Source organism: Poeciliopsis prolifica, unplaced genomic scaffold, assembly GCF_027474105.1.
Source record: "Poeciliopsis prolifica strain line A6 unplaced genomic scaffold, Auburn_PproV2 SCAFFOLD029, whole genome shotgun sequence".
NCBI lineage: Eukaryota > Metazoa > Chordata > Actinopteri > Cyprinodontiformes > Poeciliidae > Poeciliopsis > Poeciliopsis prolifica.
Genome location: NW_026562404.1, coordinates 3,197,636 through 3,427,267, shown reverse-complemented (window position 1 = coordinate 3,427,267; position 229,632 = coordinate 3,197,636). Strand labels below are relative to the sequence as shown.

Genomic DNA, 229,632 nt, shown 5'->3' with positions numbered 1-229,632 from the left:
ATCAGGCTGGGCTGTGTGGTCGTGCTGACAGACTAGTGCAGGTGCACTGCAACAAAGTGCCTTGAGACGTTCTGTGTGTGTGTCTGTGTGAGCGGTGGTGTTGCTGGGGCAGTGGCATGGGGTTGTCTGGGTCGCGAAGGCCCAGCTGTGAGAGGCATGCTTTGCGACTATTTTGCTGCGAGTCCAGAGATGTTGTTGCACAAGACAAGAGACTTTCTAGGCTGCAGCCTCCCTTAGTGGTGACTGATGGCACTTACATTCACACAAGCAAAAACCCCACAGAGAATGTTGTTAGACATAAACCTAGAGTGACACATAGTGTCTCTTAAAAGTACCAGCTTTTTTCTGTTGAAAAAAAAAATGACACCAGGACTAATAATTTCAAAACTTTTTCCACATTCAATTTGACATTTGTTCTGTGCATATCAACTAAATTCTTATTTATGGATGAGGTAGGAGTTTACTGTCATGCTTTGCAGTTGTAGAGTGGTAAGGTAGACGCAGTGGACCCAGGTAGTAGAGAAAATGGTGGTTTATTGACAAAATCCAGGCAGCACAGGTGAGCAGAAGGCGAGGAGCTCAGACTCGTAGCAACAGAAAACACAATGGCGTTAGACATAGACCCACCAAGGAAACAAGAAATGCAGGTGGATTTAAATACACAGACGGGCAACAGAACACAGTAACCTAAATTAACACACAGGAAAAAGCCAAATCCTCACATATTCTAGCGTACCTCGTATTGACTTTGTAATATTTGCCTGCTCTCCTTTGCTAAGCTTGTTCTAATCCATCAGATTGTGACGACCTGTCCTGTACACAGTCTTCTCCGGTGTATCATTAAATTTTAAACTCGGGCTCAAGACTTTCCAAACTGGAATTTTCCACTTTTGTTTTGCAAAATTGGACATGTTTTTGGGCTTAGGTATTTAGAGCTGTGTGGAAATTACTTTCATCTTTCTTTCCGTGTGTGAGGATTAAGTGATAGCCACCTCTCATATTATAGAAGGGAACTAAATGTGTATTCTTATATCTGTTGCACATTTTTAGTTTATCTACCAGGGCCAAGAGCAAAGAATAGCGGCACAAAAAAAGTGTGTGTATGTGTGTGTGTATATATATATATATATATATATATATATATATATATATATATATATATATATATATATATATGGATCTGTCGTGTCTTCAATAATCCACCAGGGGTCTCTAGAGTTTACGTCTGCAATCAGCAACCAGCTGATTGGAGACTCTGTTTCTTTCTATTCAACACGTCTGATCAGATTATCATGCTTTCTGTGACAACTTAGTTGTTTTTCGGGTTGAAATCGTGCACTTTATTCTAAGTGTTAATCTGGACTTTTGTAGACGCTCTAATTTTCTGAATTAATCCACCAATAACTCTTGAGGGAATACTGCATCGAACTCTGCGTGCGGAATCAGTTTGGTGTGTGACAGTTTGTGAGCGCCAGGGGGCGCATCTGACTTTAAAACATTGCAGTCTCAAGGTCACTGCAGGAGTCATTCCCTCTCTGTCGATCCTGCAGCACGCTGCGGACTGCGCAGCCGCAGAGTCGCGGTGTCATCAAGAGACTTGACGGCAGCTGGGTAGAGGGGAAAACCCGCAAACTATTCATTCTGACTAATTCAGTGCAGCTTGTGAAAAAGGAAAAAAATAAAAATAAATCAAAGCTTGGGCTGAATTATTTTTAAAACTGTGATTGAATCAAAAGGTTAAGAACTTTATTTTTATGCTCACCCGTTGTCAGTATGTTTTGAATCAACAGGGAAAAAAAAAAAAGAAAAAAGAAACGTGTTACTTTTAGTGCACGTCTCGCGCTGGGTGAAGTGATTCATTTCCGCATTTCCATTCATTTTATGTTTTTTTAATGAGCAGCGGGGAGCGCCACTGCCGGGAAACGAGACCACAACTAACATGTGACCAACAACGAAACACCGAGTCGGGAGATCCCTGCCTGCTCCTCTGCACGTACTCGTTTCTGCGTCATCTTCCTTTCCGCATTCTCCACCATTCAATTTATTCTGACTTAAAACTAGTTAAGGCATACATTCCGCGGCATTTTGTTTAATTCAAAAGCCAAACCTGCGCTGTGTTTGTCTGTGTTGATCTTATGATGCTTCAATTAAGAAAATCCGCATCTTCTTCTCGGTCAAGTAGGAATGTATGGCAAGCTATTGCATCATATAACACACTGAGTTCTGCCAAACACGTTTGCCACATGTTAACCATCCAACACATGGCCCTGTCTTTCAGTGTTAAACCCTGTCTTTTCTCCTGCTCTCTTTCATCTTGTAGCTTTTAAAAACCGACTCAAAGCTCATGATGTGTTCCTCTACGAGATGAACCACTAATTGAGAAACTACTTCCATTAACTTCTTTTTTTTCCGTTAATATGGAAAGTACTCCTGGATCAGTGTTTCGCAGATCGCCGTACACGCTGAGTCGAGTTCTGGTTCTGCTGGAGTTTTCTTCCTGTTAAATGGGAGTTTTTTTCTCTCTCCACGGTTGCTGTGTGCATGCTCAGTATGAAGGGTTGAACCAGAATGATACAATCTAATCTAATGTCTAGTGTTGCTACAGGCTTGTCAAGGAGAAGGGAATGCTAAACTCAAAGCAATTTGCTGGGTTTCCTTACAAAACTTTTTCACCAATTAAAAAAATAAACTGCACTTTACTAAGTTGTTTGATATAATGAACTGGAATGTATTTGACTTTTAACACATCTCTCTGACAGGATTGAATGGATGTCTTTTTTTGTTAAGTGCCTCTAGGCGGCGTATTATGGATCGATACAATACAAATAAATGTAACTGAATATAAATGTCATACTATGTAATATAATTACTCTGTGCTCCTTTTTCGTTGTGGTCTCATAACTTTTCTCAGTACCAATATACTCACCAACCAGTTAAAGTGCGGTTTGATTATATCTCATAACGGCCTGCCTTAGAGGCCTGACGGTGAACGTGCTTCCTCACTCCTGCGCCTCTGCGTGGTGACTCAGTCTCAGCCAATCAGGTCGCGTCATTCCTGATTCCGTCCACTTATCATCCGGCACACGGCGTCACGAGCGCCTTCTCTGCCTGCCCGCACGAGAGAGACGCAGCACCGTTCTTGCACACAGTTAGGCCGGAAAGGTAACTTTAACTGCGTTTTGCTGCTTCTTTTTCTTCTTTTAACCAAGCTCTTACTACTTATTAACTCTTACGCACAGCTAGTACATGCCGTATGTTAATATCATCACTTAATTCTCTTCTCAAAGTCTACATTTCGGGTTTTGTCGTCGAAGGCATCCTTGGACGCTTGTCCTTGGGTTAGCCGACGCCTCAACGGTTAGCTGATGATTTCCCAGCGTTCCTCCTCGACTGCTGAGGGTTTGGTATCTTCAGGACGCAGCAGCCTGTAGCATATCGTCTATTTTTAAACCAGCCCGTCAACTGAATGGCTGTCTCGCTCCATTTAGAGCCGCAGTGTGTGGAGGGGAGCAGGAGGTGTCAAGTTGCGGGTCCACCTTGAGGCGAACGCGCGCCTCCATTTTGTTAAAAAAAAAACGTTATTAAGAGGCTGGAGTTTGGAGAACTCGGTGGTGTCACACTAGTTGGACTACTAGTTGAATGCAGCAGGGGCGGAGGCGTGTCTGCTACACGAAAAGGAAAATTACTGTGCAGCAAGTCGGTGCAGGCTCCTGTGTCAGTTTCCATCAAATGGTTTATATCATTACTATTAACTCATCCAGTTCAGCAATGGACTTTATTTGGTCTGTAACAATTTTCATCAAACTAGTTCAACCATTCAGTTCTTGAGAAAGTATCAGGTGTCTTTGATTATTTATCAATGGATGCCATTTAGTTGTCATCAGGTGGCTCTCCTGCTTATTCATTGAAGTTGTTTTTTTTAAGTGTTAAAAGGCGTGGATGACTTCAATATCACATGTCAATTGTGGAAAGTGGAGGTGGTATTTATTTAAATTTGAAGCACTGCTTCCCAGCAGATGGACTGATGAGGATTTTCCTGGATGATGCTGATTAAAGGTTTTGTTTTCCTATGCTAACTGTAACCAATCCTAATTGGCTTCATTATAAACCTGGTGAAATGGACTTCATTTCTTAATTGGGGTAGTTTGAATCAAACGGAAAATCTAAATTTTAAAATGATCCCACAGTTGGTTTTATTATGTTTTTTTTTAAGTGTAATTAACCCTATGTGAAAGCTAAATCTGACAAATTTTGGAAGAATAAACCAAAGTGGGTGGAACCAAGATCTTTTTTCCCTTAAAAATAACTGGTATTTAAATCTAGTAACTTTCCTTTTGTTGTTGGAGACTTTATTGGCGACAACCCTCAGCTAGTGAGCGCTGAGCCTCTGCCCTGTCCTGAAAGCACTGCTGTCAGTCTGACGGTTCAGCACCATACCGTCGCCAGCAGTCAGAACAGAAGAGACGGGTTCCAGTCTGTGTCTACATTGCAAATAAATCGGCTATTTGATCAGTGTTCCTGGTTAAGATGCATTTAAAAACCAAGAAAAAAGTCTTTTTCCAGTCTTTGCCTGATTGAATGAGTCTCTGTTTTCAGTACCTAAATGCAGTTTGCTTGCTCAAATTCAGGGTCCCTTCACATGCATAGATATGCAACTCAATCTACATTCAGACCACAGTATAATCAGATTTGACCATAATCATAATGGTCAAATTTGGTTAATTTTATGGTAGCTGGCTAAAAGTAATTAAAATAATTGAAGTTTAGCCCCAGGTTACTTCAGCCTTTCCATTTGTGTATTTGAGTGTGTACTGTTTGCAAATTTCCAATCAGGCTTTTATGGCCAGCACTTTCCATTGGTTCTCATCTGGCTGCACAGTCTCCATTTGGAATGGTTTGCATGGACTGAGTGCTAATCAATAAGCTGCTCCAGGCGTCATGGCCAGACATCCCGACTGAAAACCCTATCTGACCTGTGCTACTGCAACAGCCAGAGATTAGGGCACCATTCAGCTCTGCAGTCCATATCATTTCAATAAAAAGAGGCCAACCAATTCCTTTCTGCCTGGTCACACTCCCACACTCTGCTACGTTTACTTTTAAATACTGCAGTGTAAAATGGTTGTGTAATTATTAGCAGTAGAGGACGCTTGTGCAAGAATTTTTTTTTTAATGTGTAATCCAGCATGTCAAATAAACTGAATGAACCTCCAGAGATTATTCTGCTGCAGGAAGCCACACCTCTCTGACTTCAACATAACGTCAGTTTGGGTCAGACTGCATCAGTCTGGCTGTGTGTACAGCTCAAGACATAAGAACATTGATCCGGAGCGTATTCTGATTACTTTTTGCCAAGTCATTGTTTACTCTGCTGTGAGACTGCAGTGTGGCTGTCTGCTCTCCTGCAGAGCTGCATTAAACTAATGAGTATTTGCTTCTTTCTTTTTGCTCCCAAACAGATAAAGAACAATGTCTATCCTCAAGATCCATGCTCGTGAGATTTTTGACTCCCGTGGCAATCCCACTGTGGAAGTTGACCTGTACACCAAGAAAGGTAATTCTGTCTTACTGTAAGGCTCATCTATAAGCCCTACATATTGCTGATGTTTGCCTCCTAAGCTAATTTACATTCTAACATTTCAGTCTTGATGGTAAGAAATGTGGGGTTTTACTATTTACCAAACCTGGAAATGTCTGCAAAATTTTAATCCAGCTTTATTCCATATTTCAATATCTTAGAGGTGATTTGGAAGTTTATTTCTTGGGTGTGTAGATCTAAATGCCCACTCATTAACATTTTCTTTAAATCACACATGGTATTCTTTTAATGAGCTCTTACCAAGCACACGATAATCCAGCCCATGTTTGACAAGATTAAAGTGTCCAAGTCTCTGAAATAGAAGTGGACCAATATAACCAAGAGTTAAATGACTGTATTTCAGAATCGGTACAGATTTATTCTGTTTTTCCACCAAAAAAACAGAATAAACATCTCAGATGTTTAGAATACAACAAAAAGGAAATAAAAACTGTTGCAAATATATCAAACTATTTTCACAAAAGACAAATTTGAATATGTTGAAATGTATTGATTTGAACACTTTGACATTCATCAGCAATGTTGTGGGGAAGGAAAATCTGGTAGCTTGTTTTTACAAATGCTGCTCTGTACCACCAACCTGAAGGCAAAAGTTTAAATGATTTATGTTCAGGATGTGTGGGGTTTAGCTTTTTATCCTCAATGTAGAGGGTGAGCCCTGATCTAAACCTAATTGTTTTTAGTTATGGACTCAATTAAAATCTTAATTGCCAGATCTGTCATTTATTAATGCCAGTTAATATATTAATCATAAGAGTTGAGGATATCTGTGCTTTCTGCAATATATTTTGTGTTGAGATTCTATTTTAGGCTTGCTCAGCTTCAGTGATGGCCCAACTCCTTTATCTACAGAGCAATAATCTTTTCCAGAGTCGCATCAGATTCTTGTTTTGAAGCAAAAAAATGTCGTCCATTACTATTGGCGAATATTGGTTATGCATCAGATTTATGATTGAACCAGAAACATGAGAATACAAGGGTTGGCTTGCTCCAAACATTAAAATACTGAAAAATAGAAGTTAAAATGTTGGGGTTTTTTACCTCAAAGTTGATATTTGATAAAGTTTGAGAACATAAATGGGAATAATCTAGTAATCCTTCACTTTTTATTGAATTCAAAACCACTTCCATCAAAGAACCTGCTGCAGACTTTTGTCTGAAGTGAAACGACTAGCTACCAGCCAGGTTTAGAAAAACCTGAAATTCAGTTTTGGCTTGAAACCTGAAAATATTTTGGTAATTCTTGCAAAGATGTCTTCCTGGAAAGTATCACATAAGTTGACAGTTCAGCTGGTTGACTGGTGCTGCTACAGCTGCAGAGTAGATCAGGTAAACCGAATGTTTGAAAATAGCTCCTGTAACTTCACACAGCCTCTGCAGCTTACTGTTACTGTAACTGCTCTGGATCATAACGCCATGTAGCATTTTTACCAAAACTCTGAATTTATTTGGGATAAGATTTGGGACAACCTGTCAGAAATTATGTTTCATGTTTTCTCTTTGATTGGCTCTGATTGGCATGAAGAAAACACATCTATAAATGCATCAACAAGCTGTTCTTCATGTTTTTTTTTTTTTTTAGTAAAATAAAAATTCAATAGCTTATGTTTTTCTCCATAAATTAGGGTAACTTTTTTTATTTTATTCTACCTTCTAAAGTTGAACTGGGAAGTCAAAAATCAAATAAAATGGGAAACTTGTTTTGGCCCAGAAAAGTAATCTGTTTAAAATCTTTGAATTAAATTGCTTTGCTCAGTTTAGCTGTAAATTATTCAACCTGTGACACATTTGGCTGAGATTTTGATTTGTCCATTTAATCAACTAATGGCCTGCCCACCATTTATTTATTTATTTTTTGTATTGGTTTGAGGTCGTTTCTGTTCTTTGGGTTGAAACAAAGGAAGTTGCTCAACCCTCTGAAATGTCCTGAGAATGATAATGAAGCAACCTGAATGACCACTGACATGGAAGAGGTGGACTGGCCTGAAAAACACAGCAGAGCTACTATACAGCATTCTTTTCTTCAGCTTAGGGTAGCTGACATGTGCTGTGAACTGTAAAACTTGTCTATTTTTACTTTTTTTGATAAAGGCGTCCTTTGAAGTCTAGCAGCTCTGTTTTGACAGCAGCTAAACCCTAGAGAGCGTCTGCTGCACCCAGTCAGGCCATCATTATTGTGCCATTTCATGTCCTGGACATTTCCACCAACTTGTAGATCTGTATGTAAACAGCCTGCATTTTATTCAGCCAGCTTTTACTTTTACTGGTTTAGCCCCAGATTTGGCAGATGCAGAGGCAAAGCCCCTGATTTATGGTCTGATTGGTTGCAGCCTACAGCTCCCTGCTGCTGCATGCCGATTTCTAGCTGCAGATGATTTGTTAAGCATTACCTTAGGGCCTCGACAGCGACTGTGCCCCCTTGGCCTAAGCACTAAATCCCCTCAGACTACAATCTCTGCTGCTCCACTGAGTAAAACGAATAGAGCTTTTTTTTTTTTTTTCCCTTTCAGGTTTTTATTCACTTTTGGCTGAAGTGGGTTTGAGCTTGTGTAGACAGGACTCGATATCCTGTCAGATTTTCTGCACATGCTCAGTTGGTGTTTTTTTTTTTTAATTTTTTTTAATTCTCTTATTACATCACCACCATCTGTGGCACGACTTCCTCCTTGCGTGTTTTATTCCCCTCAGACTGGAGGAGACAAATATTTGTGCTTTTGACTCACTGTGGTGTTGACCACAGGACTCAGATGTTTCAGATTGGGCACCACAGAATTATAATTTAGGAAGCAAGCTGACTTGGTGAAGTTGCATTTAAATGATGCCTTCTTTAGCCATGAGGCAGCATTTGTAAAATCAAATGTCTTGTTAAAGGTCTCTTCAGGGCTGCAGTTCCCAGCGGTGCTTCCACAGGCATCTATGAGGCTCTAGAGCTCCGTGACAATGACAAAACGCGCTACATGGGCAAAGGTAACTTATCTCTGTTTGTTCTCTTTCTAAACTCTGGTCACTTCCATCCTTTCAGCTTGTTTCAACACTCCTATAAACTCTTGCTCTCTTTCTTCATCACATTTTCTTTTCAATTTCCCCATTTCTGTTCCTCCTGTTAGGAGTCAAAAGAGCTGTTAAATATATAAATGAGTTCTTGGCACCTGCATTATGTAACCAGGTAAATAAAGTGGAAAATAAGGATGACTCTCTTTGCACTGCACAGCAGCATGGAGAATGAGTTTGCTTCTGGAGACTAATGTCAGTCAGGCACTAACAGATGTTCACAGATTAAAAAAAAAACAAAGTAAATGGTGGAGTAAACTGCTGAATTAGTGGATAATACTGTTAATAATTTACTCATTCATTGACATAAATCGGATGCTCTGTGTTCATCTGTGTGGCCTGCGTTGCATGGTCTTCTCCTGTCTGTCGGTCATGGTCTGCTTGTCCCTTGCAGGTGTCTCTAAAGCTGTTGAACATATCAATAAAACTATTGCACCTGCACTGGTCAGCAAGGTAGGACCATTCATTGTTTGGCTAATTTGTTTAACAGAACATATTTTAACCAGAGGACTAACTTTACAGTTTTCCCATGTAAAATGATTCTTTGTTACAATAACTTTCACCTCTTGTATCTAAAAATAACATGCATTAGTTATAAAATTCCCAGTAAAGTTCCCAGATGGTGGCATTACTACTGGTGTGTGCTCCTAATCAACAAGTCAAACCAGTTTAATTTGAATTGCTCCAGTTGAACTTTTCCTCTTGTGTCTGAATCCAGGATGTGAGCGTTGTGGAGCAGGAGAAGATCGACAAGCTGATGCTGGACATGGATGGCACAGAAAACAAGTGTAAGATACTCACTGCTTACAAGTCTTGTCACTAAACTTTTGTGACTTTTAAAAGTTTTGACATCACTTTAAAATGGCTCTCTTCCTTCCCTCAGCTAAGTTTGGTGCTAATGCCATCTTGGGCGTCTCCCTGGCTGTGTGCAAGGCTGGTGCGGCAGAGAAGGGCGTTCCGCTCTACCGTCACATTGCTGACCTGGCTGGCAACCCCGATGTCATCCTCCCTGTGCCTGTCAGTGTCCCGAGAGGATTCATCCCCAAACATCGTCCGATCCAAAAGGTCATTGCACTCGAAAGCTGATCCGTTTCTGCTTCTCTTTAGGCTTTCAATGTCATCAACGGCGGCTCCCATGCAGGCAACAAGCTGGCCATGCAGGAGTTCATGATCTTGCCTGTCGGCGCCAGCAACTTCAAGGACGCCATGCGCATCGGTGCCGAGGTCTACCACAACCTGAAGAACGTCATCAAGGAGAAATATGGCAAGGACGCCACCAATGTGGGAGATGAAGGCGGATTCGCCCCCAACATCCTGGAAAACAAAGAAGGTGTGAAAAACATGGCAGGTCGCATAATCCTGAGTAGAAATTAATACTAGGGCTGAAATGATTAATCAGATTAATCGTGATGAATCAATAATTGAATGGTTGATTAATTTAAGTTACTTTATTAACCGAATCCCAAGATTGATTACTAGAATATAGTCTAGCTGCAATCCTATTTAAGTTTGCATATAAAAATAAAAGTATTAATTTGACTTGCATTGCTAGTTTTTGAATTCAGCAGTGAGCTTCTGCGGCAAATTCTAGGTTAAAATTCTGAATTGTTTTGCTCCTCTGTAGCTCTGGAGCTGCTGAAGAACGCCATCGCCAAGGCCGGCTACACCGACAAGATTGTCATCGGCATGGATGTGGCTGCCTCCGAATTCTACAAGGGGGGCAAGTATGACCTGGACTTCAAGTCTCCAGATGACCCCAGCCGCTACATCACCCCTGACCAGCTGGCTGACCTCTACAAGAGCTTTGTTAAGGATTACCCAGGTGAGTTTTAACACCTGCTCCTTTTATTGGGGAATAAAAATGGCAACAGTAGTTACTTTGCCTCAAAATACCAAACATCCACCGTCTTCTCAGTCGTTTCCATCGAGGACCCCTTTGACCAGGACGACTGGGAGGCATGGACCAAATTCACAGCCACCACCAGCATCCAGGTGGTGGGAGACGACCTCACTGTCACCAACCCCAAACGTATCGCCAAGGGCGTCGCTGACAAAGCCTGCAACTGCCTGCTGCTCAAGGTCAACCAGATCGGCTCTGTCACAGAGTCCCTGCAGGCGTGAGTGTCCACAACACGGCGGTTCTGTTGACTAAATTGTAAGCATTAAATGCACTTTGAGCAGATTGAAACACACCCCTTGTTTTAGCTGCAAGCTGGCCCAGAGCAACGGCTGGGGTGTGATGGTGAGCCACCGCTCTGGAGAGACCGAGGACACTTTCATCGCTGACCTTGTAGTGGGCCTCTGCACTGGACAGGTAATTGATTTACCACTGACGATTCAAACAAAACTGTCATTGTTCATTTTCAGATCCAATCAGGGTTTATGATGAAGTGCATTGTTTGATTTAAAACTTTAATTTGGAAAATGTTATGTACTGTTCAAACCAGATGTTTTCATCCATGTAGCAAAGCTGTATTAGGACTGAGATTGGACTAAATGTTCTCGTTTTAGACAAGAACACTTGGAAAATAAAATCTGTAAAGTAACTTTAAGCATTTATTTTGAGCAGAAAGTTAATTCACTTTAACATGATTTGTTTGGATTGTTTTAATGTGTTGAATTTTTATTCTGAATGACTTGCTGATCAGTATAACCGAAATAAAAGTTCTTGTATTGTACACTTTAAACATTATTGAAACTTGGGGTATTCTTTTGTTAGTGACATCTCAAAACATAAAATTGAGATGTCTGATTTTTCTATATTTTAGTTTACTTCGTCCCTGCTGTAGAATATGATCACAAGGAACTAACAATAATGAACTTTATCCAACTGTCATTTTTAAAACTGTTTTTATCTCAAAGTGGGAAACATGCTGTAAATGCTTGAATTTTACTGTGTGAAGTGTATGAACCCTTGGTAATGTATTGCTGAACTTCTTGCAGATCAAGACTGGCGCTCCTTGCCGATCTGAGCGTTTGGCCAAGTACAACCAGCTCCTTAGGTGAGACTTTGCCTCAAGCTTCCACATTTCCTAAATGAATTCCTCGATTTCTGAGTCTGAAATGGTAACTTTCTCTCAGGATTGAGGAGGAGCTTGGTGACAAGGCCCGTTTTGCCGGCAAGAACTTCAGGCGCCCCATCTGAACCGGGTCAGTTTCCTCGGGCCACTGTGTGTTCAATGCTCATAAATAATCCCCCACACATGTTCGCCACGCTAGATCTGCCTGCCCTGTATGGAGTGAAGAAGGAAAAGACGCCTCTATTATCCAAGGTCCAAGTCTACGGCGTGAAAAAGCGGTGCTATGTCCCAGTACAGCCATGTGGCTCAGCTCATCTGCAAAATCTGCTTTAGCTCCTGAATAGTGTTGGTCCTTGTTGGTGTTCATTATTGTGATTTCTTTAAGCTTCCTGTGAGTTGTAGTTATTGTGATCCTCTGATTATTTGAGCAAAGGTAACTAGTGGGGATCTGCCTGAACCAGTGGTAAGAGCTCTGTGTGTCCAATGTTCCGCCTCTGACAAGGTCTCGTGTTGCTGTAAGCCCCTACAGAAATATGTAATAAATAATATAGTTTCAAAAGTGTCTGGTTTGTATTCCTTTCCTCCTGTGCACAAACATTCTGCATCATGATTAAAATATTATTCACGAGGGGAGCACTTGTCCAGAAACCAACGTTTTCATGTATAAACCATTTCCTCGCAGTGCTACAAGTTTGTGAGGGGTTGAAACTTGAGCTCAGGGCTGTGAGACTCCATTTCTGTCCGTCCCCTGGGTGCAGGAATCCAAAGGCTCAGCGTGAGCTTTCTACTGAAGACTGCCAAGATAGATGAGTCTCTATTCACTAGAGGCACCAGTCTGCTGGGTTTGTGCCACGCCAATTTAATTTGTTTGATGCCTTCCTGAACCTGTCTACATTGTTTAACCATCAAGGAGATTTTTTTTCCTTGCCCTAAATATGTTATCAAGACAAAACATGTAGTCCATACGTTTTTTTTTGTTTTGTTTTTACAATAATAAAGGGCAACGTTTATGGATTTAAACAAACTGTAATGCTACAGTTTTTCAATGAGCCAGGATGCGTGATAAATTTCACTAAGGAGTTTTAACTTCAACCTTTAAGATTTTGGTGCCATCGTGTGGTCATAGTGTTGCAATGCAGCTACCATTCACCTACGTTCTGACGTCAGAAAACTGCGGAACGTAGCAGTTGTAGCGTAAATGAAACGTGAATCGGACAGGGCTTTGCCTTTAAAAAGAAATGGCGTGTCCTGACGTTTGGTATTAAGTTTATAAATTTGAATTACTCAGAAATCGTTAATTTACAGTGTACTGCTCGTCTAAGTCCATTTTTAGTTTTTTTTATTTTATTTTACTGAAGAACTCCGAGAATTTACTCTAAAAATACTTCCAGATAAAGCTAAAGCAGAATGACATTTGATATATCAGATTTTACATAATCAAGACAATGCACTGCAACTTTAGGTGAATTAAAACTAATTACAAAATAACATTCATGGCCGATTACACACTTACTGCAAATTGGTTTTCACATAAAACCTACAGTAAGTATTATATGAATGTCAAAGTGTTGACAAGATTTTGCATACTGTCGAAGATCCTGTCAATATGTACTTATATATATATATATATATATATGTGTGTGTGTGTGTGTGTGTGTGTGTGTGTGTGTGTGTGTGTGTGTGTTTAAATGAAACTTAAACACCAGTAAGTTCCATCAGTGTTTGGCATAACATAAAAACAAATTGTCTTGTTTCACTAGATAAAGTCAAACAAGTTTGATCATCACTCAGTGAAGATACGAGGGAGAGCATTACTGCATCCTCTTTGTGCAGAGAAGAAATATTGTCCCTGCTTCCCAGGATTCAAGCAAATCGTCAATAGCAGTTCCCCATACACTGACTGCAGCCAAACAACCTCATTTGTTGCGCAGGCTTGAAAGGCCTTTTGTACTCTGGAAGTAATCTCACTTTTTGGACAGACCGTGTCTGCAGCTGAGAGCTGCCTTTTTATTTTCCCCTGTTTATGCAATTGTTAAGTAGGTTACTTTTAAAGTTGTTTTTTTTTTTTTGTCCTTGCAATTTGGTAAGGTAATTTAATTTTCTTTTAGGATTGTTTTGTTTATGTTGACATGAGCTTTTCCTGAAGGTAAATGGCAGCTGGTACAGAAAAGAGCTAAACTAGACAAGTCAGAAGGTCATATGGACTCTAGAGCAGGAAACAAGCATCCAGAAATGGTATTCAAGTAACAGAAGCAATCATTAATGTTACTCCAATAGAAGTAAAAAGTACAGTGGAATAAAACCACTCCTACAAGCACAAAAAGCTTCTAAAGTAAATGTTGCTAGCTGCTGCCAGCTTCTGCTCATCGGTACATGACTTCTATTCTATTCTATTCTATTCTATTCTATTCTATTCTATTCTATTCTATTCTATTCTATTCTATTCTAATGTGAGTCACAGTGCTGGTTTTCTTCAAGATGAAAAAGTCAGCGATAAGCGTGGTGTTCCCAGCTTTGACCAGTGGGTGGCGGTATTTCACCGGTTGAACTTTGATAATCCCCCCCCCCTCTCTCCTCCTCTAACTGCTTTCACCCCAAGATGAAGAAGGATGCTGTCATGCTGAGTACCTCTCATACACACCAGTCTGAGCATCCCGGCAACGATTACTCCCTCTGTATTCTCATAGTCCATCATTTATGACAGCATTATTCCAAAAGCCGCTCGCTTAGTTCCAGCTACATAAGAAAAAGACACACAGGTGGCACTGCAGCTGTTGTACTACTACTGTTGTAGTGGCGACTCTTGGCTAACTAACGTTGGCTAATTGCCCCTGCTGCTGCTGCTGCTGCTATTGTTTGTTGTGGCAGTCTCTCATCAAACAAATCACAGATGTTGTAGAGCAAGCTCTTTAAGGTAAGTGCCGTGAGCTGCAAACAGCTTCTTTCTTTTCACCTTTGATATGCGGCAGTAAATAATAATAATAACATGACAAGCGTGAGGAAGTAGTGTGGGAACGCCGTGCTGTGAACGCACATCCTTGTTTGGTAGCTGCTTGTTTGCCCCTCACTGTTGCTGGTTACGGTGGACCAAATGTTAGCGGCTAGTGACTAGCACTGATTGGGGAATGCCAGCGAGGTGCCGTCTAATGCCTGGAAACAAACGGCTCGTTCACGCCGGTTCGCGTGGAGGACGTGCAAAGCACGCAGCGTTACATTGTTTTGTCTACTGCTTGCTTACATAATGCTGTAGTGCTGTTCACATGCAGGACGAGAGGTGCTCTCGTAATTCAAACTCGCTCAGTGAAGCGCCTTTGCTCCAGGAAGTAGACGGAGCCCAAGGAGCTATTGTCATTAGCTCCAGGAAACGTTAGCCTGCGAAGCTAACTTGCAGGCTTTGTGTGTTTGCCTTAATTGCTGTTGTGCTGCTCGTAGTTTGTGGTTACTAGAGATGACAACATGGCCTGGTTTTAGACCATACTGAAGCTGAGGTGACTGCACAATTTTGCTGAGTTGTGGAAACATAAAGGAGAAACTTGCAAAATGTCTGTGTGGCTGAAATTTGACAACAAATGATGCAGAAAGAACTCTGTAAACTGTTAAAAACAATGACTGCAAAACTAAAGATGCACTGTCCAGTAGTTACGTTTGCACGATTTGCATTTTTAGCTAACAAAGAGTTGCATAATTAAAGGAGGAGGGATGTAATGCAAGTTTAATAGTAATAGTAAACAAACATATTTTTTTACTCCATTGGGTAATACAGATCTCAGATGAACTCTTCTGACAGAATCTGCACATTTTTGTTGTAAAATATAAAGTGTGTTCTGCTGCTTGTGGCAGTGTTTTGGTATTTTCCCAGCCTTTTTGCCTGATAAACTGAATTTCACTGCAGCTAATGAATATGCAAGCAGATCAAAGGAGAGAGAAACATTTGTTTTCCTTTCAGTGTCCCAAAAGAAACAGAGTTCAGTATTGACAGCATCTGCATTTTCTCACTCGTAACCATTAGGCTGGATGCAGGGAAATCCTTCATAGATATTTCCTGACAACATTTGGCTTAAGCAAACATCTTATTGAGTAGCTCAGAGAGGAAAGGTTTTGTGCTGTGCCGCTGCACCTCTCCAAGCATCTAAATAATCCCTGGCAACTGCTCACATCTGTGAGTAACGGCACGCAGGACAGAGGAGGCACGGTGCAGAAAATGAAACTTCATACAGACATGTGGTTTGTAATGTGGTGTTGTTTGGTAGCTCGGTGTGTCACAGTTGTTACATAATCATCTGAAGGGATGCAGTTGTGCTGACTCCAGCTGAATCATGTCCAGTAACTGATGAACTGGTAAAAACCACATCAAACAGACAAAAAGTCATGTTTGTTTTTAATCTTATCTTTATATTGCTTTAGTCTGCTTGAAGCTTGACTTTTCATGACGTTTGTGTGTTGTACTCGTTCCAGTGCTCTTTTAATTGAGGTGGTAAAAATAATACATTTCCATGCTTCTGTCAAAGATATGCGTTTAGTAGCACAGAAACTTTGTAACGAGAAGTCAAATTAAAAAAGGAAGTGCCAACAACATGAACTGATCAAAGGTGTTACGTTAAAGTAAGAATACAAGTATCTGTATCCTCAGCTTGGCCTGTGCAAGGTTAAACCAGGATGATTTTTTTGATTTAAAATAGAAAATCAAAAACAATTCCCTTTGAAGGAAAAAATAAAGTAACATTAATTATTACAGATATGATAATGCCATCTGTAGCAGCTGTTAATTAGCGGGTTATTATATTTGACTCCGCTTGGACAGAGCAAACATTCAAACAGACTTGTAGATTACTAGCTGTGGTTTTCAAAAAAAACCATTATCTTAGTTTCCCAACAATAACTATGCGTTTCTTGTGACCAGACATATTCCAGAGTTTGTATTTCTTGTTAGCAGGAGAAAGAAAAGCGTTGGACCGTTCGTTCAGCCAGCGGACTATAAGTGCACTACAACAGGTGAAGCAGGGGGCACTGATGCACTTGATGCTCCACACAGATGGAGAACATTCAGGTTTTCCTGGGATTAAATTAAAATGACTTTAAACTGTTAGAACAGCTTGGGCCGCGCAACGTCTGGAACAAGCCTGGTTGCGGTTGTGTTGCTGAGTTTTGCAGTGACAGTGTCGATTAGAATATTTCTTTTTCCGTAATCACAGCGTTCTCACAATTTTTGTGAGTTCTAACCTGTCAAAAATATACATCTGGTGCGGACATGGAGAGTGGTGACACACAGAATCTAAACTGCAGCTTAAATCCGATTCCATCATGTATTGGCTGATCCAAGCGTCCCTTTAGATTCCCATGTTGCACACTGATATCATGATGACAGTTGGGGTTTGATAGATTATGTTGTTCTTGTTGGATCGATATGGGAAAAAAACTGAGCAGTTGTGAACCCATAACTTTTTCAAGGTTTCCCAAAAGAAACTTGCTCGGCCCAGTTGTGGGGTGCAGTCATTCATTCAGCAGGGCGACTGTGGCTGTCTGGCAGAGTAGTTGTCTTGCAATCGGACGGTTGTAGGTTCGATTCCAGCTTTGTCCTGCCACGTGTCGATGTGCCTCCTGGCAAGGCACTTAACCCCAAATTGCCTACCGGCCTGCGTATCGGTGTATGAATGTGTGTGTGAATGGGTGAATGTGACTCCAGTGTAAAGTGCTTTGAGTGGTCAAAATGACTGGAAAAGCGCTGCATAAGTTCAGTCCATTTAGCAGCCCGTCGTGTTTTTGAGTTAAAAATGTTTACAGTTGACAGGAAATTTGAAAATACCACTTGATAATCATGTGTTATTGAAAACTTGGAAGAGTAACACCTGAACACCAACTATAAAGTCTTAAAAAAATGCAGACATTTTAAAAAGACTTGAATAAATAAGTAATGCTAAGCCTGGTGGGAGCACAAGTAAAGCCTGGTGGCCCGCCAGGCTTTTACTTCCCTGGGAGAATCCCTCTTTTTAACCCCTCTGTTTACCATGACTCTGGTAACATGGCTCGTGATTATCAACAACCAATCCCACTATATTCTTTCTACTACTAGCTGATAATGATTGGACTATGCGAGTGGTGTAAAACGACAAGTTAATATTTGGGTAAAACAGGAGATTGGCTTCACATTATTATCTCTTTTTGACTTTAATGAGCCACTTTCCATTGCTAAGCTCAATAATCATCATATTTCAGATTCCTGGTGTTTTGTATTTCATCCTGGCAACCTCCACTGGCTGTGACTTAGGTTTTCTTTACTCACCATTTAAAATATAGACTTGCTGAGCTGAGGTACAGAGATCTACCATTACCGGCTGTACGCTGATTACTGCTTCACCACTGCTCTGCCTGAAAACCACCTTAATGGGTGGTTCTTGTTCAGCTGAAATTCCTCAGGGTTTGTGTGGAGGATAATTTAGACTGGCTCAAAGCAGAACTTTTGCTTCTGCTGTGGCGCTTGTGGTTCTGTCAGGTGGTACGTGTTGCTTTTTTGAGTGGTCTGCAAAATCGCACATCCGACGACACACCCTGCCGATGGGAGGATAATCCGGTGGGGTTGCTGTAGCAGCGGAGTCATGATAAGTGAAGTGTAATAAACCTACTATTTCCCTTTAATGACTAGTATGTGTTTGAGTAATGGCTGCTGGCTGTGAGTAATATGTGGCAAAGGCCAGACAATCATGAGGAAAATCCCTTCTCCCCTGTGCTCCGACACCTCTTTGTTGGATGACGTGTCAATGCACACGGTCTGGTGTTCATTATTACCATGTTGCACACAAATGGCAGCTCGCTGTTTTTTCGCCTTTTGTTATGAGAAACGGTTTCACCTTAAAATCCTCCTGTTCTCCCCGACTGCCTCGACCTGTACCATTGTGTCATGGCGCATGATGTCGAGGTGAGCTTGAACTGTAGAGGCTACCGTGTCGCTTGAAAGAGGAGGTGATTAGAGCTGATTTGTTGTTTCATTCAACATTGTTTGGTTGCTGAGAGATGTGGGTAAGCAGGCAAACCAGATGTTGTCAAGCGCCTGCTAAGAAATCAAGCGCGAATGATTAGGCGTACTTGTGGCAAATGCAAGACAACGGACAAAAAAAGGGGGAGGCAAGTAGACTTTCCTTTGTAGTCCTGAGTATCTGTTTCATTGCGAGATATCTGGCGGTTACACAGAAAATTAATGCCCTTAACAAAGGAGCAATGTTCGCTCAAAGACCTCTTGATGGGCAATTCAAGTGCTGTATATTCATTAAAAATAACAATCTGTCAGCACTTACTGACAGCACGCACAACAAGCCAAGCTCTCTTTATTGTTCTCCGAAGATGTTTTTCAGTTCCCGTGCCAAGAGCAGGGTAATTGGCTGTAGCAAAGCCGTGCATGTGTTGTTTTAAGATATTGGACTGACACGCACAGGGCACACTGGCAGAAATGAGGCGAGCAGCCCCCTCCCCTGCCTCTTTCTCGCCTTTCTTTCTCCCCCCCCCCTTCAGTCCCTCAGCATGTCAGAGAAAGGAAAGACTAGATGCGTTTTGTGTTGTGTGACAGCTTCCCTTCACCTCTCATAAGAGGAGATCCAAGCACGCCGCATCTTCTCTCATCTTTGTTTGATTCGGGCCTAGCTCCGCAGCTCCAACAATTGTGCCAAGGAGATGGTATCGGCAAGCGCCGCTCGTGTTAACAATTGCGAACTGTCTTGCCGCATGCCGCCGGTGGCGTTTGATGTACTAGATGTGATCAAATCTGTTTTCTGCGCGAGTCGGCTTCATCTTCATCTCGCAAATGCCGCCCGGATCCTCCTGGTTGGCTTGGCATGCGCGCAGGCACCATAACTAATAAGGCAGAGCGCGTTTTACCGTCGCCGCGGCTTTCTGTGGTGGATTTAGGATGTTGAAACTGGCTACATTCTGATGCCAGTTGCACACATCAGTGGTTGTGGAATGGAGAGTGTGGGAACTGGAAGTAGAGGCTTGGCTGATGTTCAAGATGTGACGCGACAGCAAAACAAACACATGAAGAAGAGGGTGACACCCCTAGATAGCTTACAAACTTTGGTGTCTCCCTCCTTTCATGCTGCTTTCACACCAGCCCTGCTTAGTCCACTTTAATCAAACTCTAGTTCATTTGTGTAGAAGGTCAGGTTCGTATGGGGGAGTGTGAATGCGTAATCTCACTCTGGCCTGCCATCAGACCTAGGCCTTGGTTTGATTAAAGCAAACTCTGGCTTGAATGGATAAATGACCGGAGAGCGCGCCTAAAGCAGGAAGTGGTCTATGACGCAAGGAATTCTGGGTCATACGACCAAAACAGACTCAAGAGTCTAACTGGAGGGAGAAGTGGCTCATGGCTTTTTACCAAAGACATAAAAATAAATCCTACAATTGCTAAAGACTGACACTACTCCATTTCTGTTTACATGTTGTGGAGAAGGGAGAAAGAATTGAAAATAATCTGCTGGAATGATTTGGAGAAAAAAACAATATCTTGGTAGACAATAACACTGTAAAATAGAAAAACACTGTAATATAAGGGTTGGACAGTCACTCAGCTCAGATAAATATCATTGGTCACCATAATATGTGAGAAATGATCAGAAAATACCTGATTATAATCAATTTATTTAAAATTATCAAGAAACATGTATTCTTACCTCGCGTTTGAAAGAGAGAAATAGCTTTCTTAACGCCTCTGGAGCCCAGACCAATCAAAATGCCGGTAGTAATACTTGATCGTCTATCTGGATTAAAAAAAACAAAAAACGATTAATTAAAAATTAAAGGTTTTGTCCCTAACTGGACTATCGACTATCAGCGAGGACCGTACTCCTCGCTGAATGACCACTGCCGTTGTGTCAAAACTGTTTACAGGCTTGATCTTAATGTGAACTCCTGATTTAAAGGAAGAAGTAAACAATCATGTCGCTCAATATATTTGCACTTAAACAAATCACTTTGGAAATCTGAGCTAAAATGGTAACAGTTTATTACAGACAGATTTCAGGGAGCGAGTGAAACGTTCAGTATTTTCTGTTCTCTTTTTTTTCCCCCAAATGCTGAAAGGCTAAAAAGGCTGCATAAGATTCAGGTCACAACCCCGTTTTTCAGTGCAAGGGATCCTATTAGTAGCTCTTTGTCACTGACGTGGAAAAAAAAAAGCATAAATTGTAAGTCAAAACTAACAGCCAGCCTTTCGCCATCTCAGTTAGAGAGAAAAATGAAATGAAATCAGCTGGCTGGCCCCGAAGGAGAAGGAGAGAAGAGTTGTGGGGTGGGGGTCTGTGAAGAGGAGGAGGAGGAGGAGGACTGTGCCGTGTGTGTGTGTGTGTGTGTGTGTGTGTGTGTGTGTGTGTGTGTGTGTGTGTGTGTGTGTGTGTGTGTGTGTGTGTGTGTGTGTGTGTGTCAGTACTGATTAGGTAAGAGATTGCCTCATGTAATGACACTGCATGGTGCTCGTGGTGGAGAAACGCAAACAATGCACACCAGTGTTACACTGCACACACCCTGCAGCTGCGCGCCTCAAGATGTTTATATGGACATGTACACTATCCCTGGAATATTCCAACACGTCGAAGTTTTCCAGGGGACACACAGATACACACTTACTCTGCCGAAAGCCCTTTTCTGTGGTCTCCCTTCCTGTATAGCACAGATAAAAGGTGGAGGTGATTAAAGGGAAGAAGCACAATAGACTGGGTACTTTTCTATCAGCACTCATTGTTACTATTTTTCAGCAAATATATGTGGCTGAGTGGACTACATAACCTCCTGCTGTTAGTTTAACCTGAAGCTTTCAGCAGGAACATGTGATATTTTGTTTCTATTTGGACCTGTTTTCATCCTAGATTTTTGTGTGTGCTGCTGCACACAAAAAATCTCCAGATTTTTGACTCGCTAACAAGAACCACAATTTCGCTGCACCAGTTGCAAGTATTTAGGTCTAGACTTTGACTGGACCAATTAAACACATGAATGTGCTTTGATCTAAACCACCAGGGTTGGACTTCTTTTCATTTATCAAGATCATGATAGCATTTTCAAAATAGCATTTTCATAACGACTTAAGGTCACATAGTTCCTTGATTGTGCTATAAAATGACTCTTTGTGCCTAGAAAATGCGTAACCCTTCCGGCCCACTTTGAAATATTTGACTTCTGTCGTGGTGATGAAAGTTAACCTTCATTAACAAGTCTAAACAATATCGTTGATTCAATTGATTATTTTATGGAGTGGTTTATCAATAGCAGCAGTCTATTGTTTTGACCAGCTTGGCTCGGTCATTAATTAAAGTGTCCGTTAGAGCTCTCATTGTTGTGCGTTTGTGTTTCCCGGATGCTAAATATTGCGTAGATCCTTTGATAAGGGGGCTGGTTGAACTGTGACGAGTCCAGGCGTCGGACTGATGTTGTGACTGTACACACCAGGCTCTGTTTTGAGTCTGACGTTTTGGTGGAGGTGTCAGGAAAGACGGCGAGGGCTCAGGGTTTATGTAGGCAGGAGCAAAAGACCTGGTGATATTGTGCAGCTCGTCCTTGATCGTCCTTGCAGTTCAGACGACCCTATCGAGTGCTGAGGCTTCAGGTCGGGCGCGAGGTTGTTGCGTCGGATCGACTGGGCGTAAAGATGGACGTCTTGTCTTTTGCACCTCGGTGCCAGGAGTCGGCGCAGAGAAAATGAGTTCTGAGGATTGGGTTTAGATTTGCCACTGTAGCACTTCCTCTCTGATACACTCCAGCTATCATCAGGGAAAGGTTGTCAGAGACAAAGAGAGGGAGGAGGAGAGAGAAAACAGTGAAGCACAGCAGTGCTATCTAATAGATCAATTTGTAATAAATCTGTTGCCTCAAGCTGTTGTTGTTCGCTTCTACTCACTAAAAGGTGTCTGCGTTTCTCAGGCAAGAAAATGCTTGTCAGGCTGGGCATACAGAGCCATCAGTGAATGAGACGCGCCTAAAGCACAGTAAATCGTTTACTCTGAGCTCGGTTTACATAGGTCGAACACATCGCTCTCCCATCAGCACATTCCATTGGTCAAAAACGAGGGCTGCGGACCAATCGATACGACTGAACGCTGAAATCAGGAAGTAATGCTCCCCTCACATTAAATTTCCTCCATTATCCAATATGAACCATTAATCTTGATGAAAGAGCAATTGATTGAGCGATCAGTCAAGGTTGGTGAATTTATTTCACCAAGAATCCTCCTGCTTCGTGGTAATCTGCTGAAGTGGGGCTGCGTTTCTTTTGCAAGGCAAGTGGCAGAATTCAAATGGTCCAATTATGATGACAGCAGTTTGATCTTTAAGGTAGCAGAGAGGCAGCCTTCAATCAAAACCACCAGGGAGCCCTCCTGCTCCTCCTCCACTAGCAGCCATATGGACCATACTAATTGTGTTTTACGCCAACCATTTTCACTGATCCATCTGGGACTTGTGCGAGCGCTGTAGCTATAATGTCACCAGCAGTGGGCTGGCTCATGAAAGAAACATTAGTAAGCAGGATGAGATGACAGGAAGGCAATATACTGCAAGGCAACACAATTATTGATTTTATTCAAATGAAAACTGTGGCTCTCTGTGCTGAAGCCGTTAACTGTTGTCTTTAAAGTGTGATTTCTTGCACCTATTGTCTGGGATCGGTTTGTTCTCATGCATGCAGCATTAGCCTTACATTACCATTGCAATAAAGGGCAATCCCAAATACCTTGCCGCTAGTGATGAGGATTATTTACCCAGCGGGTGACGTGGCGTTTTTGCAAAAAGTATGAGATGCACCGATGATGGCCTGTGCACATTTTCTTTTTAATAATAATTTTTGTTTTCTTTTTATTTGTAAGTACTGTAAAAGATAAAAGAAAAATTTACGTTTTTTTTTGTAGCGGTAATAGGTTTGAATCAAGGAAAACAAGTCATTTTTTTTCCAATTTTCCAGCTCCTATTTTAGTTAATTAATAATCATTAGTAGTTTTATTTATATAGTTTCTTGTATTTATATTTAGAATAAATAAAGGACAGAAAAAAGAGAAAAAAAGTTTACTCTTAAAATTATTTAATTTTCTATTGTTTATCCATAGGCAGATGTCTCTGACCTCTATTTGATTCTCTCAAGCCAACGTAGATGCATTTGGTTGATGCATTTATTTTGAGCTTAGTGTTTGGATGCATTTAATAAATAGGGAAAAGTCATACTATTTTTTAAAAATGTTTATTATTGGATCCTATTGTGACCGATCAATCGAAATACAGGCAGGTCCTCTTGCCTGGCTGTTTGACTAACACCTCTAGCATAATGCGTAGTGCATAAAACCAGCTTTTTTTTCCTCCCATCTGTTTGGTTTGGTGACAGCAGAAATACTCATGTTTGGATGTTGAATGTAAATGTGGCATTCACCATTTGCTCACGCCTCCTGACCGGGAACCGGTTGTAAAATATCTGAAGTGCTAAAGTGCGACTGAGGCAAATCAGTGTGTGTTTATTATATTCAGCCCTGAAAAGGGCACATCTATGGAAATTAGATCGTGCAAAAGAGGGGTGGGGGGTGGGAATTGTGGATATTTTTTTGAATGGCGACCGAATCGAGGGAGGGGAAGAGAAAGCGAGCGTGTGTTTTTATTGTGTACTTGCCAACAGTTTTCTTGTAATTATTGAAATTGATGTTTGCTGCAAAGCTGTAAATCTGCAAGATCTTCTGTTAATAAAGCGGCGGCAGCAGCAGCCGAGCCGTTAGGCTGAGAAATAAAAAGCAATCAAGCCTCCAACATCCTGTCCCTCGCCCTAAAATGAAGCAGCAGAAATCCTAATTAACTGAGAGGATGAGGAGCTCTTACCACAGTGCTTGGCTAGCTTCTCTACTCTAATGAAGACACTGCGCTAGTCTCTCCCAAGCCCTCTTTTTCTCCCGCTGCCTTTAGTTTCGGCTCTGACTTGCCTCTGGATTTTTATTTTATTTTTTTCTCCTCTCACTTTCTGCTTCCTCCTTCGTCCTTCCTTGCGTGTGAAGTTGTGCTAGTGACCTCTGAACCGTTGGGGCAAAATGAGCTGTGTAGACGTCTGCACACGCCGTGCAGAAAATCGGTGAGCTGGACGGTGGCCTCTGTGACGGTTATTATATTTTATGTAAAGTGCCGTGAAAGAGAGGGAGAGACAGCATTGATCTCGTCCCATTGATTTCATAGATCCTCTTTAGGATGACAATACAGTTGTCTTTCTGTGTCATCTTCAAGGGCTCCTTTTCAAATCAGCGATGTGGCAAATTACTCCTGTCATCTGCTGCCCATACTCAAACAACATTGTGTCATCCTTTGTGGACTTGAAAGTCAGGTTAAATCTTGCCGTGCACAGCTGATGTCTGTTTGCCTGTGCGGCGCCGTCTTTGAACTCGACGGTAAAGTTTTGATGTGTTGCTGATGAATATTTCTTTTGCCTTTCGTTTTCATAGATAAATCTTACTGGGAACTCGCTTGATTGTCCTAGAATGTGTTTAAATCGTCACATTGAATTAATCTGCACAACTCCAGGTTCTTCCTGGTGGAAGTTGTATTGCCTGTTTCCCTAATCCTGGACTTACTGAAGGGATATTAAATGTTGTAACAGACGGTGAGTGTATGTAGTGTTAGTCTATGAGATTCAGTGATGGTAAATTAGCAAAATGATGGTTGGTCGATTAAAGCATAACAGTTATTTGGTTACATTTTGCCGATGTACCTGTAGGTCAAAAATGATTGTAATAAACAAGAGACTAGATAATAAATAATAGATCACCAAAGAAAAGAGTGTCAAAGTTGTGTTATACTGGATTTAAAGTGATTTTTTTGTTTGTTTTGTTTTTGCTGTGGGTAGTTACTTCTCGGATGGAAATTCATGCTGTTGGTTTACTTTTATATTCAAATGCAGATTGTTTATTTGTATGGGAGTATGGGACGTTAGCATAAAGCCTTCAGAGAAGATTAGCTGCGAACAAAACAAGACAACAAGAATGCCGAAAAACATTTGTGAAGTCTAAAGTAGAACGTTGAACCTTCAGTGAGGTTCTGTAGCAGTTTTGGCACAACCACAAACATTTAATCTGCTGTGGTTTTTGTAACGTATGTTGACTTTACAGTTAGAGATAGGGAGGCACAATTTTGGATTTTTAGTCAATATCCCAAATGCCAATAGACTAAAACTCATTTGGCCGATAACCAATACCAATATTTTTTCCTCTACCTTGTTACTGTTACCTCGTCTTTCTCTACCGTGGCATTAAAATATTGCGTTATCAATTTACCAAATGCAAATGCCAAAAAGGAGGCTGAAAATGATGTAGCACTTTCAACTTGCATTATGCTTAATGTCAAATTCATCGGCTCTCTCCAAGCCAACGACAACAGTCAAACAGTGCAAATTTTTAAATCTTCACAAAACTAAACTCGACGTTTTCACAAGCAGTAAGTGAAAAGCACATCAGTTGTGCATCAATAATTAACAGTTTCTTATGACGTCTTATGCTGCAGGCATCTTGGTCACTGGTTTGTTATATAAAAACAACGGCTTTTCTGTCGCTGAATTTTTTTGACGGACCATGCCGATAATATCCTGCACTCCTAGACACAGGTCAAATTAGAGGTTGGGCCAGTGCATTTAGTGTTTTTGCTATCCACATTAATTTTCACTCTGGAAATTGCTTTGTGTCCCCAAATAGAGTGTTTTCGTGTAATCAGTGGCAAAAATGTTTAAGAAATTTCTAGTTTAAGAAAAAAAAATTGTTTCAGTGTGTTATGGTGACCTAAAAACTGTTAAATTGAACCTGCAGACAATAGTTAATTATTTAATAATTGGCATGAAGGTAGCGATGCATCAGTAACTTTCTATCTTCTTTAATGATAAAAATATTGGCCTGATTACAGAACTTTCAGGGACGTCTTCTGTGATTTTTGACTTTAAATAAAGAGGTACACAGAGGCATTCAAATCTTCCTTGCCTTTCCTCAAGACAAGGAAGAAACTAGCAGGCAACTGTAGTGGGATTAAAAGCCTTGAAAGAAGCTTGAGTACTAAAACGAAAACAAGGCTCTTATGTTATTCAGATCTGAGCTATAATCTGTCGTTTTGAAACAGAGCCTGCCTCTGCTCTCGGTTTCTTCCCCTTGTTTACCTGTAAACCTGTAAACTTGTCCATTTTTCCCTCTGCTGTCTGTGGATTGCCACAGAGCGCTTTCCCTTTGCTCACACCCCCCCATAAGTCCCCCTTTGTTGTAGCGAGCAGCTCAAAAGCCTCCAGGGAAGCTCAGACAAATAGAGGACAGCGACAGGTGAGGCTCTGTCCCTCCATCCTTCCATCTCCGCGTCTCCCCTGCGAGCACTCGACCAGACAAGTTTCCAGGCTCTCAAAAGCAGCAAATCGACTCACTGTAGGATTCATTGTCACTTAGCCGACCCGGGGCCTAGCAGCTCTCTCTTAAAGGCCATATCCTTCTCCTCCTTATTTCACCATCTTCTCAAATAAAGCCACAGCTACGTTGGCGTGGCGGTGCTAAAAGCCTCGTCCCACGTATCCTCGGCAGGAATCGACGCCGCCTTTTTTCAAACATCTCAGCATTAGCACGGTGCTACCGATGACAGCTAAATTAAGTGCTTGTCACATCTCGGAAGACTCCCGCTGGACGCGTCCAGTCAGCTGCGCTCCCATCTTGATTTGCCGCGGTTAATTTTAACGAGAGCGTCAGGCAGGACGCTTCGGCAGGCTCCGTTGTGCAAATCTCTCGCCGAGGTGGCGGACGTTGTATTTGCTCGCACGTATTTCTCAGAGGATGATTGAGGGCGAGCACAGCTCTGTCAGACTCTCTGTCTCTCTCTTTATTCTTGGCATAAAGCAAATGGATATGCCGAGCACACCCAAAGCACGCCGCAAAACACCAGACGAAGAAGGTGGCATCGTGCGCACAGACACATATTTGTAGTGAAAGCTTAAAAAATGTGCACCAGCAAGAGGTTAAATTTCACTCCTCGGTGCGACAGCTTTGTCACAGGGGAGAGATTCACTACCGTCCCTAGAAGAACCTTCCTTGGAGAACCTGCAGAGTTCACCACCTCCTCTCATGTTTCCTCTAATCAGTGACATGGGGAAGAAAAGGGAAAAAAAAACTACCGCCTTGCTTTGTTTCTTTATTTCCCTTTCTGCTGCCAGGACTTTGATTTGTCTTCCTCATGTTGTTGCAGCTATGAAGATGTTGACAGCACGCTCTGGAAACTAAAAGGACACTTTCTCTTCACCCCCGCCTCCCCCGTCCCCAATCTATCTCTTTTTGCCTTTCTCTTCGTCACGTAGCCGCTCACGTTACCCAGGGCTCGTCCACCTTGTAGCTACTGCTGAGGTGAGATAAAGACGATGAAAGTGAGAAATACGTGACATTTTCTAAAAAAAATTCAGCTTTGGAAGATGTGGATGTGCATGCAGAATGCATTTTTTTCTTTTCATTATTATTTTCCAAATGGAGCTCGTGGGGCAGAGGAATCTGGTGGCTGGTTTTAATTGTTTATGACACATGAAATGAGAAACAATAATGTGCGACTACTCGGGAGCTCAGGAGATTTCAATCTGGTGGGCTGCTTAAAGTAGAGTCAGTGAGACGCAATTGCACGTCTCTTTTTCCCTCGCTGCCCATTGAGCCATAAACCACTCAAACACATTTAGCAAGCAGTGACTTTTTTTTTTTTTATTATTATGTATAAATATATATATATATATATTTATTTCTCGCTCTCTCTCTCTGTTCACCTCCTCGCCCTGTTTGTTATCCAGCAGTGCTGCTGGTGGAAAACCTCCCAGGCTTCTTGAGTGAATCCTCTAATGTCTGTCGCGCCTTGCAGCCTTGGTTCTCGGCAAATATCTGCAGCACCACCTGATTTGACTTGGTAATGGGGCATTGATGAGTCTTGGGGGAAATCGGAAAAGGAGCACGAAACCGTGCAGGCAACGCCGCTGCCGCTGTGAGGCGGTAATAAAGGATGTGTGTTGCTTCACAAGTGCAGTCTGACAAAAAAAAAAAAGAACACCCTTTGACATTTTTCACATTTCGTCACATTAAATCCTTAAAATTTTGTGTATTTTTTTTTTCTTTAGGATTTTATGTGAAAGATACAATACAAAGTGGTACAAGTGGAAAAACTATGCATGGTTATCTAAATCATATGGCTTAAAAGTATGATTTATTTTTTTCGTGCCAGATGCAATTTCCAATTTTAATCAAACTTTTTTTTTTCCTTCTTTGTGTCTTTTCTAAAAAAAGAAATTACAGATGATAGAAAACATTTACAAAAAGTGGCTTAGGCTAAGTATTAGGGACAGGATACAAAATGTTTGGTTTAATGCCAAGATTATAGTAACAAGTTTAACAAGACAACATAGTAAACCTAGAGAAAAGTTGTAAAAGCTTTGTCAGAGTTCGCTGACATGAAATAGACTCAGTCGTGTCAAAGTGCTGCTGATTTGATGCTGATCTGTTAAAGGATGATGTATTTGCTCATTTGCTTTTTCATCAGAAGTTGCCCAGTATGTGCAACAATCTATCCTGCATGTTGCTTTGTACTAGGCTTCACTTGTGAGTGAAAAGATCAGTCATCTTCTGGCTTGCCGTAGTTTGGAAGAGCCTTTGCTCCTACCTAAATGAAGTGGGCTATATATATCTGAGAAATATAACTCTGGTCTCTTTACACAGCCCCACAAACTGACCGATCCAAAACAATTATTGACAGATGGCCTGAGCAAATAATGATCCTGGGAGAAAACCTGACAGAAGATCCAAGGTTGTGATACTTTGGACTTTCTCCTTCCAGCGTGCAGTCAGAACTACGAGGAAATGTTAGCATACAACATTATGTTCATGTGTCAAGAATGGCTTAGTCAAAGTGCGGGCCAAAATACAACTGAGAAAGACTGATGTTCTTTATTCAGCCTGACTGAGCATGAGCTGCGTTTCCAAGAAAAAAGGGCAAAAGAGTCAAGTCTCAGTAACTGTAAAACTGGTAGAGGTGTGCTTCGAAAAGACTTAAAGGTTTTTGTTTGTTTGTTTTTTTTTCAAATCTATGAATTCTTTACCTACCAATTCACAGCTAAGCACTACTTTGTTTTGGTCGCATAACATCTCGAAATATTGTATTGTAGGGCATGAATACTTCTGCAGCACAACATAAGTGTTAAAAGGCTTCTGGAAAATGTGGAACTACGGGACACACAGCAGCTGTCATCTGTTGATACCTGCAGCGTCTTGCTGTTTCTACATGAGGGGAGGAAAATAAGCCAGGAGGTGGAAATAGCCTTTGACATGCAGCCTTCAACCCAATTTCTGTTATTCCTTCTTACCAGAAAAACAGTAGATTTACTACTTTTTTTTTTTAACATCTAAAACTGAGCTCACTGTTCGGTGAATCAAGAGTTCAACGTCAAGGACATAAAAGGTAGTCCTGCCAGGAGTTGTGTGCGAGATAAAAGCAGAATCACTTAAGCACTCTGTTATTTGAAGCACATTTCAATTGCCGTTGATGTCAGTAGTCTAATAATTCATCTTGCTGGTTTTTATTGCTGCGTGCGCACGCAAGCACGCCCACACACACACAGCGTGGCTATATCTGCAAACACAAATTCCCCCTTCTCCACCGAGGGTAGAGCCCCTTCTAATATAATACAAGCAATTTGAAGATGAAATACTCGTCAGGCGATCGTCTGTCTGTGCCCTTCCTACATATGAGTAGGGCTGGGAACAGAAAGCAGGAGCTGACTGTGCCTGTCTCCCTCACGGGGGCATCTTGTCTGTGTTATTATTCCAGCTACTGCTGCAATTAATATTAATGCGCTTTAAAGCATGCTCCAGCACCAACGCCTCCCTTTTTTTCTTTCCTTTTTGCTCCTCTCGCTTTGTGTGTTTGCGTGTATGTTTGTGTGTGTGTGTGTGTGTGACTCAGAAGGAAGAGGGCAATAAAGCCAGCGGGCGGATAAGAATCTAGCCAGGATATGACAGTCCTCATGTCAGCTGTCGTTGAGCTTGAGGGATATGTGGATAAAGACAAGGGATGAAGCTGAATCCCAGCCGGCCAGGCAGGCAGGTAGTACAGCTTGTAGTTGGAGGCTGCCTGCATCCACAGCGGCTGGACTGTGCGATGTGTACAGCCTGTTTATTTAGTCATGTTGTAATAATGCCTGACCTTTTCTTTCAAGTGCACGGCCTGACCTTTAGCACCTTGCTGCTCCTGCAAATCAGCCTTTGTGTGTGTGTATGTGTGTGTGGGCGTGTGTGTGTGTGTGTGTGTCTCGCGTGAGCACACAGAGGGAGAAAGAGATGAGCTCCTCCTTCGCAGGGAGCTTCATGATCTGCCAACTCGGGGAGTGGATTGTTCCAAATTAGTATGCATTAGGTGGTTAGTGCAAAGCATTTAATTATGCAAGATGGCACTAAACTGTCTATGTTATGATTAGCCCAACACGTTACAACCTTAATGTCTTCTTTTTTTTTTTTTTTTTCCACCAAATTTGGCTCGGTGCAGTAAGGGGTGGGGAGGGCAGAGGGTGAGATGATTTGTTCAGGATATTATTTTTTTACTCCACCCCAAAGTCTATTTTTAAAACTGTAATGTCTGTGACAAAAGGTCTAGTTTTCTGTAACAATTCCTATTTTTCCTTTGCTATCTTATTATGCTTTAAGATGTGCACTGCAAAGCACACATTCGGTGATAAAATGCACATCATGATGTAGTTTGTAACTGAGGCTAAACCTAGTCAGTAGGTTTTACTGATTTAAAAAAAACCAAACAAAACAAACAAGCAATTTGAAGCTGAAATATTCATCAGGCGATCGTGTCTCCTTGCGTCCCTCCAGGTGTTTAGGGCTGCAGCTGCCACACTTTCTACTCCATCTTTGCTATCTTGTCATGTTATGTTTGCACATTGAGCAGCATATGTTAACGTAGCTCCAAATGTGAGCACATAAAGGGGACTTTGTGGAAGCACTCCTGTTCTAGGTTTTGCATGTTTGTATAGATCATGCTCTAGTGAAATGGGGTATGTTACCTTTGCTGTGATGAATCTTCTGGCTTTAATTTGTCTTCACATTGAGGTGGTCAGATGATTGCTAGCCAAATTAGTCAGAAGATAGGTCATGCTGTCAGTTTTACTTACAGTTTTAAGCACTTGAGATGCTGAGGTGAGTGAACCATTGTGGTGTAAAATTAGAGTAAATATTATTATGTGGCACTTTTGCTATATGCAGGTTTTGGTCTGTAAGAGTGGCACATGTCCACTGTTAATCTAATCTGAGAGAAAATTTGTGGCAACCTGGGTTTGTTTTTTTTGTTAGAGGAATAAATGAAATTCTGTGTTTGTTGGTTGCATTACCTCTTAAATTGACCCTTTCAATTGCTTCTCATTTGCAATTTTGACATGTAGAAAATGTTACATGCTTTGAGTGGAATGAGATTGTTAAATCCTGGATAATGACACTGAAGTCAATACTTGATTTGAAGCTTTCCTGTCACTGTTGTAATATTGTAATATTTTGTTTACTGGTTAAAAGTGAGCTGAATTATTATCCACTGCTTAAGCACAATTGATGTTTTTTTTAAACACTTTTTTTAATTAAAATGCCATATTTTGACTTTTGAAACAGTTATCTTTAGATTTAGGACCACCCTGGAGCTTATCTCCTGCCATCTTTTGTTGGGGTAGCAACATAAAAATTAGGAACTTAAAAATGTTCAGCAACCTGATAAAGAACAACCTGCTCTGGGGGCAACGCTGAAACCACTGAATGGTGATTCTTTATCAAATCAAGCAAATTGTGGACAACCACGATCATCCTCTTTGAGTGTAACACAACACAGTGTGTTTAGTCAGAGGCTTCTTCAATTAGCTGTGACACAGACCTCTACAGAAAATCCTTCCTCCCTACAACCATCACCATTGACACTAACATTTTGAGGATCAATATAAGTTACAGCAACATTTCATTTCCTTTTAGGATCAATCAAGTATTTTGGAGTTGAATTGAATTCAAATGAATTGAAGTCAGAGGCTGAGAGCTAAAATTTGTATAAGTAGGATGCTGTGTGCATATTTAAAAAATATCAGGGGTTATTAGAACGTGTGTAAACAAAATACACTAGTATTTTGGAGCTCCACAGACAGATTCACATTAAAATCAAACAGAAAGATGTCAATACAAAATCACATTAAACTAAGAAACATATATTGCTTAATAAAAAGCCCAAAGAATGTTGGTTTGCATGAGCTTTGTCCTTATAATTTAAGCATTGAGACATCAATGATGTTTGAAAAAGATATCTTGTTTTATTTGACATGTTGATTTTGATGTTTAAAATGAATCAAAGTGCAATCTTTGCAGCCAAACATATCCTTAAATTAAATCTGTTTTAGCTCGTCTTTCCGGATCTGCTGGAGCCTCTTAGGAGACTTTTGTTTCTTCTCTCAGGATGTAAGGCCTCTGCATTTTGTCACCCATCTCTTAACACTTGTTCCGTCGAAAAAAAAAAAAGTGTCGGTGCTGGGACGGAGAGCTCGGTGGTGTCTCCGCCTTTCAAGAACTGTTACCTTATTCCCACTAGATGTAACATATATCCCCAGTATTTTTGCAGCAAATGTGTTTCCCTCTAGAATAAGCTTTTCCATTCCTTCACTCTCCCTGTTTGTGCTCAGGTTCTTTGCCGTACAACATTGAATCTAGCCGGCTCCTTTTATGTGCGCTTGTTCATATTCCGGCTTTCTGTTTTCAGCTAGCAGCTCTTCATGGCTTTTCTTTTTAATCTTGAGGAGCAGACAGCGGCAGCAGAGGCAGCCTGGGCAGAGCTGAATCGAGCCGAGCCAGGCAGGCAGGCAGGCGGGCAGGCGGGCAGTGAAGCCCCAGCAGCTCCCCGGAGGAGCCCATTATACAGGAGAGATATCAAACCATGAATCATTTACGCCAGGCCTCTCCTACCCCTCCCTCCTCCTACAATCGCACGCAGCAGTGACGCCCGGCCAGGCCGCCTGCTCGCCTCCGTCTGCATCTTTAATGAATGATTATTGCATTTCATAAACATGGGCTAGAGTAATTAAAGTATTATTGATCCTTTCCATGTTTGCGCTCAGCCATTCAATAACGCTTTTTTTTTTGCACTTTACACGGTTGTTTGTGCTTCAGTCTTGGGAGTGAAGGAGAGAAAAACTTTCTGGAACAGATCGTTGATGTTTTCTGGTTCAGCTTGCCAGTATTCAGCTCTGGGTGTGATACTTCCAGCTAAGGCAGGGTTTTGTGGTTTTTGTTCTCATTGTGTAGTTTTCCTTGAGGATTTTGTCAAAGAGTTTCCTTATGTTGGTGTTTCAGGATTCACTTAAAAGGAGGTCGTTGGGTTAAATTGGCTTTTTTTTTTTAGCTTTATATCACTTTATAATGTTTCCCCCTCATCTGAGATTTGCTTTGATTCTTTCAAGCATGTTTGATAAATCCTTGAACCCCAAATTATTTCTCAATCCTGGAATAACAGGAGCACTATTGTGATGACTTTCTGAGGACAAAGTGTCTAGCAAATTTCAAGGCATTAAATTTCAAAGTCAAATTTCTTTTTAAGTCCTGTTAGATATATTCAGCCTTTTTTAACAACTGAAGATAACATAGTTAACTGATAGTGCTATAAAATGGCAGTATGTGCCTGGAGAATATATAATACCGCCCCTTTAAAAGGAGGAGGGACACAGAGGTTAATGTGCTGGAAAAGAGTGATTTAGGTCAGTGGTTGTTTCTGCATCTGTCACTCTGACAAGCTGACGCTTAAGGAGCACAAGCGGTGTTGAGTTAAAGAGAGACAAGTGAGAAGAGAGGGTGTTAAAAAAAAAAAACCCTGCCTTGACTGTGATTTGCACTCTGTGTTGCATGCAGCCGTTTGATATAAACTTAATCAGTTTCACCTCTTCGATGAGGATCAAGGCTGTTAAATCTGCAAATAAGTCTATTTCTCCAACCATCTGCTTGTTTCCCCCCCCCCCCTCATCTCTCTACCTTGCTGTCATTTCTTTTTTCTGGTCTTGTTTTCACTAGACTGCTCTGCCCCACATCCCCCTCACTGTCAAAGCATCTTCCTCATCAACACTCTTCTCAATTTTGATCAGTAGAGCACTTCAGTTTTAATATCTGAATACCTAATGGAGGAAAAAGTGCTCCATAAGTGGGCTCCGGAAGCCATTTTGTATGTCAGTTGCTAATATGGTGAAATTGCTGGGTTTTCCTGATTAACAGCCAGACACAGTTAGTCTCATGGAGGTTTCCTCTATAATTTTGTCTGAATGCATGAATGTTTATACTCTATTTTCTCCATCAATTTTGTAGATGCTTCACAAAAGTGTTCATTTCGCTTGAACTTTTTCACATTTTGTCAGGAGAATCTGTTGACATTTCGACTAATAGTTGGCCACTCAAACAATCTGAAAAGATTAAAAAGGTGGTCTTTTCTCATCGAGGACGAAGCAAACGCATGAGACGTGACAATGGCGTAATAACGATTTGTCTGTGCCACTTCCATCAGGGTCACTAAATCTGATATGACGTAAACCTTCTTCTTCTGCGATTGCAAGCCGCCTTTGGATCGTTCACACGCAATTCTGATTGCGGTCACAGTTGATGTGTCTGAACGGAACCAAAAAATTGTAGCATCAAGACCTGCTGTTTGAACTTGGATTATAACTTTGGTAAGATGTGACCGCGAGAACGTTTTCAGCCTAGAAAGCAAAAAATGTGTCTGAAAGTCGGTAGCATCATGCAGAGGTAAAAAGCGGGTAATGCTAAAGGAAAACAGGGTAGAGAGGCTAAAAAAAACCTTGAAACTGGTGTGAAGGTTTAAATTCATATTTCGTTAAGAACAGGCAAACATTTCAGTCAGTAGACGTTTAGAAAATATTGAGTGAGGATGGCTGATGCAAAGGTTACCCCACATTTTTCAGATGTTTGTCAAATATTGACATAATCATGTTATTTTTCCTTTACATTATTATTCAAATCCTCAAAAACATCCATCAACATTTGTATCTGTAAGTCCACTACATGTTAGAAATCACCAATACTTAAGCAAAGCGCTGACTGTCATAGATCCGTATTGGTTACAAGTAATCCTGTTGATTCACAGCTAGTTTTTCTAGATAACATTACCACAAAGTATCGCTATCTATAACTTAAAAATGTAAAAAATACGATCGAGCCAGCCATTAATGGTGAGATAGCCGAGTTCAGCGAGCCTCTGCTGATTAGTAGCTTTTTCTCCCTGCCCTCTGGCTTGTCCCTTTTGTTAGCGAGCCACATGGCTCTTGCAGGCTTTAGCCTAATCAGTGCTAAATATTCAGCAGTAGACCATAGCCTAATCAGCCAAGGCATAATCATTGTCAACCAATTGCTTTCCTCTTGACCTCTCGGATGGAGGTAAAACTGCGCAGCCTCTCCACAGCGCCGCCTCAATTACTGCAGCGGCAACGGTGATAAAGAACACCTCGAGCTCAAATGAAATCGGCTGATTTATGTGGATACACATGGCTCGTAATTGGATTGTAAGGAAGCGCATTAATGCCGTTTACGTGCGCCGTGATTTACCAACATTGGGCCAGGTATTTTGTGGGTTTTACTCGTCTATCCTCCTAAAACAGTTCAGCAGAATACCCTTCTGAGGCTTTTGGATCCTTAAAGCCCTGACATTCTTGTCCCTGCTCTGCTGCACAAAGGTGTGTTTGTGCGTAGAAGGAAAATGCCTGTGTGTGCTGCCAGTGACTGACCCTCTTGTGCTAGTGACAGCTGTGAGGTCGGAACAAAAAGCCGCCTATTTCCCAAGCAACAGCTCTCTTTATCCTCTCTCTTTCAATGAACACAAATGCTTTAAAAGACAAGGACTTACTAGGATTATTTGGAGAAAGCCTGCAGTTATGATTTATTATTAGGTTATTTATTGATTTGGGCAACACGGATGTAAAGTTTTATCACGATACTTTGCGATTCTATTGTGATAACGATGAAAGTGACTAAGAACTATTTATTACTTTACTGTACGGCTGTGACTGCGTGTCGCAGCATTAATAGCCCCACAAGCACAAACACTGCTCTTGAAAAGCATACTATTTTTAATACGCTGCTGGAGGATGACAGTCGCATAAAGAAGTGTGATTTCATGTTTCCCCCAGAAAACCTGCAAAGGCAATCATTCATCCGGAGGCCCGTCGTGTTTTTGAGTTAAAAAAAAATGTTTAAAGTTGACAGGAAATTTGAAAGTATCACTTGATGATAATGTGTTATTGATTGAAAATTAGTACCTGAACACCTACTATAAAGTCTTAAATCATGCAAACATTTTAAAAAGACTTGAATAAAAAAGCAATGCTTAGCCTGGTGGCCCGCCAGGCTTACAATACATTGGAAGAAACCCTGGATTTTTATCACCTGAAACCCACACAATGGCTGCATTTAATCATAATTTTAAATTTATTAATATTTACTAATACCATTTTGGGTTATTACAGTTAAATCCTCACATTTCAGATACTGTAATTTTTATGAGAAGGTCAAAGTTTTGTTTTGCGAGAAAAATCAAAACTCTTTCCCTAACTACTGATTTTTTTTATTTTTTTTTTGCACATTAATGGGAGCTAATCTTTTGTCGTGCCGGGTGATGGCACAGAGCTCTGCTTATTGTCAGGCTGCCCTTCACTTACTTCTGTTTATCCTAATGGAGAGCATTAAGGGAGGGACGTAATTAATTGACCCTGGCAGCTCAAAGGGGCTGCAGCAGAGCTGGGGAGCAGGTGCTGAGTGGGCGCCGTTCTCCCCCTCCCCGTCCTCCGTCTCTTACTCCAGTCCTCATCTCAGTGTGCATATCACCGCGAGTACCCAACACTCCCCGCTGACCGATTGGCTCAGACGGTTCTTGGTGAGTGCATGCTGAGCCGTGAGCAATACCTCCTAAAGCCTGAAGGAGCGCTCGCTCTCTTCATTTCTATTTCAACGCTTCCCTCAGCTGCTGCTTCCTCGCCAAGCCTGGCCGGCGGAGAACAGAGCTGAGTGCCTCCTTTTCTACTCTGCTTTGCCTGGCAGTTTATTAAAGGGAATACTAGCCTCTTTTTTTCTCTCTTTCTCTCCTTCTCACACCCGGCTGTTTGATTTTTGACAGCAGCAGAGACTGTCATGGCAGATAAAAGACAGTGGGCCCCAGAATTATGGTTCACACTGCATCTGTATTTACTGCGTCATCCCCCTCACCCCCCACCTCCTCATCCACAGTGTCTGACAAGGAAGAAGGAGGAGGGAGGGGAAAATGGAGGACGGGCTGCTGCATTCATGTGTCTTTACATTGACGTGTCTCATAAGGACGAGAAGGGGACAGCTTGAAGTCGTCAGTCAGCCCTTTTCGATACACGTCTGCTGCTGTGTAATACAGCGGAGGGCTCACAGAGGGAGGGGATGATTGGTTCTGTTTAAAACATTTATATGGCCGGTTCGGAGATGGCTTCCTGTCAGAGAATGAAACGTTTTATGAATTTGCAAAACATGTAGAAGAAATGTGAACCAGTAACACAGTATAAATTATCGTCATATCACAAAACAAGTTCACAGTACTCTAGAGTTTATATCAAATTGAAAAGCAAAGATGTACGATCATTAAAATCTTGTAATTTTGTTCCTAGACTTTAGCTCGTAAATAGCCAAAGGTGATTGGACGGGCTGTTCTTCAGGCTATCTGTTCAGGGACAGCTTGGAGTCATGGGTATCCACACAGACCCAAAATATTCGAAATAACCATTAGTTTTTAAAGTCTTAAGTCCCTTAAGTCTTAAGTCTTGTGCATTGAGGCTATTGCAGTTGAGCTCATTACTTGCAAGGTTTTCCCCCAGAAAACTTGCTAAGCCCAGTGGTTGGGGAGCTTGGCAGCCATTCATCTAGTGGCCTGCTGCATTTTTGAGTTAAAAAAATGTTTAATGTTGACAGGAAATTTGAAAATATCACTTCATAATTATGTTACTGGAAGATTCATATCTGAACACCAACTATAAAGTCTTAAAAAACATAAATATAAAAAAAAAACTTCAATAAATAAGCAATGCTAAACCTGGTGGGAGCACAAGTACAGCCTGGAGGCCCGCTAGGCTTATAATACAGGGAAATCCTGTACTTGTTAGTTTCCTGGAAACAACAGTGCCTACTAATGTCAGGTCTTTCTATAGCTGTCTGTAAGTGATCCCTTCCTGTCAGACAACTCTTCTGATTATTGTTTTAAATTTTCTACCAGAAGTCTTGTGAGGAACCCAGGGCGTGGCTCCGAATGCTACGGTCCGGTGTCGTAGGAAGTTGATTAGGGCTAAACCAGCTGATATTTATGTTCAATGATAGGGAGCAGAACTTGTCACCTTCTATTATGTGTTCAGACATTATTTCCTGTGTCCTTTCCCCATAACTTGCAGCCTTATTTGTTCTGATTTGTCAGTATGTGTGGATTACCAGGTTATTACCAAGATGTGGTGTGAATTTCTTGTCAGTTGTGCCTGTGGAGATATATTTACTGAGAAAAACATTGAAGAGTTGGTTTATTTTAGTATTTTTCCACTTGAGGTATAAGGGTTATAAATAACCTCCTTGAGGCTATCATATATCCATGGTAGTAGAGTATTACTTTGAAATGTTCCAGTGCTTGCAGTAGTTTGCATAATCTACAGCTGTCTGTCGTCTCTACACATCTCCGCGCTGCAGCTTTTGGTGACAGCTAGACTAATGTATTCATGGCGCTGCCATAGAGAGAGGCATTACTTTACCTCTGCCTAATTGAGGGGAAACTCCCCTGACACCTGCTTAGTGCGGCACAGGGTAAGGAGAGCAGCCAGACTCAACCCTAGGAGCCGAGTCTGCTGAACCCTGACTGAAGAATAACAGAACCTGGGACCACCCTGGGAGCGCCGAGGGAGGAAATTATTTAATAATGTTGAAGGCATATTACACCAGCTCTTCCTGGGTTCTCTCTCTCTTGCTTTTTCTTTCTTTCTTTTTTTTCATCGCCTCCTACCTGACTCAGGAGACGACTCCCGATTCTGTGCCTGAAGGTGTATCTTGATGGGTTTGCTTAATATTTCACACCCTAAAGACAGATATTCAGAGTGAAAGAAGAAGAGGCAAAGAAGGGAGCAAGGAGGGCAAAAAAAGAGAGTCTGTATTGAGGGGTTGACATGGATTGTGGAGCAAGGCTGGGGAGTAGTCAAGGGCAGTGAGGGCAGGCCTGTAATTGGCTGACACTGGGATATAGCAGTGGATTTGTGGATGCGTGCGTTCGTGCACTCGGGCAATGTCTGAATGCAGTAAGACCAAATATATCGCTCCGATTGGGCTGCATAGCACTCGGGATGTTGATGTGCTGCCATCACCTTGCACTTCAGCGAATGTTGATCTCAAGTACAACAGACACTGCACATTATTATTTTAGGAGGGTGAGAAGGACGCGCAAGATCCAATCCAGTCACATCTGCAGCCAAACGGGCACGGTCCCATCCGAGACTCGACAGATCGACTGAGAACTTGCCCCGTTTTAATTGTCCCCTGTGCCCCAGGGGGCACTGGGAGCTAGCAGGGCGGGGGCCGAGGGGAGGTGGGTGACCGAACAGTCGAAGTGTCATTCGCAGGTGTAGAGGGAAGAGATGGAGAGGGGGGCTGACAAGCTAACAGCGGGGAGCCAAATAGTGGGAAGGCGTGCAGTAACAGGGGAGTGGAAATGGCTTTATATAAGAGTGACGCTCCAGGAGGCATCCATCTTCCTCCTGCAGCACTGGTACAGATTACCCACCTGTTATCAGCTGGTCTATTAACGGTCAGCACAGCTAGAATAGGAAGTTTGGAAGAGAGCACTGTATGATGTGAACCTAGAATGATTTGTGATGGCTTGGTGTTGAACAGTGAACGTTTTCTTTACATGTGAAAGTATCAACAGAAATCATCAGCTCACTGGTGTCAGTTTTATTCTGCAGAGTAAAAGAAATCTGATTTCTTCCAAAACATACTCTGGAATGTCAGTCAGTATTTTTCCTGAATAATTAGCAATTTAAAAAAAAGAGTTTCATTATCTAATGTCATTGCTTGGGAGCAGGGTTGGCTTTAACTCAATATTGTGTTCAATCTGTGTACAATGTCCACATGTGGAGCAGTCAAACCTGGACTGAATCGCTCTGCTCTGATTACGGCCTCAGTTTTCCCAAAATACTGTTCAACCCTTCCCTTGGCCTGGTGTGCTGTACAGTGTTATCTTGTGTGATAAATGGATATTGTATATACATATAAATGAATCATTAAACCCCTAATATTCATAAATAATGCTGGGAATATTACAATATGTTGGATCATTTTTACACACTCGAGGAATCTATGATCTCATTTCTCTTGTACTTTCATTACTGCCGCTTTCAGCCGTGAGTCGTCATTTCATTAAAGTCCACATCCAAAGCGCTGCCGAAAGAGATTTGAAACCCACCTTGTAACGTTTCCTGTGACTATGCCCAGTTGGATTGAGGTAATTGAATCCAGTGTTTACATGGCAGTTTATTACTCAGAGAATTATCTCTGTTGGGTAAATTATCAAAAAAAAAACAACAACAACGGCATGCGCGGTTATTGATTGAGCCCTTTCTAATGAAAGAGCTCCAGAATGGTGTGGCCGTTTGGGGCTGCTGGAACGAAACACGGCTGTGAGGAAGTGTTTTGTTTTGTTTTTTTTTTCCCCTGTTGCTGGCACGGAGGTGTCATCCAACCAGTCATGCTGGGGTCAGAGGCTCTGAAAATAACCCAAAGGTGATTGGGGGCTGCGCTGATAGCATACCTGCTGTGCTACCCTGAGATGTTACCCAATCCAGGCTTCCTCCCAGCTGCTGCTGTGCTCTGCTCTGGATTGTTCTGCAAAACCTCACACAAAGATGGAGTGGGGCCATTATACCTCTGGCTCTATAACACTCCCCGCAGACACAAACACATGCGCTTGCTTACACATGCACCAACAGACGCACTCCACATTGTGGCTGATTTTTTGTATTTTTATATATATATATAAAAAAATCCCTGTGTGTGTTTGAGTATGCACGCACCGATTGTCACACACGCATGTGGCCACACACACACACACACGAAGCCAGATTGTGCTGTCACCACAAAAAGCTCTGCAGAGGCAATGCTGGCTTTTTTTTGCAACGGGTCAGAGTTGAGTGCAAATTACAGCTGTTGGCCGACCGGGGCCCGTGATGGATCTCAATGCACTCTGTGTTTACCCACACACCTGCAACCCCCCACCAAGGGGAGACGGCGCTGCCGTGCCGCTGAGAGCACACAGCCATTTTGTAACACCTCAAGAAACTCTCCCTCTCTGTCTGCTCTCTCTGTATGATGAGGTGGTGCCATTAAGTGAATTTGCTGTTATTTCCCCAGGCTCTTTGCTGAAGATGTCAAACCTCAGCCAGTAAGGCAGCCAAGGATGACTGCCTACTCAGGCAGAGGCAAACACACGCACACACACACACGCATGCAGGCACTACCACTCTGCTACGCTTATGATCAGCTTTCATGCTTCTGTGTAATTTATCAAATTGCTTGGGCATGTGATGAATGGGCTCGGATCTCAAAAGGGTAAAAAAAAAAAGCATTAGGTTTGCATTAGGGTGCTGTTCCTCCCATGTAACAGCTCAGAATTTAATTACAGTCAATGGTAAACATCGCATTCACATTTTCTTTAACAATATTTCAGTGGGCCTAATAGCCGAGTTCTTTCGCAGACTTACACTTGAGCGATTACACAAGTGGAATCAGGTTGTTAAACAGAATCTGCTCAATCCTATTACTTCTACTGCAGGCTACTATATTCTTAGTGCGTGGAATGAACAAGTAGGCTTAATGCGCTCTACATTTTCTCACCAATGTCCACACTCACACATCCTTGCTGTTGAAGAGGCTGGTTCTCTCTTGGTGATTTGTCACAGCTCCCTATTGTATTACACACCACCTCTCCTTCACACTCCAGATCCCCTCCTCCTCTTTTTTTTTTTCTCTCTCCCTCTTTCCTCCTTCATCTCCTTCTCTCCTTTCACCCCCTCTCCCGCCCTCCCTAAATCATTTCTTTACATGCGTGTGGGTGCCCCCTCTTGCTGTGATTCTGATACTTCATAACGGCAGGAGGAAATTGAGCTGACCTTGAGGCTGCCGAGCTCCTTTATAATGCTGATGTATGGGGCTGTGAGCGCAGGCAGCCAGTAAGTGAGAGGCATGTTTTTATTTGCCGGGGAGCAGGGCCCGGTGTCAGGACACATAACAAGGTTCATTTCTCGCCCACTCGAGCCGGCTGGTACGCCGGGAAGCTTAGTGTCAAGCGTTCGGAGTCCGCTCGTCGCTATTTACCTGCATTAGACTTTGTGTACTGAAATGAGTTGCATCGTGTCGGCAGTCCCAAGAATGGAGTTAACCCCGTAGATAGATTTGATTTGTCAAAAGGCGGTTTACTTGTTGCGACCTGGCACGTTTTGTAGTTGAGTTCTTGTCCATTTCTCGTGACGCTAACCTTGATCAGATCAGATCGTGTCACTTTTATCGGCTCTGGTCTCAAATTTGCAGATAAAATGCTGAGAAACTTTCTCCACTCCTGCAAATTAAATGCCTCACTGAGCAGTACCATTCACTTTGTTGCACTCTTCAAGATGCATAAATGACAATCTAGAGGGCTTATATTGCTAGATTTTTGGGATTTGAATTGGATTTGAATGAATCATAAAATGCATCAGACATCCTTTACAACTGAAATGGAAATACAGGCAATAAAATGTTGCTCTAACTTTGATGCTCAAATGTTCACATTCTTGTAAAACTTTGTCGAGGAACATTTTCACTCAGGTTGCAGTGTTCATTCTTCTTGATTTCTCTTTTGCCATCAATCACAAAGACTCTGAAACTGTAAATACTTTTCAACTGTCCTGATGGGATTCACCGAGCTTGGTCATTGCCTTCCTATGCAATTCCCCACGATTCTCATCTACCTCCAGTGATTTGCCTGAAACTCTTCCCAATGAGCTCAATTTCTCTCGTTACATTTCAACAAGACCTATCAGCAAACAGAAGGCGGTGTTGTGAATGTGCTGCTTTTAAACTGCAGTCTGCTTATGGTTATTGTTTGGCGACAGCAGTAGAGGACGTAAACAAAGCCATCCAGTCCGTGTTGATCACACTTCCACTTACTGAGCAATTTAAGTCTGAATAAGACAAATGTTTAAGACATTTTATAGTTGGCAAAGATATCATAAGGGATGTTTCCAGTTCACACAATTTCCAGTAAGTTTCATAATGTAGCTGCCGCATTATATACATCATGACCAAATTTAAGCGATTCGGTCATTTTAAACCCCAACAGAGTCCACAACTCCAACAAGCAATTGTTTTATGATCGTTTCCAAAGTGTAAAACGAGTTTTTTTCCAGGCTGGGATTTACCCTATAGTTGCTATTTATTTACAGAAAAGTTGCAAAAGAATTTCATTGTACAGAGGCCACTGTCAGGAGAAAGGAATGTCTCGTTAGGACTGGTTTTCAAAATATGACCAGGTCTTAATTCTTTATTATGTCTGGACCGAGGAATGCAGTTGCCAGACAGAATCTCCCAAAGAAAACTTCTTAAAAAGATCTTCAAACTTTGTGGGCGAATCAATTATGGCCCAGCGAAACCAAACTGCAACTTTTGGGCCGCAGCTTTTTAGAGGCATGTTTAGCAAAGAAAGTCCTCCGTGTTTCACCAAAAGAACGCCACACTCGCAGAAAAAGGAAGCGGTGGCACCGTCATGGTCAGAGTTCTTCTTTTTGCGTGAAGCTGAGGTTTGTGTTGAGTCGGATGAAGTTATGACCCCAGGTAGTTTTGATCCAAAACCTTCAGGCACCTGAAGGTGAATTATTTGTCAGCATCATAGTGAGTTTCAAATATGCATTCACACAGACTTGATAAGAAAAAGCACAGACAGAGTACAAAGGTAAATTTAACAGAAAAATACCTGACAGTAAACCGATTTCCTCTCTGTTAGATGTTGAAAATAGTTTAAAGGTGGAGAGCAATCGGACTATCATCTGGCTTTAACGGTTTCCAACAGATTTAGTTTCCAACTGAATGTCACTCTACGTAAAAATGTGAGTAATGTAGCTCGGTTACTTACTGATGGATGCCAAACTGTGACCTTCGTCAACGAACCTGGAGCGATTTTTCTTCTCTTTCCCATGTGTCATAATCCTTGGGGAAAAAAACAAAAATCAGAATCTGGAGGTCAGACCTCGGTGAAACATGGAAATCTGGACCGACCAGGAAAAGCCTGACGGGTGCATTTTATTTTATTTCTTTCTTTTACTGTTGTTTGACAACAGTAAAAGCAGAAGAGTCCTTCAGCACAGATGTGCTCTGCTTGGCAACCTTATATCACTCTCACGTGGCTGCTGGTATCGTGTTATTAATCAGTATTTGTTCATCGTAGATGTCCCACTTTTCTTTTCTGCGGTGCCTCTTTGCTCATCAGTGCAATCAGACGCATCCTAACAAAATCAGGAAGCTCTCAAATTACAGTCAGGATTGAGGGCAAGTCAGCAGCAGGAATATGCAAGTGGTTTATGATTCAAGCAAGAGCACCGTTCAGAAGAGGGACCTGGTGATTAAATGTTTATAGACGATGAAGCAATCGAATAGCTCTGATATAAATGGCACTTTTTGACGCTCGAGAGATGGATTTACAAGCAGCAGTGAAAGTTGGGTGCATATTTCTTCTTCTGCTTTGTATTCTGTTGCGTCGCCTTGATGTTTGGACCGTTTTTTTTTTCTTTCCCTTTATAAATGAGTTTTCTAAATCAATTAGTCTTACTAATTGTGTTCTTGATTCATTCAGTGAGTCATAAAGTTGAAAAATGTTCAGCAAATGAAAAAACATTAACGTTCTCGAAGAGATGTTGCCTTAAGCGTTAGCGTTGAAGTATGTCCTCCCAATAAATGCATCGAACTTTATGAAATTACAACAATTGCAATTAAACACATTGTGTGGCTGTGGTTACGTTTTGTTTAACAATCATTTGCTGTCATTAGGATTGCTCAATATAATAAAATCCTGTGATATCAATCATGATAGATCCCTATTTTCCTTATTCGTCTTTCTTGCTTGTCAAAAGGTCTCTACGACCTTTTGACACTTTGGACACAATAATCTGTGATGGATGTGGTCATCTTCGGCTGTATGAATTAATCCACCGGGCTGAACGTCTTATTGGCATGCAGAAAGTGTAATTGTGACTCTTGGAATAAATATTGAACTCCAATGGCTCTTTGAATATTCATTTTGCTACATAATATAGTCACAATATATTGCGCTGGCTTAATTGTTATTTTGAGAACGTGACTAAAAACAAAATACACATTTCTTTGGGTTTTTTTTTTTAAGCATGTTTTAGACAGAAATTGTTTTTGTCCAATTCAGTTTATATTAGTTCCCATTAACCACAAATGGGAACATTATGAGGAAGAGCAGCAATAATTTCTAAAAAGTTATAAAGAAATGCAATATGAAATCACTCTGCTCATTATACGCTGACACAAGAATAAGAAGCTGACATAATTTTATTTAAATCAGTTATTCAAGATTAAAAAAAATACCAGTGCAGGCTGGTTTTTTTTTTGTTCCACCAGCTGACTGAGACTACAGATGGTGTTTTATGCTCCATAGAGCTGCAGACGCTCTGGACTCTTGACATGTTCTCCATAACATTATCCAAATGAACCTAGATTTTTGAAAACCACAGGAGGGGAAATTTGAGGGGTTTTGTAGCTGCAATGTTTTATAATAAAGCCAGGTTGTTCAGGGCTTTAAGATTCTAAATTTACCTTATTCTTTAAGAGCAAAAGTACCTTTTTTTCCTCAGTTTTGTTCATGTGATATTTAACACGGCTTTTGTGTTTGTGTCTGACTCAAACACAAAAGCCGAGACCCAGTTTTCCAGAATCGTTGCATTTAATTTGCCATCAACAACTTTGGCTCAGTCATGTCGAATAGTAAAACGTTCAGCCCAAATAATTATTTTTTTTATGTGACTGTGTAATTGTTTACCATTTGTTGCTGTGGTTGACAGCATGAGGAATTGGGGGAGCGTGCCGGCCCCAGCCAAGCCGGTTGACTCGCCTAACCCCATGTCTGCCTGCTGCAGTCTGTAAACAGGCAGGGAACCAATTCATTCACAGCCCATCCAACAACACATCGACTGTGTGCAAAATATGTTTTAGCAGCTTAACAGCGGCAGACTAATCAATGAAATCAGATTTTGCCATCCATTGATTTTGGCACTCTGTGGGTCCAGATAATTACGCTGCATGTATGATAATGATATCATCGGCGGCTCACGGTCAATTTATCATAGGAGGGTAAATGCCAGCAAAACCCACCCAAACCACGCATAGAAACATTTGCGCTGCCAAATGCTGTGGAGACTGGTTCAAATCTGCTCTCCAAACGCCTCCCAGTCATTCTCCGCTTTTCTTTCTCTCTCGCACACGAATAGTCGTGCAGTAGGAAAAGGCAGGCGAGCCTTCTGGTGCTGCTGACTGGCGTTCTGCATGTTGATGAATGCGCCGGCCTGACGGCTCAATGTGCTTACCTAATTGGAGCAGCTCTACTGTCACAGCGAGTTTCCTCGTCGCTCTCGCTCTCACCTAACTCTCGCTCCTGTATTTTTCCTCATCTGTTCCCCTTAACCACACATCTTTTTAAAGGTTAATGGAGTTATCTCGTAAGACGCAGTAATCATTAGCCAGTTGCTTTCGTCGGGCTCAATATGACCGAGGCAGCCATTTTGAAAAGTGGCTGCTTGTGTGTAAACACACACGCCAGGCTGGAGCGAGAAGTAAAGCGTACCTCCTGATGTATTTTGTTGACAAAATACGACGGAGCTCACAAGTTTACACACCCCTAGTAAAATGCCAGCTGCGGTGTGTCAAAACGAGACGACGCTACATCACCTCAAAACATACAGTCCTTTTATTGTGGCGTGTTCTGTACAATTAAACTAAAAACATGCATGTCTGTTTCTGGATAAATGTAAAAAGAAAAGCAACTCCTCACATTTCAGCTTTTGATTGAAGCTCACTGTTGCCATAAGTTCTATTCAATCTGATAAACCAGAAATAAACTTGGATTTTCACATCGCTCACTCATTTTCTATCGTTTAGCTGGAGCCATAGTGTAAAGAGAAGTTATTAAGAATGAGATGGTCGCCTTTTTTAACGGTATGTGGGCCAAAATGCAGTAAAAACAGTCATAAATAATTGGAGAAAATATGAAAACTGGATGTCTCACCATAACTCATGCAGAAATTGGTTGAGGAGACCAAGACTTTGGTAGCAGCACTCATGGAGAAGAAAACTCTGGCATATACTAGTTGTTGTCTTCCTCTTTTCTTTCGTACGTTTGGACTAAGAAGTACGGTTGCAAAACTGGAGACCTATATACATTCGGTAAAAAAAAAAAAAAAAAGGAACCCACTGTACCCAATATGTATAAAAAATGTCTGCTGGAAAGATTAAAAAGAAATGTTACATTTCAGCATTACAAGTCCAAGTCAACAAAGATGGCTTTATTACACCAAGATTAAAGTTTTGTAATAGCCATGCTATAGCGAACTAGATCAGGCAGAAAATCTGTTGCATCCTAACAGTAATAACAGTATATTGTCAGACCAAGATGAGTGATGCTGATAAACTCTTTTTAAACCATTTATTGGCTCAAAAGCTGGTTCATATAAAGCATCTGTTTAGGGGTGTGCCCTTGCTTTTTGTCACTTATCTTCATTTTTCTCCTTAATCGTTTTTTTCAGTTTTGTTTGTACAGGATATATCACATTAAGGGACAGTGGAAAAAGGTTGTAAAGACTTTATAACGGCCCATTTTATCAGGGGTGTGTACAGTTTCATATCCAGTGTTTAGTCTAACAATGTTCTCTGTGGAAAACTCATGAATCACGAGTCATTCGGACACAGCTTGCATCATCTAATGCGAGCGTACTTGCAACTAGATCAAATTCTTTTTCTTTCCATTGTCTGGCCGCAGAGGGCTTGCACATTGTTGACCTTGCGTTTCAGATAGCAGCATTAGCACCAAACGTGTGGCAGCCAACCAGAGACACTAAGGGGTTGGACTGACGTCATGACAGCAAAACGCTTCCCCTTTCATGTCGGCCAGCATCGAGGGGCTGGGGCGGTCAAAGTGAATCAGGGTTGGAGCGAAAGGATTTGGACGATTGCCGTGCCAAAAAAGGTCACAGTGGGGAAATGAGTAAACTACAGTCGGGAGGGTTCGGAAGGGCATATTCATCTGTTTAGGCAGAGATGAGGCAGCTAAAGAAGGAAAGGCCAGTTTGTCTGCGTCATCGTTCACATCTGCCCAAACCGTTCACAAATAATAAACCTCAACTTATGGAGCACAACAGTAATCTCCCTCTCACATGAGCACCCCTACCGTAAGATCGGAGCGGACGTTTCTAGGCCTCTTGAGTTTGCTTTAGTGGCTCATGTTGTGACTTGTGGGAGAAGCTGGATGGGCATTACCTAAAGCAATGATGTTGTACGTCTCGTGTTGTTTGGATACAGCCAGTAGACTGAGACATGAGCAGATTATAGCAGAGATGGTTAGGTTTAAAAAAAAAAAAAAACTGGGAGGAAAATGACGCCGAGCGTGTTGTTGCTGAGTTTTCCTTTCTGGCCACATTGTCCATCACTGTGGAAATCCCAGAGTTGCTGAAGAGATCGGAAAATCGATGTTGGCTATTCATGCATGGATCTAATCCTCAGATTTACTGCCATTTAATCTGTGGTTATGGCTGGGCTCTTATGGCGCTAATGCTGTCAAACAGATGTCCCTGCTCAGTCACCCAGGTTAGGCTGCACCTGGTGACACCATTCAGCCCTGACAGTAGGTGGCCCACAGCAGGTTACATATTGCACTCAGATGCCCCTTGTTATGTAAAAACTCTTGAAAGAGCACGGTTCCTCCAGTTGGACAAGGTGTTGATGGTTTACTTGGGCGGTTATTCTATTTATTTCCTTTAAATGTTAGACAACAGTATTGTGTAACCCACTTGCTGTAGCGCAACAAAGCACTTTGTTGACTGCTTGAAAGTTGGCATAATATCCTCGGGGTATGATGGCCTTGAGCAAACTGCAGCTTCACATTGTTTACACGAAAAAAATGTACAAGAATTTAAAACAGGATCAAATCTTTTGTTTTTGGAGAAGCAATATATATTTCTACCAATGCTGGGATCAAGACGTGTTATCTATAACAATGATGTGTTGGTTTGTTGTTTTGAATTTATGTGTAGACTGACGCTTAAGATGCACTTAGCAGCAACATTCAGTAACTTTTAATTGTTTAATTTGTAATTAAAATGGCCTCGTTGTCGTCATCCTAATTTTTAGCTCCTTGCACAGATCCTGGAACACTATTGTTGTGTCGAGTTTCTTTTACTTTTAGAATTTGTAGCTGGTTAATTATGAGAAAGGCTGTCTACCTATATGGCTGACCATTTTGATTAGACCTTGATCAGCTGGATGGATACAAAGAGCCTGCAAAGGCTCCATCAATGTACAGCAGTTAAAAAAAAAAGCAAAAAGCAGAAGAGGAGCCTTACTAACTGCTGACCCTACAAATCCAAAGCCAGCCACTGCGTTGTCCTCTCCACGCTCCAGAGAAACAAATGTGAAGAGAAGTAAGAATTACCTGCTTGCAAAAGGGCAAGGTTTGCAAAAAAAAAGAAAAAGGAAAAAAAAAGGGGTGAATGAATATATTGTTGTAGATGACCAAACCATTTCTTTAAATCACAGCATGAACTTTATTTGATTTTTGGAACTTTTAAAGACTCAGCAATCCCCCTTCACTCTGCAGGGCTGGTATCTCTCTCCTGCAGTCACTGGGTGACCTAAAGACCTGAACCCATCAGGGATTTTCCTCTCAAATATTACTTAGCGAACAGTTATTAATTTTGTGTCCTGTGGGGGGAAAGAAAAGAAAAAAATTTGTGAAATGGTGCGTATTATATTTTCAAGCGTGCCAAAAGACATCAACGTGACCGGTGTGTTACAGGAATAAAGGCCTCTTTAGTTGTGGTTTATTGATATTCTGTCGACTCATAACCTGAAGGATTTTTCTGTATTTGAAGATTTTAAATTTTGCAGGGAAAAACGACTCTAACCTTAGGCTGTTTTTGAGAGTTCGATGTTTTATTGGACTGTAAACCAAAAAAAAAAAAATCTGTTTATCTTGAATATAGGACAGAAATGTTATACTTTTTTTAAAGAGAAATTTGGCATAGGCAGGTGAGAGCTTTATGTAAAATGGGACCCACAAAATTCATGATGGGCGTATTACAGGTGTTGCTGTCTGTCTTTTTGATAACGTTAGATGAAGACAGTGATGCATGGCGGTGATACGGATGAGCCTAAACCTCTCTGCTGCTGTTTGGAAATGCGTTTCCGGGTGTTTTAGATGATGATCAAACGAAGCTGACTTGTAAACATTTGCTAAAATCAAGCTGTGAGGTTTTTTTTTCCAATCCAATTATTGCATTGTTACGTGATTACAGGCTCACATTCGGGACCGAACTGCACAAACATTGACATCCTCATCTTTGCCGTGTCGGCAATTGCTTACAGTTACACGTACCGGTTGTGCGAGCGTGAGCGTGTGCTCTTTGTTTCTGCCAGTTAAAGAGAGTAAATGCAGGGAATCTCACCGTGTGCGGATGCTGAATGTGAAATGTGAAATGTCAATGTTATTGAACAAGTGCTCCGAGGCAGAGCTGTGATGTTTTTATTTCCAAGCTCTTGTAGAGCGAGGCAGAGAAGAGAGAGCTCATGGGATAATGGGGGAGGTTCAGGGGTGGAGGAAAGTGAGTGTGTGTGTGTGTGTTACAGCGTGTGTTGCAGGTGCCTGTATCTGTGTGTATCCAGACGTTTATTGAGAACAGGTAGAAGAGTTCAGGCTCTGAATAGAAACTCGCAGTTTCCTTATTGAAAATGACACTGTGAATGTGGCTGTGTTGTGATATATGTATTTTTTATTTTTTTTTTGTGCATCTTGGTGACGTTCCGTTTCTGCTACAGTCTTTGCAGAATATGCCAGCCGTCTTCACCCTGCAATACACCTCTACTGTCAATCTGTTCTCACCTTGTTTGTTCCATTTGCACATCGTTCATGGTTTTGCTTTTTGTTTTTTGTTTTTCCTGTCCTTCCGATGCGTCTGGGTTTTTTTTTTTTTCTGCTCCAGTATTTCTCTCGCAGACTGTCATTGTGTCAATAGTCGTTTGGATGCAGCCTGACAGAGAGGTAGGACCTGAATGCAGTCAGGATTGGTGAACAATGGCTCTTGATGCAGAGGCAATGACTGATGTGAGGCTTTTTGCTCTGTCCAAACCAGGGCTGCACACTAACAGGATAGAATGCCACTTACAATATTATTGTTGAATGCTGCATATTTATTCCCAAACACTCCTTTGGAATGCAAAACTTGCACATGCTAATTTTTCAGTCATGGAAAAAGTAGCATGTGCAAATTTTCATGTTCATGCCAATTTGCGTTTTCTTTTTCTTTTCTTTTTTTTTTAAGATTTTCATCTGGTCCTCTTTATGTTTGTGCATCTATTAATGACGACACCTTGTAAAAGTACTTGCACTGTTTGAACATTTTGTCATGGTACAACTACCATTTTCATTTTTAATGAGCAAGTGGCCTCCAAATAGATTTGGGACAAAATTGTCAAATTGAAAGCACTCGGAGGCCGTCATTCTTTTTGTTTTATTCGTTTAACATTTTTGTTGTGAATTGTTTTGTTGTTTTTATTTTAACCTGCTCAGCAACAAATTTGCATGCAATATTTAATTGACTCTGAGAATAAAAGAAAAATGTTCTCAAACCTGAGGCTTAATTAATGAAAGTTGTACAGTGTCCTACTATTTAGAAATATTTTCTACTATGCTCATGTAGGTACTGTTTTTGTTCGTCTGCTCCTAGCAACAAAATAGAGAACTATCTTTGTCAACACTTGTGTCATCTATTTAGCCTACCTTAGTTGTTGGGTGCGCCTATGTCTGTTTTTAGTAAAAAGTCACTTTCTGTTGTTGCCCTTCTTGCTGTGTCCTTAAAATAAAAGCAAAAAAAAAACAGTGGTTAATAGAAGAAAAACATTTTGCCTCGTACATAACATTTTCCATTTACGAAACTGTAAATTTGCGATTGAAAATCTCAGACAAAAGGTTACAAATAGTTTCCATCTGGATCGGCTCCATTTGCCCGAGTACCATTTGTACCATTCCTAAACTGCGTCCAGGGACCACAGAAAACTCTTCCAAAAGCCGCAAATGGCCCCCGAGCTGCACTTTAGCCCCTCGGGGCTCGACAAACACAGAGCGGTGCATTGTGTGGTGGAAATAAAAAAAAAAAAAAAAAAAAGAAAGGCCATAAGCAGACCCATTTGGAGTTTGCCACAAGTCATGTACTGGACACTGTGAACATGTGGAGGAAGATCAGACGGATTTAAGACAGAACTTTTTGATATACGTTCGACTTAATGTGAAGAGGGAGGCAGCTGTTCGATCCGCAAATCTGGCGTTGATAGAATAGCGGCATAAAAAAAAAAAAACAGTCGACACTGGAATAAATCCATGTGAACTCCTCTTCACCTTGTCAGATGAGACCAAAATCAAAGTTTTTGTCAAACACTCATAATCCTCTACTGGCATACAGATTCCACCATCCCTAATGTGAAACGTGTTGGCAGCACCATGCTTCGGAGATGCTTTTCTTCAGGGAAGCTTGTCAGAGTTGCTGGAAAGATGGAAGAAGCGAAATACAAAGCACACATTCGGTTTGCTTTATACAGTGGCCCAGTTAAAGTCTGACCTAGTTCAGACTTTGGAGATGCTCTCCATCCAGTTCGATTGATGTTGCTAAAAGTTGTTTGTCTGAAAGCCTTATAGTATTTTGCTTCCGCTTCAACCCACAATATGGTCCTGCTTTGTGTTGGCGAGTCACAAAATCCAAATGAAATGCACCCTCTTCCACACCGGCCTCTTTTAGCTACAGTTTTATTTATTACTTGCTGACTTCCCGTGTGATTATTTCCATTCCCGGTTTGTATTTTAAAGGCAGGGAAAGTGCTTTAGTAACACCGGCACATATCTGAAATTTCTGCAGCAGCCGCTGAGGATCCAGTCACAATGCAGATGAGGCTGAGTTTCAAAGCCGGCCAGCAGCTTACTTAATGAGTTCGGTAATTGGCTCGCTGTGGCCTCCGCGCGTCCCTGCCCTCCTGCTGCTGATGTGTGCAGGAACAGAGAGACATCCATGCCTTTTCTTACCATTTCCTTCCTCAGCCCATCCGTTCGTCCCTCCATCCGTTGTTTCGTGAGCAGGAGCGAAAGCCGCACCAAGCCTCCTGTGGAAATGCCACACTGTTTATGTTCTAGAGGCAGCTACTATGCAGCTTTTCCCCACACAATATGTAAAATAAACAACGCTCTTCTGTTCCTCACCCACTCACTTCACCGGATTGGTTTCTCTGTAAAACGCACTCCCTCTGCAAACACAGGGCGTCTTTCACGTTGGGTACTTGGTATGGGCTTCGCTGGAAGCTGCCATTCAGCTACTCTTGAGTAGTGAGTCCAAACTAAGATTTCTCTCTTAATTTATTTCTGTCCAGACAATAAAAGACGAGAGCCAGCAGCTGTGTAGGCGTCGGTTTGCCATGTCATCATTATCTAAACTAAAAGAAAAAGAAAAACAATTCCTTTGATTTCAAAATTCTGCTTTTCAGTCATATCCAAGAGTCTGGATGGCCTTATTTGCAAATTCCATTGAATCTCATAATAACTTAATGTGCTAATTAATGAGGCGGTCAGGAGTTGGATTGGTTGTGGCTCAAATAAGGTTGCTTCTTCAGTCAGGCAGGTTGTTGGGTTTTTTTTTTTGAGGATGTTTAACTGGGATCAATGCCAGTGCGTTTCACTAATATAAGCAAGATTCTTGCTAAAGAGTGATCTTACCACCTTCCTACTGATCCCATTAGTCCTGCTTTGAAGTCTGCGAAGTTGTTAGCAAAAGCCATCATGAATTACAAAATGTAGTTTCCTCCTGCTGCCATACGGCTGCCAAGCTCTCCCCCCCTCCCATCGCCCCCACCGCCCCGCCATCCAGTGTAAGAGTTGATTCTGAACGCTGTCGGGGTTGGAAGGCCAAAGCACAGCTAAGTGGCTCCTCTTGACCCCAGCACTGATCTCCAAACTGTCTGCTCTGACTGCACACAGACTTGCAGTTTGGCCATTCGGACCTGCAAAAAAAAAAAAAAAAAAAGAAAAACAGTCTAATCTTCTGATGCAGCCTCAGCACTGTGACTGCTGCCTCTTCATCCTTTTTCTCAGTTTCTCACTGCATCCAGTGCAGACACGCTGAGCCGTGCGTCTGCCTTTCAGATTACTCCGCTCTTATTCACCGGGGTTCAAGTGCAATCTGGAAAACTCTGGAAATTGACTCCCGAGCTGATTGTTTAAAAGCTGTGCCTTCCTTCCCTGCTTCATTCCTTCTTGAAGCAGAATACTGCTGTGTCGTATTTGTTGTGATCACGAGAAAAGAGAGGATTTTCAGAGCTTTCCGTTCATTTTTTTTTTTTTTTTTTGGTAACTGGATTTGCTATGACTGCACGTCGCTTTGACATAGCCACACAAACGCAAAGACTGATCCATTACCTGCTTTGTAATGGGATTCTTCAGGACACCAAGTACATAAAAAAGAGTAATTTCACACATTTAATCAGATTTTTTTTGATTGATAACAATCTACTTCCTTGTTCTTGTATTAACCCTTTCTTCTTTAAGAAAGGGTTAATTTCCTTCCTTGGCTTCCTCTTTTTTTTGTCTTCCAACTTTTCCTTTCGTCCTTGTTTTAATCCTCCCTTTGCTTCTTCCTTCTTTTATTACATGTTTACTTCATTAGTTAATTTCTTTTTTCTTTTATTCTGTCTTTCGTTTCTTCTTTTCACCCTTATTACTTCTGGTCTCACGTCATTCTTTATTTCATTGCTTCCTTCGCCTCCAATATTTCCTTTTTCCTTCTTTTAGGTCCCAGTTGGGTCTGTTTCTCTCTTTCCTTCCTCACTTACTTCCCTCTTTCTTTACTAAGTTACTTCCTTTTTCCTTCCTGTTTTTGTTTGTTTGGTTTTTTTAGGGTTTCTTTAAATCTAAACCACTGTAAAAATATTTACCATAAATCCATGCCAGTTTTTGTATTCAGCCTTTAGCTGTAGCGAGTGAAGCGCCCTGGATAAACGCCTGGAAACGTCCAGAGCTGCGGTCTCCAACTCCAGTCCTCCAGTACCGCCGTCCTGCAGCTTTTGGATTCATCCTTGCTTTTCAACACACCTCCTTACCTCCTTGGCATGTCAGCAGGTTTTTGCAAAGGGCCTGGTAATTAACCATTCATTGGATTCAGGTGCGTTGGAGCAGGGACGCAACCAAAAGCTGCAGGACAGTGGCACCGGGCAATTGGACTTGGAAGACCGATGGAATAAAAATGACAGAAAGGGAGACGGGTGAATAATGTGAGGTGGCAAACATTTCAAGATGTAAAATTTCGTCTTGAACCGCTTCAGTATCACCATCTGTCTTTGAATGATATTTCTCCTCTGTTAGCAGCGTAAGCAGAGAGGAAATGATTTCTGAATAAACATCAGCGGTAAAACTGATAAAGGACACAACACTTCACCTACACACATCACGGATTGTTGTGTTATTGAGGTAATGCGTCTTTCAGCCTCAGTTCTCCCCCCCAGACTGAACAAAGCTGCACCCCTGCTCACTGTCCACTGGGTGGCAGCGTGTGGAGGTGAGACCACTGTGTGCCTTGTGTGAAATGGAGCAGTCAGTGGTTATCTGAGTGCATTAGCCCGGAGACAGTAACCACACAATACTTACACACCCCAACTGCCACTCTGCCTCATGCTTTCAGGCCCTCGTGTGCTTAGATAACGCCTGACCACGCTTAATCACTGTGCTTCTGTACAAGCAGAGGATTTCTTTTTCTTCTTCTTCTTCTTCTTCTTCTTCTTCTTCTTCTTCTTCTTCGCCGGACTCAGACGCGTACTGTTTGTTTATCCTGCTCGTGTCTTTGTTCACAAAAAAAAAAAAAAAAAACGACTTGCCCGAAATGTAAACTTCCTCCTTTTGCACCGCAGCGCCCCGTCTGTCTCTCTCTTCGTTCGGGCCTCCTGGAAGCACATACAGTCTCATTCCTCAGAGCCCGTCCTCTCTGTGCAGCTACAGCAGGCAGAACTGCTCTTTTATTCTGATGAATGAGGCCCTGTTTGGCCCGGAGAATCAGACACAGACAGTCCATGTGAGAGAATGTCTGTGGAAAATCAGGGGCTTTGGGGAAACACTATCTGAAGTAATCCATGTGTGCATTTGTTTGCAACTCATTCTGCTCATTTCTCTTAAGCTTTTTACAGCTTCTCTCTCGCAAGACAGGTTTTTTTTTTTTTAAACTGTAGGGCTTTAGGAAAGTCTTGTTCCCTACACAGGTATCATAGTCTCATTAAGGCTTTGTTGTGTTTTGGAAGAAAATGGTTTTGATCAATTTATCTCTCGGATGCAGCTGCGTCCATCTGGAGTAAGGTTTACTTTAAAAAAAAAACCCTACATGACAAAATGGCAGCTGCGTTTTGAGTTTTACTCTCCGGAGTAGCTTGTGTAGCTTGGCAAAGAGATTAGACATATGTAGCCTACAAGTGGCTTGGTTTTCAGTGTTGCGAAGCTGCCAAATGTGACTGTGAATAGCTATGTAAACAAGATAGCTATGTGACGGTAGACCTTGCACTGATTGCTTAAAGTGAAACACTACTCCTCAGCTTCGCTTGCATTTTTACTGCTGTGTTAATGACGGCAAATAAAGGCTTGCTCAGTAGCAGCTCGCTCGGATTATGTTTGGATTGCATGTCTTTGTTCTCACAGGTTGGGTCTTTGATGAGACAGTATTGCGATGCTGTCCTTAAATTTGTGTTTAAGTGATGACAAGGTCTTGCAAACGGATTCATACCCTTTGAACCTTTTCGCATTTTCATGCCACAGCCGGAGACTTCATTGGGATTTTATTTGGTAAACCGACACAATGTTTAATTCACAATAGTTAAATGGAAGGAATTAGTTTCTTTTTCTTCAACAAATAAAACTCTGAAAAACGTGACGTCCGTGTTGAACTCCTGTTAATCTGATGGACAGAGTATGACACCAGAAGAGGCTTCTGGTGTCACTTTGGTAAAGCTATAGAAAAACACAATTCAGGAGGAAGAATCTGTTTAAAGTACATGCATTAGTCATTCAGTCCATAAATCTGGGTTTAAATGGTAGAGGGGCAAGAAGACGGACAAGGCTCAAGGCTGGTATTTCCGAAAACCAAGACCGAATGTTTAGAGTTAATATAATATTTCAGAACATTGGGGTTTGTTTGTTTTATGTGCGTCTTTGCACGAATCGTATCAAACGAAACCCCAGTGAAATGAAGACTCGTGTTTGTCAATCGTGGAAAACATTGTGGCAGAGTTATGAAAAGTTCTTAAAGAACAAATTAAGCCTACACTTCCTTGAGTGATTTCCTTGAGTAACTTTCTGAGGAATTGAATAGGATTGTTTAATAGTTTCCCTTTTTCTCCCGACCCCCTTCAGGCAAGCTGTCTTGTTTTAATTAGTTGCGTTGAGGCCTATTTTTCCCTCAGATTTCCCCTAACTTGTAAAGTGCTCCCTTTAAGGTTCTGTGAAGGCTAAAAAGGGCAACGAATGATTTGAAGTCGGTCTTTCCTGCCAGCAAGAGAAAGGGGAGGGACGGCAGATGAGGAACAGTAACTTCTAACAGTGCTCACACAGAGTCTTTGTTCCTTTATGGATCTAGTACGTGTGGCTGCTTTAAAGGCCCCATCTGGAAAACCACTGTTCCTACTCCTAATACGAGAAGAGAGGCTGCTTCAGATAATGCCTGCATGAAGTACAATCTAGTGCAGTCGTCCGCTTTTTATGATATTTCTACACCAGGGAGGTGAACGTGTTAGACTTTAGAGATTTAATCATGTGTTAAACTTGAGCTACTGACTTACAATCTCCCTCACCTACTACCAGCACCGCCATCAAACCTAACCCGCTTCTTTGGTTTACAAAAGCCAAACCCCTCTTCACGTTAACTTGTCCACTCACCCTGGCGAATGTATTAAATTAACTTACTAGATACGAGTGCTTAAGAGGCCGAGGCCTCAGAGGCTTGCCAAGTCTCTTCCCTCTCAGCTTTGGCTCAGTCATCCGTGTCACTTTTTTTTTTTTTTTTCCCCTGTTGTTTCAGCTACTGGCTGACTTATTTGTATTGCTGAGCACTTTTACTGTTAGCTCCATTTGCCTCCTCTAAGTGGCCTGTGTGGTTTTTTTGTTTCCTTCCTCCACTGTAGAGAAATCAGACTAAAGCAAATCGTTTGTGTCAACCAAGTATCCATTTTTAATGCGTTTACGTGTCTACAATGGTACATAAGGTGTGGAAGGATTAGACAGGCAAGGAATGAGGATAGCTGGGGTTATATTTTGTTGATTTCTTTGCCTTTATTTCTTTTTTTTTGTAATATTACAGTGATTATTTCACTTATGAAGGGGAAAAAGCTATTTAGCCAACTTGCACCTATGTGACAAGCAGTTTTTCCCTAAACTTAACAATTGAATGACAGTAATTCATCCACATCTTGAAGGAGCAAGTCAGTTTCTTCAAGATCATCACACTGCCATCGTTATGTTTGACCATCAGCCAATTTGCAGATTACTTCCCCAAAAGTCTTTGTTATCAATATGTTTTTCAGTAAATTTAAGATGATCCTATGTGCTCAGCGGTACTTTTCAACTCTTTCATAGAGGACATTTTTTGCCAAATCCATTTGTCTTAGTGTTCAATTGTAAACTTTATCTGAGATCATTTAGGCCTGCAGTTGCTAATTCGCTTTTAAAATGATTTTGTCTGCTCTTTGTGAGCTTCCATGTTTTCTTTGTGAGTGAATAATGACTCTCCATGTGGTTCTCTGGACTTGTAACCATTTCCAGACCAATGGATCCCAATGACTGTGTTTCTCATCATATCTTTAGATCGATACATGGCGTGCTTCTCTGCGAGTCTTTTTTTTTTTTTTTTTTTTTTTTAACATACTTCATTTGGTCAGACAAGTTCTGGTTTCTCAATGCTACAGGTCAGGTATAAACACTTACAGTTTTGTGTAGATTCAGGTTAACTTTCTCTGACATTGAAACAAATAGTATAATACATATGTAAATGAGCAAATACTTTTTGACAGAACTGTGGGGTAACTTACCTGTGCTTTTTATGATGCATCTAACCGTGCGGTGATTTCCTCTTAAAGGGAAGGGTTCTTTTAAATTGATGAGAAAAGTATTTTTTTTCTTTCTCCAAAGAGCTCACAGCCCTGTTGGGTTTAATTTCCCTTGAATTCAGAACAGAGAGCAGGTTAGTAGCATTTTTATTCTGTCAGGATCTGAAGCACAATAGCTGCAGAAGAAGGTGCTCAGGGGAGAAAAAAGGCATTGTGATGGCCTGTTTGAATGCAGAGCAGAATTGAATAGACACAGTCAGCTTCCCAGATACATGCTTAGGCCTGTAGAATGTGGAGTGCTTTGCTTGTAACTGCACCGGTTGTCTTCTTTCATTATCGGTTAATGGTGCCCAACTTGACAGAGCCATGTGATAAACAGAGGAGCTGTGAAATCCTGGAGGTGGAGTTCTCGTCTGCCTGATAATGGGATCTCATCTGCCAGGGAAGGGAAGCCTCCCCCTCCAGCCAATCCAGCTTTGCCGTGCACAGCCCCTCAGAGAGGATTCACAGCACTCGGCGCGGCTCGCTGCTGCCCTGAGCCCGCCGAGTGTCTCGTGTTGTCCTGCAAACGCTGCCGTTTGACTCTTCTTCTTTAAACATTTGGTGGCAAATTGTCAAATTGTACGTTGGAAATCGAGATTGATGTGCATTTGCACCTCCTTATCAGCCTCGAAGCCTTTGAATAGTTGCGTAGCCGAGGAACGGTGTCCAAACTGCGTGTGGGTGGGAGTAAATATCATAAACGGTTGACCTTGTGAAATGTATACATACTGTGATAAGGGAGGTGCAACGGCTGCTGTGGTGTTGGGTTACTGTGTGTGTGTGGTTTGACTTCTCTGGACAATTTGCCCGTAGAGCTGGAGGGAGGTTTTAGCAGCACACAGCAGAAGCCCTACCACCCCCAGCACTGCTAAAGCAAAGACGACCAACGTGGTTTGTAACACAATGAAGCCCTCCCTCCATCCCGTCCTCAACTCAATTTCTATTGATCCTCACTGCCCATCTCTCCTGCTGCCCCTGTTTGGCTTAGTGCAAAAAAAAGCCCACAGCTCCAGACTATTTGCTTTAGTTAATTGGATTCTGACAGCGATCCAATATCACGTTTAAGACGATGAAAATGTGTCAAGCTACTAGCTTGGTTTAATGAAAATTATCCTTTTAATTTATAAGTTAAGAGAGGCCATCTTTGTTTCGCCGCCCTCACTTCTACATGTGCGGCGAGAGTTCTCATTATCTCTGCAGACAAAGACGAAACAATCTGGAGTTGTCGATAGCCTGCCGTTCTGATCTTTTTGCCCCGACAGCGTTTGGTATTTTTTGCGGTGGACTTCTTTAAATAGAGCTGCCCACCTTGGGATCATTGGTACGAGGTTCGACACTTGATGATTTAAAAGCAACTTCATCATTAGACAGTATCAGAAAATATTGACTCCAACAAATATCATCTACCATAGCAAGGTTGCTTAGAGTTGTTAACGGTGCGATCCGGTGGCCTAATCTGTCGTTTCTGACCCACACAAAACAAACAAGTTGCAACAGTTTTCACACAATGATCAGCAGTTAAAATCGTTTAAGTTATCAAAGTAACGGTTCTTTAAATTGTTAGTATCACCGAGAGGAAAGTTGAGCCGATCCTTCTAATTTTGGCCCCTTAAACTCATTTTCTAGTTTTTGGTAGCTTTATATTTTATGTTACTTCACACCCACTTTGACAACCTATGAGTTCAACGTAGGATTATAACATCTCTTACTTTACTGTAAGACAATGTTATGTGAATCTAATAACTCCTTGATATCTCTCCCCCAAATTATGACAGTTTGTTTGATGATTTCCCATAATCCTGTTCATTTCATTAGTCATTTTTACTAAATGGAGATCAGACCTAGAATAGCTGCTTGGGATGTAATTCAAGTTTTCAGAAAATAATGCAGATATATAGAATATTATGTGAGATTTGAACAGTTTTATCTCTTATTGTTGGGTCATGTAGCTCACTTCCCAGGGTGCCATGGCCTGAAGGGCGGCACAGTCACTCTGCAGCAGCAGCAGCAGCAACAACAAAAAAAACCGGGCACTTCCTTTTGTGGCTTGTCCAATCAATTTAGAGTGGGTGCGCCCCTCTTTTTCACACACTGTAAATATTGTCCTAACTGTAACTGTCATAAACCTTGACTTGCTGTTGACACTACAGATGGGATCTAAAGTGGGAGACTAGTCTAGCTACCTGTATCGTAAAACATAACACCCAATGTCTAACAGGTTATTATTTTTAGGGCGTGGTAGAAGGTTCTCACCCAGAACCGCCGCTGGCAGGCCGGCGTAAAACAAAAGCAGCACAAAGAGCGGAAAATAAGCGTGATCAAGATCCAAACGTGATGTGCAGGTTGTTAAAATCAGCCTCCCAAATATGGCTAATGAACTGTAGTCACATCATCATCATCCCTGCTTGTTCCTGCCTTCTTAATGGGTGGGGTGACTAATTAATTCATTGTACAAAAAATGCAAATGAGATGCACAAGCCTGATCCACTCGCCTCCTTCTCAGTGCGTTTCCCCCTAGAGGTGCATATAATAATGTTTTCAGATTTAAACCAGCGACCTGCTCTGATATGCAGTTATTTATACATTAAAACGCGTCATTTCCGTGCAGTGAGGTTTTTTTTTTTGGGGGGGGGGGGGGGCATATTATAGTCTATTAAGGCTTTCACGGCTCTCTTTGTCTCGCTCTTGTGTTTCAGTCACATTCCCATAAGCGTTATCATTGATCCGCTGATGATGATGGTCGACCAGGCCACTTTGCCTCATGCAGTTGCACACAACCCTTCCCCATCAATCAACAACCCCATTGGGTTCCCCCCTACAGACCCCTCCACCCCTCTTGTCCCCGTCAATTATTTTAAATCCACTCCATGTTTTTGTTTCACTCTGCTGCTTTTCCGCTTTTTTTTCCTCTCTCTCTCTATTATTATTTTTTTTTAAAACAAAAGTACATTCGGTGTAATTCTCCTTCACTAGAGTGTGTGGATAAAGAAAGACTAGGTCAGCCATGTGGATGCGTCTGTTGAACAGCTGAAGAGGAGGTGGAAGAGGAGGAGGAGGAGGGCATACAGAGACGAAGGGAGCGATAGGGAGAGTGTGTGTGTGTGTGTGTGTGTGTGTGTGTAGGAAAGAGGGTGAACAGACGGGGGGGGGGAGCAGTGTGTGTGCGTGCGTGTGCGCGCGCGCGCCTGTGTGTGTGGAAAAAGGAAGCAGAGCCTGTTAACGGAGAACTCGCTGGTTTCCTGCCGCTCGGAACAAGCGCCGTGCTACTTTTTCATGTGGACGCGACCGTCGACGGCGACAACAGCGCGGCCGAAGGCGGGCAGGAGCGGCTCCGAGGGCGGCCGAGCGAGCGAGCGTCGCAGCGCCCGTTTCCTCGGTTGTTTCGGACGCGAGCGGCTCCGCCAGTGAAGTGAAACCGTCTTTTGTTGAAGCAAGTCGTACTGCTCGCCTACGTGAGCCCCTCTCGTCCCCCGTGCGGGCTGCGTTTTTTTTTTTATTGTATTTTTTTTGTCGTTGGTATTTTAAACACGGGATTTTTTTAAAAAAAGCGCACAAAGTGTCCAGCTTCCTCTCGTCTCTCACCGGTTCTTGGATTTTTTTTCTTCTTCTTTTACCATATTCCACGAGTCAAGGATCGTGTTTGTTTTTGTTTTTGTTTTTTTCTTCTACTTGTTTGCAGCGGTCTTTGGGACTCCCAAGAATCAGCAGACTGGCGGGTGAGTTATAAACACAAAAAAAAAGAAAGAAAGAAAACAAAAGAAAATGAAAAAGATTGCAGGATAGTTTTGTTTGAGGAAGGTGGAGCACACTGTGTGGGTGATAACCGGGTTAACGCTTGGTAGTTTTCAGTCAGAAGTTTCCTAAATTTGTTTATACCCGGAGGAGGAAGCGTGAGTGACCTGGAGTCAAATGTTTGGAGCGCTCTGGGGAGCTGAAAGTTGGCCGCATCGTTAGTAAAACTTGGCTGTGGGACTGTGGAGCTCCCTCTCTGACCTGGCTACTCTGTAGTAGCGTTTTAATCACTGATAGGTTGTGTTGTGTGGAGAAGAGGTGAGCATGACGACCTCTCTGCCCTGAGGACGACTTTAAAGGGCGTTGAAGGAGGCATGTTTGCAGAAAGCCTTGTCAAAAACAGTCCCACCAAAGTATTAAAAGTCTGTTAAATTAAACTGGGGGGAGATTGTGCATGCAGGTTAAAAAGACAAATTGAATTAGTCCCACTTTGCCAGATTTAGGTTTAGTCTTTTGGGTTTTTTTTTTTTTTTTTGCTTAACCAAAATGTTTTTTTTGAGCGACTAAGCGAGAGTCCTGACTTGAATCCAAGAAAATCTGTGGGGAGCTAAAGATTAGGGTGATGGCAAGGGGACATTCCAACCTCAAAGACTTGGAGCTCTTTGCTAAGGTCAAATAATTAAAACACCAGTGGAAACATGCACAACTCTGGGTTTAATTGACACTAAAAGTTTTCCTTTTTCTGATTGAGAAGGGTAGACATATTACTTTTTTATTATTATTATTGGAATGTTGATCAAATCAAAACTGACACTTTAAAGTCAACTATTACTTTATGATGATAGGTGAATCTGCCTCGTTTCTAATCTGAAACAAAGTACTTTATTTCATAAATATCATTTTAAACCTAAATCTGTAAGGAGTATGATTAATTTTGGTTTCCAGAACAAAACAAACAAGCAAAACATGGCCACGAAACGTCCAAAACTAAACACTGCTCATTTTTGTCTGTGCCTAGTTATATAATCCCTTCTGGCTCTACTTCTGTAACTATAAAGAAACCATTAAATCACCATTAAAGTCATTGTGCTAGTAAATTTTTCTTGGAGTCATATAACCACATTTCTTTACAGAGTCACCCGTCTCTCATTCCCTTTGAAATAATCGTTTTCGGTCAGATCCTGAAATTTAATTGGGCACGCATGTTCTCGCATATTGAATGAATTGGGTTTTTTTTTTTGTTTGTTTGTTTGTTTTTGCCTTCATGTGGCTGATTTAAGAAAGTCCCCAAGTCACGTTCAGGTAAATAAAAACAGGAATGGAAGAAACTAAGGAGGGTAGCAGCAATAGTGCTCCTCCTGTTGCTCCCCCACCCAGGGTGAGGCCCCTCTTAATGAATGGGACGATCAATTTGAGTTTTCTGGTGTCATAACATTGTAAAGATGGAAAATAGCTCGGCTTCTTTCTTTTTTTTTTTTTTTTTTTTAATGTGGCGAGGGAAGTGTGGGTGTGAGATCGGCTTCAAAAAGATCCAAACTGTTGAAGGGCCAAATTAACTTGAACCCCCCCTAACGTCCCCCTCCCTTTCTGAACCCCAGAGGCTATGAACTCTGGCATAAGCACATGCAGCTCTCGCTCTGTTTGTGTGTGCTTGGTGATGGTGGGGGTCCTGGTCTGTTGTTGAACAGAGCAGGAGGGAGGAAGGGACGGTTGGCTGTAGGGATATAGATGCATGTATGTGTTTTGGGTGTGGGTTTTAGGAGCTTAGGATTTAGGCGCAGTCTACAGTTATTTGTCTAAAAGACGGCTTAGCTGGTGTTTTGGAGTGGCTGGGAGGAGGGAGGTGGGCTTGTTTACCTAAATAACTGTAAACAGATCCATGTTGTGAATGGAGTCATAAGCACATAGGCAGCTTTCCACCTGACAGAGATTCAAATGAAGACAAGAGGAAGTGGTTAACTCTTTCAAATAAAACGGCTGCTTCCTAAATTCTTGCCTCACTATTTAATAGCCTAGAATCTTGCTCTGCTCACTGCTACGATCTAATCTCCTCTATTCCCACTTTATTGTCTCTCTCTTTTTCTTTCTTTTTTTTTTTTTTTTAATGCTTCTTTATTAGCCGAGAGGTGACCTCGGCTTTTGATGATTCCAATGTGAGTAATCCAGGTTGAGTGGGCTGAATGTTGCAATAAAGACAATGAGAGGCTTTGATTCTCTGCCTTTCCTCTTCTTCATAGTTTACACGCCTTTTCGGAGTCATGTGGATGAGAACACGTCACACTGTGCTGTTGAGCTGAGCTTCCGAGTAGGAAGAGGCATCGTTTGCTTTTCTCTGTGTGCCTCCGATGGCTCCAGATCAATTTGCACCTGTGCTATTGCGTACTCGAGGCTTTACCGTTTTCAACCTCGGCCTTCTTCAGTTACCATCAAAACTGTTCCATAGCCCTTTACTGGAACCGTTGTGTATCACTTCACTCCTCTCTGTGGTTCAGTGTTCAGACTATCATGAACTATGACAGATTGTGACTTTTGATCAAAACGAATTAACTCCAAATTCATCTCCTGCTGGAATTAATTATATATTGGCGTCTTGACGATGGGTGGATTACAGGAAATGACTAAATCCTTGGTTGACAAAAATGGTGTCAACCTAATTTATGATATTGAAATGTTTACTGAAAAAGAAAGACCATTAAAAATGTAAGAAATAACAGATCAAAATGATCATCAACCACTAAATCCGCGTGGTGTGTGGACAGTGGGGCAGGTAACAAGTAATCCCTGCCGTTTAATGAACTTAGATGTTGCTTTACTAACAGGGGGGACTAATATATCCCTCCCATCTACAGTATATGTTTGTTTTATTGGCTTCTGATTGGACGATTCATCGGTTTCCAGGGGGATACCTCTTGATTAATAAATGTTACATTACAGGCTATGAAAGGTTAATAGAAGATCATCTACTATTAACTACAAACGTGTGAGCGCTCACACGGCGTTAAAATTCATGTCGACGTGAATTTTTCTGGTGTGTTCTGTAAATGAATTTTTCAGGCACAGAACGGAGGAACGTAGCACCACACGACACGGGGACATTTATATAAGGTGACAATTTTGAAGTTATTTTAAGTCCCACTCATAATTTGGTTTAAGAAAAAGTTGCGGCACTCCAATTAATGTGATACTTTTGCTAGCGTTTGATTATATTTGTGTCGGTGTGACGAGTGACACTAATCAGTCGGGCCCAAGCAAGAAAACCCAAAAATAAATGGAAATTGTGTGTAATGTATGACACTTTCAGCTGGTTTTAATGTTTGGAGCGGGCATCTGCCAGAAAACGATTCTCACTGGATGATGAGCTTGAGTGAAAATGGTTTTAAAACACAAAAAGTAAACGGAACACGATCCATTCGCTTTTATATACAACCGAAAAGCAATAAGTATTGCACCTGCCTGTAATATGAAATAACATTGATTAATCACGGTAGCAATAGTGTTATATGCTACATTTATTTAGCCAGGTTGGTTTGGATTGCAGTTTATTTTAACGCTCGCCGCTTTCCAGATGTAGTTTGCTGAATGACTGTGTGAAAGCAGCAGAATGATGATCTGTTTTTTGCACAATAAAGTTTTTTTTTAATATATAAAAGTGAAATAAGATCTAATGCATGTATTTTCTACCATTATTGTTAGCTTATGACTTCTGCATGAGTGTTTTTCTTGTTTTGTTTTTTTTTTTTCAAAAAACCTGCTATCTTTAAACACTTTTGACTGTGTGACAGAAATCATTCCAGCTGCAGCTTCATCTGGATAACATGTAATCATAATCTCGGGCTGCCCTGCTGCCTCATGGGAAAACTTGCATAGCTCGTCCTTCTGAACTCATTTTAGAAATGGCATCCTCTTCCTCCGCTCCCCCCCCAGAGGTTAGGATATCCATTTAGTTTCACTACTTGTGGACTGAATGAAAGAGGAAGTGGTCAGCCCTCTTAATGGAGTTGTATACAAGAGTTTGAGTTGTTTTGCACTGTGGGAGTAGTATGGCTCGAGAGTGCCGAGCGTTTCGCAGTGCAGCGGCTTTCAGAGGAGAATACGGCGGCCTAAATCGTAATTTACACGCGCACATCTGTCCCCCCCCTTGTCTGTATCATTTCAGTCATCTCTATTTGCAGAGCTTCGCTCCAGCGTTTTGTAGGAAATTAAATCCAGTGTGGAATTTGATCGGTGAGGTCCGAGTCCGCAGCCGGCGTTGTTGATCGGGGCGGGCGGGGGAGTGAGAGAAACATAGCAGCGGCGTGAGTCACCCCCGCTTCACAAACACGAGCCTCGCCGCCGACAAGGTACGGAGCGCTAGTAAACATGCAGCTCACATACGGGGCGCGCGTACGAGTGTCACCTCTGAGGAATCAGAGAGGAGATATCAGGATCAAAGAGGCTGTTTCTGACCATGTGGAGGGGAAGAGACGCTTCATAGTGTGACGCCGCGCAACGGCTGTCTGGCTCCGCAGAGGTTGGCTCGATGTTTGACAGGGCATTGAAAAAACATTATTTAATCTGCTCGCATGATGGCCCTCACTGGGATTGCACCATTGCCCCCCTTTCCCTCCCCCATGTCAGGATGAAGGCAGTTGCCGGGTGGCAGAGTAACACTTCGAGGTTGTTGTTGTTGTTTTAAACAGAATGATCTAACGTGTGAGGAATCGCAGAACGCTGAGTTGCATTTGATGCAGCGTCGCCAGGCCTCTCCTCATTTTCTCCCTAATGAGAAAGTCTGCCGGGGTCTTTATCGTTTCCATTTGAGGCAATAGACTGGATGTCTCTGTTGTCGTCCGTCGTAATTACAACAACGCTCGACGCTGTTGTTTTTGTAACATCCAACATGAATGAAAGCATATAGACTCATTAAAAATCTATTTTTAGGTCATGAACAGAAACCAGATTGATCGTTTTTTTGTTTTTTGTTTTTTTTGTCAAAAAGCCAGGTGGGGAATCTGTACTATTGTCTCCACCACTTCCATCCGTCCCCCTTTTCTAGAAAGTCAGCCCTGGTTTTGAAATCTCTTCGGTTTTTCGGGGGGCTTTTTGAGACCGTAGATGGGTTTCGTTTCTGAATGGAACAAGCTCTCTCTACACTTCGTGACCTATTGTCCTTGCAAATAGTCCATCAAGGCATTTAGAGCACTTTAGCCACAGATGGACATGGCAACAATGGTAGCAACTGCTAAGGAGGCAGTACCCTCTGGTGGGTGACTACAGAAATGGAGCTTTCAGTGTTCATAGAAAAATCTGACCGTTTTGCAGGAGGGGGACGATATCTTTAATTAAAATAAACCTCAGGAACAAGCGGAGAGTCAGGAATTGGGGTAATTGAAAACCACCTCTCCAATCATCTGTGTCTGTACACGTTTAAAGCAGCTGAGCCCATCAGAGGGCCGTTTTCTCACATGTTAGGTTGGGGGTTGGGTGAGGGGTGTCTGTCCTTGTTAATTCAGTCATAAATAGTGCTCTCTGTGGATCCGCCCTGCTCTAAGCACCATCAGATCCCTGGATGCTTTTCTTTTTTTCCTATAGAAATGTACCTGTGAAACAGTCCGTCTCTTAATCTGACCTGAGCAGTGATTAACATTTGAAGTACTAAAAAATCGGATGTTTTTTCTTGTGCATTAAATGCAACATGACTTATTTTTGTCTTTTTTCAACCTGTTCTGCATCTTGATATCTTAATCTGTCAGAATAAGGATAGAAAAACAAGAGGGAGATCAAAATACAAACGTGTGTTTTGATCTAACCCTAACAAATAATAACTATGTTTATATATATATATATGTATATATATAATTAAAGAAATATTTGGAAAGTTGGATGGAAGAAGAACTAGTGTTGGTTCAACATTGAGAAGACTGTGATGCAGAGCTTATTCAAACCAAGAACATTAACCATTTTACAATGGTAAAATGGCATCAAGCGGCCATCCGAACTTTAGACATTTTTGTAAGTTTAATAAAACATAGATAAAGGTTTAGGACATCTTGTAATTTCTTGATATTCTGTCAAACTTCTGTTGGTATTATAGACAGGTTTGATTTTTTAATTTTTTTTTACACGTGTAAATATTCTTTGTTAAAAAAAAAGAAGGTATCTATAAAATCCTAATTGGTGCTTCTCTACCTTTTCTCCTCCCCATTGACTCTCCGTTTAGCCTCGCGTTCTCGATATGAGGGTTTAACACCACTGATGTCTGAGGGAGATAGTGACAGAACATAAATCATCATGTGCCAGAAAATTAAATTACTGCATGGCTGTCATATTTAGTTTTATTCACCAGTCCTGATCTTCACTTACTTTAAACCATGCAGGGGTGGGCTATATTTTTCCTTCCCCTTCCCTCTGCGAGCCCCACCCAGATGGCCGTTTTGGTTCAGATCGCACCTTCTGTGTCCATAACCTGTATTCAGGTGTCAACCTTTCAGCCCCGCGATCAAACGGTATCACCGGGGGAAGTATTCACGCTGCGCGTTCACATCCTATTTTATCAAGTAAACATTTAATGTGTTTAAATGTAGCACCGCTTTATTTATGCATAGAATCTGCTGTTAAGTCTGAATTATACATTAGCTGATGAATAATTCATCAGTGCCATTCCTTAATGATTACTTGCCAGGCGGCGAATGGTAATATTTGCTGATAAATTTGCCCATTGATCTCACTTGTGTGTAACCAGGCTTGCAGAAATGATGTGTGCTCCATTTTGTTTCAAGCGTCTCCCCCCAGGCCCCCTCGTCTTTGTTTTACAAGATGTACTGAATAGCAAAGCTAATTGTCAGGTTTTCTTATTTAAAAAAAGAAAAAATGAACTCCTTTAAAGATGAGAAGTGAGCCCAAAGGAATTGGCTCAAAATGGGTCCAGCCTGGATTTCTTGAGCGGAATGGCGTTTGGTGCTTCTCTAATTTCTCCTAATAACTCGGGTTTCTCTGTTAATACACTCTTCTCGCTGCTCTCGGAGCGAGTTGTTTATCCTCAAACCTCAACAGATCAAGGTGCAATTACATTTTTGTCTTTGACGACCCGCAGCTGTTCCCGCAACAAGCGGCGCATGCTCGTCGAGACACAAGTCAGTTGAGCTGGTAAATGACACCCTGCCTGATGGAGGCTCTCCCTTTAACGCAGCGTCTTCATTCGGTCTCAACAGCCGCACGAAGTCTGGCACGTTATGGCGCTCCCGAGTCGAAGCCTGGAACCGCCAGTTGTAACTATCCCCAAGCATTGCTTGTCCCCACATTGAGACAATATTGACTTGTTGTCACCCTGTCATTTGATTAGTCGTGTGGGTGATTCTGCGTTTTATTTGTCATCCTGGCAACCTAAATGGGGGAAGAGAAAAAAACCCCCGTCTCATTCAGAGGCAAACATCTGGAAAAATTTTCTCCAAGCAGAAATGAATGCCTTTTTTTTTTTTTTTTTTAATCGCTTGCGCTGTACGGTCGGCACTCGTCTGCTCAGTTAGCATCCACAAAAGGCTTGACAGCTTTTCTCACAGCAAGAATGTACAGCAGTGTGGGAGTGATGTACTCCAGTTATTTCACTTTGATTTTCGCAGCTCAGCTGAGTGTGATTTATCTATATATTTATTGTGCCGGCGAGTTGCTTCGTTTTCTTTTGTCTGCCGAGGCGAGCAGGCTTTACAGGAGTCGACGGCTGCTGCTGCTGCGTGTAAGCCAGGTCATAATAAGACAACCTTTCATTTAATCCAACAGGATTCATCAGCGCCCTTGTTCTTCTGAAAAATAATGAGGTAGACAGCAGAAGCTGCCCCGGGCTCCATGTAGGGAGATGATCTCTCTGAACCGGCAAATCATTCCTGTTTTTTTTTTATGCTAAAAAGACAGCCTAATGACTATTCTTGATTTGTGTCAGTGCTTTAAGTTAACCAGCACTAATTCTCAGAAAGATCTAATGGGCTTGATTGTCAAGCTGAGGCGAAGCAGTTAGCGAGAGGCTTGTGCTTGTAAAAGAGAAGGGGGCAGGGGGAGGAGAAGGAGGAGGAGGTGTAATTGTTTTTGCTGGCGGTGATTCTCTCTGGAAGGGATGACTGCACAATCCAGATATGTAAACAAGCAGAAACTGTAAGGCTGTATGCTGATACTGAAATTTCTAAGCGCTGCCCAATCGCTCTTTGACTACGCCTTAGATGTTAGCGCGTTGTTTCACGTGCCTGCGCCACGGCGTGCTCCACGCGTGCAAATGCTACGCGGTAAATGGAAATCTTGAGGAAATCATTAACGGTGACAGCCGACGCTAAAACAAAGAGGGGGTGAGGTAAAGACAACAGATGCTCAAAGGGCTTGAATCTGCTTACTGGAGCGCAGCAGAAGATCTCGTTGTGCTCATGGAAGACAGTCGTACCATTCCCCGGCCAGTCATCTGGTCTGAAAGGGGAATTGCAGAATTGATTTGATACTTAATCAGAGTTGCATTTCATCGTTTGGTTACCCCTGGTCTTTTTGTTTTTTGCCCCGTAAAGTGGCTAATACAAGATGGTTTCTGGCAACAGAGCTATTTTCCTGTTTTTTCTTTTTTCCTTCATAAAATTGAAAGCTTCATACTCTGGATCATGTAAAAATGTTTCGTATGTCTCTTAAACAATATTTTTCATCGAAATAGATTTTCCCTTTTTGAAGCACCATTTTGTTGTGGTTGCCATGAGTGTAAAGAATAATTATTGATCCTGAATATTGAGGTACAGAAGACCTCCAGTATTGGTGAAGGTGAATGACCACAATCGACTGCCAAAATCAGCCATCAGCAAATACTTGAGCACCCCCTATTTTCATGGTTTAAACACCAAATGTACCTTAATGTGCACATTAGAAATCATCTTCTCTTGACTGCAGAAGCTGACGTCCACTGTCTTTCTTATTTCTGCTCTTGATGGCACAGCGAATCAGTGCCAAAGAAAATGAATGCTGGCCAGTGCTTTGGAAACACCAGCCAATAGTTTGTTGAGTTGCATTGCAGCTAGGAATTTCAGCTTCCCACGCTGCATTTTCTTTGGAATATTTTAGATATACTCTATAAAAGAAATCTGAGAATAGACACATTTGGAGCCAGATTCCACATAAAAATTATTGGAATAGTTGAATTTACAAATACCACACCACAACTCGACAGGAGTCCACTGAACATCCTTTTAAACTTAATAGACCATATTGGTGTTGGAGTAAAACTCTTATTTTGAAGTGAGTAGTTCTTAGGTTGCCCCGGTTTGTTGACAGTGTCTGTTAATAGACGCTGCTCGTCAAATTGATTAACAACATTGAAGTGTGGTGGCATTTTGGCCAAGTCATGATTTCTAAAACCTGACTATAGCTCTGCTAGATTGAGTTTCATATTCTTTAAGATTGCTTTTGATTCTGACACCATGAAAAACCAAAAATGTTAAAATCTTTTCCATCACTAAACTCTCACATAATCTTGTTCTCTTGACCCCCATATTTTGCATCGTCTTTCATAGCTCGATGTTATGTTGCACTCCTGCTGGTATCATAAAGTTTGAGAAACACAAATGGATTAGAAAGCTATCCACTTTACCCTATTGAGGGTTAGTGCTAGTAATCTCATCCTGCCCGAGATTAAAATCAGCCAGTTTCCCTTTGTCTGTTTTCACAGCCTAAAAAAAGCATCGTAACTAAAAGAATCAACCAAAACTCTTTGTACATTGTTTTGTACAATATTCCCCATTCTTGCATTTTCTTCTGAATTCACAACTACTACCTCCAGGAAAGGACCTGCAGCATATTTTTTCTTGTTTATTAAATCACGGTCAGCAGGTCTGATGGAAACTGAAAGTCGGTATTGGCTCGGGATGATTTGGTCCTTGCATCTCTACTTGTCCAGCAGCCCTTCACTGTGTCATAAATAACTACGCTGCTCAGCCATTTGCTGATAGGATCGGCTTGTATGCTCAAGTCTTGAGAAAAGAGCATCCCGACAGAAAGCAGTCCAGTCTGCAAACATCCAGATATTTGATGGGGAGGGGTTAGTGCTTCAGTCAGCTTTGGGGCAAAACTGGACATCTGTCTCCTAGTGATCCATAACGCCCACAATCCCTCCCACAGACTGTCGGCTTTGGCACCAGAGCTGCACACCGGTTGCTGTAGTAAACCCAACCACCCACAGCCGTGACTTATCTCACGAGCATAACAAGCAGCCGGCCTACAAGCAGGGATTGAAACCAATAGGACACACAGCAAGAGAAGACCTTAAGAGCCCCCGTGCCATCATAACTCCACTTCAAAATTCAGGCCTTTGTTCTGAGATTGTTGGAGAAGACATCATAGCGAGGTAGCAGCACATCTTTTCATCCTCAAACACACTCACTCCCACTCACAGTCTGCTGTCGGTGAAGGAGATCCTCCTCTTGATAGGGCTTCAGAGGAAGGTGTTCCTCTGGGACTGTTGTTCAGGGATTTCTTCGGTTCTGCTTCTCATTGATTAAAGGAACACTTGTAGATAATCCTTTTCAAAAATAGGCTTATGTTACACCAATGTCGGAGAGAGCTATGGCTTGTAAAAAGGTGGTTTTAAAAAAACCTATATTTGTGTGTTTTTCTTTTTTAATGGTTATCACCTTGATATCCACCACTCTGCTAAGATAAATATTTAATGACAGGGTGGCTGAAATAGAGCCGTTACAGAGTGCTGGTGAGAAATTGAGCTTCTATTTAGAGCCCATGCGCTTTCATAAAGTCATTGGTAGACAGCCCAAGGTTATTAGTGTGGTATGAGAGGAGTGCGTGTTCGTGGTGTGTCAGGGGGCTGCTCAAGAGCCCTCACTTGCTTTTCCTTGCTGCAGCGATACCAAGGAGAGAAATGCACTCTCTCAGTCCGTTGTTGAGCATTCGCTCATGAATTCTTGATGCATTACGGCCGTGCGTCCACGCCTGTGTGAGAAGCGACACTGTCGTAGTTGCAGCATTACACTTAATGCACAACAGAATTAGCGTCGAGGCGGAGGGAAACGGCACTGCGAGTTGCCCTTTTGCTTTGTTTCATGTCATGGGATCTCTGCCCTCTGGCTGCTTGTTGCATGTCACTCACATCATGCAAAATTGATTGCTGAGGTTAGTGTCTGTCCTGGCTGCAGAGAAGCTATTACAGTGTAAAGACAGATGTTCTCGCAACGATTCTCCCCGCGTTACACTTCGTGTTCTGTAGCCATAGGCAGGTTGGTACAAACATCTCATTTTAGTATAACTTGGAGTGAAAACACAATTTTATGGTAGGTAGATAAAATTGTAAACACATTGGATTGCTGTCAACAGAAAATCAAGTATTTCTGGTTCTGCTTTAGACATGTAATTATAATAATCCTAATAATTGAAAGCTCTGAAATATGCCAGATGAATATTCATTTGGGAAACAAAGAAGCCAGCTCTTTTATATTCACAAATCTTTGAAAAAAAGACAGCCCTCCCCTTACTAGCATGTGGAGTACCAACTGTAATTTAAAATGGTGTGACCTTACCAAGACAATAAGTCATGCCCTTTAGTTTCTATCCCATTACTTTTAGTGCTTTTTTTTTTTTGGGCACTGAATTGCCATCTATATTTAACTATTGCTTATGTACTTCTTGGGTGGTAACCTTTCAGATGGCAGCAAATAATTTAATCCACAATGATTCAGTGAGTAGCTTCTCATTTTTTTTATCAGTCATAAAGATAGTTACTTCCTGTGGTCATGGAAAAAAAATTTTGGTTTGTGTAAGAATGGTCAAATAATTTGCATCAAGCAGAGAAAACGTCTGAAAATATTGCAGGAACGACTAAAATCAGGTTGAGAACTGTCTAAAGCATTGTTAAGAAAGCAACTTTGAGATGAAATGTGGTTGGATAGAAATCCTAAATGATCATAGCTGTCAGGCACTTTGAAATCAAATTGAAGTAAAACAACCATAACGCTCAGGGCTGTTCAATGTCGAAAGTAAGAGCATTTTCGTACCAACAATGCAAAGGGAAGTCAAAGGATTGGGACTGAGCAGCAGCGGAGCCATAGATAGCCACTAATCAGAGGAGCTAACCGGGGGAAAAAAAGGCTTTAGTTTGAAAGGTAGCATACAAATTAGACTCCAGAGTGACGTAAAAATGTCATGTGATCTGATTGGTCCAGATTTATCCTCTTCCATGGGATATTCTGGAAAAGCAGTGGTCAGTACAAGGTTTTGGTGAAAATTAATGCAACAGTGGATGGAAATATATCTTGTGACATTGTGGAAACTGATTGAAACAAAGAAAATGTGAGTTATAATCAAAATTAAAGGCATCCCAATGAAATATTATACCTATGATAAAGTTGTTTTTCATCTAAAAGGGCATTTCCAGATTGCCAAATTCAGTCTGTCTTGCAAGCAAAAGAACTAGTCTTACTTTAGGTAGCTCACTTGGGCTGTGCAGCTACACGTGGGGGAGGGGCACACATGTGTTCAATGATCTCTGTTCAGCCTGGAAAAAATCCCCGACTACTCAAGCATTTCCTCTGTCATCTGGTGAGGATAATTTTAAACTGCAGGAAGAGTATATTGGAAGATGATGCAGTTATGAAGCGCTCACACTCAGCATTGAGAGACCAGATCCTTTAAATTGATAGTCATTATTTCGTGGTAGAGTTTACATGTGGCTTAAGAAGTGAAGCCTCCATTAGGGCGCCAGTGTTACTGCTCAGTACATTTAAGCGCTTGTTTAGACTTTGCTTGAATCATCCTGTTTACTCATTACATGATAGGATAGCTGTGGTGAAAGCAATTACTTTCGCCTTTCAAGTACCTTGGTTTCAGTCACACTGCGGCTCTTACTGATTTCGCCGTCGTTCCCGAGGCCCCGAGGCTTCCAATCCGTCCGGAGAGTGCCGTTCGCTGACTTGTTGGGCCGTCTGTGCGGGGGAATAGGTTGGTAAACATGGCGGAGTCCTTGAAGCACTTCCCTGCTATTGGATTACCAGCTGCCTTTCCAGGACTCATCCGAAAAGATGAGCTGCGAGATCAATGAAGCTCTGAGTGCAAAGCTAATTTGATCACAAATGGCTTCGTTACTGTCAGTCCGGGGCTGACAGTAACGACAGTAACCTTGTTTAACGTTTTCAGTTAAACAAGGTTCATTTTCACCGGGTACCACTCCCGACGACAGCAATTTATTTATATTCTTTTTGTCTTCGATATTGAAATGTCGGGGTGGGGGGAAAGACGTGGAGACAGACAGAAGTGAAATGCTGCGTAAAGCGGCCTGGCCAGTTTTTGCTGAGTGCAGCACGAACACCGCTTTTTCTCCTGCTGAGCGTCATAAATAAGCTAAGAGTGTGTTTTTAGAGCGATGAGATGTCTTCTGCTTGACAGTGAGGACGGGGGAAGGGTTGAGGGGCATGTTGACCCCCTTGTCCCAGAAAACGGAAGGCAGACTTTCCATTGCCCCTTGTTCCCTGTTAATTATTGTTTGATGCTAATAAAGGAGGGGTGGGGCGTGTTATGAAAGACAATTATTCATTGTATCGTTTCCCCCTTTGTGAGCCTTGTTCCCCCCTCAGCCTCCCTTCATGACAGGGAGCTGCAACGGCTGTCAATTGAGTACAGCAGAGGCAAAGATGTCCCCTCAGCCTTTAAAGGAGGGGAAAGGAGGCAGAGGGGTGAAGGACGCCATTTGCCCAAGTGATATACGAGAAGAGACAGCAATATACGTAAAGAGCTGCTGAAAGAAAGCTAGAAGGTCAAGGCACATTACACTCCAGCCATTGATTGGTGGGGAACGCAGTCTGACCAGCTCTGCTAATACAGCTGCTCAGCTCCAGCAGTGGGTTGTGTATATAAACAAAACCCACCACTGGTTATCGCCATTGTTTGACAGTTTTTGTTTTTTTTTTTAGTTAGATGATGTTTAACAGAAGGTTTGAGCACATTGTTTGGTTTGGTAGTTTTAACGCAACATTATGCATGAGACACACACAGGACCAACATCTGCGCACACACACACTCACTGCTAACGACAATATAGAGAAAAAGACTAATGTAACTGGACTGTGGGAGGAAACCGGAGTACCTAGAGAAAACACACACGCACGTGCAGAAAGACTGCTTCCGGATTCAAACTGAGAACCTTCTGGTTGTACAGAATTTGCTTTAGGATCATCCCTTTATCTGATAGTCTAAGTTTTTGAGAAAAATAAATACTATCTATTTATTTTGCGTTTAGATAACCACCCTTATTCTTAATTTTGTCTTGTCTCAGCAAGAGTTTTTCTCCAACTCTGATCACAATTTTCAGCCAATAATGAATGAAACAGAGACACTCCTTCTAAAAGCAAAAAGAGCAATTCACTGTTTTTTGGGGAGGGGGGTTCTATAGCCATTTACACCACTGAGGTCTAAAACCGAAGCCAAGCTTCTTGACCCGAATATGGTTTTATAGTCACATCTCCAAGATGTCATAAAAAAAGAGTAATAAAAAATATCTTTTGCACTCTGGCTTTGTCCATGTGTGGTCAGGCTTAATGCAGCCACATTAAGTGAAGACATTTGACCGTGTAGAGAATGCTACTATCTCAATGAATGACATTTAGACCAGGCAAACCGATAAATAATACTCACAGTTGATATTCATATTGAATATTAATGTTATGTCTTTTAAAATAGTAACAGTGCTGCGCTCATCCCTGTAATGAGTCCTTTTTTGTTCATTTTCACTTGGTGTTGATCACATTTGAGATAAGTATATACAAGGTTTTCATTTTTATTTTATTTTTTTTTAAATAGATCATTAAAGGTTTTGGTGCTTTCTTCACATCCATTGGCTGGTATAAAAAAAGAATATAAAAATAAAATTGGTTATTTAGATTGGACCTGTGGTATTTTTTAATATGATTTGATAAGCACAGTGGAAACTGTTCTGTCTGCAGAATCTTAATTTCACAATTTTTCTTATTTCCGCTCCTGGTGGTACAGCCAATCGGATCCAAGTAGAAAGCCTGGGGCTCCTGGATTGGCTGCTTTGCAAACACTGGCCAATAGGATGTCAAGTAGCATTGCAGATAGGTATTTCAGCTTCCAAAGCTGCATTGTTTAAAATTGTATAGACATACTCTATGAAAAATAATTCACAAAGAGGAGATGACACACTGTGTTCAGTTACTTTAACAATTAGTTCAAAAATAAATCAAACAGACATTTTTTCCGACAGTCCGACTAGTAGCAGACGCATTTGAGGCTGATTCTCTGTGCATGAACGCAGCATATGGCGTGCTTAAACTCAACGTAAGCACAGGATTAGCTCACAGTTATGTTTCATAACACAGTGGCAGTTAAGAGTTACTCTGCGAGCGCCATCAGAAAATCACACAGCACAGGCAGAGCAGAGCAGAGCAGAGCAGTGCTCTCCTTGTCATTAATGGAGTTGTAACAAGAGGAGAAGTCAGTGAGACTGCCATGGTCAAAGCCTAACATTAACATTCCAAGAATATCTGAGGCTTACTCAGCAGCTCAGATACACAGCCAGCTTTGTTCACCTCCTGTATCAAGGAGACAATCAAACTGAAGGCAGTGTGAGTTATGTAGGTGTTGGGCTGTGTTTTTAACATGCCTTTTGTTGTTTTATTGCACCGGGTGCAACTTCTAAACCGGTGTTTTGCAGTTTTAAGGTGTGGGTGGGGGGGAGGTGGGTATAATGCAGCTTGTGTTTGTAGGAGCCATAGGACGCTATCAGTCGGGGATCAAGTCTCCATTTCACACATGAACAGACAGAGTTAATCTCCGGATCACCACAGTACATTGTATAATACTCAATACTCTGTTCTTAAATTCCTTCCCCAAAAGCCCATTATTCTACCAGCAATCCCCTGCTCTTAATATTTCCAGAAAATAGTTCCCTTTGTCGGCGACGTCTAAACATGGAAGAGGATCTAAACATTCACTTCTAGTCTAAGCACTAAGCCATACAGGTCTGGCCCTTTCACGCTTTTAGAAATTAATTGTGTGGTCGAAGCGTGTGTGTGTGTGTGCAGAACCTAAAAACCTCGACCGCTGTAAGAGGCTTAAATCCCAGGTTCTCTGTTTTTATGAGCTGAGCTCTGAGATGCTGCTCGCCCTAACAGCATTTTCATCACATCTGCCCCCTTTTCCTCCTTTTCTTTTTTTTTTTTATTTTGTTAAGGAGGAATGACTGAAAGCAAACTCATCCAGAATGTGGTAATATTTACAATGCCACCCTGGATTTGATTGCAGTTTTAGCAGCATGCAAGCTTAACCCTAAGGGTATTTTCATTATTTGAAGCGCTTGTGTTCATCACGATACCCATGTGTTAGGCATCAAAATGTTCAGCACACTCTCAGCTTTATGTAAACAGATTCATTTTTAGGCTTCAGCAAAGCACCATGAAATTTAGTAGATTTTTGTACATTTCTCACGTAGATACAGCTTTACTCAGAACAAACATGCTAACAGATGGAGATCAACTAATCAATCAACAAATAACCACAGTTCAGAATTAGTCAATTTTCCCTTAGCTGGGTCTGATCTCTGATTGGCAAGTTAATCACGCGCCTGTCTGTTCGTCAAAGGTCTCAGGACTTTAGCGCTCATCATTTACACATCATTCAACAGCATGTTCATAATTATGCGTTTTCTAATAGAAATCAAATTAAATGTGAAGAACATGTTTATTACATAAATGGAAGGGATCTTGTGATTTTCTAATTTACAACTTCTACCTCTCATGAGGAACTCGAAGCGCATTTTACTGTGTGGTCCAACTTTAAAGAAAACTGGGAATTGCTATTGATTAGTAAAACCATCTCTAGTCTCTCCTACAGTCATTTCAGTCAATTTCCAGTGTTGACGGTACATTAATGTGCAGCACATCTTCTGTATACAGAAAGAACAGAAAAGCATTATTTATTTCATAGCCTTATTGCAGCAGCTTCTGCCTGACTGTACTTTAAATGCTTGTTTTTCTGTCTTCGTTACCTTGAAACAAGTGCTGTAGTCTGGTGAGTGTCACACCGTCTTCATTAGTGCATAACTTCTTCTCCAGAAAATTGTAAAAAAAAATGCACAGAGCTTAGACGGTGTTTTTTTTTTAAACAATGTCAGCATTATGTTTTTTTTTCCAGAGATATGAATGTAATTGTCCAGAAATAAAAATTGTGCTGTATCACAAGCCGTGTTTCTATCGATGTTTTTTTTTTTATCTGTATTTTTGAAGTGTTACATGAGAAAAGGTTTATCAAAAATCTGCAAAATTTGAAATAACTTTCTCAATTCTACAAAAATGTTTTTATTCTTGCTTTTTATTTGGCTTTTCTGAAAAATACAAAATGCTCTAAAGGGGAGATGGGAACACAATTGCCAAATAAGTTCTGATGTAGCAAACTTTTCCATCCGCTAAATGAGTCTGTGCTGTACCAGAGACACAAAAGTTGGAATAGTTTCAAAGTTCAAGCCTCCAGCATGGAGGGGGAAACTCTTCATTTTTCTGAGATGTTTAGTCCATGTTGGTCTGCAACCTTTACGTCTTGTTTATTACGGCATCAACATCTGACGAAACCCCGTTCTGCATATCCTGGTAGATTTACTCCAAGTCAGTGTATGGAAAACATGCTTAATTCACATTTTTTTTATGCGACATTTTAAAACGTTTGCTCAAAATTCACATGACAATTGGGTAGAAAAATAGCTGCTGTTGCAAAGGACTGCTTTGATGTGATATTTGGTCGTTCCAGATGACTTTCAGTGACCAACCTGCTTTAGGAGAATGGAGGTTTGTCATGATGTAGGAAAAGCAAGAGTAGTCGCGTTAACCAATAATATCAGTACAATATTCAAGATCATCACAACACTTTGTATTCCTAACGTCATACCCTCCATTAGTCCTCTAACAGATTTTGCCTATTGTTGAGTGTTTTCTCTTCAACAATCACCAACTTTCAAACCGACTTGGATCTAGTCCACACAAAGCTAGATGTCTCGGAGAACAAATACATTTTTATGCTTGTTGGCCTTTCCATAAGAAGCCTCAGTTTAATACCACTAAGACGATTATTTATGAAAACGCAGACCAGCACGGAGATGTAAGAAAACTGGAAAAGCTTACATTTGGTGTTCTATGTATTGCAGTCTGAGACAAATAAGGCACCAGTACATTCACTGACCAGCTTTGACATGATTCCTAATCGACATCATCTCATGTTTTACTGACTTTAAGTCATGCGACACTATTTGAGAGTTCACCCTGATAGAACGCGCTGGGCTGCACATTGAAACGACGCCACGGTGGAAAACTACAGAGAAATAAGGAAGGCTTTGTTTAACTCGTCTCCCTCCAGAAATCAGTGGAGATGGCCGTGTCGTGGCGGTTGGTGGTTAGAGCAGAGATGTTTGCATATGAAATAAAATACCTACTTAATTAGCGGTAATATCATCCTGTGGCATATTGAGGTGGAGGTCCCCCGCCCCCTTCGTCTTTACCCCCGATCAGTAAAAGGCATTGAAAGGAGGGGATTGTCCTCCACCGCCCCGACCATCTGCTCGAGGATTGAGCAGAATTTGCCGTTACGTCGCTTAATAATTTAGGCGGAGGAATCGTTTCGTGTGCTGACCTCGGTGGCTTTGTTTTTTGCCGCATCACTGTTCTTGACGGCATCCTTCATGGCTCCTGCTGGCCCGCGCCATCACTCTGAAACCTCCGAGCTGTCTTATCTGTCACTCTAATCTATTTTCGTATTTTTTTTTTTTTTTTTTTTTTTTTTTTCCTCCTTTGCGTTGGCACATCTCTGTGTGGCATAGTGATTAGTGTAGCTGGAGGATGTAGGGCAGCTGTATGAATACATTTCCTCCCCTCTCACGCTCATTTGGGCTACCAGTTGAAGTTGAACTGATGGATAGGCTTGTTACGCTGATAGGCAGATTGCAGAGGAAGAGTGGGGATATTTGATTGCAGAATATCAGTGGAAGTGCTACATGATTGAGTGCTCAGATATTAAAATCTCAAGAGTCTTTTCAACAGTAGGCAAAAATCACTGTTGATTTTTTATTTTTTTTTTTCCCTATCTCTACTTTATACTAGTAAATCTTTTTCCGGCATGCATCTGATTGAGAAAATGTCGTGTAAGCCCCCCACTCCTTCCTTCTGCTCTGTTTCATAATGATAAACGTTTGGAGACACAGACATGATACAAATCTTCTCTGGTACAAATCAGAGTTGGATGTCTCCCCGGTGGGTATTTATACCCCTCCTGACCCCAGCTTCAACAGAGGCTAAATTTCCGTTTCAACAGCATAATATACCAAAAAATTGAATTGTCAGAGCCTCGGTGAATGTGAGAGACTCTAGAAATCCTCTCTTTTTTCACACAGCCTCTCACAGAGCTACACGGTAACTCAATTATGAGCCACGTTCATGATAGCTCTGTCTGCCAGCGCATACCTCACATTCTCCAGCCTCTGTTATCAATGGCACATTGGGAGAGGTCCTTCACTGGCTCGCTCGCCATTACATTCTTAAAAGTGCCTCATTTAGCGGAAAGGCAAAAAGGCTGAAGGTGGACAGCCCTGGCATTTCCCCTCCTCGGAGTTATGTCAAAATGTGACGATGAAATAGCAGCTTTGCTCGGGCTGCAGAAACCTGTAGGTGCTGTGTATCTCCAAGCAGCCGGTATTAGGACGCAAAGTGAAGCTCTAGCTCACAAACATTGGAGGTAATGGATGTGTTGGATTGCGGCGTGCCCGCCTCAGGGTCAATTCAGGCTCTTGTGGAGAAGCCCACAAATGGAGTGGAGGGGAATTTAGTCTTCTGGAGATGGAGTACAGGCTTAGACTGTGAGGAGCAACACAAGGTGTTTCTGTGTGACTGTGAGAAATATGTTTGATTACAGGACCTCGGCGCAGTCTGGAAGTCTGGAATTTGATTTAAGTCAATTGCGGTGCTGGAGGAATGTAGAAAGAAGAAATTGATGTAGAAAAAAATGTTTATTTTTCCAGATTTATTCACTGTCCTGCTCTCTGAAAGTTGCATCCATCCGTTTATTCTTTCATTTGTCACTTTCACACCCATCTATTCTGTTCTTAGTCATTCTGTCCATATACATCCTCCAACCTTCGGTACATTCAACAGTCCTCCTTTCATCCATACAGTCGGTACGTCTATCCTTTCATCCATCTACAGATTCATCCATTGATGCATCCTTTCATCGAACCTTCAATTAAACTATGTATTCGTCTTTTCTTCACCCATTCATACATCCATCTGTCCCTCTACCTTTTCCACTCTGTCTACCAATTTGTACATCCATCCATCCTTGCTGCCCTGAGGATTAGATTGTACTTCTGACAGAAAGCATCTGTTTTTATTGTGATCTATAGGATATAGTTTGTTCATAATTCCTATCTGCAATATTTCACTGTTATCTGTCTTTTGCTTTCAAATCTGATCTGGTGCAGCACTGATTTGCTTTAAATAATTTCAGTTCCAAGTTAAGGTTGAGTGTTTTCTTTGGAAACCCCCATGCTGCCCTTCTCTCTCTCTCTCTCTCTCTCTCTGAAGCGTGGTTTTCACCTGCTAAAGTAACCCCGGATGTTGACTAAAAATAGTCTTTGCAAAAGCAAGTTTAGCGGAAAGGGAAACAAAACATATGTGGTTATCATCTGTAAATTGAAAAAAACAAGTGTTGGGCGCACTAAAACATAGCAGAGAGCAAAGCGAGGCATGATTGCAGCAGGTAAGACAAAGCAGGAAGGGTGCAGAGACCACAAAGAATCCCTTATGAAGTGGCCTACCCCAGCCTCCAGCTGAGCCTTTCATTGTGCTGTTGTTTCTAGGGAGCTTGGATGGCAGCTTAGATTAGATCACTCTGAGTAATGGATTGGAGCTGACGAAAACGCGCTGCAGCTCCACACCGCCACGGCCAGGATCCCCACTCCACCGAGAATCTGGCTGGTTTATTCGGATCAATTTGAGGCGCCCTCATTGTTAATAACCCTGTGTATATTCATGCTAACATTGTTCTCCTCTAATCTGTATTCATGCGAGTATTTCATTCAATCCCCAAGCAAAGCCTGCCCTAAATCCTTGCCAATCACATTTTGCTACTCCATAATTCTGCGATTGAATATGCCATGAATGACTTCTCAGGCTCTCTCCCTAATCTGAGTGAATCAGTGTGCTGGTCATATTGTGCCATCATTATATTTCCCCACTTAAATTTCTATTATTGTCATGTTTAGTGGATGATTGAAGGAGAAGGATGTGCAACTTGAGCAATATTTGTTATCAAATACTTAGATTTAGCACGATAAAACATCGACCCGACTGATCTATCACACTGCTCGATGATTTCATTGTTTATCCGCCGAAAGATCTTGGATTTAGTTAATCGTGGGAGTGACTGGAATGAATAAAACGTACCTTCTTTTGAGAGTGAAGGAAAAAAGCTGCGTTTAGTAACACAAACCTGCTGTGCGGCCGCCGGTGGGGGAATGATGTGTTAATCGAGCCACAAACTATGTGGGGGTTTTTTCAGGCCAGAGGTCTCATTGTGAAAGGCACGCAAAAGAAAAATGTATTTCAGCTGAGGCCCCCCCTGGCTGTTAGCCCTGGACTTCATTGCAGTAATGTAAATGGCGGATTAGGTGTCGTTAGCCAGGCCCTTCTCAACCCCTCTTCAGCCACTTCCCCCTCCTCTGCTTTTCCATTAAGACAGCTGGTATCTTTCAAAGGGTCCTGGCCCAGTGATTGATGTGTAATAGCTCCTGGCCTCACCTGCCCCCTCACAGTATTATTCATCGGCCAGCGCCGCTTTCCACTGAGCACTTTGTGTTTCTTTTTTGAGTACTGGAGGAAGAAATGGCTCTTTCTCTCTCTACATATATCTTACTTTCTCATTCCTGTTCTCCCTATTGGTACAGAATCACTGACTGCTTCTACGTTTTCCTTCTTGTTCATCTTCCACCGCTCGCGTAAAAGTACCTCACCGGAGCTTCTAAGATTTTCCTTTCTGTCGTTTTTACCCGTCTAGGGTTAACAGTGTGTATTTCTGGTGAAATAGTCAAAGTTAAAGAATTTGTAGCAAAGCAGCTGCGCAAAGCGTCTCCAGATGCAAACTAATCGTACCTAGGTTGTAAAGATCCGTGCAGGGGATTACATCTGCCTCTGACATCAAAGGAGAGGGGGTCAGCCCTCCATTTGCAACAGTTTAGAGTCCTTGTTGGTTTCATTGGAAGAGGCTTATGTTACTGATTAGAGGAGCGAGGAGGTGCTTAGCATATACACAGATTCTGGCAGCCTTCGGGATTTGAGCCCAGCTATCAAATGGTGCCGTTGTGAAGGTCTTTGTGTTCCTACCACCTTCTCGACTTGCCAGTAGAAGCAAACGTTTGGAATAAACAGCTGTAAAATGCAAGTGGATATTTACTTTTGCTGGGAAAAAGTAAATATGTAGAGAGGCACCGATAGGAGAGTTGTGGATGGATTTTTGGTATCTTGAAAGCTTTGAACTGCTAATACCCCGTTTTAGCTAATTGCTTTGCTCTTTAAGAACTACAAAGGCCTTCGTTCTCTGCTGAAAGACTTGCGCTCACTCGCTCTCCGGCAGCTAGAAGGAGCTGTGGAAATGTTTCCACATGTTGTTTTTACACCTCTGTGTTTACTCTGCCATTTTTAAAACCCTCTCTGACACTGAAAACGGCAAATGTAGCAGCTGAGCAGAAATTACCTGCATATCCTGGATCTCTATAAAATGTTCAACCTGTTTGATGTCACCTCACTGCAGGAGATTTCTTCACCTATCACAGTTTGAAGAATATATTACCAACATACAGGCACGGAGATGCTATAATAATAAACAGTACAGAATGCCACTATTACAATTTGCTGCCACTTAGTGTTTTTTGCTGTCTTAAACTTTTTATGTAAAGGTCAATTTCTATATTTTCTAAATGTATTTCAACATGTTTTCACCTGTATTTACTTTTGCTTTAACGTTGTTAGACTTTCACCTCAAAATCTGCTGGCAAGCTGCTTCTTCTCTATAAAATAAGAACCAGTAGCTACAATAGACTATTTACTTCCTCTTCTGTTGGATTGCATTCCAATAAATCAGCCTCTGTCAGGCAATATGTAGCTGCTGCTGTTGCATGCATTTAAATGCTGGAGAAAACAAAATCAATTTATATTGGCCTGTATAGCTAATAGTGGTCATTCTGGTTACTGAGCACAACAATTACCAAATCTAACTGGATTCCTAATTGCCAGTTCGAGCGTGCTTGGGTTCTGGCAACGCCGCTTCCCGATCCGAGTTCCAGCTTCCAGGAATAAAGGTGAATGCTCTGATTGGATTTAATGCCTACATTTAGGTAAACCGTTTAAATATCAGTGGTTTAAATGTAACATGAGCAGTCAGGCGTCTGATTCCTCTAATTAGCCATGTGATGCATTCATAAACAGTTTTCATGTCTCGTATCACACGGATTTAATATGAAACACATTTTAACACCTCAAGATGATTTTTGACTTTATTTCTGACCTTCTAGATGTGGCAAAACTTGTCACTCAAACGCTTAGATGAAGTTGACATTTAACTCCATAAAATGCTCATCCATCAAGTGTTTTCCCCTTGAACTCTTCGCTATTGTGTCAGAAAGTTAATTTTGGGCCCAACACACAGCAGGAGGACACACAGTGTCTCACACTATCTGTATGTGTTGGTTTTGGCTGCATATCCTTGCACGAACATGCCCGTCAGAAAGCTTCAGAGCCCTTTCATCTTCCCTCTATTCGCTAATGTGTGTGTGTGTGTGTGTGTGTGTGTGTGTGTGTGTGTGTGTGTGTGTGTGTGTGTGTGTGTGTGTGTGTGTGTGTGTGTGTGTGTGTGCCAGCAGCCCAGTGGTCGCCTGGTAACTCATCATTAGGTGATTAATGGGCCTGTGACGAGGCTGCGGTTTAATCAGACTTTGTGTTTGTGTTGAAACCGACGACAAGAGCAGCTGCCCTGTCAGTTGGTGTCTGCTCACGAGATGACAGCGCCCGCTGCTAAGGAGTGCCGTTGTCAAATAGGCTTCGGTGTGCATCACTGTGCGTTCGTTTGAGCCAAAAGCATTTTTCTCCTCCCCCTCCCTCTCACCTTCCACCTCCTCCCCACTCCTCACCTTTCCGTCTTTGTGGCTCTTCAAATAAACGCTCGCTGGCCCGAAGATACGCTCCTTAATTTTCCCTCAGCGGTGGTTTTGTCTCTTTCAGCCTCCCCTTCTTCCTCGCTGCCACCATGGCCATGGTAACGCCGCTACCGACTGCCCGGCCTCAGCCCTCCGGGGGGTATAATAACCATTTCTTGTTAAATTGTTGCCATGGGGGCGGAGGTGGAGGTGAACATTGGCAGTAAATGAGTAGCCTCCTTTGTGGGTGCTGTGTGTAGGAGCAGTGTGGCGCAGACAGTGCGCTGCCTCAGCTTTGCCGCGCTCCAGTGTTTATGGAGGGCTTTATGAAAAAAGTGGCGGCTCGGTGAAGATAGCTGTAAGTGGCAACGAGCTAAGCATGGCAAATGACTGACTCTGGCTCGTTCCCTCTCCCCTCCCTCACCCAGCGGATTCCTGTACTCTCCCCCCCCCCTCGGAGCTGTCACTTCACATTATCACAGCAGTGACTGTCAGCTAAGTGCTGGATTGGGTTGGGGTGGGGAGAGTGTAGAAGTATAAGCACACATGGATGGATGAGCAGAAATGTCACCAGTGGCCTGCAAGGATGGTAGTCTGCTAACTTTGTCATTGAGGCTTGAGCTCCATGTAAACCAAGTAGATTACTGGTTTTACTGCTGAAATAAAACAACAGCGTTACACCTCTGATCGTATGTTGCCACCACAAACTTCATTGTCTTTTATTGTGGTAGACCAACACAAAATAGCGCATAATTGTGATGTTGAGTGAAAATGTATTCTGCCAACTTGGCTTTTTTTTTTTTTCCTTCTTCTTCTTCTTTAGAGGTCAGTCACTTGGTAGCCAGATCTCCCTGTGTGTAATTTAAGCTCAGTATAAATCCAGCTGTTCAGGGAAGCACGCAAAGGCTTTTTCTTTTCTTTTTTCTTTTTTTTTAGAGGACATTAGTGAAGAATCTGCATCAAGAGCTGATCAATATATTAAATGGAAATTTGACTTCATCATGGTGACTCAGGAAGAGTGGAGAAATCCAGAGCTCATGTCTGAGTCTCTGTCTACAGGCAAACTATTACCTGGTACGATTAAAAAAGAAAAATCAACTTTTACATGCAAAATAGTATGCGTTTCAGAAAACATGAGATGAGACGTGGTGGGGATATCTACCTTCAGGAGGGACAGGGAAGTTGATTATACTTGATGAGAAGATGGATGCTGCTAAAAACAAAACACACTTTTCAGATTCCAATTTGTGAAAACTTTGAAGAAATTTTGCAGTTTTTTTTTTTTGTTATTTTTTTAAACTTCACCATTAATGTTTTGGTCTTTCTCATATAATTACGACAAAATACATAGAAGTTTGTGGTGGTATTATGCAATTATGTGACAAAGTTCAACACAAAATCTTTCTGTTTAAGCTTCTTGTAGCTTCAAAATGTTTTGATTTTCCTTCAGGTTCTTGCCTTTCTCCTTCTCCACTTCACACTGAAATAAATCTACTTCTGTATCTTTCATCAAGAGGAAATTATTGAAGCTGAAACTGTTAATGCTGCTTGTTTTATTCTGGCGCATACAGTGTTTTTAGAGAAATTTCCCCCCAAAAATTACGGCCATTAAGAATAACCGGCCTCGCTCCAGGTGGAGGTTGTTGTATTTTATCACCAAAGACGCAAATGGTGCATGCACCAGCTAACAGTTGCACAGGAACAAACGTGTTAATCGTTGTTGTTTTCTCCGCAGGTTTCCTGAAACACTGGGGTTGTTGGTGTGGCTGAATTTTCCCTGGATTTGACTGGTAAATTCAGAATTCTGAAGCCCAGGCTCACAGTCTACCTTTCACGGAGGCCCAGCCGTGAGAGGACTGAGGAAGGCACGTGGCGGATCATGACGGCCGACAAAGAGAAGGAACGGGAGAAAGAGAGGGACAGAGACAGAGACAGGGACCGGGACAAAAGAGAGGCCGGGAAATCTCGCCGGCAGGACGGAGACCGGGGCGAGAGCGAGAGCTCCAGGCCGCGCCGCAGCTGCACGCTGGAGGGCGGGGCCAAGAACTATGCAGAAAGCGAGCACAGCGAAGACGAGGACAACGACAACGGCAGCACTGGTGGAGGCAGCGGCACGGCCGAGGACGCCGGCAAGAAGGGCAAGAAGAAGATGCCCAAGAAGAAGTCGCGCTACGAGCGCACAGAAAATGGAGAGATTACGTCCTTCATTACGGAAGACGACGTTGTTTACAGACCCGGAGGTGAGTTCCTTCAGCGGTGTTGACCTGTGTCATTTCACCGTCACTGGGTTCAGTTCACGAACTTCTGCCATGTGTATCTCATAGGCAAAAGTAAAACAATCACCTCTTTATCGTTTATACAACAGGACTTTCCATCTTTCTTTTAGTTCATTCTGTTGTCCTGGAAATTCTCATTTCATGCCTTCCACTCCTTCCTTCCCAAAATGAACATGGCTTCTATACAAACCTTAGTATTTCTGTTCAAAGTGAAGTTAAAAACACCCACTAAGAAGTATGAAGAGTTCAGTTTGGAAAAGCATTTAATTTCTTGTAAAACTGTGCCTGTACCCTGATGAAATTAGCTTTAGGAAACGCGAGGAAACAAAGCCTAATTGATCATTAATTGATATCCCTTAAAGAAGCAGTCATCTCAGTTGCAATGAGCTGCGGAGGGAATGAGGATTCTTCAAAGAATCAACTCTTCCAACAGCAGAAACACTCCCTCAGGCTAAAGGCCGATGCATCATGCAATCAATCCTGTGACCCACTCTGAGCTTTGTCTTGAGCTGAGTCAATAAAGCAAAGTGGTGCTCTAGTAGATGATGTGATTGTGACGACAGCCGCGATAACGATTTCTTCCTAACACCATCTGATTCTCTGAAAGTCCGCCATCATTTCTGAGGCCAAAGAGTTCTCCGATGTCCTGGAGAGATGTTTGAGCTGCTTCGTCGACGCGGACATAAGAAACAGGGCCGCGCTCATCCTGAGCTGTAATTTTGGCTCCTTTTTCACGTGTTGTTTACAAACCGTTCATATTGCAGGTGAGCATGTCAGCAGTCAGAGATGGAGGCCAAGCTGGCTGCTCTCTGCTCTCCTGCTGCTCAGTGCTGCGCGCCTTACAACTAAATCGTTGTTACATCTCTTCGTTCATGTAGGAGCTGGTGAAAGGTCAGGTAGTGGAGGGGACGCTCACATGGTACAAGTGTTTCATTAGGAAACATTGAAGGTTTCCTTAAACCACCTTGTTTAATACATCGGAGGTTTGCATTAATTGATTCTTTTGCTATTTGATCTTTTTTTTTCCACTTGGGGTGGCTAAGTACTGGAAAAACTGTTTGGACTTAATGTGTTAGATCAAATTGTTGTTTAAAATCACAAAAAATCAACATTATGTTTGAGATTGTAACTTTGGCTGTTGACACTGTTTTTACTCATTCTTTGTCCAGTGCTGCTTTCCCAAACTTTCTGGGCTACTTACTGTACCTGAAGTAGCCTGACTGATAACGTTTTTATGGAGTGAAGATGTGTTGTCCATTCTGTCCAGTAATACATAGTTTGCTGTCTTTAAAGCGTATCATTTTTTTAAATCTATAACGTTATGCTAGGGGCTACATAACTTATCGTAAATATGCAGTATCATTGTGTGATGTATTAATAATAAACATTTCTGGCCGATATTGTTTATGATAACGTCAGCAATTGCAACTTTGCGTGAATATAATATGTTCATCCTGTTGGGTGGATGCTTAAGACCACAGATTGTTGGCAATGAAAGAGAAGAGCTTGGAAAAAAAGATTTATTATAACTGATATTATAGCTGAAATATTAACAAACGATGTCCTACTTCCAGGGTTTTACAATATTAATACTGTGCAGCTCTACTGAATGTGGTGGTAGACTTCTAGCTGAAACGCCAGCTTATAAATGTAATTGTCACTTTTATTGCCCTTTCGTACCCCGACACCGAGGGTTAGCCAATGAAAGTGCAGTCGGTCTGCGCCGCATTGACTCGACGTAGAGTTCAAAGAATAATGTAAACAGCCAATCACATCAATGAAACATTCGAAAGGGGTATAAATACAACCAACCATCTCAGAGGGCCAGCTCCATCCAATATTTAAATTTCCACATCCGAGTGCGCAGCGTAGCCAGTGCTGGGGGAATATTTATGTTTCCTGTCTTCTCCTCCAGTTAGATTGACAGGTTTAGAGGGGCTGAAATGTCACAGCCCACCCCCACCATGACGATGAGGGTTGTTAGATTGGTTTATATTAAGAACGGCTCTTGACTTGGTACTACAGCCTCAGCACCTACATTCTCGTTTGTAATTTACCTCCCAGTGTCATCATGGCAGATCCTCCACCTCCCTGGCAGACTTCCTGCTGTCTCCTATCCTCATTGTTCGAGTGACAAACCATGCGTGTGGGTGTGTGTGTGTATGTGGGTGTGTGTGTATGTGTGTGGGTGTGTGTGTGTGTGTTCTCGTCTCCCCTCCCAGCTAGCCATTGGTAGCAGCCTTCTTGCAATCAGATTTGATGCGTGCAGCTTAGGCAGGCACAAAGCCTGCGATGGATTATGCTTTACTAAATGTTAAATCCCTTTATACCCGTCTAGTGACATACAATATGTAAAACTGACCACCCTCAGAGGGGGATTTGCACCACCCCAGATGTATGGAGACTGTGATGGAGAGCGATCGCCAAAGCAGGACAGAATCTGCTCCGGTTGTGGGTTTTGATTGCTTTTTGTTTGTCACATGAAGCTTTAGAAGCATGCAGGCCCTGTGTCATCACATACAAAATAACAGGTAATCTAGTATTGAACCCTGCCGGTCTCCAACCACTCTCCAATCTCTCTGCTTAGCCTTTCTATCCCTTGAAGATGGTTTCAGGCAGCTTAGTGCACATCGATTGGACGGGGACTTGGTGCAAAGGGAAGTGTGAGCAGCCAGTAGTTGGGCCTGCAGCTAACTGAAGCCCTGCTGCTGCTTAAAACGCAAAGAGGAGAGTGTCTGCGGTGGCGGCCTGAGGACTGTGTCCCAGGCCATTTGTGTGGGGCAAGCAGCCTCACACCGGGTGAGCAGACATGCCAGATCGATGTGAGCCCTGTGGCTGAGCTCACACCACTTCTCCAGGCCCGGATAGACTCCTCCAAGCCTGTTCTCTCTTCTCATCCACCCCCACTCCATATTGAAGATCCTCTCCTCAGAGAGCATGCACATCGCCAGGAGGGGATCAATAGGAGACGGACACAAAAACTGCCTGTATGCTTTGCATGCACATGCATGCAAAGCACTCTGATAGCTACTACTTATGCAAAACAACATGTGCAACTGTTATACATCTGCCGCCACATTAAAATGTGATTTTTCTCATCCACACACCAGTATCCTAAATACCTATTGGCTCTCACCGCTGCATGTCTCCTTATTTCCCTTCTATCCCTCAAAATGGAACCTCAGCATGTGTCCTACAGCCTGGTTGCCTCATCAGCTGCAGAGAGATGTGATTTAGCTAATTTTAGATGTGAGACGGTAATGATTTGTTTGTTGCAGCATACAGAAACAAATGACAGACTTACAGTGCTTCTGCGTTTCATCGTTGATGGGGACAGCCAGTGATTCTTGCTCCAGTCTTCTCTGCTCTTTTAGGATCAAGAGCGTTGTGCGTTTTGAAGCGTTTTAAAGCTGCAGAGCAGATATATACTACACAAACACACACGAAGCTCAATGACCAGGCTTCCCAATTTCCCTTAACGTTCAGCCTCACTGATTGTAGTCATATAAACATTTCATTTCCTCAGTGATTATCAGAACTTCAAGTTTCCACATTATGTTGCATTAAACGTCGTCTTTTGAGACTTTTTCACGTGATGTTGACATACATCAATATATTATATTAGGCAGTCCCTCTTTATTTTTTGCAAGTGTGGAAATTCACACAAAATCAATTTTTATCTTACAAATTTGCATAATTGTGAGATTTTTTTTTTAACAGAAGCAGGGCCTTTTGGCTTTATTTCAAGATCTCCTGTAATTAGCTCCACCCTTCCCCCCATTTTCTTTCCTGCTGAAGAAGAGCATGACAAAGCGTGACGCTTCCACTGCCATATTTTATGGTAGGGATGGTCTGTTAGGAGTTATGTATAGTTTTTTTTTCCTCCACATATTTGTTTATATTTTCATATGACCTGTTAAGTGAAAACATGACAACTTATGGCTAAATATATTTTAGATGTGGGAACCTCTTGGGATGGCACTTAATGGCAGTGCATCATTCGAAAGGGAATTTTTTAATATATATGTTGAACAATGTGACCTTTTGTGCAAAGTCTCATTAAATATAATGTCCCTCAAAAACTGAGTTTAATATGTAGCTTGTTTGCTTTTCTTTATTTGGGTTTTTTAAATATTGTTATTTTGTGCAAAAATGATTCAGATTTGATAAATATTTTTGTTTGGCAATTTGTTCATTTTATTCAACTAAACCAGATCCACATTTCACCATGATTTTAAAGGAGTAGAATTGACTCTTTTGTAAAAACAGAGAGGACGAAAAGTGTGGCAACATTTTTGACTTTCTGATTGCTACATTTGAGCCTTTAATAAAAAATGTCATTATTATTTATTTAACAAAAATATTAGCTTCTGTGATTTCACATTCCAGGACCATTTCTTTCTCATTAGGCTTTGAAGAGGTTGGTTTGTTGTGAGAATGCAGACTGTGAAAAAGCCAGTAAAATGTTACTCATTCGACGTTGGACGTCTGCCACTGCACATTAGCAAAACATATCCTCTGAGCCGCAAAGGCTAGCCGTCAATCACTTAGCTGCTTCTAGTCAGGCAAACATAAGGGACAAGCCCTGGGAATCATTTCCTGTTGAAACACGGCGGTGTGAATCTGTAGCCTGCCGTTAACTGAGCAGATCTATTTTTAAAAGAGCCTCTCTCTGCTCTGCTCTCTCTTCCTTTACGCTAGAGACTCTGGGAAAAGAGCTTTTTAGTGAAATCCAACCACCTGCCGACTGCTAAATGAGAAAGCGTGGGCTCGGCGAGAAGGAGAGGAGCGGGGTCGACGGAGGGGGGGTTACTGTCAAAGAGCCTCTGTTTTCCCCCAAGTAGCTAAGTCAGCTGTAGACCTGCCCCTATTGTAGAGAGCTGATGGTATCGCTTGCCAGGTATTTCCCTTTGCTTTTCTAGTGAGAAGTCGGACTTGTTGGGTCGGCGGAAGGGAAAACAGGAAGGAAAGCTGTGGAGGAATCGAGTGTCCTTGCACCTCCAGGCCTTGTCTACATGTAACACCAGCCTAGTGGGAGCGAGCCAGCAGGAAGCAGCGAACAGACAGCCTTGGACATTAGCTGGTGTGTCTCTACAAGCTGCTGGAGTCTGCGCAGGATCAGATGAAACACCTTTATTATTCTTCCCTTGTCTGCGTTAGCTGTTCCATGTCGTCACACCCTCTGTAGTTTCATTATTGCATCCATTGTGCTGCTGATGAACTAAGCTGTAGAATTGACGGAAATTTGACACTCTGTGTAAACTTTGAAAGATCACTGATAAACCATCAGAAAGACGGACATGCTTTTCAAAATAAATCGACAATTTACAATCTGACAGTTATTAGTTTTACCTCCGAGCCCTGACACCGTCTGCGTTCACATCATTGTAAATGTGCAGATCCACTGTAGGGCCATTACACCAGAGGAGCTTTGTTGCATGCTTGCATGTTGATGCATGTGTGCTTTGTGTTTCTTTTTTTTTTTTGGGTTGAGCCCAGCTCCACTTTTAACAATGCAGGTGCATCCTGCCTCCTGCCCAACTCTCACCACCTGCTAGTATGACTTAAACAAACACTTTGATTTTAATAAGCCTGTCTCTCATCCTAAAATATTCATCTCCCCCCTCGCCACCCTCCGCTGCCGTGTTTACAAAACACTGCCTGTATACGTCTGTGTTCACGGTGCGACTCATTCATTGTTTTTTTGGCTCAGAGAAGTAAAAGCCTGGATGATGTTATCAGGAACTCGCCCCTCCCCTCCCCGCTGCTGAGCTCCAGCAGCAAATTAAGCGGCATCGTATTTGTTTCGAAGTAATGCACGACTCTTTTGGCTGAGGTGTGTTTTAGATCAGACACGCTTGGCAGCCTTAAGAGAACAGCAGCCCCGAACAAAGAGTTGGAGTCGGGAGTGTGTGACTGTGTGTGTAGGTCATAATATTCAACATGGCGTTGCTCTTTGGAGTCAGCGGTGACAGTGTGACCTCTGTTCCTTTGTTCTTTCCTTTCCACCTCGTCTCCTGCCTCCATTCCTCCTGTCTTTCCCTCTTTCTTCCATCGTTTTCCTTCCTTCTCCTCCCTCGCTCTTTGTGCCTCAGTTCTCTCCCTCTCAATGGTTCCTATTCTTTCCCCTTCCTTCATTCTGCTTTGTTTTCTCCTTCTTTCTCATTGTTTTTGGTTTTCCAGCCTCCTTGTGTTCCAGCTTTGTTTTTTTGCATCCTTCTTCCAACATTGTCCCCTTGTCTTTCTTTTCTTACTTGTTTCATTTCTTTTTTTGTGGACTATTCCTGTTTCTTTTTTACTTGAGCTGCTCTCTTCCGTTCTTGTGTGATATCTTCCATATTTTTCCTTTTCTGTCCCATTTCATCATTTTACTAATTTAAGTCCCGTTTCCCTTCATTTCCTTCTTTTTTCCTTCTTTACCTCCCTTTTTCTTTTCTTCTTTTTACCTTTCTTTCTTCACTTGTTCTTTCATTCTTTCTTTTCTTTTACAATTTTTCTCTTTTATGTTTTTTACTTTCCTTCCTTCTCCCCTTTAACTTTTTTCCTTCCTTTTTTTAAATTTTTACTTCATTTTACCTTTTTTTTAATTCTGTTTTTATTATGTAGCCTGCTGTAGGTCTACATAATGATAAGGATTGAAAGATTTGGTTCTGTAAAACTTGTAAATCGAGCATTAAAACGCTCCGGCGCCCAGTCAGTGGGAGTGTGGAGCCTTTGCTCCGTGTCTGGTTTGGTGCGATGGAAGCTGAACTTATTGCTGCTGAAGGAATGGGAGCACTCCTCTTGTGAAGGTCCTGCTGTGGTCTCCCTCCTCCTATGGTGAAGGCTCCATCTACACACCAGCATGCACTTCAGTCTTTAAAAAAAAAAAAAAAAACATCCCCCACACGTACACCCACTCCACAGCTAACCCTCTATCCTCCCTCCCCTCTTCACCTCTCCACTTGAGCGAGGAGACCCACTTCCAAAAGCACAAAATGGCAGGAATGTTTAACAATCTCCGACGACCGTTGAGGAACCAGGAGGCCCGTTTCCACCGTGTTTCCTCCTCATGGTGTCTCCCCTGGAGCCAATTCCTTTCCTTTTTTTTTCATTCTGACGGCAAATTTTAAGGTGCTAACTTTGCTTTAACTTTTGAAATTCATAGAGTTTTGCCTTGTAGTCGCCTTCAGAGAAATGCCCCAAAGCGGACTATGCTCTTCACTGTCCAAAATTAATTCAAAATGTGCTTTTGACGTTAGAAAAATGGACTGCCACGCTGTCTGTAAGTGATTAAAGTAGATCCCTGTCCCCCGCCCTCGTCCCCCACCGCGGCCACCCCCCAACTATCTTTTTCATTCTCGCTCTCTCTCCTTTGTGCCTGTTGATGTGCTCATGGGCACAGACACGGAGATTTGGCTCCTCTAAATGAATTTGCCGCCAAGGTGAGGGGACACTAAACCCTAATTCCCCTGATTTGACTCCTCCGAAACATGTCATCTCCTTCAGATTAGTCTCTTTTGTTCTCCGACCCCCTTCCATCCCTCCGCTCCCTCGCCAACTTCCCTCCATCTCTCACGCTGCCAGTGTTGCTCACGGATCACACAATAGGACTGATGGACATTTTCATTCATGTTATCTTGTAAATGACTTCCAGGGATGCTGTAAAAGGAGGACAGGAAGAGGCTAGGAGTAAGAAAGAGATATAATGCGTTACTCAGACCAAGCGTGGGCGATAACCGCTCTCCCCCCGCCTCCTCCTTCTCATCCCTCCCTCCGTTAGAACAGCTCATTCAGCTCACAGCAGATAACAAGCCCACCCTAGGGTCTCACACACATGCAGACACACTTAGAAAAAAAAAAAACAAAGCAAATGATGTCAGGGATGCTCTCGTAACACACCAGCACCTCTACAAAACGGTATCTTGGGTGTCAGGGCCATTTAATATCTCCCCCTGCCTCCTTCTCCTCTGCCAGCGGTAAGATAAACCACAGCCGGATCGATAGCCGTGTTGACACAAACAAATAAATAACAGATGATGGCAGTGTCAGTCACTGAGAGAAGTGGAGCGGGGGGGGGGGGAGAAAAAGGTAGCTGCAGATCTTTTGTTAATTCTTCAGCATCAGACCCGCTCAGCGTGTGTTTTTTGGTGAGATGAGCGCCAGCAGTTTGTGTTTGTCACTGTAAATCTTACCTCTGTCGGCTTTCTTTGAGGCAGGGAGCTCACAAAGACGCGAGCTGTCGTAGCAAAAACCGGGAGCTTGCTTGGTTGTTTTTAAATCAATAGGAAGCAATATAGAGCTGGGTTTTGTATTTTTGTATCAGACGGAGCAGGGAGATTTGTCTTTTCTTTACCAGTTTGGTTTTGCACACTACAATACATGTGACATTAGCAGCTTGAAATCTTCCTTTTATAGTTTAATAATACCCGGTTGTGTCTGGAGAGTGCCGCATCAGGGCTTAGCCGTTTCCTCTTCCTCCTATTTTCTTCTCAGCAGAGTCCGTCCTCGGGAGCGTGAATGTTTTTGTTAAGGAGATGAGAGTTCACGACCCGACCGTACCGCCAGTCACATTTCATTCAACAACACGGCCAGCTCCTCTCACTGCAGGACCGACATCACTGACCACCGTTTCAAAAATGGATAAGAGACAGAGGGTGGATTGTTTTCTTTTGTTTTTTTTTTTTGTCAATCTAATCCAAAGCTAGTTAGACATAATGTGTTGGGGATTACATATCCTCTAATTTAGACGTGTTATGCTACAGCATCATTGGAGTGGGACGTCTCTGGTGGTTACGATGCGATTAATGCATCACATTTTATGTGATCATGGGAGAGAATCAAGAGAGCATCTGAAAGACAAAACGGTGTAAAAATTGGCAAAATGAAATTTATATTTCATTGCAGGAACATGTTCTGACATTGAAAACAGCATTGAACTCCAGTGTTTTGAGCAGAGAAAAAAAATAGCAAGGTGTCAAATATGTTTTTAGCAAAAATGATCCAATTAAAATGTGTTTAATATCAATAAAATAACAAATAGTGTATATCTCACTGTTTTAAGTTGAGCAGCAATTCTCTTCGTTTTGGAATCTGTTGCAACATGGACTTTTTAAAAATGATGGGATTGAATTAAAATCTGGAGGCAGAAACACTCCATGTGGATCTGGGGTGAAACAAAGGCTGCACATAAGGAAAAGTACATCATAGTCTTTAATAATGTGAGTTAGGGTCTTTGCAGCCGTGGAAGCGTGGAGAACTTGTCGGGGTTATAAACTTTTTAAAATAGCAGGAGACATCAAATGTAACTCTGGTGGCCTCTGCTAGAAAACTGCAGATGTTATCGGCGAGCAGGATAATGATGCAAACTAGATGACCAAAACAACACAGAAACGGTTCTCCAGACGTCAACTCAACCTGGTTTAGTCTCCACCATAAACCACTGACCTACAGCAAACCTGTGGGTGTGTATTAGAGAGGACCAAAACCAGAGAGGGGTGTCCAAAGTTTTGCCTGCCTGGATGCAAATGGTTGAAAGAAACAGAAATATTTTTTATTTTGAAAAACAATGAATACTGGAGACCGGCGCCAGTCTCCCTTGCGACCCTGCGTGGATGAGGAGCTTGATGTTTTTGGCCCATGTGGAAAAAGTGTTGACACCACTGATACAGAAAGTTTGAGCTCTGAGAAACAGTCAAAGATCCTTGTGTTTGTCTGCTTCAACATTGTCAAATGGTCCAGAAGAAAACTTGATGCTGTCCTGTCACGGTTGTTGTAAATGTTGATCACAGGATCTCCAATAATTGTCAAAGGGTGATTTTTCTTAAGCAATTACTTTATAATGGGATGAATACACTGGGAGCTGGATTTGTATTACTATTAATATAACTACATCATGAAGTAAAAGATGATTTTAAGACCTTTGACACATCTTTGCAAGAATTTCCAGTAAATGTGGGTGGCACTTTGAAAATGATCCCAGAAGATGTACTCAAAAGTTGATTTAAAATGCGAGGAAAATCGTCGAATGTCAGGAAATGAGTTGCAGGTTTGGTCCCCTCCAAGGTCGCCTCCCTGGTTACGGCCATGTGGCGATGACTCGGTGGGGGCGGTGGGGGTTGGGTGGGATGAGGTCGAAGTCAGTGTTGCTCACTGGTGTATAAACGGAGTGGAACAATAACATAATTCCCCTTGAGCGTAATGTTTGCTTTGGAAAGGCAACCTTGTAGCGCTCCAAAAGTCTTTAATCCTATTACTCGCATTCCAATTGAATTTGACTTGAGGAGAAAAATGTCTTTTCAGCAGAGGTAACGGCACAAGAAATAATGCATTGCCGAGTCTGACTGCTTAGCATCATGAAAGCTCTGATAAGTATGAAAATCATTTCTAAAACCCCTTTTTCTTCCCATTTCTCACTTGCAGATTGTGTGTACATTGAGAGTCGGCGACCCAATACTCCATACTTTATTTGTAGCATTCAGGATTTCAAGCTGGTGAGTAGATTTTTATGTCTGTTCTTTTTTTTTTTTCTTCTTCTTCTCCTAACCTGAGATGCAGTATAAACCAATGAAGCTGGTGTTTAATGCTGGAAAATGGCTTTGCGTTGCTTGTGCATGCGGCTTTCATCCGCGCTGATTTCAAAAATGACTTTTCGTGTCGGGTTTTGTTGCCCGGACAAGTAGGACGGCCCTCTGGGAGTCCGCTTTGAATATTTACCACATTTTCAGTCCACTGCAAGTAGTGCGTAATAATGCTCCTACTGAAAATACAGATGTTTGTAGATGCACTTAATTGATTTAATGGAGGAAACCCTCACCGGTTTTAAATTGATTTTTTTTCTACAACCTAATGTGACCAAATTACCTCTTTCCTTGCATAAAGAAAGAAATTAGTTTTTAATTTGCTGCAAGAATGGCTGATTCATCAAGCTCAGTCAGTTTAGCATAGAGCGGATTGTTTTCTAAGCAATAGGACATTTGTACACTCACACACACACACACACGCACACACACACGCTTGTAGTTTGTTGTCTCGTACTGCGTTCTCCGTCTTCTGAAAGGAACGCTGCATGTTAGTTCACCACAACAGATTGGTCTTTGTTGTTGCAGATGAAAGACGGTGCATTATTTTTGGAGAGATTCACATACTTTGCTTCACTGACACACATGAATCATGAATATTTCAGGGCCACATGCCGATCATGCAGAAACTCTTTCAAGTAGCGCGCAGCATGATCTCAGTTAGCTTTTCTGTCCCTCTGTGTTTTATCGCCATCTGTAATAAAGGATTTCTTGATGTCAACTGCTTGTTTCTTCTTGACAGCTGAAAATTGCACAAAATGTATGTTTGACTGAACCTGAAACCACACATGCAGTTTTGTTTGTTTTTTTTAACAATTTCTTTCTGTCTGTGGTCACGTTTTGTGGCTATGAAACTGTATTTTTAAGGCCAAAAATATCAGTGCTGTTTGCATTTTCATGCCACTGAAATGTGGTGTCATGTCTGAGCACCACAGGAAGAATCCTTAATATAAAACGTGGTGGTGTTAGCACCATGCTGTGGGAATAGCATTAGTTCTGTAGTGACTATGCGGTGGCGAGAATAAATTGAGCTAAAAACGTAGTAGCCAAAGCACACTTTGAGATGGTAAATACAGAAATATTTTTGGTTGTATCTTGACCAAAACGTTAAAAAGTCCAGAGGATCTTTCTGGATAAAGCGTGTTTTAAATGAATGAAGGTCAGCTGTTGTGTGGACAGGAGGTTCTAAGGTGAGCCGTGGGACTTGCAGCCAGCCAGCAGTGCGACTTTAATCGGATTGTACCTGTAAAGTGCTGAGTACCGCAAGTTCCCCTTTCTCTTGCACGCAGAGTTTAGCATGAAAAAAAAAAAAAACTACAAACCTGCTCCTTGATTAACAGGCTCCGGGGAGGCACAGGGGCAGTTAGAGGTAATTGTCCAGGGAGAGAGAGAGAGACAGAAAACTGGCTGCTTCAGCTGACCTCTCCCTTCAACTCTCTGCATCCGTCTCTCTGTGACTCCCTCCCCAAGTCCATCTGTAATTAATGACCAGCCATCTGCATGCTTGAATGTGTATGAGCAGACTACTCTCTTGTTCGCCTATGTTAAAACAACAAGCCCTGCTGGCTTTTTAAACAACTACAGTGTTCTTCAGTAACTTCACTTTGTCACATGGTGACAAATCACAAAAAAGGGCCGGCTGCTGCTGCTGCTGCTGCTGCTGCTGCTGCTACTGCTGCTGCTGCTAGTGCAGCCAAAAACTCCCAGATTTTTTTTTATATGGGCCTTGTTAGAATAAAAGAAATGTTTGACCACTACACTGTTTAGCGCAGCATAATGAGCAGTGTCATCGCACTCGTCCTTGTAATGATACATTAAAAAAGGAGCAACAGCAGAAACCATTATTCTCTTTTCCCTCGTCTCCCCCCTTCTTCTTCGTCCTTCCCCCACCGTTTATTTCTTGCCTCACAAATTATTGATTAACCCCCTGCCATTCATGGTGTAACTGGGCTTCAGAGGCACAGCACAGAGAAAGAACATTTTATTGGTCCTGTACCAAACAGCCCCATCAATATTACCCCTCTTGCAACCATCTCCATTTTCTCATCTATCTGATCCAGTCTTTAAGCTGGATCAGATAGTTACTTGTGTTCTCTATCTAATGACCTGTGAATCCAATTAATGCTATGTATAAACCATCACTGTGCCGTGTGGGGATGGGAGCGGTGAACAGGCTGTGTAGAAATCCGCATACTTGTCTTCATACCCAGATTCGCTCTTCTGTACAAAAACTTGGACTGTCGGCAATAACATGCAAAAATAAAATAAAATGAAATAAATAAGAGGGGAGGAACAGAATCAATTCTTAGATCATGATTGGGGTCAGTCTTGACTTGGAGGACAATCATTTTCCTCCGCTTGTTTACTCAACAGTGGCAGCTGCGGTGACCACTGTGACCTCTGTGACTTATTGATCCGGTTATATAGATTTCAGCCTCCTGCCTTCCTCCTAACATGTCTGGCCGGCTACAGAGATGACCACTGGGAAGACATTATTGTCCTTTCAACAAAATGTTTAACCTTCTGCTAAATCTCAGCCTGTATTTCAGTTTTAATGACAACAGACAAACATTTATTATTTTAAACATACCAAGTATCAGTTGTTCAGATGGTTTTCTTTTTGTCCGCAGTACCGATCCAAGTTACCGAGCATTTGCCAAATTGTGTAGATTGAGTAGATTTCATGAAGATAAACAAATAAGTGTCGTGTGTTCCTAGTTGTGTATTCAACCATTTGTGCAATTTTTATGTGAAACGTAACTACTAATTATTTTTGGAAAAGCCATGTATCAATCTTTTTGTAGAGCCTATTTAAAATATATATATGTAAAATATATCTAAAAATGCATTTGTTGTCCTTGGTGCGGTTTATTTCTGGGAACAGAAATAAAAAAGACTGGATGTTGCTTTCTGCTATGAGTGTCAGTACTTATTGAGGCATAGTTGGTGTTTAAACTATTAAAATAGGCATTTAAAAGCATTTTTAGGGAGTATCTTTAGTATTATTTTTGTATCCCACTCCTGTAGACATTCTAGGCTAATGTTAGCATGTTTGCTCTTTGCTGTGATATGACTCATTGATAATTCAGGTCATACCATACAGTGTTAGCTATTCATGAGCTGACTATACTTACTAAAAAGCAACTCCTGATTAATATATGTAGTGTTTTGGTTTGAACATCACAACATTTGATGACTGGTGTTTCGGCAGCTCTGTAGTCTGGAAATCACACATATGAATAGATGCAGCAGCCAGCACAATCTCCCCTTCCCTCTGAAACATTGTAAAGACTAGAAAATATAGTGATTGAAAGTAAAACCTTATACTATATCAACAAAATTAGGTACATGTTTTAAAATATAATTTTGCTAACTGCGGATGTAAAAACAAGCTGTTGTTTTTTTAAATTTGCCACACTATTGTCCCTAAACAAGTCACTGAGGGGATTGGCTGACTAAATCACAGACGGTACAACAGCAGCAAGGTCTGAATCAGGATTTCCCCGTCTAGTATATGAATGATTTATATATGGAAACTGTAGGACATTTTTATAATAAACACTTGATTTGTAACATTTCTGCTTCCTTAAACGCACAGACTCATTGTGATGATGTCATTCTCTCTCGTTGTGCTTGAGGTTAATTGGGGCCCTTCAGTCCTCGATGCCTGGTTTTGATTACTGTTGTGATTTTTGTAATTAGTTTACCTTCTCTACTTAATGGAGGAACATTATTGAGGTGAACGTTTGTGTCACAACTGTCTGATAGATCTCCTTACCGGTTGTGATTCTTCAGATTGTTGCTCGACTGTCTGGTTCGGTGCAACACGGTCACACACAGCAACGTGCGAACCGCTTGTAGTGAGCGCCGAGTCTTTAGACAATGAGGCAGCGACACCTTCAGCACATCTTTCCTCCATCCCTGACGTCACAGATCAATCTTCCTTCTCTTACCTTAACAATCTCCTCTGTCTCCATCCCTCTCTCTTTCATCCATCTGTCTCTACAACTCATCCCCTCTCCCCTCCTCCTCATCTGTTGTCACTCACCCCCAGCTCCTTTTCTTCCTCCTCCTCCTCCTCCTCCTCTCATCCCACGTTGGAGTTATTGTGTCCATGTCCTCGACGCTCATTGACCCTCCTACCTCTCTCTCTGCTTGTTTCTAACCTCATTTGCTGTTATTGGCCAAGTCAGCTGTGTCCTGTCCTCCCTCCCCTCTTTTCTTCCCCACATCCTTCTCTCTCCGTTTCCTCCCAGCTTCTCTGTTCCCCCTTCCTCGTTCACTAATGGAGTGATTGCAGCATTTCTCCCTCTGGGAACGAGGGGATTGAGGAGACTCACCAAATCTCTCTCCCTCTCTCACACACACACACGTTTGCTCTCCCACTGTTAGCCTCGCACACACACAAATCTCCACCCAAAGATCTTCCTGCTTCTGGACATTTAATTAGAGCCACGCACAATGCAATTATCTTGCCACAAGTCCATCTTGCATGTTGTAGGTCTGAGCAGCTTAAGGAGACAGAGGATTTTCCCAGTCATATTACCAATGAGGAACATTTGTGCACGTTGTATTTACACATTATTTTCCCGTTTAATCGGGCAGTATGTTTATAATTATCAGAAATATGCTTGGGCTTTCTCTCCTCTATCAAATATGTTAAAGTGAATGTGTGAAATGTACTGCTTTTCTTTTTTTTTTAAAGCTCTCTGCGCAAGCTGGAAACTAACTCATCTATGGTTTTAGCTAATTTATTGGTGTCAGTCTAATTTATCAGATGTGTCAAAACAAAAATGGTGCTTATAAATCACTACTCATGCTGATAGTTTGGCCGTTTATCTTACAGACAAGATTTGTGGAAGTGGATTTGGCTGTCCTCTAAATGTCTAATCTGTATTTTTTTTAAATTGATTTTAACGTGTGCCAGCTTTTGTCTCTGATGCTTTGATTTGTTACTTTATTTACTAGCAGTCCAAAAAGCATGTTTTTCCTAACCACTAGCTATTTTTGTGATTTTCTTTTTTTTCCATTTAGCTTTTTGGTCTAAGAAGTAAAGCGCTTAAGATGCTAAATTGCTAAATGTTCTGCAGACTTTTTAATAGAAATAGTAATGTCTGAGGCTGTTTTTTATGCCCAAATAAGATGAATAATAATAATAAATCCAACCTTTGAAAAGTCATTCTTTCTATGATATTTGCTCAATACTAAAACCTAAAACACTCTGGTAAATCTGCCATTCTGAGGGTTTCCTTAAATGAACAACTCAGAACTTTTGTAATTTGTCTGAAGCTTTTTTTCATTGTAGATCTACTATATGTACTTAAAAATAAAATGTTTTTTTTTTTTTTTTTGACCTGGACTGCTAGCTGGCTGTTTTGCAAGTAAACTTATGAAAACTTTGAGTAATGGTTCTATTGTGAGAGCTCAATAAAGACATCAGGCTGCGGTGCTTTTAAACATTTTTCATCTGTTGCTGCACACTTCCTGTCAGATGACCACTGACATGCCGTCAGTCCACTCATCACTCTATTTAAGCTAATGTTGTTTTGTACGTCTGTGGTTGATAAGCCACAGGCAGTGTGTGTGTTAGCAGCTGAATACACACTGGCTTTCAGGCTCAATATTCCCAGTAGTTTACCAGCTAATTCCTGCTTATTATTCTTATGTAAGACTTAATTCTGCGCAATAAACACATTTCATGTTTTTACTGAAATTTATCAATCAGCGAGATCAATGCCGGATCAGGACATACATTCACTGTCTGCAGGGATTGTAAATGTTCTTGTATGTTGACATGGGACAACTTGTGCTGTTTTGTTTTGTTTTGTGCATCAACTGGATGTTTATCCCACTTTTCACCGCTGATTATGAGCCGAAAGCTCATCATACCGCCTTGGAAAAAAGCCACCTATTCAAACCCCACAATTAAAAATGTTTGATAGAGATGCAAATATATGTGCATAAATATGCATTTTTAACATGAGCAGCTATTAGTTTTTCTGCAGACCTTGACTTCCAGGCCTAATGGAATCCAAAGTGCTCTGAATTAGCTTAACAATGAAATCCACAGGCTAATTAACTTCTGTCCATCACACTTGCAGATCAATGAAAACATTCCACTCGATGTACGTTTGCTGTCAAAAAAAGAAGAAGAAAAAAAACTACTTTCCTTCTTTCTGTGCTCTGATTTCTCCCGTTATTCACAGTAGCGGTGTCAGCGGTCTGTGATGATGTGTGCTGCGGGAAGTCAGTGAATGTGACAATCCTGGACTGTAACGCTCAGCTTCTGTACAGACTAAGAAAGTCTCTGGTCGGTGCCGAGGCGCTGAGATGATGGGCTCTGGATGACTAGACAGTTGTTGGCTTCTCTCTTGTCACTGCCTAGAAGCGGGAATTTCCCCCTCTTTATCTTCCCATTTCTCCTCCTCGTGACCACCCCCCCCACCAAGCCCCCGCTGAACATTTGAAATGCAATTATGGATCAGTGAGCACCACCATCAGTCGCACTTCTTGTTAATATTTATCAAGTAGAGCAGCAGCCGCTGCCATCTCCTGAGAGAGGGGCGCTCCAGTCATTAGAGGCTATTTTCTCTCTGTGTGTGTATTTGTGTTCGCTCCAATTCCACAGTCCACTCAGCTGCTGTGAGCGAACTAGTACATTTCGCAAGCATTAACATGTGGGCCTTTACAGTGTGTGTGTTGCTGTCTTTAAGTGTCTGCTTGTCTTTGTGCTCTGTGGGAGGAAGCGGCTTTGACAAGGGCATCTAGCTGTCTGTAGACGGGGCCGGCCAGGCAAGCTGGCTGCAAACTGCTTGATTGAAGCATTCTTCCTGTCATGTTTACCTCTGAATAGCAGCCTTAAAGCAACAGAAACCAAAGCACAGCAGCTGCTAAAATCTGAACATCCTTTCACCGTCACCTATATTCAAATTGAGTTGAGGACAGAAAACCGGTGCCATGTTTTTGTCTCCTACCTGCCAAACGGATACAAATCTATTTACAGCTTGAAAAGCAGATTTAAGGTGTACAAAGCCTTCTGAAATTATTAATAATTCTTTAAGGGTGCATTCGCACATACCTGTTTAGTCTGTTTAGTCTCGGTTCGGTTGACGTGAACTCTGGCTCAGTTCGAATCCAGGCAGACCAAACAAAGCTACAAAACCAGGAAGCGGACTAAAGTGCAAGGCTTTCCAAAGATAAGTCAAACAGTCACTAAAATCTAAACCCACTCCATTTTTGTTTACATTTGTTGAAGAAGGAAGTTGCTTTCAGCTTCTTCTTCAGAGGTTTTCATGTTGTTTCGATCTTATTTTGCACATCATGTCATTTCAAAAATAAAAAAAAGCAAAGTCACAAATTAAGATCAACCAGTTGAAGTCACCTGTAAGTAATAATCTGATTCTCGGTATAAACCCAGCCAGCTGACATGTGTTGGCAAAAACTACAGAACAAAAAACATGACCATGGAGACAAAGGAGCACGGCAGATTCTGTCTGGCATATTAAAATAAACCAGTTTTTGAGACGTGACCATGTGGAGAAAGCACAAAGTGTATAAATACTTTCTTGGGGCACTCCATTTGACTAATAACTAACTTGAGTCTACTGGCGAAGCTTCTTTTATTTTACGGTGACGTCACTTACAATGTTACATTCGATTATTACTCGTCTATGAGGCATGACACTCTACTAATCCTGCCTTTTTTCCATTCTCTCCTCCTCTGTCTCTGCACACTTGAATTTTCACCGAGGTGAAGCCTTTAATCCATTCTTTGTAATAACATTAGGTCATTTAGCCGAGGTGACGGGGTCACAGGCTGCAGCAGCTGCTGTTTCTGTGCAAACACGCTCTTAGGCGGTCGCGGCCTGCAGCGCCGTAAAGTATTAGTCCTACTCTGGTGTCAGTTTGCACGCTTGGATCGTTGCTCAGTTTAGACTGAGACAGGCATGCATCTCTCAGACAGCGCCAGAACTTGGTGTCTTTAGGGAGGCCGATGAGATTGATTGTCCACATGTGCATGGTGATAAATTAACACAGCAGCCCAGTCCAGACCCGGATGGGGCTGCGTCCAGCCCTCTTGGTGGGCTTGAGCACTGCACTCAGTCCTCACTGTGGCTTTCCTGCCGCCTCTTTTTATCTTCTTGGTCCGAAAGCTCTCTTCTTTCTCGCCCATTTTTATTTATTGTTTTTCTTGTCTGTCCTATGCTTTACCTAAATGCTGCTATGGAAACCAGCTGTTCAGTCGTGTCTTTCTCTCTCTCAGATAAACTACCAGAGGAGAAATCAGAACAGAGTTTTAGGTGTTGGTGTGATGATTACTTTCCCAGATGGGGAGTGGGTGCAGCCTGCAGACAATGCAGGGGGGTTGGACCTCGCTTTGCTGGAGGGGCCGGTGGTCAGAGGCTATTTAAAAGCTCAATCAATGGCCACCTTCTTGTTAGTCACTAAATTATTCATCACAAAAGGCTTCTTCTTTTACTTTCATTCGATTAGCGGTTGCAAGCTTCACAAAGATTGATTCGCGTTATACAGAAGACACCGAGCAAAACTAAATAAGAGTTTTTCTTCTGGGGGGAAATATTCATCAAAGTTTCACTCCTGAAGTAAATTCACCAAGCACTCTTAATGCAATGTGATGCATCGTTGCATTTTATCTTACAGGCTTTATACAAGATATCAACCTCTCAGTCATCTAGGAGTGTCTGAATTTCAATTTGTCTTATCTTGTGAGTGCAACTCCTCCGTCTTGTCTGTTCTTTTTTTTTCCTTCATTATTTTAATGACCAGAGAAATGTTCAGCAGAACTAAGCCGCATCCTGGATCGTCTGAAATCACCAGAAACACAAAACAAAACTCGCTTTTCTTTCTTTCTTTCCCCGATCCTCCACAACAAAGACGCCTCTGAGGTTGTAAATTATGCCCACCTCTCAGACACTGATCATGCGCCGCGGCTCCGTTTTGTGAAATGCAGTTTGGTTTTATTTACTTTTTGCACAGATTCAGCCCAGAAGTGGGAGACGCAGCACTGAGATTGTCATTTGTGTTACTCTAAGCAGCGCAAAGATCAAAAAATTGATGTCTTGTTTTCCTGCAGGAATGTAAATTGTGGATGGACAAAAGATTCTGTGTGTTTTATTAAAATCACAGAAATGATTTCAGTTTTTATTCGTAGTTGCTAAAGGTTGAACAAAACACACAGTATTTTAATGACACAGGCAAAGTAGTTTGATTTCTGCAGAAAAGCAAAATCACTGTAGATCCAAAACATGAATAGGTGTTCTGTTTTTGGGGTTGGTATTTTTTTTTTCTGGAATTTGATTCTTTTCAGCAACAAAAATATGATTTGGTTCACACTTTCTTTATTTCGCTCAAGTTTTCTCTTTAGTAAAGACCACTGGATGTTTGTGGTGGTAATTAATATTAAAATTAAAAGCAATAAGATAACTGATAAAAATAAAAAACATTCAATTACAACCAAAAATATTAACATTTGTGGGATGTAAAGAAAGAATGCATGGCTTTCAAGCCTTTCTGATTTTTTTTTTTTACAAATTAAAATCTTAACACTATAAAAATCCAGAGTAAAAGGAGGAGTTTTTCCCTGAATCAGCCTTTGTTGACAAACAGCAAGTTGTTTCACTGGGTTGGATTTGAAGGTATCAGAGTAAAGGAGGTTAAATAAAAATACAAGCCACACATTGATGAAAATGTTTTAAAACCGTGTATCATTTTTCATTTCTCTTCACATTTATGAGCTGCTTGTTGTTGTTTTATCTCCCTGAATCCCAATAAAAACCTATTTGTAAGGTGCTGTGGTTGAGACTGGGGCTTGAATTGTAGACAAATCCTCTCCCCTCGCCCCTCCTCACTTTGTTCCTTCAGCGTTTTTGTTTTCAGTGTCTCAGTAGCTGCATCGAACATTGCTCCTGTCTCTTTCTTGGTCACCCAGCACTGAGTAAGCAGACACTAAACACATTTGTGTGGACCGGTAAAGCTTTAATTGGATTGCCCTCTGCTCTGGAAATGGAAGGCTAATTTTATCCCCCCCCTTCTTCCACATTACCTCTTTCTTCTGTCCCCCCTCATTTTTACCTCCTCCTTTTTCTGCGTCTACACCTTTTCCTCCCCCCTCCCCTTTTCTTCCTCTCTCTCTCTCTCTCTCTCAGTTGAAGTAGATATCTGGCGTGCTTCGCCACTGGTTCTCAGCTCAGCTCGGTGTAATTTCCAGCTTGTCCAATGTGTGACATGCCAATAAAATACGAATGAGAGAGAACAGGAGAGGAGAGAAGAGGAGGGGCGGAGGCTGCAATGCCGTGGAAGTGGAGATTTACAGTGGTATCGAGTTCACACGCTTCCACTAGGGTCCTATTTTCCCCCCCTTCTCTTTCTCCATTAAGGAACACATGGTGCAAATTAACTCTTGCCAGCAGGGAGGGTAAAGGGAAGGAAAGAGGGAGGAAGGGCATCGGTCAAAGAGAGGAGCAGACGGGAGAAGAGGAAATTTCAAGGATTGCTGTGAGGTCTGAGGAATGTCCACGCTCTGTACCTTGAACCCGCAGCCTTTAAAACAACAGCAACATCCCCACAGGCTTGCGATCCGCCGCGGCTCCCCTGCAGCACCTCTGCAATCTCACACAGACCCGCTGACATTTTGTACATGTGTTGCAGCTTGACTCCCAGCTCACCCCATCTATCCTCCATCTCTGGATGCTTGTTGATCTAATGCAACACAACTGGCGCACATGTGCTGGCGCTTTGATCGCGAAAAGAAGGATCTCTGTGTGTCCAAGGATCACTCATATACAGTTTCTCAAAGCAAAGGCAGCCAGGATGCACACTACTGTGCAAAAAACCGTGAAGCCACTTCCAATCTCTTTCTGCTCGCCTCGATCGGACCATCAGCTGGATGTCGACTTCTCTCCTTTCCTTCTTTTTTTTTGTTTTCAAAACGTTTTCGCAAAGATGATCTAAAAACGCTGGTAGCTGTGTCCGTATTGGGTTTGTTGCAGTGTTCTATTTTTTATTTACAGATAATGGATATTGTTTTATGATCCGCTTCAATCTTCTCCACACATCTTTGTTCCTGACCTTTCTGCAGAGTTTCTTGGTTTTCAAGATGCTGGTTATTTCCTAACGCTGCCTAACAAACCTCTGGCCTTCGCTGAACAGCTGGATTTCCACTGAGACTAAATCACACACAGACTCTTTCTGAAGGCCAGTAGTTTCACTGAAATTTATTTAGAGGTATCACAGTAAGGTGGGGCTGTGCACAACCAACAAAACGCAATCTAAAGCGCTTAATTATGAAGTGGAGTGAAATTAATTGTTTCTCAATTGTGTTCCAAAAAAAAGGAAAGCAAGCTTTACCAAAACTTTACTGAAAAAGCTACTTCAAATTTTAAATTGCCATACAGTTTTTTTTTTCAGCTTATAATTTTGGTCATAAAACCTCAGTGAAACATGTTTAAGTTGACTTAAAATGCATTCCTGCCTAAGTTATCAATGTGCAAAAACAACAATGACTAATCCCTCGATTTTAGAGACCTATTTGTTTTTTTTTTGTTTTGTGTTTTATAGACTCCAGAATTGTGTACGTACTTAAAAAGAAAAAAATAAAAGAGCAAAACAACAACAAACCAAGTCAGTTCTTTTCGGAGATTGTCATGGACTGAGAATAAAAGGAAAACTTTTACGAATGTGGCTTGTGGTTTCCGACTGATTTAAGAAATGAAAAGTAAAAAAAAGAAAAAAAAAACCTCTCCGTTGCTTTTTAACACTCCACACAAAACAGCTTCAAAGGTTTTAACTTATTCTGTCATTTCAGATCATACCTGGGTACTTTAAAATAAAGCAGAAAATCACAACCCAATAAATGTTTTCCGGTTTTTGTGAAAAGCAAAATGCACACCGTCTTTTTTTTCCCACCCCCAGACACACAGGAGGAGGATTATGTATTTTCCAGGCGGTGCGTCACGTTTCCGCCCGCTGTGGTTGGCGTAGCATGTGCTTTGATGGGCGAGTCTAAATTGTTTTTGCCTGTCTGTCACTGCCAGCGGATCGACTGAGTGAACCACAGCTGCCAGTGCTGGAGGGGGGCGCTTCACCACACTTGTGCACACTCTTTATTTAGTCTGCGGATAGGTGTTTTTTTTTTCTTTTCTTCCCAGACTGAAGAGATTGCACACTTTATTATTCCTTCATTGTCACTCCGAACCACCCTAACCTCTAAATTCCCCTCCAACGCGCTCTGCTCTTCGCAGGAACACACCTCCGACTGACTCTCGCTTCTCTTTCGAATCTTAATCTCTTCCAAGCACTGCTGAGATCCTACTGAGATTCCACAGCAAAGCCTGTTTGTTTTTTATTTTTTGCCTGAGTCCTAAAAGTGTGCTACAAAGCAGCATAAACACATCCGTGATGGTAAAGACATTTCCTGGCATCAAAGGGCCGAGCTGCGCTATCCCCCTCAGTAGCTGTATTCATTTCTGCTCCCGCCACGCTCAAATGCTCTTTGTTCCTCTCTTTATAGGAATGTACTTAACAGTTCGACTGTGTTGTGTTTGCGAACAGAGCCGCCTTTGTTCCAGCAGGCGGTTAACACTTGTATACAGAGCAAAAGGGGGGAAAGTCTGCATTATTAAGCTCAGTCAAATTAGCAGAACCACTGTTTTAATGAAAAGGTTTAAAATATGCAGACCTCCCTTAAGACTCTTTCTCTCTCTGCTTAAATCTCTTCTGTCTTTAGCAGAATGTAAAGGCTTCTTTCTCTCCCTGAGTAGTTGTAAAGACAAGCTGCTGCATTTCACTCTTGTTTGGAGCTCAATTTTTTCTTCTTTTTTTTTCATGTTTTGATCCATTTAGCTGCTAAAACAAACTGAGTGGGTTTTAAATTCTTTTTGAAGCAGCAGCAAAATGAGGTTGTTGTGTCAGGTGCCCCCACCAGGCTATTTATTTAATTTCATTTCTTTTGAAAATGTTCGGATTTTTAAGGCTTTATGGTTGGTTTTCAGGTATTGATCTTCCAATAACGCATAATTATCAAGTGATATTTTCAAGTCTCCTGTCAACTTGAGACATTTTTTAACTCAAAAACATGGCGGGCCACAGGGTGAATGATTGCCGAGTCCCCCTCAACCATTGGGCTTAGCACAGTATAAAAATAAAATCAGAAGAAGATGTAACAATAAAAAAATGGTGAGATATGTTTGCATTTCCTTTGGGCTGCCAGAGAGTGAGAGAGAGCAGGATTTGTAACAGGGAACAGGAAGGCTGAATGGAGTACAGGACAGTTTCTCTGCTTAGTTGCTTTGAGGATTTGGGAATGTTGGTAGCATTTTGGAAATGTCAGAGGTCAGGTGAGGTAAGGATCTCCAGAGAATGGATCATCTACATTCTGTGAAAAATGTAGACATTTTCTAAACATATTTTTGCACTTGCTTCTACGAAATAAAATGTGATATTCAAGTTTTTGGAATATTCACCACATATTATGTTCCGACAAACATCTTTTCAAAAAGACTATCATTACATTCCCTAGAATAAAACATTCCTTTTGGAGCCTGTTGATCATTTTGCCTGTGTTTTATTTCAATATTAACTGAATTATAGCTGCAGATCTGAGCTTTACAAAAGAACGGAGTTCAGAAACCGGTTTGATCTGGCTTCTCCGATTGTTCTTGTGAGATCTCTATCATTCTCTCTCTCTCTTAATATCGCTCTGCTTTTATGTCTCTTCCTTGATGTGGACATCGCAAAATATTTTGGCTCTCGCGACAGAGGACGACGCAAAAAAAGAAAATAACACTCACACTTCTGGTTCTTTCTTCACACTCCTTGTCAGGTGAAATGGAATGATTTAATGTGCAACCCTGTCAGAGCGGCTAATGGAGTCGGCGTACAAGGGCAGAGACTCTCTCCATCAAGAGGCGGAGAGTGAGGAGGAGCGACCAAGGTGATCGAGACCCTCGTCTTTCCGGGTTCACTTCGTGGAGAGACGGCGACCTCTCGTCCTCTCCTTCCTGTAGAGCCGAGTTGTGCAAACATTTACTCAAAATGCGTACTTCAGTTGTTGAGCATGCACAGTGAAGCGGGGCTTATATTTACACTTTTCTATCGGCCGGCCGGTGACAGGGTCTGGAGAGAGACGGAAGAAAGTTTCCATTTAAAGTCTGGTTCCCAGAGAACCGCGCTGAAAATAGTCTCTTTTCAGTCACCAGCTGATTTCTCTCGGCTTTTATGGGAGTATCTTACTTACCCCCGCTGTAATCGGGACTTTTAAAAAATCAGTGAGCCCCTTTTTCTGGACAGACAGCAACTTTATTAGCTTTGGACCCGTTGACGACATTTAGTCCAAATAACAGGCCTGCTGCCGGTTATCGAAACGGAGAGAAATATGAAAGAGAAAGTACACACTGCCCGTACTTCCACCTTTATTTGCACCTGTTAACATTTTACACCCTGTGGGCCCTCCATCCTGGCCATCATCTTCCATCCAGATCCTGTAATACATATAAAAGTGGCAGCAGCAGTTATTCTTGTGAGAACATGTCTTAACAGCCTTGCTCATGCGAGGATTGCCTTTGCACAGCAGCAACTGACCATAATTAGGTGCAAACAGTTTGTCGCCATGTGAAAATGCCATCTAAATGCCAAATGGCAACGAGGGCGTGTACAATATATGGGACCTGTGGCCCGGTTGCTTTAGACTCCCGGCTGGGTTGTTGCTGGTGCCAGAGAGAGGCTACAATGAGATAAGTGCCCGCACTCGCTGAATCAGCCCACACTGGCCTTTGTTCGCTGAACAGACTTCTCCTCCAAAACCTTTCATACTTTGGAGGCTATTGTTAGCGGAGCTGGCATATGGTGAACAGCAGCAGAGGGCTGGTCTGCTAATTATTACTCCGGTCTGGACAGATGAGGCAACAGCTCCTGATGTTTGCACGGTGCAGACGAGCCATACTTTGGTTGTGGACATGCGGAGTGTTTTCAAGATTTACAAGGGAAACCTGTAAGCTTGCACCGTGGGTCTTATTTCAGTTTGAGGATTGGTGGTTTGAATATTTCACAGTGAAATGGTACATCTCTTTCATAAGTGCTGGCAATTCCTTCTACATAAAGACATCGTTTAAATTGGGCCATTCTTGTTGTTTGAAGCTAACAATGTGAATGAACCAGATCTTTGCTGTTGTGTTTCATGCTTAGGAATGAAGTTCAACTGATTCCAATTTTATTACATGGTAATACACCCAACTTTGTTTACCCTGCTCAGAAAGCGTTGTTCCTCCCACGGTCTGTGTCTTCTATTGTGTTGTGTTAAACCATAAATGGTGTTGTCCCCGTGTGATTCGATCCCATCAACAAACTGAATTGTAGGCAGCGTTTATCACACCGGCCTCTAGGTAGTTGAGTAAATATTCCATATCAATAATGGCAAATGTTGCAATAACAGTATGTCTTGAGATAAATAAATTAAAAATGTATGAATTGGTTTCGTATCAAAATGAAAAGTAGTCTTAAAAAAACTACTAGAAAATAAAAACATCACCAAACTTTATGGAAAAGTTTCCCTTTGGCTAATTTTTTGGCAGTGAAGCAACTTATTTAGTTTGTAAATTATGTGTCACTGCATATATTCCAGGCATAGAGCACCTGAATGCATAGCATCTAAATTATTAGCCTAGATTTATTGCGGTTCCTCATGAATTGCACATAGCACACAATGACTGACACTCAGTTTCACTTTTTTTTTCCCACCGCATTGTTTTTGTAGTCATTCAGAGCTGAGATCGAAATACAAATTTGATTACTAGTGCACCCCTAGTGGCACGGAGTTGAATTAATATTTAACCTCCCTGATCTGCAGCCGTACCTGGTTGATATTTGCTCTTTTGAAGTATGTGTATAGTTTCGACACTCATTCCTAGCTGTCTAAATGAGCAATGTTGACTCAAGCGGATAGGCTTATATTCTCTATCTGCTGGGCGCTGCACCACAGCTCCTTATAAGGAGGTTGTATTAGCGCTGTGTGCCTCTGCACAGAATCACCAGGTGTCTGGAGTCCACCTGTCAACCTCTACCACAGTCCTCTTTAACATGAGCCATGGGGAGAGAAAAAAAAAAAAAAAAAAGACAAACCACCATAGCAGATTCAGCTTGATGCCAGATGGCTTATGTGTTATGCTAACATGCTGTAACAGCCGTATTTATTGTGGTAATATGTCACGCTAAGCTCGGCTTCTTTTTTTTTTTCCTCTTTAAAGAATGAAAAGAAGCAGTGTTTTCACAAGGCTGGTGCTGCAGCCGCTGAACTTTATAGCCTTTTAAAGTACAGCCCGGCTACATTTCCCCGCATCCCCTTCCAAAAGGCTCTAATGCTTGTGTTTGCTGCACTGTATGTGAGCAGCCTGTGTAATCACTCCTAGCTGGCGGGCTCTGGGGGGGAGGGAGGGCAGACGGAGAATCAATGCAGTGGCCTGTGAAGAGTGGAGAGAAAGGAGAAGAAGGTGGAGGAGAAGGCTGATCAATATCTCACCAGCAGGGTGGGGTAATATCCACTTCACGCAGACACGCCAAAAACAGCGAGGACTGTGGAAGCAAGGCTCTGTGGAGGTGGGGTGGGGGGGGCGACAGAGGAGAAAGAAATGAGAAAGCGAGGGTAGAGGAAGGAGGGGCGGCTGTAAAAAGATGCAAATCTCCCTGGCGCCGGTAAACAAGGCTCTGTGTCAATCAAGTCGCACATTCAGCATTCTCCTCTTTCCCTCAACCACTTCGATGCCTGCCCATTGGCTCAAGACGTTGGTGGAGGGGCGTGGCTTTCCGATGGTAATGTATGGGCTGCCATGGCACCATGGCAATGATACCCACTGTGCCGGAGTCATCAATAACCACGCCCTGTTGGGTTCCACACACTGTTAGTCTGTGTCTGCCGGATCATTCAATCATCAGCCGATCATATCGCTCTTCACATGCAATCCATTACGCTCATCCACTCTTCCAGAGAGCCGGCTGTAAGGGGGCCCCACGCAGCCCTCCACACAAGGACAGGTGGACGTCAATCACAGCGGCACCAAACGATGAGATTCAGAAAAGAGAAAGAACGAGAAAAAACGACAACAAAACAGTTTCAACGTGAAGCATCTTCATTCACAAACCCCGGGTTGCGTGCCCTTCAACAGATCTCCTGCCCATGCTGATTGCACGACGTAGCGAACTGTGTCTCCCTTCTGCTTGATTTCACTTCAAAGCCAAGGCTGGGCTGCGCCTGAGCGGGGCTGTTTAGAGCTGGGAGACAGGATGTAATGGCGGACAACTGAGCTGTGCGCTGTAAACGGACACTTCCTCTGTGGTGGGTAGGAAGTCCCCGCCAAACCATATGGTCACACTGGGATGCGCAGATTATATAAGTGTGTGTGTTCATTGGTCTGAACATGCTGATGCTTTTTTTTTTTTTTCCATCTGATCTTAATTACAAACTGACTTCTTATCTCCTCTTAGAGTTTTTTTTTTTTTTTTTTTTTGAAGAAAGCACTAAATGTTTTTGTCTGCAGGAAAATCTTTACCTCACTTACCCCATCCTGGACAATACTGCTGCTGCTGCTGCTGCACAAAGCAAATGCAGTCAGTTTGCAAGGGTGTGTGTGTGCGTGTGTGTTTGCATGTTGAAAGAACGCCTTTTGATTTACAGGCAGGCACAGATAAATGGGCAGAGAAGGCTTTGAAGTGCACGATTTGCACCGAGTCGAGATGTTTGTGTGCTGTTCAACCTCTTTGTCTCGCTCTCTCGTCTCTGTGGGTGCTCCCTGCCTTGTGTGTGCGTGCGTGTGTGTGAACGATAACCACCGTGTTTTACACACACTGTTCATCACTGCTCCACTGTTTTCCTCTTGTTCGCAATTAGTGAGGAATTGTTTACTTAACCATTTGTGTTTTTATGGTTTTACAGTTTGGGAAGTCTGCGTTTAGACTTCCCAAACACGAAAAACGTGATTTCACAGTTTCAAAGCAACATGTAGACTTTTTTTTTGTTTTGTTTTACAAAATACACAACCTTATCTGGCCAAATATACTACAAAAGCATTGAGCTCGAGAGATGCATTTTTAATTCAATACAGCTAGAATGTCTGCAGCTTCTTGTGTAGTATTCACATGCTCAGTAAATACAGAAGGATTCGTCTGTTGCTTCGCCTGCGCAGATTTTAATAAGTCATACATTGGTACGCCCTTCCTCTTATACTGGCCCTGTTTAAATACATCGGCTTATTTTGAAGTGATTTTTATTGTTATATTTTCATATTTTTATAGCTGTTCACATATTTGTTTTTAATAAATAAATATGACTTTTCTACATTTTGTCATGTTAGAGGCACAAAATTTCATGTACTTTATTGGGATGTTATGTAATAAACCAACACAAAGTGCATGAGTGTACTTTGTGTTGTACTCTAAATGCAACATGGAAAACTATGAGCTATTTTCCATGGAAGGAGTTAATACTGGGCAGGACCAGTTTTTCCCACAATTACACCATATTTTCTCTTGGGATATCTAAACTAAAGGGTGAAGATGTTTAAATGAAACCCGACTGTGGTTTAAACAAATCCCTAACTGTATTCCATCTAGAACATGGATTTTATTCATGGGTGTCAGTGTAAAGAGGGCTGATGGGATGAAATTTTGAAAGCTATTAAATGCCTGCACCTTTACAGATTATTCGGGAAACATTTTCCTTCCACTTACTACTACCACATAAAATAGTGGTTATAACATGAGAAAATGTGAAAAGGTTCAAGGCGCATGAATACTTTCAGGACACTGTATCTTGATTTATTTCCTCTTTTAAAATAAATGATGTTGAGTCTTTTGTACAAATGGAAACTCAGCTACACCTGTTTGAAAAGAAACTGGACACCTCTTCTCCCCCTGTTGTTTTTTTCTTAGCCTCCATCTTAAAGATTTCTGTGGTTTTAATCACCCATTAGCTGCATTGTTAACATGTCCTGTCAATAACGCTCAGTCCATAATCCGAACCGGAGAGGCCTTTCGATGACTGGATAAAAGATTTCTGAGAAACGAGCACGGGAGTCCATTTTCTTTTATTGACGCACTTAGAAATACCATGACCTTGCAGAGTGAGAATTTACACCGGTTTTATACTTGCTCCACATTTAGGGAAGTAAAATGTTTTATCACTGTGACTTAAAATTTATTGTCAGTTTACACATTTTACAAACGTGGTTTCCTGACACACGCTTAACCTCGTCCTTAATCATCGGCGCTGTTGTCTGAGGGTCGCGCAGCCCATCTCGCTCCAGAACTGAGCCAGCCTTGTTATTGCAGCTGTGTCGTCTACAATACACCTCTTGTTGCTGCACAGCAGGAGGCTGCTCTAAGCTTCTGGCCTCTGTGTCCGTGTGTGTGTGTGCACAGTCCAGTTCTTCTCCAGAGTTCATACCGCAGCTTCTCTGAGTGCCATTTTTAACTGTTTCTGTTAAAAAGGCCCCACAACGTCTTTAAATCTTCGACTGAGCATCGGCTCGCGCTTTTCATTTGTATCTTTTGCTGATATACTGTCACACACTGAGGCAGGTAATTTGCATGTGATTATTTGCATATTGTACAACCCGAGCATGCTTGACAGACCACCCACTGCTCAGCTCAAGCAGCATCTGGCTGATACACAGCTTACATGATGTATTACTGATACAGCCAGTGTCATCACTGGAGACTGACAGACAGGCGAGGTCACCTTCAGATGCGGATAGAGGAAGGGTGAGACGGACTGAGAGATGGATATCTTTAGAAGCAGATAAAAACAGTACAATCACAAATGTTCAAGCTCTCGTTTTCTTCAAGGCTGTGTGTAATGTCGTCTGTCCAGTTTCACACGTGCCGTTAAGATGCATCCTTGCACTACCCATTGTCCTTTTTATTTTTCTCTATCTGAAGCTGGTTATCGCCACTCCTCTTCCTCCTGGGTATCCGTGTTTGTATTTGCGTGCATGTTTGCGGAAATTAGCTTTGGCATCTGTGTTGTTAGGGGGGATCATAAATGTACTCCAAAAAGCTGTGTGACCTTTTTCTGGCTCATTTCCAGTTTTCTTTTAGGTTTGGGTTGTTGACTTTGAATTATTTTTTAAAAGGCAAATAAGACAAAAGAGAGAAACAAGTATGTAGCCCTAACTAACTCAAAAAAGGTAATCAGATGTGTTTTTTCAGATGAGATTATTGAGCGACAAAGATGATTGAATTGGGATGACAGAGAACAAATTTGTTAGTATTATTTGTTAATGTTGAGCAATAAATCACTAACAACATATATTGCAATAGCAATAATAAGTACGTCAAACAGAATGTTCAATGATTCCACTGTACTCCGATCCAGAATCGCATAGTATTTTGGAGGATGTCGGCAGAGAAAAGACATTAGCTGCTAAGCAAGGTTGGTGGCGTCTTATTAACTAGCTAAATCACACTTTGGTTACAGTCTGTTGATTAACATATGTTTCAGTTTCACCATGTAGTGCTGAGTGAAAGTAGAAAATAAGTACAACTTGAGAGAAAACTGGGGAATACATGAAATATCAGGTCACTTGCATAGTATTCTTTGAAATAAGAAAAATTAAATAAGAAGTATTTAAAATAAGAAAATACTCAATAACTGTGGATATCAACTGATATGAAACCCTCCTATATCGTGATATGTTTTGCAGCGATATCATCCAGCCCTATCAACCGTAAATCATGCAGATCGACAGAAAATCTGCTGATTCTGATCTGTTTGATCGGTGCAGCTCTATCATCAGGTCTTATCAGGGACATTCCTAAAAGTTTTAGAGGTTTTGAAACTGCAACTATTTCAGACCTTGAGATAACATGTTACCAGTAACCAGCCTGCTCCCAGCAGACAGTCTTCTGATGGCCTCACACCTGCACTAAGATAATGCATACCAATGCTTTCCTGCTCACATAAACATGCACACCAAACTCCTTTGCCAGCAGGTCTTATCATCTCTCTCAAACCACAAAAACCTTTTCTGACTCATTCCATTGCACACTCAACCTTTCCGCCCTTCACACACGTCGCTCCGAAAACCTCCCCATAAGCCCGTCAGTTAATAAAGTGTGTGTGCATGTGTGTGTGTTTGTGTCAATTACACTAAGGTGAGACATTGATTAGCATTGCCTAAAGCAAACCTTCTCATTTCCAGCCATTCTTCACAGCACTCAATCAACACACAGCTCTATCTTTGCTTCAGCTTTCTCGGGACTGCCACTGGTGGTCGTACACACAAGAGGGTTTTGGATTATCTGCCTGGGCAGACATCCAATATGGTAAATCCACACAGACTCGCACACACACAAGCTGATATCCTTCCTGCACACCCTTCCCTGTGAGCTTTACTTTTCTGCAGTGGACCAGATAGTGTTCAAAGGAATTCTCATTACCTTCTCACTCTATGATCATAAAACGGCAAGTGGTTAAACAGCTGAGCAACACAAAGAACATCAATATTTCAATGTGAGCATTAAACCACATTTTAGGGTGCAGTTCTGACTCATCAGTATTATCCATGGACCAGACTAGTCTTAGGTCATACGCATGAACATCTACACTGACGAATGCACTATGGCATAAGAAAACCTTAATCCTTCCACTTTTTGTCACATTAAAACCACAAACTTCTTACTTGTTTTCTTGGGACTATAAGGGAAAGACCAACACAATAATTGTGAAGACAATGGAAACTCCAACATGACTTTGATATCTTTCCAGCTTCCATCATAAGTGCAGATCTACCAATACATGCTGGGAAGGGAGATCCAGGAAGAGGCTTATACTTTATTGTAACTCTGAACAAGCTGAGATGATATGCAGCTTGGTTGAGAGATTAAGTTAATCTGCAAATAGTAGTTGTGCCCTCCACGAATCTGACCTTTTATACAAGTCTTACAGAAAGAAAGCCATTGTTGAACAAAAGGCATAAGAAAACGTCTTTGAAGTTTGAAATAATCCAATTGAACTTATTGACCTCTTGCCAAAATGCTTTTAAATTCTGAACATTTGCTCTCCATCTAATCTGACCTGTTTTGCGAAAATGAATGGATAAAATTCTCAGGTCTCCACATGTGCAAAGCTGGTGGAGGCACTGCAAAAGACTGGATGCGGTTCATACAGTGAAAATTAGCCCTGCGTGTTAAACTTGACTATTATATGCTATTTGGTGTTGGTCTATTACATAAAATCCCAGTAAAAAGACATTAAAGTTTGTAGCTGCAGCTCAAACCTTTGTAAGTACTGCATTCAAATTTAGTCTAAATCACCACAAATGTTTAGTCAGGTCCCCGATGGCCCTATAATTGTCCTTCAGGTAATAACTCCAGAGTATATTCTTTATAAGACCTCTCCTTCTGCCTGAAACAGAGCTGCTCTCTTTACCACCACTTAGCTCTTCTTGAGTTTCTTGGCTAAAAACTGCCCTGCGGCAGAAGTGTGTTGGAGGCAAAGGCAAATATTTGAGTTGGACGCAGCGTAGCTTTTTCATGAAGCGAGTAGTCAACATTAGTGTTCTCAATTCTCACTGCTGTTCATGGTGTCTGGAAGGGAGAGCACCATGGTCAGCTTGATGGATTCGTCATGCTGCCTTTGCCTTTGGGAAGCATTTATATAAAAGGGGAGATTAAACAAATACGGCTCCAATTAGCCCTCTTTGTTCCTAAAATGGAGTGAAGCAATGTGTTAGACCTCAGACGGAGTCGTCATGTGCTGTGCTTGTGACCCTCCACTGTGTAAAGGGGGCCTGTTGTTGCCTGTATGATCCACCATTAGTGGCCCTCAGCCCTGAAGTCTTAATTAGTGTCATCTGTGAAATTCATGTGACTCAACCCGTCCTCAACTTTTTTCCCTCTACTCCTCTCCTCTATTTGTCTTTTGTCTGGAGGAGACCAGGACCTGTTAATGTTCTCAGATGTACTGCTGCCTGTCATTAATTTGCACAGTGAAGCAGCAAGTGAGTCGGTCAAAGTATTTTATGTTTGTCTTCTGGGGTCCAGGACTGGGGGGAGGTTGGATTTAATGTGTCCAGGAATGGGGATGGGCACTCACGCCTAAAAAGCACTCACCCTACATACACAAAGAGAAACGAGTAAATCTGCCTGGTTTGACTCAGCTAATGCTCATCCAATCCAATATGGACCTGGGCTGACAGATGGGCTCAGTGTGTTCAAAGCAGAGGGTGCCGATTTAATATCCAAACAGGTCAAAGCCAAAAAAAAAAAAAAAGGCAGAGAGAGAGAGAGAGGCCCCTGTGTAGCTGCGGCGCAGAGGTCCTGCCAGCAGCGCCACCACAGCTGGGTCTCACCTCACCTCCTCACTGCCTCCTCCTCCCACACTCTCTCCATTTGTTCTTGCTGCCAGGCAGGGAAGCAGTTTGTGCACAGTCCTCCCTCTCAAACATTGTAATCAGCATTTGTTTAGTGTTATTATACATGCCTCAAAGAAGGAGGCCCAGGAGGCAATAGGTAGCAAAGAGTGTAGATTGAAACCCAGTAAGGATAGGAGTCAGATTGTGCTGCCTCTGGCTCTGACACACTGATCCTGCGAGGGTTTAGTTTACCGCTTACACCCAACCGGCACCACTCCACTGCAGAGTCAGGAAATGAATGATACTTTCTCTGATGTTCTTGGTTTGCATGTATACACACTCTGCACAAACAATGTTTTCCCCAATTACAGATTTATTTTGAATGTTCATTTTCTCAACTGTAGATTTACTGAAATAGACCCTGCCTGACAAAAAGTAGGCTTAAGAAAAACTTAAGAAAACGCATCATGTTTTGATCTGAAGAAATTCATGAACAGATGAGAACAAAGTCACAGACAACTACCAGTCTGGAAAGGGTTAGAAACCATTTCTAAGGCTTTGGGACTCCAGCAAACCACAATGAGAACCATAGAACAGTGGTGAACCTTCCCAGGAGTGGTTAGCCTCCCAGAATTACCACAAGAGTGAGTTGGTGACTGATGCAGGATGTTACAGAAGAATCGTCTAAAGCACTGCAAGCCTCGGTGATGGTCAGTATTTGTATTTCAGCAATAAAAAAGAGAGACTGGGTGAAAACGGTGTCTGCGGAGAGTTCCAAGGCCAGGCTAAAAATTGTCCTGATGATCCCCAAGACTTTTGAGAAAATAGTCTGTACCTAGGTGAGACAAAAGTGAAGCAATTTAAACCTAGAGTCAAACAGGGAGGTGGTGAGATGGTCTGGGGTTGCTTTGCTGCTTCAGGATCGAGATGACTTAATAAATTTTGGCTCTTTAGCAAACAGTTCTGATGGAAAATCTGTGCTCGTTAAATTATGACCTAAAGCTCAAGCAGACTTGGGTCACTGAGCAGGACAAACATGTAAAATCCACGGATGGGTCCTCTGAACCGGCTGAACAGCCGGAAACTTATTTTCAACAGATGCTGAGAACCCTCCACTGCAGCTAAATTAAAAAAAAAGATATGCAAAAATTTGTCCAGCATTAAGATTAGTTGGATCTAAAACAACTCGAAGTAACAAGAAAGCAAAAGCTGAAGAAATCTTTAAGGACGTCTTCACACCGTTAGTGTGTGATCTGTCCTTAAAAACAATCTCCCTTGTCAGTCACTGAGATGTTGGAGATTGTATGACCACAGCAGATCCTTTGTATCCTGCCAGTATACGTTGCCACACATACGCAGGTTTTCGGCGTGCTTGCTGGTGTTCTGTCGTCCAGATGGAAGTGCTTATTGAGCGCTGGTGTACTGGCACATCGCTCCGTCTCGGTGAGAGCAGGAGAAAATGAGGGAGGGCTGAAAAAACCTTTCCAATTAGATCCATCATCTCACTGTGTGCATGTTTATACAAGTATATGTGTGATCTTCCCAGCCAGCTCTTCCTGCCCTCCCTTCTCTAATCTTATCATGTCGGAGCAGCAGATTAGTCCTCCCAGATCTCATCTCTGCTTCCAAATGCCTCAATCAGCCTTTTGTTCTTCGGTCGTGCCTGCTCTTCTCTAGCGACAGGCAAGGTGAACATTCCCCCACGCCACCCTCCCAGCCATTTTGAGCCCTGTGTCGGTGTCACACAGCCACCAGCCCTGATCTAACATACCAAATGCTCCCCTATACCTCTGAGGCTTTAGCTAACTAAGCTGTTAGCTCTACAGCCTCCTAGCAGAGCCGAACTGTTTGGCATTCCTTCCTAACATCGAGTCTCTGCTGCTGCTCTTGTCTGTTTGACCTCCTCCCCCTTCTTTCCTCCCGCCTTGCCTCGCTCTGCGCCATCTCCTTTGTCTGCAAGTTTGAGATCTATCTCAGCTTCCTCACTCCTGCTTGCCACCTCTTGAAGGATCCTGGCTGCAGTTGTCACCAGTGTTACGGGAAGTGTGCGCGGTGGAGGTGGTGGGTCACTGAAAGACTTGGCAGAGGAAGAGGAGAGTGTTTGGAAAAGCGCAGAAAGTAAACAGAGGTTTCCTGTTAACAAGGTGCACTGCTGAGGCTGTCGTGTGGAAGCAGGGGAATCTGGTTTTGTTTAAAGCAAAGCCCCATTAGTAAGGTGCTGAGAGCAGGAGGAATCTGGCATTAGAGTTTAAGCTTACGGCTTGTAATTGACAGGATGGCAGTAAAGTGAATGCCAGTTTCAACAAATTTGAGAGGAACTTGCAGGAATTTATAGTCGGCACAATATTATGACAACAACTAGCATGACAAATACCAACACGACCTTTGAATCCTCCGCTTCACCCAGAGAATGGCATGAGATAAGGAGATCCTCAAAATGTGATCCATCCCAGAATTTGGGTAAAAACTGTCCACATTGAATCTGAACTCTGTAACTTTTTAGTTGCTACATCTGGTTTACATGTTGCCAACTCTGGATTCCAATGTTTTTCATTGTCTGATTGTTTAAACTAGAATGTTAAAAAAACGGGATGCACATTACAATAGCAATGACATTGGTGTGTTAGTCATATTTCAACATGTTCATATCAACCCGATGCATAAAACTGGGCTGACCTTAACAACCAATGTTTCACAAACTGTGTGTTTTTCAAGAGGGGAGGAGGTTGATCATGTGGTATTTGTTTGGTTATGTGATAGTAATCCTTTGTGTGACTGTAGGGAAAATGTCAGCTGTGTGGTTGTTTTTAATGGTGTTGAATGGGTAGTTAAATAAAAGTGATAATATCGGTAAATATTGGTTTTCAGCCATAACAGCAATATAAATATTGGGTATCGGTGCCTCACTAAAAATAATCAGTTATAACACAGAAATAGAGAGTAGTGTTTTGACCACAGCAGCCAGTGAATAGCTAAAATCACACATCTGTGATTGCAACATTCTTAGTTTGGTCTAATGGATGTTGTTGTTGCTGATTGAAGAACACTTAAGGTTAGCAATTTTCAGTACCTGTTCAGTGTTTACAGAAAACAAAGTTTGAAACACTCTTCAGTGTGACGACTTAGAGTTAGCCATCTTCAGCATCATTCGGTATTTAGAGATAAAGTCAGAGGAAGCTCACAGACATAGAAACCACTTTTAAAGGAATCAGTATTTTCTACGTAGGCTGTTCATTCAAGCTGCCACTTTTGAGCTCAGTTTTTTCAGCAGACAGCAGGTAGGCTGAACCTATTAAAGCAAACTTGCTGTGTTGTAATTCTTGTTTGAGCTTTAAGCTGTCGCGGAGACTGCAGGATTTGCAAATGTTTGAATTTATTTCAGAATCTCAGAGTTGAGGGAAGGAGTTACATTTTCTGAGAGACACGGCATAGTACTTGTACTATGTATTGTCTGTTGTGCAGGATTTGCATCCATCCATAAAATCATCAATCATCATTGGTCCACCGTCTATACACTCAATTCATCCATCCGTACAGTCATATTTGGTCTTAATTTAGCTTTTAAAAACCTAAATACAGTTTTATTTTAATGAAGAAAGGTGCAGAAATTCAATGGATGTGATTAAATGAATGTTCCACTAAACAGTTTTGATCTGTGCTAATAGTTTTGCCCATTAATCTGTTGCTCCAGCTGCTTCGTTGGCTCTATAAAAATAAAAACACTTCCTGGAATGTGTTTTGCTATGAAAAAAAATCACCATCGTTCACTTGTTCTTCCAACCCGAATCCATCCTTCTCTCAGTCCATCCTTTTAAGTGTGTACATCTGTAGCTTCCCCTTCCACCCCCCCTTCAAATGACCTAGCTGGTTCTTTTCACATTTAGAGACAGCACTTATAAAGGGTGACCCCTGTACACCCCCTTTTACTCCCTATCTTTGTAGTATTGTGGCTGCATTCAGGGGCCCCGGCTCCAGAGTTGACTGCACACACATGCGGCCACACAAAGAACACTGCACAGCCTTTATGGACCTAAGGGGCCAGCCACCTTTAGCCAGTCACAGGCAGAATTAACTGGCTCACACACTTCTCGGGTCTGTCTTGGCTGCTGGGAACACCGAGGTGAATACATTGTTTGTTTGTTTATCTATAGAAGAAATTTTGACAGTCTGAGTATATATTTAAACCTCGTCATGTTTACCCTCTGAGGAATGGCTCTCCTGTGCAGTAATCCCTGTCTGATGAGTAAGCCAAAGAACGCCACAGGCTAGTCTTAGCCACTGGAGGGAGGGGTTGCCATTGTATTCGTCCCCCAAAGCATGACTGTCAGATTTATATCACCTCAGTGAATAAAGGGGTAGCTTTGTACCCTGGGGGGTTTCAGTAAAGCAGTAGGAGGATGGCTTTCATTTAACATCTGAAGGAAATGAGATGGTCATACTACTCCTTTCCTAATCCAGCTGTTTTGTCTCTCCTTAGTTTGCCTCTTTTTTTTTAATCACCTCCAGTTGTTTCCACATTCTCTCTTTTTGTTTTATTTCTTCCTCTCAATAGTGAGCTCGGAAGGTTTCTGGCCCTTGTGCAGAAGCATTCCCAGGGTTTATGGCCTGTGTGGAGGGAGGGCAGCGCTGTGTTTAGCCTCTGGCAGGACAGACAAAGATGTCTGACATTGTGCGAGGCTCAGCCATCCTCAACTCTCTACGGGGCAGCGTGGAATGTCTCTAATCAATTCAGCATTGTGGTTCTCGTATGTTCTCGCTCTGTCATTTTCCGTGGCAGGCTTAGCGAAAACCCAGACAATGCAACTAGTAGTTCTGTTCGCTGGGCCCCAAGCTGTCTGTCATCTCGCTTCATTTTCTCCTTGCATTATCTACTCATTTTTTCCAACCAGCGTGTTTATAGAATTGCGATAATTGAACGCTGTGCTCGACTCCCACTACGTGCTCCATATGTTGCGCACTCTCAGCCCCTCCCTCCCTCTCTCTTTTTTTTTTTTGCCTGAGAGGGCTTAATGCTGCTTCATAGCAGCAATCTGCTCTGGTGAGTGGCAGCTACTCTGCAGTGACAAAGATGCTGATTATAGTGGAAGTAACATTTGGTATCTGCTTTTTGTAAGTTTAAATTAACCCTGTGAATGTGCTTGCATGTTTCTAGTTGTTGTACAGTGGCACGAAAAAGGGTGTTCTCATGTTTTTTGCTCTTTTTGTCGCACTCGGATGTCAAACGGATTCAACATCAAAGATAACCTCGTTCTTTTTTCTTTTTTTTAAGGGGAAAACCCCTAGACAACCTGACCCTATGTGAAAATATAATTACCTCCCTTGTAAAATGATGGATTGAATGTAATTAATCATAACTTCACTGCCAACACCCAGACCTGATTACTGCCTGACATGCATAATGAAGAAATCCCTTAAATAGAGCCTTTTTGAGAATAAAGTAGGGTTAAAAAGAAAAACTCAAAACACAACACATCATGTCCAGATCCAAAGAAATGTCCCCTTTCGCTCAGAAAAACTATAAAGAGTTCTAAAACTATTTCTAATACTTCAAGTCTCTGGTGAGCAACAATGAGAGCCATTCTCCACAACAGAAAAAACATGAAACAGTGGTGAACCCTGCTACCAAAATTACTCTAAGATCACAAAGACATCCTGCATGTTTTAGTTCTCTCCCTGGTTTAACGCACCTGAATCAAATGATGGCTTGTTAGAAGGCCTAAGAAGAATATTGACAAGCTGAAAAGGTTGATACCACCAGAGAGAGAACTAAAACGTGTAGGATGGACCAACTGGAGGACCGACTTTGGACACCCGTGCCTTAAACCATCCAGTCTTTCTCAAAGCCCTCTTGTATGGCTCAACTCACACAACTCTACAAAGGAGAGTGTGCCACATTTCCTCAAAAAAAAAAAAACTTCTTGCCATTTAGACCAAACGCTTAATGGCAGTTGTTGTCGTGAGTTATTAGGTTTAATGGGTTATTACATTTTCAGTCTGGACCAGATTGGTTTGGATAGTCTGAGAAGTGCAGTTACAAATGAAATCATCATTGGGAAGCTGTTTTTGTTTTCTCACCCCGGGTTGTCTTTAGTCTGATTTTATTATTTTTTTTATGTGTTCTTTGATGACAAAAAAAAAAGCAAGTCTGCCTATGCACTTTGATTTCTGTAGCAGAGAACGTTACTCAGATAGCATTTACAGTGTCTTTAAGTCATTAAATCTGCATAAGCTCCAGAAAACCTGGCCTGTTCTGCTGTTGGTCCTAGAAGGCGAAAACCAAGTGGATAAGACGAGGCTGGCTGACTGCTGGGAGATGACGTCACTGCACAGATTTCTTCACACACACACAGTGTGTCTGTGTGTGTGTGGAGTGGGGAGGTGGGGGAGCTTCTTGTCTCACTCCATCAGTTTGGGTCTCTGTTGAATCACAAGAAGAGTCTGTGTGTGGCTGCACAATGTGGCGTGCATGCTCCTGTAATCATCCAGAGCAGTAAATGCAGCTGACTGACTGCATGCCAGCTGCTGTTTAACACGTCCAGGCTCACTTATTCGCTCCCCTCCCCGCTCGAGAACTGCAGAGAGTGGGGGAAAAACAGGAGGAAATAAAATGAAGATGTGTTGGAGGTTGTAGTGAGAAGTAAAGGAGAGTATGGATAAAGCAGAGGTGGGCTTGAGGTTTCAGGGAGGTGATGATTTGCTTGGCTGCATGTTCTCTCCATCTCCTCCCTCGGTGACCGAACATAACAATGTCGACTTTAAATATCTTTGCTCTGACCTCACACTCACATACTCGAACGTGGAGAGGGCGGATGTTAAGCATCTGGCTTTGATTACCGTAACCTTTTACCCCGCTGCATATTTTCCTCCTCTGTCTGCAGGTAGTGCAGGTGTCTCGGTGTGTTTGCACGACGCGCCGCAGTCGAATCTGTAATAAAGATGGCTCGGGCCAATAGGACCATGTCGCATTCCTGCACCCAGTCGAGAGCAGCCTCTCCTGGTGCTCTCTTAAGCAACCGTGATGCTCTTTTAGGCTTAATATGAAGGCACCATAAATGTTTCATTTCATGAAATGAAAACAGTGTTTTGCCCTTTTCATCCTTCACCTCAGCATGGGCCTCGGATTTTATGATTTCTGTGCAAACTCTTCCCCTCCTCCCTTCTCTTTCCTTCACCATGTCTATTTTTTTTATGGTTTTATTCCCTTTGGCTTTAAGAGGCTCTTTATTGCCTTAGTGCTGCCACTTGCTGGCCAAATAATAGATTACAGTAACTTTCTGACTTGCACTTAATGAAATGCCCAGTTGGTGGCAGCAATAAGAAAATGAAGTGGAGACTATAGTAAGCATAGGCGATAAAAATCAGCTAAAAAGATTGTTAAAAAATATTTTTTTTATCATAAGGTGAAAATGTAGTGATCCGCTCTTTTCCTCCCTCCACCACTGTTTACCTAATTAAATCTCTAAATGCCCCGCAATCCCTTTTTAATTGACTCTGTGTCTCTGCAGGCTTCTTGGCGTCTCTGCATTAGTCATGAACAATGCATCTGCACAGAGTCGCCGCTTGCCAAAGAGGCCAGCCTGTGACGTTGTAATCAAACAAAATGATGTCTGTTTATCTTGCTGTGGAAGCTTTCCGTGTCTCCTGCTCACTCCCTCTCCCTCTCCCTCTCTGTGTGCGTTTCAGAGTAAACGGGACCATCTGCTGATGAATGTGAAATGGTACTACCGCCAGTCGGAGGTGCCCGACTCCGTGTACCAGCACCTGGTGCAGGATCGCAACAATGAGAACGGTGAGAGCGGGTCGCAGGCTCTTCCACACATCCACACCATGCTCAAAAATAGATACCCTTATCTCCGAGCATCGCCAGCCTCACACACACATGCTTGTCTGTGCTCCCCCCTCGGTCTGTTGGGTGATATGAGAGCTGGCTGTGAATTGCATCTCAAACAGAAACCAGATGACACTATCCCAAGCAGCCAAGCCTATGCCGTGGATCCGTGCTGTTCCCCGGGTAACACTCCCTCAGGCCAGACAGCGGCACTGTCAAGTGTTAATAACCCGCGGTGTCATGTGGCCCTTGAGCACTCGCACTCTCGACACCGTCAGCGCCAGAGGACTCATCGTGCTCTCACACATCCACATCCACAGGAACACGGAGCGCGTCAAGGACAGTTTGCTGCTCTGTATCAAATCTGAGGACTGAAAGGAAGCATGGATATGTTCATAAACCTTAACAACACATTTACATTGCTAGACGGTGTTTAAAGATCACAACTAAGTTAAACATTATTAGCTGTAACCATAAACCATTCCCATTTTATTTTATTCTCTGCCCCAAAATGATAATATATTGCAAGTATAACACTAATATATTTTTTGTTGTTAAATTTTCTTTAGGATAAAATAATTTACAACTGAGTGCATCACTGTGCACATTGTAAAAACAAGGGAGAACGGTGTACAGAAGATGGATGGGTTTTAATGTTTTGGGTAGATTTTATTCATAGAGCTGTTTTTATCTTCAAATGTAAGCCAACATGTTTTGTAGAAGTTAAAAACAAAGGTACAAAATGCCAGGAACCAAAAAAATCCTAAAATAAAATATTATTAAGCCAGAAAAAAAGTTCAAACTTGGTGAAGCGGTCATACACGATAAAGCAGTAAAAATGTATATTAACTTAAAATTGCAATAAACAGGATAATAAACATTATTAAAACAGAATAAAAAAGTGTTACTATCAAAGAACCAATAACATGACCATGTGATCAGCAGTTAGTCTGTAGAAAGAAAATAGAGCTCGACTAAGAATCCGACCTTAAAGAAAACCTGAAATCAACATCAGCCGTTAAAAAGCCTGAAAGCTGCGTCTCTGCTTTTGCTTCAGCTCAGCTCAGCATGATGCTGTTATCAGTCTGTCCCTGCAGCCAGGAACACTGGATTTTCAGAGTTGTGGTCACAAGGCCGGAGCGGGGTGGCCCCAGCAAAGCCACTGCTCTCGACCAGATCTGTGTCAACTTGCACCAAGGTCACCTCAGCAAGCGTGAAGGTCGACTCTATCGAGGCGGTGAAATGCAGAGCGACTTACATGAAACCTGTGCTCATGACCTCATGAATGAGATGGAAGTAGTCGGTGTTTGTTGCTTCTTTGTGGTGAAACGACGGGTTTACAGAAGATAAACGTGCTGTGGAGCTCATTCATGTCTCCCTTCCTGCAGATTCTGGTCGCGAGCTGGTCATCACAGACCCGGTGGTCAGGAGTCGAGAGCTCTTCATCTCTGACTACGTGGACACATATCATGCTGCTGCTCTCAGGTACAAAACAGTGCAGTGCTTTGTAATCACAGCTCTCTGGATTTGTTTAAACTGTATGAGATGCGTTTAATCTCAGCTGTCTGCCTGACTTTCAAATAACAGATGTGGGATACTCTAAATGTATAATCTTAAACGCTGGATAATTTAGCTCCCTTGTTTTGTCTTGTGCCAGTTTTCCAGAAACGTTTGAGGCACTTTTTAATGGCGCCCTCTGGTGTCCATTAGGTTGACATGCTTTCCTTCCTCTTGTCAATATACTGTGATTCTTATACATTTGGTAGATTTTCACACACATATATTGTAATCTGGGGAGAAAAACTACTTGCATCAAAACATAAAAAACACTTTATGAAAAGAGCTAAACTGTATTAGTTGTATTTTAAGATGAGAACAACCAGCATATTAAACCCTCTCCTGTTCACAGTCCTGCAATAAATATCCAGATTTCTATTTTGCATGCAGTAAAATGATGATGCTGCTGGTTTGCAGCACTGAGCAGGTAAAATCCATGTAATTACCTCGTAAAGGGTTATTAAATTCACAAGATGTGTAAAGGTAGACACAATAACTCCTCCTTTTCATGTGCCTCTGCATCAAACTCACAGAGAGACCTGTCTACGGCTCTGCAGCGCAGCATTGGCCGTCTCTCCTTAATGTCAGCGGCAACGCGTGCAGGCGCAGTAAAATAAAAACAAAAACAACCACAACAAAAAAAAAAACACTCCTTGCCCCCACCTCCGTCCCTTAACCCCTCCTTTCCTGTACCCGCTCCCCCCCTTTTCCTCTCCAACCAGAACCATGTGTGAGCAGTAAAGCTATGTCTTCCAGAAACCACTGATTTCAGGGAAAATTAGCTGCAACCTCTCCTACACAGAGCTCCCTTTGATTTGACTTATTCTCCAGGCTTTAGATAAACGGGAGGGAATTCCAGCGGGATGCTGTAATGCCGCAGCTCTCCGAAGTCGGCTCGCCTTAGCGCCCTTTAATCTTTTCAGGGAGAGGAAGATGCTGTTTCTGTGCTTGGCAGCAGAGCCCCACATGCGTGCGATGTCTGTTATTTTGATAGAGTCAGACACCAGGGTGCTGGAAACGGGAAATGGTATCAAGATGTGGTCAGAGCCTCGCCCCCTCCTGCTCCTCCTGCTCGTCGTGGAAGATGGGGAGGGAGGGAGGGAGAAGGGGACGCGCAGGCAGGTTGAAAATCTCTCTAGATCTCTGTGGCGTCTGTCTCCAACACCTCAACAGCAGGCGCCGCGTTAAAGCAGACATGTTGAGCTGATGTTTACGGCTTCAGCGCGCAGCCTGATGCCTCATCACAAGTCAGCAGTCACTAACTGAGAATAGAAACTGGATTTTTTTATTTTTTTTATTTTCCCCTCAAATAAATAAACACCCAAAAAACTTTTTAATTCCAGATTCCTCTGCTCAGGCTTGTTGTCATGTCATTGTTTGTGTCTTAAGAGTCTGTCTTCTGTCCTGCAGGGGGAAATGCAACATTTCCCATTTCTCTGACATTTTTGCTGCCCGGGAGTTCAAAGCCCGGATCGACTCCTTTTTCTACATCCTTGGATACAACCCAGAGACCAGGTGAGCTGCTGCTGCTGCTGCTGCTGTCTGTTCACCCTGACTGATAAGCCAGAATGCATTCCTCATCCAGTACCTTGAAAAGCCCCTTGAGCCATTTCAGATGCTGTCATGTTATAACTCCAAGCTTACTTTTAATCTCTTTAAAGAGATTTTGCTTAACAGATGGACAAAAAGTAGCATATAAAGTTATGAAGTTGTAACTGGAGGATTTTGACAAATCTGATCAATTTTTAAAAGTGGCAAGAAGAAAATAATATAAAGTCCCGTTTGCAGTGTAGGGGACACGGCAATCGTGAGGGAAAACGTCTCCTGGTTCAGAACTGAACTTTTTTGGCCAACTTGTAAAAACATGCAACTGTAACCCGACACTGCACCTTTTTCTGAACACGCTGGTTTCACAGTGACGTATGGTGGTGGCTGCATCATGCTGTGCGGGATGCTTCTTCTTCAGAAGGGACAGAGAAGCTGCTGAGTTTTAGTGAAGATTGATGTAGCTAAATTACACGGCGGTCCTGGAAGAAAAACCTCTTAAAGGCCACAAAAGTCTTTAGACTGAGGCAGACTTTCACCCTCCGGCGAGTACAATAAAAATAGATCCATAACTGGAACAGAACGCTGTGGATCAAAGCATGTTCTTGTTAGAATGAGCCAAAGCTCAGACCTAAATCCATTTGAAAATGTGTGGCTGAACTGGAAAAGTCGCTCTGTGTCTATACTGACTAAGTTTGGGTTATTTTTGCAATGAACAAGACTTTTAAGACTCCAGATGTGCAGGGAGCGCTTTTTTAAAAAAAACATTTCTTTATTTGTAAAACATTTTAAATACCACTTGTGCGTTTTGTTCCACTTTAGATGTATGCGCTGCTTTGTGTTGGTTTAATTCCATGCTGAAGTTTGTGGTAATGATGTGACACAATGTGGGAAAAAGTTTAAGAGGTATAAGGACTTTGAAAGGCACTGGGTAGATTTTACTCTGTCTTAAAAAAAAAACAACAAATAAATCAGGACGACATAAGCTGAAAGTTTTCCTTCTTAACTGTTTTATGTTTCTTCTTAAAATAAATGTCAAAACAAGGAATAAATATAAAATAATGTTTATTTTTACATTGTCACAAATAATTTTCTCATATGCAATCATCCAGTGGTTCTTCTTGGCCAACTGAGGTATTTTATACTATTTTTAAGCTAAAATGGTAAAAAAATGAATCTTGGAAAAGACATTGATAAGGGAAAGTAAATCAAGAACAATGAGATTTTGTTTAATTTGCATAAAAATCTAATTTCAGAAATTTTTAAATATTTTTGTCAGCATTGAGGCTTTTACTAAACTACGTCTTTAGTTTTCCATTTGTGTAAATAACTTCCTATATGCTAAAATGAAAGCAGAGTTGCTGATGTTTCCATTATTTATATATATAAAAAAAGCAGGTTTGTGTACTATTGGACAAATTGTTTCAACATTCTGCTGCTAATCCTCCAACACATCCAGGGCATTAAAAGTCATTTTTATTTTACATCCTTCCGCTTTATTCGTCTGTGGTTACACACCCCAGCGATACCCTCTGCTCATTACGTTGATAATCTTATCAGTAAACAAAGACTGATCCTCACGCAGTGTAATTATGGGAAATGATCTGGGGAAACCCCCATGGCTTCTAAATAGTTTTGGCATTGATTAGATTAGTTAAATTATGCACTGGGTTTTAATCACCAATCTTTTTCTTGTTTTTAAAGCACATTGTGTTACATTACAGCAAGAAAATACAAAAAACAAGAAAGAAAAAATGTGCAAATAGAGTAAATGCTGATGGATTGTCATTTTTGTTGTTGAAGTCTTAGTTTTTTGTTTCATATTTGTTGCCCACGTCAGGTTTCGTGTGATGAGAACACAGATTTTTTGGATTTTATTTTCTTAAGTGTTTCCTCTGATTTATCTTCTCTCTTTAGTTAAAGTGAGATCATATTTAAATACAGAAATTAGTTTGACTACTTCCAACATACTGCTTGCTGGGACTGGAAAAAGGAGCTCATTTGATGTTGAATTCAAGTTCAGTCTCCCAAAATTACTCTGAAAGCTCTTCAGCAATTCATCCAGGATGTCATAAAGCGACCTGGTAAAAATCTGCTTCCATAGAGATTCATGAAAAGAAAAAGAAAAAAATTGGATAAAAGGTCCATCTCACATTTGCCAAAAAGAAAAATAAATGGGGAATAAAACATGTGGGTGATTCCCAAGACTTTTTGGAGTATAATCTGTGGTGTGATGCGGAAAAAAGAGAAATCTTTGGTGTAAAATTAACACTTATGAAATGTAATCTTTAGAGAGATAGTCTAAGGCTGCTTTGGGCCCTGAAAAAAACATCTGAAAGAGAACGATTGACCCTCAGTTTGTGACATTAAACTCAGGCGCAGTTGGTTTATGCAACAGGACGACAATCCAAACCACACCAGCAAAACCATCTCTTTTGAAAAAACAAAAAGGTTTGGAGTGGTCTAGTCAAAGCCTGGACTTAAACACAATTGAGGTACTGTAGCACGGCGTTTGGGGCTCAAAACCGCTCCTGTGTGAAAATTCAAGAGTGGGCAAAAAAATCATCAGCAATAATTATCTTTGTCTGATATTAAGAATGTGATTGAACTGAAACATTTCGGTGAATCATAAAAAGTAATTAAGTCGTGGAACAGATATTTTCCATGGCACAATATTCTTGATATATTATGCAGTCTTGTTGCCAAACGTGGTGTCTCGCTGCAGATCAAATTTACTGAGTGGTTTGAATAGCAGCCCAACCTTTTCAGACATGGGTGGTAAAATCCAGGCTTTTGCTACGTGTGCTGCTCTCTTTTGCATTCGCAGCTGATGTGTATCAGATGGTGCAGGAAAATCTGAGACCATCTGTAAATAAATTGGATGTTAAACTGGAGCTGGACCCTTCAACATGACAGTGACCCAAAACATACTAGTAAATCCACCGAGAGACTGGCGGAGAATTATGACACGGAAAGTCCCGAGGTGAATCAAAGCCCTAAATCTCGATCTGTTTGAGATGCTGTGGGTGGCTTGAAAAGGGCTGAATATGGAAGAAACTGCTCATGTGTCTCACAGCTAAAGTTAAGCAGCGACGCAAACGTTTCTGAGATTGACGTCAAGAGATGAGAAGTGTTCCACCTGAAGTATTTGACCTGAAGAACTAACAAGTGGACTGTATTTCCACCAAGTGGTATGGAGCAGGTCACTGCAGACATAAGATTTAGCATACTTTAAGATAGTACACCATCTTATGGTCCAGCTTATTCAGGAGTGCGTCTCCAGTTGGTGTGGTTAACACAAACGCCCAGCAGTGGCCAAAGTCGAGGGCCGGCATCCTGCATGTTTTATAGTTCTCTCCCTGGTTTAACGGTTGTGTAATTTGAAGGCCAGACAAGTGTATTGGTAAAGTCCAATTCAGCAACAGAGCATTCAAAGTTCTTCACTTGATTTAAAAACATAAAATAAGAACATTACATTGGAGTGGCAAAGTAAAGAGGAAAGACAGATTACAATTAGTGATGTTCTACTTGTTTATTAATTGAAGGAAACTCATAACGTGGGTTTTGATCCAAGATTTAAAGATAATTTTGGCTGCCCAGTTTGTTTGGAAGTTTGTTCCAGATTATTGCAGATGCTGCTTCTCCATGTTTGCTTCTGGAGATGCAGAGCAGACGTAGAACCAGAACCAGAAGGTCTGGAATGATACAAAAACAGTTTCTTAATGTGTTCTGGCGCAAACGTTAGTTCGTTTGGTGATTTATGAAGTAGCAAAAAGTATTTTAAAGTCTACTCTTTGAGCTACAGGAAATGAGTGCATAGGGACTTTAACCATTTATCTAGTTTTAGTGAGAATGTGGCCTTTGTGGATGTAGTTGTCTGTTTGGCAAACTTGTGAAGACTGTTATTCAGCTCATGAGTTGCTCAAAACCCTGTTTGGACGTTAACTAATCAAATCATTGGAATATATATATATATATATATATATATATATATAGATAGATATATAGATAGATAGATAGATAGAGAGATAGATATAGATAGATAGATAGATAGATAGATAGATAGATAGATAGATAGATAGATATATAGATAGATAGATAGATAGATAGATAGATAGATAGATAGATAGATAGATAGATAGATAGATAGATAGATAGATAGATAGATAGATAGATAGATAGATAGATAGATAGATAGATATAGATAGATAGATAGATAGATAGATAGATAGATAGATAGATAGATAGATAGATAGATAGATAGATAGATAGATAGATAGATAGATAGATAGATAGATAGATAGATAGATAGATAGATAGATAGATAGATAGATAGATAGATAGATAGATAGATAGATAGATAGATAGATAGATAGATAGATAGATAGATAGATAGATAGATAGATAGATGATAGATAGATAGATAGATAGATAGATAGATAGATAGATAGATAGATAGATAGATAGATAGATAGATATAGATAGATAGATAGATAGATAGATAGATAGATAGATAGATAGATAGATAGATAGATAGATAGATAGATAGTAGATAGATAGATAGATAGATAGATAGATAGATAGATAGAGAGAGAGAGAGAGAGCGAGCGCTGTGTTTTGGAACAGTCAGTGTTAAGGTGCTGCAGTTAGAGACTTTATAGTTGTGTCCATACACTATTACTCAGACAGCAGTGAAGAAATCATGTGGCTGTAAAGGAATTCATTTTAGATTACGTGTATTTGTGCACAATGGGAGAACCACTGGCAGCTGTCTGCTGCTGCTGGTGGGGGGAGCATCTTTCATGTTGCATTGACAGCAGTCCTTGTTATTGCCACCGGGTTGCCTGTGACTGTAAAGACCCCTCCCTCCCCCCCCCTCATCATCATCATCATCCTTCCTCTCTCTCCTCTCCTCGTTGGGTATTCAGAGCGCGGTGTCTGCAGCATGATCACGGCGCAGAGATGAATCCCACATCCCGCATGTGGCTCCGTGTGTGTGCGTGTGTGTTTACGTGCTTTGTGTGTGTGAGGTCGCGGCACATGCTCAGTAGAGCCCACGGAGGAGCGAGTGGAGCTCTTGACGCTGTGCGTGCAGGCTGAGGTCACAGCACAAGCTCAGTGAGCACCTCTCCGTGGCAGGCAGGCGAATGCGTGCTTCTCCATTTTGAGCGCCTCGGAATAGGTGTGAGAAGGGGGGCAGTTCAATCCGGCGAGCGGCGCGCGCGCACACACACACACCGTGTCACCACCCAGCCTCGGGGCTCCATGTCAGAAATGGACGACCTGTTCAGCCCCCGGAGGTAGGTCTGCGCTCCTCTTCTCCGCTCCGCTCCGCCGGGGTAACAGCTGCAGCGTCAGGGGTCGGCGCGTCATATTTTCACGGGGGCTCTCCGAATTTGGAGCCGGGATGTTTGCGCCGCTGCCCGCGTCGCTGTCATCGCGTGTTTGTGTCGGGGAGAAGAGAAAAGAGTGTCACCGCCGCTCTGCATTCCGTCTGCGCTGCCAGTGGCGGACAAAATGCACCGCTGCACCTCAAATCCACGTCCAGCGTCGTCCCGACGAATGCGCGGTGTGCTGGTCGCGGGGCTCGCCTCGACAGAACAAGCCGTTAAATGCGCTCCCAGCTGGGTTATTGCAACGGAATGAGACGGGCTCCATTTTGCAGCTCCTTGTTTACTACCCGGCTGACATGGCGCGTTCAGGCGCCGCCGAGGAGCAGCGAAAACTCAGCCGACTCTGCTTACTAATACTAATACCTTGAAGTTGGTCTGTCTTAGCTGGACCGCAATTATGTCAGTGTGCCACAAGTCTGGCGCTCTGATTGGCTGAAATTGATGGAGTGGGAGGGGTTTTTCCTTGATTACACACACGCTCGGTTGCCCTGACTGTCACGTTGTTTGGGTTTTATAAATAAGCCTTTAATTTCTTGACAAGATTGTGTGCTAATGCTGACTTTAAGCTGAACTTGTGAGGAATAAAGGGACAGGTTTAACATTGTTTGTTGCACTCGGCAACAGGCTTTTAGGGGATTATTGCGGTGAAACGAACATAAACACCATTAGTTGGTGCAGAAATCATCAACAACTTCCCCTATATATATATATATATATATATATATATATATATTATATATATATATATATATATATATAAATATGTCTTGTTAATTTACGAAGTACTAGTTGTATTACATTAATCAAATTGCTTATTTTACGGTTTAGAGATGCACCAATCACGTTTCAAATTTTGCTGATTTTCTTTAAGGTCTCACCTGCTCATGTTTTTTTTTTTTTTTTTTTATTTTCTTTGCATTTTAATGCATCAAAGAGGAAAATGTGCTGGATTCTGGATAGAGCTATTTGATTTGAACGCAGCATAAAATCAAATTTAAACATTATCTCCATTAAATTTCATAACTTATGTCCCTTGCCTTTATATGATTGGCTGAAAATTGTTGCTTTCAGTGCGTCAAAAGGATTGGGAGAGGACCTGCTGATCAAATAAATAAACTCCTCAGATCTTACTGCTGCAGTCTGCAGCAACAAAGCATGGTTTTCCTCAGACATATTGTTTTTGTCCTGGAGCATAGGTCCTCGTTTGTCATCCTTACAACTTCCTGCCAAACGTACTGTTGACCTGACCGACTGCACATCGTCAAAAACGCATTTGCACAACTTTGGTTGTTAAGAACACATGCCGTATTAGTCTAGAGTATACTTAGTTTATATTTTTACTCTGCAAACCCCAAACAGATATAATTTAATGCTTGTATACATTTTCCTCTTAAATAAGTCCAAGCAAACGGGTTTCACATTTATCCTCACAAACCGTGTTTGATAACATTCTGATGGGAATCGTCCAATTTTATCCTTTTTTGGTCCTAACCGGTTAAATACTGTAATTTTGTAATTTCGTTATTTTCTTTATTTTCTGATGGATTCAAATGTACTACCCTTACAAAATAAGTCGCAGTTTTCTATTTTGTGTTATAGTCCCTAAAAATGACAAAAGTCAAAATGATTAGGTCAGATGTCAGAGAAACACAATATGTGGGATAGTCCAAGAAAAGCCTGATGACTGCATACAAGAAATAAGGTTTAAAAAATTGACACTATTTTTCTTTCAGAGTAGTGAGAGTTCAAAAATATTCTGACTGTGATTTGGAGGGTCATTAATTCATAGAAAAACAAAACACATCTGTCAACCAGAAAAAAACCTTATTAATGTTTCTCTGATGGTTTTTTGTACGTCATTAGCGCTGAATGTTTGAAAATAGAGAGATGCACCAATCAGGCTTTTCATTCTGATACCTATTTTTGATTTTCTTGAAGTGGGGATCAACACATTCTGATGCTGACCAATTTAGATGTTTTTGTTCTTTTTCTGAGGTCAGTACAGTTATCAGTTTTGAATTTTACAAAATGTGAACAGATCATTAGCCCAATTTTCGCATCAAAGCGTATGCGCTTATCCTTTATCGAAGTTTTACTAAAAATTGAAGTACTTCCTGCAGGTTTTTTGTGTTTTATAGAGGAAAAAAAGGTGGAGGAAAAAGATTTTTTTTGTTTGTTTTTTACTTAATGGATTTTATAAATCGGAAAATGAAATTATTTGTTTTGACCAATTGATCAGCATTTAGAGGTGACCGAGGTTAACGATCTCATGCAGAATAATCCGCACTTAAAGTAGTTCGTCCTTTTGCTTAATGCTTATTTAATTGCATTATATTTGTTTTTCATAACTGCTGCTAATGTTTCTTGTAAAATAAAACGGATCGTTGCAACATTCTCTGCAGCGGCGGACCGTTTAGGCGAGGGTCACTCACTGCACCTCCACGTATTTGTGTTTTCATTTTTTGTGCTGTGCTCGTATCTACGTCTGTGCCGGCACTCCTGTCAGCCGTAGCTCACGTTACACCTTTAATCACCCGGTCCTGACACAGAAACTGTGTAGGAGGAGACGTGTCGGGAAGGGGGGGAAAGCGAGCCCGAGTACCACAGGGTTTTTTGTGTGGATGCGAGGATCGTAAAGAGAACCAGAGGGTTTCGGCCTCTTGAGTTTCCTCCAGGTCCGGGTGATGGAGTGCAAGCTTCTCCGGGTGCAAATCACGCTGACAGATTCTGGGCCGCCTCGCACTCGCTTGTATGAAAATCAGAGCCGTCGCCTTGGCAACACGGGGGGGGGAAGGCTTTTCAAAAGGAACATCTTGTCATTTTCTTTAATCCACTGCAGCTGGAGAATCCGAACACTATTATTAAACAGCAGTTTCTATGGCTACCAGCGTTTGTACCGGCAGCCGCTTCCAGAGGCTCCTCGCTCTGCACATCCACAGCCAGCTACTCCACATCCTCCCCTCCTCCTCCTCCTGCTTTTTTTTTTATTGCTGCATCCATAATACGAGGCCTGCACATTTTCTCTGAGCAGCAGAGTCGAGAATATTCTCCTGAAATCTGTGTTTGCTCCTCAGAATAAAACACTGCGTACTTGTTGCATTTTTGACACACTTATCTTTATCTTCTTTCTTGTAATCTTCCTCCTTGTCAGGAATTCATATTACCACTTTTTATCCTCCACTTTAGCTTTACTGAGATTTCTACCTCCGTTTTTGTGTTTTTGTTGGGTTGTGCCAGCATTACTTAATTAGCTAAACTTTTTACGTGACGTAAATGTCATTGGATAAATATTTAGCTTCGATCTCCTTCGCTTGTCTCTTCCCAGGCGACTGAACAGCACACAGGGGGAAATCCGAGTGGGACCGAGTCACCAGGTAAGTCGTTGCACAGCACACATCAGCATGGAAATGAGATGCTGCCGCTCACTGCACAGTTATCACACTGAGAGTAGATCACTCTTATCATTCATGTGGAAAATTCAGATCCAAGCTGAATGTGACGTATGTGTGGTTGTTGTTTTTTTTCTTCTCTTCCTTTTTTCATGTGCTCTTGCTTCTTTTTCTCCTTCTCTCTTCGCTTTCTTCTATTCTTACTTTTTTGTGTCCTGCTTTGCTTCTTTCTGTCCTTCCTTTCTTATTAGCTCTTGTTCTTTAATTTAATTTTTCTCTATTTCTTTTGAGTCCTTCCTTTTTTCTCTCCATGTGTCCTATGTCCCTTCTTCTTGTGTCCTACATGTCTTTTTTCCTTCTCCTTAATGTCCTTTCCTCCCCTGTTTCCTTCCTTACGTTCTTATTTCTGTACCATTTAATCCCTCCTGCCTTTCTTCTCAAGCAACCTTATGTTTTTATATTATGAGATCCTATTTTTATAAATGTAAGGCTCCCATAATAATTAGTGTTTAATTATATCAAAGTATACCAAACTCTTCATTGTGTTGTTGCATTGATTTAAAGTCCTTTTAATTTGTTGCTGGAGAGTTTCTGGCCCTAAGGAGCATTTCTGTGTGACCCCCACCTGTTGCTGCTCTCTTCAAGTCAGCTGCCTGAAAACAGATTGGCACACCTTTCCCCCGCTCAAGTGTCGGTGCCAAAGCTCGAACGGTGTCTCCCATTTCTGTTGTTAAGCTAATATTTTAAAACGGGCATGTCTGTTTCTCCAACTAGGATCAAACAGACCTGCCAGTTAATACCAGTATGATATGCTTTTGTTATTCTATAAAACTCAGAACAGCAAAAGGGTTATGATATTCTGTCTAACAATCACTGGAGAAATTAGCTCTATTCTGAACTTTTGCTGAAGTTGATCAAAATCATCATAATAAATAAGCACCATTGCTAACATCTTTCTAACTGCAATGATCAAAATACTATTTTAGCAGCAAGAAGAGTAGTTTCTGGTCTTTCAAGTAAAAGCAGTTTGACAATGTTAAATATTTTTGTATTGATACCATGATTGACATAAGCAAGGCTGTTTTCTTTACTCAAACCATTTGTTGCCAAATGTTTACCAATAAGAGTGTTAGAGCTTGTTAATGAGCAGTGTTACTTGGAACTGTTGATGTGTCGTTGTAATTTGGTTTATTTATATACACACGTAAATATATTCAAGTCAATATAAGTTCAATCACGGAAGCATTGGAAAAGAAGATTATTTTGTAGATTAATTTCCAAACTTCTTAATCATTTGTTTCTTCCTGATTAAAATCCAGTAGACAGGTACTAAAAATTAATTTAGCCTTGTTTCCATAGTTTCAAAAAGCGTTTGGTGCTTCGATGAAGCCAGTGTTTTCATGTAAAAAAAAAAAAAAAATTAAAAAGTGTTAAACTTGCTGATTTTGAAATATCAGCAAGCTTTTAACACCACTGCCTCATTTGGAGGATTTATGTAAACTCACAACTTTGTTTAAACAACAAAAGTTGTCGTCTTTCGGTAATGACTTTCTCTGTTGTGATGTTGAATCGTTGTGACTCTAACTCGTCCCCACTGCCACCACTCAGGCTCAAAGTGAAAAGTTGATGACAAGGGGTTGTAAGCTGATATTTCTTTCTTTCTTTTTTTTTTTTTCAAGCCTGTGTGTGCTATTTGTAGTGTGATACCATCTGTCTCTCTCCTTCTCTGTGGACCTAATTAGGCCAAGCTCCCAGAGCTGCAGCCTTTCCCCTCCCCTGGTGGCCAGGCAGTGACCGAGAATGAGGAGCTGGTCTGGATGCCAGGGGTCAACGACTGTGACCTTCTTATGTACCTCAGAGCTGCAAGGTGAGCCCGCAGAACAGAAATCCATTCTACCGCATAAGTCTGGAGCATCTAAGCTTCTACGTCTAGCTCACTAAAGTCATCCGCTGCGGGGTTTTAAGATGGATTAAAAGTGTCATTCCACGTCATCCTGCTATCGCAAAGCTGACATCTGAGAGCATTTGCATAATTTTATGTTAAAACATGCCTGCCTGACTAAATATCCATGAAAGTACAACATCTGTGATTTGTTACAGTTCATAATTGACATTGTAATGCTACTTATCGATGTTGGAGCTCATTAGTACGTCATCATGGGGGTGATGTAGCTTCACGTGTTTCTGGTGTTGAACTGCAGTATATTCAGTCTGCCACCATCAAGACAAAGCTGTGAAGATGTCACTTTACTACTTAAAATTTTTTATTCGGTTCACAATATTAGGGAATCATCACGATGATTGCAGTTAACAAGCATTTATGACACTTCCTTCTCATCTTTATGATTTAACCTCCGCTCTTCCTGTATCATCTGTATCAGATAATCTCATCGAAGGCAGGAAGATTATTATGAACCAACATTACCTGTAATATCATTACTTCCAGTCTATTTTGAGGCATCTTGTTCTATCGTCATGCATGGAATGTCCTCTATTAATACTGGTGAATTACAGTGTTGCACGTATTACACTTGTTGTTTAACTCTAGCTTATATAATTACCAGTTATGAACTCACACATATATATTTCTGTATGTAGGGATGCACATATCATATTAATATCACAATCTGATATTGATACCAATATGTACCGATACTATATTACCATTTTAGCACCTTGAAAACAAACGACCACACACTCCCCCACAATCCTTTGCTGCATCACTGTCACATGACCAAGCAAATATCACATGACCAACCTGCAGAAACAGATGGCAATAAAATGAAAATAAGCATAGGCTGTTTATGCCGGCCTAGTTTTATTCATCGGGCCAATACTGAAATGTTGAAAATTGACTAATATCGGGTGATTAGTACCAATATATTGTGCCTTCCTAGCTCTATGTGTCAATTTTGTTGTGGAAAAAAAACCCCCGAATTATTATGTTTGTAAAAACCTTTTTTCTCACTATTTTATTGGCTTAAAATCTGAACATAATGATTTTAAAGCTAAAGACCTGCAAAATTTGAACTGTTTTCTAATTGAAGACAGTCGGTACATTTATTTGGTTGCTCATTTTCGGTCTGTGTGGATTGGTCACAATCAAGGCCACTATATTTATTTGCTTTGCATTATGAAGAGTGAAATTCAAAGTTGAAGGCCAGACATGTTAAAGAATTATATATTTTTCTTTTACTCAGTCTAATTTATTATTTTTTGTTGTTGCTTTTTTAAATATTAAAACTATATATTGTTTGTTTGTCTGCAGGAGCATGGCTGCCTTTGCAGGGATGTGTGACGGAGGATCGACAGAAGATGGCTGTCTAGCCGCCTCTCGAGATGACACTACCTTAAACGCACTTAACACTGTAAGTTGTCATGCAGCAGCACTAAATGGTTGCACAATGAAAACCCCTTAGTTGCTGGAAGTATTTCTGCAGTCGTACCTGTGCAGTGATGAGGCCTCTGAGACAGCGGACACGCGCCCCGTTCTCCTGTCTGTGAACCCAACCTCAGAACCTACATAACACATTGCGCATAATGAGAGATTTGTCCGTCACATTGACAATGAATGCAGGGGAATCAAGCACAACAAAGAGATTAGAATCATCATAAACAGGGGATTTATATGCCGAGTCTATAAACTAGAAAATTAGCATAGCGAACAGGTCATTGTCTCTTGACCTTCTGCTGTATTTGCAATTCCAATGAGTAATGCTTGTTTGTTCTCAGAGGGAGAGCTCCGGCGCTGCCTGTTTCACCCAATTGAATGTGACAGTGCTTAAAGCTCCATCGCCTCTTTTCACTGTTGCTCCTCATCCCCAGACTGGTTTTCAGGTCTTGGCAGGCATTTCCTCTGATGCTGGAGGATTTGTACTGACAAGTCCAGTCACACCTAGATGTGGAATTTTTTTTCCTCTTATATCAAGTTCGCATGTGATTTGGTTGCAGCTCAAATATCCATCTGCAGGTTTCCTGGAACCTTGACACATTTTAGAGTCCTGCAATTACCATGTATTAGCCGGGTTTCCGTGACTAACAAAGTACTAACTAACAAAATGCTTGTGAAGTGGAAGAAACACGATGCACACTTTTGAATTTTTTTCACAAATAAAACTCTGAAAAGTATTGCATACATTTGTAATTGGTTCTCCTTCACCCTGATACTCCTGAAATCCAGTGCAAATGATGTACTCAGGAGAACGCCTTTGTTTGTTTCAATCTCAGTATGAATCCAGCTGTTCTGAGATTTGTTGGAGAATATTAGTGGATAAACAGACATTTAAAAAAAAATCACAGTAGACAGGTCAGGAAGAAAGTTAGGCTATAAAAACGTTCCACAAACTTTGACCATGCCATCTAAACGCACAGGTCACTTAGAGAAACAGCTGTGAGGCTCCTGGTGACTGGAGGAGCTGCAGAGATCCACAGCCAACTATAAAGAAGACAACCGTCAAGTTCTGTTTACGTTTTGCCACAAGCCATGTAGGAGATGCAAATGGTGTTTTGATCAAATAAAACCAGAATTGAACTTTTTGTTCTATGTGCGAAGCGCCATATTTTGTGCTAGAATAGCCTAGGCAAAGTGTAGGCGCAAAAACCAGTTTAGGGGGAATCCCTAACTTTAAAATGTTTGCAGAAAGTCTCCATCCAATCTAACCTGTTATGTAAAGAAGAAAGGACAAAAATGATAATCTAAAAAGTTTCAACTCAAAGAGGCTGATTGTTTTCAGATTTAGTAAAAAGACATAAATGCACCCTTTGCACTATTTGAAACGGTAATTGTAGCAAAGTCTAAAAGTATTTTTCTTTATTTTTGTGTATTTTGTTGCCCTGTTGATATAATTGTATGTCTTTTTTTTTTCTTTTTTTTGTGTGTGTGGTGTTTGTGTTCAGCTTCATGAGAGCAGCTACGATGCAGGCAAGGCTCTGCAGCGTCTGGTGAAGAAGCCGGTACCTAAACTGATAGAGAAGTGCTGGTCTGAGGATGAAGTGGTAAGAGAAGCTGTTTTTGTCAAAAAATAAATAAATTAATTAATTATTTAATTAATTAATGCAGATTCATCAAATGCCGCTGTTTTCTTTATCTATCCACTAATAATAGTATGATCAGGTCAGTGCAGCGTTTGTCTTTAGAGGGAGCTGTTGAGAGGTAACAGAGCTCTTGGCCCGGCCTCACGCGGCTTCAGTAAAATCGCTCTTTAGTTTCCCAGCTCCTCCGCAGCTTAAGAGCAGCTGCGTCCTGTTTATCACCCACAAAATAAATCTTTTTGCACGGAAGTCTGGAAAGGGAAAAGATTGGGGGCTGGTAATGTTAGCCTCCATTTGTATTTAGAAGTGAGCTTCACCGCAGCTGCCGGAGGGCTGGAATCAGAAAATGGCTGATCAAACACCACTTCATGGGTGGGAAGGAGGGAAATGAAAGCTCTGAATTACAGCATGTCAAACCGAATGAGCACTGCGGCTGTGGCTTTCATGCGTTTTGACACACTGGGCTGCGTGTTTGTATACCCACTGCTTTTTAAAGATAACGCCACTGCCTGAATCGGACTGTAGATCTCAGACGGTTCGGTCTCTAAGTTTATTCTTCTTTTAAATTTTGGTGTGTTTTTGTTGAATTCAGATGTTTTCTTGTTGCATTTTTGTTCTCCCTCGCGTGCTCACAAGTACTGGTAATGAGTACATGCGTCTCAATCACACATGACTGGTACATTTTAGTTAAGCAGGAGCTCTTTGTTGGACCATAATCAGATTATGGTACAACAACATTAAATCACCTCTGCTATTCTTTTGCGTGTTACTTATGAGTAATACCTGACAGCTGGCTTTATGAAGATGGTCTGAGCAAGAGGTCTTAGCCTCTATTCAACATTTGAAAGACAGGGGACCAAGCCATTCACGAAAGGCAGATATGCCTATATTTATAATATGAGAAGAAAACAAGCACCAGGTTAAAAGTCTTATCCGTCCTGCCGTCATATGTATAAACCGATGTAACAGCGAAGCGCAGACCAATCAGTCGACAGATTGGTTGGCCCTGATTTCTTTAATTTTGTGTGATCGGTCGATGCAATCTTAACCACAGATCTTGTCCACTTACTGCAAAGGTCTGAAGATCAGCCACTGTCCTATTTTCCGTGAGCTAGGACTGACTGACGGCTCAAGTTTAAATTTCTCATTTAGATTTGAGAGCACTAGCATGTGCAGGTAAAATAAGCTTGTAGTATTATGGTATTAGTCAATGTTTCTTTTTAAATAAATTAAGATTGGAACATTCAAGGTATATCGTGACTTCATAACACCTGAGAGTGTCAGATGTAAAGAAAAAAAGAAAAAATAATCGGCAAGTCGGGCTTTTTAAAGATCGGTGATCAGCCAAAAAACTACAATCAGTGCACCTCTACGATGGAGTTTTCAACTTACCCCTAAGATGTTTAACAAAGCCTCAGGCTTTAGTCAGTTATAACTACGTTTGCACTTTGAGTTTAGCATTTATAAAACAAGGGTCAGTATGTCACATTTAAAGTACGGTGAAAACTTGCAGCTACCAGGTGTCTGCTTGGAGTCCTGCTTGGCATCGTTCCCTCTTTTTGCACATCTTCACTGGAGATTCTTATGATAATCACGGTGCTGTAATAATATTTACAAATTTGCCTGTAAGAAAAAGAAATTCTTGATCGGATTTATAATGTAGTGAACTTTTTTTTCCATTTTCTGTTAATTATTCCGTGGAAGTAAACCAGGAAACTGTTTTTTTTTCCTCCCACTAAAAGATCAAACGGAGACACACTGGAATAATGATGCTCCATTTCTGTGTGGCTACACGTCGAATCACGCATGTCGAGACTCGTCTATTAATTCCTGTTTACGTATCCGTGTGTCTGCTCCGTTACGTAAGGGTAGCCGAGGAGTCGTCAGCGTGTCCAGAGTATTTTGGTTCCCGTGTGTTTGCGTCTGTTTCTGGAGGCACTCAGCCTATTGTTGGTGCGCCACCCGGCTGCGGACGCGGTATCTCGACACCGACCCGTCGAGGACGGGGCCCGCAGTGATCTGATCACCACTTGAGCCTTTTCAGCGCCGCAGCCTTGAAGGACAGGTGTAAATGTAGCCCCAACCTTGACGCACCGACAGAAGCCAAGTCCTGCTGCTCTTCATTTATTTATCAACACTCGCCCTGCCTCTCCTCCGCTCCTATCCCCCCTCCTGTCTCTCCTCCAGGACTGGGGTAATTATTTCTGCCTGCGCTTTTTCACCCCATCCGACGGTTTCAGATATGAATAAAAGTGACAGCGGGGCCACTGAAATGAGAGAATCAGCCTGTCTGCAGGGTCACTTGTCACCCTCCCTTCTTACGTCTTTTCCTTCTCCTAACCTACGTCTGCGAGCTTCCCTTTCCTGCAGGGTAACGTTTAAACCTGGTCTAAGCTCTGAATTCACTGTTAATGTATTTAATCTCACCGCACACGTAAAGATAGCTCATTTAAAAGTCCTTTTCAGACCACTCTGCAGAAACAAGCTCCTCTAGGAGCACTTTATTGGTCTCCTGCTTGGGAAGGAAACATTTTAGACAGTCGACCCCCTCAGCAGTTTGTTACTCTGATGTTATTGGAGCACCTTTTGACGAGCCGGAAACCCGTCACATTGTTTTTTTGCAGGTTGAACGACGACTTGTAGATTACACCAGACAAAACTCTCATGCATTATGAAATAGATAACATATAAAACTATGAATAATTCATCAGAAACATCAAGTGTGTAGCCTAACCCTCCCTGTTGCGTTTCTGCAGTGGGCTGTTAAAGCCAGAGTGCCATTTCATTTGGCCACAGTGAAAGAGCAGACAATGTAATCTGTTGCTGTGGTTGGATGGAAGCGGCTACTGACGGTCGGACGTGAAGCCAGTCGTCTGTTTTTAAGACGTTACCTCAGACCTCATCCTATTTATTATAGTTCATCTGCAGAACCCAGCAAGTCCAAAGCAGGAACAGAGAGCACATTAAATGAAACACAAACAGGTTGTCTCTGGTTATATGTTGCTATTACATCCTTGCAGCGACGTTGCAAAAAGGAAATGATGTTTTACCTCCAAACAAAGTTCTACCTGCTCATCTGTGCTCACTATGCATGAAACCACAGCTGGTTACCGTGTCGCTCTGCACAACGTCTGATTTTGTTTTTAGTCTTTAAAAGGAAAAGAACTGTAATGACATCCATTTCGGTTCTAGTTTATAGCTAGCCTCAACCTGTATTATAGTATAAGCGTCACATAAAGTGGAAAATCCAGTTCTGCTCACATTTATTTTGTGATCAATAAAAATGTAAATCCTTAACAAACATCACTTTGAAAGATATATATACTAAAAGCAGATTTTTCTCTAAAATTATGCATAAAGATGTGACCAGTGTGAGAGTTCTTTACTTTGCCCAAGGCATCCTACTTTTTTAATTGGTATAAAACATAAAAGGTTTTCACAACTGTTTTGTTTTTTAACATTTACAGAATCAATAATAGCCATGCCCTCCACGGCTCGTATTTTAGTGAGAATAGGAACAACTGTTGAAAGAAGAACCATGAAAGTATCATTTAAGGTTTCCTACAACCAGCTGCTCTGGTCCAGATGAGACCAAATGAAACTTATTGACCTATGTGCAAAGCAGGGGATATGTTACAAAAAAAAGTAACAATTCATTCAGCCCTGAACACAGCATCCTCATATTTAAGGATAGTGGTAACAGCATCATGCTGTCTGAATATTTGTGTAGATGCTATTTACAAGAACTGTTTTGTACTAACCTGATTAAAAATGCATCCCAAAACACTTGCCGCTGTAACTGCGGCTGAACAGAGTTCTGTAAGTTGATTCAGGGGAGCTGAATACAAATGTTTTGTCTTTATACTATTTTTTTCCAAACATTCATTCCACTCTCTCTCTCTCTCTTATTCTTAAATCCCACTAAAACCATTGAAAGTTGTGATCAAGTTGACACCAACACTTTCTGCAAGACCCAAAGTATTTACACAAACCGAATCTTTTTGCTCCTGGAAACCAACCCTGAGGCTCGTCACCTGTGGCAGCCGTCTCTGGCACTTGTTACCAAGTGGTGCTAACCTTGCGTCGGCCAACAGGAGGTGCCATACAAACAATCGGAAGCAAGCAGCTGCAGTCTCGCTGTGTGCCACCCCGTCGGAGACGCAGGCTGATCTATGACTGCTGCAGGGCGGGAGGTCTATTTCTCAGCCAGCTGCACTGTGCCGCGGCTTATCTCCGGCTGTGTCCATGGCTGATGGATGACTGCACTGAGGTGCCGGGGTGGAGGGAAGAGGGTGGGCATAAAAAAAAACAGAGAGGATGGACCAGCAGCCCCCCAGTGGTAGAAAACAAGCATTCACACAGCAGCAAAAACACACAGCAAAAAAACCTGCCCGGCATCTCTGCTCAGATCAGTGTGTTCTTTTGCATTCACAGTACAGTGCCAGCAGAGTTTTTCTTTTTTGGGTGTTTTGTAACTAAGTAGCAGGCAGGATGGGTGTGTACTGGAATTTCCTGTCACCTTTTGTGTCAGTGCATGCTAGAGAAAAGCAGAGGTTGTTACTTTGCTTTCCAAAGGTCGTGTTGTGAGGGCTGCCACATTTGTTATGGGGTAAATATAAACCGTTTACACTTGGTCTGCTGGACGAACCTTGGGTCTACAGAGAGCCATCTTTCTTTTAGACTCGTACCAAAAGGCCAGGCCTCCCTAAACATCTGCACAGCTTTTTACAGATCTAAACATAGATCTTTTTGTGTGTCTATGCAAAGAGGATGTGGGTAGTAAAGTGTCTGTCAGTGTGGTTATTCCTAGTCAAGCGTGTTGTGATTTCCTCCCTTTTACACCGTGGCTAATCTTACTACAAGCTTGACTCTTGATGGAAGAAAGTGTTTGTTTTTTTTTTCTCTTTATTTTTGGCTCTTTTACTGAGTGTCAGCCCTTTGGGTTTGCACACAGCAGGCTCGGTAAAAGGTCATCTTTTAACAACAAGTCAAGTATAATGACTCCATATTGAGTGAAAGTAGCTTTGTTTTTCGTCCGGCGGCCCTGCGTCACTGTTTTCGGGGAATGACATTTAGTGGGAATTATGCTCCATGCGTGAGCCCGCCCTCTGTTTGTCGTCATCGCGATACCATCTGTGTGCCTGTGTCTACATTATCTTAACCAGTTTTACAACTCCAAACAATCGGCCTTCGAGCAGGACGCACGTTTACACAATGGGCCATTGAAATATCCCCCCTCTTTTTTTTGTTTTTTTCTGCTTCTCGTCCTCCTTTCATACGTCGCCTCTCGAGCCTCACAATGGTGCACTGTTCGGCTCTGAAGGGAAACTTGGGGAGGGTAAAAAAAAAGCGCCAGCTCTCTGGAACACGCTCAGAGAGAGAAGCCTGTTGTTTCTGCACAGCGGATGGCCATTTGGTAGCACTTCCACCCAGCGAAAACCCCCCTCGCCTCCCACCCTCGTTTCTCCCGTCTCTCGGAGCCCCTCCTCTGCCTTTGTTCCCTAGCAACCGAGGGCTGGAGCAGTCGGAGCAGGGGCAGAACGATTCAGGGAGCAGATTGGCGGATGATTTATTAGCTGGGCTGGAGAGCAGTGAGCCTAGGCAGCTGAAATGGAGCCTTAAACTGGAGCCGACATGTAGAGAGGAGGGAGGGAGCCGGCGAGAAAAAGAAAACTGAAGAGAGGGGGGGGGGCACACATGAAGCGCAGCTATTAAGATATGATTGGTTCGACTGGGTAAAAAGTACAGTTATGGGACATAATTAAGATGACCTGATTAGGTCAGACTACACGAGCAGGTCTAATTGATTTTCAGTATAAAAGCTTTACTGGCTTGTGTAACGATTTATTGAAAGAGACATGGAAATGTCTGATCCTCGCAAAAAAAAATATATATATATTATCTTATAACATTCGAAGGTTTTGTGTGTCGTCTCCACTCGTGACCTGAATGTTTCGCTTAACACCAAATCGGATGAACTAGAATGAAACAAGATTGGATTTTAGCAATGTCTTTTAAAAATTTTACAATGCACACAAATCAAGTTAAAGTTTCACATACCACAACTGTTTTTCCAAGGCTTTGTAATATTTGTAGAATAACCCAGTGCAGCATGGGCGGTTCTAGACAGGGATAGCAGGGGCCAGGGCCCCTGTAGAATTGGTCCCGTTACCTGTACTGAAGAAATAAAGCTAAATCAAGTTCTTATGGGACATAAATTGTAACTATTTGGTCCCTTGGAACAATTACATTTTTACAGTCACAGTTTTACTGTGATGCACCTTTTGCTTCAGCCATTTTAAGATATGGTCACAGTTTTTGTTGGCTAGAACAGGTATTTATAACCTGTAGTTCTGGAGTCAGAAGTAGCTCTTGGACTTAATATATTAAACAATGTACTATTACCTTGGTTTTGTTTCATTTGGGAAATTTGGTGTAAAACTGCCTCTGTAGTTACAGTTCAATTTGTCCAAGTATTGCATTTTTCATTCTTGTCTGATTTTAAGGCCCAAATGTCAGAAACGCATTAGAACCACTTGTTTTTTGAAGGGAAAAAAAAGGTTTTTAGTGTCGACAAATGTAGTTCATATTTTTTTTCAAAGCAAATTAAATGTTGGCATAGAAATGATCCAATGCAGTCTTGGCTTATTGAAAATATATCTTGCACAGCTCTTTCCATTTGGTCTTGTCAGAAGCTATAAACCAGGTGTTACATTCACCTGGTTAGTAACTAGTGGTTTAGAAGTCAAGGTACTCTCGCTATCACTGGTTTAGATTTTTAGCTGAACCCGAGTGTTTCCTCAAGGCTTGAACAGTCTGAAGGATTTTGGTTTGTGAAGTAGAGGTGATGACATGCAACCTAGACTAAATAAAAGCAGAAGCCCTTTATTTAAGTACTGGAAGGAAGTGACAAAATAGATACCACTGTTGGTGTGTTTAGTGACAAACATTTAGTAGTGTATAGTGTTCTTAGCATGTAATTTTATGTGCAGTTTAGGTTTTAAGTTGCACATAAGCAACTCGAGTACAGTCCAAATAAATAAGAAATGGCCCTTTAGTGATGCAAAGACTTTCAAGCAGATGTCAATGTTTGCATTGTTTGCAGCAACAGAAGCAATAATGTTTAATCACTGCAACTATTTTACATTTTGATATACAGGTAGTTACTTTTCAGACATATTTTTAAGTTATGTGAAATGGCATCGTATTTTATTACCAGTAGAAAGCTATTAAGCACATGCTAACGTTAGCATCAGTAGTGGCTAGGTCTTAGCAAGTTGTAGTTTCTGTGTTTGTGTTGACATCAGGTGTGTCCAAATTCAGGTCCTTCATCCTTTGAGAATTCGGCAGCTGGTCAGCATCAGTCTTAAAACTGCATCATAGTTGTGACACAATTGACTAAAAAAAACTATGAATTTAACCCTTTTGTTTACAGTGAATAATAAGCAGCGGAACATATGCCAACATATTCATCATTACTTGCAGTCGATCGGTTCATCCCGTTTCTTTTTAACGTGTGTTCAGTGTTTTCAGTCAGCCTGATTGTTTTTTCTTTTTCTTATTAAATTCAATAGGTCTGTCTATTAGCAGTTAGGGGGAAATATAAGAACTACTTTCCATCTTAATTGTAGATCAAACTTTCTAAGGTGGTCAGAAAATGCTGTGCCATTTTGATCTCATTTATAAAGCGAACGCTTAAATATTTTAGGCTTTATTATTGATCCTCTGGATCTCTGTTGTGTCTGGGTGCAGTTGGTGACGATCCAAATGGTCATCTGCACTTTGACCTCTTGAAGTGGCTGGAGACACTCTGTTACAGATTGCTCCATCTACTGGCTGATCAAGTCCTCCGTCATCAGCGTGATAATGAAAATGACCTGATGTCCCAAGAGACTGATGTGACGGGCCTTTTTTTGTTTGTTTGTTTGTTTTAGATGTCAGCAGAACACACGTTGCCTCTAATCAGTCCTTTTAGAGTTTGACTGTTTAGACTGGTGTCGTTTTGGCTGAGCAGTAATTTAGCTACGCCCTAAAACTGAGAGCGGTGTTTGTGTTAATATCTGACTTCAAATGCAAGTGTTTTGCACCTCCTGGTTACTCTGAGCTCTTCTCCGGTGCACGTCTGTATTTTCACCCCCCCATCTGGGAAACGGTTGTGTTTTGCAGCTGGCTGTTTTTACTTCAGTAAATTTGGCCTTTGTTCCACACCAAAGCTGGATATGTAAACAATCTGCGGTTACATAACTCACTGTGCTGGAAAGTGAACTTCATTAGAGGCTCCGTGTCTGGTTTTACTTCCCACTCATTTTTCCCTTCCACATCATGTCCAGGAGCCTTTTCCTCCCAAACTGTGTCAGCCTTGCCTGCTTTTCCTCCCCTCTCTGGCTCCCAGCTGGTTTTACCTCCGTGCATGCTCACCCTAAGCTGCAAATCCATTTAAAGGAGCGGCGCGGGCTCCCGTTAAAGAGGCAGTTTTATTGATTTGCCGTTAGCAGACAGTTGTCTTGTGTTTTCCTCTGGTGGGTAAAGATCATGCGCCTTGCCGATTTCGATGGGGGCAGAAACGAGCTGAAGGGAGCGCGGCGCCCGCCAGGAGTCCACTTCGGGTTTTCCAGCCTGCCGCAAACCAGCGGCTCTCTTGCAGAAAGATCACATGTAAAGCCTTCCCCTTTGTAGTGGAGGAGCACAGAGTGACAAGCTATTTCTTTCTTGTTAAGGGGGGGAAAAAAAGAATCGCCGTGCTCTCGGAGACCTTGTGGATTTGTCCCCTGATTTATTTGCTCTTGCTCTCCTTCTACCTGCGGCCGGACGCGCAGGGTCGTGCGGCGCTCCCCCTGCGGACTTTCCCCCCCGCTTTTTGCCGGAGTTACTTGGTCGGAGACGCTTGGCTGAGATCACTGAGGAACGGGGCTTGCCTCTGGAGCAAGAAAGTAAATCTGTTGGTCGTCTGCTTCGCTGCTTGTGAATGTGTTTTTTTCCTCGGCCGACGCTTTTTATGGCTCGCAGTCTGTTGGCTCTTAAAGGAGAACGAGTGCGCTTTGGGTAGTTTGGATTTCTGTTTTTGTTTCTGCTCACGTATGCTTTTATTATTATTATTATTATTATTATTATTATTATTATTATTATTATTGCAGATTAGAGGCGATGTCACGAACCGCTTCTGACTATTTGTGTTGATCCGAAAGACTTTTAAAAAATCAGTGGCGTTTTCTTGGTTTCTCAACTCCCCAAGTTCAGGTTTCGACATTGAACTTTCCCTTTCGAGAGGAACAAGCCGCGCACATTGTGAACGCGTCTCCATCCGCCAGTGTTTTGGAGAAGTGCGTTTTAACGCCAGGTTCACGTCAGGAGTCTCTCCCTGCCTCTGCCAGTCGTTTCCTCTCGTTTTGTTGCCCTGACATGGCTGTGTTTGCTCCGGAGGTTTCTCAAACACACATCAAACCTCCGCAACCACAGACTAGAGAAACGAAAAACCTTTTTCTTTTTTTTTTCTTTTTCTCTTTTTTTTCTCCCCCCTTCCTTGTTGTTGTGGTACTGAGCAGTAACTTCTTGCAGCCGCAGTTTAGCTGACTTCACATATACTAACTTGTCTTTTCTCTCTCTCTCTCTCTCTCTCTCTCTCTCTCTCTTTTTCTCTCTCTCTCTGAAAAATTGCAGAAGCGCTTCATTAAAGGGCTGAGACAGTTTGGGAAAAACTTCTTCAGGATCCGAAAAGAGCTGCTGCCCAACAAAGAAACGGTAAGATGGGTTTATTTTTGTTTGTTTGTTTTTTTGTGCAGCTTGTACTTTCCTGGAGTTTGCTCGTTTTAAATACAGATGCACAGAAAACGAGGTGCGCTCTCGGGAACATCTTCGGAGGTATATTTTGAGCACCGCTGCTTTCCAACTACAGGCCTTGTTTTGTAATTACTAAGACCTGCATTAACAGACTTGGTGGGACAGGAAACATAAAATTTAAAATCTGCTTCAAAGACGAGACGTGATTGCTGCTGGTAAAGTCGCAGCACACCGGAGCCCGATCGTCCTGCATGTGAGCTGTGAACTGTAACAGTTCAGGGTCAAACTTTACATTATCAGTGTGTCAAAGTTGCAAAAAAAAAAAAAAAAAAAAAGGGGGGGGGGGGGGCAACAAACCCCTGAAACATGAATAAATGAGATTTGTTTTTAACTTTCCGAACACTTGAGGCTCAGTGGAGGCGGTGGTTTTATCCTGTAGCTGAGCCTTTTCCATGTCACTGCCAGCGCTTTTGATTTGTGGAGGCAGTTATTTAATCTTTCTCACACTCTGTAATTGTGTTATTTGCATGCACTGTGCAGCCCGGGGTGTTGCTGTTGCAATATTTCCCTCCGCTGCGTTTGAGTGAACGCAAACGTCACTGTGGTAATCGTCGCTGAACAACTGTGTTTGACCTCTGTCAAAGTGCAAAAAAAAAAAAATCCCAAAAAGATCAAATCCCGGACCAGATAATGATTAACGACTGCCAACTTTTATTGACTGGAAATTATGACAAAAGCAAAACACTGTTCTGACTTTGCTCCTGTTTGCTGAAATTTAATATTGATTACAAAGCAACCCGCTGCCAAACAAAATGCAAAGTTTCCGCTCGACTACAGGAGAAATTTAGAGCAGCATTCTGCGTTTTCCTGCAGAAGAAAGCTTCACACCTTTGAGTTATCTGCTGGATGACTCTCTCTGAGAAGCCTCGAATCAGAGAACCTTGCAGACCTTGTTTTGTGCGGCTGCTCCCGCTGGAAGTGTGCCGGCACAATGCTGACACAGACATCAAAGCGACAAAACCTAAATTGTTTGTCATGCTTCTCATCTGCTTCATTTCCTCGTCTGCTGCAGGGCGGGGGTACAGCAGACCTCTCTGTCAAACACACAGACTTTCACACACTCAGGAACTCCTCGGTGCTTCTGTGGCACAGTTTCTTTTTTATTTCTGAAAACCTATTTGAAAAGTTGACGTCTGATTTAGGCGTGGACCGGTTTCTAGTAAGAAGCTGTGCTTCACATTCATGAGAATTGTTCTTTATATCGAAAATGTTTCCAATCAATTAGATTTGTATATATATATTTTTTTTTTGGTAGCAAGTGTTTAAGCCAGCTGATTGGCAGTGAGCAGCAACAGGTGGAGGAGGGGCAGCACTTTGTTGCAAAGAAAGCTGCAGTCATGAAGGCGTTTTTGTTTTAACAACAATTTTGCGTTGAAGAATATTAGCAACTCTGTGTCCTGAATGAGAAATGCTGGAGTAATGAGTTTGATCCAGTTGGCTAAAAGAGGCGTCCTAGAACTTTTCAGGAGTTCACAAGGAAGGTTTTGTTGTTTCAAAATATTTCTAGGAGAGAAACTTTAACAGATGGAGCTTCTTTCAAGAGAAAATTACAGTTGCGCAGCTGATTGCAGGCTTGCTACCTGAGCAGATAGCCTGCCTAACTGACCAGCTAGTGTCAGCTTGTTGTACTTTGGGTACTTTATAAAACCAAAAAGGAAGAATATTTATTTATGTAATATTACTCGATAAGTAGTTTGATGACTTGTGTCAACATAAAATATATTGATGATATTTTCACTTGGTTATTCCAGCATAAAAATCTTAAGCTGAATCCTTTTATTCTTTAATAGTCATTCCAGTTATTTTTAGTTTCATTTTTTAATATGTGGCTGGTTGATTGGCTATAGAGGCGATATTAACGCAGTCGAACCTGGAGGGGGAGTTTTACTTGGCAGGTAATAGACATTACCTCTTGCCTGCCATCACAAAGCGGAGAGAGAGATTGATTTTCCTCCTGCATACGAAAAATAAACTGGCCTGTAAACACTTGAAGGGACGGCTGTCGTAACATGTGAAGAATGGCTATAGCTTGTTTTAGATGCGAAAAATGCCTGGCTTTGCTACATGGAGGATTTAAAACGTTACATGATTTCAGTTATTGTGCGCCAATTCCTCAAGGAACGCTGCGTTTAATATCTGCCTGTCACTGCAGAAGGATGATATGGATTTCTGTTGGCCTGATCTCGTGTTTTTCCTCATATTTTGTTTCATAAATAGAGCAGTATGTCTCACATGCCTGCTCACTCCTGCTCTAAATCCTGGCGCGTAGTGCGGAGCTCAAAGCCCTCGGGCAGATATCCAGGGCCACAGAGGTCCGGCACAGAGTGTCTGCCCCTCGCTGCTGCTCTTTGCTCGTATTAGCCGCGCCGCCCCTGAAGCAGCAACGGCTCGAACAGCCAGTGCCAGGGGTAAGCGCCCGGCTCTGTGTAAACACACCAGGCCTGACTAACAGTGAGGAATGCCTTGTATAAAGTCACAGCAAGGCCCAGCGGGGGGAAGTGGGTGTGCCGTCTGACCGTCTGCAGCTCGCTGTGCTGCCACCATTTCCTTCACTCCTGAGAGGACGTCACGGAGCACGAGCCCGCCGAGTCCACTGTTTGAACAGCTCAAACGTGCTAAAATGGCAGATTAGAGATAAACTCTGCGGCTGATAGTTTTTTTTTTTTTTTTTTACTGGAGAGATTTTCAGGAAAAATGTTGTTTGGGGATGGAGGGCAGGAGGGAGGGGGGGTCAACAGACTGTATTTGCTAAACAGAGCTGTATCAGCTTTAGCTTTGTTTGCAGTGTGGCTCAACACAGAAATGGACAGGCCAAAACTTCCAGAGATTAAAGAGGGGGAAAAAACAATCATACACACAAAGACATATAAATGAATTATTTAGTCTTCCAGGACACAAAAACACATCTTTAACCTTACTATTTTATGACAGATAAAACAATTTTCAGTGCTCAGTCACTGGTTTCTTTTCATCTCACAGAAATTGGAAAGTTAAATACGCTTCACTGAACAAAAATACTATTACAATAACATCTCATGCTTGAAACTGTGCTCAGTTTTTCTTTGTCCTGAGAGATTTTAAACGGCATGAAAGCAAAAGTAATTTATTAACTTGATACACGCATAAGTGTATTATAATGTTTATTTATAGACCGTAAACCTGATGAGCAAGAGAGCAGAGAGCAACTATAATCTAATAAACCCAGTGAAGTAGCATAAAATGTTTACAAGCTTAGAGCAAAAGCTGCATGTTTGTATATTTATCAACTAGTTCTTTTGTATTATTGTTTGTGCTGTGTGTGGTCGGTGCTGCTGAGGAAAGAAGACTCCAGTTGAAGATGGCCAATGGTTGGAAAATATTTTCAAGTCTGTTTTGTTTACTCTCTATTTTTTAGATTTTGGTTCTCAAAGATAAATCAGAGCCAACAGAAGGCGGTCCAAGCTTCACAAGAAACTAAAATCAGGAGTGGAACACAAACATTTGCTTTAGTCCATTTGTTCGTGGCGTCACCCAGTGGCAGCAGCAGATGAACATTAGCGCCCCCACAAATTGAATCAACAAGACCTATCAAAACCGAGAGACGCAAGTTAGATGCAAGTTGAAAAAAATGCTTCCAACACAAAGATCCGCAGCAGAACCAAATAAAATGTCCTCCAACTTAAGTTTTTGGTGTATATCAAAGTTTTTGTTGTATATCAAATAAACACTTGTTTGTGTTTATTTGATATAAACCACAAACCCACACATATTTTAAGTAACATGATGCTGAATATTAAATCTGAAAGTTATTTAAACCGTGTTTTATTACTCTTACCATTGTTTTTTTCTCTCCAGTTTTACAAAAATACAAAATTATGAACCTAACATAATTATTTTTACTTTAAAGGGAGTAAAACCAGAATAAATCTGTTCATTTTATGGTAAAGAATTGTGTTTCTTACTTTGTCACCTACCAGGTTTTTAAAAGAAACCCATAAAGCTGTGCAAACCAACAACTGGTAAAGCCACAATCAGATTAAAAGCAACTAAAAAGCACTTTTGGTTCCTACAGCACAGGAAGGTGATTGAATTAGCATCCGCTAGTTTATCTTTACATCTTTCAGCGTGTATTATTAGCATTCAGAAACGTTGGCATAATGACCTCGTCTGTGCTCGTGATCTTTATAATTTTTTTTTTTCCTCGTCCTGATTTTTCGCGCTCAGATCAACCAGAAGGTGACGTGCAGAGCCTCTCTCGTTTCCTCTTGTTTCTGTGTGTAAAAGCGGCGCGCTGTCCCCTCCAGCTGCTGTCATCTGCAAGACGGCCAACAGGAGAGCACTGCTCTCGACACAACCTCGCAGCAGATGTTTGCCCTGGTACAATCTGTACAAACGTCAAATTGATTAAATTGCCTTGTCCTTAGCCCAGCAGTCCCAACCTCGGGGGGATAGGTGTGATTATAAATATTTAGGTTAAAACATTAATTAAAGCTGCTGCAAAATTACGGCGGCCTGGTTGGGTTTGACAGCAGATGAGAGGACAGGATCGGTGTTTGGTAAATGGGTTAGCGTGTTTAGGTAGTAACATTGCTGTCAGCTGAGATAAACCCAACCAGCACATATTGATGATCTTTTAAAAGGCGGCTGGCAGCTCGGCACAGCTGAATATAGGCAGATTAATAGACGACGCTCGCTGTGTAATTGAGTCTTTGGTAGGCTACGTGTTGTGTGGGTTTTGCAGACTGGCTTATCAGCAGAACACACCGGACCGAGCTGCCTGTGCGAAGGCGCTGTTGCCTTCCACTCTGCTCTCACTGGGAAAAGCGCTTACAGCAGGAAAAAACACGAGTGCTGATTCTTCATCCTGTGCATCCCTGACCTGTGAAAGCCGAGCTCATTCAGTCGCCCTGTAACAGAAAGGCGCTGCGCAGCATGGCCGCCGCCGCAGCGGCGCTGCATGTGGAAACTGTCTAACCAGTTTCCACATGCAGAGATCCTCCTCCATGCTCGACCTCATCGAGTTGCTTTATTTAGACTTTTTAATGACTAAAGGCTGTTTGTGTCTGATTCTACAGATAATTAGCCTCTAAATAAAAGTAATTCTTTATTGCCAAGACATAGACAATTTAAAGAGCAGTTAAACAATTTTGCAGAAGTTAACCCAAAGCCACCACATTTCATAAGGTTCTGAAATTGCATCAAAGTACATGCTGCTGGTTGATGCCAACAGTGGTCGTGAAGTCATTGTGTTGATCCATTTTTTTGGCTTCCACCTGTGACACATCGAAACATTTCTCAACATTTCACACATTTTCAGTTTCTCTTAATTAATCTGTTTGATGATTGCTAGCTAAAATTTCAAATCAGATTTTTCTTGTTGTTTTGTGTTTTGCTTTAAATACAGGTAACTTAGTGGTTTTTACTTATTTGACTTTATTTCGTTAAGATAGAAATCAAGGTTTAGGGCATAAAAAGGGAAAAACTGAACTCTTTGTTGTATTCAAAACTCAGAAAACCTGTTGCACATCTTTTTCTTTTTTTGTGCATTGTCCTAAGAATAAACAGAAACCCGAATTAGCAGGTCAGACTTTTAGAGAACCAGACATTGGTGCAAGCCATAAAAAGGCTGATCTGTTTCTCTCCACTAAAATGTTTCTGTAATCACCTCGGAGTTGAATTCTTGCCTCCTCGACTCTGTAAGCACGCAGCACGGTTCCTCCTACATTAGCAGTCAGCTCAAAGGTGATGGAAGTCAGCGCGCCCGCCAAATGAAACGCTGCACGGCTGCTATAGCTGTTGAGGAATTCAAGGTCCATGGGTCAAGCGCATGTATAATAAACCGCGGTTTGATTTAGTTTAGAAATACTTCCCCCTAACCTGCCTGAAATGAATCAGGAAGCAATCTGCCCTCCTCCATGTGAAGGCTGAGGAGGAAACGGGAGGAGCTCCGCTTCACGCTGCTCTAATGGATGTTTACACAACTCACCGCCATCCAGCAGAGCCCAGAAACGACATCCCAGTGCTCTCCGTTCCCTCATACCGCCTGAAATATTTATCACGCATTTTTACTTGCTGAATTAGCCTCAGCAAGTAAAACCGCTCAGGTTCGGCCTTGATCGTTTATTGTAATCCACTGCTGTCTCGTTCCTCCTTCTCGTCTCTTCCCGGCTTCGGGCTCGGCCCTCCCCCTCGTCGCCTCTTCCCCCGAACACTTCTCCTTTCCCTGCCAGCAACAGCCTTAACCGTTTGGCTTTACGTCAAAGCAGGGGCCTTTTGTGGCTCTGTCACAAATCTGCCAGGAAAAACAGAAACCATCTGTCCGGACCTGGGCCTGAGAGCGGATGAGGGTGTAAACACACGAGTTTAGCCCTCGCCCTCTGCCCTGCCAACGCACACTGGACCACCTAGGCCAGCGCAGGATCACGGACTCCAGCTCCTCCACAAGTCCTACCAGCAATTAGGCTGCAGCTGAAATGATTGCAATAGCTAATTATTGCAATAATTTTGTTTAAATCGTGTAACTTGTTGACCTCAGTTTCTGCATCACGAAACGTATTGTAATGCTAGTTGTAGAAAGCTGTTTTGTGTATTTATAATGAACTTGGTCTGTATGTTTTATCTATAAAATATTGCCTTGTTTGCACCCTTATAAGAACATCTATTTGACATGGAAGAAAAACATCTTAATGTTTAATCGAGGAACGTAGTTTTGGTTCATTGACGACAGCTCCTGATCTGTTTTATATCGGTTATAGCCCGCAGCACATGGCTAATTAGCATATCAGTACATCTGCGCTTTGCTGAAGCCATTTCAGACTCGCTGCGTTGAGATTAATTATGTCAGATGTTCTAGATAGCAGCACATGAATTCAACATGTGTTAACTCATCAGGAATATAAAACCAGTGAAATATGGTCCAACTGGTGAAGACTGCGACGCAGCGGCAGGTTTTTGTTTTACTGCAAATCCCAAGGTTGAAATCTGTGTTTTATGGAACAAAACGGCGCCATTTAATGCCAGTACACAGCCGTTATTCAGACTTGCTGTTTGAATACACAATTGGAGCCGTTTGTCTGTTTTGCCTGTTACTCTGACCAATGACTTGAATTTTTTTGTAGACAACAAAGAAAAATCTACATGTGGAAATCCCCAATTTGAAGAATGTGTTGAGAAATATATTACGGGTAGTCATAAATTGATTCCTGGTAGAGATGTGGAGAACCTGAAAGAAAATCTCTGATGTATAATAATACAAATACTGAAATATCGTATTTTTTGTGTATCGAGTAGGCTACTATTAAACTTTCAGCCTCTGCCTCTCATGGACCATGCCAAAGCACTCTTGGAAATCTGTGCTATTGCCACTGAGAGGGACCGGAAATGTCCGGGTCCACAAGTTGAATGATGGCAGCTGACCGAATGCAACAAGAGAGGCATGTGAGCTGCAGAGTAAGAATAAATAAGTGCTTCAAATTTTCAAATGAAGTAGTTCATGTTAAAAATGTTTTAGAAAATGTCATAGATGGCCATTCCTGAGTTCAAGAAAACATTTTCCTACTAATGTCGGAGAAATTGTACAATTTGAAAGCCTAGGCCCGCTTCCTGGCCATCCCGGAACTTTGATAAAATGTTTTAGCACATGGTCTCCAACTTTAAATCTATTTCACACTCTTGTATTTGTGTGCAGCTTCCTATTTTAAGTGGCAATAACTGCCCTGGAAGCTCTGAGTGTCGTGATAAGAGGGGTAAGCCCTTTGCTTGTCGGATAATCCAGCAGCCAGAAAGCTCCTGCCGGTGGAAGCGGTCTAAAAGGCCTTATAATGCTGAGCTTATGTTGTCACTATCTCATGTTCTGCAGAGCAGCAACAGCAAGGTCTGTGCCGTTGTACTGCGACTCTGCAGAGTCTGAGAAAATTATTAAGCGAAAGCCACAACCTGTCGAGGTTTTGCCCAAATACCTTCATAACTTTGGTAACTAGATCCACGTGAATGTAGTTCATGGAGTTCTCAGCTTTTCTGGTATTAATTTCACTTTTAAGCGCCTAACTGGCAGCCCAGACGTCTGATCACGGGGGTAGAAACAGAAGGTAATGAAAGTTAAAGTGCTGCTGGGGGCCTACGGCAGCACGACAAAGTGTCTTTGATGGAGAAAAGCACACAGTCGGAGTTAGAGACGCGACTGATGTGGCTTCAGAGGGCCTAAATTTGACATGCAGGCAGCCTGAGAGGTAATCTGTCTGTCTCCCTTTGACACTAATTTACAGCACAAAGCTTCCCTCGGCCACAGTAAGGCCGTGTTCATCTTCAGCTGCTTTTATCTCGCATATTGTAGAACTTGGCTGCATGTTGAACCTGTTATGTCTCACGATCAATCTGCTTTGTTTGCAATGACTCATTGGAAGTGGTTGTTTTTGAGCCGCACAGAGAGGATTATCTTTCTGGCTTTTACTCCACTTTAGGCGTCCTTCCTCATCAAAAACGGCTCTCGGTTGCTTAAATTCATCAAGACGTTATTAATCCGCCTCCTTTGTAGCTCGGTTTTCATTTCCATCCGGCTGCAGCGGCTCATCAGTGCACCTGTTAATTCTCATTCAAAAGCCTGAGTGAATGTTTTCATTAGGCTCGCCCTAATGTAATGGTACTTGACACAGTGCAAGTGATGGAGAGGCAGGGTGACCTTTCTCTGTGTCTGCCAAGCTGGTGCTGAGGCCGTGTGGTTGTCAGCCCGCAGCGAGGAGGCAGCGGAGCACCGCTGAGAACAGTCATTAAGCACAAAGCAAAGCCAGCGCGCGGCACCGCTCCACACTTTTGATCTGCACATTTCAATTGGATTTCACATCAGGACGCCTGCTTTCCCTCAGTTTGCACCTGCGGCCTGCCTTTCCAGCTGGCCCCGGCCAGGTTGAGGAGAGAGGCGCGCAGGAAATGACCCGCACGCCCCGCAGCCGCCTGAAATGGATGCACAAACCGGGCGGCTTTCAGGGAACGGACAGGAATTATCTTTAGCTTCCTGCTTTTATGGAGTGAGAGAAGGAAATCCATGTTTTTCTGAGCTGGCTGTTCATTTTATTTATCCAAGATAGCTTCTTTTGGCCCAACTTTTCAAGATGGCCTCCCATTCAGCTGGTTTCGTACACAAGCTAATGTGGAATTTGATCCAACTATGGAGATAGAACCTCGAAGATGGACAAATATTTGTGTTTCCAGGCCTTATTCCTTATCCGATTTTCTGAAAGTTTAATCCGTTTCTCCAGCCACTTGTCCATCCATCTGTCATTGTCAGTCTGTCCATCCATCTGTCTATCCACTTATTTGTTATCCATGCGTTTGTCCACAACCGTCCCTCCATCTGTCCATTATTCAGCAATACGTACATCACTTTGTTCATCGTGCGTCCATGCATTCAACCAGTTATTTATTAAAACATGTTGTTGTTCATCCATGCTAAGCGTCCGTCTGTTCATCCAGCCAGTGGCATTTTTGTACATTTCAAATTCATAGTCCTTCTTAGGCCTGTCAAGATATCAAATTTTGCTGAGCGATAAATTGCCCTAGAAGTTATTGATTTTGGTGTTTTGACAACATTTTCAAGTAATGTAGCGGTAGTGGCCTAAAAATGCAAGCACACACTCTCAAAGATCAATTATTTCACATTGGAACTGGAAGACATTTTAAATATCCAAAATAAATAAACTAAACACCCCAAATAACAAATAAAACGGATACTAAAGACTCTGGAAACAAAATTACTTTTCACAAAAGGGGCTGGTAGAGTCCAGTGCACCACACTGAAGCCTTTTTTCATCAAGTCTTTGGTAGAAAAAGAGAGATATGAGGAAAAACAATCTTTCAAATGGAAATTATCAACCTCTTTTTAATTTTATCATGCAATTAATTGATTTATTGCTCATTGCACCAGCCTTGGTCCTGCCACTGTTAAAATGTTTGCTAGAGCATCTCTATTTATCATCAGCATAGAGAACCAGACCGGAGTTTGGTGAAGATGTGAAGGAAACTCTTGCATGTGCAGCACCTTGATTTCCTCTGAAATTGGAGCAGGTTCCTCTAGACCCCAACACTCGTCGGTAAACACTTTCCAGTGCTGCTTTGCCTGATAAAATGGGAGTCCCTACTGTTTCTCGTAGATATGAATTTCCCCCAAGAACCACATGAAGAGAGATCTCATTAACTGGCCTAAATCCCACTGAGTTGAGCATCAACTACCAATCAAAGCAGCAATTCAGTAAAACCAAGCTTGATCCTTAATGTTGAACCTAAATGACTTGTTGAAATAATCATAATAATAATAAAAAAAGCTGCTTTCTTGTATTTTTACAGCCAACAACTACCCGCCTCAAGCAGACTTCTTTGATGATAAGAAATTAAAGCAGCTGCAGACCTTTTGTTTCCTTTTAGTCCAACATGCAAAGCTTTTGAACAGCTGGCTTTGCGTCTGTTAAATACTTTTATAAACCTAAATTTTCACCAAATTGGTTTTCCATCCTCTTTGTTTTTGGCAAATTTTCACAGACGACGTGGCGCTGTTGCTGAAAAGCCGTTAATGCATTTCAGAGAACAACGCGCTGACTAATTTATGTCAAGTTTTGCAGCTGAAGCGGGAAGGAAAACAGTCAATAGCCGTTAAACCCGGGGAGCTTTGTCGAACAGCAGTTTAACAGACCGCCGCCAGTAGATGGCTGCCCTCTGGGCTTTAAAGATTACAGGTGACTTACTGCTCACTAAACAATCACATAGCATGACTTCATGAATTTGTCATCCAGGTATTCCGCTAGTTAGTTTATGGTTGGTAAGAAAGGTTGTTTCACCTCCTTCACTCGGCCCTTTCCAAAGCTTACGTGTTATTGCGATATTGCAAAACAGATGTTAATATGCAGCAAAGTGCTTTCTGATCCATGATTGCATGTGTAAATGTTTCAGTCGGGTATTGATTTCCTGGCGGCCTTTTGTGCGTGGGATTTATCCGCCCGGCTCGCTGGCAAGCGCACCCCACCGAATGTTTGATTAAAGTTCAATTGACTCTTCCAGCGAAGGGGCGAGGAGCCATTTCACTCCCTATTTGTAGCGCCAAAGCGCTGCCTGACATGTTCTTTTGTTCCCATTCAACCTCCTGCCACCCAGGCAGCCACCAAAGCACTGATCCTAATATCCCCGCATTCAGCGCGCCTCCTCGCTTAATCCAGGGACAGACAGGGCTGCAGCACAAACACGCCTCAGGCACCTACAAATCCCGACATGGACTGACCTGCGCCGCAGCCCTTTGCTCCCAAACGCTGTATTTACTGCAGTTTTAGTTGATGCAGATTCTTTCGCAAGTCGACGCAAACCGTTTTTGATCCACACACCTTTATGCAGCCAGAACACACGATGCCCGAGCGACTCTTTTGATGGTATTATCTCCCCTCTTTCAGGGAGAGCTGATTACTTTCTACTATTATTGGAAGAAGACACCGGAGGCAGCCAGCTGCCGAGCCCACAGGAGACACCGCCGCCAGCCTGTCTTCCGCCGCATCAAAACACGAACTGCTTCAACTCCTGTCAACACGCCCTCGCGCCCACCCTCAAGCGAGTTCTGTGAGTATACACGCCCCAGTTACTCTCCCTCGCAAAAGTATTCACACCCCCTGGAAATGTTGTTCGTTTGTCAGGTCACAGCCACAGACGTCAAGATATTTAAATTGGATTTTATGTGACAGGCAAAGTGGTAGACCAAAGTGGAAGGAAGAAAATAATTTTCCACTAATAAGAATCTGAGTTTATGTTCAGATTCTTATTTTATTCTTTACTCTTAACCCTAACTAACACATAAATAAAAATTTCAGCCGATTACCTTCACGAGTAACCAATTAGTAAACAGAGATAACCTGTGTAATTTATTATCAGTGTAAATCAGAACTCTGCACTATCATAATAAAAAAATTAAAATGGTATGAAGCGACTGCAAACCTGCCAAGACATGGCTGCCCACCTAAAGTGACAAGTCAGGAGGTGGATAAATATTCAAAGTAGCTGTCAAGAGACACTTTTTAAATAATTTTTTTATTGCTTATTTGGTACGGACAAGAAATGTATATCAACACGGTCTTATACCTTCATCGTTGTTTTTAGAGCCAAGGCTAAAAAACAACAGCCGTCCTTAGAAGAACTTTTAACAGGTGATATCAATGAAAGGTTGAGGTCAACAGTAAATGCAATAAACTGATCAGAAAGAGATAAAGAACAATGTATTTAAAACTACTAAATTGAAAAAATTACTAATTTAATCAACTTTAAAACTCTGGAGGAAGAGCAGAGATTCACAGCTTGGGTGGAAGAATATGTGAAAACTATTAGTAAAGATAGTTAAGCAGAGTAAATGTATTCCTAAAAGTATTTTCACCCCCCCAAAAAAGTTAGTTGCTGAGTAAATGTAACAAGTTAATACCTAACTCTGATGGTGGCGCAGTCCAGCTGTGGGGAAGCTGTTGGTTGAGCAGCAACAGGTGTGTTATGGTTTTTATATCCAACCATATTCCTCAACTAATCCCCAAATTCAACTGAGAATCTTTGTGAAGCATCTACGAATATTACTACCCACTGGTGCCTCCAAGCAATCTGGAACTCTTACAAGGAAGGACGGCAAAACATTCCAGTCTGTAAACACGCAGCGCTTGTGGAGACGTACCGCAAACGACTTGCAGCTGAAATGGCAACTAGAGGTGGATCCACACGGTGAATGCAGACGTGCGCCACAGCATCCTCTTCCTTTCACTTCACGATTATGCCCTCCATGTTGTTTGCGAGTTACATAAAACCAACAGTTGTGTACGCTGGAGCATTGTGGTTGTCGAGGCGTGTGAATACTTTTGAATGTGGCAGATTACATTGAGACGAATGCGTATCCTGGATCATCTGGTGTGAAAATGTGATGCATTTGTCTCTCCTCCAGTGGACCTTAGCTCCGCCAGCGAAGATGACTTTGACAGTGAAGACAGCGAGCAGGAGCTGAAGGGCTACGCCTGCCGCCACTGCTTCACCACCAGTAAGCAAACCGCAAGGAACCACTTCAGCACACTGCTCATCATTTGGACTCGGTTTGCTATTCCTGGTCCTGTCCCGGGATCCGTGTGATCCCGCCCCAACACAGAGCCGTGTGACAGATGGGCATCAGAGGATGTCAGGACTAATTTGATCAAATCAGACATGAGCCCACAGCTCCTTCACTCTCTCCACCTCATTATCCTTCCCTCTTTTTTTTTTTTTTTTTTTTCCACACAGCTGGCTCCCAGAACCGGGCTGCCAGCTGAACAGTCTAAGGTTGCCATCACACGGGTGGCTAATACGTCTCGCCTCACCTTGTTAACACAGAATAATAAATCACTGACAATTTAGGTGCAGGGGATAGCGCTGGAAATGTGAAGTCAGACATTGCTCAAGGCGCTTCTTTGTATTCTGTAGTTGTCTGTTTATTGCGGTGTGTTGTTTATTCCTTCCCCCCAGTGAGAGTGTCTTATTTCACAACTGTAAATGGCTTTCCTCAGCCTCCAAGGACTGGCACCACGGGGGCCGGGAGAACATCTTGCTGTGCACCGACTGCCGCATCCACTTCAAGAAGTACGGGGAGCTGCCCCCCATCGAGAAGCCCGTGGACCCGCCACCATTTATGTTCAAACCCGTCAAAGAGGAAGAGGATGGCCTCGGCGGGAAGCATAGCATGAGGACTCGACGGAACCGAGGCTCGGTGCGCCAACACTCGCTCCCCACACCCAGACATCTATTCTCACCTCCACAAAACAAATCTTATGACTGTTCCCCCGGAGAAATGAGCAGCTAGACTACAGTAAATAAACAGTACAGGAAAATAGCTTTTTATTATATTAAGAGTTCTGTCCGATCTGGAAATGTATGGACATTAATTTAAAGGAAACTTATTATGCAAAATTCACTTTGTGCCCATTTATGTACTTTAGCTGATGTAAAAGCAGCCCAAGTCCTAAAAACTATCCAGCTGATTGTGACGATAAGTTGATGTTTTTTTTTAAGTGTCTGAAAAATGAGGTGTTGCTGTTACCTAGCAACACATGGCAAGTCCTGCCTATCACCGAGCAACCACTTTTACCATTGTTTTCTCTGTGCAATGGCTGCTAGAAAAGAACAGATGACTTACCATCCAGAAACCACTTGCTGCATTCTTGTGGGTTGCGCAGGAGGCTTCACTTCTGCTTTTCAAAGATGTAGGTTGTATAACTCTGCATCTGTTTGCAGCCTCACTTTCTGAGTGTAAACGGCTGACAGCAGCTTATTTTAATTTGAAGTGAAAAATGTACTGAACATGTTTTGTATAGCCAGTAGCCTAACCTGTTCAAGGAATTATAATGGGTAAATATGAGAAAATAATGCAAACTTGGGCAATTGTTTGTATTTTCAGACTTTATTCCATTTTCCATTGTCTGAGAGTTATATTTTTCTACCCATCCATGCATCCATCAATTCTTTTATTCATTCAGCCTAGCAATCTTGGGGTTTTACAGGCCCATTCTATGTAGAAATGTACACAAATCTACATTATAGTCAACTATAATGTAGTTCACTATGATTTTGAGTTTGAGACATAAAAATATGTAAGAAGTCAACTTTTGTCGTTTTACGTGACACCCTTTGTCTCGACTCTGATGACAGATGTCAACGCTACGCAGTGGTCGTAAGAAGCAGACAGTCAGTCCTGATGGCCGAGCCTCGCCTACCAACGAGGATCTGCGCTCCAGCGGCCGCACTTCGCCGAGCGCGGCAAGTACTGACAGCACCGACAGCAAGACAGACTCCATGAAGAAGACGAGCAAGGTAAACATCACATAGATGCGTCCAAAAGCCTTTTTTTGCTCTGCAACTGCTTGCACTGTGTCCTCTGATGGCGCCGCTGTTTTGCAGAAGATCAAAGAGGAAGCACCGTCACCTATTAAGAGCGCCAAACGGCAACGAGAGAAGGGAGCTTCGGACACAGAGGAACCTGAAAGGGCCAGTGCCAAAAAGTCCAAGACGCAGGTGAGTATGGATTTGTGTAGTTTTAAGTCTGGTGCTGTAGCGATTAGCTTGTTTTTTTTTTTTTTTTTTTTTTTGGAGGGGTAAAGGGGGTTGTCTTAATTGATTCTTATTTTACAAAACTTTAGTCACAACATCATAACCCATACACTTGTGCATCATGATAAATAAGAATTACATAGTAATAAATAAATAAAAAGACACTAAATTAAAACTTGATATTAAATGATGATAATGTGTATCTATTACAGGAGTGGATTTATCAAGCCTGTTTTTCTTCTTAGTTTCACATCAGAGCTTTGCCGCCATAAACTCTGTTGTTCGATCTTCCATATTTGTTTCTTTTTGAGAGGTTTCTTATGATGAGTTTCATCCGATGCTCCTCTGTGTCTCACAGGAGCTCACTCGGCCGGACTCGCCCTCTGAATGTGACGGGGAGGGAGAGGGGGAGGGCGAGAGCTCCGATGGACGGAGCATCAACGAGGAGCTCAGCAGCGACCCGAAAGACATTGACCAGGACAACCGGAGCTCCTCCCCCAGCATCCCCAGTCCCCGTGACAACGAAAGCGACTCGGACTCCTCAGCCCAGCAGCAGCAGCTCCTGCAGAGCCAGCATCCGCCGGTTATCCAGTGTCAACCGGGCTCCTCGGTCGCCTCCTCAGCACCTGTTCCTCCCACCACCTCAGCCCCCTCTCTGCCTCCGCAGGTGGCGCCCACTGCCGCCTCCACCTCTCTACCTCCTCAGCCGCTGCCCCAGACCAGCCCGATGTCTCTCATCCAGGCCGGGGCGTCGCTTCACCCTCAGAGGCTACCGTCTCCTCATTCGCCTCTGACTCAGGCTCCGCCCCCTGGCCCGCCTCCATCATTACCCAGCCCCCATCATGGCCCCATGCCCCCAATGCCACATCCACTACAGCCAGGACCTCCACTTCTGCCACATCCTCACGCCATGACCCCTCAGGGATTCCCTGTGGCTGCCTCTCAGGTCCCGCCCCCGCCCATTTCTGGCCAATCACAGCAGAGGTCTCACAGTCCTCAGCCTCACCCTTCCTCTCAGAGCGGAGGCCAGCCTCCCAGAGAACAACCTCTGCCCCCTGCACCCATGCCCATGCCTCACATCAAGCCCCCTCCCACTACCCCCATCCCCCAGATGCCCACCCCACAATCTCACAAACACCCCCCTCACGGGTCTGTCCCTCCGTTCCCTCAGATGCCTTCAAACCTGCCCCCTCCTCCTGCCCTGAAGCCCCTCAGCTCTTTATCCAACCACCACCCTCCATCAGCACACCCCCCACCCCTCCAGCTGATGTCTGGGGGGCAGCAGCTCCAGCCTCCACCAGCCCAGCCTCCAGTTCTCACCCAGTCCCAGAGTCTACCGCCATCAGCCAGCCACCAGCCTCCCCCGCCACCGCCCCTGCCCCCTCCAGCAGCGGCCTCACATCCAGGCGGGGCGCCACAACAGCCCCCGTTCTCCTCACATCCTTTCAGCACAGCTCTACCTCCAAGCGGCCCACCACCTTCCTCATCGAACTCTATGCCTGGCTTACAGCCGCCCTCTTCTTCTTCCGCCCCGTCCTCTTCCATCTCCATGCCACTCCCTGCCTCGGTCAGCTGCGCTCCGCCCTCTCAGGCGGTCCCGCCTGTACACATCAAAGAGGAGCCACTGGATGAGTCAGAGGAGCCAGAGAGCCCGCCTCCCCCACAGAGGAGCCCCTCGCCAGAGCCCACTGTTGTCAATACGCCCAGCCACGCCAGCCAGTCAGCACGGTACGTTTGGAGGAATGGTGTTCATTTCATACCTCTCCAGTTTTTGTTGTTTCATATCTGCATAGATTCGTTTGATACCGCTTCAACAACCAAAAATTAGCCTCAGTCCGACATAATAAAGGGAGGTATTATGTAAACCAACTTTTTGTGCTTTATTTCCTGTTACAACATTATTCTCACACCAAAAACATACATAGCGTGTTTGCTTGATTCATTCTTTCATGTTTGAGAACTCCTTGAATCTCTCATAGCAACCATCGGGGTGCCACACAAAGTGCCGCTTATTTATCTAAAGCTCCTTCTCCAGCTGAGCTCCTGCAGACTAGTGGCAGCAGAAATTAGCAAACTCCTGGAGGATCATTGTTGTAATTAAAGGTTGAAGGCAGAGTATGTGAAAGAGCCGGAGCGTCTTAAAGAGACAGGCGCTCAATTTAAAGGCGTCAAATTAAAGTCAAAATTTCTTTTGTTATGTTTGGTATGAAAGCATTTTTAAAACAACCAAAGGTAATGTAATTACTTTCTAGAGCTATGAAAGGGCACTATGTGCCCAGAAAATATATGTGTGGGAGCAGAGATGTGTCTCTGCTGGAACACGTTAGATGTTTTAAAAACCTAAACTAATGAACACTCATGTGCCTTGGCACCAGTAGCCATACTGTGCATCCAAACTAGTAGAACTGAAGGTTTCTCAGAGTGATCTAATGAAACTCAGCCGGCTAAAATGGAGATCAAAATCCAAATAAATTAAGATCTGATAAAGTTGCACATTTATATGAAAGTATACTGCGGATTTTTATGACTATTTTCCTCATTATTCTTGAAAATACTTCAGAAAAAAGGAAATGTAAATTGTTTAGGGAATTCATGACTCTATGAAATGAAGTGGCTAATTGACTCGGAGCTGCAGAGGAAGAAAACACAATCAAAATGTACAATATCAGAACTGCAGAGACTGCTGGGAGAGGCCAGTCACTTTAAATCCCATTTATGCTTTGCTTGTCCACCATATATTTGACTTGTCAGACGGAGTTTTAACTGACCTTGATTCCTAAAGCTGACAGATTACAGTGACCCAAATCCTAAAACCGATGCAGAGCTTGGGAGACGTCACAGTGAGAGAGCAGCACAGTGAGGAAATGCGGGTTAATCTTTACACTTAAAATGCAGCAGACGCTTGTTTAGTCAATATGGTGCAGCCGGTACATAAGCTAATATTTACCTGTGTGGTTACAGGTTTGCTTTGCTCCAAAATCAAAAGTGCTTGCTCCGCGTTTTGAGGCAGCAGATTGGATGTGGTCAGCAGAACGTCGGTCCAAGGCCGCAATTAGCCCGAAGGTGGCAGATAGTTTAGAATTACAGAGGATGGAGCTGGGGCAGATTAATTACAGAGAGACGTGAGCAAACCCCGGGCTTCTGAATATGACTTTCTCTGGTTGCCTTGTGCTTAAGTGACTCTCTGGCTTCCAATGAATAGCAATGAGGATTTTAATTCAGAGTCAGCGTAGCAGCAAAAGTGTCTGCGGTGGGAGTTTATTTCCTCGTTGAATAATGGACTGTTGTAATGCACGACAGGGCATTAGAGTCACATTCAGAGTGTAAAATTGAGATGTAGCTCGCCTCTGACTGGTCCGAATTGACGAACTGGAAATGTTCTGCGTTTCCGACAGGTTCTACAAGTACCTGGACCGAGGCTATAACTCGTGCGCTCGGACAGATTTCTACTTCACTCCGCTGGCCTCGTCCAAGCTGGCCAAGAAGAGAGAGGAAGCGCTGGAGAAAGCAAAACGAGAAGCGGAGCAGAAAGCAAGGGAAGAGAAAGAGCGGGAAAGGGAAAAGGAAAAAGAACGAGAGAGAGAGCGTGAGCGGGAGAAGGAGGTGGAGCGTGCAGCGGTGAGTACTTAATCTTGTTTGTCAATGTCAGTTGATTGAGAAAGTATGTAAAGACAACAGATGTTGACCAAAGTGCTGCACAACACAATAAAACGAAGCAAGAAATAGAAAGAAGTCAGGTTAAAAAACTAAACCCAAAAATAATCCATGTGTTGGTCAACTGAGGATATGAAAGGCTTTTTATATTTAAAAAATGTTAAGATTTTCTTAAAATCAATCCTGAAATTAAAAAATGAAGTGAATGAAGAGAAGCCGGGACAGAAGATATATGCTGTCGTTTTTTAGAGCTGTTAAATGACATCCTGCTGCATTGTGGACGTCTGTAGGCAATGCAGACATGATTTATTTAGCCCAACATAGAAAATCACTTTTTCAAGGTCTTTGTCTGAGAGGTATGACTTCACCTTGGACTTTACACTTATCTCTCAGTCTAAGAGTTTAAAAACACTATCAAAGATAAAACACAAATTTCTGACTGCAGGAAAGAAGCAAAGGAGGGTTATACATTTTCCAAAGCTGATAACATTAGTCTCATTTTCATTGAAATTCAAGAAACCAACTTTCTACCAGATTTTAATGGCAGTCAGGCTGAAGAGTGGTTGAAGACAACTGATTGGCAGATGCATTTGAATATGAGCTGCAAAAACAAAGGAAGGGGACATTATGTTTACAGAAAAGGAACACAGAGGCAAAATGTATAGGTTAAAAAGTAGCGGACCGAGACTAGAGCCTTGCGGGACGCTGCAAGTGAAAGGAGCAGTAGAAGAAGAGCGTTCTCCTACAGGAACTGAAAATGCTCCTAATCGTCAGGTTAGACAAAACATTTAGCGTAAATTTTTTGTTTCTCCCCACAGAAAGCTTCCAGTTCTGCTCATGAGAGCAGAATGGGAGAGCCCCCGATGGCCGGCCCCACCCACATGCGGCCCCCGTTCGACGGCCCCCCGACTACGATCGCAGCGGTGCCTCCGTACATTGGCCCCGACACGCCCGCACTGCGCACCCTCAGCGAGTACGCCAGACCCCATGTCATGTCGCCCACCAACAGGAACCACCCGTTCTTCGTCTCGCTCAACCCCGCCGACCCGCTGCTGGCCTATCACATGCCCAGCCTGTACAACGCCGACCCCGCCATGCGGGAGCGGGAGCTACGGGAGCGGGAAATGCGGGAGAGGGAGATTCGCGAGCGCGAGCTGAGGGAAAGGATGAAACCGGGGTTCGAAGTCAAACCCCCAGAAATGGACTCGCTCCACCCTTCCACAAACCCCATGGAGCACTTCGCCCGGCACGGGGCGCTCACCCTGCCCCCCATGGCCGGCCCTCACCCGTTCGCCTCCTTCCACCCGGGCCTGAACCCGTTGGAGCGTGAGCGGCTCGCCCTCCCGGGGCCCCAGCTGCGGCCGGACATGACCTACCCAGAGAGGCTGGCAGCAGAGAGGCTCCACGCGGAGCGAATGGCCACCGTGGCCAACGACCCCATCGCCCGCCTGCAGATGTTCAACGTCACGCCGCACCACCACCAGCACTCGCACATCCACTCCCACCTCCACCTCCACCAGCAGGACCCTCTCCACCAAGGTAAACGAAAGCCCTGCTTATATTTAGCAATGTTACTGTAATAGTTACTTTAATGTAGCTTTAATAAAAAATATGTTAAGTGTTAAAACTGTCAGCATGTCGTGACAGTTTATGATGAGACAGATAATCTGTGGAAAGATTGATCTCCTCCCTGTCAAAAACTCCCAATCAGAGCCAGGAGGGGGATCTTAGCGCTTTCAATCAATCCCATGTACGTGCTGCTCAGTGTGCTAATAGTGAAGAAACAACTTACCATCACAAGAAAACTTTTTATCCACCATCAGTCATGGTCACGCTAACTAGCTTGAGTAGTTTGCCTCTAGCCAGCTGTACCATAGCAGAGAGCAAGCAGCAGCACATACACAAGCATGAATGACGGCACTAAGACCCTCCCCCTGGCTCTGATTGGTTGCTTCTGACAGCAGTGTATTTCCAGAACTATAAGAAAAAGACAGAAGAACTCAGTTTTTCCACAGATTGTCTCATATTGTACTATTACCATGCAGTGACAGTTCTAACAAATATGTATAAAATAAAAAAAAGTTGCATACTCTAGTTTTAGCTCAAATATTTTTTTGATTTGCCATGAAGTTAAAACTGTTTGATCTATAAGATTTATTAAAATAATTAGATAAAATATAAGATGTTTTGTAAGATGCCTTGTACTTGTAGTTATTGAACTTGTCAGTTTATATTCAGTGAAAAGTTTACAGTGCCTTGCAAAAGTATAATATACTCCTTAAACCTTTTGTAACATCACAACCACAAGCTTTCATTTATTTTAGGCTTTCTAACTCTGAAGTGGAAGAAATATAAATGTACTTCATAGAATATTTCACAATTAAAAGTCTGAAAAATATATTGCACATTCTTTTCCCTAATTGGTCATAATAGTTTACCAGCTGTTCTGGCTGCGGTTCACATGCAAGGAAGATAAACTATTATTATGTAATATTTATAATTAATTTAGCTTTTTTATGCATTAGAAGAGTTAGCCTAGTCAAAGTCCAAACCTAAATCTTACTGAGAGTCTATGGTCAGCAATAGACATCCAGCTCAGCTGAGCTTGAGTAGACGGTCCATCGCTGATAGAGATGAACCCATGCTGCTGTATTTGCATTCAAATCTGATTTTATGGGTTTATTATTTATTTGTGAAACGGTTTGAAAACCCCAAATGAAATCTATTGGAGCTTGTGGTTGTCTCATGTGACAAAACGTGAAGAAGATGAAGGGGAGGCAATACTTCTGTGACTCCAGGCCTCCACTGCCACCAACCACCTCTAGTCCAACACCTGAACCAAATGAACGGCTGCAAATTCAGCCTTTTGATTCAGGCGCGTTGGAGCAGGGATGCATGTAAAAGCTGCAGGACAGCGGAGGCCTGGAGTTACAGGCCGTATTAGTAGATAATTAATATGTCCTATTTTTGTGTTGAGGTTGTGATGTTTTGTGAATTCTTGTGTTACTCCTCTCATCGCAGTAAGCAGCGACTAACCGGGACATTTCACTGTTCAGCCTGTAACAATTTACCCCAAACCGGGCAGGCGTTTATCATATCTTTTACTATATACCGTAATAAATTTCATATTGCGATTAGAATTTTGATTTATTGTCCAAATAAAGTCCAATTAATGTTAAAGCCCCAAAACTGTCGGTATTGTTTTGATTGTTCGTTTTGCTATTTTCTCCAGTTTGTTCAATGAGAGTATCACTAAATGTAATTATATGCAGTTGGTGACAGAAGTGTCTCACAGGTAGCAATTTTCTTGTGTTTCTGGGGAAATGCAGTCACAGCTGCAGTAACCAAAAAAGAAGTGATGATTAGTTATTATTTTCACTTCTATCGCAATCACAATTTTAAATCCGTACCGCCGAAATGTTGAAATATCCGCAGTAACCTGAACGATTGCAAGCGAGAGCAGCCGCTGCTTTGCTCCATGAGAGGAGTGCCACTGTAATGAAACCGTGCATCAGCAGCAGAGCATGACCTGCTGCTGATGCACTATGATGTGATGAGTGTACCTTGACCCTAAGACTCTGACACCCAGAAGGTGGTGGTGAATGTCTTGTCTGTCCTCCAGGCTCGGGGGCCCACCCGCTGGCCGTCGACCCGCTGGCAGCCGGACCTCACCTGGCGCGCTTCCCCTACCCGCCCGGCGCCATCCCCAACCCTCTCCTGGGCCAGCCGCCGCATGAACACGAGATGCTGCGCCACCCGGTCTTCGGTAAGCACCCCCCAACCCTCTCACTGTCAACGCCAGCCCCCCACAATCCATCACCCCTGTGTTCCGGCGCTCCTCCTTGACCCTACCCTAACCCTAACCGCGTGTTGTCCTTCCAGGTGCTCCGTACCCACGGGACCTGCCGGGGGGTCTGCCGCCGCAGATGTCCGCAGCCCACCAGCTGCAGGCCATGCACGCGCAGTCGGCAGAGCTGCAACGGCTGGCGATGGAGCAGCAGTGGCTCCACGGCCACCATCACATGCACGGCGGGCCGCTTCCTGGTCAGGAGGACTACTACAGGTCAGATGAGCGGCAGACGCCTGGAACGTGAACCCGGCGCTCCACGTTCTTAAAACTCTTCTCTGTGTTTCAGCCGACTGAAGAAGGAGAGCGACAAGCAGCTGTAACCAACCGGAGGGCGGCGGCTGACGAGTGCAGGACACAGGAAGTTGTCACAAAAGCAGCGGTCTTGGAGGCTCCTCAGGAACCTCTGAACACCTTCAGTCTTGAGGAACAGGAACAGGCCGAGCGGATCTTCTGAGTTTCTTCAGTTTCTGTTCCTGTCGAGGACCTTTAATTTCCCTTTTTCTTTTGTTATTATTATTATTATTATTATTATTATTTTATTTTTCAAGACTGACTTTTTTTGGTATATAACTAGTAGTGACAACATCCTCAAGTCTCCTGCATGACAAGCTTCCCTGATGTTTTGTAGGTGCTAGAACAAGACACTGTGCTTATCAAGAAAAAAAAAGAACGGAGAAAATAAAATAAAAACAAAGACCTGTCAGACCATTTATGGAAAAATAACAAGTGCTATCTTAAATTCAACCTTTATTTTAATACATTGTTGGAGGTTTTTCATAATTTTAAGAAAAGCTACAGCATGGCGTTTTTCAGTCTGTAAATAGTATATATAAACATATAATTATAATTATTATTATTATTATTACTAGGTGTGGACTCCAAGTCGTTTCAGCCTCCAATATAACTTGTTTTGAAGCATTATCCCTTGTTTCAGAGGGGAGCACCATGGCATTATATGAGCAGTTTCTGAGAGTTGCGGGTCGGTTGTGACCTCACTGTGTTAGATTTAGTCCCACATACGCTTGTTGTATGTAAACCATGATCCCCCCCTGAGTCCCCGTTACGCACGCCTCCGCATCCCCCCACCCACACATCCATCCATCTGTCCATCCATCCATCGGCGGTGACGCGCAGCGGGGTTGTCCGAGTCGGCGTGTTGAGTTACTGATCTGAAACACTTGAAGAGGCGGCGGACGGGAAAAAGGAGAACTTTGCACTGAGTGAGCATCCTGGAGCTCGGCGAAGTCGGTCTCGTCCTTTTTGATTTGTGTCCAAGTCATCAGCAGGAGGGAGTGGTACACCATCTCTGTGCAGTAGAACTGTTCTAATTTCAACCACATGGACCGATTTCAGGCCAAATAAAGAGGCGCGTTCTCTGTTTGAGTTTTTTTTTCCGTTTGTTTGTTTGTTTCAAATCAAGCAGGATTTGAATTCTGCGAGCCTAAGAGGACTTCTTCAACCTTCAAACAGCAGTGCAAGACTTGCTGCATATGTAACATGAGGAAACCACTTACATAGGATCTGTCTGACAACAGGAAGTAGGCCAAAAGACGTCACAAAGCAACACATGAGCTGAAGAAGTTCAGGACCTGCCTGGAGTCCCTTTGTGTCGCCTCCCGGGTTTCTGCTGACCAGCAGGAGGCGAAGGGACCGTTCTGTTCACATTCTCATTGTATGCCTTGTTTTTATGGTTTTATGTTTGTTTGTGTTTTTTTTAAAGACACGCCCAGCTTCCTGCAGCTCTGGAGTCGTTTGTGTTTGTGTGCCACTGATTGTTACCCGTCATATCGGCGCACAAGCCCTCGTTTTTTTATTCGTCCTGCTATTTTCCCGTGCACTACTTTGTCGTGGACATATTAACAAAAACCTTCTGTGGCTTTTTTTCTTGTTTTTTTAGTCTAGCCAGTTGAAGAGACTGCACCACATTTTCCCTTGGAGCACTATATTTTTTATCCAAACTGCGGCAAAATTCAAACTCACCGCAAAAAGGACTTTGAAACGCTGACAACTGCCTGTCACTCCATCTCATCGCTCCTCCTCATCTCTCTTTTCTCCTCATCGTCGTCGTCATCCTCTAGACGTCGCCTTTTGATTCCCTCTTTTTTGGGTCTCCGAAGCCTTTGATGTTAAGTGTTGTCAATGGTTTAGCTTCTCGTTTCAAAGCGGCAATAGCAGAATGTGAAGTTCTGACTGCTAAGATTTATATATATACTGGTATCTTGAAGCTTATTGTATATACGAGTAGTCGCCATGGGATGACACAATGTAAAACAAAAAGTAGAAATAATACGAAAAATTGTGAGTCCTGTGTTCTCTCTCCATTTGAGTATTTTGTAATTTTTTTGAAAAATTTGTGGAATTAAAATAAACGAATGAGTTACACCACAGCCCGCGCCGTCGTCCTGCTTCAGTCGCAGACGTGGGTTTATGAGGCGAATTTTCAGACGTTCCAGAGGTGGAAATCTGAAAAGTGTGGCATGAGCTTTGGATTCCGCCTGTCTACGGTGACGACTGTGTGATCTCTGGAATGCTTCAATTAATCTCCCATCTAAATATAATTGTTGTTTTTACTCATTTTTCTGTGCGAAACATCTCAGTCTAGGTGGGATTTGATGGAGCGCATCTGTGAGCATCGATCCTTTCCTCTGAGTTATGAGTCAAAACATAAATCAGTCAATAGTCTGCTTGCTTGCTTGATTGTTTTTTGCAAAGTTTCTGCAAGTTCAAACTGACCTAAAACAGAGATCTGCTCTGATTTAAACTCACAGTGTGGGGAGGTGAAAGGAGGTTTGTCTTTTTTTTTTTTTTTATTCTGCTTTCAACAACAGAATAGTGTGTGTGTGTGTGTGTGTGTGTGTGTGTGTCGGGTCGTCCCATAAAATCCCAATAAAACACTGGAGCCGCTTGTCGAAACACAACACGCTGTTAAAAACAACTTCTGGAATGCTCTTGTCTCAAATAATGACGCTTCAATCCTTTTCTGTTTTACTGGGTTAAATGGGTCTGTTTGTTTTTTAAAAAAGAAGCTCATAATTCCTGGGTTTTTATAGGAAACTCGGGGAAGACCAGCCCTTGTTTTCTTGATTTTTCTCCGCAGCTTTTTCAGAGAGATGGGCGGCAGCAGCAGGTCGCTTGTGACTCTTTGAGCTCAATATTCTTTTTTTTTTTTTTTTGCTCTGCTGCGCTTTATAAAACATGAAAGCCAGGCTAAGCCAAGAGGAACACCTCCTCTCGGGTTTGCGATGCCGCGGCTGTCGTTCCGCCTCACCGTGTGCGGAGTGACGGACCTGCAGTCTGTGATGCTGCGCCGCAGCGACGGCTGTCATTTTGAGAGGGAGCCATTATTCCACTGCTGCTCCTCTGAAATGATGCCCCTGTTCTCTGGTGGTGGTGGAGAGCAGCAGCAGCAGCAGGTGGGGGTAAAATTGAGCTTCCTTGCTACTTTTTTTTTTCTTTGTTTTTTTTTTAAGATGTGGATGTGAGGTAACCGCGCTTTGAGAGGAGGAGCGGCTTGTTGCTGGCTGCTTGTTTCACCTCACCAATAAGACGTCGGAGCCCTTCAAATCCGGCTCCCTGAATAATTCATCCCCTCCTCTTCCTCCTCCTCTTCTTCCTCCTTCACACCAGCGTTGGAGCGACTGTGACTTGTGTCAGCTCAAATCCTTCTCATAATACTGTGTGTACCCCTCCGGCAGGCACACAGGGATTCATGGCCTTAAAAAAAGAAGTCATCTCTCTCCGTCTGAATTGCAATATGTCTTGTGCAGCAGCAGCAGGTCTCAGACCACAGAGCATCCTGTATCTCTTTTTGCTCCAGCGGGCCTGGATGATGATGATGCTGCTGCTGATGCTGCTGCTGCTGCTCAGGCTTTTCTCGTTTATCTCGAAATAAAAGCCGCGCTCGGACGCGGGAGCAAACCCTAGTTGGACCGAAACCCGCTCGTTCAACTCGTGGGCCAACATTTACAAAACCAAGCAAACCTGTGTTTATGTAAAAAAAAAAAAAAGAAGAAAAAAAATCCTCGATAAATGGAGCGCAGCTGTCAGAATTGGATGCATGTGATTAAAGTAATTAAACGCCTCCGAGATGCAAATGAGCCAAATATGCATTCGTTCTGTGTGATTTATTTAAAACAGGCTCCGTCTCCGCGTTTCTGCAGCCTGAATATTTATATCTGTCAAAACGGCGTCATTTATAAAAACAAAAAAACAAAACTGGAATCCCAACTACATCTGAGCGCAGACGCATCCATCGGGGGCTCCAGGTTACTGACCTCTGACCTCTCTCTCATGCCACTCTGATCAGCACTTCCTCTTCCTCGATCAGGCTGCCGACTTCCTGCTCTTCAGCACAAGGAAACACGGAGAGGAAACGTGGAAGGAAATGGAGGTCATTTATTTGAACCAGTGCTAAAAGCTTGATGCGAAATGTAACTGTTAAATCCGTATAATTAACGATAAAAAAAAAAAAAGTATTTCTTCCTTGGAGATTTCTACAGTCTGTGCTCGGATGTTTAATCTTTCTCTTCCTGTTGCATAAAGTCAACTAGTAGAAACAAAAAATGGCCCCTGCAGACTAAAACACGGTGGTGGCAGCATCATGTTTTATCATCATATTTATATTTATCGATCAGTACACTCAGTTCATTTGGTAAAAGTCTTTCTACCTTTTTTTTTTTCTTCTTCAGAACTTCGATCCTAAATGTCTAAACTGAAGAACAACAATCCAGGCTCATATCACTTCATTTTATATCGGGTTAGATAAAATATTGTGCCTTATACATTGTTTTTAATCCTCTTCTATTTGTGGAATAAGAAGGACTCTCGGTCGATTGGTTTTATCTTCTGGAATCAGAGAAGAATCCGAATCCAAATTTTTACGCCACCCTCAACATTTTTGAAAGCGATGAAGTGCAAACTGTGGAGTTCGCTCTGTGGAGCTGCGGTTGCCACTTGACAAAATGTGGAAAAAGAGTCGAACCGGAGTGATGCTTCGGAGCAGCTTCTCTGCAGCTGCTCTTGGATTAAACTTGCAACACTGCGGTCTTCTACAGCGAGCCTCACACTGGAACTACAGCGGGAGAACGTGAAGGACGTTTTGTCTTCCAGTTTCAGACCTTTTTAAAGGAGGATCTGATGAACCAGCGGATCCCTCCCGTGTCCCCTGGTCCCCATGATCGAGTCCCAGAACTTGGTGTCAGGAGCTCTGTGTGTGTGTGTATATAAGACAGACAGAGAGAGAGAGAGAGAGAGTCATATTATCTGTTTGTGTTTCTGCCTGCTGTGAGTTTGAGGCTCCTGCACGTCTAATGATATCTGCTCTCACATTCCTGTCATAGCTGATCTGGATTTCCCCCCTTCTCCACACCAGCGGATCAACCCAGCGTGGCCACTGGCACGGCCGGCGCATTCCTCACCCATCCCAACACACACACACACACACACACACACACACACACACACACACACACACCAGCAACCTCAGGAGACCTCTGCTGTCGCTCACCACAACCCTAACACGTACACACACACACACACTCCCTCATTTCTGCCTCTTTGTCCTGAGTTTTATTTCGCAGGAGCGGCCCGGAGTCGCAGGAACTCTTTGTCCAACAAAGCGTGCCAGGTTTGGGCCCTTGCTGGCAGAGCAGAGACAATGCACGGCTCGCTCCCCAGACTTCCTGGCTCCTCTTTAATGTGTTGTCATAAAGCACTGAGCTGGCAGAGACTTCGCCTTTGCTCGGTCAGGCCCGGGCGCTGGCCCCTCTCACTGTCCTCGTGTGTGTCTCTTACACCGCCGTGTCTGCGCACTGTCAGAGTCAAAGAGGCCTGACATTTCAGCTCCCTCACAGCCTCTCCATTCTATCAGCCAGCCAGAGGAAAGTCTGGAAAAATAAGGGCATGCAAAAAAGAAGAAGAATAAAATCAAACATCCTCTGCTGTCATTTTAAAATATTGGGACAGTTGGAGGAAAATTGGTTCTTTTGGCAGCACTCTCTGTCATGAATTTATTTTCTTAGGGGGGAAATAAGACTCCAGGCTGGGTTCTGATTTACTTCCCCTCTTCCTAATAGGCAGAGAAACCCAGAACCGGCCTGCGCGCTGCCGTGCGGCTCACCCTATCCCCTCTGACATGCCGTCATGTGGCTTTCATAACCCTGTCCGGCTCAAAAACAGATTTGTTTTACTCCGAGCTTTTTGCAAACAAATTCCTTCATTACCCAGGGAGCTCAGCGTGCTGCGTTGCAGAGCTGCAGCTGCTTGACTCTCTGCGCCTGAACAGAATCAGGCAGAAACTTTGAATAAAAAGGTGTTTTTTTTCCTGTGGTAACATTTGCATGCATAGAGCCAAGTCGGTTCCATTTGTCAGAGAACACCAACTGGATGGGCTCCTGGGTGTGTTACACAAGCTCTCTGGGAATCTGTTGACATTATGTTTCCTGACACCGGATGGAGAAGCTCAAAGAAAAGCAACAATTAAAGAACAGGGGGAGCAGTTTGATCCGGTGCGGTATGCCGACCTGTTGAGAAAGCCCAGATTCTGTTGATCACCATTTTTACGTAACAAAAATCAACTGTTGATGAAATTTTACTTGAAGTGGGGTTGGATGGAGCAGCAGTCATTATCTTACCCCCCCATCAACCCCCTCCTGTTAGCTGCAGCAGGAGTTCAGCTAACAGCTAAACATTTTATGGTTTTGTTTTCGCCCTTTTAAAGCCTGAGAATATATTTCAGCGCTGAGCCATTTCTGTTTTAACAGCAGCATGCCTCACAGTTCTGCTGTGAGCCTCAAAGCAACAGCCTCAGTCTGTTAAAGTGGACATGGAGACAACATGATGTCCGTTTGCAGGGACGTAGAGCTGCGAGTTCCCGGTCTGTGACCTCAAGAAGGATTCAGAAAACGGCAGTGTGTCTTTTTACGCAGTGTTTTCATGCAGCACTATGCTCTGTTCTCTTCTTCTGGTTTCGCCATCGGAGCGGCAAGAAGACGGACAGGCATCACAGTGGCAGCATGGCCCTGAAATTGCATCTGTGTTAAATGACATCTGAAGTTCTGGTTCTGCGCCACCCCGGGGGGCCCTTAGAAACCGGGTCCCTCCCGCTGCAGCCGGGGTGTCCGCCGGACACGCGGCGCCCCCGACCTTGTGACGCTGTAATGGCCGCCCCTGTGATAGATGGCGCTGCCAGGGCGCTCACCTGCTGCGCCACAGGGCTGTCCACTTGCCCTGACTCAGATGGATCGACCTTTTGTTTCTTAACCCCCCCGAACCTCTTCCATCCACTGCGAAATTAATCATCAATGCAACTTCATGGAAGACGACACAATGGCCGCTGGCAGATAAAACTCTCCGGCAGGACCAGCTTCTCTCTCTCTCTCTGTTTCACTAAAGATGGCAAAAAAAGACGTTTCAATACCTGCCGCCTCCGCCCTCACCTTGGTGATCAAAAGGAGGAGACTGTGAGGCACGATATTTGCGCGCAATTGATCTCGGATGGAAATGGCTCCTGCGCCGCTGCAGTCTCATATGTTAGATGTTTTTTCGGCCTGCTCCCTGTCTGCCTGCAGCCTCAGCTGCGGCGCGCGTTTTCCGCTCCATTTCACGGGATAATAAGGCTGCGGGTTGAAATGGCTTAAAACAAACGGACATTTCTGCGCTTTCGCTGCTTTATGCTCCGCGTCGACGTGGTGTGAGCGTGAAACCCCCCCAAACCCCCAAACCTCCCCAAATCCCCCCAAACCTCCCCAAACCCCCAAACCCTCCCCAAATCCCCCCAAACCTCCCCAAATCCCCCCTGGCCACATCACACAGAACGTCTTTGAGGATTCCCAAAGCCTGCAGCCGGATTTATTATTATTATTATTATTATTATTCTCTATATATATTTGGATCATATTAATCATAATCCGGATCATGCATTTTCCTCAAAGGAAACATTTAAAATCTTCTCTTCAATAGTGGGCACCAGTTACTGCAACAACTTTGTTTGCAATGTGATGTTAATAAAAACAAAAAAGTTTTTTAAATATATATATATAAAAAAAAATATCAGGAGTTTGGGTTGAAAATATGACTTTTAAATTGTTTGATTTTTTTTTTTTTTTTTGCTTAATTTGTTTCATCTCTCTAACAACAAACTATACACAATATATTTTAAACAAAGTCGTCAGGTTGTTTCGTAGGACAGAGCTGTGTGAAATGGGCTCCTGCCTCCTGGTCCTGCTTGACTGAAAAAAAAAACAAAAAAACGAATGACTCTCTGTGCAAATGCTTGACATGTTCAGGAAAGTTGAACAGATTACATTGAAGCAGCTCTACTGGAGTCACAGTCGACCACTTAGTGTGACGTTGTTGCAAGAAGGGTTTGATTTGTGGGCAAAAGCTTCAAAATCAAAAGTCTCCATCAGCCTGCTGTCCTTTCTGCTACTCCTGACAAAGACAAAGGGCAACAAATAGCTTCCTCTCCATTGTGGTTGTGTTCATTTGATCCTTCCTATTGCATTTTGTACTTTAGGACTAATCTCAATGCCTTCCCATCATTCATTTTCTTCTTTGTTTTGTGGATTTGTCTTCCTTCGGGCACCGAGTTCCGTCATTGCCTCGTTGGGTTCCTGAGGAACATCTTTCTGCTTCCTGTGCTTGTTTCTGCTCAGGTCTTCCCTCAGTGGACTCAGTCTCCTGGTTTCTCCTGGTTTCTCTCTCAGAGAAGAGAGAAGGTAATTATTCACACCTCTTCCTCTTTCCAGTTATCACTCTGCCCACATTCCTCCACGCCTCAGTCGCTCATTGCTGCGTCTTCTCTTGTTTTCAAGCTGTTGTCTTTGGCTTCTCTGTGTTAACCTTCTGTTTTGGTGGAGTTTTTATTTTATTTTATTTATTTTTTTGCCAGTCGTGTTTTAAATGGGTAATATTCTCCTTCTTTATCAAACTTGGGAGTCTTCTTAAACCTGCACTGTTGGGTCTTTAGAATGAGACAATGTCAAGCTGTGACGACTCAACCTTCCACCTGAGATTGAAGGGAGTGAGGCACAAGCTGTGGCTTTCCGCCTGAACTAAGAGGAAGGGCAAACAAAGGAAACATGGATCGGAGGAGATGACGGAGAGCTCAACGTGTCTCTGGAGGAGCTGCAGAGGAAAGCGGCTCAGGCAAGAGGACAACTAACATTTGTGCAAAATACAAATCTGTCCTTTGCGGAAGCCAGCAGAGCAGTGAACAAAATGATGCACCCGGAGCTCTAATGGAAAGGTTTAAACGATGAGTTAGAATGGTCCAGTCAAAGTCCAAATCCAAACTTAACTGAGAATCCGCCGCAAGACTTGGAAACGATTGCCCACAGACACTCCTCGTCCAGTTGGCTGAGTTTGGGTTCCGTGATGAATCCCACTACAACAAGTTGGAGTTTGCTGCTGCAACGTGAAACATGCACTGAATGTTCAGGAAAGTGTTTCTAATTCGTGTATAAATTTCCACTTTAGGTGCCAGAAGACGGTCCTAATCCCTGCAGCGTGGAGCTGCGTGGGTCCAGACCGGCTGCAGACCGAGGCTCGAAATGAGACAGATATTCAAGTGCACTCATTTTCTTCCCCCCCCCCTTTTTTTAGGAGAAAGTAAAGTCCACATGAAGCAGTTTTTAATAGCGTGCGGGGGGACAGGTCAGTTTAATGAGGTGATGTGAAGCCTGGAAATGAGCAGCGCCGCGATATCCTGCAGCAACAGCAAACAGAAGCAACTGGGAATCACTGAGGCTCAGAGCCTGAAGGCACAGAGCTGCACCGCAGAGCAAACAGCCCAAAGTGTTGGTTCATGTAATGATGCAGAATGGATGTTGGACCATTACCACGCCGCTCGACGAGGCTCCTTTAAACACGCGGAGCGGCGAGGCTCAACAAGGCGTCTCCTGCACGCGGCGCCCCGCTTTGCAGGCGCGCGCGCCACTCGGAGCGACTCGTTTTCGACGAGCAATAATAATAATGACCCAAAGTGAATGTGACAGCGCCGCGATCACGTCCCTGCAAAAACGCGCGTCCAAGCGGGACGCGCGCGCGCTCTCCTCCAGGTGATCTGCGTCCACGTTGGAGCCGTTTGCGCGGCGGCGGCGGCCCCCGGGGTTATGACGGAGGCCCCCACCCCGCTCCGGTGGCTGGCTGCAGATTTAATGGGTTTAGCAGCTGCTGAGGAAAAGCAGCGAGGGCTTGTGGCATATGCTCTGGTTAGAACAAAGAGCGGCGAACACCGCGGCACAAGCTGCGCCTGGGCGCAGCCACGGGGCCCTGCAGTCTGCCATTAAAACCGTTTTACAGCTTGTGCTCGTTCCGTTTATTAGATAACCCTTTCTTTTTTTTCTTTTTTTCTTACTCTCCGCTCTCTGTGCTATTATGAGAGTTTATCTCATCCGCCGAGCAGAAAGACATGAGCTGTATTTGCTTTTTGACAGCATCGTGGAGCCAGTATTTACTTTCTATCCCCCCATGTGTCAGTGCGCTTGGTGTTGGTTGTTAAATTATGAAGCAGCAGCAGCAGCAGCAGCAGCAGCAGATATAACAGTATATTTAAAGGCACTTAACAAGGCTGCCCTCTTCAGGTCACAGGATAATCCTCCAAACACATCTGACCATCAATGTGCTTTAAATTTGGACTGAATTGGTGCGCAGAGCCCTCTAGTGGAGCCCGCAAAAACTACCGCGTTTGCTTCAGGTTATATGGGTTTCCCTGCAATTTGGTGTTTTTTTTTTTAAGTATTCCACTCCAGAACTATAATTTCCTCGACTTTGTTCAGATATTTTAAGTCTTTCTATTTATCTGGGTCTCATAAGCTCAAATAAACATTCGCACATCGCTGCGTTCAGAACATTTTGTCACGTTTTCACAAATCACAACCGAAAACATCCCACTTTTTTTTAGAGCTCAATATATATATTAGTTCACTACTGTGAGATGGAAAGGAGACAAAACACATTGTTTCAACATGTTTTGCAAATAAAAGTCTGAAATGTTTCACCGACTTTTGTTTCCAGTCGAGTCTTTTGAGACTTTGTAATTTCGTGCTTTACTCGTTTAAAAGCAGTATTTTTTTGTCTGTAATGCCTTGCAACATAGTCAGATTGTCTGTGAAAACAGTTTTTTCATGTCTTGTCACAGATTCTCAGTTGAGGTCTGTATGCTTTGATTTGAGGTTCTCTGACTTTTGTGTCATCGTTCTGCTGGAGGGTAAACCTTTGCCAGAGTCTCCAGACTACATTTTCTATCTATTTAGCTGCGGATAGAAACTCTGGGCAGTTTTTCTAACCCTGTTAAAGAAAAATTTCCCATGGTGGGGCGATGTGTTCAGGGAAATTTGCGGTGTTGGTTTTCTGCTGCATGTAGTGTTTTGCATGAAGAACAAAAACCTCAGTTTGGGTCTCATCTGAGCTTCTTCCTCATGTTTGGTTTGTCTTTTTCATGGCAAAGTCTAAACTAGGCTTCTTGTTCCTGGTATTCTTGTGTAAATGTGCAGCCAATGGTTGTCCTGTTCACATATTTTCCCACCCGAACTGTGGATCTCTGCAGCTCTCCCAAAGTCCTATTGGTTCCTTCCCTAATTAATGCTTCTCTTACTAAGCCCTAGGCTGACGACCATGTCTTGTTGCTACATGTCCATTTTATGCCATACTCGCTGAATTGCAATCTGAATGAGTCTAAGCACTAATTAGAATCCTTCTGAATCAGGCGGTTTTACTTAGGGGTATCAGAATAAAGAGAACTGGATACAAATCCAAACCAAACTTTTCAAAGTTTAATTTTTGACGTCCACTAAAATCCTTTGCAAACATCTAATTGTCTTCTCACTGTGATGCGCTCCTTGCTGTTGCTCTGGTTGTTCATTGCCAGCCGAAAACGTATCAAATTTCGCAAGCGTAAGAAAAGTGAAGCAGAAATCGTCTCCCTGCTGCTGCTATTTCACTTTGAAACATTTTATGCATGGACATTCAAATCTGGCAGGCTGAACAAATTGTCGCTGCACAATAACACCCCTTTCCTCCCCCTCCTGGATTATTAACCAGCTGCTGCAGACCAAACAGACTGAGGCTGAGGTAAGTTTTATTGCAGTTTGCACAGCTACTCTGCGCATACATGAGCTTCAACAGGCAATATGTGTAAACACTGATAAGGTTGTGTTTGCGTAGGGTCTGTATGTCTGCAAATACTCCGCAGAGTCGCGCTCTCCCACCGACTGCTGACAGAAGCAGCTCAGACTCTGTGTGGGAGGAAAGTGTGGAAGGTTTGTTGTTACATTACAGCACAGCGTCTCGAAGGTCTAGAGGCTGCTTCTTCCTTGTGACGTCTCTGAAGAAGAGCTGACCGTGGAGCCGTTCTCCTGCATGCACGGGGCTCTTTGGCCTCGTTAAGGGAAAGAAACACCCTCACTTAGCTGAGGGAGGCCTAGTTTGGTTTGAACGAACAAAATGGCTCTCAGAGGAGCAAACGACAAGAGATATGAGAAGGCCGGGGAAGGAAACGTGAGCGCAGGCTTATTGTGTGTAATCTCTACCAGCGTTGCTTGTCAGTCTCTTCATGGCTGACCTTGTCTGGAGCACTGCTACAAGCGTGACCCTCTGTTCCGACTTGGCTGAGCGGACCCGTCACACCCTGTTTGTCTTACCCCCATACCACACACACACACACACACACACGCACACATTAGCAGACCAACCATTTCTGCCTTTGTGCTCGCTTCACTAATTTTTGGATTACAACCTCATGAAGAGCAGCGAGGGGGAAACCAAAAACACAGAAAAATAACATCTCAAAACAAAATTGTTTGTTGTGTAATGAAAGCTGCAGTGATTCTGTGTGTGCGTGCAGAGTGAGAGTGCTGTGGTGGGATGAAGTGAAGTAACAGGAGCAAGGAGTGGGTGAAATATAACTGGGAAAAAATGCAATATTGTTACTAATCCCCGTAAATCCTTGATGATCTTGTTTCGAGAAAAAAAAAAAGACTTTGGAGGAACAGATTGTGCAAGATTATCAAGATTAGTTTGTTTTTTTTTCTAACATGGTTGGTAAATCCAAGTTGTTCATTTTACACAGACTTCAAGATGGATCACTTCATGCTCAAATGGTGTTTTCAAAGACTGCTTCTGCACAGTGACAGCATCTCGACTGTCAGGATTGGACTATTCCCAGTTTCACCACAACATCAGACTTAAGTACTTTCAATCACCTGTTGGTTTAATGCCTTAAACCTGGTGAGGACTGCCGGAGGAGTGTTTCTAGATGCTGCTTGTGTGACGGTTCTTAACTTACAGAGGTAAGTAACTCAACAGTTTAATCTGCAGAACTAGAGAAAAACAGCAGAGTTGCAGTTTGTATTCTGCTAGCTGAAGTAAACATTTCTACTGAGCTCCTTGAACAACCAAGGCAAACAACCTCAACAACCTTTATTCTAAATTTCTGCATTTAGTTTTACCTCATATTGCAAAAACATGCATTTACAGACAGACAATTTCCGACATAATTTGATATTTTCAAGACTTTGCTTCTCCCGGTCAGTCATGACTCTGGTTCTGAAACCTTGGAGCTGCTGACCAAACCCAACTTTCATGACTTTGAATTCAGAGAAGCGCAGCATTAAACCCAGCATCATAGTAAAGTGGTCGAGTCTCAGATTATGTATGTTTTAATTTGGCTCAACCTCATCCCATCACTGCAGAAACTGGTAAAATTCCAAGTTGATTCTTGACATCTAGGAGCTACAAGTTGGTCTAGTGAACAATTTCTTTGTACAATGAATTTGAAGTGAAAAACATACAATCACTAGAATTAAATATATTATTTAAATGTATGAATGTGCCACTGGGAGATATTTTTCTGGCTTTAAACAATTTAGGTAAGCCCAGACGAGAATATTGTGACTTTATAAGCTTTTAGGTTAATTATAACAGTGGAAAAAATACAGGCAAAGTTTGTTGAACATTACATTCATAATGGCTTCGTTTCATTTTCTATGCTATGAAGGATTCTTTTAAATAATTAGATATAGTAAAATGACAAAAGAGGGAACAAAGCACCACATTAAAGTTCTTCAGTTTGTCTAAAGTTTAATGAGAAAAGTAAAAACATAATTTTTTTTTAAATTAATTATTTGCTTGATGCAAGCACATTTAGATATTTGCTGCTCATTTTATCTTGACAGCATTAATTTTACATTTAGTTTTTTCCCCGTCATATTGGAAGTTCTATTCAGATTTGTTGGTTTCTATTGACATCATAGGGCGAGAAGATGGCTTGATCAGCAGATTGTTGAATTGTTACAGCTATATGTAGATATTGAGGGGCTAGAGCACGTTTGTTACAGTTAAAATCTGTCGTTTTAGTGAGTGATCTGTTCAGTTTGTCACTGAAACAAAGACATCAATATCAAAACAGTTCATGATGTTCTTTCATTTCAGTAACTGTTGCAGGCGTAGCTGTCATTCTGTATTGGGAGATGGGTTTTCTTGACGTCGTCTATATATTTTATTTTATTTTGTGACAATATTTAGAAAAAATGGTTATGGTTTTAAATGATCCAAAGACATATTTTCTGCCTTTTCATGTAATCTTAAGTATGGTTTCTCTTTCTTTCTTCTACCTCTCATCATTTACAGCTAAATATGTTTATAGTGTAATTTGTTTATTAAATGTGGAGCCAAAAGGGGGCGCCAGACCGCCACTATGACACTACATTGACGGTGCAGTCAGTGAAAGTTTCATCCCTTCTTGCAGATATCCTCTTTTTTATACATAAATATTTTACATAATCACATTTTAATAGCAGACGGGGATGATTTGAATAAAAAAGTAGTTTCTAAATTATGATTTAATCTATTATGGTATGTGAAACCCTAAAAACTGAGTGACAAAATTCCAATACCGTCCAAATCTCCAGCTGTTCACTTCCGGTTTGGAAGGAGGACGTATCCTCTGAATTTGGACTACAGCTTTGATTTACTCATGCAAGTCTAAAACATTACAGATAACTATTCGGAATAGACGTTTTTTGGTTGTAAATCAATCATTTTAAATAATTAAATGTAAACAAGTCATATTTTAAAACGGCGTCTTTGCGACACCAGCTTTTTTTGGGAGACGCTTGACGGCAGCTCGTCAGTCGCCTCATTAACACCTGTCGGCCTGTTGATGACGTAACGGCAGGCGACCGCTCCCTTTCGGCTCATCTGTGAAAGAAATTGTTTGTAGTTTGCCTGTTTTCGGTGAGTAACTAACTAAACAACATGAGTATTCGTAAACATCCTTTTATTTTGGGGAGAATATAAAAATATAAGGCAGTTTAAACCGTAACATAAGCAAACCACAACGACAACGATACAATTAGCCACATATTGACTGAACGTTTTCTCAGAAGTTTGACAGTCAATATTCTATAAAATAACTGGTACCTTGGTTCCGGCTTTAGTTATGTGTGAAGAACCTTAAATTCCCTGGTGTTTTCTTTTTACCAGATCACACATAAGTTTGTAAAAAATAATCAGAGACACTGTTGCAAATTAACCACAGTTTATTTAACTCACAATAACCCATAGGCATAAGTAGTCAGTTCATTTTGCTGTACAACATCGACCACTTTAAAACCTTAAATCTATGCTGGCCCTGGAAACCTTACAGCTGACAACCAGTTACTCCAATTAAATAAAATCAGACTGCTTTGGGGGAGAAATAATAATAAAAACCCAAATATAACTGAATGCACCTACGTGTTCCTGAACAAAAACACACTCACACAACAAAAAAGACTCCCTGGTGAATAAAACAAAGAAAAGAAAAACTCGCCTTCCACTAGTCTCCTCAATCTAGATAAAACAGCTTGGAACCCAGGGACAGCAAAGGTTATTTTGCTAACAAACAAGCCTGGAGGGCTGGACAATAAAAACTCCCCTTCCCTAGACAACAAACCCCCAAAGGAATAAAGAACTATCCAGAACATAAATTCTAAACTAATGCAACACTGAAACCAAAACAAACTAAAACTGAAACAGTAGCAGGCCAACCTGCACACAACAGAGAATAGAATTACTGTAGACAGATGCCTTAAATAGCCAATTAATAATAAACTGCCTTTACCTTCTCTAAAAGTTAACAGAGCTCTGCATGTCCTCTCCAAGAACAAGTTTTCTGCAACAATAAAATGGAGGCATCAGAAATAATTTTGAACCCAGCGCACACTTCATGTTAAACATACCTGTAGACGAATCAGCCTGGACTCTGACCCTCTCAGCGATCTACCCGCTTTTAAATGTAAATGCAGATTACCTGTCTCCGTAATGAATCAGCTGCGCTCCAACACAGCGTCTTCCTTATATGGGCAAGCGGAAGAGTGCATAATTGACATAATGTCCCGGCTACATAACAATAATATAATAATTATAATAATTGTATTATAATAATATAATAGTCTCACAAATGTTGTCTCTTAAGTTTCCAAAGTTTCAAATTTGTTTTATATGTTTAGTACATGGGGAAAATAAAAAAAAGGCGCACCAAAACATTAAAGCATACATAATTTAGAGCTTAAGTACTTTGGACTTAAAATTGTTAATAAACAATCCACAGGAACTGCCCATATTAAAAGTCATTGTTCATAAACCTGATTCCTATTCGGTTGTCTCAGAAGTGTAAAGTTTGCGCACTGATACTTTGCAGGTACTTTCGTGAATGGACATATTCTGGTTGCATAAATTACTTCAGTACATAGAGTAGCAACAAACCTACAAAAAATTCAATTCAGTTTATTTTAGTTATTTAATTTATACTAAATCTAAATTGAAGTACACACTGTCCAGTTTGTTTCCGTTTATCTATTAATACACAAAAAATAAAAACTGTCCTGTCTGAACTTAAATGTAAAGCAGGACTGTTTCATATTATGATGACAACCGGTCAGAAGTGATGTAGATTAGGATCTCTAGCCAAATGCATCGTTATGGAGCTCAGGGGGAAAGCAAGTCGTACTAGACAGATAATTGCATCAAGTCAGGCTCCTTTGATTTCTATTTATTGTGTCTTCAAAGTAAAAAGAAAAGAGTAACCATAAAGTTAGGGAATATAGTTAATCAATCAACAGCCTCTTCCAGGAAGGAGATGGCAACACATGGAAACACAAGGCCAAGTGCAGCGTCTGTAAAAAAAACTAAAAAAAACTTGGAGAAGTCAAGTTATTACACTTGGAGTTAGCCAAACCTTCAAGGGAAAAATAAGTAGCTTATCTTCTTTTTTAATTTTAAATGTAAATGTGAAATGGTATTTAACATCTTCAAAAAGTAAAACAGTGTGACAAACTATTTAATAGCTCCAGAAACCGACTGGACTGTCATATGTAACACCAAACTCTGGGATGTCATGTACCGGCTTAAAGATCAGGACGAGATGTGAATATTGTGACTTTTTAAAAAATAAACATGCAGTGCAGAGAAAAAGGAATATTGGCTCCGTAGAAGATCCTTCTGCTTTTGTTTTTTTAAAATAAATTGTCAAAAGCTTGATCAAAAACAAAATGCAGCTTTAAATGGTGGTCTTGTTTATAAAGGGAAAAAATAGTTATGCAAATCTATTTGAAAAATTCAGTCATCTTCATTGTTGAATCTTTAACTTATTAACCAATTTTTAAAATAATTAAAATTTTCACATCCAGGTTTGATTACAACCAGATCTGTAGATTTGAGCAATCTCTTAAAAAGAACTTGTCTGACCAAATGAAGTAGACTAAAAGGTCTTAAATAACAAAACATCATATCCAGATGTAAAAATATTCAAGAACAAATGGGGGGGGGGGGGGGGAATCCTTCTTATCAATGCCATTTATAATGCTTGCGAATAACAAAACACGGTGAAACCCAATGTCTACACAGGGAGAAACATGGCCGCTCAGTGAACCTTCCAGGAGCAGCCAGCTTACCAAAATAACTCCAAGGTCTCATTGAAGACTCTTCCAGGTAGTGATGGGCCAGATGACACCGAAACCTCGGCACATGCGCCGAGCAAACAAGATGAAACCCCGCTTGTAGGTTTTGTTAGCTGGAGATACTTTGTGTTATTTGACTACTGGCATGGATCAACCAAGGAAGAGGAAGTTTTCTCCTCTGTGAGATTGTTTTGATCTTATAACTGAAAATAATTATTCCAGCCTCATTTCCACATTTGATCGTTTTTCTTTTGGATTATTCAAATTCCTTTCCATGGGATATTTGTTTAGTTTATATGGTTGAACTTTTATTTGCATTGTAGGTGAAAAATGTAGGATTTCCTCTTGTCTTACTGTGACCAGAGCACTTCCACAATGCTGAGGCACCAACGTGCCCGGCATGAGGGGCATGAGCCTGTTAACACTCCCGGCTTTATTGAATTTCCCTGGTATGACTTTCTAAATTTAAAATGAGCAGATGCCACTGTGAGTGACAAAGCAACAGTCTCAGCACAGTGTCGACACAGTTTGGCCTCATCTGCCCATCACTACTTTCTGGACGTCACAAGAAGAACATCTAGAAATTCTAGAGAGGTAGTCATTACTTAGGTGTTCTGCTACTTTTAGATGACTCTGATTCAAATGGTCCAACGACCTTCCTGTCAAACTTCTGCAGAGGCGTGCCAATGAACCTTCATTTGATCCAGGTGTGTTGAACCAGGGAAGGAACTAAAACATACAGGATGCCGGCCCTTGAGGACCCACTGTGGATACCTCTGCAAGCTACTTCACTGAAATAATGTTAGTTTGACCACCAGAGGGCATGAAAACTTCTGCTGCAGAAAGGTAGAAATGAAGCATACAAAGAGCAGAACATCCACAAGGAATCGGGTGGTTAAACTCAACAAAGCAGTTTTGATTATCCATGAGTGATTGAATGGGACATTAAGTGGTGTTTGATAGTAATCAATACTATCAAACATGCTTTACATGTATATCCAATGTAAAGCATCCACTATATTTTGAAATTGTGGTTTGTATTGCAGTCCTTTGTTTACATCTGCCTTTCTAATTCAGTGTTCAGTCTGCTACTCAGGATAATAAATTATGTTTGTTAGGCAGGTGTGTCTGTTTCCTTTAAATGCCGTAATTCGCTCTTTCAGCCTTGCAATGTCTGTTATTGCATTATAATGCTAATAGTGGAGGGCCTTTGTAACTGTTGATTCATACAGGTAATATACACTGTAGCTCATCAGTAAATCCAGCTACCTGCAATATCGGATAAATCTTTTTTTCTCCTGTATTGGCTATATATATATATATATATAATATATATATATATATATATATATATATATATATATATATATATATATATATATATATAATGTGAAAATTATGCTATGAAAAAACATTTTACTACAGAAAACTGATTACTGAAAGAGCTTGATGAATTTGATCATGTACCACCCCACTCCTTTATGGAGCCACAGTGGTCGCCATCTACTGGCCTGTAGAAAGAATATATTATAATTTATTGTTTCACTACATACTGGGTTAGTTTTACAGAATTGAAGCTATGCTGGATTATTCATATGAACATGCTAAATTCATACTTTCTCTTAGGAGCTTATCTGATTAAAAACAAATACAGCTGGTATCTTGACTACATAAAAAATATATTTTCTTGTCACAGTTTTCAAATCAAAACTATTTCACATAAATGTCTTCAAATGAATGCAAAATAAACCTTTTTTGATCATCTTGCATCTTAATGTTTCGGTTATTGTTACTGTCACTATTTTTTTTCTACCATATTTTTAAGACAAAACTCATCTGGGTGTTTTCTTACAAAAAAAAAGAATCTGCCTCCATAAAATGTTTTCAGATGTTTTCATGAGTTGTGTCCTCACATGCACATAGAAGACACTTTAATCTGACTTTATTAGCAAGTTAATTAGGAGTCAGTCTGGAGTTTTGTAAGATATATATCTTTGCTGTAATTAATCACTAATTTGATCATTTGAGCTGCCACTCCTGCATTGTATGTTCTTCCTGACGTGTAAATTATTTGGGTTTGAGGTTACTTTCAATCTGAAGTGAAATGTCATTAATCCAAAATGCGAGAGAGAAACATTTGTCTCCACAGGATGGAGCCAGTGGATTTGTTTTTCTCTGGTTTAGGAGTTTCTGATGTGATTGTGGAACGTCGAGGTTTGACCAGCAGGGGGTGCTGATGATTCGTTTTACAAGACGACACTTTTGAGTGGTTCCGCTTTGAATAAGTGGAAATATTTAACTAGAGTGATGCTCGTGTTAATTAAACTTGTGCGATTAAATATGTCAGGATCATTTTACCACAGTATGAACAGTGGCGGGAGGAAACTAGCAGGTTATTACTTTCATAAGCTTCTTAAAATCAATGTGTTATTTAAAATATGTGATTTTCTAAAATTTCAACAATATTTTTTTTTGCAAGTCATTGTGTTGAATCTGAGGAGACAAGTTTACATTTGCCACATTGTGTATAACATCTTTATAGTCTCTTAAGGTTAATGGCTGTCTTATAGACTTATGGCTTTTTACTGAAACAGAAAATATCACCTTAAAAAGGCCACAAGGTAATTATAGTGATTTCTACACAGACTGGACTGTGGGAGGCAAGAGGGGTGAAATACGTGCCTGTTTACACGTGTGTGTGTGTGCTTGTATATGTAATATGTGCATGGAAGACTGGGGTCATCATCATTATTATAAAGTCTTTGACCTTTCACCTTTACCGTTGTCGCTAAAAGCTTTGTGACCAGTGTGTACGGGTTTCAGTCAGCGGAAAGAATATAAAGATTTTCATAATCCACAGACTGACATCAGACTTCAGATCAGGGTTTTTACATAAAGGAATACTGACATAAACTGAATCAACATAACCAAAGCAAAATTTCACATTGTGTGCTAACCGCTTCTTTCATACTTATTAAATAAACATTTAACCTTTGAACTTGTATTATTATGTGAATATTAACTGGTTTGTTGCCATTAGAGTGGCTTTGGTGTTTACAGAGCTGGAGGAGACTGAGCCATTCTCTGCTGTTTTCGTATGCTACTCCTTTCAGGCATTGTTTGCCATTTTCTTTCGCTTAGAAAGTACACCCGGTTCAGTGGTTAGTTTTCTTTCTTGGGTAAACCGATTAACAGTTACCAACATCTATTTCTCAACATGTGGCCGTTCGTTTTGCCTCGGAAATGCAGCGAAGTTCTGACTATTGAGACAAATTGAAGAGGGTTGTTTAATTCGGATGGTTGACTTGATTTTAAGCTACAGCTTTTTGGGAAGTGAGATTGTGTTGGTTATTAATCAATTTTTTAGCAGAAATTTGAATCAAATTTTTAAAAAACTTTTTTTTTGAAAAATCTAAATGTATTGACATCTCCTGTAGTTTACATTACACTTAAGAGTCTGCATTGTTGAATTTTCTTGTGGTATGTAATATGGGCACACCTTTTGCATGCACTGCTAGCCTCATTGTGAGGTTTTTCACAAAAATCTCTGCTTCACGTGTTTGTCTGTATTTGAACCCTGAAGACCCTCTTGAGCTAAATCAAGACCTTCAAAGTCCAAAGAGTGGCCAAATAAATATACCTTAAACTGGCCCGGTTAATTTGGATATTCACATTTTAAGGCCACCTCTTATGTAAATATGCCTCCATAATGTCTTTTTGTATTAACTTTAACTTTTATTTATCTCTTATCTAAAATTACCTCTGATTTTCACAATATGCCGTTTTTGTTTCAGGATGTCACGGCCAAAATTGAGAAAGTCCACAAGCTGCCGCCAACCCTTGAATTATCCGTTTTTTTCTCCACAAGTGAGGCTTTTTTTAAGGTACAGCATGCAACACTATAAGCAGTTGTCGAGTAGAGACAAAAATATTATTGCAAAATTGCGCGTTCTGTCAGCTCTTTAAATGTTTTTATGGAGCTTATTGTTTGTTGATCTTCAAGGTTTTACAGAGAAAAAAAGTCCATAAATTCACAACACAAGTTTGAATTTATTGAGGATTTTACAGAAGTGTACATAGTACAAATTATTCTGACAGATTCCAAACTGTCTTTACACCCACATAGATTATTAATTTAGCAAAACTAAGAGCTCCAAAATGTGTTTTTTTTTTAGTTTTTTTTTTTTTTACTTGCCAGGACCGCTTCACTTCCCGTTAGTAATCATGATTGACTGCAGCTGTTAACATCTCCGTGCCAGCATGAGAACGGTTTGTGTGACGGCTCCCCTTGGAACGACCAACACACTGGAAATATCTCACAGCATCGTAGATTTCAAAAAGTCAGACTTGCTTCACTGTAATTTATGAACAACTGCAGGTTGCGACATTTTCAGTGAAAACATTTGGATGTCATTACCGGTCTTTGATAAGTGAATAAAGTTTGCTCGGTTCAGATTTAGACTCAGGTCATGAGTTCAGACATTAAGACTCAGAACTGAGAAATACAGAAACCTACCAGAATACTGTTGTTGCTACATCTATTAAAGTTTTACTATTTACAGAAAGGTTGGCAGACGGAAAGTAAAAATAAGTTTAAGTTTTACTATATGAACAAGGAAAAAACAGACAAAAATAATTACTTAACTATAACGATGCCTGCATGTATATTTTTGGTGAAAATATTTAAAACTCAGCTGAATGAACTTCTAAGTACAGAGGTGGTGAAAGCATGGTATGGGACAGTTTTGAAGCCTAATGATATGGTGGATAGTATAAAATATGTTTTATACACATTTCATACTATGTAAATGTATTTTTCTCCCATAAACAGAGGAAAATACATTTACTGTGCTTGATATTACCTTTTACAGACAGGCCCAAAAACATTCATACCCCACTGCATGTTTAAAGAAAGCTTTTAAATTTACCACAGTGCCTCTTCTGTCTGTCGGTGATATTAATGTTTTGAAGTATTTGGGTCTAGACTCAAATCTTATTGAGAATCTGTGGAGGGAGATAAAGATTAGGGTGATGACAGTGAGGCCTTTCACCAAAGATAAATCATCCAAATACTAGCAGACACAAGTAGAAAGCGGACAGATTTGTTTTCTGGAACAACTATGAATATGTCTCTGTTGAAGAAGGGTTTAAATAATTTTCTTCATGTCATTTTAAAATGTAATGTGCATAAATATATAATAATTCTTAAACTGATACTATTGTTTCATTGCTGTACTTGTCTTATTTCTTATCAGAACAAACTTCTTGGTGGCATGAAAATAATTTGGAAACTAATCTCCAAGGGGAATTAATAATTTTATGCCTAACTATATTTGATCACAATCAACACAAAAACCACACAAACACAACAAACCTGAAACTTTAAAGTCTTTTTAGTGAGCAACACATATTTGCATATGAGAAGTATGTCACGTTTCCTGCTTAAAGTGAGATATTCCCATGATTGTCTGTGTTTTAGAGAAACTAGAACTTCTAAAATCTCAGAATTTAAAAATTTTTTGTTTTGTCCCTGGACATGTTGGTGTTGTTGGTAATGAGAAAGTTCAGGGTGCAAAGAGAGCCTTTAATATAGATCTCAGACCTTCATCCTGTGCTATGATTCTGATCTGAAAATAGTGACAAGATGAATGAAATGAAGGTACTGACAAAACACTGCAGGTAGGCTTATTTTTTGAATAAGATGATTTTCTCTTATTTTTTGAAATAACCAAATAACCTTTGTAAGGTATTGGTGGTTTTAGTATTAATGAACGTATTCCTAAAAGGAAACCTAACCAGCAAAGTTCTGCTTACGTTAGCACAACGCAACAGCTTTGCTATTTGTGTGGTAGCATGATGTAAAGTTCATAGGATTCAAGGAAACTTATCTTGTTGTTTTTCAGAATCTGTCATCCAATGCTACCATAACTCATCCATTTACACTCGTATGGTTTTAAACCTCTACTGTGACTTCTAGCTTCCTGCTCACTGTGCACATTATCACAGCTTCTCTTGTTTTTTTTTATATCTCTGCTAACCTTTATCTTGTGGTGCATTAACTGTAACTCAGTGGTGGAAAGTCAGAACCTCTTTTGCTATTGCTTTTTGTTGGAGTTAAACTGTGATTCAGTGATGATTAGAAGAAAAACATAGATAATAGTATATCATTTATCTTCCTGCATCAGGCCAAGCTGGAACCTCAAAGTGAGCCAGCGGACTGGTTGCACACTAGCTAGATAATCTGAACCCACATCGCCAAAATGTTTTTTTTTAAAAAAAGAAAAAGTAAGGTTACTCTTTCATATCTGTGTTTTCGTTTTTATTTTTTTTTAATGGTTCAGAAATCTGTTGGACTGGAGTTAACTGATTTGGTTGAAACATTCCTATTTTAATTCATTCAAAGAAAACAAAAACAAAAATTCTGGGTATTACTGCTTATTTTTGCTGGCTAGTGTTAAGGATACCTGAGTAACATTTTGGGATCTATTTATATCAATATCTCAATTAAATTATTAACAATCCAATCACATCAATGCAAAATTTAATTACCAATCCATATGACCAGGCTTATTTTAACATTTCTATTTCAATGCCTGATGTCTGTAAAAGCTCAGAAAGAAAATAATCCAATCATATTCTGTTAAGAGTTGTTTTTGTGAGTTGATGTAGATATAAATGATTGTGTTATCCAGGCATATGACATCGCATTATATTCGTCATGTATTTGTGAACTGAATCAAACAAACAAACAAATGGATGTATCATAGGATAAAACAGGTGGTTTACAGCCATACTGACATTAACGCAATATATTTTTAATAACATGTTTAACTCCTTAACTGGCACCTTGAAAACTCTTACATGTAAATGGACGTGTTCACCAGGACTCAGGCTCCTTCAAGAGAGTTAAGGGTTCAAACCTGTTTATGGTATTGAATGTTCTCAGCTCCAGGTTTTGCAGGATATTTTATTTATTTAACAGCCACAATGAAGACAACCATAGCAACAGAGAAGAGTCTACATCTGATATGTTTAAGGACAAAGTAATTTAAATCAGTCCCTGGTTTTTCTTTCAATACATGCATACATAAATATTCACACAGAAAAAAAAAATATTTAAATGTATATTCATCCACTCCAACACACACATATCCAAAGCTACTTTTTAGTCACTCACACACCATCAAATCTCAATAATACACAAAAAACAATTAATCGTATACCTGCGGTCCTCAATAGCTGGGGTCCTGCAAGTTTTACATATTTCCCTGGTCCAACATGTCAGAATCCCCATTCAAGTTATCCAGATCCTGCTAATGACCTGATTATTAGACTCAGGTGTGCTAAAGCAGAGACACATCTTAAAGTTGCAGCTCACCTGGATTTGAGGACCCCTGTTGTAAACAGTGATCCTGAGGGGGTTCCTAAAAAACTACACTAACAAAAGAATTGTTGCCTTCAGCCACCTAATATCAGAAAATATTATTGATCTTTAGAGTTATTCTGTTGTTAAGCTGGAGTGTGTTCTCCTACCTCAGGTTACATCATACTTCTCACTGTTTTGCTGCATCTCACCCAGTTAAAAATTAAGGCCCTGTTGAAAGTTCCAGGTGTTTTTGTTGCGCTTGTTTAGTTTTGCATGTTTGGCCTTGTGCATTATTTTTTTGTGTATGGGTGCATCCCATATGTTGTAGTTCATGCAGGACATGAACAAGTGCGTGCTTGTGTGTTGCGGGCGATGCTTACTTCCTGAGGCTAATCACCACCTTCTTCCCAGCGTCTTGTTTTTGCCCATCTCTCTGCGCCTGTGTGGAAGTTGTGTGGGCACCCTCTGGATTGCCTCACTGCCGAAGCATGCCGGACCCTGTTATCCAGCTATCCATCTGTGTTATTGATTTCCTCCTCCCCCCCCCCTCTTTGTAGAGTTTCATCTTTCCTTCACTTTTCCATGGAGCGATGGAGAGAGCGAGGAGGGGCCGGCGAGGGGGCAGAGCAGAGATCTGAGGGCTTGTAGAAGAGACGGTGGGGGTTGGATGGAGGAATAGAGCAGCGGTGGGGCTTGTGAGTGAAGGGGGTGTGAGAGGTTGGGAGGGGGCATTCTCAGTCCGGACTATGGATGAGCAGAAAGAGAGCCACACTTGAAGTGCTGCTTTTCTCTCTCGCTCTCTTTTCGTTTCTGGGCATTCTCATGGGAGCATCCTCCCTCCGCCCCCACCTCACCTCCTTCCTCCTCCATACTGCTCCAAAGCGCCTCTGGTACACACGCTCCACTTGCCTTTCCTCCTCCTCTTCCTCCCCCCTCCTGTCTCTCGCTCTGTCCGCCTGCCTGCCGTCTCTGCTTCCCGGGGGGCCCGGCCAGTGCTGGCGGCGCAGCCGTGATTTGCAGGAGATTTGTCTAAGTGAGAAGCAATTAGTGAGCCTAAGCACCACTAATGTATGCATGCTGGGGCCGCCGTCGCCTCTCCTCCTCTACAGTCCCAGGACCAGGCCGATCTCAGGCATTGTCCGCTTTCCCTGTCCAGGTTTCATCCAGATCTGCTCGTCACTCCCACCGCCCTCACATGTCCCATTCCTCTTTGACCTTTAGCCATTACAGTCACCTGACCAAAAGTTCTGAGGTTTGCATTAACATTTACTCCTTTCTTTTATTCCAAGTTCTAAAAAGTATTCACAAGCAAAGTTGTGAATCTTGTAAACTTGAGTAAGGCTCATTAAAGTGACTTCTGTCCCTCATATCCTCCCACTTGAGTTTCCGCAGTAGATCTGAAGGAGGCTTAAGTAAACCTGTAAATTTAGGTTTGTTAATGAGAGTGAGGAGGCAGTATGATTTATGTGCAGCAATTCATCCACACACACCAGCGAACAGCCTCGAATGAACGCCCGAACACATACGTACAGTGAAGTGGAACAGTTGTGGGTGGCAGGATTCCCTTGTTGTTTGCAAGCGAGCATGCATGAGGGATGTTCTGCTCAGCGCGGCTCCCCAACTACTTGAAGATGACCTTTGCCCTTTTCTACGCGTTCACTCTCCCTCACCCAGACAAAAACAAGATTAAGTCTGCTCATCCTTGCGCTGCGCCGACTGCCTTCCAAGTGGGAGCCTACGCCGGCCGTGGGTGGTTTTGAAGCAGAGTGCTCGTTAATTAAAGATAGGCTAATTACTGGCGCTTCGCAGCCTGGCTTTTGCAGTGCTGATAAGAGGATAATCCTGGAGAGAGAGAGGAAAAAAGCAGCGATCGAAGTGGTCCCGGGTAGACCAGGCCTCCTGCTTGACTGGGCCGGAAGAAAATACAGCCCCCTCCCCATCCTCGCTGTGCTCCTTTAAAGAGCGGGGCCTGCAATCAGGTTATAGAATATTCAGGCAGACTGCACTTCAGTCGGAGGAAACCTACATAAAAGGCTCAGAGATACCAGTCATCACTGTTAGATTCATGGTTTCTGTTTTTGTTCATTTTTATCCACCGCTTTGGCTGAAATTGGCTTTAAAAAGCTAATGTACTGTAGCATGACACTTCACTCTACTGACGTTGCTTAGTAGCTTGCCTGTGCTTGAAAGTTTCATTAGTCATAGATGTTCATACCTCTGTCATGTGAAGTATACACACACGTGTCATTTCCTGGTGCTACGGTATACGAAGAGAGTGAAGGCTGTAAATGTAAACCTCATATTTCCATCACATCATTTCTGGTTTGAAGTTCTTCTTATGACATATCGGCTTGAGTAAAGCCTTCCTGTCCATATGGAGATTTATCTATTGCTGCACACTGCTAGTCAGCTGGTTGAAAGAGTACTAACATTCTTTTCCCTCAATCTACAAAAAAAGCAAATGTATCTGTTTCAAAGAATCTATGATCATGAAAAATAGGCAGTGGAAACTCAGGGATCCTCATGAATCAGTCTTGTTAAATTCCCTTACACACTGTCCCACATATTTTTCTCAACCCTCTTCATATAGGATTTTAAAAGCACTTTTCAACATGGGCATTTTATTCTTTGTTTTGGTATCCAGAAGTTATTAAAAACGACAAAGGAAGCAAACGTTGCACATACAAACCCTGACACTGTGTTGGAACCCACAGAAACACTGGCTCAGTTTTTAATCAGCTAATTTTTTGCAGATCTGTCTCACATTGTCCTGATTCTGTTTCCATTAAACTTCACATCTAAGGTAAAGAAGTCGATGACTGCAAAAGATGAAACACAATTATTAGATGGTTTTAATTGCTGGCTCTGTATAGTTACAACTGTGCTTTTGATTAGATAAAATAAACAGGTAGCTGTTTTGAGACTGCACTCTGTCAAGCTGTTAACCAGCAGATATCAACTTGCTATTCTTGTAATGCTGCCTCTAAAGCACAAACAATCTTTACCCATAAGCACTTAAAAACTACAAAACCGAGAAGGTCTTCATTCAATAGTTTTGCTTAAATCTACATATCAAAATCAACTCATTGGTATTTTGACTGAAGCAACATGCTAAATGCATTAGCAGTGGCGGTTTCTGATAAACATGCTAGCCTGAGCATTCGGCTTTATGAGGAGGCCGTCTTTTGTTATCACACACTTTCTTCCTGAATAAGTTCTTGTCTTATTTGCATGATTGATTGGGGTGGGGTCATCGTGGGGTACCGGTTCTTGCCCAGGGCAACATTAATGCCAGAACTACCACTGAGCATCAGTCAGGATAATTCTTGATGTTGTAGATAAAAGCAGTTTGCTGTTTTAGATCATACCAGACTTTTTGTTATTTTTATCAAGATTTCTACTCAGCATTTTCGTCCATAGGCATATCATACCGCCCCACGGCTGGGAGCAAAGTGAAAGTCTTAAGATTGCCTTGTCAAAAGTACAACCTCTGCTCTTATAGCCTTAGTGTGAACAAGCATAGCCACAAACAAAAACAGACACGTTAATAATCACATTTACATTCCACCTCACACCCAAATGACTGGAAGGTTTCATGACCTAACTATCATTCATGCGTCTCTAACCCATATTTTGTCTCTTGGAGTTAGCCATTAGCACTTGCTGGGCTGTTCCCATATGCTGGGCCCTCTACAGATCTATAATTCAGAGGTGGCAGATGTCTCTATGCATAATTCATGAGTGCCGTTCCATGCCGGGCTACGAAGCAAGCGAGCTAGCAGTAGAACCATCACAAGGTCCTCTCCTATAGAAGATCTGCTGCATGTTGACCTGTGGGTCTTGCTTCCCTGCAGCTGCTTCTAACAAGCGGGCTACAGCGAGCTGATCAGATATGGATAAAGTATTCTTTGTTTAGACAAATAAACCTAAAAACTTACATTCACTGCTACAAACACCTAAGTAGCACTACATGTTTGCTTGTTTGGGTTAAAAATTCCCGGTATATTAATTTGAGGTTTGAAGCTGAGGTTTATGTGTTCAAAGGACTGTATTGGTAATCACTCCTACACACCTGCAGAGACATTAGCAGTCTGTGCCGATACAAAGAGTGGGAGATAAAAACACACACCGGCACCCAAGATCACAAGCTGCCGCCAGCGCCAAGCCTGGCCGGCGCTGAACCAGCAACCCGATATGTCCTCCGGAGCCTGCGGAGGGGGAGAGAGGGTGTGGGAGAGAAGCTTCCACAAAGTCTGGTCGGGCCGTAACCTGAGATCCGGGCAGACAGCCGGGGTGCCTCGCAGTCAGGCACGGAGGAGAAAGAGTGTGTGTTGGTGTGTGTGCGTGTGTGTGTGTGTGTGTTTCATGTGGGATTGGTGACATGCTGCCACATGTTTGCTACCACACTTGGGACTGGGTTTATATACACGTAACGATTAAAAACACTCTCCAAGACCACCATCTTGAATCTGTCCTCAACGCGTCCTGAAATCAGTTTTAATACCTTGCTTTGGTAAATTAAGTGGCATTTTCTCACTCGGAAATCAATAATTATGAGACAGAGTAATCTATGTCATTTAGTTACTGCGCTTTTCTCTCCTTAGGGCTTTATCTCTTTCCTCTTCACTTTCATAAGCTTCCAGTGCGACCGTCATCCAAAACATCCGAGCAGAAAGCTGCCATATTGCTCGCTGCTCCTGCCAGAATGCTGCCCTTTGCAGATGTAATTTGCACTGTGTGTGGTTTGGAACAAATTTTTTTTTTGGAGGAGAAGATGGCTTAGGGGTGACGTGCTTTTCTTTGGACTGGCAAAGGGACAGGAGCCCTTCGTGCGGTTGCAGTGGGCGAGGAGGTTAACTGAGCCACAGCAGAGCCAAGATGCTGCCTGGGATATTGACAGGTTGGAACCTGAGGGCTCCTGCAGGATAGGAACACACTGCCAGAGGCTTGGTTACCACCACCGCCTGCCTGCCTTGGAGGGAGGGAGGGGTGTGAGCAGGAGAGAAGGATGAAGGGAGGGTGATTTGGAAACAGTGAGGAAAGGCTTGAATCTGGGATTTCTCAGACAAAAAAATGTTTTATGAAGGGCATGGCTGTCAAAATCTGTTTCAGGTTTGAGAAATGAACTTCTTACATTAATAAATAAGCAAAATAAAGTTGCATGTAAATGTACCCACCTTAAATGTGTAATGTTAATAGGCATTCAGCTTGTCGTCTAAGACAATAATATAAATATAATGATCACATGGTTAATCAAGTTAACACAGATGACTCTAATGCAGACTGCTCTGATTGTCAAAAAAAAAAAAAACATTTTATAAGAAGTGAAGGAATCGATTGACCCTGCTGTTTTTGTAGTTTTATTTACAGATGACTTGAAATGTAAAGCAGAGGAGCAGAAGCCACGAAATTCTGGATTTTTAAAAAAATATTATCAAACAAAGTTCATTTCCTTAAATTATTGCAGTGATGGAAACTATAAAAACAAGCTCTATAGAGCTGAAACATACCATTTAAAGTTAAACAATTGTAGGATTTGTATTAGACCAACATGTCAAATTAATCAATTTAATTCATAAATACTTTGGTTTATAATGTAGGTTGCAACAGATCTTATTTATGTGAATATTGAATTTAACTTCTGAATTTAAACACAAAACTAAATCTTGATATGGTGAGGCAAATGGAAATCATTCTTCCACTGGGGAAAAAAAAATCAGTCTACACAGTCAATTTTAGAGAATAACTGTTAGCAATCTTTACATCTCTTAAATGTAAAGATTGCATGACATCTAAATCGTAACACCTGCTCGCAACTTATGTAGTTTTCTCAAAAATAACAGCGTCATATGTAAAGGTAGATTGCTATTATTCATACTGAAGAAAACTGGACCCAGCACAGATCTGTGGGGAACGCCAGCTGATTAATGTGGGGGAATTGAATTTACGGTTTTAACGTCTTGGGCAGAAGACAAAAGGAGAGATTTGGAAAATTGACACACTACAAGAGTTAAAACCAGATCATTGTTCCAGGAGGGTATTGTGGTTAAATGGGTCAAGGAACACAGTCTAGATGACGCCAACTTTAACCTTTTAACCCTCAGCCTGTTCCTAAGAAGTAGCATATACCTGTTCCTTGTACTGGATGCAGAAATTGAGCATGTTTTAAAATGACTGATGTTTTTCTAATTCTTTTGACATTATTTGCAAGACACTAATTGATCTGTTAGAAGTTAAACCTTTGACATCTTTTGATATGAAGGACACAACAAAATGTTTTGGTGAATTAAGTTAATCTTTGGCACAATTGAGTGTTTATTAATGTATGTTAAAGCACAAATAAACATCTTTGGCCCTAGAAAGTTTAACCAATGGAACAATTCCAGCATCTTAAGCTTCATTAAAACAAAATCCTGCAACTTGTATCACTCATTTAAATGAGGTTTCACACATTATACCAATCAAAGCTACATGAATGTTTAATTACAGTGGGAAACATTACCACAAATTTCATAAAACAAAACAGAAAAAAACAAAATTTTTGCTAAAGCATAAATTCTGAATAGTCACCAAACTGTATTGGAAAAAACAATGAAAACAGTGTGCGAAGCATTTTTTTGTAGGTCCAGCGTCTTTGCAAAGCTGCTTTCACTCAGAAATGAGCTGAGTGTATGGTCTGTGCGGTTCAGGGTCATTCGCCATGGAAACGGTGGGGCAGGTCAGAAGGTGGTTGGATTAGCTGAGGAGGGCGCTGGCGGCTGTTTGTTGATTCTCTGATAGGGGTGACCCTCCCCTAACCTCCACACAGATCAATACGGCCTCCTTAAACTTTCATTTGGCCTCGTTTTGCTCGCATTCACCTCCAATTGGATTCAATTAAAGGGCTACGTTTTCGTTTGAAGAAAACATGTTCGAATGTCATTTGGATGCAGTTGTTTCCTCTTGATTTACGGTGTCTCTGCATAATGTCTTTGGTAAATATAGAAAGAAATTAGTCTGACTTGTGTTTTTTTTTTTTTTAAAAAGAGGGTAAAAGTGAGGTCAGCAAATTTCCAGTCTTGCTAAGATTTCAGAGAAATTGTTTACAGAGAATTTGTGCAGGTGCAGGGAGTCCCTCCAACGCAGGAAAGCCTTTGAGAAGCTCCTTCCTGTCTCTTTACCTCCCCCTCAATGCACTTTTGTTTCTTCCTCTCTCCCCCTCGTTCTCACTTTCACTACTCGTAATCCCCGATGTCGCGTACAAGGTTACTATATTCATATTGCAGGAAAGCATTTCTGAGTGGGCGCTTGTTTCTTTTTTTTTCTTTGCATCTCTGATATCTGTCTCTCCATTCTGGGGTCACCCTTTTCCACTCCCCCACACAAGGAATCACCCCACCAAGAGGCGTTTTGACTAAATCGGTGGCTGCATTGAAACATCCGACTTCCAAAGAATGGGTGACAAAAGAGGCCATAGCAAGAGTCTTAAAGAATTTCTATCTCTGAAAGTTTTCACTTTTTGTTGGATTACCTATAAAGCAGGGAAGTTCTAATCAGGTTTAGGTTATAAAACATCAATTCTGACTTTTATTCCAAAATGATATTCAAACCCATCTAAAAATCTCAGTAAATTACATCTTATATAATGATAAAATGAGGGAAGTTTAGGGTGTGTGTGATTGCTTGAGTGTGTCAGAATCTCCTTACTGTCTTATCATAATTAACAGGCGACTGCCTCATACGGCTCGGGTAACAGATGTGAACAGCGCCGCATTATGTGCAGCTGTTACCTTTCATGGCAATACAATTGCCTCCTTTTACACTTAAAAGCCTATGAGAATCAGTCAATCTACTGATTATCGCTGCTTTTATTCATGTGTGATGGAATCAGAGCAACACAGATCTCTTAATGAAACTCTCACTTTCAGTTTTACAAACTGAATTTCAGCCTTTCTTCTGCACCTGACTGCGTTGCAGGGCGAGGAACAGCCACAGCCCTGCTGTGTTTGTTTGAATACAAACAGTGGATGATTAACTGCGTATTCGGGTGTGTTAGGAGTTAAAGTATATCTTCTCGACGGAGCAGAGCTGTCATGGCCTTGGGAGGGCTGTGTCGCACCCGTGGCTGCGTGGAGCAGCAGCACAGGAAACGCGTCAAAGCGCAGAGAGCTAACTGGAACCAGATGTCTGAGGCTACCGGCCGGGGGATTCTCATTGTGGAACAAGAGCGTCAGCGGGGGAAGTTCACTTCCCCTGACTGTCTCTCTGTCTTGGCTTTGCATCTGTTTTTTTTTTTCTTCGTTGTTTTTTTTTTCTCTTTCTTTGGCTCGGTTTTGTGTATTTTGCTAGCAAACTACATTGCTGCACAGCCAGAAAAGGGAAACCCTTGATACCTACGCAGACAAATTGGCACAATTGAGCGAAAGATTATTCATACCTATGTTACATTTTCAATGACAATCATGTTTTTTCAACCAGGAAGTTTGTTTCCAATGATAAAACATAGATAAAGTGTCAATTTTGGACAAAAATAGCTATTTTAAATGTATTAAAATTCATGGAAATTTTTTTTAACCCTACTAATAATCAATACACAAAATTGTTTTAGTATTATAGCAATCAAGCCCTTCTTAAACAGTCGTCGCAGGTTCGATTCCCGGTGTGGCGACAGTTGCCGCATGTCTTCCCCTCTCTCATGATCCTCCTTCCTGTTGAACTTCTTTCAAATGAAGGCCACTAGAGTAAAACAAACAAACAAACAAACAAAAAAAAACATTGCTGAGTGAGTGTTTCCACCAGTATTTGGGTAATTTATATTTGAGAAGCTTAGAGAAGCTATAAGCCTTTGAGTTTAGACAGGGTTAAGTCAGGCCTTGGACTAGGCCACTCTAAAATGTTACTTTAAACCATAAAGAAAAACTACAAAAAATTACTTTACAACTACATCTACCAGGAGTCTGAATATTTTTGAGCAAGATTATACAATTATGTTCCTTGAACTTGTTCAACTACAAACTTGAGTGCATCTTACTGGGATTTTATGAGATAAACCAGCAAAACATAGTGGATATCTGTGAGGTGTAAACAAAATGATGCAGCGTTTTACATGTTTTCACATATAAAATGTGGAAATTGTGGATCACATTAGTATTCAAACCCTCCTGTGTCAATAATTTGTAGAAACACCTTTTGTTATATTCCAGGAGGTGAAATGTACTTTAAAAACAAGCTTGATTTATTGATAGAGATTAAAACTTTAAGCCATTACACTTCTAAGGTTTCCTTCCAAGACTGCCTTTCATTTAACATTATTCTTCTCCATGTTAACTCTTACCAGCTTCCCTTTCCCAGCATGATGCTGCCTCCAACATGCGTCACCATAGAGAGGGTGTGCTCAGGGGGTAGTGCTAGCCACACATAGCTTTTTTCTTGAATGCTAAAAACAATGGATTATTGGATAAGGTAAAAGGTGTCTAAAATCAGCTTTCCATTAGTAATCCCTTATTTCTTTCACTCTTTCATTAAATCTGCTGTTTTAGGTGGATGGCCATGTCTTTACAGTCTGTTTTAAATTCTATTCCTATATAATATTTGCAGCTTAACAGTGAAATGTTCAAAGGTTGGTTTATTTTATAACCTAATTCATCCTTAAATTCTTCAAGTTTCTCCCCGACCTGTCTGCTGTGTTCCTTGGTCTTCATGGAGTTGTTTGTTCTTTAATGTTCTCCAACAAACATCTGAGGCCTTCACGGAACAGCTAGATTTATACTGAGATTAAATTAAAAACAGTTTGACTCTGTTTAAGACTTAGGGGAAAGCAATTAGTTGAACTGGATTTTATTTCGGGATATCACATCTAAGTCGGCTGAATATGCACACCACACTTTATTTAAAGATTCTTTTCTTGTTTGTTGAAATACATTTGAATATCATAGGATTCTTTCCCTCCCACTTTACAATTATGTTCTGCTTTGCGTTACTCTATCACATAAAATCCCTGAAGTGGCAGAATTTGAAAAGGTTCAAGGGGTATGAGGGTTTTTTTTCAGGCTTTGTAACGATTTTTTTTCCTCCCAGATTGTGTTGGAGTTGTTGTTTTTGTGTTAATTGAACACACCAAGTACTGAAGGAGCTCTGTTTGGTTTCCTATCTTCGTATATTGGTGTGTCTCCTCATACTGGGCGATAGAGTTGGCCTCCTTTTTCTGCCTGGGAGCATTGCATGCCCTCTTCCACCCCATCCTCGATTTTTCTTTCACATACTGTACAAATGTGCATTTAGTGTGGGTACACACACACACAAACGCACACACACGCACACACGCATGAAGTTGTTTCCGTATGCACGGAAATATAAATATATATGATCACGCTTGCACTACTGAGGCTGCACAGTCCAGCTGAGCCTCCAGTCTGCCCAGACTCGCTGAAACACCCCGCTTTGGCCGTAGCCAAGTCTTTTTGCCACTGGTGGATTGCTCAATGCAGTCCACACACTGACTGTCCTGCGGTGACAAGTGTCCCGGGATATCACTTTTCAATGATAAATATCAAGGTGCGGCACTCTGAAACCAGACAATCTCATAAACACAAACATTTGTGCATCTGGATGCAAGTTTATGACTATCAGCATATAAATACTCCGTCAGCGTTTGGCCAGAGCTGTTTTCTTGGCCGCTTAGAGGTGAATTGTCAGAGCCCGCAGGTCCTGCATAGCCCTGGGTAAGAGCTGCTTTCAGCAGGCCGTTAGTCTTATCATCATACGTACACACATGCGCGCGCACGCATACAAGTGATGTCCCCTCTGACCCTGTCCGTTTCCTGCCCCTGGCTGATCTATTGGCTGATGCCTGCCCTGTGACTGTGGAGAGAGGGAGAGAAAAAGAGGAGGGGAAATAATAAAGAATGCGTGTGTGCGTGTGTGTGTGGGGGGGTGTGTGTGTGTGTGTGTGTGTGTGTGTGTGTGTGTGTGCGTGCAATGGCCTGTCCCAGCGAATCGATATCCGTCTCGTATCCGTGAGCTGTGCCTGACCCCTGGCCGACCTTGCTCGGCGTTGGCAGTTAAGAGTTTGTTTTTCGTCGGGGTCTGAAAACGTGAGAGGCACAATGAGTTTTGCCCCATGACTAAAAAAGGACTGGGGTTACTGAGGAGTGTGAACAGTCCTCACTTAAAAGTGACAGTCTGAGGTGGCGGCTGAAAATAACATGAAAAAATGTGCAGTTGGTGGGGATTTTGAATCATATTCACGGCCAGTTTTACAATAAACTGAATAATGACTTTTTTAGCAAAGAGACCGTAATTTAAAGACGGCATTCCACAGTTCCTTGCAATCTGGAAAAGTTTAGCATTTTATTTAGGAATTTTCCAGATCTGGATAAATAACAGGGGAAAAAATATTATCTTAATTTTATAGACTACTCATCCATCCATCCATTACAACTGGCTACAAAGAAATTCAGAACTGTGGAAATTTTTGTTCCCAAAATGTGGAACTTTCACATGGCTGTGTGGGAACTCTGCCAGATGAGAGGGGTTAAAGCTTGCAGTAACAGCATGCTTCCCCCTGTTTTCCTGGTTTCAACGTGAAACGTTTAGTTTTATTTGAGACCTTGCATGACTGACCAAATCGTGCTTATTGTTGAGACACTGAAAGCCCCTCGGTTTATGTGCACGCGTGCCTCCGCCTGCATTTCTGAATCCAACTTCCCTTGACGTCAGTTTGCTAGTTAGACTCAGCCTTGCGTGTTGCTGTGTGCTGATAGAGGCTCCAGCTCCCAGGCTCAGCAAGGCTACTGGTGCTGGCCGCCGCCGGCATTAATTGAACCCTGCCGCGAAGGTAAGGGAGCGGAGGAGGAGAAGGAGGAGGAGGCTGTCAGCAGGAGAAAGAAAAGGGGGAAAAAAATAACGCAGTGAGGGCGAAGTGCCCCTGGGGGGTTGGGTCCCTGCCTGCCTGCCTGCCTTTCGTTCTCCAGCTCCTTCCCCCCTCCCCGCCTAAATAGCCGTGCCGGCGCTTCAGGGCTTCCTGTGCCTTATCTGCTGATAATTGGGCACTGGAGCTCCACAGCTCACTTATGAAATATAGATTTCTGACGGAGGGGAAGGATGGCGGGGGGAGCAGAGTGTGTGCAGGCAGAGAAAAGCCCCTGGTCGTATCAGCTCTGCAGTGTTGCTCTGGCTCATTTAGCAAACACAACCCCGATAGTTATAGTGAAGGCCGCTGTGCTGAGCAGTGCACACTGTCTCCCCCAATTGAAAGGCAAAGCTCCTATTGTTTGTTGTACCTATAGGGTTCAAAGAACAATAAGATCTGGAGGTGATTGATGCATAGTTTTTGTCAGAGGATGTGAAATCTTCAGCACCTCAGACTGTTGCTGATAATCACCTCTTACAGTTGGCCATGCATTTATCAATGTTCTCCAGGTCCCGCTAATATTGTTTTCATTTCTGCTTTTAATTATCCAGTACAAAAGTCAAAAATAAATAGCCCATATTTGTTTAATCTAAGTATGATCGGATGATTGTGTGTGATGAAATACTGTATTTCTCTGTGTTTTGTATGTTATTCTTCTGGAGCAAATTTGGGATGCTGTCTGCAGCCTCTTGGGGCCACAATATTGGATCCAAACAGAGAGAAGATCCCTATGAGAGCAGAGCACTGAATGCTCAGCTAGTTCACACACATTTTCTTCTCCAAAGTTGCTCTTTTCTTTGTCTTCACAAGTGATCCTGTTACACAGAAAATGTATAAACAAAATTGTGTACCACCATCTATATATAGGTATATAATAGTCAATATGAATAATTTTGATCCTTTGGATTTATGCATAATCAAAACTTATGATTGATTGAAGCATCATCTCCAGCAGTAAAATGGGATTAAATTACATCAGCTCAAACAATGAGTTTCCATTTCACTACAAAAAAGTATATCAGTAAAACCTTATACTGTAATTAGATTAAGAAACAATATAAATATCTGCAAGTCTAAGAAAAACCATATTTTTTATTTTTACCTGTGTGATTCCCCACAGTTGTAACACTTTTTAGACTGACATAAACATGAAGGAGTCTTTATGAATGATTGTTGTCATAAAGTGTCATTTGGTAAATAATGACTGTTTTAATGTAAAGTTGCTCTAAAATTTCCCTTGAAAGTCCATTAAAGGTGCCAACTGTGTATTAAAGTGTCATTATTTATTATTTCATTCACAGACTCTATGTTCATAACAGGTGTTATGTCATGTTTATGACAACGTCATGTCAGTCTTATGCACACCCCTTCAAATAAAGTGTTATCCAAATGGTACCACCACTGGCATGGTTTCTAAATGTCAAGAATATTGTCAAACTTTATTCGCAGAGATGTAGTGATCCTTTTCTCTGCCAAGCTCCTTGTTTTTTTTCTCTTGGAAGTGGTTCTGTTGGTCAGTAGAAAACACAACTCCTTGTGCTGTGGGTCAGACAAATTCATTTCAATCACAATTAGCATGGAGGCCTGGCGACTGATTTATAGCCTTGTTTTCCTTTCCTTGCTTCCCTCTCGCATTAATCACCTTCTTGTCAGACTGGTTGAGGCTCCGTTCATCCACCTGCGATGTCAGTTGCCTCACCGTAGCATCTGCTTCGTTCTCTTCTCGCTCTCCTGCTTTTCTTAGCTCTGATAGTGGAGAACTGGTTGGGTCCTTAGCAATGTTCTTGACATCTCTCAGTGTAGAAAGGACAGGTAATCTATAAGACTTTGGGATTCTTCACAAATGGAGATTTGGTGGAACAAATAACTTACCAAATAACTACAAGTGTGAATCAACGACTCATCCAGGTGGCTACAAGAGAAAGCAAAACAACACATAAAGCACTGCAGGCTTCACATGTCTCAGTTAAAGCTGCATTATGTGACTTTTACAAAAAAATGTTTTATACATAGTTGTTAAAATTTTCTCTTTTGTAACTAAAATATAAGATGGAAAAGCTGTGAAAAAAATGTAGCTCCTCAACTTCCTCCCTGTGGTTTAACTACTATCTACCAAAATGCTCCTGGTCAAAAACAACCAACCAGAGCAAGGAGGAGTGTTTTAGCACTGTCAGTCATGCTTGGGTATATGCTTCTAAAATTATCTGTCTCAAAACTGTCTCCATATTTTTGTAGAAGTTACCCCCTTCACCTTTAAGGCCAGTGTTAGTGATTCAACGTTAAGAAAGACAGAATGGACAAAAATATCACCCATGGAAAGGCAAAGGCCTGTCTCACATTTGCAAAGACGGACCTTGACTTTTTATAAAATATGCTGGAAATTGATGAGACAAAAGTGGAGCTCTCTCTGAAGTGTGTTTTCTGTTACACCTGGTGTTAACAGGAAAATTAACATTGGACTGACAGTCAAATATGGTCGTATTAGGGTGATGATCTGATACTACTGTGCTGCTTCAGGACTTGGACAATTTGTCCTAATTTCTGGATCCATAAATTCTGCAATGTGCCAAAAATCCTGAAGGAGAATATTGGCCATCAATTCTTCACTTCCAAGGGGGCAAATACTTTGCCACAGTGCTGTACATGCAGAAAATGCATTAAAAGAAATCCCATCTAATCACCTGATAACATGTTAACAGCAGGATGAACATGTGTTTCATATTTTTGAACCTGCTTGACATGTGCTACAGGCCAAAATACAGGCCAGGTGTTGAAGCGCTCTGCCTTGACAGGGGAATTGCTATAACTGACAAAACATGCTTATCCTTCACTTGAAATCTGGTTAGCATCAGTCTGGGATTAGCCTGTTTTGGATAGTCTGGAAATAGTCTATCCAGTCCCATTGTGAATCTGAGTCATCCAGAGCCAGATATTTCCACTGGGATAATGTCCCAGTTCCATGTGGCAATGCTCACCTTTGTTTACGCTGCGCCAGCCACAGCTCCACGGATGAGGCAACGGCTTGCTTCGTTCCACTGCTGTTCACCCTTTCACGTCGTACCTTTAAGGTCTGCTGGATGTTTGTGTGGAGTGCGTTGGGGGTGGTGGTAAAGTAAGGGTGTCACTTTAGTCTAGCCAGCGATGGTACCTCTTGAGTCGAGCCTTTGACTCATCGCGCCAATTAAAACAGAAGACGGAGTGCTATTTTGGACCGACAAAAACATCTGTCCTCACTACTTACTGATTGGAGTTTCTAAGGTGGCTGAATGGTTTGCTTTTAGAAATATCTGGATAAAAATGATCTATAACTGGAGCATTCATTTCTAAAAACTGTAATGAAAATTCAGGTAGTGACAAACAAATGCACAAGCTCTTATTTTCTTACACTTTTAACCCTCAGCAAGTTCCCTCCGTAAGCTGACCTGGACACGTCACTGAAATACATTAAATAGTAAGTGATGTGGTGATAAATGGAAATAGTGACGATTAATCACTGCCACATTCTGAGCGGGAGTCAGAATGGTTATGTAGATTTGTCTTAGGGAGCTAAAATGATGCTGTATCACAGTTTATAGCTCTTTTGTACCTGGTGTGAAGGGCTGGATGAAATGGCTGAAAAACGCATCATGATGTTCGCATTTCATATTGGTCAAATGCAGTAATTATTGATTATTTTTTGTTGTAAATATCTAAAATACTGCTAAGTTGGTGGTGCGACCTTTCCTTGCTTAGCTGGCCATCTTTACTCATCCTACATTCCTAAGAATGCTGTGCAGTTCTGTGACGTAATCAATATCAATACATACCGATTACGTGTCTACCACAGTATATATTATCGATTTAAATATAATATTTAAATATATTTCAATATTAAAAATATATTACATAATGCTGCTCTAAATGCTTTTCTAAATCTATGTCTGAAAATATAAAATTAAATTTCTTAGCGCTATGCTGACTGCTAACTTTGATCCTAACCACATAAACTGTGTTTTGTGTTGTTTGGCTTTTTTAATTTTTTTATTTTGCTTCCCATGTAATGAATGAATAATGACAGTGGAAGAAATCTTGTTTATATCTATATAAATCAGGTTTATATCTCTGAAACCAAGTCCCTTTATCTCTTTCTTGGAGCACATCACCAGTTTTTTAGTATAAACATTAACCACCACTGTCTTGCTACATACATTAAAATGAGAAAATGCTAATTTTTCAATGACAAAAACAAAATGTCCGTAGCCCACTGGAGGCGGCGCATCAATAAGTGGCATCCTCTTCCTCTTTAATGTCAGCCTACGCCAATAACTTCCCAGTTGCATCAGTTTAAATTTGTCCCGTTTGGACAACTCGTACTGTACAATTGGACACTTCTCGTGTTAAACCCACCTTGTGCGGTGTCTCAGATGTCCACAGCTGTCCACAGCTGTCTGCATCTGGTATGACTTTATTCTGGGAAGTGATGCTTCTTACCTGACCTCTCTAAGACCTCAGCAGCATCTTTTCTTTCAACACCTGGATGCTTGGGCTCATCTCCTGCACAGGAAGTGATGTTTCCTCGTCAACAAAGCAGAGCAGAGGGAATCTGTTGGACGAGGAGCTGAAACTCACAGTACTTTAGTAACTCTGGAAGGTGATGGATAAGTTTAGGGCAGATTGTGAGAAACAAATATTGCCTCGCTTTGCTTTAAAGTATTTATGAGGATCTTCCACCAGGAGTGAACTTTTCTCGTACTGGTTTGAGAGCGCTCCTGTATAAAATAAATTTCACTCACTGGAGATTTAAGGTATTCATGGTTGGAACATTAAGTTTAGTGAGTTGACTTTATTCTTTTTTTTTTTTTTTTTATCAAAACAAGGAGATGTATGCTTGGACGGAAGAGTTATCTGATCCTGGCAGCATCACTTTAGATATGTTTACATGTTTTATTCAGAACATATCTTCCCTAGCAACACCAGTCTAATCAAACAGCTTATATTTATCTGCCGTTTTTAGCAGCTGTATCGCAGCGCATGAATCCTTTCCTTCTCTGCCGCTCGCCCCCACACGCTCTCATTGACAAACGGATGAACATGAAGGCAGGCTTCACACATACAGAATAAGCTACCCGGAGAGGGAGTGCTGTATTGGGTTTTCTTTAGGAAGCGCAGCTCCTCCAAAGCTCTGGTCAGATGAAAGGCGAAGAGTTGTATCGATCGGCCCAGAGCGGGGGGGTGAGGGTGGAGAAGCCTTATATATGTGTGTGTGTGTGTGTATGGACTCTGATGCAGGGGAGTTTGCAGCAGAGCCTGTGACTGTGCGTCTGTCTGTTGCAGGGCTGCCAGCCAGGCGAAGAGCAAAAGGCCAGAGGGGTGTGGGGGCTGCGAGGGGGAGGGCGGAGAGTTGTCGCAGTGGCCCCGTGGTTCCACCGTAACCCCCTGGCCTCTCAGTGGAGAATGTACAGCACGCACACACACACACATGCCTGCACACATTTCCAGCGCTAGTCTGCTGCTGTTGATGAGAACTGTCAGAGAATGAAACAACATGGCTGCAAGCAAGAGACATAGGGTTGACAAACACACAGAAACATCCAGTTATCTTGTCTCACACTTTGGACTGAGAGTTATTTAAACTTTTTTATAACTTGGCCAGAAATAATCCTTCTTTATTTAAGTGATTTGTTAGGATGTATTACTAAGAGAAAATGGGATGATCTAATTCCATTTTAGATATTTAGAACAGTTTTAATCAACTAAAAATCTGATTTAGAAAACATCATTACTCAGATTTTTATATTTCAAGGGCTTATAGCTGACAGTTTTGATATTTATAACATATATGTCAGAAAATTTGAACATTACAGCAATAAGAAAGAACCTTCGATATTAATCATGCCAACAATCATGACAAAGATTGTTGCTTTATCGGTTGTCCAGCGGACAATAGTGAGACACTCTACAAAGAGGTTAACCCTCTCAGGCTCAAATTACTTGAAAAGACTGTTTAAGTTGTTGCAAATCTGCAACCCCTGCCTGGAGAGGGTTAAAGGACAAAACATAATTCCCAAAGAAGCTATCAATTTACTGCGTCTAGCATACAATTATATTTATGGAAAGTTTAGTGGAAGGAGACAGTTTTGTTGAAAAAACAGCTTAGACAGAGATAAAAGAAGCTTTGAGAAGACAATGAAGCAAACCCTATGAAAGACATACAATGAAATTCACTGTTGGTCCACTGTGTTTTTATCAAATACAACATCAGAGCAGCTGTCTGCCAGAACATTTAGGACACTTCCCATTTCCTACTGCTGAAAAACTCTATGGAGACGCTGTTTTTATTTTCCAGCAGGACATGGTATCAATCCAAAAAAAAAAAAAAAAACGATTCTGTGATGTTACTGCTCTTAGCAAACTATCCTGACCTGAACCCCATAGAAAATCTATGATCTGTTGTGAAGAGGAAGAATACAAACACCAGATGCAGCATTGCAGATGACCTGCTGGCTGTCATCACACCTCAACAGAACCAAAGGTTGATCGCATCCGTGCCATGCTGCACTGATGCAGTAATTCATGCAAAAGGAGCCCAAACCAAGTATTGATAATTTACAATGAAGTACATGGACACACTTTACAGTAGGCTAACAATCCCTTTCTGTTGGTCCGGTGCACAGGAGTAAACACCTGATATGTTTGTGTAATCCGATTCTTTTCATCTCTTATTATATTCTAATTATTTAAGATCGACCTTCTGATAATGCAGCAGTATTAAAGGGAAACAAAGTAAGTATTACACACTGATGCATCTGTTAAGCTAAAATTTGTTGGTTGAGGTCCACGTGACTTCTGCTGCCTTGAGTTGACCTTGGAGGTCAGGAGGTTTTGGATCTCACATCCAGGACGAGAGCGTTCTGTTCACAAACTGGAAAACCACTGGGTATTTCCCTGTTTGTTGTGATGCTAATTACTGGTGGCAATACAAGCCAATGACAAAGTGTTCTTCTATAATTTATGCTTTCAAACAATGCTATATACTATGTGCGCATCTGGCTAGATGCTATTCAAATGATCAAAAGCACTTTTAAATAGTTTATATATTCAAACTCGTGTATGTATGTCTCAGCTGTAATAAATACTGAAGAATTTGGACTTCTGTGTCATGAATCCAGAGAGGAACTTAGATTGTCTGACTTCTTAGCACAATTAGGACGCAGTCATATGTAGCAGCGCAAGAATTTTGCCACATTGTTTGGCCCTCATTTATTTAACCTGCCAACAAATGAGTTCATCTTCTGCATTTTTGCATCCAGAAATGGCAACCGACGAGCCAGCTGTGGCATGTTTGAGTCCTCCCCTCGCTGCCTTATCAGATTCATTTGAGCCAATACAAGACCATATGTGGACTTGGGTTAGGTGTTGTCGACCTCGTGTGTGCTTTGTGCCCCGAGGGAGAGATCGGCCCGGGCGGCTTGCTAATTGAAATGTGTTGGCGACTCATTGACGTCTCGGCTCCAGTTTCAGGGCTATTTCGAACCGCAGAGCTGATTGCTGGTTTCACATCACACAGGGAGGCGGAAAAAAAAATCAATAGTAGCTGGAACAACTCGGGTTTACTCTTTGCAAGAAGACATTAATGCTTTTGCAGAGGAGGGTGTAATATTTATCATCTGCCATTTTGTCTCCACGGATCAGCCAGAAATGAAGATTACTTCCGAACTTTAATGATTGATTAGAAGGAGGTTCGTAAAATGTTTTAAGTCAGGAAATCTGGTGTTGAGCACACTCACAACATTGAGTTGTTTCTTAACTTTCATCTAGCACTTCTTGTTTCTTTTTTATATGGACTAAAAGTTGTTTCTGACCCGTTTGCTTTATGTTAAGTGACATAATGCATTTAGCATAATCCAGATTTTCCATGAAAGCGTTATCTTAAAATGGATGGGGTATCACAACTGCAAAGGTAGAAGCAGAGAAACAGCCAAGAGGCCAATGGTAACAATGGAGGAGCTGCACATGTCTGCAGCTCAGGCGGGAGAAAGTGTCAACAGAGCGACTATTGTTTGTGAAAAACATTGAGGTTTGAGAGGCTGGCCAGAAAATAAGCCATTGTTGAAAATAAGAAGGTGCTCTGGTCAGACAAGACCAAAATGTAGCTCCTTGGATTGCATTTGTGGAGGAAAATTAATCACATCATCCCCACGTTTAAACATGTTGGTGGCACCATAATGCTGTGGGATTACCTTAGCAGAGACCAGCACACCCTTAAAACCAACATCACCATCAAATATCTGTACGCTTTATTTTCTTCAGCCTCGTTTAGCTTGTTACTTCATTCTGTTTTTGACGTTCTGAATATTGAAAGTGCTCTACGATAAAAACTGACTGATTGAAGCTGGACAAAGTTGATAGGAAGATGGATGAGACTAATTACAGGGAAATCCTGGAAAGCGATCTGATAGAAGCTGCAGAAGACTTGAGACTGTGGTGGAGGTTTCTATTCCAGCAGACTATTCTCTGGACAGTAAAACTGAATGGCCCAGTCAAAGTCCAGACATAACTATAATTGTGGTAAGATTTGAACATCGATGTTCCCAGATGCTCTCTCAATCTGAATACATTTCTTTGTTGAACAAAGAGGAATGGGCAGAAAATAGAAGTCTTTACACTGCAAAAATACAAAATCTTCTTTTTTTGTGTGTGTGTTTTTGTGTTTGTTTTGTGTTCACTTGAAGGAAGAAAAACAAACTTTCTAGTAACTTTTCAGCAAGATTTAAGAACTTCTTTTAAGTAAATAATTCCTTAATATAGATTTTTTAAAAAGTACTAGTTCCACTGGCAGATAAATTCAGATAAAAACTAGACATTTTTCCCATGTTATAAGAGAATAATCTGCCAGTGGAACCAGTACATTTTCATCAATATTGAGGAGGAATTATTTATTTAAAATAAGCTCCTATATCTTGCTGAAAAGTTACTTTTCTCTTATTTCAAGTGCACTCAGATATTTGTGCTAGAAACTACACATAAATTCTTGGTAAGACTGTGTTTTTGGAGTGTAGATGTGCCCCACACTTTTCAGATTTCTGTTTTGAAACCAGTGCAATGCACTTATTTCACTCCTCACCTCCGAAGTTCTTTCGGTTCATGTTTGGATGAACACCTTTTGTCTGAATGGAGCCTTTGTAGAATCTGCATAGTGCTAATTTGCTTTTGCCCCAGACCTGATATTCTTCCATTTTTTTGCATTTGTTGTTGTAGTTGTTGCTCATATTTTGGCGTTTTACCTTCCAGAGGCCTAATTATTTATTAAATTGTGGACCTAAATGTGCCTGCACATATCAATGAGTTCTGTGCATATAGCTTTGTTTGGAATCAGCAAGCCGGATCTCTTGGAGGCTAATGTAGCCCACTATCTGGGCTTTGGCTGCTGGCGCTGCTACCCTTCAAACACAGAGAGAGCCCTTTGAAAAATGGATTGCGGAAGAGATAAGAAATAATTTATGTTCCTATCACTGCCTCGCACAAATATGGTGGGGAATACTGTGCCAATAACTCCCACAAACTCAGAGAGGCACGCTATCTTTTACTGCACAAATTATTAACGGCGCTTGGGAGGAAGGGGAGACGCTGTGCATTTTTTTTTTTTCTCTGGATAGACTTGGCTCATTGCTTGTTGAAGCCTGAAGTTCGCCACGGAGCTTAACAACCAAAGATAAGGACTCCTGAACTGCACCGGGGGTTTAAATACAAAACGGAGTAAACAATGATGTTCAATTTTTAATCGAGTTATTTTAAACTGAGCTGTAATAAGGGAAAGTTTCATTTAGACACGATGGGAAACTGTAAAAAAAAAAAAAAGAAAAAAATGTTTATTCTCAGTGTGTGCGTGCACAGGGAATAAAAAGAGGAGGGGAGGGAGTCCAAAGGGGAGTGTTGAGGGAGGATACTCGGGGTCGGGTGTCCGCTCGCCTCTGTCGGCTGGCGTTGACAGCTACAGACGCTGGTCTAAAATGAGAATCCTCCTGGGCCGCCTGCCTGCCCATCCAGCAAGAAAATAAATCCCATGTGGAAGAGCCGCTGTGTGGGATCAGAGACAGCCGCCTGACCCCCCAGATCCACTGGGGGAGGCCAAGGGCGCCGACACGACAGCATAACCCCCCCCTCCCTCTCGCTCAGTCCTCCTCCTCCCCTCCCCTCTGGTTTAATGTTACGCTGCCTGCTTGCCAACTCTAAAATTCAGGAGATAGAGGACTGCTGGTCCCACTGTTTCACGTTTTAAAAGGATTTTTGAAAGAAATTTACCTGGAGGTCTTGGGTAAATTTCTAGAACAGAAGATAGTTTTTACCTGTGCGTACAGGTTCAGATACGGTCAAAACAAATGTTTTAAGACCTCAGTCTCAGACTATTAAAAGATGGGCTGTTGTGGTTTCTTCATCCAAAAACACTGTCTGGTGGGCAATTAGTAAAACACACTTTGGATGAGTTTTCTCTAGTGCTTTTTAGTACTACCACCAGATGGATGGTTGTGAAATGCCAAAATTCAAGCTTTTCCAAAAAGACTCTTGCCTAATTTTTAACAATTTTATCCTTAAATTCCCCCCTTTTCCACTTGTGATGTATCTCCATGTGCGTAGAAAAAATATTACTCTCAAGGCCCAGAGTCTGCATCCCCTGAAACGCTTTCTGAAATTAAATTCCACAAATTCCAACTTCGGAGAGTCGAACTCCCTTCAGGACCCCTGAGAAGTTTCATGTCTCGATAAATAAAAATGAGAGTTGGCAGAAGTAGCTTCATTTTAACGATCCAGGCATATTAAAGGCTACTACAAGAAAAGCTGGTCTGAAGAAGCCACTCCACGTAAGATAAAGTAGTTTAGTTAAGCAGTGAATTTGAGCGTCATGAATCGGTTTTCTGTTCTCAATTCAATCAATGTCGTATGCTTCTCAAGTCTGTTGTTACGGTTCCGTTTTATTTTGAACATCTTCACCATCTGACACGGGTGCAAGGTCACACTTTCTGTGTTGTCACTCG

General features: G+C 42.0%; 2 protein-coding genes and 1 long non-coding RNA gene across 8 annotated transcripts; all 3 read left to right on the top strand.

The window, feature by feature from the left end:
• Positions 1–3,030: 3,030 nt before the first annotated feature.
• eno1a (enolase 1a, (alpha)) lies at positions 3,031–12,232 on the top strand. 2 transcript variants are annotated; one of them, XM_055049779.1, is made up of 12 exons: positions 3,031–3,162; positions 5,460–5,554; positions 8,471–8,566; positions 9,045–9,103; positions 9,369–9,438; positions 9,534–9,667; positions 9,758–9,980; positions 10,275–10,472; positions 10,566–10,767; positions 10,856–10,964; positions 11,594–11,652; positions 11,732–12,232. In XM_055049779.1, exons 2-12 carry the CDS (start codon positions 5,470–5,472, stop codon positions 11,793–11,795), a joined length of 1,299 nt encoding a protein of 432 aa, XP_054905754.1. In that variant the 5' UTR covers positions 3,031–3,162; positions 5,460–5,469; the 3' UTR covers positions 11,796–12,232. The 2 variants fall into 2 exon arrangements, with proteins under 2 accessions (XP_054905754.1, XP_054905755.1); XM_055049780.1 differs by lacking the exon at positions 9,045–9,103 and adding an exon at positions 8,707–8,765.
• A 2,038-nt stretch (positions 12,233–14,270) lies between these two features.
• Positions 14,271–183,812, top strand: rerea (arginine-glutamic acid dipeptide (RE) repeats a). 5 transcript variants are annotated; one of them, XM_055049881.1, is made up of 22 exons: positions 14,271–14,584; positions 89,828–90,332; positions 100,770–100,840; positions 131,971–132,076; positions 133,504–133,600; positions 135,083–135,187; positions 143,936–143,984; positions 145,742–145,866; positions 147,268–147,367; positions 148,896–148,994; positions 158,688–158,768; positions 170,276–170,438; positions 171,793–171,885; positions 172,385–172,584; positions 173,523–173,684; positions 173,772–173,885; positions 174,280–175,649; positions 177,317–177,539; positions 178,394–179,114; positions 181,168–181,341; positions 181,458–181,638; positions 181,712–183,812. In XM_055049881.1, the coding sequence occupies exons 2-22, from the start codon at positions 89,972–89,974 to the stop codon at positions 181,743–181,745; spliced, it is 4,629 nt and encodes a 1,542-aa protein (XP_054905856.1). In that variant the 5' UTR covers positions 14,271–14,584; positions 89,828–89,971; the 3' UTR covers positions 181,746–183,812. The 5 variants fall into 5 exon arrangements, with proteins under 5 accessions (XP_054905856.1, XP_054905857.1, XP_054905855.1 ...); XM_055049882.1 differs by lacking the exon at positions 14,271–14,584 and adding an exon at positions 63,170–63,895 and having other exon boundaries at positions 181,198–181,341; XM_055049880.1 differs by lacking the exon at positions 14,271–14,584 and adding an exon at positions 63,171–63,895.
• A 12,767-nt stretch (positions 183,813–196,579) lies between these two features.
• On the top strand, positions 196,580–203,656 carry LOC129372526 (uncharacterized). The gene is made up of 3 exons (XR_008607259.1): positions 196,580–196,659; positions 203,159–203,248; positions 203,563–203,656. It is a non-coding gene; the product is annotated as an uncharacterized LOC129372526 (long non-coding RNA).
• The last annotated feature ends 25,976 nt before the right edge of the window (positions 203,657–229,632 follow it).

Coding starts and splice junctions, on each gene's coding strand:
- eno1a (XM_055049779.1), top strand. CDS start 5,470: ATGTCTATCCTCAAGATCCATGCTCGTGAGATTTTTGACTCCCGTGGC. Junction 9,104..9,368: donor CACCTGCACTGGTCAGCAAG/GTAGGACCATTC, acceptor GTCTGAATCCAG/GATGTGAGCGTTGTGGAGCA. Junction 10,473..10,565: donor CTTTGTTAAGGATTACCCAG/GTGAGTTTTAAC, acceptor CCGTCTTCTCAG/TCGTTTCCATCGAGGACCCC.
- rerea (XM_055049881.1), top strand. CDS start 89,972: ATGACGGCCGACAAAGAGAAGGAACGGGAGAAAGAGAGGGACAGAGAC. Junction 100,841..131,970: donor GCATTCAGGATTTCAAGCTG/GTGAGTAGATTT, acceptor TGTGCGTTTCAG/AGTAAACGGGACCATCTGCT. Junction 171,886..172,384: donor CCGCCACTGCTTCACCACCA/GTAAGCAAACCG, acceptor GGCTTTCCTCAG/CCTCCAAGGACTGGCACCAC.